At 42.2% G+C, this 288,358-nt stretch overlaps 2 protein-coding genes across 3 annotated transcripts; both read left to right on the top strand.

Annotated features, from left to right (window-relative positions):
* Nucleotides 1-14,806: 14,806 nt before the first annotated feature.
* LOC126458430 (2-hydroxyacyl-CoA lyase 1) lies at nucleotides 14,807-144,636 on the top strand. Of its 2 annotated transcripts, none has more exons than XM_050095483.1 (12): nucleotides 14,807-14,980; nucleotides 62,086-62,312; nucleotides 66,384-66,565; nucleotides 76,472-76,648; nucleotides 78,692-78,933; nucleotides 81,735-81,920; nucleotides 106,637-106,712; nucleotides 121,086-121,175; nucleotides 136,154-136,301; nucleotides 136,486-136,593; nucleotides 137,900-138,023; nucleotides 142,952-144,636. In XM_050095483.1, exons 1-12 carry the CDS (start codon nucleotides 14,822-14,824, stop codon nucleotides 143,045-143,047), a joined length of 1,815 nt encoding a protein of 604 aa, XP_049951440.1. In that variant the 5' UTR covers nucleotides 14,807-14,821; the 3' UTR covers nucleotides 143,048-144,636. The 2 variants fall into 2 exon arrangements, with proteins under 2 accessions (XP_049951440.1, XP_049951441.1); XM_050095484.1 differs by having other exon boundaries at nucleotides 14,875-15,137.
* Nucleotides 144,637-190,010: 45,374 nt separating this feature from the next.
* Nucleotides 190,011-193,579, top strand: LOC126456595 (uncharacterized protein T26G10.4-like). Its single transcript, XM_050092339.1, has 2 exons — nucleotides 190,011-190,832; nucleotides 192,572-193,579. The coding sequence occupies exons 1-2, from the start codon at nucleotides 190,011-190,013 to the stop codon at nucleotides 193,577-193,579; spliced, it is 1,830 nt and encodes a 609-aa protein (XP_049948296.1).
* The last annotated feature ends 94,779 nt before the right edge of the window (nucleotides 193,580-288,358 follow it).

The raw sequence follows: 288,358 nt of genomic DNA on the forward strand, positions 1-288,358 counted from the left end.
CATAGCAATGAGCAGTCACGTTTTCAGCCTGGGTAACCATTCCTTGCCAAGCACAATGATGACAGGCGAATTTCTTCGTGCGAACTACGCCCCAGTGACCTTCGTGACGTCGGTAGAGCACTTGCGCACGACAGGCAAAGGTCCCGAGACCGAGTCTCAGTCCGGCACACAGTTTTAATCTGCCAGGAAGTTTCATATTAGCACACACTCCGCTTCAGAGTGACGTCTTGCTGCATTGATTAGGATTGAGAAACCACAACACGTGCATCGCCATTCCCTGTGTACAACAGCAGATGACAAATCCATGTGGAAAGCCGTGATGATGTCAAAAGTTGCGATGCGCCACTAGGTGAGGAATTTCTTTCAAACTTCATGGCCACCCATGGCGCACATATTGCAAAACAAGCTTAAATATGCGTCAGAAGCTGACAGTGATAACACGCTGGAAAGCAAGAGGAAATTTTGAAGACTTCCAAATTCTTGAGAATTGACTCGAAAAAATGATTCCTCAGATAAATCAAGTTCTGTGCCTGTACTGACTCGAAACCGAAACAACATGTCCGCATTCAAATGCTGAGCAGTGAGCGTGTACAAAGCTAATACTGATGACTGGACAGTGTCAGAGCCCAAGGTTGCAATTTTTGCACTGTCCAAGGTGGGAAAGGCTTGGCAAGATTGAACAAGACTGTCAAAGGCCAATGATCTGTCAGACAATACAACTTGCGACCTTACAAATGTTGGTGGAATTTCGTAACGCCACAGATAATAAAGAGAGACTCTTTTTCAGGCTGACTACAGTTACACTGCACTTTATTAAGAATTTTAATGGCAAAAGCAGTAAGTCTGTCAGAAGAACCAAGCATGTGGGAGAGCACAGTCACAATCTCATAAGAAGATGCATTCACAGCTAACACAACTGACTCAACTAGGTCAAAATGAATCAAACATCTATGACTTAACACTGTGTCTTTCAGTTGCTGAGACGTGTGCTGGCTTTTTTTGGGCCACCCAAAAGAAACAGTTTGACAGCACAGCCGTTTAAATGGAACAGTAATTCGCATGGCATCTGGAATAAATTTCGTGTAATTGGCAAGCTTCCCCAAGACTGAAGGTCGAGACACACACGTCCGGGTCGTGTCAGGGCCGAGCCTCGGACGAGTGACGGCCGTGCTCCGGTCCGTTCCTGCAGGGGCCACACATGACCGGGGCACGTCCGTGTCTTTGTTGTTCCTTGTAGTGACTCGGACGCGGTGATCTGTGTTTCTGTTTGTGAAAGCTGTAAAACATGTTCACTAATTTTCGTAATAGTGAATCAGGACTTAAGGCACTTGCTTTAGACGAAGAGGAAAAAGAACGAAGGCAAACAAGAAGAAGAAAATTATGGATCCACAGTGCCTGGAAAACAAGACCAGTACAGGGAGAGTTTCGAACATTATTTTCTCATCTCATAGATGATGAGACTAAGTTGACCCATGTTATAATTTTATTGCAATAGACGTGGGAGCGTACGGAAAAAACTCTGTGAAGGCATTCTAGTAAATTCAAACCTTGGAAAGTCATTGGAAAACAATATGCTTTGCGTCCCAAAGAGTAAAACTTTACCCGGAACTGATGTTGAACTCCCAATGGTAATTGTAGGCGATGAAGCTTTTCCTCTCAAAACATACTTGATGCGACCATATCCTGGCAGGAACTTAACAAATGACAAGGCTATATTTAATTATCGTTTGAGTCGGGCAAGAAGAATATCCGAAAATGCATTCGGTATACTGCAACAGAAATTTCGAATATTTAGAAGAATCCTTCAGGGAGATCCAAATAACCTTACAATGATTGTGGCGGCTGCGTGTGTACTGTACAACTTTATTCGAAAAATTGAAGGTTATAGGGTGCCCGAACAGAGGATGGATCAAAAGGAAGCTGCTGAGGGATCTGGAAGATCATCAAATCTTCGAAACCTACCTCGAATTCTTGGGAGATCAACAGATACTGCATTTTCTGTACGAGAACAACTCAAAAAATTCCTGAATTCTCCACAAGGGACTGTGGAATGGCAAGAACATGTCGCCTTGGCGATATAACGATGACATGAACCAAACATCTGTTTGTAAAATAAAAAGTAAATAAATATCTTTCGGGTATTAAAACTTGTATAGTTTTTATCTTCCCTTTGGCTTGTAGATCTGTTGCAATTGTCTTCCAAACTCTGTCTTTGTACTCGATATTCCTGTAGTTTTCACTTCCCTGATCGTAAAGAACAGGAAACTTACGAACTTCTTCTATTAGTCGTTCCACATCCATGTTCTGTGCACAGAACAGTCTTGCGCAGTTGCACAGCTCACAAGACAATTCTACCGTCAGGCCGTGTCCGCCACGTGAAAAATTAAACACGGCGAATCCCGCCCGGCCCGGCGCCGGCCCGTTGACGTTCCCCGTGCACGGCCCGGTCAAGTGGGGCCCGCTACATTTGTTTTAATGATGTATTTCGTTGTCCGGGTGACGGCCGATACTCGGACGTGTCTCGGCACGGACACGGTCCGGACATGTGTGTCCCGACCTTGATTGGAGCTCCTTAACGTTACAGGGTGCTGGGAGAACTCTAGCAGCAGCCAAGTACGAATTAGTGGGATGTACACCCTGTGCTTTTATTATGTGACCCAAATAGTTCAAATTCTTCGTGGAAGAAAGAGGTATCTTCCCTTGCTGTAATTCTGCCAGCGCCAGAAAGGACATGAAACAGTCAAAATTTTCTAAATGTTCAGCAGGTCTACAACCGACAACAATAATGTCCTCTAAATAGTTTGTACAAGAAGAGACTTTTGCTGTTCACTGTTCCAGAAACCGTTCAAAAATTGGAAGAACTGAATCACTTCCAAATGATAGTCTTTGAAACAGAAACAAACCTAAATGGGTGTTTATCACAACGTATTGCTTGGACTGTTTGTCCAGTGGTAACTGTACATTTACCTCCCACAAATCTGTCTTTGAAAAGTATCTGCCCTGTCTTAGTCTGTCCATCAACTCCTCCGGATGTGCAAGAGGAAACAAGTCCACTGCTGAAACTTCCTGGCAGATTAAAACTGTGTACCGGACTGGGACACAAACTCAGGACCTTTGCCTTTTGCGAGCTAGTGTTCAACCACTGAGCTACCCAAACGACTCGTGGCCCGTCAATCAAGGCAGCTTCAATTCTACCAGTATCTCGTCTCCTACCTTCCAAACTTCACAGAACCTCTTTTGCAAACCTTACACAACTAGCACTCCTGGAAGAAAGGGTATTGCGGAGACATGGCATAGCCACAGCCTGGGGGATGTTTCCAGAATGAAATTTTCACTCTGCTGTAGAGTGTGCACTGATATGACACTTCCTGGCAGATTAAAACTGTGTGCTTGGGTAGCTCAGTTGGTAGAGCACTTGCCTGCAAAAGGCAAAGGTCCCAAGTTCCAGTCTCAGTGCGACACATAGTTTCAATCTGCCAGGAAGTTTCATGCCAGTGCACACTCTGCTGCAGAGTGAAAATTTCATTCTGAAGTCCACTACTGTCTGTGGACTTACTGTTGCCAGAAAGTCCAGACACAAATTAAACCACTGAAAGCTTCTTTAGAATGATCAAACATGATATCCATTGGCTTGCAGAAATGGGTTAGGTAACCTCATTGTCTTGATATCTACGCAGTTCCTTAGCAGCTTGCTCACATATTGCATGAGGGACAGGTCGTGCATGAAAAAATCGAGGCTATGCATTTTCCTTCACAATTATGTGTGCTTCACTGTGTTGAGCCCTTTCTACAACTGGTACAAATAGTCCCTTGTACTTACCACGCTAGTCAGAAACGTTAGTGTGAAGCACAATAAACCGTTCAAACGTGTGTGAATTCCTAAGGGACCAAACCACTGAGGTCATTGGTCCCTACTTAAACTAACTTACGCTAAGGACAATACACATGCCCATGCCCGAGGGAGGACTCGAACCTCCAGCAGGACGGCCGTGCAATGTGAATCACAAACACTGATTTGTAATACAACATTTGAAATGCACAAATTGAACAAATCAAATAAATCCAACCCAAATATGTTTGCACTGTTTCTAGAATTGAGTACATGAAATGAAATACTCTTTGTTACAGCCTGAATAGTTGCTGGCACACTATACACGACAAGGACTAGAATTTGACATTCATTCTAGACAGTCAAAATAGGAATAGGCTGCTGTAGTAGTGGGCTGCAGATTCTATTATAAGTGTATTTATTTATCAGGGAAACTGAAGCACCAGTGTCTAGCTGTAGCTCAATCACCTTTCGTTTCACTTTTAAATGAACAAAAAACTTGTCTGCAAAAGCAGAAGTGCCTGATTCAGCTCGCTCCTGATTGAGTGGCGTGGGGCGTATTGCATACATCTGTTAACAGTGTAGTTATGGTTGCTGTGCCCTGACATAATGGTGATTGTCGCCTGGGCCTTGTTTGCTTTGGGCCTTGTTTGCTGCATAAGCACACAGACTGAATGTGGTCATCACATCTGCATTGAAAGCACCTAGCATTATGACAAGGATAACCTCTCTGAGCATGTCTCAAAATGCACTGAGGAGATGATTTTCTACCAGGGTGTTGTAACACACACCGTGTGCCACAAGGCTGAAAGTTCTAACTTCTACTGTTCTTACTATTTGTCTGAGTTCTATTCTTAATTACCTGAACACTATTCTGTACATGACACTTAGTGTCTGACGCACTACGAACAAAAGAAACACGTGGAGCCTCAAAATCGACCTCTGTTTAGCCGTCAATTTTTTTTTGATCGCTGTATAGACAGAACCATTTTTAATTAGGGCCTGGCAGGTCTAGAATCGCAGCATGAATACATGTGTTTGATGCATTCTGTGGGATAGCATCATGTAACATGACTTAACTATAGTTAATTCCACATTAACATTTAAATTTACAATGCCTGGTGAGACCTCTGAGTTCTGCTAGCCAGTGTTTGATTGACTGAGCATGCTGCTGCTTCAGATGAAGCTACATGGATCTGATTACCAGAACGTTTATCTGACAATCTCACAAGACTGTCATACTTGACTCACTCAGGAACACGTAATTTGAAGCAGAGAAGATACATGGTAGGACCAATAGTGGACAAAAAGCAGGCATTGCACTCCATACCTGTAACTTTGAAGGTGGAGAAGCATACCTCCAATTGCGCCCTATAGTACAGCCTGTCTCTGTCTTGGCTGTGGTAGGGACGAAATTTTGGAACAGCTAGTGCTGGCGATGCTGCTGGCTTCTTCAGTAAAGATGTCAGTTGGCTGACAGTGATAGTTTTTACAGTGGTAGTATATATATGTCAATTTTCAGTATGCCAGTAGGCTTACATTTCCTAATTCAAGTTATGTACAGCCATGTCTCACTGGGTATACTGAGCAGCTGATGCAGCAGGATACTACTGCACTTGATTGTTCATAACCGGTAGTACTGTTATCAAGTGCTGCTTAAGACAGTGTCAGTAATATGATAACATATGAATGTGATACAAAGAGTGTAATTACTTATTTCTATGGACAATTGAAATTAATCTGCCAGTATAGAGTATTAAATCAAAATCTTCTTATTTCTATTGATTTCTGTATATATTGTACATAAGTGATTTACTATTGCATTTAATTATTTTACTGCATTGTTGCAGATTTGTATCATGTAAACTTTAATTTGTTTGATTTATGGATTTGATTTAAGCTTTGTTTACAGACACTATTACATAACGTGCTTTTATTCATATTTTCTTGATCAACACATGAAAGATCCCATATCGTCGTATATGATAAAATGGATGCTCAATAAATAATTATAATAATAATAATAACATATCACCAATAGAACCTTAAGGGTGAGCCCTGGAAAAATCCTATTTTTATGTGCAGCATTTTTTAACATATCCTGATTTGTGCTTCTATGGTCCCCCTTACCGCTAAGGTGAATGCTGGAATGGTTTCTTTGATTAAACTATGGCCAATTTCTTGTTGTATCCTCACCTTATTGTATCCTATTTTGTTTACATTTCATTCATACCATATATATTACCCCTGTAATGTGCCTGACATTGCTGATAGTATTGTACTAAATGGTCTATGGATGAATGAATAAATAAATAATAAAATAAAATTGGTAAGCATGGTGAAGCATCTGTACTGATAAAAACAGACTATCTGTCACTCACTTCAGCTTCTTGCACTATTGGTATTTGACAAACAAGCTATGGCAACACATCAACACATGTGACCAGTTTTGTTCAAACTTCCGACTTCTAGGTTTGTGTACAGCTCATATCTGTGAAATTCTCTTGTTCTCACGCTACAATGAGTACGAGATCAGTCTGAGCAGATTTGATGTATGCAGACTGTTCATTGTGTTCGGACTGGCTGTAATGTTAGAGTTACTCATAATCTTTTTTTAACTGTGATCACCTCTGTCATTAACATATTTTGCCACTCTGTTTAACTTCATATCAACATTAGTAACTTGCCGTATGATCCAAGACTGAACTGAAAATGCTCATGAAATCTTTCAGTTCCATAGTTTCTTGAGAGTCAGTGAATCAACATGCAACAAATCGCTCCTTTTTTTCAACAGGTCTCTAACATATTTCTTCTTGTTTTCAACTATACCCAGCAAACCACCACGAGAAGCATGGCAGAGGATAAATTTCAAAACAAAACAAACTTTATTAAATGTGGTTCCAAAAGTATTTAAAAAATTTTTTGAAAAATGTAACAAATAAAAGAAATACAAATATAAGTGTTGAATACACATGTTGTCTAGAATTACATTGCATTACATTAATACTTGTTACCCAGACATGAGTATGACATTTGGTAATAATGTGGAATGTTTCAGTTTAACATAAGTTTTCATTAGACAATTTTTGTCCAGTTACTACTTCATATCTAAAAATCCATTTGTTGAGTAGAAGGAGTTGTCATTCCGAAATTATTTTAATTTGTTTTTAAATGTTAGTTGGCCATCTGTCAAACGTTTTATCCTATTTGGCAAATGACCAAAGATTTTTGAGGCAGCATAATTAACCCCATTCTGTGCCAAAGTCAGACTTAACCCAGAATAGTAGAGAGCATCCGTTCTTCTCGTGTTGTAGCTATTCACTTCACTGTTATTTTTGAATTGGAATGGGTTATTAATAACAAATTTCAAAATGAATATATGTATTGAAAAGGTACTGTGAATATCCTGACTTTGTTAAATAAATGTTTTCAAGGTGATCTTGGATGGGCTCCAGCTATTATTCTGATTACATGCTTTTGTGCAATGAATACTTTTTCTGTTAATGTTGAATTAACCCCAAAATATGATGCCATATGAAAACAGTGAATGAAAATAGGCATAGTAGGCTAATTTTCTGATAATTTTATCACCAAAATGTGCAATAATCCTAATAGCACAAGTATCTGAATGTAACTGTTTCAGCACATTATCGGTGTGTTTCTTCCAATCCAATTTCTCATCAATGCACACACCCAGAAGTTTTGAATATTCTGCCTCTGGCTTAGCAACAGACTTCTGTTAAAAGTCTATGTTTATCAATGGTGTTATGCCATTAACTGTACAGAATTATATATTCTGTATTTTCTCAAAATTCAGTGAGCGTCCATTTGCAGAGAACCACTTAATAATATTATGAAAGACATTATTTACAATTTCCGAAGCCAATACTTGTTTTTTGGGTGTTTACTATTTGGGTATCATCAGCAAAAAGAACTAGTTTTGCATCTTCATGAATATAGAGTATTAAGTCATTAATATATATTAAGAACAATAAGGGATCCAAGACTGAACCGTGTGGGACACCATTCTTGATTCCTCCCCAGTTAGAGGACTCTGCTGATTTTTGCAGACTATCTGTACTGTTAGTTTCAACCTTCTGCTTTCTTCCAATTGAATTAAAACAATTATCCACTGAATTAAACCATTTGTAGACCACAGTACTTAAGCTTATCTAGAAGAATTTCACGATTCACTCTCTCAAAATCCTTTGGGAGATGACAAAATATCCCAATTGGTGATGTTTGGCTATTCAGAACATTTAACATTTGAGCAGTGAACGCATATACTGCATTTTCTGAAAATAAAACTGACATTTGTCAGTACTTCATTTTTACAAACATACCACCCATGATCCATTGGTGGGGAGGCTTGTGTGCCTCAGCGATACAGATAGCCATACCATAGGTGCAACCACAATGGAGAGTTATCTGTTGAGAGGCCAGACAAATGTGAGGGGCAGCAGCCTTTTCAGTAGTTGCAGGGGCAACAGACTGGATGATTGACTGATCTGGCCTTGTGGCACTAACCAAAACGGCCTTGCTATGCTGGTACTGCGAATGGGTGAGTGGAAGGGGAAACTACAGCTGTAATTTTTCTCGAGGGCATGCAGCTTTACTGTATGGTTAAATGATGATGGCTTCCTCTTGGGTAAAATATGCTGGAGGTAAAATGGTCCCCCATTCAGATCTCCGGGTGGGGACTACTCAGGAGGACATTGATATCGTTCTACGGGTTGGAGCGCGGAATGTCAGATCCCTTAATCGGGCAGCTAGGTTAGAAAACTTAAAAGGGGAAATGGATAGGTTAAAGTTAAATATAGTGGGAATTAGTGAAGTTTAGTGGCAGGAGGAATAAGACTTATGGTCAGGTGAATACAGGGTTATAAATACAAATCAAATAGGGGTAATGCAGGAGTAGGTTTAATAATGAATAAAAACGTAGGAATGTGGGTAAGTACCACAAACAGCATAGAGAACGCATTATTGTGGCGAAGATAGATACAAAGCCCATGCCTACCACAGTAGTACAAGTTTATATGCCACCTAGCTGATGACAAAGTGATTGATGAAATGTATGATGAGATAAAAGAAATTATTCACATAGTGAAGGGATACAAAAATTAAATAGTCATGGGTGACTGGAATTCGAGATTAGGAAAACGAAGAGAAGGAAAGGTAGTAGGTGAATATGGAATGGGGGTAAGGAATGAAAGAGGAAGCCTCCTAGTAGAATTTTGCACAGAGCATAACTTAATCATAGCTTACACTTGGTTCAAGAATCATGAAAGAAGGTTGTATATATGGAAGAAGCCTGGAGATACTGGAAGACTTCAGATAGATTATATACTGGCAAGATAGAGATTTAGGAACCATGTTTTAAATTGTAAGACCTTTCCAGGGGTAGATGTGGACTCTGACCGCAATCTATTGGTTATGAACTGTAGATTAAAACTGAAGAAACTGCAAAAAGGTGACAATTTAAGGAGATGGGACCTGGATAAACTGACAGAACAAGAGGTTTTAGAGAGTTTCAGGAAGAGCATTGGGGAACGATTGACAAGAATGGGGGAAAGAAACACAGTAGAAGAAGAATGGGTAGCTTTCAGAGATGAAATAGTGAAGGCAGCAGAGGATCAAGTAGGTAAAAAGATGAGAGATAATAGAAATCCTTGGGTAACAGAAGATATATTGAATTTAATTGATGCAAGAAGAAAATACAAAAATGCAATAAATGAAGCTGGCAAAAAGAAATACAAACGTCTCAAAAATGAGATCGACGGGAAGTGCAAAATGGCTAAGCAGAGATGGCTAGAGGTTAAACGTAAGGATGCAGAGGTGCATATCACTAGGGGTTAGATAGAGATACTGCCTACAGATAAATTTAAGCGACCTTTGGAGAAAAGAGAACCACTTGTATGAATATGAAGAGCTCAGATGGAAACCCAGTTCTAAGCAAAGAAGGGAAAGCAGAAAGGTTCAAATGGCTCTGAGCACTATGGGACTTAACTTCTGAGGTCATCAGTCCCCTAGAACTTAGAACTACTTAACCTAACTAATGTAAGGACATCACACACAACCATGCCCGAGGCAGGATTCGAACCTGTGACCGTAGCGGTCGCGCGGTTCCAGACTGTAGCGCCTAGAACCGCTCGACCACTCCGGCTGGCAAAGTAGAAAGGAGGAAGGAGTATATAGAGGCGATGTTCTTGAGGACAATGTCATGGAAATGGTAGAGGATGTAGATGAAGATGAAATGGGACATATGATACTGCGTGAAGAGTTTGACAGAGCGCTGAAAGGCCTAAGACGAAACAAGGGCCCAGGAGTAGACAACATTCCATTAGAACTACTGATAGCCTTGGGAGAGCCAGCCCCGACAAAACTCTACCATCTGGTGAGCAGTATGTATGAGATAGGCGAAATACCCTCAGACTTCAAGAAGAATATAATAATTCCAATCCCAAAGAAAGCAGGTGTTGACAGATGTGAAAATTACCGAACTATCAGTTTAATAAGCCATGGCTGCAAAATACTAACGCGAATTATTTACAGACGAATGGAAAAACTGGTAGAAGCCGACCTCGGGGAAGATCAGTTTGGATTCCATAGAAATATTGGAACATGTGAGGCAATACTGTCCTTACAACTTATTTTAGAAGAAAGATTAAGGAAAGGCAATCCTACATTTCTAGCATTTGTAGACTTAGAGAAAGCTTTTGACAATGTTGACTGGAATACTCTCTTTCAAATTCTAAAGGTGGCAGGGGTAAAATACAGGGAGCGAAAGGCTATTTACAATTTGTACAGAAACCAGATGGCAGTTACAAGAGTCGAGGGGCATGAAAGGAAAGCAGTGGTTGGGAAGGGAGTGAGACAGGTTTGCAGCCTATCCCTGATGTTATTCAATCTATATATTGAGCAAGCAGTAAAGGAAACAATAGAAAAATTTGGAGTAGGAATTAAAATCCATGGAGAAGAAATAAAAGCCTTGACGTTCGCCGATGACATTGTAATTCTGCCAGACACAGAAAAGGACCTGGAAGAGCAGCTGAACGGAATGGACAGTGTTTTGAAAGGAAGATATAAGATGAACACCAATAAAAGCAAAGCGAGGATAATGGAATGTAGTTGAATTAAGTCGGGTGATGCTGAGGGAATTAGATTAGGACTAACAACGGCCGGCATCACACTGACTATTGTTAGTCGAGCAGCGATCATGTACCAAATAGTTTTATCTTGTGACTTCGGTTTTACATATCTGATGGAATAGAATGACCACGAGTGCAGTTGTTTTTTATTTTTGTGACAATCATTTTATATCAGCTGGTCTGCCTCATGTATCGTTATATCCAAATGGTTTATAAATGTTAAGCTACATTCAGATTCGATGATGGCACGTTTAGTGTGTTGAAACATTATCCAGTAAACAGTATTTAAGCGATCTTGGCTTTTGAGCTATTTCTATAAAAATACTTTTTTCTTTTGACTTTTTATTAACAAACTTTTCATTGGTTTGATAGGAATAGAGTCTTCCTGTGCTTTTGGCTGCCCTATTTCGCTTTTAACTATATTCCAAACTGTTTTAGTTTTATTATCAGATGTGCTAATAGCAGACATAATGCATATACTTCTGGACTTTTTAATAACTTTTCTTAATACAGTGCAGTAGTTTTTATAATGTTTGATTGTTTCTGTATCATTACTCCTTATAGCTACAACATACATCTTTCTCTTCTGTTTACAAGATATTTTTATCCCTTTAGTAAACCATGACTTTTTAGATGGCTTCTTACAATTAAGTTTCACTGTTTTATTAGGGCAGCTGTTTTCAAATGTACTCACAAAGGTATACTGTAACTAGCTGTGGGCCATGATCAGACAGACCTTTCTTAACAGGAAAAGTTATTATTTTATTACATTTATCTTGGTCTATAAAAACATTATCTATCAGTGTGTCGCTTTCCTGTATCACTGAAGTAGGAAAATCAATAGCTGATGCGTAATTGAAAGAACGAAGTAATACTTTAAGGTCATATTTTCTATCAGATTCTTTCAGAAAATCAACACTGAAATCCACATAAACAATAAGGCTCTCCCTTGTCTGACAGATACCACAACAAAGAATCCTTTTTTTTTCAAAAGTAGCTGAAAATTTCGCAGTGGGGATCTACACACAGCTACAGTTATAAAATGATCATTATTTAGTTTAAGCTCACATGCACACCAATCTTCTAAGCAAACAAGAAGCTCAGCTACTTCTTATTAATCCTATTTATATTCTGATGCAATGTACTAACATTATTTTATGAGAATCTAGAACAAACTCAACCTGCTGGAAGCCCTGGAAATTAACAAACATCTTGCTCACAGACCAGATCTCATCCTAAATGACCAGACACAGCTCAACACTTCCCCTCTCCTAAACTTCATATAATTATCTCTGTTGTTCATTACTTCCCACACTCTCTCTTCCTACATATTCCCATTTTCCTGTATTCATTAAGTTGTTTAGTTATGTTGAAGTTGTCTTTGTATTCCATATAGACTGTAGTTTCAATAGTTAAGGCTTTCTTTTAACTGGTACTTGTATTACTGTCCATGTTTAACACCCCTTGTAGTTGTCTCATCAAATACTGTTCATATTTTACTTTGCTCATTTATTTAATGAAAACAGTAACACAGCCACTGCTTTGATTATAATGTTAATGTTAAAATGCAGTACCACCACACTCTCGAACTGTAGGTGCCCTCAAACACCTCCATTTTCATGCATTTATTTATTTCTGTTTATCTTCCTGGTATTGCTTAAGTTCCTTACATAATCTGTAGTTACATTGATAATTGTCTCTTCTTTTAATTGGTTTGTGTACCAATCTCCATGTTTCATACATCTTGATGTAGTCTTGTCTAGTACTAATTTTATTTTATTAGTTTTGTTTATTAATAGAAACTGTTATGTAGGTGTGCTATTCCTATTTTGTGCTAAAGGTTTTCCTGTCTACTCCATTGTTCTTTATGTACTGTTCAATTTTTACTTTTTCATTGCAAAGATGTTACTTACTGTATGTTTCTTGTTTCTACTTCAGTCTACACGTGTTTCTTCTCTTCCAATGTTGTTTTCAAACATTTTAACTTCTTTGGTGATAATACTCAGTAAATGTCTGACGATGGCCTTGTAAGCCGAAAACCAGTTAACAATAAAACTAACATTGTAGAACAAATGCAAACTGGTGCTTTTCATTTGTTAATCTTGTGATATTTTAACATCTGTGGTACGTGCCTATCTGAGCTTCTCATTAACCTTAATTTCATTCAATGTTGAATAATTGGACACTGATCTTAGTTTAAAAAAGAGGTACTCCCCTGAGTTTCAGTGCCTCCCCCCCCCCCCCATTAAAGATTTCTCTACCCTCCCCTTTTCGACTGAGATGCAGGCCATGCCTTGTGAAGTTCCACCTGCCAATAATATCAACAGGAACCGAACCTATGACTGACTAATTAGCCGCCCAAAGCAGTTTATCTAGCTTCATATTGACCCTCCTGACAGAGCTGTTTAGTTGGGGCCCATCATATTGCATGAAAGCAGGAACCAAGTCAACATTTGTATGGTTCATTGCAGATGCTATTTTTACTAGGTCACACTCAACATTGTAGGCTTGATCCCTATCAATACTGTTTCCTGTTCCACCCACTATCACAACATGATCCTGCTTTGTAAAACCCTTGCACAATGATCCTACATCACTATCACTTGGCTAAGACATGAACTCGGCTTGAAAAAAAATTTGTGACCTGGTACTAGTCACCTAATTTTTCCTTCATGATCAGGCCCACATCTCTTCTATGGCTACCTTACATATACCTGAGTCTCTTTCTTCGTTAAATGAGGTAACAAGGCAAATCTATTGTTTGCGCCAATGATAAAACTGTCAGATGCTGTTCTCTTTCTGTAGCCCCTGTTCCTTGCTACCACTTTTTAACATGTTCACTCTTTACTCCCCTTAACCTCATCAATTTCTCCCTAGCGCTATCCTGTTCAGCCTTAAGTCTCTGATCTTCCCTTCCTGTTCAGCTATTTTCCTATCCCTTAAACATTCTCTGCAGTACCATGGAAGAGACTCATTTACTTCCCCAATTCCCATGCCACTACGCACCCCGTACATACAACATGAACAAATGATACAGAGATACATTCTTATCGTACAGATACCACAGATAACCATTGATATTTCATTATTAAACAAACTTCGTTAAATGTGCATTTAAAAATTATTAATAAATAATCTTAAAAATGTCAAAAATGGTGCTGTCTTGAAGATGTACTTTTGTATTTGCTGCAGTTCCGCCTCCTCTCGTTCCTCTTTCGATGGGTAAGTTACAGGCCTAATGCGAAAATGGGAAGTGAAGTTAGGTGAACTGTGGCACAGTACAGCGTAATTTCTTGTAAAACAGATGTACTTGGCTAGCTTGTCACTCCTGTGAGCATCGATAATAGGTTTTGTGCGGAATTTCACTGGAATATTCGCGCAAACAAAGTTGGCCCTCGGCGAGGTGTCAGATGGCAGCGGTTGGAAATGGGGAGTGCGAGAATACATAGCTTCTGTCATACTCACAAATTTCTTCTGTGCCGGCTTCTTTCCATATGGTGACTCATTTGATTTGTACAGTTTAATGAACGTTACCGTCTCCATTTATTAGGGCGTTTTCTGCTTGGTGAACACAAACAATTATGCCTTTGCCTTCCTGAACAATCAGGCTTTAGTGACTGAGACCCATTAGGTGACTGCACATCATCGATGACGATGGCACTCATTTCATCACAGAGCAGTTTTGGTGAACTGGAGATGTCCTACAGCACTCCTTCACCTTCAAAACATTCCGTTCCACCATCACTCATATCACTCCTGTTTTTTAAAACAACATGACAATAATAAATGCTTCTCTTGCGTTGGTTTATGTAGTTTTACGCCAGTTCCAATATAATTGGGGCACATGCCTTCTTTGTTTTTCGACGTCGGGTTGCCAACTGATAACCGGTGGTTAGGCAACTGTCAAGTAATAACGGGCAACAGGTGCGAACTGAAGACAGGTTCAGCCAATCAGCTGTTCTTGTTTGTACACGTTCCCGTGTTGTTATGCTTGCTGGTGGAAGTGAGTGTCATGCTTGATTAGATAACGCATAATGACGTCTTACTGAAGTTCGTTTTTGCAGTAGGGCAAAGTGTTTAGGCCTTTGGATGCAAGAAAAATGACTGACACAGAAGAAATAGATGGAAATACTATTCTGGCAGAAGCCTTGAGAGACCAGGTTAGAATAAACGTCTCCAATGTATAGGTGAAAGACTTGTGTGATGTCTGGAAACATAACGTAATAACAATAATCATATTTCATTGCGTCTTGGTTACGTATAGTTGCTAACACTTGTATTATGAATAAATGTAAGTCGCCTTGAAAACAACGTAAAGCAGACAGTACGTAGAAAGTACTGAATACATCGCGTTTTTTCGACGTGACATGTTTTCAAACTATATTTCGCTGAATATGAACTGCATCCAAGGACAAATCGACAATCCTTAAGGCAGCGTAAATATAATTAAAATTACATTGCCTAGTATTCAGCAAAACAAATTAACCCTAGAACCTTAAAGAGGGGGGGGGGGGGGGGGGAGGAGGGATATTACATTGCTACAGAGCGAGCTGAAAATTTTGTACTCCACGCTTGATTCAAAGAAAATCATAATTTATAGGTTATGCATTAGTCAATTACAGTTATTAGATCTCCAATGGCATGTTACATACCAAATTAAGTACAAAATTGCCTGTTTTATACCCTCCTGCAATCATAGATTTTGCAAGGGTTTAGTAAACAAGGGTTTATATTGAAGTAGTTCCCATATTGTACCTAGGACCACAGTTAACACTGTACCTCGAAGTGACCACCTGTCAGCTTTTTCCACATTCTGTTTAACTGAGTTTATTGTCAAAAGTGCACACTTTTTGAGTCGCTGTTCGTATTGCAAGATACATAAATTTTCTTATAACTTATTCAACAACCTCCAGTATTATTTTATAGAAAGTAATAGACAGCATTATTCTACCATTTTTTAATGCTTGAAGTTGATGTCCTTTGTTATGATAACTTGATTTAACTGTCAAACTATTACTGGAGAAATATTGGTTTCTCCTTTAATTTATTTACAATATAACATGGTATTGCACCCAGAAAACGTTTAACTGACTCTGGTTGCAGAAGCCTAAACAATTATATTAGTGTTAATTATCTGTTATTTTTCCGTTTTAAAATCTTGACTTCATTTATGTTTACTTTTATGTCTGTTGTGAATTCCACAGTGATGGGATATAAATCCCCACTTGCACAGGGTTAACGTATAAATAAATAATCATTGGTGCATTCTAAATTCTAATCATGCTATTTTTGTTACATTGTGGATTTATATCATTGCTTTTGTAAGAGACTGTTCCGTGTGCCATTTGTGTGATGGTATTTTTTGGATTACATTATGGATCTTCCCTTTGTAAGAACTAATGTGTGTTGTGCTTCTTGTAGACTATAGTGTAGTTGTAACATACGGTTTTTGTTTCCTTTACTGCCTTTTTTTCATTTAAACATGAAATATTTGGTTTTTGCAAGTTTATTTTAATGTGTATAAGTTATTTTGCTTTTTTGATTTGTTCACTCATTGAGTTCTTCAGAAGAATTATCAACTAACTCCTGCCAAGGAAACAGGCCTTAAGTCAATCAATCAATACAGTATTGCAGCTAGCAAAAATTGGCCATGAAATCATGCAACAGTCATTCCATTGGCTTGAGGCAATGTTTTATGCTTGAGAGAAATGTCTTCCAGCAAAGCAAACTTTACTGGGTGTTGTATGGTTCTGTGTGTGATTCAAGTGGTGGTCAGTTTTTTCCTCCATGTCTGTGTACCAATCCCTGTATTCCTTTGACATTTTTCATTATTAATATTTCCTTTTCCTCTATATTTTTTGTTCTGGTGTAACTCATTTGCTTTTTGCCGTGATTTATGCATTCATTTGCAACTTTTGTTTTCGTAAGTTAAGTTTAGTAGAAAGGCCCTGGTAGAATGTAAATAATTAGCTCATTGTTACTTCTGAATACTATCCCACATCATGTGATGCTCCTCATGTAGGCTTTCGAGTTTGTTTATCCCATCTAGTGCTTACATCCTTAACTCCTCAATTTCGCCCCCCTCCCCAGGGGTATCACAGTTATTTTGTGGGTTTGTATGTGGCGCACACAGGGCCCCGAGCTATTGCAGCCCTTTATTTCTTAACTGACTGCATTTCCCCTTCACCGTGCCCCGTCCTCGCTCCTTCCCTGCTGACCCCTCCTTCCTCTCTCTCGGTGTTCTGATTTATGTCAACCTGGCTTTTGACCTATTTCCCTGTATTGCTTTCAATTTTGTTCCTTCTGTCTGTTCTATTTCATTCTTTTTTGGCATTTAAGTCCCTGCTTGAGGTTTGACCTCCACTCCCAAATTTTCTGTTCTTAGCGCGAGCCATTTCGGGAAGAACTTGCTCCCTGATGTCTACAGTGTGGATTCCTCTTCCCCCTTCCTGCCCTGCTCGAGCCCTTCCCCCCACCCTCACTCTGCTAGGTCATCAGCACTTGAAGCCATTCTGTGTGGTGGGCTGTTATGTACCTGTCTGGGTGAGCCTGATGACAAAACAGGGATCACAATACTGATACCCAAGCTGTTCCCTCCCAGTGTATGCCAAGAAGTGGTTGCTTGTCTTCCTGGAACATCGGAAATCCTGAAAACGTTCACCATACCATGTGGCCCTTGCTGTTGTTGGGTGGCGCTCGTGGGGAGAGCCTTGGTCGGAGTATGTTATATCAGAGCAGATGCTTGGAGCATGAAGTATATCAAGCTGCAAAACTTTGGCTGTTTTCAAACAGCCTCTCTTCAAATGGTAAAGGATCATTCAATGCTGCTTCATATGACCCGGCAGCCTTCCCTTCCCTGGCTACATCGTGGGAGGTGAGCCTAGTTCCCTGTCTTAGGATGAAATACTTTCCCTGTTACCTTGTCTGCACTAGGACAGACAGGGACACATTCACCACCACAAAGCTATTGGTTTCTGTGGAGAATATCGAGGAAAAGTTTGGTGAAGTGGAGTGTCTCAGTAAGATGTGTTTGGGCTCCCTGCTGGGCAAAGCTGCTTCTGCTGCCCAATATGCAGCTCTTCATGCTTGTGATCACCTTGGCAATGCCAGGTGTCTGTTGCCCTCACCAGTCTCTGAATATGGTCCAGGAAGTGATTTTCATAGGAACCTCATCCTGCAAAGTGATGAACTCCAGGCTAATCTGGAATGATGCAGCATTCATTTTGTTAGACTTGTGTAGAAGGTTCGTAAAGACAACAGCACCAATATTGGCGCCTTCATTCTGGTTTTTGATAAAGATACCCTCCCACAGAAGGTCAAGGTTATGTGCTACAGATGTGACGTGAAGCTGTACTCCCACCACCCATGTGAAGCTTTCGGTGCTGGCGTTTTGAGTATATGTCTTCCCGCTATACGGTGGACCCTCTGTGTGGTGACTGTAGACATCCACTCCATGAGGGAAGCCCCTGTGTACCGCCACCTGCGTTTATTAATTGTCATGACCGCCACCCTCCTTGCTTGCCAGACTGCCCAGCTTACAAGAGAGAAAAGAAGATCGAAGAGTACAAGTCCCTGGATTGTCTATCTTATGCTGAGGCTCGCCAAATATGTGACAGACTACACCCAGTGTCACTTTCTTCAACTTTTGCCCCCCCCCCCCCCCCCAGAGGTGCCATCCCCCCCTCGCAACCTGATTCTGACATCTTATTTATGAATGTCACCCCATTCTTGTTGATGATGACCACTGACTGACATGATGGCGCTTTGGCTTCTTTATGTCTAACCTGGACTCTCACCACACGATAATCCAGTGGAATTGCAACTGGTATTATCGTCACCTACTGGAAATACAACACCTTGTTTCCTCCTATTCTGCAGTCTTTGTTGCTCTTCAAGAAATGCACTTACACAATGACCACTCTCCAATGGGCATTCTGTCAGAACCGTTACGGCTCCAGGATGACACCTGGAGGGGTCTGCACTTTGGTTCTTGCTGATGTCATTTGTGACTGGATCCCCCTTCATACCAACCTGGAAGCAATAATGATTAGAGTACAAATGATTCTGGCAATAATCACTTGCAATGTCTCCCTCCATCCAGGCTACTTCCTTTTGTTGAACTGTTTACCATAATACAGTGACTCCCACCCCATATCTCCTCCTCAGGGACTTCAGTGTGTGCCACCCGCTGTGAGGGAATGCCACTGCGACAGGTAGGGTCTTCTAATTGAGCAACTTATTACAGACTCCGATTTGTGTCTCCTCAATGACTACCCACTTCAGTGCTGCTCGTGGGACCTTTACTGCTATCAATGTCACGATCTGCTATTGTGGCTTCCCTGCATTAGTCACCCCATGATGATCTTTGGCAGTGACCACTTCCGGTGATTATATCGGTTCCCTGCTACCACCAGGCAGACAGGCCCCTACGTTGGGCATTCTGCTGGGCCAATTGGCCTTTATGTATGTCTGCTGTGCACTTCGATGCCTCTCTCTTGAATTGCATTGATGCAGTCATGCAGGGTATCTCTGCCACTATTCTTCATGCTGCTGGCACTGCTGTCCCCTATCCACAGGTTCCCCTCATCGCTGACCGCTACCATGGTGGACCAAGAACGTAGCAGTCACTGTCCAGAGTGCTGCAGAAATATAAGCGACACCATTTACAGACCAAACCCTTTGGTTTCAAGCGTCTCCGTGCTCCTGCTCCTGCTCCTGCTCCTGATTACCATGACAAAAGTACTTTGTAAACTGCTTGAGAGGATGGTTAGCTTCCTATTATGTTGGGACTCGAATCTTGTGACCTTTTGTCCTTGTATCAGTGTGGTTTCTGGGAAGGATGATCTGCAACTGACCATTTACTTAGTTTGGAAACAGCAATCCGACAAGCTTCTACTAACCGCTGGCACCTTGTTGTGGTCTTATTTGACCTACATAAGGCATATGACATGGCTTGGTGCCATCAGATTTTATTTACCCTCCATGACTGGGTCTTTCACGGCCCTCTTACAATTTTAATCTGTGGGTTTTTATCCCAACGGCTCTTCTGGGTTTGAGTTGGCACTTCACTCAGCACCCCTCGGATTCAGGAGAAAGGTACCCCATAGGGTTCCATGTTAAGTGTCACACTCTTCCTCATAGCCATAAATGTGCTTGTAACCTCTTCTGGGCCTCTGGCTACCCTGGTGTTGTATGTTGACGATTTTTGCGTCTGGTGCAGCTCCCCTTCAGTAGCATCTGCTGAGCGCCAGCTCTGAGGCGCTATCCGATGGGCCTCTGCATGGGCTGTCTCCCATGGCTTTCAGTTATCTCCCTCCAAAACACAGGTTATTCATTTTTGTCATCAACCCACAGTATGCACTGATTCAGAACTTTATTTAGCTGACCAGCTCCTAGATGTTATCTTGGGCCTTAGTTTTGATAAAAAGTTGACCTGGCTGTCCCATATTTGCCACCTGAAGGCTACGTTCATGTGGAAGCTTAATGCTCTCCACCTCCCTTATGTTAGTCAGGTTTTGCCACAAATATATTTTTCCCCAATTCGCTTCAGTACCTCCTGATCAGCTGTTCAGTCAATCCATCCAATATACAGCAGTCTTATGTAACACCAAATTTCAAAAGCTTCTATCCTCTTCCTGTCGAAACCATTCAGTGTCCATGTTTCATTCCTTCGAGGCCATATTTGAGACATACCCTTATAAAAGGCTTCCAGCATATAAACATATATTAGATGTCAACAGATCTCTCTATTTCAGAAATGCTTTTCCTGCTATTGCCAGTCTACAGTTTATATCCCCCTACTGCAGCCATACTCAATTATATTGCTGTCCAAATAGCAGAACTCATCTATTGCTTTTAGTGTCTCATTTCCTGATTTCATTCTCTCAGCCCCACCTGACTTAATTCCACTTTATTCCATTACCATTGCTTTAATTTTATTAATGTTTGTCTTATAATAAATTTTTAAGGCACTATCCATTCTGTTCAGCTAATTTCCAAGTAATTTGCTCTGTCTGACAGAATTATATGGTCATCAGGAAACCTCAAAGTTTTTATTTCTTCTCCCTGAAACTTAATTTCCTTTCAGAATTTCTTCTTGGTTTCCTTTACTGCTCACTCAGTGAAAAGATTACATAATGTAGAGGATAGGCTACAACCCTGTTATATTCCATTTTCAGACACTGATTCCCATTCATGTCTTTCCAACTCTTATAATTGCAGTCTGGCTTTTGTACAAATTGTAAATAACTTTTTGCTCCCTGTATTTTATCTTTGCTACTTTCATAATATGGGTAAGTACATTCCAGTCAATGTTGTGAAAAGTTTTTTCTAAATGTACAAAACCTATAAATATAGGTTTGCCATAATTTCTAAGATAAGTTATGAGGTCAGTGTTTCCTTGTATACTCCTACATTTCTTTGGAACTCTAACATATCTTCCCCAAGGTTGGCCATTACCATTCTTCTGTGAATAATTTATGTATTTTACAGCTATGACTTATTAAACTGATCGTTCCATAATATTAACACTTGCCTTCTTTGGAATGGAATGATTCATTATTCTTGAAGTGTCATATATCTTGCACCAGGGAGGAAATATTTTTCATCATGTCTGGCTGCCCCAAAAATCAACAGTTCTGAGGGTATGTTGCCTACTCCAGGAGCCCTGCTTTAGTTTAGGCCTTTAAGTCCTCTGTCGAATGCTTAGCATAGTATCATATCACCTATCTTATCTCTAACTTCCTCTTCCCATTCTGTATTATTTTCTTAAAGTCTATTTCCCTTGCATTCTCTGCTTTTGAAAGTCTAAGCCTTGTCTCTGCAGCCACAGCTTTCTCTATTAAGTTATCCTCGTCATCTCCATGTATGAAGAATGTCCCATCTCACTGATCATATTGTTTCAATAGAATTTTCTCAATCATACCCTTATTTTACTCCCTATGATTGCACCATTGAAAATGTTTTGGAGAAGGATATCATATCTAATCAAGTGACCAATGAGTTTTGCTTTCTACTAGCCTATAACTTTCAGTAGTTCTTTCCCTTCCGTATTGCTTCATTTTTTTGCCAGTCCAGCTAGTTCTGGTAATTGTCCTCCAAAGCCACATTTCCGCATCTTCAAAGCAAACTGTTTTTCTCATGTTCAAGTTTCACATCCATATGCCAGAACACTCCAAACAAAGGTCTTTACAAATCTTTTTTTAGTGTGGAATCTGCTGAAGTTATCAGTAGAAGGTTTTTGTTACTTTGGAAGGCTCTTATAGCCAGTGCTATTCTTGTCTTGAGTTTCTTGAAACCTCTATCGTTTTCATCCAAAGTGCTGCTGAGATAGCGAAATACAATAATTTAGAGTTGCATTTTTGTGCCAGTCTTATAAGCACTTCCTTTCTTGCCTTTAACATTGACTTTGTCTTTCTGGTATTTACCTGTGTTTTTGTTATCTCTTGATTTAAGTCCTTAAACATTTTTAGTTTCGTCTCTGAGTCTGCCACTGTTGCAGTGTCATTGACAAAGCTGATGCAGTGAATACAGGAATCATTACATTTGATTCCAGCTGTCATTTATTTAGTTATTGTCTCTTCAATGAACATATTAAATGACCAAGATGATAGAGAATACCCACGTCTTTCTTTGCTTCTGGCTTTTTGCTTCTTTCTTGCTACCAGTAAAATCCAGTTCAATACTTTGACTTTAGTTATACTCAAAATTACTCACCTCTTCTTCCAGCCAAGACCAACTTTGTACATTGCTTGAAATAACTTCCAATCAACCATATCAAATGCCTTTTCTAAGTAAAAAAAAACTGTACATGTTTTAATGTTTACTTCTAATCTTACTTCCAAAATCGGCCTATTATCAGAGTTACTTGTTCCTTTCCCAGTCCTGAAGCCATATTGATTATTGGCTAAGTTCCAATCTATTTCCTTTTAACAGTAACATTTTTGATGAATGTGACAGAAAGACTAGTGTTGTATAATAACGGTCCTTTGCATTCTCCCCCCCCCCCCTCCCCCCCTCTCCCAACCCCTGAATAATGGAAGAGTTCTACTTTTAGTAGAGTCAGGTGGTATTATGTCCCGCTCATACATTTAAATACCCCAGTAAACAAGTTATTTTGATGTTGTCAGTACAGTTTTGTAGGAACTTTGCAGAGATGTCATCTATAGCAGTTGCTTATCTGTACCTGAAGGAAATGGGTACCAGCAGGAGTGCATACATAATATACAGTACATGGAGTGTGGTAGAAAAATCCTTACTTTATTTTGCTGGGCAGAAATACATTATGGTCTGCACTGGTCAGAGGTTCGACACATGCTAAATTGTCACAGATCTTATCATTCTAGTGAATGTTTATTTGGTTAGTCACAGGTTACATATAGTTGCTGTGTCACTATAGAGCTCCTTTTTTCCCCTGTCCCATAGTGTGGAGCATGGGAGAAGGGAAGCTTTGCTAGGAGATGAAGTCTGCAGTTATGCCGGAGATCTCATAGTCTCTGAGGTGGGAAGGAGGCTTGAGGGCATGTCCATATGGGAAGTAGCTGGTATCAGTGCACTGTCGTCGATAGCAGCCTCAGCAGTGGTTGTAGACGGTGGAGTTTCCAATGGTGTAGTTCTATTGACAGCTGTAGCTGGACACTCACATTGTAAACTAGGGCAGTTATGATGAGAGAGCCCTTAGTATTGAGCTGGAACATCAGTTACATTATGTCTGTGTTGGCTGGTATAGGCATGGTGTGGTGATAACATTGCAAAAACATGCTGGCCCCAGATCTCCTGTCTTTGCACTGCTCGAGGACGACCATGTTTTCATTGACAAGCGTCACAGATATGTCCTCGGGGAGAAAGTAGGAGAGGTTGAGCTGCAGTGTGAAAGGGGTAGAAGCTGGTTGGTCAGGTGCAAGGCTGGATGGCGGCTGAAGAGATCATTCTGCGATGGACTAAGCTGTCTTCAATCTGTTAACAGAACTATCAGTCATTTGGCCTCAATCATGATGTCAAATGTATTTGTGCCATGAGTAATAACTTTGAGGGCTCTGTATGGCGGATGCAGGGGTCACACCCCAGGGTGTGCGAGATTGTGGATGAGATTAAAGATTTGTTTATGAAAAGGTTTTGGGACAACTGATCAGACCTAGTCGCAGGACACATCGCGCCAAACTGATTTGGTGAAACCGGGGAAGGTATGTTGTTCAAGTTTGAAGCCTCTGGCCAGGTCATGAAAAAGGTTATGGAAGTCTTGATCCACGTCTTGTATCTTAGCGATCCAGTCGTAATTGAGCTGGGCAGAGGAAGAGGTGATGCATGACAAATAGTCTGCAACAGTGTTGGCAGCGCCTTTGATGCAGCGTGCGTTGGTCGTGAACTGTGAAATTAAATTGAGGTATTGAAAACGCCTGTGGGAGGGGTCATCAGACGGGCTGTGTAATGCCCCAGGCAGAGTACGGTGATCTGTGTAAACAGTAAAAGGTCTGCCCTGTATATATTTTCGAGAGTAGCAGATGGCCTTGTATAAATAGCAAGTGGCTCACAGTCAAAGTTCGATCACTTACACTGAATGTCTGAAAGTTAATGAGTGAAAAACTGCAGAGGCTTGGGAATGCCAGCTATCTCCTGTTGTAACATGGCACTGATAGTGAGGTCACTTGCGTCCGCTGTTATAGGAAGGTGGGCATTAGGAGACGGATGAGCCAGTGTAGTAGGGTGCAGTAAGTCATCCTTGATTTTATCGAAGTTGGTATACATAGGATGTGCCAACTTGGGGCAGTGTCTTCCCACAGTATTCTTCCCATGCAGAAGTTTGGTCAGAAGGAAGAAGAATCTGAGCTGCATATGAGATGTGTCTCTTGTAGAAGTTTATGATGCCTAAAAATCTGCATAACTCTTGGTAGATGGAAGAAGGTGTTAAGAGTCTGGTTGGTCTTCTCTGGTGTCAGGCGGATGCCTGAGGTGCCTATGAGGTGGCTGACAAATGGCACGTGGGCTTGCCGTAACTGACATTTGTCTTCGTTGATGAGAACCTCACAGGCAGCTAGTCTGTCGAACACTTGTTTTAAGTGAGCCTTGTGTTCTTCCACTGATTGTGGGAATATAAGAATGTCATCTATGTAGGCATAACAAAATGGTAGACTGAACAAAACTTTTTCAATAAAACGTTGCTACGTTTTTAAACTGTAAAACATATACAAAACTGAGACCTGAGTTTCTCCTGGCGTATACAACTTTCAAATAACTTCCGGGAATTCAGCCAGGTAACACTTCCAGCGACCGCCTGAAAATCAAGGCCTTGAAAATGGCGGGGTGTTCTCCCGCCGAAATATCGGCGGTCGCTGGAAGTGTTACCTGGCTGAATTCCCGGAAGTTATTTGAAATATACAAAACTCAAAGACTCCTAAAAGTGTAATTATCGCTATCTTTGGTATGTCCTCTTCTGCCTTGGGAATCTGGAGGTACTTCATTTTGCAGTCAAGTATGCTGAATATTTTGGTGCCTGCCAGCATGTGGGCGAATTCCTGTAAGTTAGGGACTGGATAACTGTCTATAATAGTTTGGTAATCGAGCCACTGGTAGTCGCCATGTGGGCACCATCATTTGTTTTTTCTTAAAACAAGCTTTATAGGGGCATCCAGGGACTATCCAATGGGTGAACGATGCCTGCCTCCATTAGTTTGTCGATGGTGGCCTTCGCCACTCTAAGTTTTTTTTTTTTTGGGGGGGGGGGGGGAGGTATTGAGGTCTATGTCAGACAGGTGAACTGAGTGTAGTGTTTATACAGTGAACAGTACCATCGCGGACAGCACAAACTGCATGTGGCCTGATCGTTGGGTGCACATCTGTGGCCAGAAACACACCGCGTTCTAGAGCAGGGTCACTGTGTAGAATAATGGATACACTAATATATCTAAAAACAAAGATGATGTGACTTACCAAACGAAAGCGCTGGCACGTCGATAGACACACAAACAAACACAAACATACACACAAAATTCAAGCTTTCGAAACAAACTGTTGCTTCATCAGGAAAGAGGGAAGGAGAGGGAAAGACGAAAGGATGTGGGTTTTAAGGGAGAGGGTAAGGAGTTTGTGTGTCTATCGACGTGCCAGTGCTTTCGTTTGGTAAGTCACATCATCTTTGTTTTTAGATATATTTTTCCCATGAGGAATGTTTCCCTCTATTAATTCATAATGGGTACACTGTCAGAATTGCACACTGAAGTTGGATATAGCGCTCCACCCACCTGTTCAGATACCTTGCAGATAGGCTCTGGTAGTATGTTGGCACCCTCTAAAGAGGCAGACCTGCGGTGTGGCTGTTGCAAACATGGTAGGACAGCAAGTTTGTGCTTGGAAGCATGAAATGATGCAGCAGTGTCAGCAATGCACTGCTAAAGATCCATGATTTTTCATCTCATGATGTCATTTGTGGTGCATAGCAAAGAATACCTGGAGATCAGAGAGAAAATTTCACTGAAGAGTGCTCAGCATTTTAGGTGGTGATTCAGTGGTGGATCTGTGTGTGATGAAGAGGTGGGAGGTGGACAAGAATATTTGGTGAGAACTTTGCCGATAACTCTAATGATTGGCTGCTGACCATTATGACCTAATAACAAACAACACACGAGGTCAGGAGGCAGGTGATAGTGATGCAGAAAATCTGCTCCAAGGACTGGCTCATCTGTCCTGGCGACAAGGAAGTCCATTGCATGCGACACTCTGCCCACAGGTCCAACATGATTGACGCAGAACTTTATGGAAGCAAGATTTTGTGTGACTCGAAAACCAACATGGCATGTATAAAGCTCAGTTGACTGAGATGATGATGATGATGATGATGATGATGATGATGATGAGGGGGATGATGATGATCCATCTCCGTGAGTGGCGTATAAGCAGTCAAAAGTGCACACCACGGCTGACACGAATGTGATGTCAGACATGGGTTGGCACAATGTAGATAGAATATGTTGCAGTGAATGCTGTGAAAATTAATAGGTGCGGAGCATGTAAGCACTGTACACAGAATACAACTGAGAGGTGTGAGATGTGAGGTGTGTGGCGGTGGTTAGGTTGAAAATGGTACACAGCATGGGAGGCGCAGCTGGAATGTGTGTGATGTTACTGTTCAATTACTGGGACCACTTTTGAGTGGGAAGAATGGTGCAGTTATTGCATAATGAGACTTGGGGTTTTTGCCATTGTAATTTGCTATCCATTCATTGAAGCAGGATTATTTGACAGAGTCCATTGTTGATGCGTTGGAAACGCGCCGTTAAAAGCATCTGTATGGCATTGTCACTGGAGAATATCACTCGAAAAGTCACTGGAAAGGTTCGGAACTCCGCACTCAGGCACAGGAACCAGAGCAGAGGAAAAACTAGGAGCACATGAGGTATGTGAGGTAATGGGAGAGTTGTGGCGCCCTGGAAATATTCTAAGTTCAGAGTTGGTGTGGCCGTGCAGGCGCCACTCGGCGGGTCGCTTCCTGGCAGCAACCATGTGGTGCCAAACATTAGCTTAGCAAGAGGGGTAGCCCCGGTGCGTGGTCCAGCCATGTGGCTGGGAATTCCATGGTGATGCTGTGTCGATGAAGAAGACACACCGGGAGTGCCAAAGATGGTGGACTTTGTGAAACCTTAATTGACATTTCACAGTTCGCATAGAAATTAATGAATCATGATACCTCAAAAAGAAATGTGTACATTACCATTATTTGCACAATGTTTAAAGTTTAGTATCTGACTATAAATTATACAAGTAACACCCAGCAACAAATTTCCAAAATCTAAACGGTTCATCCGATTTTTGTCAATCGACACGTCATTAGAAAGCTATTAGTGTAAACCTAAATAGGTATAAGTTATAGGTGTGTAACTTGAATAGTACATGAGTTATTGGAGGTCAAAGTGGCCAATTACTATAGATCACATCAGGCCATAATTTCTCCACAGTTACACGGAAAAACGGTAGCAGCATGCTTATAAATATATTTATCCATGTATGTCTTTGTTTATATCCTATATATACTATTCATGAAGAAATTGGTAAAATATTTACTGTGTTTTAGAAAGCACAGAGACATTAGACTACTGGCCTACTTTTGCTTGCTTATTCCTTTGATGTATGTTTATTTAATTTGTTTATGTATGAACCATGGACCTTGCCGTTGGTGGGGAGGCTTGCGTGCCTCAGCGATACAGATGGCTGTACCGTAGGTGCAACCACAAAGGAGGGGTATCTGTTGAGAGGCCAGACAAACATGTGGTTCCTGAAGTGGGGCACCAGCCTTTTCAGTAGTTGCAGGGGCAACAGTCTGGATGATTGACTGATCTGGCCCTGTAACACTAACCAAAACAGCCTTGCTGTACTGGTACTGCGAACGGCTGAAAGCAATGGGAAACTACAGCCGTAATTTTTACCGAGGGCACGCAGCTTTACTGTATGATTAAATGATGATGGCGTCCTCTTGGGTAAAATATTCCGGAGGTAAAATAGTCCCCCATTCGGATGTCAGGGCGGGGCCTACTCAAGAGGACGTCTTTATCAGGAGAAAGAAAACTGGTATTCTACGGATCATAGCGTGGAATGTCAGATCCCTTAATCGGGCAGGTAGGTTAGAAAATTTAAAAAGGGAAATGGATAGGTTAAAGTTAGATATAGTGGGAATTAGTGAAGTTCGATGGCAGGAGGAACAAGACTTTTGGTCAGGTGAATACAAAATCAAATAGGGGTAATGCAGGAGTAGGTTTAATAACGAATAAAAAAAATAGGAGTGCAGGTAAGCTACTACAAACAGCATAGTGAACGCATTATTGTGGCCAAGATAGACACGAAGCCCACGCCTACTACAGTAGTACAAATTTATGCCAACTAGCTCTGCAGATGACGAAGAAATTGATGAAATGTATGATGAGGTAAAAGAAATTATTCAGTTAGTGAAGGCAGGCAAAAATTTAATAGTCATACGTGACTGGAATTTGAGAGTAGGAAAAGGGAGAGAAGGAAACATAGTAGGTGAATGTGGTGTCACCGCCAGACACCACACTTGCTAGGTGGTAGCCTTTAAATCGGCTGCGGTCCATTAGTATACGTCGGACCCGCGTGTCGCCACTGTCAGTGATAGCAGACCGAGCGCCACCACACGGCAGGTCTAGAGAGACGTCCTGGCACTCGCCCCAGTTGTACAGGCGACGTTGCTAGCCATGGTTCACTGACAATCACGCTCTCATTTGCCGAGACGATAGTTAGCATAGCCTTCAGCTAAGTCATTTGCTACGACCTAGCAAGGCGCCATCACCAAGTATATTGAAATGGAGATTATATCTGTACCAGAGTGATGTTATACAATTATGGATTAAAGTTAAGTATTCCAGAAGCTACGTACTTTTCTTTATAGCATTCATTACGTATCCTGTTTCAGACCTCACGCCAGCCTGCATGAGTTTAAGCGCGTGCCTTTCGGCTTCCTCTCATTGTGTCTAGACTGTCTTGTCTAGACACAACAGTGAATATGGATTGGGGGCAAGAAATGAAAGAGGAAGCCGTCTTGTAGAATTTTACACAAGCATAACTTAATCATAGCTAACACTTGGTTCAAGAATCATAAAAGAAGGTTGTATACATGGAAGAATCCTGGAGATACTAGAAGGTATCAGATAGATTATATAATGGTAAGACAGATTTAGGAACAAGGTTTTAAATTGTAAGACCTTTCCAGGGGCAGATATGGACTCTGACCACAATCTATTGGTTATGAACTGTAGATTAAAGCTGAAGAAACTGCAAAAAGGTGGGAATTTAAGGAGATGGGACCTGGATAAACTGACAGAACCAGACGTTGTAGAGAGCTTCAGGGAGAGCATTAGGGAATGACTGACAAGAATGGGGGAAATAAATACAGTAGAAGAAGAATGGGTAGCTTTGAGAGATGAAATAGTGAAGGTAGCAGAGGATCAAGTAGGTAAAAAGACGAGGGCTAGTAGAAATCCCTGGGTAACAGAAAAAATATTGAATTTAATTGATGAAAGGAGAAAATATAAAAATGCGGTAAATGAAGCAGGCAAAAAGGAATACATACGTCTCAAAAATGAGATCGACAGGAAGTGCAAAATGGCTAAGCAGGGATGGCTAGAGGACAAATGTAAGGATGTAGAGGCTTATCTCACTAGGGGTAAGATAGATACTGCCTACAGGAAAATTAGAGACCTTTGGAGAAAAGAGAACCACTTGTATGAATATGAAGAGCTCAGATGGAAACAGAGTTCTAAGCAAAGAAGGGAAAGCAGAAAGGTGGAAAGAGTATTTGGAGGGTCTATACAAGGGCGATGTACTTGAGGACAATATTATAGAAATGGAGGAGAATGTAGATGAAGATGAAATGAGAGATATGATACTGCATGAAGAGTTTGACAGAGCACTGAGAGACCTAAGTTGAAACAAGGCCCAAGGAGTAGACAACATTCCATTAGAACTACCGATAGTCTTGGGAGAGCCAGCCCTGACAAAATTCTACCATCTGGTGAGCAAGATGTATGAGACAGGTGAAATAACCTCAGACTTCAAGAAGAATGCCAGCCCTGACAAAATTCTACCATCTGTTGAGCAAGATGTATGAGACAGGTGAAATAACCTCAGACTTCAAGAAGAATATAATAATTCAAATCCCAAAGAAAGCAGGTGTTGACAGATGTGAAAATTACCAAACTATCAGGTTAACAAGTCACGGCTGCAAAATTCTAACACGAAATCTTTACAGATGAAAGGAAAAACTGTTAGAAGCCGACCTCAGGGAAGATCAGTTTGGATTCCGTAGAAATACTGGAACACGTGAGGCAAGCAGTAAAGGAAACAAAAGAAAAATTCGGAGTAGGTATTAAAATCTATGGAAAAGAAATAAAAACATTGAGGTTCGCCGATGACATTGTAATTCTGTCAGAGACAGCAAAGGACTTGAAAGAGCAGTTGAACGGAATGGACAGTGTCTTGAAAGGAGGATATAAGATGAACATCAACAAAAGCAAAACGAGGATAATGGAATGTAGTCGAATTAAGTCGGGTGATGCTGAGGGAATTAGATTAGGAAATGAGACACATAAAGTAGTAAAGGAGTTTTGCTATTTGGGGAGCAAAATAACTGATGATGGTCGAAGTAGAGAAGATATAAAATGTAGACTGGCAATGACAAGGAAAGGGTTTCTGAAGAAGAGAAATTTGTTAACATCAAGTATAGATTTAAGTGTCAGGAAGTCTTTTCTGAAAGTATTTGTATGGAGTGTAGCCATGTATGGAAGTGAAACATGGACAGTAAATAGTTTGGACAAGAAGAGAATAGAAGCTTTCGAAATGTGGTGCTACAGAAGAATGCTGAAGATTAGATGGGTAGATCACATAACTAATGGGGAAGTATTGAATAGAATTGGGGAGAAGAGGAGTTTGTGGCACAACTTGACAAGAAGAAGGGACCGGTTGGTAGGACATGTTCTGAGGCATCAAGGGATCACAAATTTAGCACTCTTGCACTCATAATTTAAAGTCGTTAAGATAGCACCTGCAGATTTTATTTATTGCAGTCTTTCATTTATAAATGTGTATATTACGTCCAAAATTCGCAATTGCCGAGTGATAAGAACCTTCAACCATTTGGTTCATGTGTCTATTCATATTGCATACTGTAGACTGAAAAGAATTTGTCTTGTAATGCGGCAACTACATATCCCAGCCCCTAGACAATGAAACTAGCCAAAACTTTTAATATTTCAACTCATCATATCATTTCATTTCTATTTGAAAGCCCACGGGTAACAGCTGCTGGTTAAAGAGGGCACCATTTTTCGTTACTCCACTTGGCTTTGCTTCTGTCTAAATCATGCACTGAAGTTCCTCTAGTCCAGATTGAGCATTATTTGTAAATTGTTAGATAGAATGTTCGTATCACACCGTGGCACTGTTTGTGAAACATCCTCGGCACCGCCATTGATACGGTGAGGCGATGTGATGAACACTGGCAGCATTGTTGAGTGCCTACCCGGCGCAGCAGATTTGCGCAGAATCACGACGTGGTGCGATTGATAGGGTCGCCACTGTAAGAAATGCTGTACCAGCAGGAGTGCATATGTCATATATGGTACGTGGACTGTGGTAGACAAATCCTTACTTTATTTTGATGGGCAGAATTACATTGTGGTCTACACCGATCAGAGGTTCAGCACATACTAAACTTTCAGAGATATTGTTATTCAATATACTGCACAGGGCAGTGATGTTTATTTTGTCAGTCAGAGGTGATGTATAGTCGCTATGTCGCCACAAACCTATTTATTGCAAGGGAGAACTCTTTAGTTATAGATGGTCTCTTATTGGTTTTATCAATTAGTTTTTAATTTTCAATAGTACACCTTCAGTATACTCTTTGTGTCCATCACTTACATCCTTTACGTCAAACATCAGCTACCCATTCTCTGTCTATGCTGCAATGGCTTCTTTCTGTTTCCCTTATTTTAAATCATCTACTATTTCTTCACTAATTTTTCCCAGTCACTTTATTTCTCTAGTTGACATCTTGTTCTTGCTTTATATTGATCAGCGTTCTTTTCTTGTAATCTTTTCCTTTTGTCAGTGAGTTCCAGTAATTCGGGGTCATCCAAGGCTTTCTAAGTTCTAACTTCTTTCTTTGTGTGTGGCTGCACTTGTTATATTTGGGTTAATAGCACCCCGACTGCTTTTGCCCCTGCCTGATTCAGTTGTTGCATGTATAAATCCTTCAGTTTATACACTATTGGCCATTAAAATTGCTACACCATGAAGAAATGCAGATGATGAACGGGTATTCATTGGACAAATATATTATACTAGAACTGACATGTGATTACACTTTCACGCAGTTTGGGTGCATAGATCCTGAGAAATCAGTACCCAGAACAACCACCTCTGGCCGTAATAAAGTCCTTGATACGCCTGGGCATTGAGTCGAACAGAGCTTGGATGGCGTGTACAGGTACAGCTGCCCATGCAGCTTCAACACGATACCACAGTTCATCAAGAGTAGTGACTTGCGTATTGTGACGAGCCAGTTGCTCGGCCACCATTGACCAGACGTTTTCAGTTGGTGAGAGATCTGAAGAATGTGCTGGCCAGGGCAGCAGTTGAACATTTTCTGTATCCAGAAAGGCCTGTACAGGACCTGCAACATGCGGTTGTGCATTATCCTGCTGAAATGTAGGGTTTTGCAGGGATCGAATGAAGGGTAGAGCCACGGGTTGTAACACATCTGAAATGTAACGTCTACTGTTCAAAGTGCTGTCAACGTGAACAAGAGGTGACCGAGACGTGTAACCAATGGCACCCCATACCATCATGCTGGGTGATACGCCAGTATGCCGATGACGAGTACACGCTTCCAATGTGTGTTCACCGCAATGTCGTCAAACACGGATGCGACCATCATGATGCTGTAAACAGAACCTGGATTCATCCCAAAAAATTACGTTATGTCATTCGTGCTCCCAGGTTCGTCGTTGAGTACACCATCGCAGGCGCTCCTGTCTGTGATGCAGCGTCAAGGGTAACCGCAGCCATGGTCTCCAAGCTGATGGTCCATGCCGCTGCAAACGTCGTTGAACTGTTCGTGCAGATGGTTGTTGTCTTGCAAATGTCCCCATCTATTGACTCAGGGATCGAGACGTGGCTGCATGATCCTTTACAGCCATGCAGATAAGATGCCTGTCATCTTGACTGCTAGTGATACGAGGCTGTTGGGATCCAGCACAGCATTCCATATTACCCTCCTGAACCCACCGATTTCATATTCTGCTAACAGTCATTGGATCTCAACCATCACCAGCAGCAATGTAGTGATACGATAAACTGCAATTGCAATAGGCTACAATCTGACCTTTATCAAAGTCGGAAACAAGATGGTATGCATTTCTCCTCCTTACACGAGGCGTCACAACAACATTCCACCAGGCAACGCTGGTCAACTGCTGTTTGTGTATGAGAAATTGGTTCCACACTTTCCTCATGTCAGCACGTTGTAGGTGTTGCCACCGGTGCCAGCCTTGTGTGAATGCTCCGAAAAGCTAATCATTTGCATATCACAGCATCCTCTTCCTGTCGGTTAAATTTCGCAGCTGTAGCACGTCATCTTCGTGGTGTAGCAATTTTAATGGCTAGTAGTGTATATTGGCCATTTCTTTGGATATTTCAGCTGCTGCTTCTTAAATTTGATATTTCATTTTGTTGTAACAAGTGTATGGTGACTGCCTGTGTTAGCACCAGGTCAACTGTGACTAGATTGTACATTTACCTGTGCCTTTACTTTACTGTTGTATAATCAACTGTATATTTCAGCTGGTGCTTCTAAAATTGATACTGCACATTTCTGCAATAAGTGTACGGTCACTACCTATGTTAGCTCCAGGCCAACTGTGACTAGATTGTGCGTAGTTTCTCTACCTCTACTATTATATAACCAACTATGCATCCCCCATTGTTACCAGATGTTTTCCATGTGTAGTGTCTCCTCTTTGGAGCTTTATAACATGTTTTTTCTACAACCATCTCAATATTGTTGACAAAATTGTAATTATTTCTCACTTCATGGATTCATTCTTCCCAGTATGAACTTACCAGCACACTTATAGTTCTCTTTGCTACTGACACTGAAATCTCCCATGAGAATAACAGTGTCATTGGTGTTTATCATTCTCATTGATTCTTCTCTGAAGTCACAAAACTTTCTATTTCTTCATTGTTTCTATTTGTGATTGGTAAATATACAGGTAGACTCTGTTACATGTGGATTTCTTTATACCTGGTTTTGCGTATATGTGATTTAAGTTTTAAGTCCAGTGCTGCCCTCTGTTTACAGTATATGGAAGCATAATGTTTTAGCATATCATGTTAGCATGTTTTAGCATATCATGTTTTAGCATATTCTATTGCATGTGTGGTGACGTGAATCATCAGTTAAGGCCAGTAGAGCTATGATGTTGCTCTCCACGGGGTCTGTATTAAAAATGCTGGGTAAGAAGAAGAGAATGTGTGCGACATCCTAACTCTCATTCCAGGGATCTGAGCAACAAAGATTTGATAGTTTTCAGTGAGGTCAGTGATAAAGAAGAAATAGAAGCTGAGGAAGTTCAGCCCGTTAGAAAACTGACGATGAAGAAAATGGCTGAGGCCAATCAAAATGATCGTCATTGCTATGTCAGTTTTTGGAGAAAACAATCTTGAAGAAGTAAGGAGTGTGATAGTGAAGAGAGATGTTGAATACACTATTAAAGGTAGCAAAGAGTTATATAATCAATTGGCAAAGAAGCCGACACAGCCGTCAATGAAAAATTTCTTTTGTACTTCAAATGAATGTGGAGTGCCAAGCAAGCTACAAAGGATTTGCATGAAAGGAAATCTGCCATGAAAACTGAACTGACTGTAGCACCAACAGATTCTTCTGATGCAGATGATCCAGAGGCTATTTAGGATGTAACTAGGCTTAATGAATATGACTTCATTGTGTTATGATGTGAACAACGTTAAATTTTTAGGTGTATAAATTTTGCATTACTGTGTGTTTCAGAAAATAATGGATATTTTTGGTAAAATACTGAGAAACTCTGCTATTGTGAATGTAATAGGTGATTAAGTGAGAACCTAACCACATATTTTATGTAGAAAGTGACTCTCACTTTACACGAATTTGGTATGTGTGGCTGTTCTGCAGAACATCACTATTTTGTGCAATGAGATTTCCTGTACTTGAGTTATTGTTATGTCAAATGGGTTAGCATTTAACTTTATCTTTAATATCCTACCACTCACTTGGTAAATATTCATTACATTAAGGATCCACTTCTTAGTTAATGTAATAGATACTTCGTTTATCTAGTATGAATTATTCTTGAAATTTTCTGGTCTGTAGTTGCCATTTTTAGCCCATCTTGTCTCACATAGTCTTATAATATCCAACTGACATTTTGTCATAGTCTTTTTGACTTCATCCAGTTTCCCAAAATTAAACTGTGTTTGCGCATTCCATGTGCCAGCGTTAAATTTATCTTTTCCTTCTTTTTGTGGTCTTCCTCCTCCTCCTCTTTGATTATTTTGTGGAATGACGATATGAGAAGTCTCGCCACTCCTCCTGCCAGATCTTGGGATCTGAAACCCATTGTCAGTAAGGACAGATGTATTATTAGATTCTGCCACAGTTGCCACACATGGGCTGTCCAAATGGACCTTTAATGCACTGCTTTTCTTCAGGGATAGTTTTCCATTCAAAAGACAAGAGGTTGTCCTACCTCTGCCCTCCATTTGCCCTCCAAGGAGATAGTTGGAACTTGATTGATGTTGACTCCTCATTCAAGGAGAAATCTGATCCTGCTCTATGCTAGCCACCTGAAGCATTGCCTGCTTCTCACCACTAGGAGGTGTAGATCGGGTTTTCCCTTCATTTTCCCCTCAGTATATTCCTTTCACCTTCTAGCTTTCCTTTCTTTGCTTAGCTCTGCCTTACCGTCTGAGCTCTTGATATTCATACAGCTAATTCTCTTTTCTCCAAAAATCTCTTTAATTTCTTATATGTAATATCTATTTTCCCCTTGTCATGTGAGCTGCTGCAGTCTAGCATTTGTCCACTAGTCATACCTGTTTATCATTTTGAACTTCTGTCAGTCCCATTGTTTAAATGTCTTTTCCCATCTGCCCACTTCTTGCTGCACTTTTACATTTTCTCCTTGTGTCATTTAAATTTAGTATCTCTTGTGTTATCTAAGCATTTTTGTTAGTCTTTGTCTTTTTTCCATGTTTGATTCCCTGTTAACTTTACTTTTTCATCTCTTAAAGCTTTTCATTTATCTTCTGATGTATTTCTTTCCTCTGTTTGTCAGTCATTGTCTAATAATCTCTTTGAAACTCTCAACAACCTCTGATTCATTCAGTTTACCATGGTCGTGTCTGCTTTAAATCACATGTTCTTCAGTTTTAATCTGCAGTTCATAACTGATAAATTATGGTAAAGTCTTCATCTGCCCAAGAAAATGTTGCAAAGTTTAAAATCTCATTTCAGAATCTCTGTGACCCCTTCTGGTGTCTCCCAGTCTCTTCTATGCACATAACCTTCATTCATGATTCATAAATAAAGTCTTTGCTACAATTAAGTTATGCTCTATGAAAAATTCTGCCAGGTGGCCTTACATCTCATTCCTTTTTCCCTAATCCATGTTATCCTGCTACTTTTCCTTCTCTCCCTTTTCCTGCTATCAAATTCCAGTCCCCCATCACAGTTAAATGTTCGTCTCTCTTAACTGTCTGAATAATTTCTTTCTTCATACATTGTTTCCATCTCTTCATGATCTGCAGAGCTAGTAGTCATATAAATTTGTCCTATTTTGGTGGGTGTTGGCATCATGTGTGCCTTGGCTGTGGTAATTTATTCACTGTGCTGTTCATAGCAGCTTATCCACATCCCTATTTTCTTATTCATCATAAGACCTACTCCTGCATCACCTCTATTCGATTGTGAATTTATAACCTTGTATTCACATGACCAGAAATTATGTTTTTTTTTTTTTCTCCCCAGTACATGTCACTAATTCCCACTATATCTAACTTCAGCATTTCCACTTTTCTTTTTATATTTTCTAACCTATGTACTTGATTAAGGTATTTAACATTCCATGGCCCAAACTGTAGAATGCCAGTTACATTTTTTCTGATGACAGCATCCTTCTGTGTAATCCCCCTGTGGACATCTGAATGAGGGACTATTTTGCCTCTGGAATATTTTACCTAGAGGATCCCATCATCATTAAGCCATGCAGTAGAGCTGCATGTCCTCGGGAAAAGAAAATAGCTATAGGTTCCCCTTGCCTTTATCCACTCATATTACCAACATAGAGTGGGCATGTTGACTAATGTTGGAAGGTCAATCATTCAGGCAGCTACTGAAAAGGCTGCTGCCACTCTTCAAGAAGCACTCATACATTACTTCCCATTGTATTAAATACATTACTTTCCATTATATTAGCGTTTTTTACTGTTCAATCGGCATATGGAGTGTGGGATGGCTAACTGTGTAAACGCCTCGTGTAAGTTGTAACTAGTCTATGGAAGTTATATGTGTGATATAATGCAGTTAAAGAGGGACTAACTGAGACAAAAATTTTATGTAGAATGTTATAGAGATTGCATTGACTTCTGGAGTTTTGTAGAGTTTTTGCAAAATTGCTCAACTCTGTAGTGCTGTGAGAACTATACTTGGGCAGTACGTGTGGACTTTTCTTTGTAAAGGAACATCTGACAGTGGACTTCAGCTTTTAAGATTTTGATTTACTGCTCTGTGTCAATTCTCTTGTCATCAATGGGTGTGTGAACACTAACTTTGATGCCATTGACAGTCTTTACATATGGCCATAATTTAATTGAACCTTGTGTGAGATATTTCTGTAAGATTCTTTTACTATAGTCATTAAAGGCTTCACACACTGTCATTTTGATGGGCAAACACATTTCATTTAGCATCTCTCTTTAGCCCTATGCTTTGTTCAGTCTGTATAGTGAAGCAGTTGGAGTTTCTTTGGAAATTTCTTTACTCAGACCATGGATCATGGTGAGTCCATTCCATTACAAGCTATTCTACTTGGTACAAATCTCCAGTGCTTGGCCTACTGTTCTTCTAAACTTGAGCTGCAGTTCCTCTACATGCACGTGTCCCTGAGATAAGAGTTTAATCATAAAGTCTTCTCCAGTGTAGCAGTATGATTGGGAAACAGATGTACTGGCAAGCTGATGTTTTCTTGGTTATGCTAATGTCTTGAAAATTTATGCCAGACTCAGGTTAGAACCTGGATTTCTTTCTTACTGTGGCCAGTCACATTAATCATTAGGTTGCCTGAGCACACCTCCGACCCCACTCAAACTTTGTCACTGACAGGTCCATCAGTGTTTTTCAAACACCACTACTGGAGGTTCTCGCACAGGATATTTGGGAATGTTTGGAAACATCAGTCACAATGAAATTTCAAGTCTGTCCTTGAGGTGCCCTTAGCCTAATGGTTCTATATCTACATCTATACTCTGCAAGCAGAGGCCACCTCTGGTAATACTGTCCTTTTCATTTCCTTTGTTTCAGTCATGAAAGGTGTGCGAGATAAACTTCTGTATAAACTGTAACTTCTGGGGTTGTTTTTTTGTCATGATCTTTTGTGAGGTGTTGGAGGTAGCAGTACATTATGGTGCTCACCTTCAAATGTACAATTTTGGAATATCAACATTTATCAGTAAAGCTCTTACACTTACTGAACAATCCCTAATGAAACCTGCTACTCTTCATTGGATCTCCAGAGTACCTGACTGATGAGCAGTACTCAAGAATAGATCAAATGAGTGTTTTGCAAGCCACTTCTTTCTTGGTTCAATTACATTTCCTTAAGTTTCTACTAATGAATCTCATCCTGGCATTCAATGTTCCTACTCTTCTCTTTAGCAGTCTTTCTGCTGTAGATGGCCTCAGATGGTTACTTCTAGGTATTTACTACTGTTTCCAGTGATTTTTCACTGATTGTCTAATTAACGGTAATGGATCTTTTATGCTAATTTACATGCAACATTTTACATTTTTCTACGTCCAGGTTCAGCTGATAGTCCGTGTACCTATCATTGCTGCTCTGCAAGTCATTTGACATTTCTGGCATTGTAACCTTCCAATAGACAGCAGCATTGCCCACAAAAATCCCCATAGAGCTTCCAACATTATCCACTGTATCCTTTTTATATGGCGGTCATGCAGTAAATAATGCCCCAGTATATTTTATTTATTTATTTTACTGCTGTTAATGAATGTAGGAAAATGCCCTCTTTGATGCTTCAAATTTGGTATTCTTCTGCATGTCCGCAAAGTTTTGAACAAGTTCAGCAGATATTAGAGCTGTAGTGAAATATCAAAATGGCATCTTTGCAGGACACACATTACAAGCAATGTGCTGTAATTGAAGTCTTGGTTGCAGAAAAAACCCTGAGTTGAACATCATTAACTTCTGTGTGCAGTGTATGTTAATGATGCAGTTGTTAGTAGAACTGTTGGCTGATGGGTAGAGAGAGTTAGTGTTTGGAAATGCAGACTCTGAGCTCTATAATCTGCCGTATTTCCAGATGTCCAGTCACAGCTACTCTGCCCTCGGACCTCCGTCTGTTTGGGCTGCTTAAGGATTCTCTTTCTTGGGTGTCTTTTGAAGATGGTGAGAGCATAATTCATGCAGTGAAAACATGGCTACAAGCACAAGATGAATGCTTACCAAATCATAAATCTACTAACACTCAGTAAGCTTGTACTTTGTTCACTAAATGAGAATGTGGAACTGTATCAAATGCCATTTGAAAATGAAGGAACACAATATTAACCTGGGTGCCTTTGTCTTCTCTCGATTTCAAGGACAAACATCAACTCGTCCATTTCATTCATAAATATCCATTGTAGCAGGGCAAACCATCATCCTCCTCCAACTCTGGCCCACAGTGATACCATCCTTACATACCTTGTGAAAGAACCTATGGTAGTGTTATTTAGAAATCATAGATGGCAACATTAGTGTCATGTTTCATCATTTTTTGGCAATGCATCAGGAGTAATAACACTTCCTTATGTGACATTTCAGGTGTGAACCCTACACTCATCTTCAAGCGAAGTCAGCAATTGAGGTCTGAGTGTTCAGGCATGTGTATTGATAAGCTAAAATCAGGTGATTTAAACTTATATTGTCTTGTAAATAGGCACTCTGAGACAATTAGAACTTGGATGCTGATTAGCCTTGAATATGGCTGTAAGGTTCACAGCCGAAGTATCGCAAGAGCAAGTGTTGATGTCACTGATACACGCACAGCGAATGTTGGGGGATAATATGCCTGTCAGGAACACTTGAAGAACTTCGTAACATCAATTTGAATCATGTTTGGAGGTGTCCACAGTTAATCTAATGATTAAGGTGACTGTTCACAGAATCAGGAAATCTGGGTTTTGAGTCAGTATTTGTCATAAATCTTCAGTTGTCACTAGACATTTATTACACAGCAGTTTCAGCATATCAGAGTGTTTTGTACTGATAATACTTCATGTCATTGATTTTATTCCTATCATTCCATTATTTCCTTGATTATAGCAGTGGCAGGAACTGTAGGTGAAAACATCAGTGCAGTGTTAGTGAGGCCTGGAGGCAAACTCATATAGCATAATGGTTAAGGTGACTGCTTGCATTAAGCAGGAATTCTGGTTTCAGGAATACATGTTCCACATCCTCTAAGGCCCTCCTTCATGATGGGATTTGCAGAACATGATTTGTGAGTAAATGAATGAGTCTCATCCTGTTTTGATTGTCGCTTCATATTCATTAAATTGCAGTTTTGGTGTATTTGAAGGGTCTACACTCATACAAGTGTTGTCTTTTTATGTGTTGCATAAGTTGAAGCATGTTTGCTGCATCTGAAGATGTCGGTCAGTTGTGCTGCCAAAATATTGTGAAATTTTCACAGACACATCAGACATCTCGCCCGAGAGCTATATTTACATCGTTGTCTTTTAAGTTTTAAAAACTGGCTGCTATATGTTGCTGCTGAGAAGTAACATTACTGTTGTTTTAAAATTTGGAATTTGTTATTGTTAAAACAATGTGGCTCAAAAACTGGACATCCAGGTTGTTTACAGTATGTGTTTAGAAAAACAGTTTTGCAAAAAAATCAAAATTTCATGTGTTCTGTGATGTTTTATGCTTTTCATGAACTCAACAATACCATCCCCAAGAATCAGCTGCAGATGACTGCTCCTTGTCACCCAGTATAACATGGATTGGAGCAACTGAACCATATCCATCAGTGCTTTATTATCTATCATCATGACCCGAAATGAGAGTCATTTACCCAGGATCCTTCCCACCCTTTCTAAAGTGGTGTTCTGTCTTCCACACAACCTACACATCATAGTCAGTCTCTATGCCACATGCACTCCCAACTTCTTGTGCCACAGGAATCATGTCATTGTGGAAGCCGAAGGTTCAAGACCTGCCCAACCCACCCACACAGTACTGGCTACTCCAGTCTTGTTGCAGGCTTATCCTGGACTGTCAGAGGCCCGGGCCACCTGTGAAAGCAGCCATGTCATGCACTAACTCTGCTGCAAACACTGCACAGCTTTCTGCAGTGGTATAATTACCAACCAGCTGTCCACCAGGATGAAGGGCCACAGCCAAAGTGTTGCCAAGAGCAAAGCTGACCACCTGTTGGCATGACATGCAGCTGAGCATAGCTTGCTCAATTTAAATGGCTGCTTCACAATCTGGGCCATCTGGATTCTTCTCTGCACCACCAGCTTCTCTGAACTATACAGATGGGAATTGTTCTTGCAACACATCCTTTGCTCCCATAATCCTCCTGGTACCCCAATCTCTGGTAACCCACTGGTTCCACACCTTCCACCTAACAGTTTCTCCTTCCTCCATCTTGACATCTCCTTCCAATTCATGTCCCACGTTACCTTCAGCATGCACCACTCCCCACCAACTGCGCATCATATGCCTAGCCCGTGCACCTGTCACACCTCCCTCCCCCAATTCCTAGCTCGCAAAACAGCTGTCTCTCTGAGGTGCTAGCCAGCCACCTAACCACTCTCCCTGCTTCCCACCACTCTCTTCCTCTACCCAGAAAAAGGATTACTCCAAAAGCTTGCGTGTTTTTCTTTTTTTGTTTTTGCCTGTCAACGATGCAATGGTTCTGCTTTTCGATGAGTGGTCTCCTTTAATTCGGAAGTATTTACAGTGTACCAGAAGTTTCCACAACAGTTTATTAACCTGTCTCTGGTTTGAATAACACTTAGACCCTTGACACTTGGCATTCATTGTACGATGATCACTCATTTATAGCGGCTGGCTTTAACAGTGGCAGCTATTGATCTGTGTCAGTTGATGATGTTAAGGTACGTTTACACTGGGATACATGTATCGCGACATGTATGAGCGACATGTCAATTTGACATGTCGCGATACATCACCTCATACAAAAATTCACGGAACTTGTATGCGGACCCTCGAGCTCATACATGTCGCGTATACATTTTGTATATCGCTTTTTGGCCATATACGCGACATGTATGAGCGACATTTGAAGAACTCGCGCATGCGCAGTACTATCATTTCCTGTCGTCTTGTCGACTGCCGCTTATGACGACGATAAGTGCATGCGTAGTACCAGGGTCTTTGGCGGCTGTTTGAGTTTTGAAGGTGCCGACTGTCGTTTCGACATCAATGTATCTGCATAGAATATCAAAAAGTGCCATATGCAACATTATTCTTCGTGTTTGTGAGGCCATTGTGCAAGTTTTATCCCAAGAAGTGAACGTAAAAGTTTTATATATATATCAGAGTATGTAATACATTATATAATTTTTTCATGCATCTGGCACGTATATCAATGTTTTGCTATTATTCCGGCGGCCTCACGTGATAATGTTGACAACGGATGCCGACAATCGTGTGTGAGACGTTGGCATTAGCAATCGCGCGACAATGCAAATGTTTTGTCATGAAATCTTCGTTTTACGAGGAATCCCCAGTGGCTAAAAAACGGAGTGTTACTGCCAACTGATCCTCTGGTGGAATCGCTTCCCGAAAGTTTGCGTTGGTTTTGGACACAAGAGGAGCCACAAGTGATAACAAACCGCGGAAATCCTCCATATTCATCCTAACATAATTTCTAAAATATGCGCCATCCTCTAGCGTTAATTCGCGAGAAACCCTCTGTGCCACCATCTACGCTTCCTCCGCCTTTTCTTCCTATCATCTTCCAAAAGAGCAAGTGTATCAGCACATAAAAATGTGAAATCTTCCAAATCGTCGTCGGAAGCTATCGCACAGTGATACATATCAACCAGTGTAAACGCACGCTCATACATGTATGAGGTTGATACTTGTCAACTCATACAAGTCGCGATACATGTCGCAAAGTCGCATATACATGTATCTCATACATGTGCCGATACAAATCGCAGTGTAAACACACCTTTAGATTGGAACTGATGAACTGCAACTGGTGAGTGTGTGTGGTATGGTGGTATGTCTCCATTTATTCGTGACCAGCAGAATGATGTCCATCTGAACTCTATTTTGTGAAAGAGGAACATAGTACCAGGTGTCAGCACCCTCTGTGGTGGCTGATAGAACTACCACCAGGTGGAGCTGACTATTTGAGGGTCTTGCGACAAACAGATAAATTGGTTGCAGTTTACGAGTGCCATCTAGGTAGCGACTGAACAGAACTCAGTGTGGTACCATGGCCTGAGTGCCTTGTATGGTGACACCCTCTGGAGATATTGCTGTGAACAATATGACTGCATACGCAGCATCGCCACACGGGGGAGGAGCAAGCTTATGAAGTTGACTTCATTAGCTTCATGCTCCCTCATTTGCCAATATCTAGATGTGGGAGGGTGTGCACACATGTTCTTCCTTGCATTCGTACACAGCTCTGGAGTAAACAACATCCAAAACCCTAATGAGGGGGCAGTTGGTGAAACTATTGTACCATGTCCATTTCTGTAGGCTCAGCTGTGAAGTGAGGTGTGATGTCTGCATCTATCTGGTCATTGCCATTTGGTTGCAGCTGGGCTCCACAGCCAGAGGAAATGTAGAGGGCAGCTGCTAGCTGCATCTGTAGGTCCTTTGGATGGCTGGCTGCATTGAAGTCAAGAGCCTGAGAAAGACAACAACCTAGAGTTCCGCCAATATGTGCATGAGGGTAGCATGGACTTATTTAGTATTTATAGCAGATTGCTGCACCTCCAAGATTTCTTTCCATACTTACACATCATAGTGCGTATGGGATCATTTATTTTAAAATACTTTATCTCAACTGGTGTAAGTGCTTGGGCTGTGGATGCATGTGTGCCTGCAAAATTGAATTAAAGTATAATGTGGTCTCCCTTGTAACTCTGCAACTGGAGATTTTGCTTCACGTGGAGTGGTTCTGTACCGAGAGAAAAAAATCAGTAAATGACTATCTATATTGTACTGCTGAATAAGCTTCTGCCCTATTGGCAACCATGAAAAGAAATCTGCATTCGCTTGTTGAGCTGTGAACCTAAAAAGAACTTCTGTTGTGGAAAGCTGATGGAATGGCCTTAAAAGAGGTATTTCAAATGCACCAGAAAAATTCCAGAAATGAAATCGTGCAGGAAAAGTGAAGAAAGAATGGATGTAGGAAAAATGTCATGAGGGAAAAATAAAATTAAAACAGGGTGTGACAGAAACTGCTCAGAAATACTCTTCTCTGAATTTCAAAAAGCTTAGTACAAACTGGGAAGGAAGAAATGGCCAGGTATTAATGAATACACGTGGAACTCTTGCAGACATCAGGCCAGAAAGCAAAACAGGAACTATACAAGCTCAGGAATGAAATTTATGTAACTGGGGAGGTTGCATTATATTTTGTAAAGAATGAAATTATTGCACTTCTGAAGAAAGTGAGACTAGATTGATGTGAAAATTACCATATAATCAATCTGTTATAATGTGCAGTAAAAATAAATATCTAAAGTACTTTATCAAAGAAAGGAAGGAGAAGTTGAATGTAAACTAGCAGAAGACCAGTTTGGTTTTAGGAGAGAGAAACAATACTTAGGATAAACAAGGAAACATACATTGCATTCTTAGATTTGGAGAAGACTTTTGGTAATGGAATGGAATAAAATGTTTTCCATTCTTAGGGAGTTTGGTATTAACTAATGGGATACAAGGGTAATTAACTCTATTTATGTGAAGCAGACTTATGTAATCCTCTCTTATGGAAATAATACAAGAGAAGAAAATCAGTGTCAAGTGTGATATTTAATTTCTATGAGGGTGTGCTGGACCATAATGCATTTGAATTTTTTATGTAAAAACTCAAAGTTTATTAATTAAAAAAAGTAGGTAGCATTAGATTACTTTAAGTGAGCCTGTGCATTCTGCAAATATTTTCCTTATCAGAAAAATGCTGCAGATGTGCTCATCAGAAAAATGCCCTATTTTGCCAAAACCCAGTAGTAGTTAATGTATGCTGAGAAAACTTTTCCAATTGCCAATGTATTATGAACCTAATAAAATTAAAACTCTGCCCATCTGTCTCTTTCTCAGCAAAAATACACACGTGGAACAAAATCATTAAATGCACAGTATATAGACAGAATGTCAGATTAGAAAGTACACTAAAACTAATCAGTATTACCCACAATATTACTCCAGTTAAGTGTCCTCACACATGTCTAAACACACACACACACACACACACACACACACACACACACACACAAAATCTCACTAACTGTTCACACAAGAAGCAATAAATTTCAAAATACTTATCAGAGGCTGTCAATGTCCATAAGTAGCCAACTATATAATTAATAGAGGGAAACATTCCACATGGGAAAAATATATCTAAAAACAAAGATGATGTGACTTACCAAACGAAAGCGCTGGCACGTCGATAGACACGCAAACAAACACAAACATACACACAAAATACTAGCTTTCGCAACCAACGGTTGCTTCATCAGGAAAGAGGGAAGGAGAGGGAAAGACGAAAGGATTTGGGTTTTAAGGGAGAGGGTAAGGAGTCATTCCAATCCCGGGAGCGGAAAGACTTACCTTAGGGGGAAAAAAGTACGGGTATACACTCGCACACACACACATATCCATCAACACATATACAGACACAAGCAGACATATACAGAGGCAAAGAGTTTTCGGTCTGCTTGTGTCTGTATATGTGTGGATGGATATGTGTGTGTGTGTGTGTGTGTGTGTGTGTGTGTGTGTGTGTGTGTGTGTGTGTGTGTGCGCGAGTGTATACCCGTCCTTTTTTCCCCCTAAGGTAAGTCTTTCCGCTCCCGGGATTGGAATGACTCCTTACCCTCTCCCTTAAAACCCAAATGCTTTCGTCTTTCCCTCTCCTTCCCTCTTTCCTGACGAAGCAACCGTTGGTTGCGAAAGCTAGTATTTTGTGTGTATGTTTGTGTGTCTATCGACGTGCCAGCGCTTTCGTTTGGTAAGTCACATCATCTTTGTTTTTACAACTATATAATTACGCACATTCCAGAATTAAGTAACTGTACATGAGCCAGAAACATATTTGTCTCTAACACTGCTCACAGTGGTGTTTACCCTCATGTTTATCGGATTTTGTAGCTTCCAGCTCGATAGTATTTTGACACTTGATACCTGTAATATGATAAGGACCCATGTACTCATGATTAAACTAATGTATCTCTTCGTTGATCTTGCTTGAATGCATACGAGTCTTAATTAACACAAGATCCCCTCTTTCATATTTGATGGGCTGCACCATCTTACCATGGTGCTCCTTTCTCTGCTGAGCATTCTATCTCAGCTGTTATGTGGCTGACTCTATCTTTTCATCCCACATTCGATCTGCGACTGAAGACGTATTCAAAATTTCCAAAAATATACTTTCAGGCAAGTGGTTGAGTGGAATTTTGCATGGTGCGAGTCCTGTCATGGAATGAGCATGCTGTTAAACACTCCCTCAAAGTCCTCTGCATATTCTTTCCACTTACAGTGCTTGCGGTGGCAATACATATCACACATGCAGTTCACTTCCTTCATAGCCCTCACTGCTGGATTGGACGCTGGTCTATATTATGCTATTTAGGTTTGTTCTGTGTTGTTATTCTGTATCATCTTCTTCCACTCTCTGGAAATAAATTGTGGACCTTTGTCAGAATTTTTTTGAACTTGCACTCATTTTTGAAATAATGGTTCTCCAGTTAAACTGACATGACCTTGCTATTTGCTATCTTCAGTGGGTAGAATTTCACAAACTTCGAACACACCTCTAGTGCCCCCGTGAGTTGTGTGAAATTACCACAGGATTTTGGCAGAGGACCAAGTAAATCAATAGCATTGATATCTTTGGTGTCTTCTTTAATTATAGGGTGCGTGGGACCCTGATGTTTAATAGTAGTCATCTTCCCCCTCTGAAATATATCATGCTTGTGTAGAATCCTGTGAGTCCTTTAATCATTCCAAAAAATACACAGTCTTTTCTGAGCTTCTCTAGGCATTTATCTGCACCAAAATGAGTACTGCTGAAATGTATGTACTGCAGCAGCTTTTTAGTTGCTTGTTCTGGAATACACAACCTCCAATCTTGTGATGACACATCCACACACCGATACAGAGTTTTTCTCAACTTCTCTTCCCCTTCACAGTGATATTTCACCATAATATTCTTCAGCAGTCAGATCCTCGTTTTGCTCTCTTCAAATAATCTTTAGTAACTTCATTACAAGTGATTCATACTGAACACCTCTTATCAGATTAATGCTCAGCTCCCATCCTTGCAGACTTTTTACATTGACACCTTAAGTATCTGGTGGCACCTCGAAAGTACATCCAATATGATTCTGATGTCACCATTTCATTTTTGTATTGCAAATAATGTGGTTGACTGTTCAATGAGTTTCATCCTTAACATCCTCTGGATTTCCTCCTCCACTGCTTCAAGTTTTTACTATGGAATCACATATAGCTGTACGAAAAATGGTTCATGTTCTCTCACCTGCAGTTTACATTCTGCTGTCTTTATCATCCCTGGATTACTCAAGAAAATTCACTTATGCCTTTTCAGGATCCCTATTGAACTTCCTGTCTCCACCTGGTTCTGTTGCTCTAGGTACTGGAGTTTCTGCTCAACAAGTTCAAAATCTTCTGTTGCCTTCCTATCTCCATTGCTTCTTACATAGTGCACTTAAACAACATAACTCGGTCATTCCTGCCCCTTTCCTAACATTGATTCTTCCTTTAAAGTAGATAACTGTGTCCTTTCCTTCCTTTTGCACTCTTCTAACATGTTTGCCTTCTTCTGTTCCTTTGTGTCGTGCAGTCATGAAGGCTACAACTGAAGGCCTTCAGCTCCAAAAGTCCATATTGATGATGTTTCATTGAATGTTTTGCATGCTGACATTTGTTGATGGCCCAGCATTGAAATCTGCAGCAATTTGCGGAAGGGTTGCACTTCTGTCATGTTGAACAATTGTCTTCAGTCGTCGTCGGTCCTGTTCTTGCAGGCTATTTTACTGGCCGCAGCGATATTGAAGATTTGATGTTTGACCAGATTCCTGATATTTACGGTATACTCGTGAAATGGTCATAAGGGAAAATCCCCAATTCATCATTACCTCAGAGATGCTGTGTCCCATAGCTTGTGTGCCAACTATAACACCACATTCAAACTAACTTACATCTTGATGACCTTCAGTAACCAACCTAATGGCTGTACCAGACACTTGTCGTCTTATATAGGTGTTTCCAATTGGGTGCTGTATTCTGGCTGTTTACGTATCTCTGTACTTGAATATGCATGCCTATACCAGTTTCTTTGGTACTTCAGTGTATAATCAAATGACACAGGAATATACTTATATGTACATAACAGATTTGGTTCCAGATTAGTACTGTGTTAAAAAATTAGTGTGTGCTACTATTTAGAGATAGGGCAATAGCATTTACATTACTGTACTCACTGATTGACAAATGTCAAGATGTTGTTGTTGTTGTGGTCTTCAGTCCTGAGACTGGTTTGATGCAGCTCTCCATGCTACTCTATCCTGTGCAAGTTTTTTCATCTCCCAGTACCTACTGCAACCTACATCCTTCTGAATCTGCTTAGTGTATTCATCTCTTGGTCTCCCTCTACGATTTTTACCCTCCACACTGCCCTCCAATACTAAATTGGTGATCCCTTGATGCCGCAGAACATGTCCTACCAACCGATCCCTTCTTCTGGTCAAGTTGTGCCACAAACTTCTCTTCTCCCCAATCCTATTCAATACTTCCTCATTAGTTATGTGATCTACCCATCTAATCTTCAGCATTCTTCTGTAGCACCACATTTCGAAAGCTTCTATTCTCTTCTTGTCCAAACTATTTATCGTCCATGTTTCACTTCCATACATGGCTACACTCCATACGAATACTTTCAGAAATGACTTCCTGACACTTAAATCAATACTGGATGTTAACAAATTTCTCTTCTTCAGAAACGCTTTCCTTGCCATTGCCAGCCTACATTTTCTATCCTCTCTACTTCGACCATCATCAGTTATTTTGCTCCCCAAATAGCAAAACTCCTTTACTACTTTAAGTGCCTCATTTCCTAATCTAATTCCCTCAGCATCACCCGACTTAATTAGACTACATTCCATTATCCTTGTTTTGCTTTTGTTGATGTTCATCTTATATCCTCCTTTCAAGACACTATCCATTCCATTCAACTGCTCTTGCAAGTCCTTTGCTGTCTCTGACAGAATTACAATGTCATCGGCGAACCTCAAAGTTTTTATTTCTTCTCCCTTGATTTTAATACCTACTCCGAATTTTTCTTTTGTTTCCTTTACTGCTTGCTCAATATACAGATTGAACAACATCGGGGAGAGGCTACAACCCTGTCTTACTCCCTTCCCAACCACTGCTTCCCTTTCATGTCCCTCGACTCTTATAACTGCCATCTGGTTTCTGTACAAATTGTAAATAGCCTTTTGCTCCCTGTATTTTACCCCTGCCACCTTTAGAATTTGAAAGAGAGTATTCCATTCAACATTGTCAAAAGCTTTCTCTAAGTCTACAAATGCTAGAAACCTAGGTTTGCCTTTCCTTAATCTTTCTTCTAAGATAAGTCGTAAGGTCAGTATTGCCTCACGTGTTCCAGTGTTTCTACGGAATCCAAACTGATCTTCCCCGAGGTTGGCTTCTACTAGTTTTTCCATTCGTCTGTAAAGAATTCGTGTTAGTATTTTGCAGCTGTGACTTATTAAGCTGATAGTTCGGTAATATTCACATCTGTCAACACCTGCTTTCTTTGGGATTGGAATTATTATATTCTTCTTGAAGTCTGAGGGTATTTCGCCTGTTTCATACATCTTGCTCACCAGATGGTAGAGTTTTGTCAGGACTGGCTCTCCCACGGCCGTCAGTAGTTCCAATGGAATATTGTCTACTCCGGGGGCCTTGTTTCGACTCAGGTCTTTCAGTGCTCTGTCAAACTCTTCACGCAGTATTGTATCTCCCATTTCATCTTCAACTACATCCTCTTCCATTTCCATAATATTGTCCTCAAATACATCGCCCTTGTATAGACCCTCTATATACTCCTTCCACCTTTCTGCTTTCCCTTCTTTGCTTAGAACTGGGTTTCCATCTGAGCTCTTGATATTCATACAAGTCGTTCTCTTATCTCCAAAGGTCTCTTTAATTTTCCTGTAGGCGGTATCTATCTTATCCCTAGTGAGATAGGCCTCTACATCCTTACATTTGTCCTCTAGCCATCCCTGCTTAGCCATTTTGCACTTCCTGTCGATCTCATTTTTGAGACGTTTGTATTCCTTTTTGCCTGTTTCACTTACTGCATTTTTATATTTTCTCCTTTCATCAATTAAATTCAATATTTCTTCTGTTACCCAAGGATTTCTACTAGCCCTCGTCTTTTTACCTACATGATCCTCTGCTGCCTTCACTACTTCATCCCTCAAAGCTACCCATTCTTCTTCTACTGTATTTATTTCCCCCATTCCTGTCAATTGCTCCCTTATGCTCTCCCTGAATCTCTGTACAACCTCTGGTTCTTTTAGTTTATCCAGGTCCCATCTCCTTAAATTCCCACCTTTTTGCAGTTTCTTCAGTTTTAATCTACAGGTTATAACCAATAGATTGTGGTCAGAGTCCACATCTGCCCCTGGAAATGTCTTACAATTTAAAACCTGGTTCCGAAATCTCTGTCTTACCATTATATAATCTATCTGAAACCTTTTAGTATCTCCAGGGTTCTTCCATGTATATAACCTTCTTTCATGATTCTTAAACCAAGTGTTAGTTATGATTATGTTGTGCTCTGTGCAAAATTCGACCAGGCGGCTTCCTCTTTCATTTCTATCCCCCAATCCATATTCACCTACTATGTTTCCTTCTCTCCCTTTTCCTACACTCGAATTCCAGTCACCCATGACTATTAAATTTTCGTCTCCCTTCACAATCTGAATAATTTCTTTTATTTCCTCATACATTTCTTCAATTTCTTCGTCATCTGCAGAGCTAGTTGGCATATAAACTTGTACTACTGTAGTAGGCGTGGGCTTCGTATCTATCTTGGCCACAATAATGCGTTCACTATGCTGTTTGTAGTAGCTTACCCGCATTCCTATTTTCCTATTCATTATTAAACCTACTCCTGCATTACCCCTATTTGATTTTGTGTTCATAACCCTGTAGTCACCTGACCAGAAGTCTTGTTCCTCCTGCCACCGAACTTCACTAATTCCCACTATATCTAACTTCAACCTATCCATTTCCCTTTTTAAATTTTCTAACCTACCTGCCCGATTAAGGGATCTGACATTCCACGCTCCGATCCGTAGAACGTCAAGATATAATACCAGTATTATAAGTTGCCTCCATTATACTAAATTGTCACTATTTGCATTTTACTGAAGTTGTCTAAACACGGTTGTCATTGCCAGAGCAATCGCAGCATTATGTAATGTGGCTCATGCGTCACTACCTGCAGACCGTTTGGAGAAACACAGCAATGTAGTTGTTTGTTTTGCTCATACATGCCACTCTCATAGGTGACGTAGAATACAGTAGTAGACTTACTCTTCAACAAAGGTTCTCTGTAGTGCACTCTGTAGTAGTTAAGTGGGATTGCAGTAACTTAAACTCATCATCCACTCTGTGCACACACTGACCTCACACAACAATCTGAAATACTTTCACTATTCATATAAAATTTTACACAGTTTCAATTTAAATAATCCACACCTTATCATCAAGGATCACAAGTCCTGGAAAGCACATCACCATGTAACACACCTGGGAAAATGTAGCGTATATTTTCTGCACAAGTACTCCATAAACACAAGAACAGGAGCTGGATATTTAATGACCACGCGCCTAAACCCAACCTACCTGGTTTTCCGTGGCAGTTGCTCTTCTGCTTCTTGCACTGCCTGTTTCAATGAGTCCTGCAATAATTATTATCTAACAGTGTGTGGAGCCCCTCACACAAACAATGCCAACTTAATCTAGCAGAATTCAGTATGTTATGTTAAACACACACACACACAGTGTTGAGCTGTACTGTTCATAATTAACATTATTCCACAATTGACATATCAGTATTTGCGTTCCAAGTTATGACTTACTAAAGTTATTGTTGAAACAATATCATCCAATTCAAGAATGCACAACACAGAACACACATGAAACTTACTGTTTGAAAGCGGCTTTATAAATCGATGAAAACCACCGTCCTTCCAGTTGTTGTTGTTGTTGTGGTGGTCTTCAGTCCTGAGACTGGTTTGATGCAGCTCTCCATGCTACTCTATCCTCTGCAAGCTTCTTCATCTCCCAGTACCTACTGCAACCTACATCCTTCTGAATCAGCTTAGTGTATTCATCTCTTGGTCTCCCTCTACGATTTTTACCCTCCACGCTGCCCTCCAATACTAAATTGGTGATCCCTTGATGCCTCAGAACATGTCCTACCAACTGATCCCTTCTTCTGGTCAAGTTGTGCCACAAACTTCTCTTGTCCCCAATCCTATTCAATACTTCATCATTAGTTATGTGATCTACCCATCTAATCTTCAGCATTCTTCTGTAGCACCACATTTCGAAAGCTTCTATTCTCTTCTTGTCCAAACTATTTATCGTCCATGTTTCACTTCCATACATGGCTACACTCCATACAAATACTTTCAGAAACGACTTCCTGACACTTTAATCTATACTCGATGTTTACAAATTCCTCTTCTTCAGAAACGCTTTCCTTGCCATTGCCAGTCTACATTGTACATCCTCTCTACATCGACCATCATCAGTTATTTTGCTCCCCAAATAGCAAAACTCATTTACTACTTTAAGTCTCTCATTTCCTAATTTAATTCCCTCACCATCACCCGAGTTAACTCGACTACATTCCATTATCCTCGTTTTGCTTTTGTTGATGTTCATCTTATATCTTCCTTTCAAGACACTGTCCATTCCATTCAACTGCTCTTCCAAGTCCTTTGCTGTCTCTGACAGAATTACAATGTCATCGGCGAACCTCAAAGTTTTATTTCTTCTCCATGGATTTTAATATCTACTCCGAATTTTTCTTTTGTTTCCTTCACTGCTTGCTCAATATACAGATTGAATAACATTGGGGAGAGGCTACAACCCTGTCTTACTCCCTTCCCAACCACTGCTTCCCTTTCATGTCCCTCGACTCTTATAACTGCCATCTGGTTTCTGTACAAATTGTAAATAGCCTTTCGCTCCCTGTATTTTACCCCTGCCACCTTTAGAATTTGAAAGAGAGTATTCCAGTCAACATTGTCAAAAGCTTTCACTAAGTCTACAAATGCTAGAAACTTAGGTCTGCCTTTCCTTAATCTATTTTCTAAGATAAGTCGTGAGGTCAGTATTGCCTCACGTGTTCCAGTATTTCTACGGAATCCAAACTGATCTTCCCCGAGGTCGGCTTCTACTAGTTTTTCCATTCGTCTGTAAAGAATTCGTGTTAGTATTTTGCAGCTGTGGCTTATTAAACTGATTGTTCGGTAATTTTCACATCTGTCAACACCTGCTTTCTTTGGGATTGGAATTATTATATTCTTCTTGAAGTCTGAGGGTATTTCGCCTGTTTCATACATCTTGCTCACCAGATGGTAGAGTTTTGTCAGGACTGGCTCTCCCAATGCCGTCAGTAGTTCCAATGGAATGTTGTCTACTCCACGGGCCTTGTTTCGACTCAGGTCTTCCAGTGCTCTGTCAAACTCTTCACGCAGTATCGTATCTCCCATTTCATCTTCATCTACATCCTCTTCCATTTCCATAATATTGTCCTCAAGTACATCGCCCTTGTATAGACCCTCTATATACTCCTTCCACATTTCTGCTTTCCCTTCTTTGCTTAGAACTGGGTTTCCATCTGAGCTGTTGATGTTCATACAAGTGGTTCTCTTATCTCCAAATGTCTCTTTAATTTTCCTGTAGGCAGTATCTATCGTAGCCCTAGTGAGATAAGCCTCTACATCCTTACATTTGTCCTCTAGCCATCCCTGCTTAGCCATTTTGCACTTCCTGTCGGTCTCATTTTTGAGACGTTTGTATTCCTTTTTGCCCGCTTCATTTATTGCATTTTTATATTTTCTCCTTTCATCAATTAAATTCAATATTTCTTCTGTTACCCAAGGATTTCTACTAGCCGTCGTCTTTTTACTTAGCGCTAAATAATTACTTTGTGCGTTACATGAGTATGCATGTGATCAAATTGTGAGCTGGATGTGTATAAAAGTGGGTGTATGATATCCAAAACAAGAAAGTACCAACACTTGTGATAATCAGATAGTCAAATCATACGTGTTTCTTTCACTTGGAACTTGTAATTAGAATCAGTCCAGTCCACATTATTGTCCTGTAGCCGTCCTGATACGGTTGATTATAGACTTCCCAAAATGACACATGGGCTTGAAAATTGTCACCTAACATTAATAATTAGCCATGACCACTGATATGAAATGTACAACTTGTGTGGCAAACACTTTTAATTTCATCACTGTAACTTGAGAAGTTTGGTCTGCAACCATGGGACCATGCTGCATGTTGCATGCCCCGTGGTAACTAAGCTATGGCTCCTCAAGTGCTCTGCAGTTGCTAGAGAGGCGGCTATAGATGGGTCAGCGATACAACACTGATGATATTGATATTCTCTGTGAAAGTGAGGGAGAATTACTGGACATGTTGAAATGAATGTAGTCTAATGAGCACAGAATATTGACTTTGGGTGAACCTAAGAAAGATGTAAGAACTGAGGAGTGGCAGAAATGAGATGAGCAATAAACTTAGCATTACAATAGGCTATTTTCCTATCTTAAAACTATGATTCAAATTGTTTTTATTCTAATTGATTATAACATTTAAATAGCATTTACAGTCAAAATTCTCACAAAATATGTTATTTTTATCCAATTAAAGATTAAAAATCACTGAATATCAAGATCTGGTCACGTGATTGAAAATGCTGTGTTATTGGATGAAGCTCTGGCGACATCACAGACTAGGAGTAAGACGGAGTTATACGTTGGCCAAAGTTACGGGGTAGTTTTTCTGCAAACAGTTTAGCTATTTAGTGGCAGAAAATGCAATTGCAGTACAACTTTTAAGTAATAATAGAAAGGAATTTTGTGAATGCTGATAGTGGAAACCTTGCGAAAGTTGATGCGTTTATGCTCCATGCATTATAGCACCAATATGTGCAATGATGGACATTCTTCCTCCTGCTCCCTGAAACATTGTTAAACTCTCTGAAAACTAAGGAATTGTAGAACTCTTGGGTATCGGTCTGTATATTATTACTAGATTGTCAGCCATCAGTCATGAGCTACGACTCAAAGCACAATAAAATTATTCTTGGCAGAACTTGATGCTGATTTCGTCTGTAAAAGACACTTAGCAGAGATACTGTATCAAGCAGGCATTCGGTGGTGGAACGATTAGCACATCTGACTACAGGTAAAAAAGTCACTCGTTGAAAACCTGGAAGGATTATATATTTTGAAAATTTTACACTAAATACAAAAATAGTGTAAGCAAGAACTGATTATTGCAGTTGTTTAGATTGTGGGATATATATATATATAAAAAACAAAGATGATTTGACTTACCAAATGAAAGTGCTGGCAGGTCGACAGACACACAAACAACCACAAACATACACACGTGGAATGTTTCCCTGTATTTTATATATATATATATATATATATATATATATATATATATATATATATATATACTCCTGGAAATTGAAATAAGAACACCGTGAATTCATTGTCCCAGGAAGGGGAAACTTTATTGACACATTCCTGGGGTCAGATACATCACATGATCACACTGACAGAACCACAGGCACATAGACACAGGAAACAGAGCATGCACAATGTCGGCACTAGTACAGTGTATATCCACCTTTCGCAGCAATGCAGGCTGCTATTCTCCCATGGAGACGATCGTAGAGATGCTGGATGTAGTCCTGTGGAACGGCTTGCCATGCCATTTCCACCTGGCGCCTCAGTTGGACCAGCGTTCGTGCTGGACGTGCAGACCGCGTGAGACGACGCTTCATCCAGTCCCAAACATGCTCAATGGGGGACAGATCCGGAGATGTTGCTGGCCAGGGTAGTTGACTTACACCTTCTAGAGCACGTTGGGTGGCACGGGATACATGCGGACGTGCATTGTCCTGTTGGAACAGCAAGTTCCCTTGCCGGTCTAGGAATGGTAGAACGATGGATTCGATGACGGTTTGGATGTACCGTGCACTATTCAGTGTCCCCTCGACGATCACCAGTGGTGTACGGCCAGTGTAGGAGATCGCTCCCCACACCATGATGCCGGGTGTTGGCCCTGTGTGCCTCGGTCGTATGCAGTCCTGATTGTGGCGCTCACCTGCACGGCGCCAAACACGCATACGACCATCATTGGCACCAAGGCAGAAGCGACTCTCATCGCTGAAGACGACACGTCTCCATTCGTCCCTCCATTCACGCCTGTCGCGACACCACTGGAGGCGGGCTGTACGATGTTGGGGCGTGAGCGGAAGACGGCCTAACGGTGTGCGGGACCGTAGCCCAGCTTCATGGAGACGGTTGCGAATGGTCCTCGCCGATACCCCAGGAGCAACAGTGTCCCTAATTTGCTGGGAAGTGGCGGTGCGGTCCCCTACGGCACTGCGTAGGATCCTACGGTCTTGGCGTGCATCCGTGCGTCGCTGCGGTCCGGTCCCAGGTCGACGGGCACGTGCACCTTCCGCCGACCACTGGCGACAACATCGATGTACTGTGGAGACCTCACGCCCCACGTGTTGAGCAATTCGGCGGTACGTCCACCCGGCCTCCCGCATGCCCACTATGCGCCCTCGCTCAAAGTCCGTCAACTGCACATATGGTTCACGTCCACGCTGTCGCGGCATGCTACCAGTGTTAAAGACTGCGATGGAGCTCCATATGCCACGGCAAACTGGCTGACACTGACGGCGGCGGTGCACAAATGCTGCGCAGCTAGCGCCATTCGATGGCCAACACCGCGGTTCCTGGTGTGTCCGCTGTGCCGTGCGTGTGATCATTGCTTGTACAGCCTTCTCGCAGTGTCCGGAGCAAGCATGGCGGGTCTGACACACCGGTGTCAATGTGTTCTGTTTTCCATTTCCAGGAGTGTATATAACAAGCAGACAAATATGTCTGCTTGTTTTTATATATATATATATATATATATATATATATATATATATATATATATATATATATATAACAAGCAGACAAATATGTCTGCTTGTGTCTGTATATGTGCGGATGGATATGTGTGTGTGTGTGTCTGCTTGTCATATATATATATATATATATATATATATATATATATATATATATATATATAAACAAGCAGACAAATATGTCTGCTTGTGTCTGTATATGTGCGGATGGATATGTGTGTGTGTGTGTGTGTGCACGAGTGTATACCCGTCCTTTTTTCCCCCTAAGGTAAGTCTTTCCGCTCCCGGGATTGGAATGACTCCTTACCCTCTCCCTTAAAACCCACATCCTTTCGTCTTTCCCTCTCCTTCCCTCTTTCCTGATGAGGCAACAGTTTGTTGCGAAAGCTTGAATTTTGTGTGTGTGTGTGTGTGTGTGTTTGTGTTTGTTTGTGTGTCTATCGACCTGCCAGCGCTTTCGTTCGGTAAGTCACATCACCTTTGTTTTTAGATATATTTTTCCCACGTGGAATGTAATGAAGATATCACCATACACTCACAGTACAAGGGGGTGTAGGGTGATGAGGTTCTGTATGGAGAGAGATATAAAGCATGTACAACATGCAAGTGACACAAGCGTAAGGGCTCTGATGTTCTTGAGTGTAAACTAATGTTAGCGTCTGAAGCAGATTTGTCATCTTGATGTAAGATTTTAAAACTGAAAAAGTTTAAACAATAAGGATCATAGCTTGGCAGTACGAAGGTAAAAACATTGTTTCTAAAAAAGTAAAAGTTGTGTGGTCATCTTAACTAGACAAAATCTTTTTGAATGCGGTGTGTGTTACCTATGATTGCAAATGTAAGCACATGTAAATGGCAAGGAAAACACAATAATATTCAGTTTCTGATTGGTTTGGTGAAGTTTTGTAATTGTGATTTGGTTTTCATATGAAAGGACTGTTGAATCATTTTACAAATAAGTTAAAATGTTCTTTTGGGTTGGCAGTCAATAGACATCTTCTTTAAAATTCAACAGTGTACAACTTTAACAACTAAGCTAGTGAATAATTGAGGTATATTCGGGTGAAATGACAATTTTCACTAGGAGTTTAATTTTCTTGAATGACACTATCCTTGTTGCAACAGTGGGAGAGTATATCTTGGAGGTAAGTTAATGTTAACTTCACAGTGCAACACATTTTTAATTAAGTTAGTGAGCTTGTTTTCTGCCGTGATGGCAATATGCTGGTACAGTGCAACCATATTTTGCGCTTCTCCTCATTGTCTGGAAACTCAAAACCAACTTTTTGAAGTTTTTGTAGATGTAGTTGTACAGTACACTACTACATACCATTTGTAACCCATTTTCTGAAAAGTAACATCCAAAATAAGACACACTGTGAATTAGCATTATGATAGTAAAAGCAGCGAGCTAGCCAGTGACATCACAAGCAGAATGGAGAGTTTTAGCAGGCTTTCAAATTAGTTGAATTTCATTTCCATTTTTATAAAAGAATACTGAAATTCAAGAGGAAAAAAAGCATGTTAGGAACATGAAATGACATAATTATTCATTTAAGACAATTTTCAGAAAACAGTCAAATACCCTATTGTGGACCATATAGTGATGAAGTAAATGAATTCTGCTACCTTGGAAGTCAATTAAACTTGCCGGATGAAGCAAGGGGGATATAAGAAACAGACTAGCACAGGCAAAGAAGCCATTCACCACTAAAGGAAATCTACTAGTATTAAACGTGGGCCTTAATTTGAGCAAGGAATTTATGAGAATATTTATATATATTTGAGGCACAGCATAGCAATGTATGATACTTCTCATGGACATTGGGAAAACCAGGAAAGAATGTGTTCAAAGTGTTTGGGAAGTGGTATTACATCCAGAAGGATGCTAAAAATCGTGTGGACAGATAAGATAAGAAGCGAGGAGGCCCTGCACAGAATCACCGACAACTTTGACAAGAAGGAGGGACGTGTCTTAAGATACAGGGGGAATAACTTCCATGGTACTAGAGAGAGTAGTAGAGGGGAACAATTGTGGGGAAGACAGATATTGAATTATGCCCAACAAACAATTGAGGTAAGTGCTGTTCTGAAATGTAGAGGGTGGCGATGATGGAAATAAATACTATGTCAGTTTGGAAATAATTTGTCATGGATAGAAAGTATTAATATGAAATGGTTTGGTGCTGATGTAGCTGTAGTTGCCAAAAGTGAACAATTGTAGAGGTGGGTACTCAATGAAATGGAATATGTACTAGCTGGTGGCTGTAATATGAATTTTGTGTCCTTGAATGCAGAACGGATAAAGAAGGGAAGATTCATTCATTCAGGTATCATGTTCTACCACCACTAATCCAATCAAAAAGGAAACCTTTCAGGAATATGGAATGAGTGAAGCTATGCATTAACATGCAGAAGCAACCAATTAACAGGCAGAAGCAACCACTGTTGGCTGTGTGTGCCAAATATATCAATTAAAAAAAAAAAAAAAAAAAAAAAAATATGACTAGCCGTAAGCTACTCAGACTGATTAATTGTGGTAATTATGTCTAGATTAATTGTAATAGCCTCTTTCCTGAAGCTTAACTTGCATAGGCATTCAACACATATGTTGCAAACATTTTCTCCTCCTCCCTCTCAGTGTTCAACCTTTCGTCCCTCGCATCTCTTTGCCCACCTCATCTTCCCAACTCTATATATTTGTCTCCTTCTTCCCTCTCTGTCTTTCCGTCTCCTTCTTTCTCTCTTTGGGTCTGTCACCTCTGCCCTCTGTCCAGCCACATCCTCCTCCCCCCTCTGTCCAGCCACATCCTCCTCCCCCCTCTGTCCATATACTCCTGCCCTCCCTCTATCCATATCCCCCTTCGCCTTTTCTCTGTCTACCTCATCCTCCACCCCCTCTCTCTATCCATCACCTCCCCCCTCTCACTATCCATCTCCTCCCCCCAACCTTGTGCTAGGTCATATAATGCATCCCTTGTAAAGGACAATGATACAGTAGTCTGATACAACTCCCACACAACATGCATGTTGTACATGGCAGCCTACACTCTGTAGCTGGAAAACTGTATTTTGCCCCTGATGTGTAGGCTGCATTGCAAAGCAGGGATCTAAGACAGGCTGATACTATTCCTACACAATCTGCCTGTCATACAGTGCAGCTTACATGCCAGAGGCTAAAAAAATCTCATTTTCTGCCCGTACCTCTGCTCCTGCTGAAGCTAGAACGTTATAAACCACACTGTGCACATACTTGTGAAATCCGCTGTTTCTGTACCATATTTGGTTGAAATTGATGCAGGGATCCTGGACACACACACACACACACACACACACACACACACACACACACACACACACACACACACACACCGCCAACTACCCATTCGAGAGAGAGGGAGGGGGCTGGGGTGGGGGGACCCAAAAAACATACATACGAAATATAAATCGAGGAGATGGCGGTGTTGTGGCTGCTTGTCCAATAATTGAGTGATGGATCATTCATTATTCTGGGAAAAATAAGGATGCATATCTCTGAATGCTTTGTTTCTTTTGTACATGAAATATCATAATTATTTTCTGTTTCTTACTTTGTCACATCATCCATGAAAATGAAATATATTAATCATACCAGAAATTTCAGTCTGCACATTCATTTGCCATTGTCTAAGAAAATTTGTATATTTATTTTGACAATAGAAAGTTTCACCAGTTTTCTTAATGTGACCTCAATGTTGTCTTTATAACTGTGGGTCACCAGAGGACATAACTTTGTTGCAGGGAGTGCAATATGTTTTTGGAATCGTTGGCATCCCTGTTGTGGAGCTGAGCATGAGCCTACAGCAGGCAGGATTGCACTATGTTGGCATGAGAAATGAACAAGCAGCTTGCTATGCAGCTCAAGCTGTTGGCTTCCTCACTGGTCGACCAGGTGTTTGCCTTGTGGTCTCAGGGCCTGGCTTGCTTCACTGTACTGGTGGTATGGCAAATGCACAGATTAACTGCTGGTATGTTGTTAATGCATGTACAGAACACTTGGCAAGGAAATGATATAATGGTTATCATGGTAATCATGGTAATAATTATTGTCATGTGTTGTTTATTTATTTAGAAAGTGAAAAAATAAATTCATCAGTAAATGGTTCATTACTAGTTAGATAATTTATCTGTTGACAAGGATGTATGACAAAATGATAACATAAAGACAGTTGTTATGGCTTTTGGCGCTTTTTTCTCACTATTACTGTTACCATTCTTTAGGTTGTTGCTGCTATTTTTGTTCTGAAAGATTTCTTTATGAATAATAGGACAGATATTTAAACTGACATCAGGGTCTGTGTGCTTGTGGATTTTTAATAATGGTATCATGGGATGGCATGACAATAATAACAGCAGAAAGGATCACCTTTCAAATTGAAGACAATGTGAGAAGGGGCAGACTGTCGATTAGAATCTAATCTGAGGCAGGTGGGAAGGTAGAGGGAGAGTGAAGGAGGAGATGATGATAGAAGATTTCATTGAATTAACCACCTTATTATGTCTTTGCAGTTAATGAATGATTTAATTTCTGATCAAGAGACTCATATGAGACTTGTCTTTGTTCCATTTGAAACCTTTGAAATGGATCAGAGATAGCTCTCATATTCTAATGAAAACAACAAAGACCTTGTTAAGTTTTGTTAGGTGTCTGCTTCTTCAGCATAGGCCTACATGTTTTATTGAGCACCAGTTAGGTACCAATAAATCACTGCAGGAAATAGATCCTGACTGTTCTTGAAGCAAACAGAAACAAAGACTTCTGCAGATGGACACCTCTTGACAACTAAACTATTCTGGAGATTTACTGGATAAGTTAAATTTCAGTGCAGGAGAACACTATACCTTTTTTAGGCTGAGAAGCTCTCTAATGCAAATCACTGTCTCAGTGCATGCACATGCCATTGGCACAACCACGGTATGCAGTTGAATGGAGAATGGAGACCCTACCACTTAGGAAAATAGACATGTCTGTGTACAAGCCAAATTTTGATGGCTGGGAACAACAGAATACAGATCAATTGTCCAGCTGTAAAGCATCTCAAAGTCATCATAAATAAGTCCGAGTGCATGTAGTATCATGCGTCAATGAGCTGAGACAATTGGGGCTGAATGGTCTGCAGCAGTGCTTAAATCTGTCACTGTTGCTTACTCATGTGATTTGACACCAGCAGATGTACCACTTCACATCACACCGAGTGAACTCACCTGATGTATTCATAACTATATCAATTGATACATCAATACGTCATGCAGGATTGCAAGAAGTTCATAATTAATTTTTTTAATTTTTCTTGTGAAAGTTGAAGGGTGTGTGTAACTGTGGTTTAATGCATCTAGCTTTTGGCATGATTAGGCATTATAATAACTTACAGAAAAGTCCTCCAGTTATGAGTTTTGCATGTAAATGAAGCTCCCTTCTTGTCTTAGATTTGCAGCACCCCAGTAAATGTATCTGTTCTTTCAAATGATGGAAACTCTCCACATTGGAGTATCAACAATACAGATATTAGGAAAGGCATAGATTGCTACTCACCACAAAGTTGACCCATTGAGTTGCAGACAAGCACAACCACACGCGCCCGCACACACTCACTCACATATGATTGCTACTACTGTCAACTCCGACCGGAATGTGACTCTTACGTGAATAGCCATCTGAAGTGGGCCAGGGAAGGGGGAAGGATAGCAGAGTACAAATGGCGAGAGAGGAGTGTGTTGTCTGGCGGGATGTGCGGGGTCTAGATGGCGGCCTAAGGAAACTGCCAGGTGCAGTATGGCGGAGGTGCGGGGGGGAGACAGGGAGCAGAAATGGGGAGGAACACGGAAGTTGAAAGGCTGGGTGGGTGCATTGGCAGAGCATGGTGCACAATGGGGGCGAGGCGCCAAGAAAAGAGAGATGGTGATATGGCAGAGCGGGACAGAAATTGTTGAGTGGTGGATGTGGGAACAGTAGGTGCAGTATGTGTTGCGAGAATAACATCCATCTGCGCAATTCAGAAAAGCTGGTGGTGGAGGGGAGTATCCAGATGGCCCAAGTTGTGAAGCAGCTGTTCAAATCGAGCATGTTATATTCAGCTGCATGTTATACCATATGGCGGTCTACCCATCAGAGGCTGGGTCACTTGCGAGAGCAGCCATATCATATATGAACTCTGCCCGAACTGTTGCAAAGCTTTTTATATCTGTATGATTACCAGCCAGCTGTCCACCAAGATGAACGGCCACTGCCAAACTCTGGCCAAGAACAAAGTGAAGTGCCCTATGGCACAACATGCAGGTGAACATAACATACTTGATTTCAACAGCTGCTTCACAACGTGGGATATTTGGATACTCCTCTCCACCACAAGCTTTTCTGAATTTCATATTTGGGTGTTATTCTTGCAACACATTCTTCACACTCCCAAAATTCTCCCAGTTTCAACCTATGGTAAACCATCACTCAACAATTTCTGTCCCCTCTGCCCTAGAACCTCCTCCCTTTTCATGGTCCCTTACCCTTGTTGTGTGCCACCCTGTGCCAATGTAACTGCCCATCCTTCCCCCATCACTGCTCTTCTCCATTTCTGCTCTCCGTTTTTTTCTATCAGACCCCACCGTCTGACACTGCACCTGGCAGTCTCGCAGGCCACCATGTAGTCCCTGCATGCCCCGCCAGACAGTGCTCTTCTCCTCACCCCCACCCTCACCCCTATCCAGCTAACACAACCCGCCCCCGCTCCACTCCAGATAATTATTCACATAACAGTCACATTTTGATCCGAGGTGCTGGTGGTTGCGGTCATGTCTGAATGAGGTGTGCTTGCGTGTGTGTTTTCTTTGCTGAAGAAGGCTTTGGCTGAAAGCTATAATGTGTATCAGTCTTTTCATTGCATCTGTTTACAATTCTGTTTGTTCTTTCAGCAATTCATAACTTTTCTCAGTGTATATATTAGTCATCTGTGTCTTTCACACAACACTTAGTGATTTTAGAATGCTTCCATCACTTGAACTGCTGTCATTGCTATTTTTCAGTGTGTGTTTCTTGGATCAAATAAGATGCATCCATGCATAAGGTTAAATAAGGTCCTGTGATAATTATTGTGTATTGGTTAATGGTATATTCTTCTCATCCTATAATCCATATTTTAGTGTCTGTATCAATTAAACATTTATATTGAACAAATAAAAGTGAATAGCATGAATTTCCTCACATCACAAATGTTTTTGCAACCATCTGTCATCAATTTGTAAGATCAGTACATTGTTGGCAGTACATATAGAATTTCTGTCATAAATTTCCATCAAATAAGTTCATCTTTTTCTTAAAAACCATACTTTTCTTATTGCATAGTGTTTACTAAAATAAAATGAGTTAAATATAAATTTTGTTTGATTGTAAGATGCAATTCTGATGACAGGTTTTGACTGTTAAACAATAATCTTCAAGTAATTAATGCGTAGTTACAGCAGTTGAGCCTCCGAAGCAGTGTGTGTACATGCTACATACTGACATCTGCAGTTGTAGATGGGTGGCTGCCAGTTGAAACTGATTACTGAAATCATATCTTATGAAGCAGACAAACAAAATTTATATTGAACTTTTTTTTATATTCCATGCTCTATAACTGACCAAGTCAATCTCTGACAGAATAGGTGTCTGTGACAAAGGAGTTGTTTATGCGATAGCATTTTCAATCACCTCACTGTCAAGGGGATATTAAACTCTACCAAAAGTTGTTAGTATGAGTCAAATTAGTCAATAAAAGCAACTGGGCTGAAAAATGAAAGAAACTCTGACCACTTGGTTGAAAATGAAAAATTTGTCAGAGCAATATGATTTGAATCATAAATATTCTATCTGTATGTGAATAGGAAACTAGTAGAGTGAAGTCCAGCAGGATAGGTTACAAGTTTTTCTACGTTTTCTAGTATGACACCAAATTTTTATATCTGATATCTACTACCCTTAATTTGTTGGCAGAAGAAACACTGTACTTGAACTCAGTTTGTATTATGAAAAACACTGATGGATCTTGTGTGAAAACAACTTTTAACAGGCCATTGATAGTGATTGGTGGTTCAGCTCCTCAAGATCATGAAGGGATTGGTGGATTTCAAGAATGTCCTCAGGTAGAACTGAGCCGCCCATATTGCAAATATGCTGCTCGCCCACCAAGTCCTTCACTCATTCCACTACACGTTGAAAAAGCAGTTCGCCTCTCTGTTTATGGAAGACCAGGTAAAAAAAAAACAGAAAAAAGTGTGACAAACTGTTTGTTTTTGTATTTTTGGAAATATGGTTGAGTGAATGGCTGGCTAAATGCTACAGGTAGCCACAGAAAGTCACAAATGTGGTGATTCAGTACTGAACAGACAACAGAACTTTTTTGTAACGTACTATTTTTACAGTAATATGTGTTATTTGCTCAGGAAATGTAGCTGTATTATGCTTGTAGGCCATCATATGTTTTTAACTTACTCTCAAAGCTAGATTTTACTGCAAATTATAGTGTTGAAAGGAAAATGTTTGTGTAATAAAACTAACAGTATTGTGATTGGGAACTTTGAAAAGAAGTCCAATAACTTCAAAATAGTTAACGACTTTCTTATGTCTTTGTCAATTAATGAATGATTTCATTTATGATCAAGAGACTCACCTGAAAGCACATCTGCTGGATTTATTTTTCAGAATGAATTGCATTGTAGTCCTTGTTCCTGTCATATTTGTGAAATATTAAAAATATTTGTTTTATTTTTTCTTAGTACCAGCATATTGTGCTTACATCTTTAACAATTGTGTGTTCAATATTACCTCTTTCTGCATTGTTTACGTCTTTCTGCTGACTTAGGATTTGCTGCAGTGGTTAAGATGCTGGTCTTGTACGCAGAAGCCATGACTCCAGTCATGTTGATTTACGTATACTTGGAAGGAAAGGTGTTAAACCCCCATCCCATCATTCTGGTTTATATGCACTATCGAACAATGGAAAATCCAGGATGGAATGTAACAATATTATGAAAAGGGTAGTTGCTACTCACCATATAGTGGAGATGCTGAGTCACAGATAGGCACAACAAAAAGATTGTCATGCACTAGTAGTGATATCTAGTGGGCCAGCATGTAAGTATTGCAAGTATTGCAGCAGATACAGATACTCATGAGGCCTGCTATTTGTGTAGAAAATTTGGTTGAAATTGATGCTGGGATCCTGGACACTCTCTCTCTCTCTCTCTCTCTCTCTCTCTCTCTCTCTCTCTCTCCGTATTGTTACTATGGCAGTGTGGTAGGTGGCAGTTGAATTGTACGACATGATTCACTTTATTTCCCCCCTCCCTAGCAATAATCAGTTTGAAAGTTAGCTCTGTAAAATGCAGGTCATTTTCAATAGTTGTCTGTCATCTGTGATTTATGTTTCTCTGACAGCAAGGACAATTTTCTAAGTAAGAAGAAAATGTGGTATTTCAAATGTATCATGCAGTTCTAAAGACATGAATAGACGGACATGCAGGAAATATAATGACAGTTATTTCAATTTTGGTTTTATGTGTACTTGAGAATGAAGGAGAAACACAGTGTGTCATCCGTTTCAAAATTCTGGCTACTGAAAGCATGCTTACAATAGAATGGAGTAACATTTATAGTTAAATCATGATAATTTGATTAATAAACCAAGAGGATACTTTTCCCACTAGCTAAAAGAAATGGATAGAAAAAAAAACTTTCACTAATCAAGCTACGATTCCAACAAACCTCTTCTTTCATCTTTCAAAATTAACTTCCATGTAGCAAAGAGCAAGAAACCACAAACTATAGTGAAAGACCTTATTTTACCAGATGCTCTGGACATGGTATCTATTATGATAGGTGAGTCAGCTGCCAAACAATGGAAAATGTGCCTTTGTCATACAACCCTATTATTCAGCAAATACTCACTATGGCTGATGATGTTAGTGATCAGTTGGTTAAAAATCAATGGTAATGCTGATTTCATATACAGTTGTATGAAGGAACAGACAACAGCAATTATGCACATATAATTTATTATGTTCCATTTATGCATGGCAACAAATTTCATGTAGATCTTCTTTTCTGCGGGAAAATAGCTCTTGGAACAAAAACAGCAGACCTCTTTGAAATACAATACTGAAGCGCCAAAGAAATTGGTATAGGCATGCATATTCAAATACAGAGATACGTAAACAGGCAGAATACGGCACTGTGGTTGGCAGTGCCTACATAAGATGACAAGTGTCTGACATAGTTGTTAGATTTGTTATTGCTGCTACGACGGCAGTTTATCAAGATTTAAGTGAGTATGAATGTGGTGGTCTAGTTGGCACATGAGCTATGAGACACAGCATCTCCAAGGTAGCTCTGAAGAGGGGATTTTCCCATACAACCATTTCCCAAGTGTACTGTGAATATCAGGAATCCAGTAAAATATCAAATCTCCAACATCGCTGCGGTTGGAAAAAGCTCTTGTAAGATTGGGACCGACTGCGACTGAAGAGAATTGTTCAACATTACAGAAGTGCAAGAAATTGCTGCAGATTTCAGTGCAGGGCTATCAACAAGTGTCAGCATGCAAAACATTCAACAAAACATCTTCAATATGGGCTTTTGGAGCCGAAGACCACTCACATTCCCTCAATGACTGCACAACACAAATCTTTACATCTTGCCTGGGCCCATCAACACCGACATTGGACTGTTGGTGAATAGAAACATGTTGCTTGGTCAGATGAGTCTCATTTCAATTTTTATCAAGTGGATGGATGTGTACCAGTGTGGAGACAACCTCATGAATTCATGGATGCTACATGCCAGCAGGGGACTGTTCAAGCTGTTGGAGATTCTATAATGGTGTGGGGCATGTGCAGTTGGAGTGATATGGGGTGCCTTATATGTCTAGATACAACTGTGACAAGTGACCCATATCGAAGCATCCTGTCTAATCACCTGCATCCATTCATACCCATTGTGTGTGCATTCTGACAGACTCGGGAAATTACAGTAGAACAATGCATCACTCCACATGTCCAGAATTGCTACAGAGTGGCTCCAGGAACACACTTCTGAGTTTAAACACTTCCGCTTGCCACCAAACTCCCCAGACATGAACATTATTGAGCATATCTGGGATGCCTTGCAGTGTGCTGTTCAGAAGAGATCTCCACCCCCTCGTACTCTTAATGGATTTATGGACAGCCCTGCACATCATGGCGTCAACGTATCTGCTACAGACATTAGTCAAATCCATTCCATGTCATGTTGCGATGCTTCTGCATGCTCACGGGACAGGTGTACCAGTTTCTTTGGCTCTTCGGGATATATTCTTCTGTGGAAAAAAAACATGTATACAGATGAAATTTTTAGTATGGCTGGCTGTTATGCAAGATTGCAAGCTCTGATCCATAAAGAGGCTCCTAATGCTATTTGGACATACTGTTTTATTCACTGAGATGCACTGGCATAAGAGAATGAGTCCTGCCCTTTATGTGATCCTTCAATCAGTGATCAAAGTGGTAAACTTCATTAGAAGTTGACCCCTTAAGTCAAGATGTTTTCAACAAATATGTGTTGATAGGGAAGGAGAGCACATTTCCCTAATTTATTACAGTAACTCTCACTGGCTGTCACAAGGAAATGCCTTTAAAAGGTTGTGTGAACTCTGGCATGAGCTTTTAGTGTTACCTCGTCCAAAAGAGTAATTTCAGTTCTGGTAAGTTTGCAAACAGTAAGGCTGGCATATTTTTGTGACTTCTTTGAAAAACTCATTTCATTGAATCTATATCTCTTCAAGGTAGTGACACCAACATTCTGCTACAGTCAGACAAAATATCAGCCTTCAGAAACAAACTACTCATGTAGAAGGAAAAGTTGGATGATGTGCATTACATTTTTGCTGGAAGACAATGACTTTTAGATGGCTGAACAATTGAAGTTTGTGTTTGTGAATCATTTGACACAGTGATTACTGTCCAAAGGACTTTCAAGAAGAAATTCATCAACACAACTGGATTAAAGATCCCTTCAATATGGACCTTCCATCAACATTTACCATTGAAGAACAACCATAATTTATAGATATTTCTTCAGATTCTAAAGTGAATGCAAAAATTTAGTCATCACCACTGATGCATTTTGTAACTTAGTGATGTAGGAATATCCACAAATAGGTAACAAGAGCCTGCAAGTTTTGTTACATTTTGCAACATCCTACTCAAGCCTCCAGCAGGCAAACAGAAAATTAAGTTGGAGGACTGGATGGATTGGGATTCCCACTGTGGGAGTCGCCAGAAGAACATCTTGAATGCACAATGAAACACAGCATTATTCTGTGGCGATGAGTGCACAGACAATCTGCTTTACTCTTTGATTTTTATAAGTAGTCTTTGTATAGACTTATGTTTTTCAGCTGATTGGTGTTCGAGTTTTAGTAAATAAAAAGTTATTGCTTGACTACTATGTTGTATCTCTTCAGCAGATGGAGATAAGCTGTAGTTGACCAAAGTGGTGATCCCGTATATTGTATTCCGATTTAGAAGAGCAAATGCAACACCGTTTGGTATCATCTACCGCAGAGTCGGCCTGTCCGCCTGACACACAGAGTACTACGAATCGGCGTGATGCTTTGTTGAAACACATCAAAATTTATGGCTTGCAATGCCTGATCTGACTTTCCAACACCAAGGGAGTGTAAACAAAGATATCAAATTTATGATCACTGTTAGTAAGATTGACAGTAAAAAAGCAACTGTCAGCGCAGATATAATACTCCGTCCGTCTGCCACACAGGAGTATACACATTTTAAACAGCTGCTCCTTGAGCGACTACGTCAGTCAGTGGAACAACATATCCAACAAGCACTACATGGTGAAAAGAGAAGAGACATGTCGCCTTCGGAATTTTGGCGGCACCTGCAAAGCTTAGTCGATGACACCCAGTTGCCAGATATGACACTGCAACATGTATGGTGCGTACAGTTGCCAGAGGCAGTTAGAACAGCTGTAGTGCTTTCTGACGCACGCGATATTTCATCTTTGCTCTCACTAGCCAACAAGGCCTATGCCTCGTTAGATGCAGGGCATACATCGTCTATGACATTCAAACACAGCAGTACAGACGTTCAGGGAGCTGCAGCGATACAACAACACCAACAAACAGATGTTACTCAACAATGTACAAACTATGAAATCATATTGACATCTTGCGGTGACAGAATTGACGTTGCTGGGAGGCAGAGCAGCCGCATACAAGAAGAGCAAGGAGGATGGCAATGTGTCTAAGCAATGTATCTGCTGGTACCACCATTGCTTCATAAACAAGGCATCATGATGCACATCACCTTGCAAGTTTGAGCACCAGTGCCTACCACTGCGAGGTAAGAGTGTTGACAGGAAACTACTGGTGAGTAAGCTTTCTTCTTTACCTTCGCTGTCCCACCAACTTCTTGTCCCAGACGCTAAATCCAGCTGCGCTTATCTAATCGACTCAGGCTGTTAAAAGTTGTGATGTGAAGCTTCCTCCATCTCAACCGAAGCTCACAGCAGAAAATCAGACTTCAATAATGATTTATGGAAAATGCCAGATAGGTGCAGACCTTGGTTTCCAAGATAGTTTTCCATGGACTTTTGTGATTGCCAATGTGTCAGACGCAATATTGGGAGTGGATTTCTTGTTTCATTACACAGTTGAAGAAGATATTAGCTCATTGAGCATCCGCCAGGGTAAACAGAGCATCCTAGGGCGAGGTTCTCTGCCTACGTTCGAAGACAGACAGGAAGTGACATCACACGTAGCAAACTGCAAATCCATGCCGTGTGTGCAGGCAGTTAAGCACAACATGGTCCATCAGTCCATCACATCAGGACTACACCTGGTCAACCAGTGTCCCAGTGCCAGCGCCGATTAGCTCCTGACCATTTGACTGCAGCGAAGGCAGAATTCGAAGAACTCTTGTGCTTGGGAGTCATATGTAGATCTGACAGCCCATGGTCATCACCACTTCATCTAATAAATAAGAAAGACTGGACCTGGAGACCATGTGGAGACTATCAAGCACTCAGTACCCATACTATTCCCGATTGCTATCCGATAGCACTTATTAAGGATTTTATGCACATGCTGGCAGGTGCGACCATGTTTAGTGTCAGTAATTGGCAGAAAGCATATCACCAGATACCAGTCGCACCTGCTGATATACGGAAGATGGCTGTCACGACACCATTCGGCTTATTCATACCTCCGTATGTCATTTGGTTTGAAAAATGCGGCACAAACTGGCAGCAGTTTGTCGACAAAGTACTAACAGATTTACCGTACTGCTTCGCATACCTCGTTGATATCCTGGTCTTTTTGACATCTGAGAAACAGCATGAACTGCATCTAAAGACTGTTTACCAATGCATTGATGCATGTGGCTTTTTGGTCAATGAATCAAAGTGTTTGCTTTGGTGATGTCAGGTGCCATTCTTGGGATACTCAGTGACAGCAGCTGGCATCAGCCCAGTGCAAGATAAACTTGTCATTATCAAAGAGATGGCTCGCTCCATTGATTATCATCAACTATGCCAGTTCCTTGGAGCAATTAATTTCTACAGACAACATCTGCCTAATGCGGCAGCCATCCAGGCACCTTTGATGTCAGCACTAGCCTGCAAGGATGCAGTGGGCAAACAATCTTCGCAATGTACACCAGAGTTGTTGATGGCAATCAGTAAGACCAAGGTATGTCAACTTCAGGCAATCATGTTGACACACCTGATTCCTCAGGTGTGACCAGCAATTGTTGTGGATGCTAGCCAGCAAGCCATTGGTGCAGCTCTACACCAGCATGTCGAAGGCCGCTGGCAACCCCTGGGCTGCTTCTCCCGTAGGCTTACGTCGTCACAAGTGAAATGGAGTGCTTATGATAGGGAATTGCTGGCAACTTATGAAGCTGTCAGACATTTCCGGCTGCAAGTGGAAACCAGGGCCATTCACGGTTTTCACAGACCAGAACCCGATTACTTTCGCCCTCAGTAGGAACAAGGATGGCTGCTCACCAAGACAATTTAGACAACTTGAATTCATTACCCAATTCAGAACAGACCTGCAGCATATAAAAGGAGCCATGAACGTCGTGGCAGATTTCCTGTCTCGGTTGGAATCAATCTCTCGGACTATTGACTACAAGGAGCTAGCTGCTGCTCAAGAGACAGACCAACAATTCGCCGAATTCCGTTGTGAAAGTACATCCGGATTACATCTGTGGCAAATTCAACCTGCTGGTGAATGTTTGCAAGTTTAGTGTGATGTGTCACAGGGAAAACTGAGTCCTTTTTACACCTAAGAAATTGCGATGGCAATTATTTGACATCATCCCTGGGCTGGCTCATCCAGGAATAAACGCCAGCAGCAAACTGATGACAGAGAGATTTGTGTGGCCCAACATAAAGAAGGACTGCCATAGTTGGACAAAACGTGCTTCGATTGTCAGAGGGCCAAGGTTAGATGACACGTGTACAAAGCGGTAGGAGACTTCCCACGTATGACGCAACGTTTCCCACATGTGCACCTGGACATCGTGGGACCTCTATTACCATCAGAAGGATACTGTTACCTCCTCACTGCAGTGGACTGCTTCATCAGATGGGTGGCGGCAGTTCCATTATTGGACATTTCTGCGGAAATGGTGCCACGGGAGTTTCTTTCATCATGGATCGCACATTTCAGCTGGCCTTTACATGTCACCACAGACCATGGGTGTCAATTCCAATTTACGCTGTTCTCAGAATTGGCCAACCTCTGCGGTTTCCACCATCATCGTACCACAGCTTACCACCCAACAAGCAATGGAATGGTGGAATGTTGGCACAGAATGTTAAAAGCTGCTTTAATGTGCCATGCACAGTCTTGGTCATCAGCATTGCCACTGGTTTTGTTGGGCCTTTGTACAGCACTAAAAGCAGATTTAAGAGCATCCACTGCAGAATTGGTTTATGGTGAACCCTTAAGACTGCCTGCAGAATTCTTCACTGATCAAACTGGGCACGACATACCGAGTTGCCTTATGTACTGCAAACGGTGCATGAGCATACAGCCAGACTTTGCCCATCCATTGTCTCGAGACATGGGGTGGTAACTACATTCGTGCTCAAAGACCTACGATCATGTACACATGTGATGCTACGGACAGACGCTGTCAAGTCACCACTGCAGCCCCATATTCTGGGCCCTACGGAGTTCTCTTCCAGGATGAACATACCATGCATATAGATCAAAACGGGAAGACCCAAGTGGTATCGTTGGAACACGTCACACCTGCACATATGTTACTGACTGAAGAGGATGTACACACTGAACACAATGTGTCACCTTCCACACGACTACCATGGATGACTCTCTCTCAGCACCACAAGAGGGAGTAGAACCGTTACTGCCAGCACTGGAGGCTGAAGAAGTTCAAGCAGTGCCTTCAGTACACACGAGAGCTGAATGTCATGTGAAATATAGAGACCCCTTCATTCCCAGAGCACCACTCTACCATGGGGGGGGGGGGGGGGGGGGGCTGTGTGGGAGTCACCAGAAGAACATTTGTGAATGCACAATGAAATGCAGAATTATTCTGTGGTGACAAGTGCATGGGCAATCTGCTTTACTCTTTGATTTTTATAAGTATTCTTTGTACTGACTTACGTTTTTCAGTTGATTGGTGCTCTAGCTTTGGTAAATAAAAAGTTATTGCTTGACTATTACGTTGTATATCTTCAGTAGACAGAGGTAAGCTGTAGTTGACCAAACCTTCATCCACCAATGTTTATTAAAATGAATTTATTTAAGAAAAATAACTAAAATAAGATAGATTAACAGGATTACAAACAACATTCTGAACTTTTCAAATTTAAGAAATTACACACCTTAGTTTAGTGACAATTTAAATAAGTGTCTACAGTAGCTAAACATTACTCTAACCCCTTCCAAGGAAATGCCACGAGGTATTAAGTTGTACAACGTGACTCAAATCAGGAAGTTTATCGGATCAGAAAGCCCCTTACATAACATGACTTCCACCGAGAAGAAACAACAACAAATTCAAATAGTCAAGACCACACCGATGTTCTGTCTTTTGATCACACACACACACACACACACACACACACACACACACACACACACACACACACACACATGCACGCACGCACGCACACAGTCTCTGGCATTGATTCACCGTCTGCACCATCACAACTATTGAATAGGCAAAATATATAAAGGGCTACCTATCACGTCATGATGGAACGCCAAGTTCGGCTGAACAGCACATACTGTACACAGGCCCTGCGCCGCTCACCCTCCAGTTTGGCTTCAAAACACCGACTGCCTATGCAGTCCGCTGCCACTTGTTATCGCCTAGCATGTCTCCACCACACCCCGTAGTGCTACAAGCTCCGAGCCACAAGAAGTGACATAGGCAGGTGTGCGGGTTGGGAGTTCAAAGAGGGAGCCCGCCATGGCTCACCTAGTTACATGAGATAGTTTTTTCAGTACTGGCAGTCATCAGTATGAACTGCAGATGGGAATCAATGCCAGAGACTGTAGTTGTGTGTGTGGTTGTGCATGTGGTTGTGTGTGTGTGTGTGTGTGTGTGTGCGTGTGTGTGTGTGTGTGTCATCTGTTTTTGACAAAGGCCTTGTTGGCCTGAAGTTTATTTTGTGATAGTCTTTTTGTTGTGCCTATCTATGACTCAGAATCTCCTCTATATGGTGAAAAGCAACTATCCTTTTCACAATATTGTTACATTGCATCCTGGATTTTCCATTGGCTGAATATGGAAAAAGAGATGCGAGTCAAACTTAAGTTTATTTACCTCATACTCTGAGCCATGTGTCATGTGTGGAACCATCCGCCGTGGATGTCTGTTCAGGTCAAGGGAGCCACGCACCCAAAAAGTTTGAAACCCACTGCTCTATCTTTATACTAACAGTAGACATTGTAAACAGAATGTTAAAGATTGTTTTGTTTTCCAATTTATATGTCCTCTCAGTCCTCCAATGGTTGTTTTTGTTTTGTCATTTGTTAAGAAAATATTACTATTCTGTCTCAAATATTGAAAATAAAAGATTATTATATGGGTATTTTTCTTCTACTGAAATTAATTGTAGGTGTGAGCTACCTGGACTTCCCAGGAAACCTGCTTATTCAACGTGTGCCACGGGACACTGTGGGTTGGATGCCACCTTGTGCCAGTCCACCTGTTATCTATCCAGATCCAGACCTTATTCAGATTGCTGGCCAATTGCTGACCAGTGCAAAACATCCACTTGTAATAGTCGGCAAAGGTAAGTTTGTGAATTCATCTGTTTTATTCCAGATACGCTCTTGCCTTTATAGCTGACAAGATCTATTTCAGCATTCTATATACTCTGCAAATCACTATGAAGTGTGTGGCAGAGGATGTTTTCTCCTGTACCATATATTAAGGTTTCTTGCCATTCCGCTCATGAATCTGTCATAGGAGAAATTATTGCTTCTACTGCATGGAGTTATTATTAGCCTAATTTTTATCTTCATGATATTTATGGGCTCAATATGTATGTGGTGAAGAATAATTGTGGTTTCCATCCTAAAAGAAAGTTATTGAAATTATCTAAACAGATTCTTTTTTCTGTATATAAAAAATTGTAATGTCTCCCCTATTTTATCACTACTCCTTTATACTATTATTATGGGAGCAATGCTGCTTTCTCTTATGTCTTGTTACTCGGAGACAGCTACAACTGCAATAACTCAAGGAGATTAAAATTAATGAATTATAACAGTTTGGCAGTGTAAATTAATGAAATCGATCATATGCTCAACCAGTGACTTCTGAATGTTACCCTGACAGCAGAATTAATGTCTCAACTACTCTGATAACAGAAAAAGATATTGACACGTAACGAACAGAAGTGTAAAAGTCTAAACTGTATAATTAAATGGAAAATATTTATGTTATTACAACTCTGTTATTCTCACCTGATATGGGTTCCATGTACTTGAGCAAATTTTAGTATGGACTGTTAAGGTGTTTTGAAGGTAGTCCTTTTTTGTAAACAAATTTCAACTTTCCCATATTCTATCAATGCCAACGGCCTTTCTGCAGTGGGAACACCGGTTCCCATCAGATCACTGAAATTAAGTGCTGTCGGGCCGGGCTGGCACTTGGATGGGTGACCGTCCAGTCTGCCGAGTGCTGTTGGCAAGCGGGATGCACTCAGCCCTTGTGGGGCAAACAGAGGAGCTACTGGACTGAGAAGTAGCAGCTCTGGTCTCGTAAACTGACATAGGGCTGGGAGAGCGGTGTGCTGACCACATGCCCCTCCATATCCACATCCACTGACACCTGTGGGCTGAGGATGACACGGTGGTAGGTCAGTACCATTGGCCCTTCATGGCCTGTTCAGGCGGAGTTTTAGTTTTTATATTCTATCAGTGAATTGAATTTTGATGATTACTTTACCTACAACTAACTATCTGTGATTGTTCCATTTCACATCTCTTTACATCATTCTCCCAAATATTTGTATGACTTTACTGACTCTATTTGTGATTTATTTTTCTTTTATTCAAAGACTACCTCATCTTCACATTTTTGAAGTGCACAACTTTGCATTTGCTCATCTTTGCACCGGCCCAATACTGGGATTATGTATGTATACCAACTTTAGATTTTTTCTATGGTCCAAAGTTGTGGGCACCATTTCTGTTACCCTGTTAGATGGTATGTTAAACATTGTTCACTAATTGTGATGATATCTTTATTCTTGTACATTGTTACATTTATCCAGTCCCTTTCTAGCTGAAATTACTACATTATTCAGTACATATGTTTCCCTCTGCTTATCAGGACATTTCTTGTTTTCAAAATGCATATGACTTGTATATGTATACCCCACAAAATTGTCTGTAGAGTGCTTGGCCAAACACAGTTTCCAAGCTCCCATTCTGTGTTGGTTCTAACACTTAGTTTAACCTCTTAGACCACTACTGATATATTGGTGTAAACTTGTACCATCACAAACAAAAGCTGTGTATGGTCTTCACTTTTGCTTGAATATAACTTGCCATTAACCAGTTACTAAATAAATACTAGGCAACATGATTGCCCAGACAAATTTCTGCAAAAGTTGTTCCAATTTATTCAGATGACCATTCCTGTTTATGGCCCTGGCATTGAAAGTTATTGATGCTGATCCATCCTCTTTACTAATGACACCCAGTGGACTATTATATTGGCTACATATCATCCATATTAATGTCTGGTTCTATTCTTTTTCTACCACTTCTTCAGTTACTTTTCTTTACATGTACTCATATCTGAGTGTCATTTACTTATTTATCAGGAGCAGCATATGGAAAGGCTGAGCATGCAGTTAGAGAACTGATTAAAGCTACGTCCTTACCATTTTTGCCAACTCCAATGGGGAAAGGTGTTGTGAGTGACACTGACGAACACTGTGTTGCATCTGCAAGAACATTTGCACTTCAAAATGCTGATGTCATACTGCTACTTGGTGCCAGACTCAACTGGATGCTACATTTTGGACGACCACCCCGTTTTGATGCTGCAGTGAAGATAATACAGGTAGTAATTGATGAATCTATGATAGCAGACACAGGCATCACCTGCAGGGGAGTCTGTTAGTAATTAATGTACAGATAAACTGCCACAATTTTCATATTATCTGATTTATTCTTAGTGTCATTTGTCAGATGCAAGTATTGCCAGGAGACCTCAGCCTGACAGCAACATGTTAAAGATTTAAAGCTCTGCTCAGTATCATTATCAACACACAGTGGTGTGAGATGAGGCGGATGTGCACAACCATTAATTGAATTTGGGTACATTGTTAAAATTTGTTGATTCAATAACCTACTGAGTTGCTTTAATATTGATTGCTTCTTCATTTTCCATTCCCCATTTTATGCAGTTTGCACAAAATCCTAATACATTAAAATTGTATGCTGCACTGGGATCTGAACCTGTGAAAACAAAAATCAAGGTTCATGTTCAGCCACAGCAGATGGTTTCTAATTTGTCAAGGTGATTCATTTCACTGCAATATTTGAGCAAAAACAAGAGAGCCATTCTAAAGTTAGTTTGTTGTTTGCATCTCAATTGATGATCGTGAGTAGTACGAAAGTGTGGTTGAGGTTTGCGTTTTCTTTGTGGATGTAGGTCATATCACCTTCAGCTTCATTTGAATCATGAAATGCTGAGACAATTATTTGTAATTAAACACGAGTTTCCCTTTACCAATAGTGAAATTTACAAATACTTAATCACAAAATGTCTAGCTTTCAAAACCAGGTGTTTCTTCATTTGGAAGAAGAAAAGAGTTGCTTAAAGGACTCCACGACTGATAGGGAATTAATTGGAATCTCATAATACTATCATTGATGAATTGATGCTGTTACAGTGTCTTGCGTGAAGTAACTGTAGGTTTTTTTCATTCATTCTTAGTTCTTTGAAAAAAGTAGTTATGGGTTGGTATAAAAAGATTGCACCTATAATTTGTGTTGCACTAATTGTGTACCACAGCTGTTTTCATAACATGCAGTGGTTCTTCATGTAAATGGTGAAAATTTTCAGAACTGCAATGTTGACTGTTCTGAGAGTTCACATAATGACTAATAGTTATGGTGTCTAGGAAGCCTGTAGAGGAGGTTTGCACTTTTACTTCCATGCCTTCTGAAATATAATGAAGTTATGAAGCTTTGGAATAGCGATGCCTTTTCTGAGTAAAATACAGTGGTAGGGATATTCTTTATATGAAACAATTAATCAAATCCCCTGTATTTATTAAATTCTCAACACAATAACACAATGAGATTCACATGTGGTTTAAATGACTACTGATCAATGTATTAATGTTCAGTTTGCTGGTGCATTTCCAATTTACATAAAATATTCAAAGTCTGGACATTGTCTGAAATATGTAAAAGTCTACAGCTGCCTACATAAAATCATAGTTCCCACAATCTCGAATGGCTTTAAGCTCATGACTATTGCAAATATTTCAAAGTTCAACACCAGCAGTCCCACAACTCATCCAACTAGCAGAATATCTTTAAGTCCACACATACAACTGTCACGTACTGTGGTGGGTGTTATTGGGAGCAGGTGCTCCATGTAGGTGCCTTTTGGATGACCACAGTTGTGATAATGTTTTTATGAATTAATGCCAATTTTACCAAGTCAAATTGAGTACACTGCAGATTGCAGCATCTCAAACAACTCATCTTTAGCTTTACTTCATTGTACTGTGTCAGTTTTCTTATTTTTAATTAGTGTTGACAGCATTTCTCACAAAAATTACTGTCAAATTATGGAAAAGTTCTAAAAAAAATAAATCATTCCCAACTTTTGGTACTATATAGGCATTCTAAGAGGAATTATGCTTCCTTTGAGCCATCACTTAGCTCTCTACAGTTAATTTTCTTGATCTATGATAATTTATATATGTCTATGAATCTGTAGCTCTTAAACTAACTCTGCTATGAGGTTCAGTGTAAGTTCTCTGTGTCGTTTCAATAAGACCTTTAATGTGACATGCTTAATTCCTACATAGTTATGGTGCATCATGCATATTCTTCTATGACTGGGGTTTTGCAATGTGTGTTATGCAGCTGCATGTGTTTGCAGCAAACACAAAAGGACCATGGGCCGGTCAAACTCAGCTACCTCCTACCCTACTCTCTTGACAAACACGTCTGTTGGCAAATCACATTGGAGAGGAACATAATGAATACTGTCATCTACAGGCCCAGCAGAGAGCTACCTTCTTACTTCTGGTGCCTCAACACTGAGATATGACACCCCCTCCTTTTCAGACTTGCAAGTGCATGTATCTGCTCAAAGGGCTGTATCTTCACAAGGTGTAGGTTCCCATACAGCATCGCACACAACACTGCACTATCATATAAATGAACAACTATATTAGTTAAACGTGCAAACCTTGTACACTCATTGAGAACATATTAATTTTATCTGCAAATATTGTACAGATTGAACCACTATTGAATGTGTTTTCAGCTAGATACACCTAAAGAAATATATATAGGTTAAGATCAATTTATATTGAGAAAATGATTAAGTTTCTGATTTAAACATCTGTTCAGTGCTTACTGAAATTTCAGTGTTTGATTCTTTCCTGCAGACACCTTATTTTCTACAGAAATAAGATTTTTGTTAAATATTTTGGATTTGCAAGATCATTGATACCAACTGTTGGCTGTTTGTGTTCTATTTAACTGATAACTGAACGTGGTACAGCATTCTCTCTGCACTAGTGTTGATTTCAGGGATATGCAAGTCAGATATTCACAGTGCAGTTAATTGGTCATGCTCCATACCATTATTTTAGTTGATGTTATCTCCACCAGGTTGATATTTGTGCTGAAGAGCTTCATAACAGTGTAGCTTCTGCAGTAGCCATTCAGTCTGATGTCCGAGTTGCAGCAACACAACTGGCAACACTTCTCCGATCAAAAGCATGGAAGCTTCCTAAGACAAGTAACTGGTGGAAGTTGTTGGACAAAAAGTGTTCTGACAACAAGAAATCTGTACAGGTAAGTTTAAAAACATTAATAAGTAAAGATCCATACTAATTAGAGCATAGTAGCTACCTGTGTATCAGTTATCTGAGAAAAAGATGCAGAAATACTTCCATCTCTACATTGACTCAGTTTAATATTTGGATAAGGTATGAATGAAAGTGATCGTGTCTATAAATTCAATCTTGCTGTTAAAGTAAGGATTTAAAACACTGATATTTCTTAAGTTATGGGAACACTGGTAAACTTAAAGATACACAGTAGTGGTGTTGTTTTCCTATATTGTTTGCTCCATGTTCAGGTATTCCCTCTACTTTACATCTGATCAGAACAGAATGGCTGATCCCACTTTTATAGTTGTATTGTATTCTGAAGTGGAGCAGACTTAGGCTTTGCAGAATTCCTTCTTTTTTTCTGTGCATTATTTCACATGTCCTTATCAGTGAACCTACATGACAAATGTCACCTTCTTTGTCATAAAGTCACATTGTGACTCTTTAAGCTTTCCCAGTGGATATGTTGTAAATAGCCTTCATGGGTTGCCACTGGATCACGCTGTGCAAATTCCACAATATTTCCTTGGAGCAACTGTCCAGCATCTTCAGATGGTTCAACCTTGCAGGTGGCTAGGTACGACATGCATATCTTATGTCGAGCAGCTACTCCAAGGAAATATTGTGGAATTTGCACAATGTGATCTGGCAGAAAACCCATAAACACTATTTACATAAAGTCACATTGTTTGTGTATCCACTTCCACAGAGCAGTCTCTTCAGAATCTCCCTGAATTTAGTGCACTACCTCATATGGCAAATTGCACACCATGGTCATGTTGGATTAGTCCTTCTAGTCAGTACAGAATAAGAACTGGGGGCAAAAATAACTCGGAAGTTTCACTTTCAGAAGTTTTACTTTGCAAGTTCTACATTGATGAAGAGGGAGGTGGTACTAAAGTTCGTTGTGGGATCACTGTCACCAAACCACAGTTTGTATAGCACAAATTGTACAGAAATACACCATATTGGCATTTAATAATCACGTGGCTCAACAGTACTGACAGATGATTCACTAGTAACTGTATTACCATTCAGGTGATAATCTAGCGTCATTATACAATAATATTAATGTCCCACAGATTTGCTCAGTTAATCTGAATGATTTCACCAGGTTTTGAAGTAACTAAACTTCTCATGGTCTGATTTAAGAGTGTCTTGCCAGCAAATCATGTATTAAATGTAATCAAAGAAATTGTTTCCCTGTAACTCTGAAGATTTATTTGCTGCTTATCTCTTCGTCGTGTAGCAACTACAATTTTACACTTAAAAGTTGCAAAACAATATTGTATCCTTGTTGGGTCTGCGGACTAATCATACAATCAGCTTGACAATCATATTTCAGCAGTCAGGCACCATCTTCAGGTGAGAACGCTATTTCTACAACTCTCCAGAACTGCCTGTTGCCATGAACAGTGGCCCTTTCACATACCACTGAGAACCAAAGTGTCTGCAAGAGAAATTGTTATGACTGGCACATAATGCAAAGTAAAAGTCAATATTGCCAGTCTAATTTCAGTGGATTATTTGAAGACACAGACATATAAGTGACACACACTATATCTCATCATACATCATTCTGTGTCCCTTGACTAGACAGTGACAAAGCAATGTCATTATGAGCTATTTTTAATTCAGTGGTAAATATTTTTAAGTATCCAATGGAATGATGCTGAGGGGAGTCCGTTATCCCCCATAGGTGCCATTTGATTTGTGGATATATAGATCTACTCACCCAGAAAAAGGAGGAGAAAACACATAAAAAATGGGTAAACATGAGCTTTTGCAGTCAGTAGCCCTTCTTCTGGCAGAAGGGTTGAAGAGAAAGGAAGAGGGATGGAGAAAAAGGACTGATGAGGTTTAGGAAACGACAAGAGTTACAGAAAAGTCACGCAGAACCCAGGTTCACAAAAAACTTACTGGGCAGAATGAGACCGATTGTTGGTGCCTGCACTAGATGCAGTTTGAAAACCTGAAAACTGAAGGGTGGAAGATAGGGCAATAAGTGAGACAGAGATTACTGAAGAAACATCATGACAGAGACAATAAGAGTGGAAAGCTAAGTGCATGGTATATGGTGAAGGGCCAGGGAAAAATAGACAGGTTGGAAAATAAATATAGAAAAATAAAATGGAGCAAAGAAAAGAAATAGTTATTGTAAAGAAATGCTGGGACTGTAGAAGTTAATGTAAATTTAGACCAGGTGGTTGGCGAGAATGAAGCACTTGTTGTAAAGTCAGTTCCCATTTGTGACGTTCTTAGAAACTGGTGTCAGGAGGGAGTCCAGATTGCATGTGCAGTGAATCAGGTACCAAGGTCATGACTGTCACTTTGTAGAGTGCAACAGGATGTGTGTGTTGCCCTTATACACCCTCTGCCTATGCCCATTCCATCTAACTGATTACTCCTTTGTAGTCACACCAATGTAGAAGACCAAACAGTGTTTATGTAACAACTGGTGTATGATACGTGTCATTTATTAGTCACTTTCACTTTGACATTATTTTATTTGCCAGATATAGAGCTCGTGTAGGTAGTGGTAGGAGGGTGCATCAGCCAAGTCTTACAACAGGGATGGTCACAGGAGCTGTAGGGTAGGTAAATTGGTGAGAAGGAGTATAGGGTCTGACCAAGATGCTGCAGAGCTTGAAGGTGGGGGTGGGAGTGGGTGAAGAAAAGCTATTTTGATTGGGACAGGGAAAAATATCGAACAGAAAGGACTTAATTTCAAGGCATGATTTTAAGAAGCTATAGTCCTGTCAAGGTAGCTGATTAATACACTCAAGACAAGGATAGCGCTGAGTGACAAGAGTTGTACTCCTAAGTTGTTGTTTTGAAAGGATCAGCAGTACCAGTATTGGATGTGAAGGCCTGGGAAATTTGTTTTTGAACTAGGCTGGAGGGGTGATTATGTACAGTGAAGGCAGAGGTGGCACCCACTGAATTCCAAACCTATGACATCCTCTGTGCTCACCTTAATTAACTTTATACTTACCAACTACTACTTTGCCTCTGAGAAGCAGACACAGAGAGAGATCAGGCGTATAGCCATGGGAACCAGGATGGCTGCTCCTTTCTATGTCAACCTTTTCTGGGGTTCTTTTGAGGGAGTTTTCCTGGGATGCACAAGCCCTCAGCACCTTATATGGATTAGATAAATTGATGACATCTTTGTCATATAGACTCTTGGTGCGCTGACCTGTTGAAATTTTTGGAATCTCTAAATACATTCTTTCATTTAAATTTCGCGTGGTCCTATTCCAAATCTTGTGCAACTTTTTTTGATGGGGTACTTTTATGAACTAGTGATATGACAGGTAGTTCATCATTGTAGGAGTACTTGATAACAAATTCAGAACTATGAAACAAGTGTCACAGTAAAGTGTGCCCAAACAGTCACATCAGTACACACAGTATCCCCTCTGGCAACAAAGCCAGCATGTATTCTTGCATGTACATGATCATGAAGGTGCCGAATTATATCCTAGAATAGATTGTCCCAAGTGGCTTGCGCCCAGTGTTGCAGTTCAGTAATGTTTCTAACAGGCTCAGGAGGATGAGTAAGTTCCCATGTCACTATATTCCATACGTATCCAGTTGGTGAGAGATCTATGTGGATGTGCATTGTCCCACTGAAAAAGCACATCACCTTCCTGTCAAAGAAATGGCAGTAGCATGGGGATAACAATCTGTGCAATTTAGTTGGCACTTTACCCTGCAAAAACACCAGATGTTACCACAAGCTGTAAGTGATGGCTCCCTACATCATGAGGTGTGGGGTGGGACCCATTCGTCATGGGCACATGCATTGCAGAGTAAGCTGCTCACCAGGTCTATGTTGTATACATGTATCTCCATAACTGGCATACAGATAGAATCTCCTCTCATCACTAAAGGCAGCAGAGTGTCATTTCACCCTCCACTCAACTTCTTCACAATACCAGTGTAGCCACACTTAGCAGTGTCGTAGTGTGAGTGGCTGCCTGCCCAGAGGCACACATGATCTTAGTCCTTCTGCAAGAAGGTCCTCAGTGACACAGTAGGTGCAAAATGCGCCCGAATTTCTTCCCTGGATGATGATCGATTGCCCACCACTGCTTGAACAATGTTTCGATCTTGACTACTCTACTACACACACACATCCATAACTTGGTCTATAGGTATGGGAATGTTCCATAGACTGCTGCTGAAAGCAGTGACACACCAGCAATGTATTGCACCCAGCATACGCAGCAATTGTGTTTTATTCAGTTGCTGTCAGACGGTCCATAAGTAAAAATTATCAATATACCGTAATATTACACGCAGTTGAGGAAGACAGGACTAAAAAAATTGATTGATGTGTTCATTCAGCTTCCCGTAGACCCATTTTGCGACCCTCGTCAAATGGCTGCAGTTATTCAACAGGAATACATACTCGTCAGAGGGGCATAGTTGTATCCTGGGATGAATGTTGCAAATATTGTTCGCCTCTAAAGTCAGCATAGTTGCTACCTGCAGAGAAAAGACACAGGGTGCACAGAAAGCCTCCTGTGCATCATCTGATCACTGATACTGGTGACATACGAATCACTAACACTACAACCCCATAGGATGCACGTATTATACGATTGTATCAATGAACACAGTCCTTCAGGATACTGCATATTGCAATTTTTTTTTCCCAGAGTAAATATCCCAATGTATTTCAAAAATAGATTTCGTGGGCCATCATATCCAATTCTGGTACTGCTGATCTCCCCAAAAAAACAAAGGGGAAGCTCATCTCTTGATGTCTTGTCACTCAGTACTGTTCTGCCACTGAATGTATTATTCAGATTCTTCAACAGGTATGAGTTCCTAAAATTATGTCCTGAAATGAGGTCCATTCTGTCTGATATTTGGCCCGCCCCACCTAGAATAGCTTTCAGTCCCCGTCCCAGTCTCTGCAATATACTGGATAAACCCTATGCTTCTTCTGCATGCATTTCCCCACCCTATTGCTCATGCACTTGTGACTGTCCCCACTGTAAGACTTGCCTGATGCACCCTCCTACCACCACCTGCACCAGCTCTGTAACTGGCAAATAATATATCACTAAGAGGAAAGTCGCTGTGAAATGACACATACCATGTACCAGCTGGTACATAAACATTGTTTAGCCTTCTATATTGATATGACTGCCACCAAGTTAACACTGAGTGAGGTGGTGCAGTGGTTAGCCCACTGGACTCGCATTCAGGAGGACAACGATTTTAACCCGCATCCGGCCATCCTGATTTAGGTTTTCCATGTTTTCCATAAATTGCTTTAAGCAAATGCCAAGATGGTTTTTGTAAAAGGGCACAGCTGACTCACTTTCCCATCCTTCCCTAAACCAATGGACCCGATCACCTCACTGTTAGGTCACCTTCCTGCAAATCAACCAACCAACCACCAAGTTAACAATTAGGATGAATGGTCTTAGACAGAGGGAGTATACTATCAGCATACAACATGCTGTTTCAGAATACACTCTAGGACATGATAGTCTGGCTCTCTGTGGCTGGTTCACTACACATGCCACCTGGGTTCTCCCTCCTGACAGCAATATTTAGAAGTTTGCATTTGGGGACTGGCTTTACAGGTGCTTTGTTCTCGCCACCTACCTTTCGTACATTTATGTTAATTGCTATAGTCTTAGCGTTTCTTTTGAGTAACTACTTCTTTTCTTTACTCCCTTTTATTTTTCTGCATTTATTTCCCAACCTATTTTTCCTGGCTTCATGCACTTAGCTTTCTGCTCCTATTATCTATATCAACAAGTTTCTTCAGTAATATCTGTCTTGCTCATTTCCCCGTCTTTCACCTGTCAGTTCTCATGTTTTCAAACCTCACCTGGTGCAGGCACCAACAATAAGTCTTTCCTTCTTATCCAATCCAGTAAGTCTTCCCTGACCAAGGAAGGAAGGAAGGAAGATTAGGGTTTAACAGCCTGTTGACATCAAGGTCATTAGAGATGAAATGGGGGATTTTCAAACCTCACCTGGTGCAGGCACCAACAATAAGTCTTTCCTTCTTATCCAATCCAGTAAGTCTTCCCTGACCAAGGAAGGAAGGAAGGAAGATTAGGGTTTAACAGCCTGTTGACATCAAGGTCATTAGAGATGAAACAAAAGCCCAGAATGTTTTGAGGATGGGGAAGGAAATTCACCATGCCCTTTCAGAGGAACAACCCAGCATTTGCTTGAAGCATTTTTTGGAAACAGTGGAAAAATAAAATCTCTATATCCAGGCATGGATTTGAACTGGTGTTCTCCCAAATGCGAGTGCAGTCTGCTAACCACTGCACCATATTGCTCGGTTGCTGACCTGGGGTTCAAAGTGACTTTTCCGTAATTCTTGACATTTCCTATACCTAAAAGCCCTCTTTCTTCATCCCTCTTCCTTTCCCTCCAACCATTCTGCCAGAAGAAGGAACTCCTGGCTATGAAAGCTTGCACATTTGTACATCTATGAATTTTCTCTTGCTGCCACTTGGTGAGGAGATTTTTTTATCTATTTGTATTATATTTTTGAAGATTGATATTTTCATTGCTGTAATTTATCCATGGGGGATTTTGAAGAGTGAATGCTAAGGTTGGCTTTTTTAAAATCTACCTGTTTTTGGAGTTGCATCAGTGATATGTTTATGCTTTGGCCACATGGACCATATACTCTCAACTGTTTCTTTGCTCAATTAATTCCTTTTGCCACAGCATCGGGTTCACAGTGGAGGTCAAAAGGCTTGCAAAACTTCCTTTTCTGGATATACTGGTGTACAGGAAGGATGATGAGACTCAAAGACTCTGTATATAGAAAATCGATGCATGGAGACTGGTATCTACATCTGATGAATCGCCTGTCATTCACCATACCAACAGCATTGGTCCTGAGAGTGTTGGTAAGGAGGATTTACGCTATCTCAGATGTAGAAATTTAGACCCCAGAACTAAAACGCTGTAATCTTATGTTGAAGGAGAGTGACTACACTGACAAACTGATCCATTGTCCTTAGAGTTTGGGCCTTTACCAGAACGAGTAGAAGATGTATGTAGAGTGGCTGCATTCCTTCATTGTGCTGGTAGCATATCTTCAAATGTAGGAAGGATCTTAAGAAGATAAAATATTAAAAATGTGATTTGTCTGCTAGCCAAGAGCAGAGCTCTTTTTTGGTCAGTTAAAGATGATCAAAGACTGAGGAAGTCCAGCTTTTATAGACTTCTGTACAATTATGGGGAAAAGTATATTGGCCAGAAGATTTGCACTGTTTATGTCAGATATGTTGAGCAACACTACCACACAACTACTGCAACCTGGAAAATTTGCCATTGTGGAGTGCTGGTTCTGTGACAGAGAGGTGCCTTAAAGGAATCCATTGAAATCAGACTAGCAGACAATATTATAAATAGAGACAAGAATTATCCCTTAAAAAAAGGTTGAATCCTGTTTTGTCTGAAATTAAAAGCACAACTGTCTTTGACTTGGCCAGCAAAGGCACATGATCCTTAGCAACTCATTATTTCTGCCAATTTTCACCTTAAAAAAAGGTTGAATCCTGTTTTGTCTGAAATTAAAAGCACAACTGTCTTTGACTTGGCCAGCAAAGGCACATGATCCTTAGCAACTCATTATTTCTGCCAATTTTCACCGCTAGGGTGCAATGCCTTCACTTTGTGTTATGGAACAGCAGCAACAATTTCTCTTCTCTTGAAGGCACTTTGTTCTCCATGGTGTATAAAAGGGCCACTATTTATGCCAGGAATCAATTGGTCATTAGAAGTACGTCACACATGTTGAGGATTCATTAGGCTTTCATATTTGTCTGTTGAATACTATCCCAAAATAACAATAACTCTCATCCCTCAGTTCTGATCAAGATTTTTGGAGGGTCTCCCCCATGGTGTAAGGCACATGCTGGAACTGGCAGTCCCCTTCCCACATATTCCCAATTAGGACTACCTTTAACCCTACACCAGCTTTCCTGGTATTTGGCTGCAAAGTCTCTGGCTGTCCAGTGGATCATTACTCAGAAAAAAAGAGAAATCAGTTTTGGAGAGATTTAGCAAACAAGTTTCCCTTCCCCCAATCACTTGCCAGAAGAAAGAACAGCCATACACAGTTTCCAAATACAATGAAGAGACGAAGAACCTGGTACACTTTCCTAATATCATTAGGGCCCCCACGAGCATGCAGATGTGCCACAACGTGACGTGGCATGGACTCAACTAATGTCTAAAGTAGTGCTGGAGGGAATTAACACCATGAATGCTGCAGGGCTGTCCATAAATCCGTAAGAGTTCTATTCTGAACAGCACATTGCAAGGCATTCCAGATATGCTCAATAATGTTCATGTCTGAGGAATTTGGTGGCCAGCAGAAATATTTAAACTCAGAAGAGTGTTCCTTGAGCCATTCTGTAGCAATTCTGGACCTGTGGAGTGTCGCATTGTCCTGCTGGAATTGTCCAAGTCTGTTGGAATGCACAATGGACCTGAATGGATGTAGGTAATGAGTCAGAATGCTTAAGTATGTGTCACCTGTCACAGTCGTATATAGACATATCAGGGGTCCCATATCATTCCAACTGCACACGCCCCACACCATTGTAGAGCCTCCATCAGCTTAAACAATCCCCTGCTGACATGCGGGGTCCATGGATTCAAGAGGTTGTCTCCATACCCCTACACGTGCATCTGCTCGATACAATTTGAAATGAGACTCGTCTGATCAGGTAACATGTTTCTGGTCATAAACAGTTCACTATCTGTGTTGATGGGCCCAGGTGAGGCATAAAGCTTTGTGTCGTGTAGTCATCAAGGTTACATGAGTGGGTCTTTGGCTCTGAAAGCCCATATCGATGATATTTCACTGAATTTTTTGCATGCTGTCACTTGTTGATAGCCCAATACTGAAATCTGCAGCAATTTGCGGAAGGCTTGCACTTCTGTCATGTTGAATGATTCTCTTCAGTCGTCTTTGGTCCTGCTCTTGCAGATCTTTTTTCAGCCGCAGCGATGCTGAAGATTTGATGTTTTACTGGATTCCTGATATTCAAGGTACGCTCATGAAATGGTTGTACAGGAAAATCCCCACTTCATCACTGCCTCGGAGATGCTTGTCCCATTGTTCATGCACCGACTATAACACCACGTTCAAACTCACTTAAATCTTGATAACCTGCCATTGTAACAACAGTAACCGATCTCACAATTTCACCAGACACTTGTTGTCGTATATAGGCACTGCCAACCGCAGCACTGTATTCTGGCAGTTTACATATCTCAGTATTTAAATACGCATGCCTATACCAGTTTCTTTGGTGCTGCAGTGTAGATCCTCACATAATCATCCTACCTGCAGACAGAGCCACCAGACTGCCAATTGTCTGACTTGTCCACCTATAAAGTTTGCCAGACTGATTCTTTCCCAGTAGTCCAACGTGACCACCAATCATTGCTTAAAGCTGTAGGCCTCTCCCAGAATTTCTCCCTTAAGTCCATTTCCATTCTCACCTCTATAACACCCCACACACTCAGCTTCTTCATGCTCCCCAAAATCCAGAAACCCCACAGTCCTGGACACACCATTGTAGCTGGCTATTGTGCCCCCACAGAAATAATTTTGCCCCTCATTGACCAACACCGCCAACCTGTCACCTGAAATCATTTAACAGCCGTCGTCCCTTCCATATCAAAAAATCCCTCCCATACATGGTCCCTTAGGAATTCACATACATTTAAACCCTTCCATACAGCCTGGCCCCCCAGGGATGATGTATCTGCATTGACAAGAACAGTATGCTGATGGTTTCACAAAGGCCTCGCAGACACACACTATCCCTCAGACCTAGCTTGCAAACAATTATCTCACCCCCCCCCCCCCCCCCCCCCCAAAGAAGCAATTGCAGTGGAGTGCACACCTTCTTCACCCAATACCATTTGGAACTGGAACAGCTGAACTACATCCTTCGTCAGAGATTTGATTAGTGATCATCATGGCCTGAAATGAAGGCCATCCTACCCAAGACCCTCCCCACCCCTCCTAAATTGGTGTCTCCTCATCCACCCAACTTCCGTAACATCCCTATCCATCCCTCTGCTTCACCCAATCCCAACCCCTTGCCACAGGGACCATATTCCTGTGGAAGACGCAGGTGCGAGACCTGTCCAATCCACTCGCACAGCACTTCCTATACCAGGCCTCTCACAGGGTCATCCTACTCCATCAGAAGCCAGGCTACCTGTGAAAGCAGCCGTGTCATATACCATTTTTTTTGCTTCAATCATTGCACAGCTTTTTATACAGGGTGTTACAAAAAGGTACGGCCAAACTTTCAGGAAACATTCCTCACACACAAATAAAGAAAAGATGTTACGTGGACATGTGTCCGGAAACGCTTAATTTCCATGTTATAGCTCATTTTAGTTTCGTCAGTATGTTCTTCCACCTACGCTCAATGGAGCACATTATCATGATTTCATATGGGATACTCTGCCTGTGCTGCTAGAACATGTGCCTTTACAAGTACGACACAACATGTGGTTCATGCACGATGGAGCTCCTGCACATTTCAGTCGAAGTGTTCGTATGCTTCTCAACAACAGATTTGGTGACCGATGGATTGGTAGAGGCGGACCAATTCCATGGCCTCCACGCTCTCCTGACCTCAACTTTCTTGACTTTCATTTATGGGGGCATTTGAAAGCTCTTGTCTACGCAACCCCAGTACCAAATGTAGAGACTCTTCGTGCTCGTATTGTGGACGGCTGTGATACAATACACCATTCTCCAGGGCTGCATCAGCGCATCAGGGATTCCATGCGATGGAGGGTAGATGCATGTATCCTCACTAACGGAGGACATTTTGAACATTTCCTGTAACAATGTGTTTGAAGTCACGCCGGTACGTTCTGTTGCTGTGTGTTTCCATTCCATGATTAATGTGATTTGAAGAGAAGTAATAAAATGAGCTCTAACATGGAAAGTAAGCGTTTCCGGACACATGTCCACATAACATATTTTCTTTCTTTGTGTGTGAGAAATGTTTCCTGAAAGTTTGGCCGTACCTTTTTGTAACACCCTGTATTGAGTATGACTACCAACCAGCTGTCCACCAAGCTGAATGGCCACCACCAAACTGGGCCAAGAGCAAAGTGGACCACCCTGTGACACAACTTGCAGCTGAAGATTTCAATGGCTGTTTCACAAACTGGGTCATCTTGACCCTCTCCTTCAACACTAGCTTTTCTGAATTGCACATGGGGGAGTTACACTTGCAACATGTTCTCCATTCCTGAAATTATTGCGGCCTCAACAAATGCTAACCTAGTGTTCCCACACTCTTCACCCAATAGTCTCTGCCTCCTCTGTCGTACACCTCCTCCCAACTCACTTCCCCTCACACTCATTTTGTGCCACTTTCTGCCAATGCACTCCTCAAACCTATTTCCCAGGTATAAATCAAACATCTTGTACATAGCACCTGTTTATTTAGTAGCATTTTATCCTCAAAAGTTTTGAACAAATCTAAAAATGTGTGTGTAACACAGGTACACCTATTGAGAGTTTCAAGTACCATTTTGTAAACTCGGGATGATTCTGTTCTACCTCAGAAGCCAAAGTGACTCATTAGGTAGCTTGTGTTTATTCAGGTAATTCATTAGTCTGTTTTTGGTGTATATTATAATTTTTTTAAATGGTGAGAGTAGGGAAACTGGCTTTTAGGTTTTCATTACTTTCCTTCTGTCTGTCTGTCTGTCTGTGTGTGTGTGTGTGTGTGTGTGTGTGTGTGTGTTTTGGGTGCTCGGGTAAAATACCTGAACTATAATACTCATTTATTATATTTGTTGTCTGTACACTTTCAGAACCGAGATTGGCACTACTTCTAGTCCTGCTTACTTCTTATTTTTTAATTTTCATATTGCTTCCCTGATTTCATGCCCCATTGTGGGGTACTGCATCATTTTGCTGGCTTCACAATGCATGATGATTACTTCACCTGTTTGAGAGAAATTTTGTTGCAGATTCTCTGTAATACCTGAAAAAGATACATTTACAAATTTTCTAGTTCTTATGAGTTTTCTATTAATTGACTTCCATCTTTACATTTGTATGTTAATGAACTTGTGCCTGCTTTTTCTTGTTTCATGTTGTAAGATGTCCCACACAACTTTACTTTTATTGTCAAGTTTATGTATTATTTTGTCATTAAATAATATGTTTGCAGCAAACAGTGCCCTATAACTGTGATGATAATTGAGGAACTCTTGGTTTGCATAATGTGTTTTTTTTTTAAAGAACTTAGTTTTTTAAGAGTTCCAGAGGACTTTCTAATGCACACTGTTATCCATTTAATTTCCTTAGCTGCTGCTGCCTTTAGTAGCCACTTCTGGGAATGTCTCATTTTGTCTACATTGTTTTTTGCCTACACTTCATTCCAGGTTTGATTTGTCAGTGGCCCTGAAAACGCATTTCTCTTAGGTTTGTAGAATATCCCTCTGCGCGCCTACAGTTTTGTCGATATATAAGATAATCTTAGCTTTGGGAATTGAGGCTCCGTCAAGGATTTCAGTTAACTCATGAAAAAAGGGGTTCACTTTGCAACTAGTTGAGCAGTACACATCAAATGCTTAAATTTTTATGAATGTTAAGTTTTGTTAGTTCAGTGACTGACATTATGAAATGTTTAACTATGGTAATTCCAGTGATATCTTGCTGATCTTTAAAATGTGTCCCATTTCTGAAACACATATTTGATACCCCATTCTTTATTGTAGTTTTACAGTAGCAGCTTGCCCTTTCGTATGATGGCAGCACTACACCGGTGTTCTGTAATGTGTATCACTACATTGTTCTCCCCCAGGAGGCTTGCCACTCTTTGGCAGGTTTGTGCTTGGCTACCATGGGGCCTCAGCCTTTGCAGCATTTTTTCCCTTCTGTGCTGCATGTCTATCCTCTTGCTGTTCTTTTTTCCCTCCCTTGGGGAACATGTCTGGGGTATTATTGGGAATGTTCTGTATTCTATCGCTGACAAGCGAACAGTCACTTTCGTTTTACGGTCCCTTTTCCTTTCTGTTTTTCCCTCCTCCTCTCGTTCCTCCACTTCAGTGTTTGAGGATCCTCTTTTTCTTCTTCTTCCTCCCTGTGCACTCCTGAAGGCTGGCCTGTGCATCTGACACGTAACAGGTGACTGGGTAATGCGTAATTCTCATCCCCGGGTCGACATGTAGGGTTTTCACATACCCGCTGGTACAGGCCAGGCCCAGGGAGGGGTGATTGCCTGGGCAGTAACCTTCATAAATTGTTGATTGGTCCCTCTGTCAAGTGTGTGGGCAGTGTGACCTGAGGTGTCAACAATCACCTAAGGCAGGTGGGCCCCCTTGTGAAGGGGGCCCCCAGTTGGAAGGAGCATGCCATCAGAGACACTGGCAATCGTGGGGGATTTCCTTGAGATGAGTCAATCATCTTCCTACTTAACATCTACAAAACATAAATGTAATGGGGCTAATGATTCAAAGACCCTTCCCACTGCACCACGGTTCCTTGTGGTCTCATGTACTGAAGACTGTCAATCCTTCGCCACGGTAAATCTGTTTATTATTCAGAAGGTGTAGATGCAATTGCCGGCCCTGTGAAATCCTGCTCTTTTACAGAATGGCGCTGTGCTTTTGGAGATGGCTTCTGATTCTCAAGCAAAATAACTACTTGTTGCCTCGCTTCTCCACAGTTACCCTGTTCATGTCGAGGCCCATAGAACTTTGAATTCTTCCCATGGTGTAATTTACACAAGGCTGCTTTACAGTCTAACTGAGGCTGAAATTCAGTCTTACCTCTCTGATCAAGGTGTCAATGCAGTCCATCATGTAATGGAATAAAGTAGATTCCTTCTTAGTGCCCACCCGTACTCTCTTTCTCACCTTTTATAGAGTGGTGCTTCTGCCCAAGCTCAAAGCAGGCTGTAAAATTATCACCATCCAGCCGTACATTCTGAACCTGATGCACCGCTACCAATGTCATCGTTTCAACCACACAAGAATGTCTTGTCGACACCCAACCACATGTGTCACCTGTGGTAGGGATGCACACGAGGGTGATTGTCCGCCTCCTTCTCCCTGCTGTATCAACTGCAATGGCGGCCGTGCTGCCTCCTCTTGGGATTGTCCAGTGTATCTTGATGAGTGAACTGTTCAAGAGATCCAGGTAAAGGAAAAAGATGCAGAAAAAGGTGCTTTATCCAGTCCCTCGTAAGTTACTGGCTAGTCGCAAACCCTGCATTCTTCTGTCTGGTACCTATAGTTCTGTTCTTGTTACCCCTCACTCCATGAAGGACATGGCCACACATACATGCGACCTCCAATTCAGCTCTGAGGTTGTGAAATTGACCAGTGTCAAGGTAGCATCACCATCCCCCCGTCCAGCTGTGCAACAATCAAACTCACACCTCAAGGGGCGAAGCCACTAGCTACACAACCAGTAGGCCAGAAAGGACAGAAGGAGTACTCCCTTGAAGACTTCTTCCGTCCCTCCAGCCAAACAACACCCAAGTCTTCATCTAACTGAAAAGGCTCGAAGTAGTCCACCAAAGGCAAGCGGTCTTCTCCTTTGCCATCTCGATGATTCTTTTCAATGGTGTTGCCATGTGGTACCTTAGCCCGGCCAGCTCTGTGTTGCAGGTGCACACCAACAACTATTTTTCAGTGTTGGACTCCACAGACCAACCACACAAGTAAGCTGATGCTTCTGTGGATTCCATGGAGCAGGATCCTCCTGCTTCTGTGTCCTGTACTAGCGCCTTTTCCCCAGCTATCACTCAGCAGCTGCCAAGGTGACACTCCTACATCTCTTAATTATCATGACTCTCCTCCAATGTAATATTGTGGTCTTTGGCCGTATAAAGAGGATTCATGGCTGCCTTTAGCGTCGCAGTGTCCCCTTGTACTCTGCCTTCAGGAAATGAAACTGCACCCTAATGACCACTTTGAGCTTTCACATTTCTTACCGATTCGTTTTGATCTTCCCTGAGGTCGGCATTCCGTCTCATGGGGGTGTGATGCTGCTCATCCGGGATGATATTCATAGTCAGCCCATCTCCCTGACTACCAATCTCAAAGCTGTTGCAGTTTGCCTTTTCCTTCCCCACCTGACTTTTTCCCTCTGTACCACATGTGTGTCCCTTCATCATTCAGTGTCACCAGGGCAGACTTCCTTCAACTTACTGGGGAACTACCTCCACCCTTTTTGCTACTAGGAGACTTTAATGCACATCATCCCCTTTGGGGTTCTCCCAGGACCTGTCAGAGAGGTGCGCTCTTGGATGACCTTCTTAACCAACTTAACTTCTGCTGCCTTAACACTGGATCATCTGCTTTCCTTTCCACCTCCTTGCACAACTATTCCCATTTGGATCTCTCCTTGTGCACTACGCAGCTTGTCACTCATCTTCAGTGGTCCATTCTGACACCTTCTCAAGCGACCATTTCCCGAGTGCTATCTGTTTGCTGACTCCTACCCCTGCCTAAATGGCAGCTTCCTAAGCCTGACAGGCAGTTTTACCAATCCCTGGCAACCTTTGAAGAACGAGATTTCCCCAGTTGTGATGACCAGGTGGAATATCTCACAAACATTATCCTTACTGCTGCAGAATGTTCCATTCCCCGCACTTCCTCTTTATCACATTGTGTCCCAGGCCCTTGGTGGATTGAGGCATGCCGCCGCTCTTCACATTTTTAACTGCCATATAAACAGATGCATGCAAAGTGTCGTCTCATTCTTCGGGATTGCAAAAGAGCTAGCTGTATTTCGTGCACTAGTTCTTTTAACAGTTGCTCACCTTCCTCTGTCATGTGGGCCAACCTCTGACAGCTCTCTGGAACCAAGATCCATTCCCCAATTTCTGGCCTGACAATAGCTGATGATGTCACTGTGGACCCTATTGCTGTCTCCAACACCTTGGACCGCCATTTTGCGGAAGTTTCGAACTCTTCCCACTAACACCCTGCCTTCCTCCATTGGAAGTGAGTGGAGGAGGCCCAGGCAATACCCTTCTCTTCTCCAAATCTTGAGTGCTACAATGCCACCTACGCTATGAGGGAGCTAGATCATGCTCTCAGTTCATCCCGATCCTCCTCTCCACGGCCAGACGCCATCCACATTCATATCTTGCAGCACCTTTCTCTTGCAGGGAAGCACTTTTTCTGCTTAACACGTACAGTCGCATCTGGACAGAGGGCACATTTCCTGTATGCTAGCGTGAAGCCACTGTCATATCCATACCTAAACCTTATAAGGACAAAAACCTTCCTTCTAGCTACTGCCCCATCTCTCTTACTGGCTGCGTTTGCAAGGTGATGGAACGTATCATTTGTGCCCAGCTGGTGTGGTGGCTTGAATGCACAGTGTGGATTTTGAGTGTGACGTTCTGCGGTTGACCATCTCGTTACTTTGTCAACCCATGTCATGAATGGTTTTCTGCAGAATTCCCTGTTTTTCGATTTGGAGAATGCCTATGACACCTGCTGCAGAACTGGTATCCTCCGTACTCTTTATATGTGGGGCTTCCGTGGGTACCTGCTGTTTTCTTCGGGCATTTTTACAAGACTGAGTTTTCAAGGTGCATGTGGGTTCTGCCTTGTCGGACACCTTTATTCAGGAAAATGGTGTGCCTCAGGGTTCCATCCTGAGTGTTGTCCTCTTTGCTATCACCATTAAGCCTATAATGACCTGTCTCCTGCCGGGCATCTCTGGCTCTCTCTTTGTTAACAATTTTGCCATCTATTGCAGTTCTCCATGGACATGTCTCACTGAGCAGCATCTTCAGCGCTGTCTTGATCGTCTTTACCCCTGTAGCACCGACAATGGCTTTTGCTTTTCCACTGCCGAAACCATCTGTATGAATTTCTGGCAGTGAAATTGGTTTCTCCCACCATCTTTACGTCTTGGGCCTGTTGCTCTTCCATTTGTAGAAACTACAGAATTCCTGTGGCTCATGCTTGATAGGAAACACTCTGTCTTCCCATGTGTCTTATATGGCAGCCCGCTGTACGTGGTACCCCACTGTCCTATGTGTCTGCCTGGGGTGCAGATCGAACCACCCTCCTCCGTTTGTACCAGTCATTGTATCTTTGAAAGTAGACTATGGGTGCTTTGTTTATGCATCTGCACATCCGTCTCTCTAATGCTGTCTCAACACTGTCCACCATCGTGGCACTGGCCACTAGTGCCTATTACACTAGCCCGGTTGAGAGTCTGTATGTTGAAGCTGCTGAACTATCGTTGTCATACCGCCGTGACTTTCTCCTAAGAGGTATGCATGCTGTTTGTATGCCATGTGTGACCACTCATCCTATGCCTCCTTCTTCGATGATTCCTTTTATCACCAGTATGGGGCGCTCCTCTCTTCTCTGTTACATCCTGGAGTCCGCTTTTGGCACTTGCTTCGGCACCTTAACTTCACACTACCTGAAACTTTCTGGTGGGTGTGAACCCTTCACCACCTTCGCTTCGTGAAGCAGCCCATGTTAACCTTGACCTTCACCTGCTTCCTAAGGACACTACTCCAGCCTCACTCTATCGCCTTCAGTTTTACGACATTCATAAGGAACTTCGTGATAGTGTCTTTGTGTACACTGATGGCTCTCGGGCTGACCATGCTGTTGGGTGTGCCTTCGTCATTGGCACCCGTGTCTTTCAATATTGGCTTCCAGCACACTCCTCAGTATTTACAGCCGAACTCTTTGCTCTGCATCAGGCCACGGAGTACATCCGGCGACACAGCCTATTCAATTGTGTCCTCTGCTCACACACACTTAGTGCCCTTCAAAGTCTGTGTGCACTGTACACTGCCTGTCCCTTAGAGAAGTGGGTCCAGGAAAACTGTCACTTGCTCACTCTTGGTGGAGCCATTATCATGTTTCTATGGGTTCCTCGTCATGTCGGGCTGCCAGGAAATGAGGCTGCTAATGCTGCTGCCAAGGCTTCAGTTCTTGTACTGCAGCCCACAAGTACCTATATTCCCTCCAATGATCTCTGCGTTGCCGTCTGTCAGGAGGTGGTGTCCCTTTGGCATCGCCAATAGTACTCCCTCCACACAAATAAGCTTCAGCTTATTAAGCCTTTCCCAGCACCTTGGACGACCTCATCTCGGTTCTCCCGCCGGGAGAAGATTATTTTAACTCAGCTGCATATTGGGCACTGCCTTTTTAACTATTGTCATTTGCTAAGTGGCGCTACCCCTCCACTCTGTACATATTGCACTAAAATTTTGACTGTCCGCCACTTCCTGATGGACTGCCCTATTTTTAACCATTTATGTTCCAGCTTGGGTTTGCCGTCTGATATATCAGTTGTTGTTCTAAATGATTAATGGAAAATCTCATATAAAGATGTGAAACAAATACTAACAAAGAGATAGAGGAGCTGGCCAGTACTTACCTCAGCTCAGTACAGCCGATAGATACACAAAAAACAGAACTGAAAATTTACATTCCTAGCTTTCGGAACAAATGTTCCTTCATCAGGGAGGAGAGAGGGAAAAGAAAGGGAAGAAGGGAAAGAAGATTCAGTTACTCACAACCCAGGTTATGAAGCAACAGGGAAGGGAAAACAGGGAGGGTAGCAAGGATGGAGGCATGGTGGTCAGAGGGAAGCCAAAGATATTCTACTGTAAGTACTGTGCCAGCTTCAGACCAAAGAGGATGCATACAGAAGTAAAGAGGTATATAGTATAAAGATAAACACAACTATGTAGGATGAAAAGATGCGTGAATGGCTAAAGAGGAAAGGGAAAGAGGAGAAGACTGAAGAGTAAATGGGAGTGAGGTTGTTTAACGTAGGTTCAGTCCAGGGGTATGGCAGGGTGAAAGGATGTGTTGGAGTGCAAGTTCCCATCTCCGCAGTTCAGAGGGACTGGTGTTGGGTGGGATAAGCCAAATGGCACATACGGTGTAGCAGGTTCCTAGGTCCCTAGAATTATGCTGGAGGGCATGCTCCGCTACTGGGTATTGGACATCTCGTAGGCGGACAGTTCATCTGTGTCCGTTCATGCGCTCAGCCAGTTTAGTTGTTGCCATACCAATGTAAAAGGCTGTGCAGTGCAGGCATGTCAGTTGATAAATGACATGTGTAGTTTCACACGTGGCCCTGCCTTGAATTGTGTATGTTTTACCAGTAGCGGGGCTGGAGTAGGTGGTTGTGGGGGGATGCATGGAGCAGGTTTTGCAGCGGGGTCGGTTACAGGGGTAGGAACCGCTGGGTAGAGAAGGTAGTCTGGGAATATTGTAGGGTTTAACAAGGATGTTATGGAGGTTAGGGGGGCGACGAAAGGCAACTCTGGGTTGTGTGGGGAGAATTTTGTCAAGGGATGATCTAATTTCAGGGGTTGACTTGAGAAAGTCATATCCCTGGCGGAGTAATTTGTTGATGTTTTCGAGGCCAGGATAATATTGGGTGACAAGGGGGACGCTTCTGTGTGGTCTGGGGGAAGGAACATTGTTGTTGGACGGGGAGGAATGTATTGCTCGGGAGATCTGTTTGTGGACAAGGTCTGCGGGATAGTTGTGTTCTTTTCCCCTGATCTGGACATACTTGCTTGGTCAGGTCAACTTTTTCTGTATTTTTCTTATTTAATGGTCTTCCTTTGGTATTGAACATTAGCAACACAATTTCTTTCTTTCTCATCCTTCCCTCCATGTTTTATTCCTTCTCATGATTACTATTTTAACTTTAGTTATTTAATTTCCCTACCCACCAGTTACCCACTATGTACCCTAATCCTATACCACATTATTTACATTCATTCTGGAAACATGTATTCACCATAGCCAAACTGCAATCCCACATACTTTTCCTCCGGTCCTGCTTAACCTTTGGAATTACACCTAAAGGACTTACCTTAAAAGTTCCCATCTCTGGGTGCAATTCCTCCTTCCACCAGTCTCTCCTGGACTTCCAGAACCTTCAATCCTTAGCCCTTACCCAACTTGTCCTGAATCTCTACACTACTTCATGTAACCACCACTCTCAACAGCTCATATCTCTCTTCAAAGGCCTCCACCTCTCAAACCCTTGCTTGGAGAACACACTCAGGAACATCATCCTAAAAGCCAGCTGCAAACTTGAGTTCCATGCCACACACCACCTGCAAAAACTATCCACAGTGCTAGTGCAACACCTAAGAAGTGGGGTCCCTCTCCCTATCCCTCACAAACACCAACCACAACAGAACCTTCAACAAACCCCCCTCATAGCCAACAAACCTAGCCTAGCCAACCTACTCAATCTCCCCATCCCAGCACATACCCCACACAGACCAAATCTCAACTATAACCACAGTCAAATGCCACATATCACCAGTCCCAATTCAGTTCTAAACCTCTCATCCAGATCCCTCTCTCCTCCAGAGACATCTGTTCTATCAAAAGGCTTAACCTTTAGCCCCATGCCTAAATTCAACCACACTGCCCTGGTTAAAGATCTCCTCTCATTCACCCGGAACCTCAACTGGAAATATCACTTCACTACCCAAACACAGCCCCCAAATACTAGACCCAGTGTTCAACCCTGTCTAGAACAGTTCCGACTGCCTTCTCAAAGGGATCCTCCTCCCCTCCCCCAAAACCATCCCTTGCAGACATTTCAGGAATTCCTCGCATCCGGTGTTGCCTCCCAGTCCTCCTTGAAGAACATCCCGACAACCCCCAACATCAACCCAGCTGAAGCCCGTGCCATTAAGGAGCTGAAAATAGACTGCTCTATTGTCATCCTCCCGGCGGATAAAGGCTCCACAGCTGTCGTACTTGACCATGTGGAATATGTGGCAGAAGGACTGCGTTAACTCTCCGACACCTCAACCTACAAAGCTGTTACCCAGGATCCCATTCCCTCCATCCAGACTGAGCTGCAGAAAATCCTAAAAATTTAAGGTCCCTCACAAGGCCTCACAATGGCTTCCATAGATTTACTCACTCCACCTGAGCCACGTACACCTACCCCTACCCCTATTACCCAAAATCCACAAAGAGAACCATCCTGGCCGTCCCATTGTAGCAGGCTTCAAAGCCCCAACAGATCGTATCTCAGCTCTGGTAGACCAACACCTCCAACCTATCACCCGCAGACTCCCATCCTACATCAAAGACACAAACCACTTCCTAGAACGCCTCAAATCCATTCCCACTCCTCTCCCACCTGAAACCTTTCTTGTCACCATAGATGCTACATCCCTTTACACAAACATCCCACATACCCATGGTCTCTCTGCCCTTGAGCACTACCTCTCCCAACGCCCACCCGAAGATCTTCCAAAAACCTCGTTCCTTATCACACTTACCAACTTCATCCTCACCCATAATTACTTCACTTTTGAAGGCCAGACCTACAAACAAATCAGGGGAACGGCCATGGGAACCAGGATGGCTCCGTCCTATGCCAACCTCTTCATGGGCCGCATGGAGGAGGCTTTCCTGAAGACCCAACAGCTGCTTCCCCTGGCCTGGTATAGGTTTATAGATGACATCTTTGTGGTCTGGACTCATGGTGAAGAAACACTCCTTAATTTCCTCCATAACCTCAACTCCTTTTCAAATCTGAATTTCACCTGGTCCTCCTCCAAAACCCAAGCCACCTTCCTGGATGTTGACCTTCATCTTGTTGAAGCTCACATCCACACCTCTGTCCATATCAAACCCACAAACAAACAACAGTACCTTCACTTCGACAGCTGCCACCCATTCCACATCAAACGCTCCCTTCCCTACAGCCTAGGTATTCATGGCAAACGTATCTGCTCCAGTGATGAATCCCTCAACAATTACACCAATAACCTGACCAGTTCTTTCCTCTCCCGCAACTATCCTGCAGACCTTGTCCACAAACAGATCTCCCGAGCAATACATTCCTCCCCGTCCAACAACAATGTTCCTTCCCCCAGACCACACAGAAGCATCCCCCTTGTCACCCAATATTATCCTGGCCTCGAAAACATCAACAAATTACTCTGCCAGGGATATGACTTTCTCAAGTCGACCCCTGAAATTAGATCATCCCTTGACAAAATTCTCCCCACACCACCCAGAGTTGCCTTTCGTCGCCCCCCTAACCTCCGTAACATCCTTGTTAAACCCTACAATATTCCCAGACTACCTTCTCTACCCAGCGGTTCCTACCCCTGTAACCGTCCCCACTGCAAAACCTGCCCCATGCATCCCCCCACAACCACCTACTCCAGCCCCACTACTGGTAAAACATACACAATTCAAGGCAGGGCCACGTGTGAAACTACACATGTCATTTATCAACTGACATGCCTGCACTGCACAGCCTTTTACATTGGTATGACAACAACTAAACTGGCTGAGCGCATGAACGGACACAGATGAACTGTCCGCCTAGGAGATGTCCAATACCCAGTAGCGGAGCATGCCCCCCAGCATAATTCTAGGGACCTAGGAACCTGCTACACCGTATGTGCCATTTGGCTTCTCCCACCCAACACCAGTCCCTCTGAACTGCGGAGATGGGAACTTGCACTCCAACACATCCTTTCATCCCGCCATACCCCTGGACTGAACCTACGTTAAACAACCTCACTCCCATTTACTCTTCAGTCTTCTCCTCTTTCCCTTTCCTCTTTAGCCATTCACGCATCTTTTCATTCTACATAGTTGTGTTTATCTTTATACTATATACCTCTTTACTTCTGTATGCATCCTCTTTGGTTTGAAGCTGGCACAGTACTTACAGTAGAATATCTTTGGCTTTCCTCTGACAACCATGCCTCCATCCTTGCTGCCCTCCCTGTTTTCCCTTCCCTGTTGCTTCATAACCTGGGTTGTAACTGAATCTTCTTTCCCTTCTTCCCTTTCTTTCCCCTCTCTCCTCCCTGATGAAGGAACATTTGTTCAGAAAGCTAGGAATGTAAATTTTCTGTTCTGTTTTTTGTGTATCTATCAGCTGTATTGAGCTGAGGTAAGTACTGGCCAGCCCCTCTATCTCTTTGTTAGTATTTATATCAGTTGTTGTAGCAAATGACGTGCGGGCTGTCGACTGCGTTTTACTTTTTACCCGTTGAAGCAATATGGCAAAGGTCATTTAATTTTTAGTTTTGGACCTCTGTTTTCATGTGGTGTCTTTTTAAGCCCTTTTTCGACGTGCCTGTTTTTAGCTCCCTTCTCTTCTGTCAATTGGAACTGACATATAGTCATTTAACTCCTCTCTATGTTCATGTTCTGTAATTCTGACTTGGGCACGTATGACCCCAGTTGGTGTTTTGCACCCTGAAGCAAAACAAAAACAAAACAAAACTACATTGTTCAAAGACTGTAATTTGACTTCAAGTTGCTATACTTTATTTTCAATAGACTACATGTTTTTGGCGAAGGACTGTTAATTCTTTGTACATTTCTGAGTGTTTTTTCCTTGAGATTTCTTTTTCTTTCATACTACTGGTAAGTGTACTTTCCAGAATGGTACATTCTATCTTTTGTGTGTACCTGTTGTAGAAATCTCTAAACTGATCGAGATACTTTTTAGGAAGAGGACTCTGTTGCATTGTGCCGTAAAAAGGACCATCTGCGATCCCACCCACACCCCATACACGCTTACTAATTAGCTCCACCAAGGGACCGATGACTGTTGCAGTCTGGTCCCTTTAATCCCACAAACCAAACCAAACCTAGCTCCACCAACCTTCCCTTCTCAGATATGTTGAGGTGCAGATCACGCATAATGCACCTTCATCTCCTGAAACTACCAACAAGCACCAGTGCTATTTGCACCCAGTCAGCAGTCACTAGCACCATTCCTAGCTCTGCATTATCTCACAGTACAGCACTGTCAAGGCTAGGCTGATCATGTCACCAGAACAGCTCAGTAGAGCATACATATTTGTTGTTAGTTGAGGAAGCTAGTTACCTCTGGTCACCACTTATGTTATACACCCTTTCTTTCCAGATTTACCTGCCCCAACCACCCTATTGCTATCTCATTATCTTTAGTGAGACATACTAGTACTTTCAGATACTTAATTGCATGTGATTTATGATATTGGTTTACAGTTTGACTTCATCTGTACTTCCCGTTATACACACCAATTTGACCACTCTCATTATTGGGACTGTTGCAGGCATATTTTACTATTACTGCAATTAATAAAGTAGGTGAGACATTTTGAGAATTCTTTCAAGCACATCTTGGTAACCACACTAGATGTGACATATCTCACCAATGAGTATTCATTCTTTAACATACTTGTTACCCTGCATATATCATGTGGAAGCAGGTGATTAAAGAAATTTTCTGTATGGTGCTCGAGAAAAAGGATATCCCAAAGAAACAGTGGAAAAATTTACTAAAAGCTATTTATTGCTGTGTTTCATGACATGAAGCAAGGAAACAAGAAAGAATGAGAGTGAAAACAATTTAACCCTGCATATTGTGAAATGTGTGGTAACTGTATTGTCCCACTAATAATGAAGTATACAGTTTCAGGATGTTGAGTCTCCCATTGTTTACTTTCGATGTTACAAGTCTTCCCTTTGACACTATTGTCTGCATATATGTAAGTTATGTAGCTGTCATTGCTGTGCCTGTAAATTTTGTGAATGTTAGCTAGTTATCAGAGAGTAGATCAGCAGAATAATGGATTTTAAATCCCTAATATTGCATTAATCTGTTTCTTACAGGCTATGTGTTTGGACACAACAGTTCCACTGAATTATTATACAGTTTTTCATCATATTCAGGAACTTATTCCAAAAGGTATGTTACCATTTGCATCTTAATATTGTAGCACTTAGAGAGAAGTCTACTCTTTTCTCTACTTCTTCTGTTTCCCAATCCTATTATTATTATTATTATTATTATTATTATTATTCAGTGACAGTGAAAGAATTAGCAAGTTATATAACAGATATTAGCTTTATTAGGATTCAGAAAACAGTTAACGGGGTGGACTCTACTAGGAAAGAAGTGATCAAATTGTTCTTATTAGGGATGGAAAATGTCAATGCCAGGCACTGTAATACTGTTTTGTACACACGTGTTAGAAGCTGCTGGTTATGAAATAGGAAGAATATTAAGAAATTGACAACATATGAAGGGAGATTGCAGTAACTTGGTGATGAGGAATGTGGGAGACAATGGAAGGTGGTGGAGGAATATTCTTCTGAGTGATGTTGCTATCCATGTGAAATTAATTAACATGCAATGGGAATGGTTATGAGTTACCCCTTGCACAAGCTATTCAGTCTTATTTCCCTACTTACAAGAGAGGTTTGTGTCCTGAAATTTTGATGATAGTGCATTTCCTATTTACCTTCCACAATTACTCACCAAAACAAAGTTTATATTTATTAAAGAATAACGTAAAAGGAGTTTATTGATGCTTTTAGCAGTGAGAATTTTCATTACATTAAAGATGTCACATAGCAATGTGAAGGGTACTCTGAAGTTAAATGGAACAGTACACTGGAGCATGCACAGGTGCTAATGCAAGTGTGCTCGTGTGCACGCATGCGCGCCTGCCCGCCTACACACACACACACACACACACACACACACGTTTTTAATAGAAAACCTATTAAAAACTCATTGTGCTTCTACTGGTAGTCAACTGTTCTTCTAATGAGCTGTTCTTATGGCGGTTTTTAGCTTTGCCACTCAAATTGGTTTGTTGAGCAGCTCTCCCACCAGCTGTCTCAGGATATCAACTTAAGCAGGTGTGACTGGTGTGAACCAACCGTGACTGTTGTCTTATGTAAGGCAATAGCAAGTACCTCCCACAGGTGGCAAGGCAAGGCTACATAGAGAGATACTAATTAAGTTTGTCAAGGGTAGATCAGTAAACTGTTAATGGGAAACATTTATGAGCCTTAGTACCTATGTGCCTTAAGTAAAGTCTGTGGCATTGCTGTAAATATGTTGAAGGTGTCCCCTGTTTGTTTTTTTGCTGCTGTGGTATATAATACTGACATGTGTAGACACTAAAGAGCCAATTTCTGGAGAATCATTTCCGGCTGCTGGATAAAGAGTGCTTTATTTAGCTGTCAGTTCTACAAAATGTCCTCAAAACAAGATGTTGTATTTTGAATCTTTATACAGATGGTGAAGTGTAATGAATGCTGACAGTAGCGATACAAACTTGACATCTATGTAATTTCTTCCACCCATGTGAATAGTTGCTGTGTTTCAGCATGTGAGTTGTTACCAGTTCGGATTGTTTTCGTGAAAGTATTTTATAAATTGTATATCTCTTTCTTGTGGAACATCTAGTTTTAATATTTGTTATTGGCCACAACTATACCATGTAATAATGACTTAAAGCTGAAATTGCAGTTGTAGGATTCATTATAAATATGTACAGTCAGTGGTAAAAACTTCATTCTTAAAAAAATTGTGCTGTTTGTTTTTGTGTTTGTGTGTTTGAAACTGAAATGAGCAACCAATCAAAGGCTTGCCGTAATGGATGTGGAACAAATCATTTTTAATTTTTGGTTAATGACACTCGACTTTGATTTCAAGTGTCATAAGTGTGCAAATTTTGTACGATTACTCATAGCTTTCTAAATATATTAAATGACAATCAACGACCATCTTTGGTTGGCGAGTCATGCACATTCACAGTTCTTGTAAAGATAAGTGTTTAATTGAGTAATAACAATTAAGGCAATATTACATCACAATTAAGTAAATTAATGCCCATTGTAAGCTATCAATTGAAGGTTCAAATTTTTTGTATTTTCTGAAAAAAGAAAACATTCAGAGGCGTGAATTTTGGACTAGGATTTGTTTACATTGTGATATACTGTAAGTTACGTGATTATTTCAGTAAAGTAAAGTTTGTGTTGCTAGTGTATTCTTATACGCTATCCATTTGATTCTCTAGTAAGTAGCCGAAGTGAAACGTTCCGAAATAAGTGAAAAGTTTATATAGTGTAGGCTCAGTTCTTTGTTTACTTTTTGTTTTATCACGTAAACAATACAGGTTATATCATTTTTGTTTCTCGAGAAGTTTTGATTTAGTATCCGAACTATAGGCCTAAACTTTCTAAGCAATTTAATATATTAATTGTGTAGTCTATAAAGTTATTCTTGTTTTAGCCTAGACTAAAGCTAAAATTTGTTTGCCACGAGTGAGAAATGTATGACTTGCTGTAGGACTGTTAGTTCCAAGGTGTGGTTGTTGCAGTTTCTTTCATGTTGGTGACTGTAGCAGCAAGGGAATTGGGGAAATAAACAAGGCTTATTGGTTGTGTAAGATTTGCTGTGGAGGTAGGAAGATAATGGAACAGGAGAAGAAGATTGCTGCCCTTCAGGTGGAACTAGATAAAGTGAAACTAGATCTGGAAAGGTTAAGGAGGGAGAAGGGAAAAGAGAGGTGGGAAGTGAAATAGGAATAAGACATTCTCGAACAGTGTGGTTGTGAATGTGGAAAACAGGTTTGATCTGTTGTCACAGTTGGAAACTGATGAGCCACAAATAGATGTAGGAGTAGACAGGACACAACAAACTTTCAAAAAGTGTTTGAAAAGGAAGAAGTCAGAAAAAGCTGTGAAGGAGAAGAAGAAGAAGAAGAAAGTTTTCTTGTTTGGTAGTTCACATGGTAGAGGTGTTGGCCAACTTGCAGGATGAACTAGGATCAGGTTACCAGATCACAAGTTTTTTTTTAAACCAAGTGCAAGTGTGGGTCAGGTGATAGAGGATGTAGGTTCACATTGCAAAGACTTCACAAAGGAAGACACAGTGGGAGTAGTGGGTAGGGCAGACAACAGCATAGATAGGAAACCTAATTATTCATTTCAGAGTGACCTGGTAAAGATAGCTTCAGCAACGAGACATACTGGTGTTAGGCTTGTGTCTGTTCTGAGGTGGCAAGACCGGCCTCATTTAAACTATTTTGTTAGGAGAGTTAATTTAGAGGTGGAACAGCTGCTTGGATCAGATATTGGGTTTCATAGTGTGTTTCCTGTTGACTCTGTCAGCAGGTGGGACTGTACTAGGCATGGCCTTCACCTCAACAGGAAAGGGAAGGGGAAATTGTCTGGAGGGGGGGGGGGGGGGGGGGGGGGCACTGTCACACGTGGTAAAGTGCCAGTGGTTACAAGTGACAGAGCAGCAGTTTTTTGGGATAGGAAGGGCAGAAACAAAAGATGTTCAGAGACAGGCTGAAAATGGCATTCACATTGATAAAACAGGCAGCCAGAAAGCAAATTTTAATGTACACAGTTCATGCAGACAGCCTCTGATTGAAACTAGAGATACTCAAAAACTGACAGGAAAATTAGTTTCATCCAGTTGTAATTCAGTCAGTGCACAAAATCAGTTATCGTTATTGCATCAGAATATCCGAGGACTAAGGGGTATGCTTAATGAGTTTCTTATTTGTGTTGAAGAATTAGAGTTGAGCAAAGCCGTTGGTATAATGTGCCTCTCTGAACATCGTGTGGTCGCTGGTATAGATACATTAAATGTTACAGGAGTCAAGTTAGCTTCTTACTTCTGTAGAGAAAATATGGAGAAAGGAGAAGTTGCCACATTTGTCAGAAACTGTTTTGATTTCAAGAATATTGATCTTAATAAATTTTGCTCAGAGCAGCATTTAGTTGTTTGAGCAACAGAAGTAGTTTTCATAATAGGTCCTGTATAATAGCAGGTATATATACTAGTATATGTAAACGCTCTGAGACTGCTATTGATAATATCTTTGTAGACAAATCTAGGGAAAAAAGTCATATCACAAAACCAATAGTAAATGGGCTGTCTGATCATGATAAGCAGCATTTTGTATTGAATGTTTAAACTCGCCAAGATTAAAAAATATATTAAATCTGAGTATAGGAGGGTAATAAATAAGTCAAAAATTGAGAAATTCAGGAAATTGCTCAAAGACATGAACTGGATAGATGTTTACAATACTTCTGACTCAAATGGGAAATACAAAGCATTCGTTAATAAAGTTGCCTCCACTTTTGAAAATTGTTATCCCCTGAAGGTAACTCATATCACACAGAAGTCAAAAAAATAAACCATAGATTACACAAGGAATAAAGATATCATGTGGGGCAAAAAGGAGACAGTATCTGCTATCTAGGAACAGCTCTGATGATAGAATTGTAATGCATTACAAATAATACAGCAAAATATTGAAGTAAGTAATCCATAAAGCGAAGCAGCTTTATTATGAGAAAAAGATAATTACATCAGGCAACAAAATAAAAACTGTATCAGATATAGTGAAGACAAAGACAGGTGGGGCCAAAAAGGAAGAGGAACATATAGCTCTAAAAATAAATGAGACTTTGGTAACAAGTACGTGTAGTGTTGCAAACCTCTTAAACAAGTACTTCATTTCTGTCACTGACAGCTTGGGGTTATCAGATTCAGTGAACAGTGCAATGGAGTATCTGAGACCAGTATTTAAAAATAACTTCAGTTAAATGGAAATGACACTCATGTCTCCCTAAGAAGTAACATCCATCATAAAATCTATGTATTCCAGTGGGTATGATAACATATCAATGAAGTTAACCAAAGAGTGCTCATGCGAGTTGAGTTGTATCTTAAGTTATTTGTGCAATCAATCTCTTATCAGTGGAACATTTCCAGATAGCTAAAATATGCTGAAGTTAAGCCTCTTTACAAGAAGGGGGATAAAGAGATACCATCACACCATCGACCAATTTCAATTTTGCCAGCTTTCTCAAAAATATTTGAAAAGGTTGTGTTCAAGTGTCTCCTTAAGCATCTGACTGCAAATAATATATTGCCTAAGTCACAGTCTGGATTTCTTAAGAGTTCTGAATAGAGAAAGCTCTTTAACTTACAGTGAGAAAGTACTTAATTCATTAGATAATAAATTAGAGGCTGCTGGCATTTTCTGTGATCTGTCAAAGGCCTTTGACTGTATGAACCACAACATTCTCTTAAGTAAATTAGAATATTATGATGCCCCGGAAATGCTGCGAAATGGTTTGAGTCTTATTTATCTAACAGGAAACAAAGGGTATCATTGAGAAATACCTGTGCAGTAAGCGGTCTGTCTTCATCTGACTGGGAATTAATTAGAAGTGATGTTCCTCAAGATCCCATCTTGAGTCCATTGCTTTTTCTTGTGTACATTAATGACCTCTCATCTGTTACATTGGCAGATGCTAAGTTTGTTTTGTTTGCAGATCATGCAAACATTGCAATAAGTAGCAAGTCAAGTGCAGAAGTAGAAGTAGCTGCTAATCAAATTTTCACTGACGTTAATACATGGCTTAAAGCTAATTCACTGTCATTAAACTTTGAGAAGACCCACCATATGCAGTTCAGAACCTGTAAGAGGTTTCCTTCCAGCATGTGTGTAACATATGAAGACGTGAAGATCAAAGAGGTTGAGAGTGTTAAATTTCTGGGATTACAACTCAATAATAAATTCAGTTGGGAAGGGCATACCACAGAATTGCTGAAGCACCTAAACAAGTCTGTTTTTGCAGTGAGAATGATGTCAGATGTAGGAGATATAAGTATAAAAAACTTGCATACTTTGCTTACTTTCATTCTATTGTGTCATATGGGATCGTCTTCTGGAGCAACTTATCAAACCGAGAAAAAGTTTTTAGGGTGCAAAAGCATGTGATAAGAATCATTTGTGGTGTAAATTCAAGATCATCATGCATCATTTAGAAACCTGTTCAAGGAACTGTGTTCAACAAAAGCCCGTACTGAGCTACTGAGCATGTCTCCTGCAGAGTCTTCCACTGGAGTTTATCTATCATCTCCGTAACGCTTTCGCGATTACTAAATGATCCTGTAACGAAGCGCGCTGCTCTCCGTTGGATCTTCTCTATTTCTTCTATCAACCCTATCTGGTACGGATCCCACACTGCTGAGCAATATTCAAGCAGTGGGCGAACAAGTGTACTGTAACCTACTTCAATTGTTTTCGGATTGCATTTCCTTAGGATTCTTCCAATGAGTCTCAGTCTGGCATCTGCTTTACCGGCGATCAACTTTATATGATCATCCCATTTTAAATCACTCCTAACGCGTACTCCCAGATAATTTATGGAATTAACTGCTTTCAGTTGCTGACCTGCTATATTGTAGCTAAATGATATGGGATCTTTCTTTCTATGTATTCGCAGCACATTACACTTGTCTACATTGAGATTCAATTGCCATTCCCAGCACCATGCATCAATTCGCTGCAGATCCTCCTGCATTTCAGTACAATTTTCTATTGTTACAACCTCTCGATATACCACAGCATCATCCGCAAAAAGCCTCAGTGAACTTCCGATGTCATCCACAAGGTCATTTATATATGTTGTGAATAGCAACGGTCCTACGACACTCCCCTGCGGCACACCTGAAATCACTCTTACTTCGGGAGACTTCTCTCCATTGAGAATGACATGCTGTGTTCTGTTATCTGGGAACTCTTAAATCCAATCACACAATTGGTCTGATAGTCCATATGCTCTTACTTTGTTCATTAAACGACTGTGGGGAACTGTATCGAATGCCTTGCGGAAGTCAAGAAACACGGCATCTACTTAGGAACCCGTGTCTATGGCCCTCTGAGTCTCATGGACGAATAGCGCAAGCTGGGTTTCACACGATCGTCTTTTTTGAAACCCAGGCTGATTCTTACAGAGTAGATTTCTAGTTTCCAGAAAAGTCATTATACTCGAACACAATATGTGTTCCAAAATTGTACAACTGATTGACGTTAGAGATATACGAGGGCTATCCACAAAGTACATTAAGTTTTGGAATTAAAAATAAATAAAGTATTGGAAATTTTTTTTATTACATACAGATGAAAGCCACACTTAAATACTACTTTTCTACATAGTTGCCATTTAAATTAAGGCACTTATCGTAGCGATGGACGAGCTTGGAAATTCCTTCGTCGTAAAATTCGGCCGCCTGCGCCTTCAACCACGTGGTTACCTCCTCTTGAAGCTGTGCGTCGTCATCAAAACGTTGCATAGCCAACCACTTCTTCATTGCTGGGAATAAGTGAAGTCGCTTGGTGCCAGGTCGGGACTGTACGGCGGATGAGGAAACAACTCCCACTTAAAAGATTCGAGAACTTCACGAGTTGCATTTGCCGTGTGGGCCTGGGCGTTGTCGTGAATCAGCAAGATCTTTGAGCCCAACTTTCCCCTGCGCATGTTTTGTATTGCTCTTCTGAGGTTGTGCAGAGTTTGGCAATACCTTTGAGAGTTTATTGTAGCGCCTCTTTCCAGGAAATCCACAAAAATCACACCTTTTCTGTCCCAAAAGACAGTCGCCATCACCTTCCTTGCCGACATTGTCTGCATGCATTTCTAGGGTTTTTGGGGGGAATTTGTGTGCCCCCACTGCATTGACTGCAATTTTGTCTCGCAGTTCACATGCTTAACCCATGTTTCGTCACCAGTAATGATGCGATCGAGTAATGAGTTGCCACCTTTCTCGTAAGCGTCCAAAAATGTTAACGCTTCAGCCATTCACTGATTTTTGTGAATCTCTGTCAAGATTTTTGGTATCCATCTTGCACAAAACTTGTGGGAACCAAGCTTTTTGGTAATGATTTCGTGCAACAAACTTCGTGAAATTTGTGGGAAACTCATAGAGAGTTCCGTTATTGTGAAATTAACGGTTTTCATGGACCGCGGCATCGACTTTTTCGACAAGTTCGGCAGTCATTATGCTGGGTCTTCCACTTTGCTCTTCGTCGTGAACGTTAGTTCGGCCACTTTTAAATTTTATCACCCATTGACGCATTCCACCTTCAGTGATTATGTTGTCCCCATACACTTCACAAAGCTGCCAATAGATTTCTATTGGTGTACAGTTTTTTGCAGTCAGAAACCTTATTACAGCATGCACTTCACACTTCGTGGCATTTTCTATTAATGCTGACATTTCAAACTGTCACAGTAACTCAACGGAGTATAGCACGCACCTCTCACTAGCACGGCAGGATGCCGACTGAGTGGCGGAATGACATGACACCAAGATGGCCACGCTAGCCCCGCCCCTAACGGACATAAACAAAAACGTAATGTACTTTGTGGATAGCCCTCGTAGGTCTATAGTTCTGCACATCTGTTTGATGTCCCTTCTTGAAAATGGGGATGACCTGTGCCCTTTTCCAACCCTTTGGAATCCTACGCTGTTCTAGAGACCTACGGTACACCGCTGCAAGAAGGGGGGCAAGTTCCTTCACATACTCTGTGTAAAATCGAACTGGTATCCCATCAGGTCCAGCGGCCTTTCCTCTTTTGAGCGATTTTAATTGTTTCTCTGTCCCTCTGTCGTCTATTTTGGTATCTGCCAGTTTGTCATCTGTGCGACAATCTAGAGAAGGAACTACAGTTCAGTCTTCCTCTGTGAAACAGCGTTGGAAAAAGACATTTAGTATTTCGGCCTTTAGTCTGTCATCCTCTGTTTCAGTACCATTTTGGTCACAGAGTGTCTGGACATTTTGTTTTGATCCACCTACCGCTTTGACATAAGACCAAAATTTCTTCGGATTTTCTGCCATGTCAATACATAGAACTTTACTTTCGAATTCATTGAATGCCTCTCGCATGGCCCCCCTCACATTACATTTCGCTTCACGTAATTTTTGTTTGTCTGCAAGGCGTTGGCCATGTTTATGTTTGCTGTGAAGTTCCCTTTGCTTCCACAGCAGTTTTCTAACTCGGTTGTTGTACTACGGTGGCTCTTTTCCATCTGTTATGATCTTGCTTGGCACATATTCATCTAACGCATATTGTATGATGGTTTTGAACTTTGTCCACTGATCCTCAACACTATCTGTACTTAAAACAAAACTTTTGTGTTTAGCCGTCAGGTACTCTGAAATCTGCTTTTTGTCACTTTTGCTAAACAGAAAAATCTTCCTACCATTTTTAATATTTCTATTTACGGCCGAAATCATTGATGCAGTAACTGCTTTATGATTACTGATTCCCTGTTCTGCGTTAACTGTTTCAAATAGGTCGGGTCTGTTTGTCACCAGAAGGTCTAATCTGATTTAATTCGATTACATTCTATTGTCCTTGTTTTGCTACTGTTGATGTTCACCTTATATCCTACTTTCAAGACACTGTTCATTCCATTCAACTGCTCTTCCAAGTCTTTTGTTGTCTCTGGCGGGATTACAATGTCATCAGAAAACCTCAAAGTTTTTGTTTCTTTAATTCTTACTCCAAATTATTATTATTATTATTATTATTATTATTATTATTATTTTTACTGCTTGCTCAAAGTAAAGATTGAGTAATACTGGCAGTAGGCTACAACCCTATCTCCCTCCCTCTCAACCCTTGTTTCCCTAGGATGCCCCCCCCCCCCCCCCCCCCCAACTCTTATAAGTGCTGTCTGATTACAGTGAAAGTTGTAAATAGCATTTGCTCCCTATATTTTACCACTACTACCTTCAGAATTTCAAAGAGAGTATTCCAGTCAACATCGTCAGAAGCTTTCTCAAAGTCTACGGATGCTATAAACAAAGGTTTGCCTTTCCTTAACCTATCTTCTAAGATAAGTCATAGGGTCAATATTGCCTCACATATTTCTACATTTCTCTGGAACCCAAACTGATCTTTCTTGAGGGCAGATTCTACCCATTTTTCCATTCTTCTATAAAGAGCTTGTTAGTATTTTGGAACCATGACTTATTAAACTGATAGTTCAGTAATATTCTTAACTGTCAGCACTTGCTTTCTTTGGAATTTGAATTATTACGTTTGTTTGAAGTGTGAGGGTATTTTGCCTGTCTCGTACATTTTGCACACCAGACGGTAGAGTTTTGTCATGGCTGGCTCTCCCGAAGCTATCAATAGTTCTATGGAATGTCATCTACTCCTGGGGCCTTTTCATTGTTCGGTCAAACTCATCTCGCAGTATCGTATCTCCCACCTCATATTTATGTACATTCTGTTCCATTTCTATAACATTGCCTTCAAGTACGTATTCCTTGTATAGACACTCGATATCAGGGCTGGCAAAGTGTGGCTCGCAAGATGTTTCCCTTCAGCTCTCCTCGAGCGCTGTCATCACGGCATAGCCGCAGCCATTGGTTCATTTGTTTATCGGTAATCACGTGGGACAATGTATTTTCAACGTTGGAAAGGCATCACTGTTTCACTAGTCCACTTACTCTAGGCATTTTGTTCAGGTCTATTGTCCTTAATATTGCGCTATCATTAGTTGTCATTGTGTTTATTGATGTAGCTACCATTCTAGTTTCATCCTGGTTATTTTACCTTTCTAGTTTCATCCTAGTTATTTTACCATTCTAGTTTCATTCTGGTTATTTCTAAGGCTATTATGGTTCTTAAGAATGTAGAAAATGAAGAATACTGAACGGTGCATTTTTCATGAGAAATGAGAGATTAATGACTTTTTCCTACACAATTCTGTTGAGAAACCTCAATGTGTAACACGTACAAAATGCTTAAATCAAAACAAAGGTAATAATCTTGCTTGACATTTCTCTTCCCTCCTTGAAGCAACAGACAGATGCCACTCTCATGACAACAATGCCCTTCTGTCAGTAACATAAAAAAAGAGGTACAAGAGTTGATTGAACCATTGAATCTTAAAGAACAGAGTTCCACTGCATCATATGTCTCATGCTTAAAATTAGCTAAGGCTCAGAAATGCATCAGTAATGGCCTACTCATAAAATAATATGCAGTAGAAATGGCAAAAGTGTTTAGTTTCAATGAAGCTGCTGTACATTTTGAAACAGCTGCTCTGCCACTTTATACTGAATTCATGGTATGGTGCATAACATAAAAAAGAAACAATAATTTAGTTGCAAAATGTTGGTACTATGTTTTGTGTGCTTAGACACAAGTTCTGATTGAACAGATTTTAGTCAAATACTAATTTTTTGTGTAATAAATGATGACTTTGAGTACATGAAGAGTTACTCACTTTAGAACAATGGGTCTGGATATTTTAAAGCAGTTAAAAGTTGTGTTGACAAACTTCGTGGGTTTAAAAAAAGCTCTGTAATTTTTACTGATGGTAAAATGGTTTCATTAGTCAATTATAGGAAAAGTCAGGATGATGACTGCAATGAAAGACCTAACACAAATTACAAATACAGTATGTTGAGGAAATTGGACTCTAACACAAGGAAAATTTAAACAATTTTCAGAAGTCGTTTCCAAAATTTGAGTGAGTGCAGAAAAATGTGTAACTAGTTTTTTTGCACTTAATATAGTAATATAACTTTTTCAAGTTTCTGACTGGAGAAGTAAAATCTGAGCTGACTGAGTAACATTTTCTTTTTATCAGAAGCAACATTTACAACAGATTTTAGAAATCATTTACGTAATTTCAACTTACATCTGCAAAGAAGGAAACACACATAGATATTAATGTATTCTGCTGTAAACTTATGTTGTTTAAATTACAGTTAAATAAGGGAAATTTGTGTTATTTCCAGAATTGCAATGGACTGAAACAAGAATACACGAGAGTAAGATTTTCAAGTTTTACTTCCATTATTGGGGAAGCCTCCTATGAGTTTGATAGGGTTTTTTTGTTTTATATAGCTGGATGTCATGTTGTTTCATAATCCAGTGAATGTTAGTTTTGTTCAAGAAGAAGTTTGCAAGCTACAAAATGATGCAATCATGCTGTCCAGAACAGAAACAGATCCTGAAATTTTGTAACTATGCCACAAGATTGATACCCAAAAATCACAGACTTAACTCTTCAAATAAAATCTCTTTTTATGGTCAACGTATGTTCGTGAAAGTACATTTTCTTCAATGAAATACATTAAATCTGCTCAATGTAATGAAATCTCGAATGAATCGTTCGAACATAAACTCCATTTCACTACGACACAAATTGAAATCGAATTGTAGAACTTGTCAAGACCAACAATAAATGTAACTTAAACATTTAAATATCTCATTATGTAAGTACAATAGTTGAAGACAAATAACTAAATAAAAATCAATGTTTAGTAGTTTATGTATTTGCAATAAATTAAAAGGCAACAAGTTGATGCAGATGAATTTAGGTTCACTCAAAAGAAAGGTATATGAAATACTAACACTGAAGTGTTATTACTCAGTGGATGAATTCATGCAGGACAAACTGGAAATTTGAGCTGGATAAAATGTGTTATATATTCCAAGAAATATCCTTTTAGTGTTATTGTTTGTTAATGTAAAAATCATTGTAACTGTATTATAAATTTTTGACATGTCTCGTGTACTCAAACCAAATGGATTGCAAATGTACCTCATGAGATGAATGAAACACAATTCCCAATTATGTCTTTCAGTGTTTGCATTTCGGGAGTTGATGTAGAGCTTATGATGCACGACAGCTGACAGTCATGCGGCGTGGTTGTGTTAGGGCCGTGATGTCACCACTCAAGTTGAGTTGGAGGGCAAAGCACTCACTGGAGGGGCATGACTCATGAGCCATGGTTTGCCAGGCCTGCTCTATATACTCCTTTCAGCTTTCCCTTCTTTGCTTAAGACTAGTTTTCCATCTGAGCTCTTGATATTCATATAGCTGGTTCTCGTTTCTCCAAAGGTGTCTGTAATTTTCCTGTAGGTGGAAACAATCTTTCTCCTAGTGATATATGCTTCTAAATCATTACATTTGTCCTCTAGCCATTCCTTTTTAGCCATTTTGCACCTCCTGTCAGTCTCATTGTTTAAACATTTGTACTCCCTTTCACCTGCTTAATTTACTACATTCATATATTTTCTCCTTTCATCAGTTAAATTCTATATTTCCTGTGTTATCCAAGTATTTCTACTAGGCTTTGTATTTTTATCTATTTGATTCTCTGCTGCCATCCCTATTTCATCTCTCAAAGCTACACATTCATCATCTACTGTACTCCTTTCCCCTGTTGTTGTCAATTGTACCCTAATTCTCCCTCTGAAACACTCAACAACCTCCGGTTCTTTCAATTTATCCAGGTCACATCTCCTTAATTTCCTACTTTTTTGCAATTTCTTCAGCTTTAATTTACAGTTCATAACCAGTAAATCATGGTCAGAGTCCTCATTTGCCCCTGGTAATGTCTTACATTTTAAAATCAGATTCCAAAATCTCTGTCTTACCAGTATATAATCAATGTGAAACCTTCCAATGCCTCCAGGTCTCTTCCACATACACAACCTTCTTTCATGATTTTTAAACCAAGTGTCAGTGATGATTAAATTATGGTCTGTGCAAAATTCTACCAGGCAGCTTCCTCCCTCAATTCATTCCCCCAGTCCATACTCGCCTATTATTTTTTTTCTTTCCCTCCTATTTCCCATTGTCTAATTCCAGTCCCCCATCACAATTAAATTTTCATCTCCCGTAACTATCTGAGTAATTTCTTTTATCTGATACATTTCTTCAATCTCTTCATCATCCTCAGAGCTAGTTGGCATATAAACTTGTACTACTGTGATCGGTATGGGCTTTGTGTCTGTCTTGGCTGCAATAATCTGTTCATTATGTTGTTCATAGCAGCTTACCCACATTCTTATTTTCCCATTCATTATTAAACCTATTCTTCCATTACCCCTGCTTGATTTTGTATTTATAACCATTTATTCACCTGACCAGAAGTCTTATTCCTCCTACCAACAAACTTCAGTAATTTCCACTATATCTAATTTCAACCTACCCATTTCCCTTATAAATTTTCTAACTGACCTGTGTGATCAAGAGATCTAACCTTCTACGCTCCAATTTGTAGAACACCATTTGTGTTTCTCGTGATGATGACATCCTTCTGAGTTGTCCCTGTTTGGATATCCAAATGGGGGCTATTTTACTTCTGAAATATTTTACCAAGAGGATACCGTAATCATTTAACCATACTGTAGAGCTGCATGCCCTCAGGAAAGTTACAGCTGTAGTTTCCACTGCATTCAGCCATTCATGGTATCAGCACAGCAAGGCCAGTTTGGTTGATGTTAAAAGGTCAGACCAGGCTGCTGTCCTTCAGGAACCACATGTTTGCTGGTCTCTCAACAGATACCCCTCCATTGTGGTTGCACCTATGGTATGGCTATCTGTATCGCTGAGGCACAAAAGCCTCCCCATAAATAGTGAGGTCCATATATGTATAATCAAAACTAAAATCTTGAATTTCTTTGTGACTTTCAGACTGCATCATTGTGAGTGAAGGTGCCAACACAATGGATATAGGAAGATCAGTTCTTTCCAACATTCTTCCGAGGCACAGGTTGGATGCTGGTATGTATTGAATACTGTTACAATTATTGTTAACTCCTTATTCATGTCACTAATTCTGTAATACTGCATCACTGTTGTCATTTCTAGGAATTTTGTGTAATTTTTTTATTAGGATTGCATTCACATGATGCAACAGAACCTGAAGGGAAAAAAGGGGGGCAAACAACTCTATAAGTTGTGTTTGCTATCCATCACTTAAATCAAACTGAAGAAAACTTAGGTATAATCCTGTCTTTGTGACAAGATGTTAATTGTTGGGAATGCACTGTAGTTTGATAAATGAGCTAGAATTCAATTATTTGATTGGATTCACAAGGTAAAATTTCCAGATGTGTTTTAACAACCTTTGTGAATTACATGTTTCGACAGCCATGACACATTTTTATCATTTTTGTGTGCATCGGATGATGTACAGCAACCTCATCTTTGATGCCTGAAGGAATTATTTAAAGGTTTCCTTCTGTGCCCCTAAGATATGCTAATCAGTAAGGACAACAATAAACAATGAGGTGTATTGCAAGAGGTATGTGAGCTGGTTTGAGAGATATTTATTTCTGAAAGCTAACTACAACAACAAAATTTCATGGGTTGCAACCTCTTCATCAAGGGGGTCCTCAGTCATGGCAGTGTCTTGGAACAGGGCGAACTATGATACAGTTTACAGTATTTTCTTTGACGTCGTCTGGTGGCGCGAGAAGACAAGTGCTGAGAAGGGAGACATTAACACAGTGTTTTGCTCTGCATAGTAACTAACAGTTCTTGATAAAACTGTACGTAGTTTTCGTGTTAGATTTCTTAGTGTTTTCTTGATCGTTTAGAACAGAAAGCGCCCTAAAACCGTCTTTTGTTTGTTTCGCGGCCGTTAGCCACTAGTCACCTGAATCAGCAGTTGTCTTGTGACAGCCAGAGCGACAGCAGCAGCGAGTACTGTTTGTATAAAGCGTTTATTTTGCATTTTGTTTACGACCTTCCACTAAGGAAGGGGTTCTATTTGTGTTTATCTGCTCTGCATAGTAACTAACAGTTCTTGATAAAACTGTACGTAGTTTTCGTGTTAGATTTCTTAGTGTTTTCTTGATCGTTTAGAACAGAAAGCGCCCTAAAACCGTCTTTTGTTTGTTTCGCGGCCGTTAGCCACTAGTCACCTGAATCAGCAGTTGTCTTGTGACAGCCAGAGCGACAGCACCAGCAGCAGCGAGTACTGTTTGTATAAAGCGTTTTTGTACTTATTTGCTGCGCTTAGCTTTTAAATAGTTTTTCTGGGAAAACCTAGCGTAGTTTTCGCGTCTCGTATTTCAGTGAGTGTTTCTTGATTATCAGAGTAGCTCATCAGAAGATTATCTTGGGAATTTGTCACCGTATAGAGTAGGGTAAACATAGTCATGTGTAGGGGCTGTGGTTGTTGTGAGCGGACGCAAGGAGAATTGGCCACTCTTCGGGGGCAGGTGGAGGCTTTGTCTGTTAGGCTCATCGAGCTCGAGGCGCAGGCGTCGGCTCGTAGTGGCGTTGGGGCTACTGTGGTGAGACCTATGCCTACTTCGGTGGCCTTGGAATCACATGGAACCCCTGATGTCGCTGCGTCTTCCGGCAGTGAGCATCTTACCGGTCAGCCATCACTCCAGGGTGAATGGCGGACAGTGGTGGGCTCGCGCGTGCCTGGCCGAAAGGCGAAGGTGGGATCTGGCCGCGTGGCAGCTGCCTTACCCCTTTCCAACAGGTACGGGGTGCTTCCTAGTGGTGATGACATCGTTTCCGAGCCACCACAGGGTGCCTCGCCTGTTGGGCCAGTGGCCGATTCTCCGGCAAGGTCCCGACAGTCACAGAGGGCGGGCCTATTAGTTATAGGGAGCTCCAACGTTAGGCGGGTTATGGAGCCCCTCAGGAAAATAGCGGGTAGGTCGGGGAAGAATGCCAGTGTGCACTCGGTGTGCTTGCCGGGGGGTCTCGTCCGTAATGTGGAGGAGGCCCTTCCGGCAGCTATTGAACGCACTGGGTGTGACCGGCTGCAGATAGTAGCACATGTCGGAACGAATGACGCCTGCCGCTTGGGTTCTGAGGCCATCCTTGGTTCCTTCCGGCGGCTGGCTGATTTGGTGAAGACAACCAGCATCGCACGCGGAGTGCAAGCTGAGCTTAATATCTGCAGCATAGTGCCCAGAGTCGATCGCGGTCCTCTGGTTTGGAGCCGTGTGGAGGGTCTAAACCAGAGGCTCAGATGACTCTGCGAATATAATGGTTGCAAATTCATCGACCTCCGTTATTGGGTGGAGAACTGTAGGGCCCCAGCAGAGTACGTGTGGCGTGCACACGGGGGTTTTTTAGGTTAGAGGGACCCCCCCTTGGGCGAAACGATAAAATACCTGACGGCTTACCAGAGAGGACATTATCATCGTTGATAAAGAATGTCCGTCCTCAGAGACCAAAAACAGGAAAAGTTAACGTAATATTGGTAAACTGCAGGAGTATCCAGGGCAAGGTTCCTGAAATAGTATCTCTTATTGAAGGAAATAGTGCGCATATAGTATTAGGAACGGAAAGTTGGTTAAAACCGGAAGTGAACAGTAACGAAATCCTAGACACAGAATGGAATATATACCGCAAGGATAGGATAAACGCCAATGGTGGAGGAGTATTTATAGCAGTAAAGAATTCAATAATATCCAGTGAAGTTATTAGCGAATGCGAATGTGAAATAATCTGGGTTAAGTTAAGTATCAAAGGTGGGTCAGATATGATAGTCGGATGCTTCTATAGACCACCTGCATCAGCAACCGTAGTAGTTGAGCGCCTCAGAGAGAACCTGCAGAACGTCGTGAAGAAGTTTCGTGATCATACTATTGTAATTGGGGGAGACTTCAATCTACCAGGTATAGAATGGGATAGTCACACAATCAGAACTGGAGCCAGGGACAGAGACTCTTGTGACATTATCCTGACTGCCTTGTCCGAGAATTACTTCGAGCAGATAGTTAGAGAACCAACTCATGAAGCTAACGTTTTAGACCTCATAGCAACAAATAGACCGGAACTTTTCGACTCCGTGAATGTAGAAGAGGGTATCAGTGATCATAAGTCAGTGGTTGCATCAATGACTACAAGTGTAATAAGAAATGCCAAGAAAGGAAGGAAAATATATTTGCTTAACAAGAGTGATAGGGCACAAATCGCAGAATATCTGAGTGACCACCATCAAACGTTCATTTCTGAGGAAGAGGATGTGGAACAAAAATGGAAAAAATTCAGAAACATCGTCCAGTACGCCTTAGATAAGTTCGTACCGACTAAGGTCCAAAGCGAGGGGAAAGATCCACCGTGGTATAACAATCATGTACGAAAGGTACTACGGAAACAAAGAAAGCTTCATCATAGGTTTAAGAGTAGTCGAATCATAGCTGATAAGGAAAAGCTGAACGAAGCGAAAAAGAGCGTAAAGAGAGCAATGAGAGAAGCATTCAACGAATTCGAACATAAAACATTGGCAAACAATCTAAACAAGAACCCTAAAAAGTTTTGGTCATATGTAAAATCGGTAAGCGGATCTAAATCCCCTATTCAGTCACTCGTTGACCACGATGGAACCGAAACAGAGGACGACCGAAGAAAGGCAGAAATACTGAATTCAGTGTTCCGAAACTGTTTCACTGCGGAAAATCGTAACACGGTCCCTGACTTCAGCCGTCGCACGGACGCCAAAATGGAAAATATTGAAATAAACGATATCGGAATTGAAAAACAACTGCTATCACTTAGTAGCGGAAAAGCATCCGGACCAGACGAGATACCCTTAAGATTCTACAGTGATTATGCTAAAGAACTTGCCCCCTTTCTATCAGCAATTTATCGTAGATCGCTGGAAGAACGTAAAGTACCTAGCGACTGGAAGAAAGCGCAGGTCGTTCCCATTTTCAAGAAGGGTCATAAATCAGATGCGAATAATTATAGGCCTATTTCGCTTACGTCAATCTGTTGTAGAATAATGGAACATGTTTTGTGTTCTCGTATTATGACGTTCTTAGATAATACAAATCTCCTTCATCATAACCAACATGGATTCCGCAAACAGAGATCATGTGAAACTCAGCTCGCCCTATTTGCCCAAGAAATTCACAGTGCCGTAGACACTGGCGAGCAGATTGATGCCGTATTCCTGGACTTCAGGAAGGCATTTGATACGGTTCCGCACTTACGTTTAGTGAAAAAAATACGAGCTTACGGAATATCGGACCAGGTTTGTGATTGGATTCAGGATTTCCTAGAAGAAAGAACACAACATGTCATTCTTAACGGTTCAAAATCTGCAGATGTAGAGGTAATTTCGGGAGTACCGCAGGGAAGCGTGATAGGACCTTTATTGTTTACAATATACATAAATGACTTAGTTGACAACATCGGTAGCTCCGTGAGGCTATTTGCAGATGACACGGTTGTCTACAAGAAAGTAGCAACATCAGAAGACTCGTACGTACTCCAGGAGGACCTGCAGAGGATTAATGCATGGTGCGACAGCTGGCAGCTTTCCCTAAACGTAGATAAATGTAATATAATGCGCATACATAGGGGCAGAAATCCATTCCAGTACGATTATGCCATAGGTGGTAAATCATTGGAAGCGGTAACGACCGTAAAATACTTAGGAGTTACTATCCGGAGCGATCTGAAGTGGAATGATCACATAAAACAAATAGTGGGAAAAGCAGGCGCCAGGTTGAGATTCATAGGAAGAATTCTAAGAAAATGTGACTCATCGACGAAAGAAGTAGCTTACAAAACGCTTGTTCGTCCGATTCTTGAGTATTGCTCATCAGTATGGGACCCTTACCAGGTTGGATTAATAGAAGAGATAGACATGATCCAGCGAAAAGCAGCGCGATTCGTCATGGGGACATTTAGTCAGCGCGAGAGCGTTACGGAGATGCTGAACAAGCTCCAGTGGCGGACACTTCAAGAAAGGCGTTACGCAGTACGGAGAGGTTTATTATCGAAATTACGAGAGAGCACATTCCAGGAAGAGATGGGCAACATATTACTACCGCCCACATATATCTCGCGTAATGATCACAACGAAAAGATCCGAGAAATTAGAGCAAATACGGAGACTTACAAGCAGTCGTTCTTTCCACGCACAATTCGTGAATGGAACAGGGAAGGGGGGATCAGATAGTGGTACAATAAGTACCCTCCGCCACACACCGTAAGGTGGCTCGCGGAGTATAGATGTAGATGTAGATGTAGATGTACAATGTCCATTCCCAAGTCTTGTGTGTCCATGGGCAAAAACAGGAGAAAGTTCAATAGTGAGACAGACTTGACTGGCAGTCAAGGTAGCCAGGACATTTAGAGAGAGCCAGCCGAAGTGGCCGTGCGGTTAAAGCTGCTGCAGTCTGGAACCGCGAGGCCGCTACGGTCGTAGGTTCGAATCCTGCCTCGGGCATGGATGTTTGTGATGTCCTTAGGTTGGTTAGGTTTAACTAATTCTAAGTTCTAGGGGACTAATGACCTCAGCAGTTGAGTCCCATAGTGCTCAGAGCCATTTAGAGAGAAAACTCGTTTTGGTGATGTGCTTGGTGGTAAAGAGCTGCCAAAATGACCAGGAATGAAATGGTAATAAACCTGCCTGGCACTCACTGAACTTCACCCACTAAAGTACACTCCACTCCACAATGTAATCCAGATGCTGATACTGTGGGAGATGAACTGGGTATCTGGCCTCATACTCAGTACAGCCGTAGTTAAGGAACGCCTCTCGAGGGGGGACAGATGGGGAAGGCAGCACAGAAGACATGGTGGCTCTTCTCTCGTTGACTGGAACACAGAGGAATGCAGAAACTGGGCAGGGTGCGAAATCCTGCTGTCAGTGTGAACTCCAGTAAAGTGTGGTAGCTGATGATGTGAGCCACATGGTGTTGCGTGGGATCAGTTGTTGAGAACACAGCTGAAAGATACTGCCTCATCAAAGCAAAAGCACAGGCTGGTTGAGTGACAGTTCGGCATGCTTGATCCCTGGAAAGCATGGCAGTCTAAGGCCTACCTGCGGTGGAAGTGAGCAGTGCGGGTGCTGGGGAGGTGCAGAGTTAGCTTGATAGGCAGGAGCTTTTCAAATCACTGGTTTTCAGTCAGCCCAGGCTGGGCTGCCATGCTGCTACAAATGGAGGTAAATGGAAGGAGTCACCACATGCCATTTTCATACTGTAAAATATATGGTTCATTTCCATCAAGAACCTTCGGGAAATGGAAACTGTTTAAAGGAAGTGAGTTTAAGACATTGGAAATGGTTCAGGTATAGCTTGCACAGGATATCGTGGCCAATGCACAGTGACCAGTTTTCGTCCAAAGCACTGGGTGAGTTCATTAGTTTGTTCATGAGGGAAGGCAGATAAGGGTTATCCACCTTTTGGTGGGTCAGTGATAATAGAATCAAGGTGTGGACCCTGTGATTTGTCTCAAACAATTTTACAGAAACTATTAGGTAAAAAAAATCATTTTTGTTTTACTTATAGCTGTATTTGTCAGGTCCATGATGATGATGATGTGCCCATCATCGTTAATGGCCATAGTTATTGTGATATTTACATGAAAGTAAGACACTGCGTGAAATTCAGAAAAATGTGCAATGTAAAATAGAGATAGCTATAATTTTGCATTTGGTGCATATTACAAAATATGTTGCTGTGTATGAAATTTAGCTAATGTATTGAGTTTTTCTTTAGACTTGGGTAGAGATACGTACTATCATCGATCTTGAGAAATTTGATCTGATGTAGCGCACTCATTTGTGATTGCACTGTGCCAGTGATACAGCCAAAGTGAAATGTCTACAACATCCCTCATATGTCATAAACTGTTTCAGATATCGAAACGAGATGTTAGCAAATGAGAGCGTGCAAAAAGGAGAGTATTTCACAATAGTGTTATTATGTAAAACTGTATTATTCCAATAACTACAGATTAATTCAGTGAAAGAATGTAATTTTTAAGGGCCATTGATAGCTGGTGAAACAAGAAATACTGTGGGTTTTGGAACAACATAAGTGAAGACATTACACGTCTTGTGGATGAGAATCTGCTTTTTCATAGGCTACTGACCTTGCTTTTGCTCTGTTCCTCAGTTAATAAACTTAATAAACCACTGTTTCAGAATTCTCTCGCAGTTGTGCCTGCACAATATGTTAGTGAGGTGAGACTGTGTAAACTCAGCAGTGTTTTGACAAAAGAAGTAAATATTAAAATGGCAGCCAGAAAAATGTGTAGGTTTTACTCAAAAGTCGCCATTAATGATGTTTCTCTGAAAGTTACAAATGGTTAACAAAGCAGGCACAAATAAATTGCTGCATTTTCAGTGGAAATCTTTTTAGATACTGACAAAAGCAGAGGTGACGGTAGCTCTTTCTGAATGGTCAGCATGCAATTGTGGGAGGGCCCCACTTAGTATTTACAAAAAATGTGAGCGTAGGCTTCAGTTTAAAACTGCACTTCCTCTCCAGCACATTGAATTTCCCGCACAGTGCTCTGAGCAACCACACACCACTGCCACTCTCTCCATGCTTCCCCAGCTGGCTGTGTATCTAGCAGCCCCTCAATTCGTGCACACTGTAGGAGGACACATTACTGTACAATATGTGGAAACCATAAAAAATCCTCAACATGCTGAAAGAAAGGAGAAAATAATAAACAGCATGTTGACAATCTGTTAAGCAGCATTATAGAAATGCAACAAATAAAGACATGAAAAAGGTACAAGAAGAATAGTTTTCAAAATAAATTTTTGCAGAGATTGATGAAAACATGACAAAAACTAATGCAGGACAATCATAGAATAACCAATTTAAAGGAAAGCTTTTAGTAAGAATACAAAAAAAGGGGAACAGATTTATTTATTTATTTACTACTTTATTTATTTACTTATTTGTTTATGCAGCATATGACCAAGCACTATATTATTACACTATGCAGAATAACAACACATGAAGATCAGTGGAAAAGGAAAATTAGTGGTGTGTAGAGAAAATGAAGTTTCAAAAGATTTGTATGTAAATGTTCTACAAAATGTGATTAGTGTAGATGATGATGATGATGATGAGCATTATCCACACCTACTAAGAGAGGACTATAACAGAGTGCTGAAGGGGCTAAAAGATCATAAGTTCCAGAAACTGGTAATATCCTTCAAGAATTACTAAATGTTTATTACTATTACTAATAACTAAAGTTTAGTTACTAAATTAAATACTAATTACTAAAGTTTAAAAAACCAAATTATTTGTGCTCTGTACATGATGAGAAAAATGCCCTTAGAGTTGGATCAAACACATCTAATAAACATTCTCTTGACCAGCAATTCAGTGGAATATCTGAGGTAATAATCACATTATAAAGACATGTTGTTGTGGTCTTCAGTCCAGAGACTGGTTTGATGCAGCTCTCCATGCTGTTCTATCCTGTGCAAGTTTCTTCATCTCCAAGTATCTGCTGCAACTTACATTCTTCTGAATCTGCTAAGGGTATTCATCTCTTGGTCCCCTTCTACGATTTTTACCCTTCACGCTGCCCTCCAATACTAAATTGGTGATCCCTTGATGCCTCAGAACATGTCCTACCAACCAATCCCTTCTTCTAGTCAAGTTGTGCCACAAATTTCTCTTCTCCCTAATTCTATTCAATACCTCCTCATTAGTTATGTTATCCACCCATCTAATCATCAGAATTCTTCTGTAGCACCACATTTCAAAAGCTTCTATTCTCTGCTTGTCTAAACTATTTATCATCCACGTTTCACTTTCATACATGGCTACACTCCATACAAATACTTTCAGAAACGACTTCCTGACACTTAAAAATCTATACTCAATGTTAACAAATTTCTCTTCTTCAGAAACGCTTTCCTTGCCATTGCCAGTCTACATTTTATATCCTCTCTACTTTTATCATTATCAGTTATTTTGCTCCCCAAATAGCAAAACTCATTTACTACTTTGTGTCTCATTTCCTAATCTAATCCCATCAGCATCACCCAATTTAATTCGACTACATTCCATTATCCTTGTTTTGCTTTTGTTGGTGTTCACCCTATGTCCTCCTTTCAAGACAATGTCCATTCTGTTCAGCTGATCTTTCAGGTCCTTTGCTGTCTCTAACAGAATCACAATGTCATAGGTGAACCTCAAAGTTTTCATTTCTTCTCCATGGATTTTAATTCCTACTCCGAATTTTTCTTTTGTTTCCTTTACTGCTTGCTCAATATACAGATTGAATAACATTGGGGATAGGCCACAACCCTGTCTCACTCCCTTCCCAACCACTGCTTCCCTTTCATGCCCCTCTACTCTTATAACTGTCATCTGGTTCCTGTACAAATTGTAAATAGCCTTTTGCTCCCTGTATTTGATCCCTGCCTCCTTCAGAATTTGAAAGAGAGTATTCCCAACAACATTGCCAAATGTTTTCTCCAAGTCTTCAAATGCTAGAAACAGAGGTTTGCCTTTTCTTAATTTTCCTTCTATGATAAGTCGTAGGGTTAGTATTGCCTCATGTTCCAAGTTTTCTATGGAATCCAAACTGATCTTCCCCGAGGTCGGCTTCTAACAGTTTTTCCATTCATCTGTAAAGAATTTGTGTTAGTATTTTAAACTGATAGTTTGGTAATTTTCACATCTGTCAACACCTGCTTTCTTTGGGATTGGAATTATTATATTCTTCTTGAAGTCTGAGGGTATTTCACCTGTCTCGTCCATCTTGCTCACCAGATGGTAGAGTTTTGTCAGGACTGGCTCTCCCAAGGTCGTTAGTAGTTCTAATGGAATGCTGTCTACTCCCGGGGCCTTGTTTCAACTCAGGTCTTTCAGTGCTCTGTCAAACTCTTCACGCAGTATTGTATCTCCCATTTCATCTTCATCTACATCCTCTTCCATTTCCATAATATTGTCCTCAAGTACATCGCCCTTGTATAGACCCTCTATATACTACTTCCACCTTTCTGCTTTCCCTTCTTTGCTTAGAACTGGGTTTCCGTCTGAGCTCTTGATATTCATACAAGTGGTTCTCTTTTCTCCAAAGGTCTCTTTAATTTTCCTGTAGGCAGTATCTATCTTACCCCTAGTGATATATGCCTCTACATCCCTACATTTGTCCTATAGCCATCCCTGCTTGGCCATTTTGCACTCCCTGTCAATCTCATTTTTGAGACGTTTGTATTCCTTTTCACCTGCTTCATTTACTGCATTTTTATATTTTCTCCTTTCATCAATTAAATTCAATGTGTCTTCTGTTACCCAAGGATTTCTACTAGCCCTCGTCTTTTTACCTATTTGATCCAATGCTGCCTTCACTATTTCATCTCTCAAAGCTACCCATTCTTCTTCTACTGTATTTCTTTTCCCCATTCTAGTCAATTCTTCCCTAATGCTCTCCCTGAAACTCTCCTCAACCTCTGGTTCTGTCAGTTTATCCAGTTTCCACCTCCTTATATTCCCATCTTTTTGCAGTTTCTTCAGTTTTAATCTACAGTTCATAGTTAATAGATTGTGGTCAGAGTCCACAGCCCCTGGAAATGTCTTACAATTTAAAACCTAGTTCCTAAATCTCTTTCTTGTGTTGTTGTTGTCTTCAGTCCTGAGACTGGTTTGATGCAGCTCTCCATGCTACTCTATCCTGTGCAAGCTTCTTCATCTCCCAGTACTTACTGCAACCTACATCCTTCTGAATCTGCTTAGTGTATTCATCTCTTGGTCTCCCTCTACGATTTTTACCCTCCACGCTGCCCTCCAATGCTAAATTTGTAATCCCTTCATGCCTCAGAACATGTCCTACCAACCGGTCCCTTCTTCTTGTCAAGTTGCGCCACAAACTCCACTTCTCTCCAATTCTTTTCAAAACCTTCTGATTAGTTATGTGATCTACCCATCTAATCTTCAGCATTCTTCTGTAGCACCACATTTCAAAAGCTTCTATTCTCTTCTTGTCCAAACTATTTATCATCCATGTTTCACTTTCATACATGGCTACACTCCATACAAATACTTTCAGAAACGACTTCCTGACACTTAAATCTATAATCGATGTTAACAAATTTCTCTTCTTCAGAAGCGCTTTCCTTGCCATTGCCAGTCTACATTTTATATCCTCTCTACTTCGACCATCATCAGTTATTTTGCTACCCAAATAGCAAAACTCCTTTACTACTTTAAGTGTCTCATTCCCTAATCTAATCCCCTCAGCATCACCTGACTTAATTCGACTACATTCCATTATCCTTGTTTTGGTTTTGTTGATGTTCATCTTATATCCTCCTTTCAAGGCACTGTTCATTCCGTTCAGCTGCTCTTCCAGGTCCTTTGCTGTTTCTGAAAGAATTACAATGTCATCAGCGAACGTCAACGTTTTTATTTCTTCTCCATGGATTTTAATACCTACTCCGAACTTTTCTTTTGTTTCCTTTACTGCTTGCTCAATATACAGATTGAATAACATCGGGGACAGCCTACAACCCTGTCTCACTCCCTTCCCAACCGCTGCTTCCCTTTCATGTCCCTTGACTCTTATTACTGCCATCTGGTTTCTGTACAAATTGTACATAGCCTTTCGCTCCCTGTATTCTACCCCTGCCATCTTTAGAATTTGAAAGAGAGTATTCCAGTCAACATTGTCAAAAGCTTTCTCTAAGTCTGCAAATGCTAGAAATGTAGGTTTGCCTTTCCTTAATCTATTTTCTAAGATTAGTCGTAGGGTCAGTTTTGGCTCACGTGTTCCAACATTTCTGCGGAATCCAAACGGATCTTCCCCGAGGTCGGCTTCTATCAGTTTTTCCATTCGTCTGTAAAGAATTCATGTTAGTATTTTGCAGCTGTGACTTATTAAGCTGATAGTTCAGTAATATTCACATCTGTCAACACCTGCTTTCTTTGGGATTGGAATTATTATATTCTTCTTGAAGTCTGAAGGTATTTCGCCTGTCTCATACATCTTGCTCGCCAGATGGTAGAGTTTTGTCAGGACTGGCTCTCCCAAGGCCATCAGTTGTTCTAATGGAATGTTGTCTACTCCTGGTGCCTTGTTTCAACTCAGGTCTTTCAGTGCTCTGTCAAACTCTTCACGCAGTATCTTATCTCCCATTTCATCTTCATCTACATCCTCTTCCATTTCCATAATATTGTCCTCAAGTACATCGCCCTTGTATAAACCCTCTATATACTACTTCCACCATTCTGCTTTCCCTTCTTTGCTTAGAACTGGGTTTCCATCTGAGCTCTTGATGTTCATTCAAGTGGTTCTCTTTTCTCCAAATGTCTCTTTAATTTTCCTGTAGGCAGTATCTATCTTACCCCTTGTGAGATAAGCCTCTACATCCTTACATTTGTCCTCTAGCTATCCCTGCTTAGCCATTTTGCACTTCCTACCGACCTCATTTTTGAGACGTTTGTATTCCTTTTTGCCTGCTTCATTTACTGCGTTTTTATATTTTCTCCTTTCATCAATTAAATTCAATATTTCTTCTGTTACCCAAGGATTTCTACTAGCCCTCGTCTTTTTGCCTACTTGTTCCTATGCTGCCTTCACTACTTCATCCCTCAAAGCTACCCATTCTTCTTCTACTGAATTTCTTTCCCCCATTCCTGTCAGTTGTTCCCTTATGCTCTCCCTGAAACTCTGTACAACCTCTGGTTCTTTCAGTTTATCCAGGTCCCATATCCTTAAATTCCCACCTTTTTGCAGTTTCTTCAGTTTTAATCTACAGTTCATAACCAATAGATTGTGGTCAGAGTCCACATCTGCCCCTGGAAATGTCTTACAATTTAAAACCTGGTTCCTAAATCTCTGTCTTACCATTATATAATCTATCTGATACCTTCTAGTATATCCAGTATTCTTCCATGTATACAACCTTCTTTTATGATTCTTGAACCAAGTGTTAGCTATGATTAAGTTGTGCTCTGTGCAAAATTCTACCAGGCGGACTCCTCTTTCATTCCTTACTCCCATTCCATATTCACCTACTACGTTTTCTTCTCTTCCTTTTCCTACTATCAAATTCCAGCCACCCATGACTATTAAATTTTTGTCTCCCTTCACTATTTGAATACTTACTTTTATCTCATCATACATTTCATCATCCTCTTCGTCATCCATTTCCCTTTTTAAATTTTCTAACCTACCTGCCCAATTAAGGGATCTGACATTCCATGCTCCGATCCATAGAAAGCCAGTTTTCTTTCTCCTGATAACGACGTCCTCCTGAGTAGTCCCGCCGCGGTGGTCTCGCAATTCTAGGCGCTCAGTCCGGAACCGCGCGACTGCTACGCTCGCAGGTTCGAATTCTGCCTCGGGCGTGGATGTGTATGATGTCCTTAGGTTAGTTAGGTTTAAGTAGTTCTAAGTTCTAGGGGACTGATGACTACAGATGTTAAGTCCCATAGTGCTCAGAGCCTGAATAGTTCCCGCCCGGAGATCCGAATGGGGGACTATTTTACCTCCAGAATATTTCACCCAAGAGGACGCTATCATCATTTAACCATACAGTAAAGCTGCATGTCCTCAGGAAAAGTTACAGCTGTAGTTTCTCCTTGCTTCCAGCCGTTCGCAGTATCAGCACAACAAGGCCGTTTTGGTTAGTGTTACAAGGCCAGATCAGTCAATCATCCAGAATGTTGCCCCTGCAACTACTGAAAAGGCTGCTGCCCTTCTTCAGGAACCTCATGTTTGTCTGGCCTCTCAACGAATACCCCTCCATTGTGTTTGCACCTACATTACGGCTATCTGTATCACTGAGGCTTACAAGCCTCCCCACCAATGGCAAGATCCATGGTTCATGGGGGGGGGGGGGGGTTATAGAGACATAGTGGTTTATAAACCTCTGTTGATGACCTCACAGGAATAGTGAGGGTACTCAGTAATGTGAAACAAAATTTTGAAATTGATAAAGAATGCAGTGATAGATTATAGGTAAATTGCTCTGCAGTTCTACAATAACCAGAATGGCATTGTAGATGAGGAAGGACTTTGAGAAAGAATGTCAAATGGAGTCATAAAGATATGTGGTTTATCTCCACTGTTATCCAGTATGTGCATAAAAGAATGCAAAGAAATCACGAGAGCAGCATGGAAATGCAACTCAGACTGAAATGGGACGTTTTACAATAAAGTTTTAATGCAAAAAAAAAAAAGAAAAAAAAAAAAAAAAAAAAAAAAAACTTAACACTCCAAGACGGGACCAAATGCATATTACCTTCTCCTACATACATCTTGCACATGTTTGGGCTTATGCATACCAACAGTTGTCCCAGTGCACCACGTACAAGTGAAGTAACATGGGGATGCTGGTGAACTGTATACCCTTCGCCATACGTGCAAATGTAAGGAAACTGTGGAGGATTAATTAGAACTCTGGCAATACTTTTTGCCATACTGCTTCCAGTAGTGCAGTGGCAAGACCTGTAGCATGTGAAATACAAATGTGTACATAATTGAGGATGTCAAACCAGAGTTCAGGAAAGGGAATTTATCCTTCAGCCTAGAGATCACTCTCAACAGTAACTCAAGTTGTTCAGTCCTATCTAATCATATGTTGTATCTCTTTTTATGTACTGTCCCCTCGATTTTTTGTTTCACATAATTCCCTATTATTGGCCTTTTCTCTCTCCCTCTCCCTCCTTGGTTTCGTGCACTCATCTCTTCTTCACTTTGACCTGCTCTTTGTTTATTCCTTTCCACCTCAGCCTTCTTGGAATCCTCACTGTCTAATCATACTTACTTTGCATTGTTGTTTATTGCCGCACGCTTTACACTCTTCTGGTGCTCTCTATTTGGCTCTTTTCTTCTCATTATCCCATCTACATTTGGTTGAATGGTTTGGTGAATATACTCATGTTGTTCTCCATAATTTATTTTTAAAATACCTTCATACTTAAAAATTTATTTAAACAGCTCCAGAACTATATACAGTAGATATTTCAGTGTATGCTTATAGCTATGATGTGATTGTATTGTAGGCACATTTGGAACAATGGGTGTAGGACTGGGATTTGGTATTGCTGCTGCCTTATGGTGCAGAACAAATTCACCAAGTAAACGAGTCGTGTGTGTTGAAGGAGATTCTGCTTTTGGTTTTTCTGGGATGGAAATAGAAACAATGTTCAGGTTAGTAATTATTTGAGTATATGCTACATCCCACCAGTTATAGTTTCGACCAACAATTGTGCTAATCATGTTAAGTACTTGGTCTTAATGTGTAACTGAGATGACTTTCCTGTGGTGTATTTAAAATCTGATAGCTTAGGTGTTTAATACACATTTCTCTCATTATTTTTATTATCATTCCCAGGTACAAACTGCCAGTGATAATAATAATTGTAAATAACAATGGAATATATGGTGGGTTTGAGAAAGAATTCTTCAAAGACTTACAGGAAGCTGGAGAAATTACAAAAGTGTAAGTATCTAACAGAAAAAGAAAAATATCATTCAGAAATTTATTAATTTCATAAAAAGACAAAAAAGCTGACCACTGCTTGCTTTTAGAATATTCAGCTGAAAGTACAGCCTGTAAAAACACAAACAATAAATGAAAATAATTAATTGTAGCTTTTGGAAACATAGGCATCTTCCGCAGTATGAAAAAAAAGAGTAGGGGAAAAACAGAAAAAAAAATGTGGGAAGTAGGAAAGGGGGAGCAGTCAGCTTACTTGGAACCCAACTTAGGGGTAGCTATGGTGAATATGTATGAGGACTGACTCCAGTGAAGGAAATGTCAGAGGGACTAGAAAATTAAAACGAATAGATGTGTAAACACTATGCAAGTCTCAGCTCAAAGACGATAGGAGATAGTAATTGTGTGTACTGAAGATGGAAATAAAAAAATATATTAAAATGAGGCAGGGCAATAATTAAAAAAAGAAATTAAAAAGAATGAAAGGGGGAAAAAACAAGGAGAATTTGGAAGGCAAACATAGATGAGTCCAGGAGGGCGGCAGTGTGAAAGGATATTTGAAGTGCAAGTTCCTGTCTCTGGAATTCAGGAAAACTGGTGGCCAATGGAAGGATCTGTAATGAGATTTTTTCCAGTAGTATGTAAAACTTTTAGTAAATAACTGAGTGTAATATGTAACAAGTTAAAGACTGAATAGAGTTTGATGCTGATTTGTCACACTTTGTGGCATGCAAAAAAGTACTTGTAGGATAAAGCTCTAAAATAAGAACTCCTGGAAACAGAGAAATGTGTATTTTGTACATGGTAACATACGGTAAATCTGGTTTTAGTTTTTGTTGATTATATCCAGTAAAGATAATTATGTTATAAAAGTTGTTTCAAATAAGACATTTACATTCAGAGTTTACAAATTTTGTACCAGGATATTGATGTTTTTAAGCTTCAGTCGGTCTCATTTACGTTGTCCGCTTAGTGACTACAATAGACAATATATGAAGAACTGGATAGTGGCTTGTTTATGACTTTAACACAACTCGATAGCAGCAGTAGGTTATGGTGCACACAAGTTGTTATTTACGTACTGACTCCCTCCATTCATTTGTTACAATATCATAAACGGAAGCAAACATTGATTGCTCGTCTTTTGTATTGCGGTTAAAATGGATTTTGTGGACTATTCAGCTTGCTGTGTTGTATTTGCAGTGAAAACAATAACTACATATATGTAGCTGAAGTTTTTGAATTATTAAGTAGTGTGTTCAAAGTGCTTCCCATTTGTAATTACCTTATGGCATATTTTATTTTGCAGGACTCCACCATCTGCTCTGTCAGTAAATGCTCGATATGATAAAATGATGGGCATAGCTGGATATGATGGTTATTATTGTACAACTGTGCAACAGCTCCAGAGTGCTGTCCGGAATTCGCTAATGGTAAGGTCATGTAATTTACACACCATCCTGTTACTAAACTAACACTCACTCTCTCTCTCTCTCTCTCTCTCTCTCTCTCTCTCTCTCTCTCTCTCTCTCTCCCCCTCTCCCTCTCCCTTCCTCCCTCCCTCCCTCCCCTTTTTATGTTGTTGCCTCTTTAGCTGAGTATGTGTCGACTGTCTAATATCTGACCCCTAATTGTTTAATTAAAATTAAAAACTTTTAATTTTGTGTGTAATGTTTCAGTTCAATTTCAGCAAACAGAAAAACATTTTAATGATTGTAAAGCAAAGGATGACATGACATAATGTTCTGATCTTGGACTGCTACTTTGCTCTGTGCATTTCCTTGATAAAAACTAAACTCTTCACATTATTATGGAACTGTTTGTTATGGTGTTTTGAAACATAACCATTTTTCTCTTTTTTTCTGAACTTGAACTGTGGTTTTATTTCATGGGAAGTTTAATTAAAATCAATCAACTCACTGGCAATGTGTGAGCAGTTTACTATAGAAATGTTCCTGTATCTTGTCAGAAAGTGAAAATGGTGGAGCTCTAGCAAAGTCTTACGGAGAAACTACAAACTGAAATATTTTCCACTGTGTAAGTAGTGGATTTAGGCCTACAGGTATGCATGGACTTCAAAAGGTCCTATTTTAAATGCAGTCAGCACTAACTTAAATGTATGTAGCAAATAAACAAATTTATAGTAACAGTTTTGTTGAACACAAGCACATCTACGTGTACATCTACAAACATACTCCAAAAGCTGCTGTATGGGATTTGGTGGGGATACTTTGTACCACTGCTAGTGAATTCCTTTCCTGTTCCAATCAGAAATAGAGCAAGGGAAAAATGATTGTCTATATGCCTCTGCACATGTCCTAATTTCTCTGTCTTATTTTCTTGGTCCTTAAGCAAATTGTATATTGCCGGCAGTAGAATCGTTCTGCAGTGAGCTTCAAATGCCAGTTTTCTAAATTTTCTAAATAATGTTTTGCAAAAAGAGTGATGCTTTTTCTCCACGGATTCCCATTTGAGTTTATGAAGCACCTCCATAATACTCATGTGTTGATCAAATCTGCGGGTAGCAAATGTAGTAGCTTACCTCTGTATTACTTTCATCTCTTCCTTTAATTCGATTTGGTGGGGACACCAAACTCTCAAGTGGGCTCATTCACGAGTCACAGTAGTGTCCTGTACATGGTCTTCATCATAGATGAGCTACACTTTTGTAAAATTTTCCCTAATATATCAAAGTTGACCAATCACCTTCCCTACTACTGCCGTACTTGCTTGTTTCATTTCAGATTGCTTTGCAATATTATGCTTAGATATTTAATCGATGTGATTGTCACACAGCTCACTACCAATTCCTTATTCAAACATCACTGTATTGGTTTTGCTGCTCATCTGCGTTAACTTACATTTTTCTACATTTGGAAACTGACATTCACCACACCAACTACAAAATTTGTTTAAGTCATCTTGTATCCTCTTACAGTCATTCAATGATGACACCTTCCTGTACACTACACAGCCATAGAGTGCTGCTTACCCTCTCCACCAGATCATTTATGTATATAAAGAATAAGAGCGGTCCTATCACACTTCCTTAGGGCATTCCTGATGGTACCCTTGGCTCTTATGAACACTCTCCTTCAAGGACAATAATATTCTGGGTTCTATTGCATAAGATGTCTTTGAGCCACTGACATATCTGGGAACCTAATCTGTATGAGGGGTAGTAAATAGAAACGAGACAGATTGAAAAAGAGTGATTGAACTGTTTATTGTTTCAAAAGTAATCACCATAACCCTTAATCAATGCTATCAATGCTGTCATGGAAAAATGTTTGCTGAAGGCTACAGGATGCTGACTGTACGCAGGTGTGCGCCTCTTCATCTGGAGCAAATCAACAGCCACAAATGTATTTCTTCATGGCTCCAAAAATGTGGAATTTGCATGGATAGAGATTAGGGCTGTATGGGGGATGTGTAAGGGCTTCCCAATAAAACTACTACAGTGTCGGCAAAACATTCTTGGTAACATGAGGGGCCAGCCCTCACATTGGGATAAACGTATTAACAGTTATCGTGATCACTTGTCAAATAATAAACTATTTACGTAACGTACAGAGGAGATGTTGAGTTGCAGACAAGTACAACAAAGAGACAGCTATACATACGAGCTTTTGGCCTAAAGGCCATCTTCTAACTTGAAGAAAACACACACACACACACATTCACACAAGCACAACTCGCACACACACATGACCACTGTCTCTGGCCACTGAGATTGGACTGTGAGCAAATGCGCCTGGTGGGAGAAGTAATCTGGGTGGTTGGGGGTAAGGAGGAGTGTGCACTGGGGAGGGAAAGAGATAGAAGGTAGAGGCTGTGGAGAGGGTGTAGTGCCGCTTGCGAGAGCATGCAGTGATGTTGTGGGAGATGGTGGGGCTGCTAGGTGCAGTTAGGAGGTCTCTTTGGGGGAGGGGGGAGGGCAAGTGGGAAAGGAGAGAAGTAGCAGAGCAGGAGAAAGAAAGAAAAAAAAAGGTCCCAACTGCACCAAGTAGCCCTACACTGTCTCCACGATGTCCCTGCAGCACTCTACCCTCCCCCACCCCTAACCTGCTATCCCTCCCCCTCCCTGCCCCAGCCTCCTCCTTACCACGACTAAACAGATTGCTTCTCCCATCAGGTGCATTACCTTGGTGGCCAGAGACAGTAGTCATGTGTGTGAGTTATGCTTGTGCGAAAGCTCATATGTGTTGCAGTCTTTTTGCTGTTCTTCCAGAATTTTCCGGTTGTTGAAACAATGTGCTTACTTTTCTCATTTGTCTCTATCTCATTTGACTGCACCTTATATTTTCGGACCTTCATTAACAGTCTGCAGAGGGGCACCATGTCTAAAAGTTTTCCATAAATCTAGGGATGTGGAATCTGCATGTTGCCCTTTGTCTGTGGTATGTCATGTGAAAAAAAGGGCAAGCTGAGTTACTCTGAAGTAAATTGCTCATCCACAACCACTGAAGGGAGCACTTCTGATAAAACTTGTCACACCATGAGAACATTACTCAAGGTTGAAAAACAGTCACACTTTAACATGTCATAAAAAATAAATCCTTAGCAATGAAATTTGTATTGTAGTAATATATCAATGAAATCCATCAAACATGACAAATGATTCAAAGTTGTTCATTATTCAAGTTTTCGTGTGTGTGTGTGTGTGTGTGTGTGTGTGTGTGTGTGTGTGTGTGTGTGTGTGTGTGTGTGTGTGTGTGTGTGTGTGTGAGAGAGAGAGAGAGAGAGAGAGAGAGAGAGAGACACTGACTTTGAATTCTAACTGTGTTATCACACTAGTTATACTTTCTCATAGAATTTGTGGTAAATAACAGATACTCGCTCAAAAACAGCTGCAGCATTCACTTAATATACACTAGCCTGGTAAAAAGATTTCGCTTGTAAAACAGCTCCCTCGCTACTGCAGAGAAATGTATGCACTGTCTGCAGCTTTTAATTTTGGTTTTGTATAATGGTGAGGTAAAAAATGTGTCATTGTGGCAAGGAAATATTATCTTTTAGTAAAAAAATGCACAAATTTTTTGACATTATCTCCTTACAGGCATTGAAAATTAAGGAATAGACTCTTCTTATTAAGTCTGTAAACATTTCCATTAAATGTAGCAGACAAAGCCTTTTTGATTAGTGTGGTCTTACAATTTATCCATTTAAACAAAACACAAACATCACGGCTACTTTAAAAGCAATAGAAGTAAAACTGGTCTGTAGCTGAAGTAGGACTTGACTAATATTATTCTCCAAAATGTATCAACATAGCAGAAACAAAAGTTTCGTGGATATTGCAGCCCTCTGTTTGCAGAACTCTTACTGCAGTGCAGATATGCGTGTACATGGTATCACTTCTCTTGCTCTATATTAGGATTGCCAACTATCCTGTATTTCCTTGGAAGTCCTGTATTTCACCTCCCCTCTTTTCTTTATTAGATCCTGTCTGTGTTTTGGCCCCACTTTTTTGTTAGATCCTGTGTCTTGTATTATTTTGAATTTATCCACATATTTTTTGAACTTTTCCAATGGTAGTTAAAATAACTTATTCCACCTGACATACTATGGCTATCCATGCAACCTCAGGTCCTGCATAGGTGAAGATTGTTTATATGGTGAATTTTGTAATGCAAATGATATTTTGAAGCAAGTATGTGGATTAACGTTTTCTATCTCTTGAGTGCCAAAAGATGTTCTGGTTTCCAATTTGCTGAAAATAATTGGATTTGTATTAACCATCCCTGGTTCAAATGCTGAGGCAGAGAGAATTTTTTCCCTAGTGAACAATAAATGGACAGAGGAGTGTAACAAATGTACCACCGAACTTATGAAAGTAGAGCTTCAAGTAACAGTGAATGCTAATTTTAACTGTAGGAATTCTGTACATACATAAAATCAGATGGATCTTTGCAAAAGGAAGCAAAATGAGTAAATAAACACAGGCAATAATGTACAATAAAACATGCATGCAGATTTTAAATATATTCCCACTGTTCTTTGTAGAAAACAGTATTTAAAATGTTTATTTTGTAGGCTTCCTCCTTGATTACTTATTTTCTCTGTAAAAAGTTGACAACCCTACGCTACATGTTCTCAAGGTTCATTTAATGTACAATGTATGTAATGTGTTTCGAGTTCCTATTACTACAAATGCTCACACACTTCTGGATTACTATTTTCTATTAATTATTCGTGAACTTTACACTCTTCATAAATTTTACACTATTACTTGTATTAATTCCCTGTTCCATTTCTCTTAAATATAAATTTCCAATATAATGAAAATTATTTTCACAAATATTGTTTAAGTAAATTTATTTTCTTAGATTCCTAAAAGATTCCCTTTTCTTTTTTATAGGTGAATGACCGACCCAGTATTATCAATGTCTCCATCAATCCATCAGCAGATCGCAAACCACAAAATTTTGGTTGGCTGACTGAATCTAAGCTCTGAGATTCAGCTTTCTTGAAATTTGTGTGCTGCATGGGTACTTTTGCAATGTGCTGAGTTAGGAAGTCTTTGTATATTATGATACAACTGTTACAGATATGTGATATTTAGAATATCTGTGACTAAAAAGTATTATATTTAATTGGGATCCAATTTATGTGAATGTGGTTACATATATATATAAGGACAATTTTTATATGATTAAATTTATTATGTTTTGCTATGGTGACATCAGAAAAAAGACAATATAAAAAATTACAATTCAATAACTAGTAACAAAAAGGTATTAAAAGTACATGACATATTTAAGGCAATGAATTTCATGCAACCACCACACCATGGTCATGTTTGTCTGCATACCAAGGTGGGCTACATATGTAAACTTTGTGTCATGCAGAGTAGATGTCAACTAGTTACTTTTGGCACTTTGTTCATGGAGGCACATCCAGCTGGTAACTTGGTACAAGCAGAAATTGTATGCTGTGGAAACAATCTGAATATACACTTAGCTCCAACTGAAAACACCAGATGGAAAACATTCGCAGGTGACCCCTTGTTTCTTCATGTGGGTATGGTGTTAGAACACTTGATAAGTAAATTACAGACCCATGATGTGGCGTGATGGAATCAGCTAAGATAGGTAGAAATTTAACAGGTAGATGACTTCCGGCTAATATACTGTCATCGGTCAGACGCCCTTGACAGCACCAGGAATACAGCAGTACCACAGACATAATTTCTTTATGGTTCTGAACTGTGGCAGTGACCTTGTTCATTAGTGTATTTTTCATACTGATCATGAATTGTTGTGCCTTTTTGTTCTGGTACATGTTAAAACAACTACTGTTCTTATTAGTTGAGTTGGAAGTTTGTATAACAATAGGGTCAAAAATAGCAAGAGACTGTTCAAAGGAGTAGCACAGCCAGCTTTACCATCTCTTGCATTTGTGTATATTTACAATTTGTAATAATTATCAAATCAACATGAATACCATTCAAGTTGAGCAAGGTGACTTTACTCTGTGTACATACAACCAGATATCTGTTCATGTACAACAGATTTCTTATCTTTTGTCTGGACATATCATTCTAGGATAAAAAAAAGTAGCTCACGTCTGCCAGTTCCAATGAAGGTTTTTGGATGGTTTCTTTTGTTTGTAAGGCAAATGCTAGAACTGGTACTCCTGAATATCCCCCATGCAGATTCCCCCTGGCCCCTTAACAGCTCACCTGGTATAGGTCAGAAAAGCCCTTTCGAGGTAGAAAAAAACTATTAACCATTGTACTGTCTCACATCAGAAGTATCGAGCAAGTTAAAAAATAGCAATGATGTTACTTTAGGCAATAGTTGTGAAAATATGCTTGGACTTTACCAATGTTGTCAGTGATTCAGGTGATGGAAATGTGAGAATTTGCTTTAAAACGACAGCAATTCATTATTTCTTTTGTAGCAAGGTGACAGTTTCATGCACGACATTGCTGTGAACTGTCAATGTTCTTGCATTTGAGTACAGTGCATCCTGCCTTTTTCTTCAATGTGCTGAGTACCACATCTTCACTAAGACATGCTGAAATAAACAAACTATTTAGAAGCACATTGTTTTCCCTTGTGTATATGTGACATCATTGTAATATGAATTACTGATTAAACTGATGCCTGGCTTATTGCACAACAGACTGGAAAAACAGTTTTGGTAAACTGCATTGGTCTCTATCCACTCATACAATTACAGTGGTGTTCAGAATTAAAGCAACAAATGGACATTTTGCAAGGTTGCATTTGTTTTGCCACAAAATAGTATAAACAGGTGATAGTAAAGTAGAAACAATGTAAAAAAAAAAAAATATACAGAATGTAAATAACCGCAACATGCATAATGGTAGACAAAAAATGGTCTTGCCAATTCTTCCATCATCTCCCTAGTGCGTCCCAGACATGCTCTATGGGATTCAAATCGGGAAAGCGAGCAGGCCGTGCCATGTGTGCAATATCTTCTGTTTCCAAGAAAACATCAACCACTAATGCTTATGAGGATGAGCATTATCATCCATCAGTACGAAGTCTGGGCCCACAGCACCTCGCAACAACTTCAAATGAAGCCTCAAGATCTCTTTATGATACTGACAGCAGTTAAACCTTGCCGATTCACCCATACAATTCCATGAAGAGGGGTTTGAGTGGTAAACATAATCCCTGCCTACACCAATGGGGATCCTCCCCTCGATATTGGTCTCTTTCCTCAATGTTTGCCCCCCTCCCCACACACAGTGTGAATCCACCAAGAATCACTCTCCAGACTAAATTGGGACTCATCTGTGAAAACAACAGTGGACCACTGTCCGACCGTCCAGGTGGCATGTTGATGACTCCACTCTAGGCATTCCCTGCTGTGAAGACATGTCAGAGGTAGACATAAGACAGATCTCCGATGATAAAGGCCACTCTACCAAAGCCTTCTACACATCTGTTGCTTTAATGTTGGACACCAGTGTATTTGAGGAGATGAGTATCATTTGTGTGGCCACTAATTGCTTCAGATTTGGGTGGGACAGCTTAACTAGAACTGGAGAACTGTACGAAACCTTTTAAGAGGTGTGTATCCTTACCTTCAATAAAATGAACATGGGTAGTCAAATGAGGTACATCTGCTGAAGTGATGACCCAAAGTTTATTTGTAACATGAAAGCAGCTAGTATATTATGACTTGGACATCACAATGACTTGTGAGTTCTTAGAAAGAATAATGGAAGAACGAGAAGGATCTGGACAGTACATTTTACAGGGTTAGTCAAAAGGGACTTTACAACTTTGGAGTTATATAGAAATTTGTTGAGATAACTTACAGTATAGGTAGATGTATCATTTTGTAGCAAACAACATAAAGCTTCACAGAACAGTATCAAGTGTCATTTTGGTTTGATGCGGTTACCATTTGTGATGCAGCAAACATCCCACTGCTAATCTATTTCTTCGCACACTCGTTGCAGCAAATCGGGCCTAACTTGTGCAATGGCAGCATAGATTTGACTTTCAGGTAAGCTAGATTGTTTGGTAGGGGAGGTTCTTTAGCGTATTCAGTGCAAGATTTGTGCTGAACAGTTGTTGTAGAGTTTGTTTCATGAAACTGTAACATACAGCGAGCACACTCTGCACCGCTGAAAGTAGCCATTTTAACTGTGCGCTATGCTGGCACTCCTGGTGGCGTAATGGGGTACTGATGCACTACAAAAATCAAACTTGAGGTTGTTTGCAACAAAATGACACATCTGCCAATTCTGTAAGTTATCTAAATAAATTTCTGTATCATTCCAAAGCTGTAAAGTCCTTTTTGACTCACCTTGTATATGTTGCTTGCAACATTAGAAATAAAAATTTGAAAGTATGGATGCAACCTTAGCTCTCTATGAACAAAATGCATTTCTCAGAGTATGCAGAGTGTGACAGGTTAGTATGGGTATTCTGCAATGTACCCGTTCATGAAATTGTCAGGAAACAATTTGCTAGATGAAGGACACATACTGCCATTACAGAGAAGTTATTACTACTAAATCTGCTGGATCATCAGAAGGGCAACCTATCAATTGTGTTTCATAATACAGAGATGCACATGAATAGCACTGGATGTGCACACCAAAGTGTGAGGATAGCTGCACAGTTACTATCGTGCCAATATGTGCAAGTTGAGAACTAAGTGTTGAAGAAAATGTGGAGGTAATCTTACTGAGCAACTAAATGATTCATATTATGTAGATTTGTGGAAGTTTGTTAAGCTATGACCTCAAAGCATTGGAAAAGGAGTTTAGACATCTGTAAACTTCATCATTGGTCTCATTAGTGGTATAAGAAACATGGGAGCATCTTATTTATTGACTAATAGGTTGAACCAAAACTGACCCGAGAATTATTTTGCAAGGTTTGTGATCTTGTTGCATTCCACAATGTTCAGAACGGGAGGGGGGGGGGGGGGAGGCAGGGTGCTCCTTACAACATTAGCCAGAAATGTGAATGCTATTTGTTTGTCTAAGGGTGCTGTGGTTGTTGAGGACGGAATTCAAGCCTTCTATCGCTGCTTCAATTGACATTCCAACAAAAACAGAAGAATGTGCTCCAGGTAACACACTTTCAGAATCTGACCTAATGTGAAACACTGTGATCAAATAGCTTGCTCTTGATTACCAACAGTCTTATGTTTCTGAAATCAAAATCTTTTATGTTGTTACTCCACATCATATTGCTTCTAAATGACCAACATTTCGACCCCTCTGGTGGGATCTTCTTCAGAGTCTTGTGATTTCTGACACCACAAGATTCTTATGAAGGTCACAGCAGTTTGAGTCGACTCTAATGATAATTTAGAAGAAATATGATGTAATCTCATCAACCCAGGAGATTTTTAACTTCAGTGGTAATGGCCACAAAAGCCTGCTGACGTACAAAGTCTTACGTTTAAGTAGTTGCGTAGATAAAAAATCTATTCACCAAGTGGCAGTAGGAGAATACTCATATAAAAGGTATTACAGTTTGCCTTTGACAGCACTTTTTGCTCTTATCTTTTGTATGCATGTTCTCTTACCACTACTTGGTGGTAAGAGATTACTTATCTATCCAATTACATATATTTTCAAAAAACTGGTAAGTATTGACATGACCATTAGCATTAACTTTATTGTTACCAGGCGTCTCCTGACAGCTTCATTTTATTTGCCGATTAATAATGTGCCTGAATCCAAAACACATACATTGTTTTTGGAAAACAATGAAACATGAACGTACGTGTGTGTGTGCAGTCTAATTAGGCCTTACTGTCCAAAAGCTATATTTGTGACAGTTATTTTGTTGTGCCTATCTGTGACTCAGCATCTCCGCTATAAGATGAATAACAACTTTCCTTTATCACAATATTATTACATTCCATCCTGGATTTTCCAAACATAATATTCTGTAATTTATGGGCCTTATTGTTACAATGAGTCACAGTACAACTAAGCCTGCTCTTCTATATTTCACTGGCAATTTAGTTTCCATTACAAAAGTAGCAATGGCAAACTAAACTACAGCACTATCTGCACATTACTACCTGGAGTCTGTGCGGCAGGGCGGGGTCGGTCGTCTGCATTCTCTCTACCGCTCATCGATAGTCCACCTACCTCGATATGCTTCTTCCGATGTCCCTTCACTCTGTAGTAGCAAATACGTGCTGGGCAGTGTAAAGCAGCATTGATGAAACCACTACATAATACCTACCACACAGAGGCTGCGTAACTCTAGTTGAAAGTCAGTTCCTGAAAGTTTATATTTAAGAAATCGGGCATTCGGAGGATGCATTCTACATGCAGAAAGCATTTTAAATTAGATTGAATCTGCTTTTTATTCATAAGGAAACATATGAAATAGCTATCAAATCCGTATTTAATATGGTAATGCTCTATCATTCAAAGTTCATGTGTGTACAACATAGTTTCACTGGAAAAGCAGCCAGAATCTTTGCAAGTCCGACCCAACTAATTTTCACATTCTAACAGTCACAGACCCACAACTGTTCATGAGTTAAACATTCAGTTGTTTCAGTGGTCTTCTTAGTAAGAAGTGCTCGCCAAAGTATTCAGCACAGAGCACAAAACATGCCAAGCGGAATTGTTACTATGACCAGAAAGTTCACTCACTCATAACTCTCAAACTATTTAATTTGGAAACACCAAACTTTAACTAAAATAATCAAAATATCCACGGGTATGCTGCCGGTCTATAGTGTCCAACGGGCCCGTTGCCCGTTGGACACTATAGACCGGCAGCATACCCGTGGATATTTTGATTATCAAATACGCCGGGAGAAACTCAAGAATCACATTTAACTAAAATGTTCGTAACCCCAGTTTCTTCAGTCACGAGTTATTCAAACCGCAATTGACTCTTTATTTCTTCATTTTTCAGAGTATTTTTATGGGGCTACCTAACATGGTGTTATCCATAAGCCGGTTAGCAAGCGACTATCTTGAACTGTTCTAGCCACTGAATGAGAATTTCACTCTGCAGCGGAGTGTGCGCTGATATGAAACTTCCTGGCAGATTAAAACTGTGTGCCGGACCGAGACTCGAACTTGGGACCTATACCTTTCGTGGGCAAGTGCTCTACTTGCCCATGAAAGGCAAAGGTCCCGAGTTCGAGTCTCGGTCTGGCACACAGTTTTAATCTGCCAGGAAGTTTCTTATTCCACTCACTGCCCACTCCACTATATTCACCCGGGAACAGCTTAATTCTGATTGGCTGTTGATCTAAACAACCAATCAGAATGTTCCTTCCAGATCATTCTCGCAGCAAAACTTGCCTTATCCAATCAATAATCTGATAGTAATTAATGTCATTAAAACATCAATTTCTAGTATATTGTTTAATCAAAATAAGTGAAGTATGAATTATTCTCCAAATTGATAAATAAACTTATTCCGTCTCTAACTTTCATTCTGGCTGCTTTTATACAAAAGCAATCTCACACCGCCATACATTATCTGAATCATGGTTGCACCATAACTTTCCCACGGTCTATTTGTACAAGATTTTATGAACAATGACATATTAAGTTTTAACGTATGTCCCACATACTCTCTCTCATTCATTCTCATGACTCAACAACAAAATGTAATCAAATAATAATTTTGACCTATTTTTATATTGTGTAATGCACTGTGAGTAAAGTGTTAAAAAAGAAAATTCTAATTAATTGATTTTTATGCAACGGTAATTTTGTAATGTCTCATTCCATTAATAACAAAAGGCTATTCACCAAATTTTAACAAAATCGGATAGTAACTAATATGGATTATTTAGATTTGTAGAGGGTATTGCAGTTCTCACTGCGGGCAGCATCAGCTGCGCTGTGAGTAAAGTGGTGGAGAAGGGGGGGGGGGGGGGGGGGGGGGAAGAAAAAAAACCGTACTGCAGCCACTGTACCAAACAGCTGCGTGCCTTACTGCAATGAATACCACCTCGTAATAATGTGCTGTGTTACAACTGCAACTAGCGACCAATGTCCAGTCTGCCGTTATATTTCTCCAGTAACATCACAGCAGGCAGTGCTGGCTTCGTGAGTTTCACACCGGAAGCTGCAATACACCCCCTAGAATCACCCATTTGTGCTAGACACCTCTCCTTGGTACCTCTGGTGCAATCTGAAATCTCTGTGCAAGGCAGCATTGCGTTTGACAGTACTTGTGTATTGTAGACTACATCATGTAAAATGATAACTAACATTTCAGCCACTATCACAAGTGGCTTTTTCATCTTATTGCATATGAACATCATGTATGATGATATGTAAAACATTGTTTCTTCATTTCACTACATGATGCTGTTGGCAACCAAGACGAATTTTATGGAAGTTATAATCATCGAAAGTGCATGTTAAATGTACAAAAGACATCATGTAATGATTCCTTGACTAAAATTAAGTTCATTTCAGCCAAACGTCAGTGAATTGTGAATGGAGCAGTGGGTTCGCAGTGAGGAATGTCTGCAAGTGTGTTATTAGGTCCTGTAACTGCTTCGTGGAAACCTTGGTCAGAACCTGACTTTTGAGGCTCTTTTTATTTGTTACTAGGTCAGTACTGTTCCATAAAGGTTGTGAGCCCAGTGTGTATATGTGTATTTGATTGTTTTTTTAGATTGCCTGGTGCAAGTCTTTCAATTTGACACCACTTCGGCGACCTGAGCGTCGATGGGGATGAAATGACGATGATTAGGACAATACAACACCCAGTCTGTGAGAGGAGAAAATCTCCAACCCAGCTGGGAATCGAACCTGGGCCCTTAGGATTGACAGTCCATCGCGCTGACCACTCAGCTACCGGGGGCGGACTAGGCAGGCATTAAAAGAAATGAAGAGGTGGTCAGTGAAAAACTTGAGGAGATATAGCATTAATGAAAAAAGTCTTTTGATATTGGTTAACAATTTAAAATAATTCTGTGTTTCTTCAGATTGTCCTGCAGTGCTCTTCTTTTACATGTCAGCTAACAATGGCTTTCTGCAATCCGCTCTTGGTGTGGAGTTAAGGATATGATGTGTGCCAGATTCTTTTTCTGGCCTTTCTGTTTTGTTTTTGTGAATGATGCACAGGATGTAGTTGCTGTGTGTAATGTACGTAGAAATAATGTACTAGAATGTGAGCTCTGAGTACTTTTTGAGGGAAGCTTTCCGTGGTACACAGTATCTTCATTGTTGAGTCTTCTTTTAGAGATTGGTAGATAGTTTGATGGTGCTCTCTTGCTGCCTAAGGAAAGATAGAGAAAAATTGAGCAGTTATTTTTTAATATCCTCTCTCTTTCCTTCAGTAATGTCACATACATGTAGCTCGGTCAAACAAGAGTTTTACAACCAGCATCCTTTGTAGATGAATTACTTTTTGCTACAGTATCCTTGATAACACTATCCAGCTTCTTCATTCATAATGGTTAGATTTATGTGGCTGTTCCACTTTAAATAGCCTCGGACACACACTTCTACTATTTACAGGTAGCTATAGATTTTGGTGACTGACTGTTGATCTTGTAGTCAAACAATATCAGATCTTTTCATATATTTACATGAATATCATTACACTGCTTTATATGATGGTCAGTTTCCAGTTTTTGCACCAAGTGCTAATTATCGGCAAGCTGTTTTGAATTACAAGCAATTATCTAATGACATGACATCAATCATACAACTAAGGAGAGCCCCAAGAAGCTGGTAACATTACCTGCTAAGGTTCACTGCCTACAAGGGTAAATGTCAAACTGCACATCCTGACTGGGTTCAGTCCTCATTCGATCTGAGAATATTTTCAGTCACTTACTGCATTTTTCACCTGTGGCAAAAACATATTACTGTGAAAAATGCCAAGTTTCCATGAGGTTCAGAGTCTGTCATCTATTTGCCCCCCCCCCCCCCCCTCCCCCCCCCCCCCCCCCCCCTGTCCTAAGTAACTGGCTAAGAATGAAGAATGGCAAGGCTGTGCCATTTTACCCATAGGACCTAGCGAAGCACTGCAGTGTCACACCAACACATCTATCCTAATGGTCATCAGGTGTATTTTCCCTGGTATTTCATCAGATATTCGCAGTGCTATTGATGGGCATTTTGATTTCGTTAAGGAAGAAAGACAAATGTAATGAGAAGTAGCAGAACTGAGAACAGTGAGAAACTTAACATCAGAATTGGGGATCATGAAGTAGATGAAGTTAAGGAATTCTGTTACCTATGCTGCAAAATAGCCCATGATGGATGACCAAGGAGGACACAAAAAAAAGAGACTAACATTGGCAAAAAGGGCACTTCTGGCAAAGAAAAATCTGCTATTATCAAACATAGGCCTCAATTTGAGGAAAAAAATTCTGAGAATGTACTATTGTAGCACAGCATTGGGTGGTAGTGAAGCAATTACTGTAGAAAAACCAGACTACAACAGAAGAGAATTGAAGCATTTGAGATGTGGTGCTACAGAAGAATGTTGAAAATTAGATGGACTGATAAGGTAAGGAATGAGGAGGTTCTCTGCAGAATTGACAACAAAAGGAATATGTGGAAAACACTGACAAGAGGAAGGGACTTCAGGAATTAACTTCTACGGTACTAGAGGGGGCTGTAGAGGGTATAAACTGTAGAGGTAGACAGGTTGGAGTACATCCAACCAATAACTGAGGACATAGGTTGCAATTGCTACTCTTGAGATGAAAAGTTTAGCGCAGGAAAGGAATTTGCGGCAGACTGCATCAAACTAGTTAGAAGACTGATGACTCAACAAACAAAAAAGAGAAGATACAGCAGTGAAATGTTGGTTGACTAGTAGCAGTAGCAGCAGCAGTAGTAGCTTTATTCATCCATAGATCTCCTTTTACAAGGCTATAGGACATATCAAAGTATTTACAAGTTTAGACCAATTTAAAATAAGCTAATTCGCATACACATATATTTACAGACATCTAGTTGGACACAATCATTAGATTTACTCCTGGTATACAATACTACTTTTAAAAATAACTTATTAAAAAATGTAATGCCAGATCTTTCACTCATATCTCACTATCAGTCACTGCACACACTATACACACATCGTTTCATGTCACTTCGCTTACACACACACATACACACACACACACACACTGGTGATCTCTGGGCCATTTTCTGTACCGCAACTTCCCATTTGCTATCATGGAAACCTGAGTCAGCATCCCTTCATAATGAGTGAGATGTTGAGCTCAGAAAGAGGAAGAGGTATTAGTATTGTGCTATGCATAGCTTGGGGGTACGTACTTCTAGAAAGGAAAAAAGAATGAAGAATCATAAAGTGTAGGTGTTAGGTAGAATGTTGGATGTTTTATAATCATTATTATTTTTATTTATTTGTATAATATTTTTTATCAGACCCCTACTCTGTTTTACCTAAGTAATCCTTCAATGTGTTGTGGCTGCTTCTACCACCGATTGTATCAGGATGACCAAATGTAGCAGAAAGACACCAAATGTAGCGGATGGGTGCCAGGAGGTGCCGTATTAAAACTCAGCAAGAACTTTCCAAATGATTTATTTGCTTCCACTATAGTGCTCCATTCACCTTGGTCTGCATCACACGGCCCCGCAATGCTGAGGAAGCACCCCAGTGCCCTGTGCAATGCAACGTTGTGTCGTGCCGACCTTGTACGCCAGCAGAGTTGCGGCATCATCAGGATGCCGCAGTTGACTCAGCGGTCTGTGTCCCTGCCGACTCAGCGCAGCTCAGTGTGAGCCGCGGGTGGCCAGCTGCGTCCTTCTCGTCGCCTGCGTGGCTGAGATAGCGGCAACCGACAAGCACCCGCTATCCGGCATCCGTATCTGCAGCCCTCGCCTCGGGAAGTCCCTGGCGTGTGTTGGGAGCCGGGATGACTTCCCGCAGTAGCGAGCCGAAGAGTGACCTGCCGCTGGTTGGCTGCGGGAAAAGTTTATTTTATTTTATTTTATTTTATTTTATTTTATTTATGATTATTACATCCATAAGAAAACCTAAATTGAGCAAGGTAGAAGGATCTTTTTACCCATTCGCAGAGTGTACAAGTTAGGTGGGGCGACAACATATTCTTGTCATGTGACGCACATGCCGTCACCAGTGTCGTATAGAGTATATCAGACGTGTTTTCCTGTGGAGTAATCAGTTGACCTATGACCTTGTGATCAAATGTTTTCGGTTTGCATTGGAGGGGCATGTCCTTTTGTCTACTAATCGCACGGTTTTGCGATGCTGTCGCAAAACACGTACACTAAACTTATTACAGTGAACAGAGACGTCAATGAACAAACGGACAGATCATAACTTTGCGAAAATAAAGAAAAAAAAATTTTCGCTCGAGGGAAGATTTGAACCAGGGACCTCACGTTCCGCAACTGCTCACGCTAACCACGGGACCACCGCAAGCCTGGATTCGCATGTTCCTTGATGTTGCTTATATTGCACATGGACTACTCAGTTTGTAAATTTTGCTTATTTTTTTCATAGTTCCACACAACTTCTTCCTGTTTTCTCAATTGATCTGTGTTCAGTTTTTCAAGGCCTATTCACTATGCCAACTTATAACTAAATCTGAGGGGGAGGGGGGGGGGGGGATGGGGAGGTTCCCTTGTTAGTGCATCTGCATTACTGTGCTTCTCCCCAGGCTTGTGCACCACCTCGTAGTCGAATTCACTAAGCCTCACAGCCCACTGAGCGAGTCTAGTGGGAGGATCATTCACCCCCAACAACCACTTCAACGCAGCATGATCTGTCACTACCTGAAATCTTCTCCCATATAAATAACATTTAAAATATGTGATTCCATAGATTATGCTAAGCATCTCCCTCTCTGTTGTTGAGTAATTCTTCTCTGCTGCATTCAACTGCCTAGTCGCATAGGCTACCGGATGTTCTTTGTCATCAATTTCCTGACTAAGGACACACCCTACTGCTTGATTCGATGCATTGCATGCTAGTATAAACTCCTTTTCAATATCTGGAAACACAAGAACCGGACTTAATGTTAACACTTCTTTCAGTTTGTCAAACGCTTTTCTTACGCTCTTTTGTCCACTCAAATTTCACACCCTTCTGTAACAATCGCGTCAATGGTTGTGCTAAGTCTGCAAAACCCTTCATGAACTTTCGATAGAAACTGCAAATTCCGATGAATGATTGCACTTCCTTAACTGTTTCCGGTTCCCAAAAATCCCTTACAGCCTGTACCAACCTCGGATCTGTTCGCACTCCGTCCTTACTGATAATATGAGCCAAATATTTTACATCTGCTAATGCGAAATGACACATCTCCAGGCTCAACGTCAAACGAGCTGCTCTTAACCACATAAAGACTTCCCTTAACCGCTGTCTATGTTGCTCCATACTACTTGAAAACACTATAATGCCATCCAAATAGACAAGACACTATCGTGGTTTCAAACCCCTCAAGACACTGTCTAGCAACCTCTGAAACGTTGCCGGAGCATTTTTCAAACCTAATGGCATTGACATTCTAATGTACTGGTAATGGCCTCCAGGTGTAGAGAAAGCAGTTTTTGGACGATCCTCTGGAGCCACCTCTAACTGATGATAACCACTTGTCAAATCCATCGTTGAAAAGTACTGGCACTGTCCTAAGTGATCCAAAGGCTCCAATATGTTTGGAATAGGGTATGCATCCATTACTGTCTTATTATTGACGTATTGGTAGTCACAACAGAACTTGTATTTCTTAGTTCCATCTGCAGATTTTTTAGGCACAACGACAATGCCTGCTCCCCAGCAACTATTACTATGCTCTATAATACCATGCGCAAACTGCTTATCAATGAAATCCTCCACAATTGACTGCAAATACCTCGGTATTCTGCATGGTTTATGGTAAACAGGTGCTTCATTCCCTGTTGGTATCCTATGTTGGACTAATGGAGTTGCTGGTAACGGCCCTTGTGGAAAAAAACGAATCCTTAAATTCCTACAATAATTCTTCCACATACTCTCTTTCTCCTCCTTTCAAATGCTTAATTTTGTCATGCAATGCAGTTATATCGGCACTTAGTGGTTGATCGCTTTGCCTACCTCTTGAACACCAGTCTTTGTTGTCATCTGGCACATCCAAATTTTCTACTAAAACTCCTTTCCTCAAATTCATGTCTACAGCGCTAAAATTAACCACGTTCACAGGAACTACTCGCCCGTCATTCCCCTCCTGTACATGTACAACACTGTTTCACAAAACAACCCAATGAACCCAAATCTTCAATGGTTCAATAGCACATACTGTACCCACAGGTAGATTCGACTCCACACTTATCCAAAGTGACTTCCCGGTGCCACTAGACACAAAATCATGTGAATTAAGCCTTAATGCTAATGTACGTGGTTCAATTGGTTTGTTCATTATGTTGAATGCCCCTCGCGACAGCTCTGTATTGACAACACTTTCCCCTAGAGGAAATAACATTCCACCAAGTTCCACAGTTCATTGTCCAAGGTCAATTTTGGCATGATGTTGATGAAAGAAATCTACTCCTAGGATCATGTCGTAGCCCTCGCTTAGCCATGGTACTACCTCCATGCATGCATTAAATCAGACTTTATATATACCAAGATGGTATCTGTTCTTTCGGACATGTCCGAAGGCACAGATACCATCGGTCACCATGCAGCTCATTAGATTGAAATTACAATAAAATGAACACCCTTAGCTGCTTACAGGCGTTGATATACGTCAACGGGAACAGATGAAAATGTGTGCCCCGACCTGGGCTCGAACCCGGGATATCCTGCTTACATGGCAGACTCTCTATCCATCTGAGCCACCAAGTTCAATTTAAACAATGTGGCGAATTTAGAGTGTTTCATATTCACATTGGTTTCCTTATACACTCCATCCCAGCTTTGTTTGGATTTAATGTTCAGCACTCGACATTTAGCATTATCGTTTAGTATTAACTGTTTTAGCATTAAGCATTTACCATTTAATGGTGGTTATCAAGGGGGTATGGAGACCACCTAGGGAGAATGGTGGACACCTAGGTGAACTATAGCCACCTAGTATGGGAATGGTGGTCATCTACTGGGAACGTTGGCCACCTAGGTGGAATGGTGGCCACCCTGTAAAATGACAACTTCTTGTTGGATGGAAATAGAGAGGAGGAAGGCATGGGGAGCAAAACGCACAACTGGTCTATTTCCATCAATTCAGCTGGAAAAAGAGGAGGAGTAGGATGTATAAAGCACACACAGTTGGTCTGTTTCCATTACCTCTTGCGTGTGGGTTTTTTTTTTTTTTTTTTTTTTTTTTTTGTACTAAGCTATGAATTGTTGGAGATATATCCGCTGCTCCTGTTCTTCAACCATGTCAGTGGGAGTGCTGTACACCTCACTTTTGAGATGACACGGGGCAGGAAGATCCAGACGATTGATGCAAGGTGATCTTAGTGGCCAGCTTACAGGTTGCCCTCGACTTCCCCATATTGTGTAATATTGGCACATTAGATGTCATCTTGTATCAGCAGCACAATGTGTTTGTACCCTATCATGTTGTACTATATCCCCCCTTTGTAGCAGGCTGTGGGTGAAATTTGAGCACAAGGAAGGAAACAAAATGAAGAAGAAAGGCTATTAAAGTTTATTTTTACATCGCCTCCTCCAAGCATTGAAAAATCTTGTAAAGATATTGTTTTTATAAACAGAGCTTAGGTAATGATCTCCCTAATGCCCAGCTGTCTCTTCAAGAGCTGAGCCATTGTTGGTGCAGTAGGAGCTTATTCTCTTTACTTGCGGTAAGAGTTAGTGTCTTGGTCCTAAAATGTTACGAATTTTATAAGAAAAATTTAAATTTATTAGTGTAATGGATGTTAGTGAAGCGCCAGGGAATTCATAAACGATTTTACAGGAGTTAGGTGTGTTTTTAATAGTACAGATCTGGTAGCAAGTGATCAGTTATAGAACTTCAGCCTATTGTTATCCAACCGGTCCTTCTGCGGCGTAATGCCAAACCATCTGGAGTGCACTCTGTACTGATGAAACATTCCTATGTATCGTCTCTTATGTAATGGGTACAAAACACCAGTTTTTGGGGCACAAATATAGCACGTCTTGCAAATTGTAGTACTATTTATCATTACGGCACTACACAACAGTTAAAGGCGTCATACACATCAGTTTCGTGTGAAAAATGTGATACAAAGTTAGTTGACCAGCATATTTTTTGTCAAACCTACTTCTTAGTGAACAGTCCTCTTCGTACTGTGCCATAGCTTTATCCAATCCTGATTTTTCTTTTCTTTTTAAGAATAAGAATACGTTGATTCAGACTTGGATCGCTTAAAATTAATAGATTGCTATACGCGCGAATATTACGCACAGACTTATGCCTTATGATTACCGGTGTATTAACAGTCTATGAGTGGACAAAGATCTAAATCTGTTCCTATTCTGTGACATACCGTAGTGTAGACATTTGTAGAAGGATTAGAAAACACTGACTTCTTGTTTTCTTGTTCTCACACTTTTAAGTTTTGCATTGAGTGTTAATTTTTTACTCGCTTGATAGAGGTATGAGTTACTTATCAGTTTATTTAAAAATTGCATTTTTTATTACAGGAAGGACCACCTGCCTCACACAGCATTAATTTATTGTCTTACCGTGGGCAATGGCCAGATAAAATAATTAAAACTACAAAATCTGTAGAAAGAAGCCCTTTCGAAATAACTGCTGTCAACTCCCCTGGTGCCATACAGGCTGAAGATTTATTCCGTATAACTGAAAAAGAAAATTGTCTGAGCTAAGGATATCCGCAGAAAGTGCCTCTTGTGTTCTGTTTCAAAAAATTAGGTGGTTTTGTTTTTTTTGAAAATTCGCCATGGTTTCCAGACAGTGAGAATATGTCAAGATTTCTAGTCCAACATGCATGCGGACAAGCTTGACAAGGGCGGGGAGATCCTCGGCTGTGGTGGAAGGTGAATCCTCAACGAATTCGGCAGAGAGAAGGAGAGGCTCGCCATACAGCACCTTGGCGAACAAGATATTAAGATCTTCTTTATGAGGCGAGCAAATACCCAGCAAGACCCATGGGAGAGCGTCCAACCAGAGGCCTCTGTGGCACATTAGGGCAGCCTTGACTGTGCGGTGTCACTGCTCAATGAGGCTGTTCGACTGCGGGTGGTATGCTGTGATATGAAACTTGGCGATTCCACAGAGTTCACAGAGTTGTGCAAAGAGTACAGACTCGTACTGACGCCCCTAGTCAGTGGTGAGAGATAGGGGACAGCCGAAGTGAGCAACCGACACCGAGACAAAGGAATGGGCGACGGTCTCAGCTGTGAAGTCAGTAAGGGGGACCGCCTTGACCCAGCGAGTCAAACGGTCAATGATCGATAGGATATATCTGTAGCCCTCAGATGGGAGAAGGGGACCAATGACGTCGATATGGATGTGCTGGAACGCCTCTTTGGGATGTCAAATTTGGCCAGAGGAGGTTGAGCATGCCTGCTGACCTTGCTGTGCTGGAATGGAACGCACGCACTGCTCCAAGTGCTACAGTCGTGCTTCACGACAGGCCACATGAAGTGCTCCTTAACCAGCCGTGTCGATTTTCGTGTCCCAGGGTGAGCTAAGCCACGCAAGGTGGTAAAGACCCTATGGCGAAGGGCAGTGGGGACCAGGGGGTGAAGTGTGCCCATAGACATGTCACAAAAGACAGGGATCGCCGAACCAGGTAGTATATGGGGCTGGATGGAGAGTGATGAGCTGTTGTCTGATTTAATTCACTGTGTATCATCGTCAGCGGCTTGCAGTTGGGCAAGTTTCTCTAGATTCAGAGGTGCAGTTAGTATGCAGATGCGGGAAAGGTAGTCTGCCACAACGTTCTCCGCACTGCAGATATAGCATGTGTCGGAAGAGTGCTGACGGATGTAGTCGATATGGCAGAAATGCCTGGGTGGAAGGTCCATAGCTGGATTACAAATAATGTCCATGGGTGGCTTGTAATCACTGTAGATCATGAAGGATCGCCCCTCAAGGTCACTATGAAAATGTTCAATTGCCCCGTACACAGTGAGTAGCTCATGGTTGTTCGTCAGGATAGAGGTCAGGAGCGGAGGGCGTTGTAAAATGAAAAGTAATGAAGTGGATTGGACCCAGTTTATTCCTGTAATGATGATACAGTGGTGCCTACGTAGGGCTGAGCAGCCCCAAGAGGGGTTGCCGTCTGCTCATCAGAGAGGCAGAGGCTAGAGGAGCGACTACTCGGGGCCGAGGTCAGAAGCTAAGAGAGCGCGGAGCTATTTCCAAGCCGCCCTCGCCGCTCCCGGCCGCGTCCCCACGTGATCACACGATTAGTCTCTGATTGGAGGATTGATTCCGCCAACGCGCCTTGCTAGTAGCGTACCCCCGTCAGCGCAACCAACCCGTGGGACTTGAGTCTGACCGAGGAGCAAGTGGCAGGAATGTGCCGACCATGGTCTTCCGGCCAGCACCTTCCACCACAGTACGCCCAAGCCGGCTACGGTCGAACATTATGCATGGAAAATTTTATTTAATAAAATTTTGTCGGCAATGATTCCTCTTGGGGGGTCTCCTCCCTGCACATCCTTTCCCCTTCCGAAGAAGGCTCTCTGGATGAAAATGAATGAGCTTATTCTAATTGATTATTCCATTTAAAAAAAAATATGGTCATTATGAATGGTCCCAGAAATTAACATCCATAACATAGTATAAATATCAGTATGGGCAAAAGTTACAAAGTGGCCTGAAGGGCCTGTAGGAAGGCTCTTAAATAACAAACTTGTGAAGTTGGTGCGACGGCAGTGGGACGGCGCCATGCTGTGAGTGTGTGTCGGCAGTATCAGTGGTGGTGGGTACCCAGGCGATGATGAGGGGCACCGGAACACAGCACACTGAAACACTCCACCCTCGTGGGGGTGAGAGAATGCTCCCAGGCCTAACAGTCACAAGGGGGTTTTTCCCCGTAATATTACTTTGAGTTCTTAAATCTAGGATTACAATGGTAATTGCCCAAGTGGGTGAATGAGAACATTACAAAATAGCAAAAATTTAAAGAGAAAACAAAATGACTTACATGAGGGTTAAGACTCGACAGTTAAATTGTGATTCCATAGACTTTACATAGAAATACTAGTTCATTGACCTGACACCTAGACTACAACTTAATTCTAAGGGGGGTCATGCCTGATCGCATGCACCAAGGTTGGCAGGTAGTTTCAGGTGTGATATTCACCTTCAGGTTGTGGGGGTGGTACTACTTCTCGGAAGTGAAACATTTGCAAAACCCTCTTTTACAGAGTATCCAGGATACTATAATCAGAATCGTTACAATGATGATTACCGAACCAGCGCTGGGTAATACAACGGTGGTTAATCACTTGGTTTGGTGCCAATCAGCAATATGTGAGGCCACTCGGTCAAGAGCAACTTGGTTGTGTTCCTGGGTAAGGAGATGATTGATCAATTGGAGTAGATCTGAATCATTGGTATTCGGTAAATTCTTTAGCTTCTCATGGTGATGGAGTTTAAAAGAGAGTTCAGGAAGGTATAAGGTAAATGTGGGAATGTTGACATGAAAGGTGGAGTGCAATTGAGCTGGTATCCTCATAGAAGCAGCGTATACATCACATCTTGAACTATTATACACTTGGCCACTATTATTCAGTGTTACCCGGTACGATTCAGTCTCTGACATTGAACGGTGGCACACCAGGGTGGCGTTGACAGTCTGTGGAACAGCGAACAGAAAAATGTTGCCAACAGGCTGAATTATTGGTTGATGAGGTGAAACTAGAACACGAGGGCATGGAGGTGTGGTAGTTTCAGCTAAAAACAGTGACATCTCGCACTCAGTAGTGTTAGTGTGTAAAATTAGCGTGGAGCATAAGTAATGTGTTGTATGGAAGCAACTGGATAGTTCAGTGCGAGAGAGAGTGGCGTGAGTTTGTCGATCCCGACTAACTATTAAAAATTCTTGAGTCTGCCAAACAACATGGTGGTGAAGGGTAGCCCAAGAGACTGGAAAAGTGTATGTTTGATAGCACTCGTATTCGCAATTTGCGCACGTGATTGGCAACCTCATTCGCATCTGAATACCGTCCGAATTACGGGTAAGTCGGACCTCCAACGCAGCATAGTAAAAGGGGAGGTTGCTTTCAGCTTTCAATGTTGATAACGGTCGACTGCGGGAGAAAGTATTGGTGACCCTACAAGTAAAAATTTCCTGGCTTACTTGATGAGTAATTCAGAGATGACAGAGGGGGTACAACGTTGTAGCAATAATTACCTGGCAAGTAGCGACGATGGACCAGTTCAGTCACGCTTACTGATGAAGAAGGCCACGAAGTAGAATCACGGCAGGCAAGCAACAATTTAGCAGCTGTGGGGGTAGCAAGGCGGCAAGACAATGGTGTAATTCAACACTGAGTATCCGCTGATCAATCATGCGTCAGCAAAAAAGATGCTGAACGCGGAGGCAGTACTACGCAGTGCAGACTAAGCGTTAACTTGCTGGAAAAAATTTTTCAACCTGCTATGGGACGAAGGCCAAGTGTCGTTAATTAATTTGAGATTTTGTACAAAGAAAGTTTTTTTTTTAAAATGAATAAAATGAGAAGGAATCCTGTGATCGCGGTGTAAACCAGCACAGCCTAGGCACCTCCCACGCATTGGCCACTACGCAGGGGCACCCACCCCGCTAAGGATCGACACGGCGTGACAGGTGAAGTACTTCATAAATTTCACAAATAATATTGAGTGGTTTTTCAGCTGTAGAAAATCCGAATGAGAGTAGGACAACTCAAGTTAACTCAATAATCATAGTATCTTTACTTACAGAAGTGGTCAATAGAGAGATTAACTGTACTGAAGTCGGAAATGAATGTTAGCGAGAGTGAGTCTGTTGCTCTTGAATACAGAGGCTGGGCGTGAAGCTGTGGAGGCGGCGCAGCGCAGCTTTATCAGCGCTGAGCCGGCAGAGTGCTGAGCTCAGATAACAGCGTCGGAGAGCGCTAGTGGCTCTGCGTCCGAGACCAAGACATTATAAGGGCAACTTAAAAGTAACAGTTTATTGCAAAGCAATAATAAACGAATAGCTGATGTCACAAAGACGTTTGATTCCATTTTAACAGAACAACTTAAGTGTTCAACAGGTAAATTGATTACGTTGTTGATTAAAAGAAACTGCTACTGAACATAATGTACATACGTACGTACTTCCCTTTCCCCTTCCGAAGAGCAGAGGGCATAAACGATAAAAGCCTTGTTCATGTACCTAGTATATGACAATAGAGGTCTGGTAACATCAACAAGTTACACCAAGGTAGTGTGGATATGAACAGTGTGAGTGTGTTGTAAGTTGTTATTGGGCGTATGAAGTGTTGAGTAAATGTGTGACTAATGGTAGCTGATGGTGGATACGAATTGAAGGCCAATAGGTGCTATCAGAGATACTTCCATTCGAGAAACAATGAAAATTAAAAGGGAATACCGAACATGACACAAAAATAACGTATAACCATAAAGTGTACTAACATTAATCATAACTATAAATCGATAAAAATAAAACAAGACATTGAAGTAATAATAATTGACAAGAAATAAAATAAAGGGAATATTTCCTGAACATAAACTTCCAAATTGGATACGAAATCCGTCATGGGATGTTGGTTTTTAGTCGGTTGACGAAGTGCATAAGGGACTACGTCAGTAGAATCCGACATGTGTGTATATAATAACATTGTTCTTAAAGGTGCAGTTTGCACTGTCAGATGGTGAAAAGCAACGAATCCGTTCAGCAACGGAAAAGGCCGCCATTTGGGGAATGGTATCTGAATCTTTGGCAGTATCCGATGATTTTGCAATGGAATTGCCATGTAGAAGAAAGTGGCGTTGTATAAAATGTAACAAAAGAGCGTCTGGGGCTCAGTTCATTTGTGGTTGAGTGCCAAAGGCGTAGTGCGAGCGCAAATTGTCTCACGGTAATTGATGTATGAATTGTTTTGTGGTTAACCGAGGAGCCTGGGATTCGGTGACGTGTAAGTACAAGTTCGCGGTGCGAATGAGCTACCTGCGAGTGACTCGACTAATAAGTTCAGCAGTGCATTAGTGCAATCTGCAGACTTGGACTGATGATTATATAATTTGCAGAGCAATTGAGCAACCTGCGGACAGTGCTAAGGCAACCTGTCTAATAATTGAGGGGTAGGCAGTGCATTGGAGCTATCTGCGATACCGTGGTTCAGCGGGCCTAAGGGCGTCAGTCTGACTTAATAAGAATTAGTGTAGGCACATGGGTTTCCTGCGATACATGGAATAAAAGTATCAGCGGGGTTATTAGCGACCTGCTGTACTAGGAAAATGTCGACCGTTCAAGCAATAAAAACAGCTCTGAAGCTAGAATAGCATACATGCATAAATAGCGTCACTTTTTGTGCGCGCAGTACATATCACTACATAAAATGAAAATCTTGAACTATAAATCACTAGCGCTAGCATAATGACATAATTAAACACAATGACATATATTGACAGGAAAACAAAAACACAATGATGTATAATAATAACGCTGTAAGTAGTCGGAACGCTCAACGTTAACATGTAACACTGGCCACCTGGGGCTGGCTGCTAGGCTGCGTGTGTGTTAGTTTTAAAACTGACTATAACAAATTGAACTGAAAGGACAACTAGGCACAGTTCCCGTAGCGCTTACATCACCGGCTAATTAGAGGCAAAGTACGTATCTCACAATGGATCATCGGCCGATATTTTGGGGCAAGACTGCAACAAGGAAGAGTAATATCTCGGTGTAAATGGGTGGTAAGATTAAAAGACCGGTACTGTCGGAAGAGGGTACCTAACATGTAGGGGCCTCCTCATCGACAGAAGAAGGAAAACAGGATAGAACAATGACCACGGCGGTAGAGTAAAATAAATGGGGAGGACAAAAATAACTGCGTAGCAACCAAGGAACAATCGCCCGGACGTTTGGTTGTTTCTGCCTCGTCAGTAGCGTGCAAAACCCGTGGCATTGCATTGGTTTGCCCATATTCTGCCTTGTCCAAGGAAGATAACGTTAAATGTCCTCATAGTTCGATGTGTAAGAGGGTTAGAGCTGTAGTTTGTAGCTTATACAATGAATCAAAGCAGTAATGAAACTTCACTTATAGGATTGGCAGACTAAGGTATGCAGAATAATGTAAATCGTTAAGAACTTCGTGTGATTTATCCAGCTAATGTGAAACAAAACAAGGAAAAGAATTTAAACAATGAATCACATCTACTTAATATTTACGTTAAGATTTATTGGGATGTTTGAATGAATTTTGTTTGCCGTGTCTTCCGGCTGCATGAAACAAAACCAGCTTGGAGCTGTTAGCGAGCGCGCAGCGCACGCGTAGGTGTGGAGTAGGCACCGGCACGTCAGCGGTTATGTGAGACGGCGTGTAGCCGCGAGAGACCGGCCGCTACTGCAGTGACATATGTCACGCGCTTAGCGTGTACAAGAAATAACGATGAATTAGAAATTGCTAATTATCTAGAATAAGAGTTTTTTTAAAAAGGCTGTTAGTTATATAAAATGATGGTAAATGCATTGTAGTCTGTCATACACGGAGGATAGGGCAGTAATTTGCGGTTTGTTTTTGTAACTACTCGGACGCGCCGCGTGTTGAGAAGCTGGAGGCGGCAGGGCACGTGGTGATAAGATACGTCATCGCGCGGAGCGCTGTTACTGGCTGAGAAAAAATGATGGCCGCTGGCCAGTTCTTGACGAGGAGATGGGACAGCGCTGAAGAGAGGAGGGGAGGCGACAGCTGAAGTGTTGCCCCGCCAATTTGAGATGAGGGATCCGCTCCTGAACTGATTCATAGAGTTGAATCTTTCAAAGGAGTGAACAATCAGTGATTCAGAAAACAAGAACGGTAGCTCCAAACGTTTCACACAGCAGAGAGAGAGAGAGAGAGAGAGAGAGAGAGAGAGAGTGTCGGAGCAGGTCAGCGGGGCCTCTGCTGGTCAGAGCACACTACACGCCACACAACACAGCCGGCGCCGGCCTCTGCCCTGCTTCTGTCTTGGCTGCCTGCAGTGTGCAGTGCCCCATTGGTTTTTGTGTTTCACATATGCCGTGCCGTCTCTGTGCTTCCTCTGCCACGTGCAGTGTCTGGCGCACCTTAACTTAGCATCGCACTCCGTCGGCGATCGTTTCAGTCGCATGTCCTGCCCTCTGGGCAGTTGATGCGAGCAACAAGACAGAGAGCCGCCTAGCGGAGAACATAAGAACTACTTGCAACAACCTGCTCGCAAGAGAACGGACGATTTGTCTCGGAGTGGGTGACTGGTGGCCGTTCACCGCACCCCCACCCTCGGAACTCGCCCGCTCAACGCTCACCCTACCGTTCTCGACTCTAGCCAGAGCGTTGAGCAAAGCAACTCAGGTGTCACTCTGGTCTCTGCGGTCTTTGCTCAGCAGCAATACAGCTCGCGGCTCGACCAGCTTGACTCAGCGCCTCTGCATCGGAGTTCGTCTATACTGGATATTGTTCTTTGTACTAATACCGATATGTACATTACATAATTATGTTATGTATACATCATTTGTTTTTATTTTATTTTTATTTGTTTAAACTGATCAGATTAGGTTCCTGACGACTCCTCTTACTATAGGATTTTTTATTATGGACACTCGAATTTACACTTTAATTACGAGCGAACCAATAAACGTATCGCAAAATGTGATACACCAATATTTTCCTTGTTTTATTCTGCGTAAGGCTATATGCAGCACTTTGGTCTTACAATCAAATTTATATTTTTTTTCTAATTGTAGTACGGATTATGCGATTTTGGGCGTCTTCGGAAGGAAACGTTCACTTTAAAAATATATGGCTTAGAATGTATTTGTACGAGGTTAATGAAATTTTAATACATTATAGCCAAATACATTGTTATGTAAATCTCAAGTTGCAACATTTTCCGATCACCCAAAAAACCACGATAGTGCAAAATAAATCGATAATCAAAAACTTTGTCATATCGTGGAAATTTCAATAAACAATACAAAATTCTTACTCATTATCTGTGTTACTTCAAAATGGGATCAAATAAGATCAAAATACAGGTATAGTACTGGAATAAACCAAGTTTAAAGGGCAATGTGCCTTCCACTTATTTTCTATTCTGAATGAGTGGTGAGTCATGAAAAAGACCTAGTTCATTTCAGGGAGTGAACAGTTCTGATCCGATCTCTGAAAAGAACAGTTTTGCCCATCTCTACCGCCAACAGCTGGTCCCGTAAACAAAGCGTACGAGGCGTATGCATTTCAAGTCCTGGCTTTTTCTGTTCCGATTACTTACGGTTAGCTGCAGCAAATACAGAACTAAGACATATAGTACAATACACTAGACGTCGACGTAACAAGTATTAAGAAAAGCTCGAAGTAAAAATACTCCACATGTACTGGTTTGCCAAATAGATGGCAATAGAGGACATTGAAGAATATTATTCGGAGTTGGGAGCCGTGGTACTGCCAACACCAAGTGTAATGGTTGCATTTGAAGCAAGTCAGTTGCGTGACGTCTAATGCGTGGCATTGCTTGCAAAACATAAAACATAAACCATAAACATACATATAAAAATGAGCAAAAATACATGACAGGGCTGGAAATTGACAATTGAGAATGGCTGGGAACTCCGTGGTGGCCAGGCACATCTTGCTTCCAAGTCCCTGGAGAAAATGACTTAAACTAAGCTGCAATAAAACATAACATAAAACTCTAATTAGGCGTGATTAATCACGCGACCTCAACCCATAAGGGTGTCGATTCCGCAAAGGGTATCTACAACCCTGTGGAGGTAATCTCCTCCGTTTTTTCTTTCGTCTTTGTTCCACTTGAGGTGGAGGTGACGCAGGCGGATCGGGGGCTGCGACCTGTTGTGGTGACACAGCCCTACCGTGGTAAGGTTGCACCGTACGATCGGTTAATTGCAGTTCGGCATTGACTGGTGAGGTCAACCGTACAATCCGATACGGCCCTTCAAAGCGGGGAGAGAACTTTTTAGTTCGTCCCTTTTTGATTGCCGGGTTTCGTAGTAACACTAAATCACCTGTTTGATAAGTCGGTAAAACAGCATTTTTGTTCTGCCTGTGTAACTGTTTATTAGTAGCTTTGATATTATTCCTCTTTACCTTATACCAGATCGCTTTTAGCCGGCGGGCTAAACCTTTTACTTCCTTTATTTCTACACCTTGAGGTAGTTTGTCTATTTCGAACGGCGAATTCATCGGCCGTCCAAACACAGCTTCGTAAGGGGTATACCCCGTGGATTCATGTATTCGGGTGTTGTATGCAGAAGAAATATACGGTACATATCTGTCCCAATCAGCGTGCGTTTTTGCAACATAATAGGATAACATTTTACAAATTGTACGGTGTACGCGTTCAACGCGACCGTTGGCTTTAGGATGGAAGGGAGTTGTACGCCATTTTTTGACTCTTAGCAATTTACAAACTTGTACAAATAAAGCAGACATGAAATTGGTTCCTTGATCCGTTAAAATGGCATCAGGACTTCCAAAAGGTAGTATCACACGATTTACAAACTCTCTCGCCACAGTTTCAGCTGTCATGTCGGGGAGGGGAACCAAAATTAGATAACGTGAAAAGTGATCAATAACAGACAAAATGTATTCGTTACCTTGTTGCGACTGTGGAAAAGGACCTTGGAAATCTAAAGCAAGAATTTCGAAGGGTGAAGATGCCTGAGGAAGTGTTTGCAGCGGCACTCGCGGATGCCTATTTTGTGCTCGTTGTGCACACGGCAGGCAAGATCTTACATACCTGTCCACATCACGTTGTCGGTATTGCCACCAATAACGTGTCGCAATTCGAGCGTTCCTAGCGCGTTTTCCGCTGTGACATGCTTGGATTGTATCATGACATTGCCGTATTATACGTTGCTGCAAGCATTCCGGTATTACCAAACGATTTCCATGGGGAGTTCTTCGATACAAAAGGTCGTCTATTACTTCAAATTCTGGCAAGGTGCCGTATCTTTGACATTGAACGTCCACCTGCTGTGCTTCTTTTAACTCTTTAATTGATACCTCATCTGATTGAATGACACGCACATTTCTACTTAACGCATCAGCATTTTGATGCAACCGGCCAGGCTTGTGCCGAACTTCAACATCATATTCTGACAGTTTCATGGCCCAGCGCATAAGTTTGCTGCTAGGGTCTTTAAGATTCAATAACCACTACAGAGCAGAGTGATCGGTAAGAACTGTAAACTTGCGACCATAAAGATAACATCTAAAATAATTAATTCCAAAAAGAAGGGCAAGCAATTCCTTTTCTGTAGTACTGTAATTAGTTTCTGCTTTATTCAGTTGACGAGAGGCATACCCAACGGGTTTTTCCTCACCATCTTGCACTTGGCTTAGGACACATCCTACAGCAAAGTCAGATGCGTCACAAGATAAAATAAAAGGTTCGGCGAAGTCTGGGTAAACAAGTAGAGGTGAACTAGTTAAAATAATTTTCACTGTTTGAAAGGCGGTCGAACATTCATCCGTCCAAACAAAAGGAGTATCCTTTTTCAACAATTTAGTAAGTGGTTTGGTAATAGTAGCATAATCTTTAACAAAACGGCGGTAATAATTTGCAAGGCCAAGGAAGGATTGTAATTCCTTTAAATTTGTTGGAATAGGAAAAGTGTCTACTGCTTCAGTTAACCGTGGATCTGGCTTGACTCCGCTGGAACTGATGACATGACCTATATACTGCACTTGTGATTGAGCAAAAGAACATTTTTCTTATTTTAAGCTTAAATTAGCATTTTGCAAGCGCAACAGTACTCTGCGTAGATGTTCAGCATGTTCAGCAACGGGGTTTTGAAAATATAATTATATCATCAAGATACACAAGACACATAGTAGGTTGCGACCCACGTAATAGCAGATCTGCAAATCGCTGAAAGGTTGCTGGCGCGTTGCGAAGCCCGAAAGGCATCCTTAAGAATTCATATAAGCCACCAGGAACTACAAAAGCTGTCTCAGCTCGATCTTGAGGAGCAATTGGAATTTGATGATACCCACTGCGCATGTCTAATGTTGTGAAGTACCGGCAATTGCCCAGACGATCGAGTGTTTCATCGATCCGGGGTAATGGATAATGATCTGGAGTAGTAACTTTGTTTACTGCTCGCATGTCTACACAGAGTCGATAGGATTTTTCTTCGTCTATAGATTTCTTTGGAACGACTACAATTGGGCTAGACCACGCACTAGAAGAGGGTTGTATTACTCCTGCTTCTAGTTGCTGTTGTATAGTTTCCTCTACCACTGACTGAAGATGGTAGGGAATTCGGTACCCTTTTTGAGCTATTGGCCTAGCATTTCCGGTTGGAATCTCATGTTGGATTAGATCTGTTGCTGGTAAATATTTCCTGTCTTCAAACAACCATGAATACTCATTCAGTACTTCATTTATTAGCTTTTGTTCATACAATGGGAGGTGACTAAGCTTAGCTTTAAACTTATCTGTCAGATGTGACGTGATTGTCAAAAGGTGTTGAGAGGCGGCAGCAGTCTTTTTCTTTTTCAGAGAAGGGGTTCTCTTTGGCAACTCATCTTCTGTGATAACCTGTAAGCTGGCTAATACTGTACCACGCGGTATCAAAGCTTGCTTGTGAGTAAAATTGTCTAAACACACGGGTACGCAATTTTCTTTCTGTACTTGCTGCGCTTTGCACAGGTTACGTTTTACGTGAACCTGCATCTGGTCAAGAGTTTCATTCTGGCAAAGTGGATCTACCAAGAAATGAACCTCTTCGGATTCACGTATCCCGACAGGCACCCAAAGGATCTTTCCTGTGCCTTCTGGTATCTCCACGGGATTATCGGCTTTTAGCATCGTTACGGGAGACTCCGAAACTTGGGAAACGGATCCTTTTTTCCCCAGCTCTGCTCGCCCCAACGTGCAGTCACGTCCAAAACGGTGCACGTTGTCGCCGAAGTGGACGGTATTTAACCTATAGTCAATAACCCCCTGGAAATGACGCAGAAAGTCACTTCCCAGGATGATGTCGTAATCCGTGCGCCTGTTTCGTACAACCTCCATCGTAAAAGCATATTCTGTGGAGTCCAACATGAACTCAACGCAACAGCTGCCATCAGGTTTCACTATGCCGGGACCAATACCACTGATATGGTACCGCGGCGGTTGCAATGTTCTTTTATCTCTCTACGATAAAAATGCCAAGCTGATCTGTGCGCCTGTGTCAATTAGCACGCGTATTGGTTTGCGGCCTCTAACACCATCGACAACCACGCTTGCCACCTGCGTGATTCCCTTATAAGCTAGGGGGGTCACTATTTTTAACGGGGGCCGGTAGGGGTGGCACTTCCTGCCCCACGGCCGTTTCCCGAATTCTGTGGTTGGTTTGCATTTCGCCTGAAATTTGCAGGCGGCTGTGGCCTGTATTTGGACAATGCACGCTTTGGTGACCCATGTTCCTGCACGGATGACAATATGGCATGCGACATTGCTCTGCCACATGTCCTTGTCTATTACAGCGCCCACACTTAGTATCGTTCGAAAAGACACGTCGGGGCTCGCTTTGCCGCGCGGAGACGGCCACAATCGGCTCGCCTCCTCTCTCAAGAGTGCTAATCGCACGGCTTCGTGTAAAGTGCGGGGAGAAGCTACCTTGATTTCGCCCCCTATTTGAGGGTTTATGCCACGAATAAACACGTCTATCGCACGACATTCTGATTCTTCCAACAGAACCTCGTTACGAGCAGAACTGGCACTTACTGCGTACGTGTGGCATGCGACGCTTCTAATCCTGTCCGCGAATGCTTCTAAATCTTCACCCGTTTTTTGCTTAAGGGTGGAAAGCAAGTCGCGATAGTAACTAGTACCACGTTTGTCTGTATACCTTTCAATCAACCCTGTTGCAAGGGACTGGAAGGTAGGGGCATTTTTCAAGCTCTCGACCGACTGCACGTAGTTCCGCGCTTCGCCGGTGAGTTTCATTTTGATCACGTTGAAGAGAAATTCATCTGGCCAACCGCAAAGCTTTCCGATGTCCTGGATATTCTGGACAAGCGTTTGAATATCCTCGTGCGGCTTTCCAGCGAACGCCGGAATAAACGCTACTGCTGGAAAGCTCTGCACCAAAGTAGAGGTGCCTACTGCCACAGGTGATTCTGCACTAGTGAGTGGTGGAGTCACCTGCTTCGGCTGTTCTTCCACTAGCACTTGCTTAGCAACATCAGATTGCGGAGAAGCCATTTTAAGATCATCTAACTGTTGCTTAAGCTCCGAGTTAGTTAAGATTAATTGATTTAACTGGGAGTGCAGCGCCAAGAGGGGATCTTTATCCTCTCCGGCTGCTCCTGCCTCCGATTGCTGCCTGGTGATATGCATGTTACAATAGTGTGGGCATCTACACCACCGTAGCGTCGCTAGCGAATTACATTGTTTGATGGCGTGCAGACGACGGACGGCGGCGGTGTCGACGAGCGGCGGCAGGCGCGTTGATCACGCGCAGGCCCAGCAGGCGGCTGGCGAGAGCACGGACAGCTGCGACGGCGGGGCGGCGCGAGGGCCGCACCCCGGACCCTGGCGCAGGCGGTGACTCGTGGCAGCTACGGACAGCGGCGTCGGCGAGCGTGACTGCATCGCGGACCCTCCTCGGCTCGTGTCCGGCGGCGAACTGCGTCACGCTTGTGGCGCGCTAGTGCGCGGCCACGCACATTCTGCAACGCAGGCGACCGGCTGGCACGCGCATGGCGCGCTGCAGCCTCGCCACTTTCGTTCTAGTTTCCTTTACTTGCTCAGCCTCGGCCCCTTTGTAGTACTCACACTCAACTGATAAGTTGATTTTACAACCGTAAGGTGGGTCGCATCCCACTTCTGACACCACTTGTTCGTCAGGATAGAGGTCAGGAGCGGAGGGCGTTGTAAAATGAAAAGTAATGATGTGGAATGGACCCAGTTTATTCCTGTAATGATGATACAGTGGTGCCTACGTAGGGCCGAGCAGCCCCAAGAGGGGTTGCCGTCTGCTCATCAGAGAGGCAGAGGCTAGAGGAGCGACTACTCGGGGCCGAGGTCAGAAGCTAAGAGAGCGCGGAGCTGTTTCCAAGCCGCCCTCGCCGCTCCCGGCCGCGTCCCCACGTGATCACACGATTAGTCTCTGATTGGAGGATTGATTCCGCCAACGCGCCTTGCTAGTAGCGTACCCCCGTCAGCGCAACCAACCCGTGGGACTTGAGTCTGACCGAGGAGCACGTGGCAGGAATGTGCCGACCATGGTCTTCTGGCCAGCACCTTCCACCACAGTATGCCCAAGCCGGCTACGGCCGAACATTATGTATGGAAAATTTTATTTAATAAAATTTTGTCGGCAGTGATCCCTCTTGGGGGGTCTCCTCCCTGCACATGGTCAAATGCCAACAACTTGTAGTGGCTCTTAGTCAGTTCCTTGAAAATAAGAATAGGGGTTGGGTGGAGTCAGTGGTGTGCTGCTGTAAAATGGCGCCCACAGCTGAGTCACTGGCGTAAGCCATGATCGAGACATGGGCCACAGGGTCAGGGTGGGCGAATGTGATGGCTTTGGCAAGGGCAGTTTTAAGGTTACCAAAAATGTCGAGCATCGGTTGGGTCCACTCCAACTTCCGTTTTCCAGTGGTGTTTTTGTCGGATAGAGGGTCGCTGAGGGGCATTTGAAGGGAGGCAGCTTGAGGAATACGATGTTGGTAAAAGTTTGCCATACCCAGAAAACAATGGAGCTCAGCTTAATCCTTGGCGTGAGGAAGTTTGAGTATGATTTCGACACAAGAACTTGTCAGTCGGAGGCCATCAGCAGAGACATAATGGCTGAGGAAGGTAACGGATGTGGAACACAGTTAATATTTATCATGGTTGATCGCCACGCCGTTGGCGGCAAGGCTGATCGGACTGAAGCAAGGTGAACTTGATGCTCTTCAGTGGAGGAAGAAAGATAAGGGTATCGTCTAAGTAAGTGTAAGCAATAAGTAGAGTGAGCAAAATGGAACCAATGAACTGCTACCATGTCTGTGCAGCATTTTTCAATCCACAAGGCATGTAACAGTATTCAAATAGGCCAAAGGGTGTGATTATGGTCGTCTTTGGAATATGCAGTGGATGCATAGGAATCTGGTGATACACTTTGGCACAATCTAATATGGAGAAAAAGATATAACCATGAAGCAACTGCATGAAAACTCGGATATGTAGAATGGGGTAATTATCGATAATGGTGCAGGCATTAAGGGACCTTTAGTCCCTGCACATACGTAAGGTGCAGTCCTTTTTGGGAACCAGGTGAATAGGGGATGACCAGTTATTATCGGAGGGGTGGAGGACACCTGAAGCCAACAGATCCTGAACGATCTCTTTGGTGCACAGAAGTTGGGAAGTGTTACGGCGCATGGCCTTATAACAAACAGGTGGGCCATTGGTGGTGCAAATTTTATGGCAAGTGCCATTACTGATGGCCGATAATCGCTTAGGGAAGTTGGCATGAGGCGCCAAGAATGTATCCACAGGCAACATCGGTTCACTGACCTTGATGAACCGGGATGACATAGGTGGGGCGTCGGCTGCAGTTGGCGACAGAAGGCGCGATGCAGGAGTGAAGTGGCACGAAAAATCAGACAAGGTGCATGCAGATGTGTCTTGGAAATTCGGCCAAGGCGATGCGAAAAAAACAGCAGGTGGTAGAGTGCTTGACACTGGAGCAGGTTGGCGAGAAGACTCTTTAGGGGCAAGTGATAGGCCTCGCTGTGAGGCTGCATATAGGCAACATATGGTATGCCGTGCATGTTACAATTCAGTAGAGGTAGAGGCGATGCGGGCATGTACGTCTGTTCGAGCAGGGAAGCACATGTGGAAAGCATAGCCAAGGAGGTGGAGAGCGAAGTGTTGCTGAACTTGGGTGTGCACGGAACTGTACAGTCAGGTGTGTAGTGGAGCGCGGTGGCCTGCAGATCTGGTGGAAGTTCGTAATGGTGTAGAAAATCTAACCTGATCACAGGTAGATCCACGTTGGCAGCATGGAAGGTCCATCTAGATGGAGCCATGGGCCGCAATGGGAGATTGGTTGGGGGCGATCAAGGTGAGGGCAGAGGGGGATAGTGCAACGACAGCATGCTTGGCTGGTATGACGCTAATGTTGGCTCCAGCTTCGACGAAAAAGCGGATGCCGTTCGAAATATCTGTGACATAGAGGCATTGCGTCACTGAAGCGAGTGGAGCAGCATTGGAAGATAGGCTCCGTGAAGGTACGTGGCAGGACGTGATGCCAAAATGTGCCCATCAGCCTCGTATGGGTAGGCGCGGGGCGTGCAGCAGTTGCAGGTGGTGTCCCCGTAAGTAGTGTGGAACCAGCACAGTGGATGGGCTGGTTGGCAGGTCGGCAGAGTGTGGGCGGGGATTGTGGCTGACTGCAGCAGGGCTGGTAGCCGATTGGGCCACTGCTCGGGCGAGGTCGGCGGCTGTCAGGAGCCCACTGGCAGTACATCCTGTAGGCCACTAGGTGGCAGCTCCTGACGAGCAGCTGAGGTACTGTGGTGAGCGTGCCGGCCTCAGCCGACAGGGCGCGGAGCTAGAGATGCAGGTGTGCCAGCTGAGTAGGATGGTGGAGATGTCGTTCATGATAGGTGGTGTTGGTGCTGAATGATGGGGTAAACCTGATCTGCCAATTGTAATCAAACCTCGAGTGGATCATTGATGTGAGACAGTTGATAAAGATGCATGTCTGAAGCCTTTTTGACCAGCCACAACGACCAAAGGGCGCTGTCAGGCAATGCTTGGTCATTGATTAAAGCACTTAGACGACGCCAAATTTGCGAAGGGGTGCAGTCATCAAGATGCTCCTCATGAATAATGTGATGGATCGCCTCTGCGGGGGGGTGGGAAAGTTTCTTGATAAGCAGTATATTTGCCCATCAAATATTTGTGCGAGGTGGGCGGTGAGAGGAGCAAGTCACTGATGAGGTCCGTATGTGTGTGGAGATGACTTACCAGGCAGACAAAACGGGCGCTGTCGTCAGAAATGCTGTGGATGTCCAGGAGGTGATCCACTAAGGGGAACCAAGTTTTTGGATCGTCTTTTTGCAATGCAGGTAACTTAGGGAACCTGCCTGGTAACACATGTTGAGACAGCACTGGCAGATGGAGATTGCTCTGGGTAGAGCAGGATGCCTCTGACGCCAAAAGTGCAGTAGCGGCAAGCAATGCATCACCCGAGGTCTGGCTGGGGTGGTGGCCGCAAGCAGCACACAATACAGAGTGGGTGGAGGAGGCGGAATGTGTACAGGCTGGCAAGGTGCATCCAATCGGCAAGCCTGACGAGGAGTGCAACGTGGGTGTAGTGGCCAGTGCCATATCAACAGCAGGCAGGGGGGCAGTCGTGGTGGAGTGGCAGGGCAGTGGACCCAGTAACTGAAGCGGGTGGACCGACTGACACTGTTACGAAAGCAGGTGGAAGGTGGTCATGGTGCAACTATGGTGCAACAGTTGTGGAAATCAGAGTGGTCGAGGCCAGTGGGGGTCACAGGGGAGCGGGGGAGGTGCAGCGACAATATGTAAATGAGAATGTGCTACCCCATGCATAGAAATATTCAAATCACTGTTATGGAAATTTGCTGGCATGTCAAGCCATCCTGTAGGTAACAATGAACATGAAAGATAAACCACAATTTCTTTAACTGGAAGGTCCTCCATGTTATGGTTATGCTGTGGGCATTGTTCTTGTTGTGGCTGTTGTTGTGGTGCCATACTAGGCGGCGGCCATGTTGAAATAGGTAAGGTTAGGTGGCCGCCAGCGTGGCCAGGCGTAAATAACTGTTCAGTTTTAACCATGTTCCAAGGAGGTACACTTGTCCACTCATGATCGCAAGTGGCAGTGTTGATGGGTCCAATACACTTGCACCAAAAGTTATTTGTAGATCCAGTGTGGCGGAAGCAATGCAGTCTGGCATGCGATGTGAGTGAATGCCAAAGAAAAGCAAAAAAATATCGCTGAATGACACGTTGACGGTGTCGGGGTCACCACTGTGGCTATCACGGCAGATTAATTGAGACATAACACACTTAATACTGAATACACATTTATTGGTCACTCGTACATATAACAAAGGATGGCTGATACACATCTACACACCAAAAGTACACACCTGAACATGCTAGTTCAAAGAAGGAAGACGTCGAAGATAGGGCACTCTGCACCAGAGTCGCCACAAAGCGGGCACAGGAATTTGCGGTTCAATACTTGACATTACAAAAACATATTTGAAAAGTGCAGTGAATGGCAATTTGTTGGTTCAGGTTCGATCCTCAATGCTACCAATTTTTTCATTTTGTTTTATTCCTTCCAATGATAAATTATTAATTATAAAATTTAAATATACACTGAAGCACGAAAGAAACTGATATAGGCATGCATATTCAAATACAGAGAAATGTAAAAGGCAGAATGCGGCGCTGCAGTCGGCAATGCTATATAAGACAAGAAGTCTCTGGCGCAGATGTTAGATCGGTTACTAGTACTGCAATGGCAGGTTATCAAGATTTAAGTGAGTTTGAATGTGGTGTTATAGACGACGTACGAGCGATGGGACACAGCACATCTGAAGTGGGGATTTGCCCATATGACTATTTGATGAGTGTACCATAAAAGTCAGGAATCTGGTAAAACATAAAATCTCAAGATATCACTGCGGTCGGAAAAAGATCCTCCAAGAATGGGGCCAATGATGATTGAAGAGAATCGTTCAACATGACAGAAGTGCAACCCTTCCGGAAATTGCTGCAGATTTTAATACTGTACCATCAAAAAGTATTAGTGTGCGAAACATTCAATGAAACATCATCGATATGGGCTTTCAGAGCCGAACGCCCACTCATGAAACCTTGATGACTGCACGACACAAAGCTTTAAGCCTCCCCCCTGTACCAGTTCTAGGACAAAATGTGTTTGTTTTCCCCACAGTTCCAGGCCTGTCTGTTAGATAAAGCATTTGGCCTGAGCCTGAAGATGTTTTTCACCCTACAGATAGTAACCCTTTCAGCGACATGATAAGCCACTAACATTCTTTCCCCCAAGATGTTATTCACTAGGAGGTATTGGTTATTTTTAGCAATACACAATTCCCCTCTGATGTTAACTTTTAAACAGTCGTCTTCTTCCCCCAGCACTCTGACGTCACATTTTGAACAATTGTCACCCTAACTAACAGCTGTTTAAGCATAGGGCAAAGGACTTCAACTTAGTACAAATTAGATCCAAAGTTAGGATGACACTTGTTTAAAGTGTGACATCATAGGGGTGGTGGTGGAGAAATTATTTAAACTTTAAAGCCAGTAGGTAATTCCATACTGCTAAAAATAGCCATACACCACTGAGTGAATAACAGTTTGCCTCAATAGTGACATAAGAGTGGGAGGGGGGGGGGGGGGAAATCCTGTAGCACAACTGGATATTTGAATTTCCTGCCAAATTTTGAATGTCCTACCAATTTTTGAATTTATTGCCATTTTTTAATTTCCCACCAGTTTTTATATAGGACAATTGACATGTTAGGAGATATTTGGCGGAAGTGCTTGAAATCATAGATGACATTAAGTGGGAGGGAGAGGGGGTAGATCTATGAACAGTACAAAGCATGCCAGAACTGTCATGTGGCAGCACTTTTTAATGATATCTCAATTTTCATCGGGAAATAGCCAGTTGAGAGAATGTCGTTGTGTGAACTACTTCTCTTCAGTCCTGTTTTAAAAAAGAAAAGCCGGAAGGATACGGAAGTGAGAAAATGTCCAATGTATATTGAATGAATGACCATAGGGTTATGGTACACACAGTTCGACGATATAATTGTGGACGACAGCGAATTTTTCAGTTGTCTTTGAATGTCTAAATAGTCGTTTTACGAGTGGCTTGGCTACGTAAAAGAAGGTATAACCAGAATGGACACAGAACTAAACAACTGTTTTTCAGCAGAACAGAAACTGGTTCTCACACTGAGGAAAGTAATAATGTAGCTGTTACTTTATTTCTCATAATACATCTTCAGCAATTTCATACAATTTTGAAAAACACTTTTAGTGACTGGTAACAACATTAAACTTGCGGTAAATCAGTTATGCAGGAAATGCTACGAAATATGTCTTTGAATATATGTATTTATATACAAACGCAGACGCAATAAACATTCATATGCTATCACTCTCACTGAAAATGAACACAGTTACTTGTTTGTGATATGTTAGTATCCGATGGATAATGTGTTATACAGTGCATTTGCTGAGAAGATACTCATGTGAAGTGGAAGGAGGAAATTGTGATGAAATGGGTACTGCATAGGTGATCCAACATGCTTGCACTACTGCAGCAACAGAAATTATGCTGGAACGTAATTTCAGTTTTCTTTCAGGGGGCACTTTGCAAATCTCTCACAGGAGGGACAGAAGGCAGTGCCTGTCTTCATCGTTTGCTTCCTCGTTGGAATGTGCTTCTGCAGCGATCTTTTTACACTGCAATGAATTCCCTGATTCATTTTTACGTGACTTCCTAATTCTATTTTTTGGTTTTTCAAATTTGGATGCATTTTCACACCTTTCTGGGTCAGCTTCTGTGCCAGTCTCTTTATGGTCATGGCTACTGTCGTCTGCTTGCATACTGCATGTTGTTTTCTTGTAAAGAGTTTCCGTGAAGCTCAGTTGATCTGATTATACATACTGTTTTTTGTTAAAAGCTTCAGAACCGCTTTTTATATTTTTCTTCTTTTGAAGTTCGGGAACACGAGCATGCTTCAGTCGTGGCATCCAGGTCGCTGGTTTCCTTTCAGTCTCAGAAATTAGATCTTCTGTAGTCATTCTACTTTCGAGCAGTTTATTCACTTCCCTCACATGTCGGTCTACCTTATTTGGTGTTTCTATATCCATTTAATTATTAAAAAACAATGTTGTAACGCACTGCAACAAACACGTCGTTTACCACATTCCAGCAACATGTTTTAAAAAAGACTGTGGGGCTGAGGGCACTGGCATGAGAGTATACGGGTGCAAGTCCAACCGGGGGAGAATGGCGCCACTATATAGTGTCACGAGTGGTGCCAGAAGTGTTCCTTGGCTAATAGCGGCCTAACGGGAGAGGATGCGAAGAGTGGCCTATCTGAACGGAATAATGTTTATATCTAGCATGAGAACTTTAAATGAATCCACAGAAACATAGTGGACAAACATATTATAAATGCACACTGAAACTGGTAAACGGAACGTGAAAGGGGATCACTGAAACAGATATAAGTAAGTTAGATTATCATTAAATTTCACTCAGATGACTAGCTGTCAGTCTGGGATATATGTCACACTCTAATGGACAACCAAAGTCCCGTGGCCATTCAACTTTCCAACTTATCAGATCCTGTCGTAATTGTGTCCATGTAAGGATCGAAAGTTAGAATTGTAATGTTTTTCCGAAAAACTATTTTGGAAGACAGAATTTAGTATTGTAACATTCTTATTCTCTTCTTTCTGTACGATGCCATCATGTTCAACAAGAATCAGTTCAGTCTGGTTGAAACTAGAGCATTATGAAATCTTTCAACAATTTCGGATCATTCTGAGTATTTTCAAAGCGTGTGTGGCGCTGTTTTCAACATTCATCTGTGAGGGGGTGGAACTTGGGCGCAGATGTAAACGCGCAGTGAGGCAACAATTACTGGCGACCGGTTGCTGCTGGCGAATTCAATCTACATAGAAATTTACTTCTTCGAGGCGCAGCGCTGGCGCCGTGCGCTCCCTGCGGCCCACAATCGATATAGACGCTGCCGTCGGCTGCGCTCTGAATTAAAAACGCCCTATGGGACTACATTTGTTAACGGAATGTAGCGCCGCAGCTCCCCAATCGTTTTGGGAGGTTTTTGATTTCCTCTGCCGTTTCTCGCAATGCAGCTAACTGTATGAAGCTAAAAGGTATATAAGGAGTGTCTCAATTAGGGCTTCATAATTTTAAGAAATATTCTGATGTAAAATCTGTTTTGAAGCAATATGCTTCGAACGCAAGCTAAATTTTAGAGTGTAAGGGTAGTTGGTGCCTGGGACAAACTTAAAAGACCCTCCCTCTCTCTGTAGACAGTTACCACTTACGATGAAGTAAAGATACATTTCAGTAACCCAACTAATGCCATATAACGCTCTTCTTTGGACAGAAGGGTTCAGTCCTATTCCCCTATGTAACATGAAACCTTATATCTGTGGCTATAACGTATCGTAGGGCGGTAATAGAACACTTTAGATGTCGTTCATACATTTATTTAGCACTGAAGCGAGAACAACATGGCAGCAAAAAAAGTTGCGCTCCGGGAGACTAAAGAACAAAAGGTAGCACAAAGACGCTAGAGTCCAAAGATATCGCGCTTTACGCAGGAGGCTCCACAAAACCCCCCCACCCCGCCCCACCCCCACCCCCACCGCCCGCCACCCGCCCGAGTAAGGTGGTTGCTAGGCCACTCACATGGAGCTGTTGCGCAGCATCACAAATTCACGTGATGCAAGGTCCTTGTGGACGAATGCCGGTGGTGTGGAATGAGGGTGAGGCAAGGGGCTGCACAGGGGAGTGACGTGCACACGTACCTGTTCCACAAGGGCCGGAAGATCGATGGTGGCAGCCAGCAGTGTGTCCTCCACAAACTACGCTGGATGAAGGAGGGGCTCTCCATGTAGAATCTCAGCCAGCAATGCATTCAGGTCTTCCTTATGGGCAGAGCAGATGCTGAGTAAGACCCAAGGAAGGACCACGGACCATAACCAACCATGGTACATGAGTGCAGCTTTGAGAGTTTGGTGCCGCCATTCAACCAGGCCGTTCGCCTGCAGGTGATAGATTGTGGTGTGGAATTTGGCTACACCACACAGCTCGCACAGTCGAGCAAAAAGCGTGGATTCGAACCTTCATCCCTGATCAGTAGTGAGGGAAAGGAGGCAGCCAAACCTCGAAACCCACACAGATATGAAAGAGCGCGCGATTGTCTCTGCTGTTGTGTCAACAAGAGGGACTGCCTCAACCCAACCAGTTAAATGGTGGATCAGAGATAATATGTATATGTACCACTCAGAAGGGGGGAGTGGCCCAAGCACATCAATGTGGACATGCCGAAGGCGACTCCTTGGGATATCGAACTTGCCTAGTGGAGGCTGAGTGTGTCTGCTGACTTTACTATGCTGGCATGTGACACGTGTGGGTCCAAGTGCTGGGCCAGACAAAGCATTCAGTGAATAACCACATCGTGGCCCACATTCCAGGGTGGGCCAAGGTGTGAAAAGCATTGAAGATCCCACCCCGAACAGTGGGCCGTACCAATGGGCGAGGAGTGCCCATACAAACGTGGCAAGGGCCGGGGCCATCAATAAGTGCAGGACTAGAGGTTGGATAGCAAGCGATGACTTTCTGTCCGAAACCAATCGCTGTGTATCGGTGTCTTCAGTCTGGAGTGTAGTAAGCACGGAGATACGAGATAGACAGTCAGCTACAACATTCACCATGCCACAGATGTAGAAAGTATCTGAAGAATGTTGACAAATATAGTCCATATGGCGGAAACGTCTCAGCAGAAGGTCCTCAGTCAGATTGAGTATCGCATCCATGAGAGGCTTGTGATGCGAATAGATCGTCAAAGGTCGCCCCTCGAGGTCGCTCGGGAAGTGTTTGATTGCCTCATAATCTACGAGACGTTCGAGTAGAAAGCCGACCACTTACACTGGCTTTTAGTTAGTTTCTTCGAAAAGAAGCGGAGTGGCTGGGGGGAGTTGGTGGTGTGCTGTTGTAAAAAAGCACCCACAGCTGTCACTAGTGTCAGTTGTAATAAAAGCATGGGTCTCAGGAACGGGGTGGGCGAGTGTGATGTCTTTGGTTAGGGCAGTTTTGAGGTTATCAAATGTGTCGAACATGGGATTGGTCCAGTCCAACTTCCATTTCCCCGTGGTATTTTTGCTGTAGAGAATGTCGGTGAGAGCCGATTGTATGGAGGCAGCCTGATGGATATGGTGTGGGTAAAAGTTTACCATACTCAGAATACGACGGAGTTGAGCTTAATCTTCAGGAAGAGGCAGGGTGAGAATGTTTTTGACACGAGAATCCGTTGGTCGGAGGCCGTCGGCTGAGACAGTATGGCCTAGGAATGTAACTGATGTAGAACAGAGTTGAGATTTATCGTGGTTGATCACCATGCCATTGGCCGTGAGGACCGAATGGACAGCATTGAGGTGAACCTGGTGCTCCTTGGCAGAGGAGGCAAAAATCAGAATGTCGTCCAAATAAGCAAAAGTAAAAGGCAGAGGTAGCAAAGTGGAATCTATGAACTGTTGCCACGTGTGCACAGCAATTTTTCAAGCCGTAAGGCATGCAACAGTATTCAAATAGGCCAAAGGGTGTGATGGTGGCCGTCTTTGGAATATCTGAAGGGTGCATAGGGCTTTGGTGATACGCCTTCGAGCAATCTAAGACCGAGAAGAACTTTGAGCCATGTAGTAATTGCATGATACGAGGAATGGGATAGTTATCGATAACTGTCCAAGCATTGAGGGACCTGTAGTCCCCACACATGCGTAAGGACCCGTCATCCTTAGGGACAAGGTGGATAGGTGAAGACCAGTTGCTGTCAGATGGTCGAAGCACTCCTGAAGTCAATAAATCCTGAACGATTTCTTTTGCTTGCAGAAGTTTGGGAGCTTTATAACGTACAGGTTGGCCATTTGTGGTGCGGATTCTATGACAAATGCCATTGCTGATGGCCAATACCTGCGAAGGGAGGCAAGCATGGGGGGGGGGGGTGAGAGGGGGGGCAGATGCAAGGACGGTTCACTGACCTCGCCAGGCCGGAACGGCGTGGGCGGGGCGTTGGCTGCAGACGACGAGGGAGGGCGTAGTGCAGCAGCCACACAATGCAAGGAATCCCATAAAGTGAGAACATGATCATCCTGTAGAATCGCCTGCGGCGACGTGGAGACGGCAGCAGGTGGAGGAAAGCTTGACACAGGAGCAATGTAGTGCAAAATGCGGTAGACGCAAATGTTGGTTGTCTTGTTGCGGCTCTGCAGACAGGCTGTGAATCATACTTTGTGCATGTGACAGTTCAACAGAGGTGGTGGCAATGTGGGTGCATAGTGCCTCGTTCTATTTGTGGAGCTCATGGATTTCTCAGCGCACTTCCGACAAATCAGAGAGCCGTGCAGTAATACGCTCGAGCAGAGATGCACATGAGGAAAGCTTAGCCACGGAGGCAGAGAGCGAAGTCGTGCTGAACTCGTTCAAGCATGGAACAGTAGAACCAGCTGCGTGGCAGAGTGCGGCGGCCTGCAGGTCTGGTGAAAGTTCCTGATGGTGTAGAAAGTCCAACCCGATCACAGGTTCATCCATGTCGGCTATGTGGAAAGTCCAAGAGAAGGTGGCGACTGGTGATAGGCGAAGCAACATCTTGATGGAGCCAAGGACTGCGATAGGAGAATGATTAGCAGCGATCAAAACAAGAGTAGCAGGTGAAAGCATGTTGCCCGTGTGCTTGGCCAGGATAATGCTGACGTCAGCGCCGGTGTCGATGAGAAAGCGAGTGCCCAATGACAAGTCAGTGATGTAGAGGTGTAGTGCTGCTGGGGTGAATGGTGTGGCATTGGGCGGTAGGTACCATGAAGGACTGTGGCAGGACGTGGTACCTAAATGTGCCTGGCAGAATCGTTTGGGTAAGCACAAGGCACGTAACAGTTGCCTGCAGCATCCCCGTAAGTACCATGGTACCTGCATAGTGGGTAAGCTTGGAGGCGAGGTGGTGAGGAGCAGAAGGAGGCCACAGCTGGCTGTGTCATTGCTTGTGGCCTCTTGGGCTGCTGCGTGGGTGGGGTCGGCTGCTGTTGGGAGGCTGCCGGCCTCCTGTAGGCCGCTAGGTGGCAGCTCCTGACAGGCCACTGAGATGCTGAGGCAAGCACGCTGGCATCTGCCGGCAGAGCACGGAACTGAAGGTGCAGGTGTGCCAGCTGATGGCGAAGGAGATGTCGTCCATGACAGGCGGTGTTGGTGACGAATGATAGCGTAGACTCGGTCGGCCATGCGTAAGCAAACCTCGAGAGGGTCGGCGACGTGAGATAGCAGGAGTAGTTGTAGGTGCGAAGCCATTTTGACCATCCAAAATGTCCAAAATGAAGCGCCAGGTAATGCTTGATCATCAGTTAATGAATGAAGGCGCTGCCAAAGCTGTGATGGTGTGCGGTCGTCGAGGTGCTCGTCGTGAATAATTTGGTGGATAGCCTCCACTGGTGAGCGAGAAAGGCTCTCGATGAGCAATGTTTTCGCCATCAAATATTTGATCAAGGCGGGCGGAAAGAGGAACAGATCACTCATGAGGTCTGGTTAACTTGGAGCTAACTCACCAGGCAGACAAAAGATGCGTCATCATCCGAAATCCCATGGATATCCAGTAGGTGATCCACCAATGCGAACCAAGTCTTAAGAGTTGTCCTTCTGCAAAGCAGGCAGCTTAGGAAACTTGCTGGGTAACACATGTTGATGAAGCACTGGCATGCGAAGATCTGTGTATGCAGGTCAGGAAGCCCCTGACACCGGCAGTGCAGTAGCGGTGGACGGTGCATTGCCCGAGGTCTGAGTGGGGGGTCGGCCGCAAGTAGCACATGGTGTGGAGTGAGCAGGTTTAATAGATGGCACGATGTGTCCCAATTGCAGGCCCGAAGACTAACATGGCACAGGTGTAACGGGCAGTGCCACTGCAACAGCAGGCAGTTGCGTAGTTGCGGTTGACGGTGGCCATGTTGAGCCAGTTAAGTGGCTGCCAGCTTGGCTGGGTGTACACAGTTGTTTGCTTTTAACTAAATGCAAATTAGGTACACTTGACCACTCGTGGTCACAAGCACAGTTATAAGATGTATAGTACTAGTATGGAAAGATACTGGTAGATCCATTGTTCCATGCGGGTTGGCACACGAAGTCCGTTAATGATGTATTGAAGCACCAAATAACTCACGAACATACAATGGCGATGTCGGTGTCACCACTGTGGTTATCACGTATTGTAGGTGGTAATAATACACTTTAGATGTTTAGATGCCGTTTATACATTTATTTAGCACTGAAGTAAGCGAGAACAACATGGCAGTACAAAAGGTTCGCACTGAGAGACTATAGAACAAAAGATAGTACAAAGATGCTAGAGTCCAAAGATATGGCACTTCACGACAGAGGCGCCACGTATCTTGCTACCTAAAGTTTATTTACAATTATGGGTGTTAGCACCAAATCAAGGAAAATTTCTTGCTTTAAATATTTAAAATACGATCATTCTACATCGAGGTGATATGTACAGATCGCGGTAGCATCGTGTACATGAGGTATAAAAGGCCAGTGCTTTGGGGGGAGCTGTCATTTGTACTCAGGTGAATCATGTGAAAAGATTTCCGACGTGATTATGGTGGCACCACGAGAATTAACAGACTGTGAACGCGGAATGGTTGTTGGGGCTAGAGGAATGGGACATTCCATTCCGGAAACCGTTAGAGAATTCAGTATTTCGAGGTTTGCAGTGCCAAGAGCTCGCCGAGGAGACCAAATATCAGGCATTACCTGTTATCACCCAAAACGCAGCGGCCGACGGCCGTTTCTTAACGACCAAGAACAGCGGCGTTTGTGTAGAGTTGTCAGTACTGACAGAGAAGCAACACTGCGTGAAAAAACCTGCAGAAATCAATGCAGGACGTACGACAAACGTATCCGTTAGGACAATGCAGCGAAATATGGCGTTAATGGGCTATGGCAGTAGACGACCGACGAGAGAACCTTTGCTAACGGTACGACCACCGGCAGCGCCACTCTTGGGCTCGTGAACATGTCTGTTTGACCCCTGACGACTGGAAAACCGTAGCCTGGTCAGACGAGTCCCGATTTCAGCTGGTAAGAGCTTATGGTAGTGTTAGAGTGTGGCATGTGATGCAGACCCCCGAAACCGCGGACCCAAGTTGTCCACAAGGCACTTTGCAAGGTGATGGTGGCTCCATAATGGTGTGGGGTGTGTTTATATTGAATAGAATGGGTCCTCTGGTCCAATTAAACCGATCGTTGATTGGAAATGGTTATTTTCGGCTACTTGGAGACAATCTGCAACCATTCATCCACTTCGTACTCCCAAACAACGATGGTATTTTTACACATGAGGATGACCCCTGTTACTGGGCCACAGTTGTTCCCAAATTGTTTGAAGAATGTTCTGGAAAATTCGAGCGTATGAGTTGGCCACCCATATCGCCTGACGTGAATTCCATAGAACATTAATGGGACATAATCGAGAGATCAGTACATGCACAAAATTCTACACTGGCAACACTTTCGCAGTTATGGACGCTTCTGGAGACAGCATGGTCCAGTATTTCTTCAGGGCAAAATAAGGCCGGCACTATATTAGGAGGTAGCCCATGACTTCTGTCACCTCAATTTCTTTTGCTGAAATAAAATTTTCACTGGTCGCTGTAAAAGAGTCATATTCCTTTTTGTGGGCTTATGCCCTTTTGCCCAACGAAGATTGATATACAAACACTTAATACTTTCGTTGCTCTGGTTCATTTCACATGACGAGAGAAGCTCCATATAGTCAGCTGAAAACAAGAAACAAGCTTCTCTGAAGCAGGTCGAGGTAGGTCGTAGTTAATGTGACCAAATCATTTTCGGAGAAAACTGGGACACAACCAGCCAGGCTCCAATGGATCCCCCCCCGACCCCCCCCCCCCCCCCCCAAATGCATCCAGATTTTTTAATTTAATGAGTTTTTAATACTAATTTTTGTTAATACATTTTTAACCTGTTGATAGCCTATTTACTATTATAAAACAAATTTATTCTAATTTATTTCTACAATATCCGTTTAATTATTGATATTAAATAACTATACTAATAATAAATTTGTAAAACTGTCATATCTATCTGTCTGTCTGACTGTTTGAACAGGCTTCTCCAAAACTACTGCACGAGTTTTAAAGTGATTTTTACAGGTACTCGGGGCACCATTTTGGTTTTAGTTCATCAAAATTCGATCACGAAAAAAAAGATATCGTAATTTAATATTTTACTAAAACCGTCTTGTCTGCCTGTTCGAACACGCTAAACTCTTAAACCACTAGACGAAAATTCATAGGGTTTTCACAGGTAACTTGAGCAAAGCTTGGGAAATGTATAGGCTTTATTTCATATAAACTAGATTACAGGAAAAATAATATCGTAATTGCAAGTTTTATCTGTACTAATACACTACTGGCCATTAATATTGCTACAACACGAAGATGACGTGCTACAGACGCGAAATTTAACCGACAGGAAGAGATGCTGTGATATGAAAATGATTAGCTTTACAGAGCATTCACACAAGGTTGGCACCGGTGGCGACACCTACAACGTGCTGACATGAGCAAAGTTTCCAACCGATTTCTCATACACAAACAGCAGTTGACCGGCGTTGCCTGGTGAAACGTTGTTGTGATGCCTCGTGTAAGGAGGAGAAATGCGTACCATCACGCTTCCGACTTTGATGAAGGTCGGATTGTAGCCTATCGCGATTGCGGTTTATCGTATCGCGACATTGCTGCTCGCGTTGGTCGAGATCCAATGACTGTTAGCAGAATATGGAATCTGTGGGTTCAGGTGGGTAATACGGAACTCCGTGCTGGATCCCAACGGCCTCGTATCACTAGCAGTCGAGATGACAGGCACCTTATCCGCATGGCTGTAACGGATCGTGCAGCCACGTTCGATCCCTGAGTCAACAGATGGGGACATTTGCAAGACAACAACCATCTGCACGAATAGTTCGACGACGTTTGCAGCAGCATGTACTATCAGCTCGGAGACCATGGCTGCGATTACCCTTGACGCTGCATTACAGACAGGAGCGCCTGCGATGGTGTACTCAACGACGAACCTGGGTGCACGAATGTCAAAACGTCATTTTTTCGGATGAATCCAGGTTCTGTTTACAACATCATGATGGTCGCATCCGTGTTTGGCGACATCGGGGTGAACGCACACTGGAAGCGTGTATTCGTCATCGCCATACTGGCGTATCACACGGTGTGATGGTATGGGGTGCCATTGGTTACACGTCTCCTCTTGTTCTCATTGACGGCACTTTGAACAGTGGACGTTACGTTTCAGATGTGTTACGACCCGTGGCTCTACCCTTCATTCGATCCCTGCGAAACCCTACCTTTCAGCAGGATAATGCACGACCGCATGTTGCATGTCCTGTACGGGCCTTTCTGGATACAGAAAGTGTTCGACTGCTGCCCTGACCAGCACATTATCCAGATCTCTCACCAACTGAAAACGTCTGGTCAATGGTGGCCGAGCAACTGGCTCGTCACAATGCGCCAGTCACTACTCTTGATGAACTGCGGTATCGTGTTGAAGCTGCATAGGCAGCTGTACCTGTACACGCCATCCAAGCTCTGTTTGACTCAATGCCCAGGCGTATCAAGGCCGTTATTACGGCCAGAGGTGGTTGTTCTGGGTACGAATTTCTCAGTATCTATGCACGCAAATTGCGTGAAAGTGTAATCACATGTCAGTTCTAGTATAATATATTTTTCCAATGAATACCGGTTTATCATCTGCATTTCTTCTTGGTGTAGCAATTTTAATGGCCAGTACTGTATTATAAATGCGAAAGTAACTCTGTCACCTTTTCATGACCAATCCACTGGACCGATTTCGATGGAATTTGGTATGGAGATAGCTTGAACTATGAAGAAGAACACAGTTTTAGAAAGTTGTGTAATCACATGTCAGTTCTAGTATAATATATTTTTCCAATGGAGTACTCCTTGGAGTACTGAGCAGTATGGGACTACCAGAGCAATTGCATCAGCTAATTGCCGATATGTACAATGGTTGCTCCACCCGCGTCCGTACATCTGACGGACCAACGGAGGAGATTGAGATCCAGGCGGGGGTCAAGCAGGGCTGTCCACTGTCGCCCATCGTCTTTAACCTCGCGCTCGAGCCGGTACTTCGCGCCGCAACCTCGCTCAGAAATGAGTGTGGTATTCCGCTTAGCGGCGTCAGTGTGAGCGCACTGGCGTATGCGGACGATATCGTGCTTCTGGCGCGGGATTCGGAGGCGATGCAGACGCTCCTCAATGTTGTGGGTGAGGCGGCGACTTGGGCCGGACTTACCTTCAAGCCTTCGAAGTGTGCCACGCTTCACATCCGCCGTCGGCAGACACTAGGCTCGGTATTCGCCCTGCAAGGGGGAGAACCAGCCGTGCTCGGTGCGGGTGACGCCTACCTCCATCTTGGCGTTCCCACCGGGTACAAAGTCTCGCAGACGCCAACGGATGCGATCGCGGCAATTCGACGCGACTTGCAGCACCTGGACGCTTCCCTGCTGGCTCCCTGGCAGAAGATTGACGCTGTGCGTGTCTTCCTCCTCCCTAGGCTTGACTTTGTCATGCGGGGCGGAGCGGTACGCAAGGGGCCGCTATCTGCACTCGACAAGGCAGTGAAAGCGGCTGTCAAATCATGGCTGTTCCTTCCACAGCGTGCGTCCACTGAACAGCTCTACCTCGCCCTGGGAGAGGGAGGATGCGGCCTGACGCCGCTCGCGGACGCTGCGGACATCTCGACGATCGTCCACGGCTTCCGCATGCTGCACTGCGACGACGCCACCGTCCGCGACATCGCCTGGGCCACTCTATCTACGGCCGCGCGCCGCCGACTGGGGAGGGAGCCGAGTCGACCCGACTACATCTACATCTACATTTATACTCCGCAAGCCACCCAACGGTGTGTGGCGGAGGGCACTTTACGTGCCACTGTCATTACCTCCCTTTCCTCTTCCAGTCGCGTATGGTTCGCGGGAAGAACGACTGTCTGAAAGCCTCCGTGCGCGCTCTAATCTCTCTGATTTTACATTCGTGATCTCCTCGGGAGGTATAAGTAGGGGGAAGCAATATATTCGATACCTCATCCAGAAACGCACCCTCTCGAAACCTGGCGAGCAAGCTAAACCGCGATGCAGAGCGCCTCTCTTGCAGAGTCTGCCACTTGAGTTTATTAAACATCTCCGTAACGCTATCACGGTTACCAAATAACCCTGTGACGAAACGCGCCGCTCTTCTTTGGATCTTCTCTATCTCCTCCGTCAGACCGATCTGGTACGGATCCCACACTGATGAGCAATACTCAAGTATAGGTCGAACGAGTGTTTTGTAAGCCACCTCCTTTGTTGATGGACTACATTTTCTAAGCACTCTCCCAATGAATCTCAACCTGGTACCCGCCTTACCAACAATTAATTTTATATGATCATTCCACTTCAAATCGTTCCGCACGCATACTCCCAGATATTTTACAGAAGTAACTGCTACCAGTGTTTGTTCCGCTATCATATAATCATACAATAAAGGATCCTTCTTTCTATGTATTCGCAATACATTACATTTGTCTATGTTAAGGGTCAGTTGCCACTCCCTGCACCAAGTGCCTATCCGCTGCAGATCTTCCTGCATTTCGCTACAATTTTCTAATGCTGCAACTTCTCTGTATACTACAGCATCATCCGCGAAAAGCCGCATGGAACTTCCGACACTATCTACTAAGTCATTTATATATATTGTGAAAAGCAATGGTCCCATAACACTCCCCTGTGGCACGCCAGAGGTTACTTTAACGTCTGTAGACGTCTCTCCATTGATAACAACATGCTGTGTTCTGTTTGCTAAAAACTCTTCAATCCAGCCACACGGCTGGTCTGATATTCCGTAGGCTCTTACTTTGTTTATCAGGCGACAGTGCGGAACTGTATCGAACGCCTTCCGGAAGTCAAGAAAAATAGCATCTACCTGGAAGCCTGTATCTAATATTTTCTGGGTCTCATGAACAAATAAAGCGAGTTGGGTCTCACACGATCGCTGTTTCCGGAATCCATGTTGATTCCTACATAGTAGATTCTGGGTTTCCAAACACGACATGATACTCGAGCAAAAAACATGTTCTAAAATTCTACAACAGATCGACGTCAGAGATATAGGTCTATAGTTTTGCGCATCTGCTCGACGACCCTTCTTGAAGACTGGGACTATCTGTGCTCTTTTCCAATCATTTGGAACCCTCCGTTCCTCTAGAGACTTGCGGTACACGGCTGTTAGAAGGGGGGCAAGTTCTTTCGCGTACTCTGTGTAGAATCGAATTGGTATCCCGTCAGGTCCAGTGGACTTTCCTCTATTGAGTGATTCCAGTTGCTTTTCTATTCCTTGGACACTTATTTGGATGTCAGCCATTTTTTCGTTTGTGCGAGGATTTAGCGGCAGCACTGAGGGTGACCTCGCACGTGACGGAGGCGACATTCAGTCACTGTGGACACGCGTCAGGAACGCCACAAGGCGCCTAGCGCCGCATGGCGTCACCTGGCGCTGGAGTGAACCGCTTTCTGAGTTGCAGGTGGAGGTCGGCGGCCGGCCCGCCATCGCTGACGACGCGGAACACGGCGGCATCGGAGCAGTGACGCAGCCGGCCACGGAGGGGACGGCGCCTGGGACTACACGACACCTCGAAGATGGCGGCGATGGACCGCAGCACGATGATGGCAGCGTGGGACGCACCGCCAACACTGGCGTCGAGCATGACCGGGTGGGAGGGGGCGCCAAACGTCTTCTCTCGCGGGCGCTCCGCGAGTGTCTGAGGCAGCGCCTGCGCCACATCCTACTCAGGAAACCGGACCAGGGGAAGGTGTTCGAGTGCACCAGGGAGTCCACAGTGTCCAACCACTTCACGGCGGGAGGAAAATACACGCGCTTCGCAGACTGGCGCTTTATACATCGCGCCAGGCTCGGAGTCGTGCCTCTCAACGGCTGCCGCCGTTTTGATGGGCGGGCAAACAACAACAAAGCCTGCCGACGCTGTGGCCACAACAACGAGACGCTCCCGCACGTGATTAACGCGTGCATGGTGCACTCAGCAGCCCTGCAGTATCGCCACAACGCGGTCCTCAACCGCCTCGCGACAGCAGTCGCTGGGCGGCCAAGGAGAGGAAACACTGCTGTTCCTGACATCAGGATCAACCAAGCCGTCATAGGGGACAGCAGTGGGCTGCGTCCGGACCTCGTAATAACTGACGAGGCCGCGAAGACTGTGACCATCGTCGATGTGACGATCCCCTTCGAGAACAGGCGGATTGCGCTCGACAACGCTCGGCAACTGAAGAGGATAAAGTACGGCGACGTTGCGCGCGGATTAGCCGCTCGCGGCTATTCCGTCACTGTCGACGCCCTGGTTGTCGGCAGTCTGGGGGCGTGGGACCACCGGAACGATGCAGTGCTTCGGCACCTAGGCATCGCTAGCCGCTACTGCCAACTGATGCGGCGGCTGATGGTGTCTGACACCATCAAGTGGTCCCGCGACATTTACGTGGAACACATTACTGGCCACCGCCAGTATGTGTCCCCCTAGACTGTGGCATGCTCTGACGTCAGGCTGCGAGTCCCTCGAGACTGCAGTCGTCGGAGAACTTCGAGGTCGGTGCCTTCGTGACGTCGGTGTCGAGATTCTCCTCCACGACGCGGGACCTGCGGCGCTACACCATCTTCGCGCCGCCCTGCAGCAGTGCCGAGTCAGTAGCGGTGCGTGCGGTGCTGCCTGGTGCCCCTCCCTCCCCCCCTGGTGTCCGCCGAATATGGCCCCCACCTCGGTTGGCGCGGTGCTAGGCGGCGCCAAACGTGTGCCTACTGCCCGGCAGTCTCCAGCCAGCGTGGGAAGCAACGCCCTCCTGCCACGACACCCCAGTGACGTCTGCCGCAAGGCGGACAGAGGGGAGGAGTCCGGCTGCGTGTGACCCGCCTGCGTGTGTGGCACACCAGCCGCTGGCAGCCGTGCATGTGCAGTGTGCTGTCAGGGCATGGAGAAGAATGGAATAAAAACAAAATAGATCCTAAACTAGCTCCAAACCTTCCCTAGTCTGAAATAACTAAGGCCGCGCCTACCGCGGGATTAATGTTAATGTGATATACTTAAGCATCCGCGCCTAACGCGGCCTCACAATATTTAAGTAGTGGGCTTAACCCACGAGTTAGAATAAGATTCAATTAGTTAAGTGCGGTTAGAACCGTTTACTATATATTATAACTTAAAAATTTCTTTAAATTTGTAACACTCGATTTGTATAGAGTCTTGAATATTCTTTTCTAAAATTATACTTCATAGCAATGTATATTAAGAATTATCTCTGGAAATAAAAATCTGTTCTTATAAGACATGTGTTTATTGATTTGAAGAATGTTACGTGAATTAGGGAAAAATATTTACTTTTTTCAAAAAGCTATTTGCTCTTTAACTTTTGATCTTCAGCATACAGTGAAAACGTTTTTATTGGTTGATTTGTGCTACGGACATGATATGATTCAAAATCATGAATATCATGCTTATACAGTCTTCGGTGTGTTTAATCCATACCTCAAAACTATTTGCGGGATAATGTACATTCTGTGTAGTATATAGCTACTTCAATAGCACTTCAATAGCCACCTGATCATGCTCCTCTGTAAGCACTGCTCGACAGCAACGCTGCATATGCCGGTGTATCGTGTGTTGGAACAGCTTGGGAGGGGGTAGAGTGGGGTACACATCACGAGCTATGCTTACCCAGCCAGACATGTGAGGGCAGCTGATAATATCACACACATAGTAACTTGCCTACTCACCATCACTCATCATAATAAAATGACTGATGTGTGAGTGCAGCTGCAAGTAACAGTTAAGAAACAAATTCATTGTGATCCTTCAAAATATTGTAGCTATGGAATGTTTAATAAAATAAAATTAACATAAACTTTAAATAATAGTGAGTGCTTGTAGATGGGATTGATTGTCCTTGGAGAAAAAGGTGTTTTTCACCGCTTCCAGCCTTTTGATCATAGTGTTGTTCTCTGAGAATTATCGGTACAATTCTACACAGTCGATTTATAGTTGTACAGTATCTGTAGGATTACTTCAGAAGAATCCACTGATATTTTTTTTATTTGTTAACTGGATATTCAAGAACGAAAATATTCTTTATACATTTGCATTATGGGCTAGTATCGGAAACAAATACCTCGCAGTTATTACCACCTCAGAGTACTATTGAACACGGCTTTTAAAAAAAACTCATCCACTTCTCACGACACTGTAATGGTGCTTCGTTTTCATCGTTAGACTTGTGAAGATTTTCTTCAACGAAATTTGTCAGTATGCTGTACTGATCGAAGAATATGGAGTCATCGATTTCAGTTATTTTCTTCTTCGAATAAGAAACTGTCTCTTCAACATTTTCCCATTTTGGCACTCTCTTCAGTAAAATCCAGTCAAACACCGGCAGTAACGGTGAACAAGAGGTGCGCCACTTGTTCAGATATTCTGTACTACTGTCATAAAATTTTTCATCTTCTTTAAAGTTCTTTTCTCCGGCTGTGTTACTTCTGCTCTTTTAAAAACAGATTTAAAAGAAATAAAGTGTTCCTCTTTTCTCTTAGTAACAGTTACAAGAGTATTTTTCAGGACATCCTTTACCTCTATTACACCTTTCGTGGTCCCCTAAGTTTCCTTTCTTCCATGCCGCAAAGCGCTAAGCTGGCTGTCAATGAACCACAAGAAAGCTTTACTTAAAGGGTTGCTGAAGAATTGAACCAATAAAACTTCCTGGCGGATTAAAACTGTGTGCCGGACCGAGACTCGAACTCGGGACCTTTGCCTTTTTCGGGCAAGTGTTCTACCAACTGAGCTACCCAAGCACGACTCACGCCCCGTCCTCACAGCTTTACTTCTGCCAGTACTTCGTCTCCTACCTTCCAAACTTTACAGAAGCTCTCCTGCGCAGGAGCACTTGCCCGTGAAAGGCAAAGGTCCCGAGTTCGAGTCTCGGTCCGGCACACAGTTTCATCTGCCAGGAAGTTTCATATCAGCGCACACTCCGCTGCAGAGTGAAAATCTCATTCTGGAATTGAACCAATGTTTTGGGGACTTTGTCTTCATTTAGGAAAAAAATCTTTTAAGGCTTGAAACAGCCTGGTGACACCTTCAACTGAAAGCAACCAGTTTCGGCATTTCATTTTGCCATCTTCAGGCCCGACATCCTTTAATCCAAATATACGAACTTGTCATACAGCGACGTAAATCACTGGATATCGTGAATTCCAATCGTTATACAATTGCTTCATACGAAGACGTGACAGTAACTCAAGAGTTGGTCTGAAGCTTCTCGTAGAACTGGGCGTGGCCAGTCGGGCGCGGAGCTTATGTTCTCTTCGCATAGAGGCCGCTGCTATCGTGTTGTCGTCCTGGAGAGAGGTCGGTCCACGTGCAATTGGCTAACGTCTTCTTCACAGCCCCCTCTGCTCCCTCCTTCCCGACTGGCTTGCCGGGTCTTGACTTTACGCCGCTACAAGTACTATGTTAAATAGTGTTGCTTAACTCCTGTTTTCACTGCTATTGGATCTGAAAGCAGACCTTGATGTTGAACCAGGCACGTGTAGGTTTCATACGTGCACTTGACAAGAGCAATTATTTTCTTGTGAATTCCAAAAGTTTGCAGTGAGCTCCATATTTTTGTTCCAATTATACTGTCTAAGGCCGTTTCAAAGTCTAAAAACAGCATATAAAGCGGGTACTGGTATTCATATGTACGTTCAGCTATTATGCTCAAGGGGTTTATCTGGCTAACGCAGAGTGAGCTTCCCTGAATCCTGCTTGTTCCCTTCTTATTTTCTTGTCTACATATGCTTTTATCTTATTTAGGAGTGTTAGTGAGAGGATCTTGCTTGGGATTGACAGCAGGATGATGCCTCTCTAATCATCACAAACCGATAGGTCTTCTTTCCTGGGGAGCTTGATGACCAAGCCTCTGTTCCAATCATTCGGTACTTTTTCATTCATCCATATGGCTGTCAGGAATGGATGTAAAATTTCTGCTGTTATAGGGGGACCTACTTTAAGTAACTCTGTGCTGATGTTGTCCAGGCCCGGAGCTTTTCCATTTTTTATTTGTTGGACTGCTTTAGCGATTTTATCTTTGGATGGCGATTCTACGTTAATTCACATATCTTGTAGGAGTCCTTCCTCGTCCACCTTCAGTTGAATTACACTGTCATCTGTAATTTCACGGTTCAGAACGTTCTCGAAATGTTGTTTCCATCTCAGCACTTGGCCTCCTCGATTTGTGAATAATTTTCTTTGCTTGTTCTTTATTGGCATATAACCCCCAAATTTCTTATTTGACAGTTTTCTTGTGATGTTTTGTAGTGTCTTGTTATTGCCTCTGTTAGCTGATACCTCTGCCATAGCTGCGAGATTATTGATGAAGGTCCTCTTTTCTTTTCTGAAGCTCCTCTTCACCATCTTATTTAGTATACAGAGTTCCTAATGGATTTCTTCTTTTAGCTCCCTTGTCTGTGCGCAAGTTAGCCGGAGTTTTGCCTTCCTCCTCTGCTGTTTTGCATCCCTAGTATGGTCTGAGATCCAGTCTTGTCTGCCGTGGGTCTTTGTTCCAGGAATTTCTTTAGCAGTATGAGCATAGGTCGTTTTCACTGCATCTCATTGGTCCTCAATGTCATTCTCTTCGATTCCTCTGCTAAGCACTTCAAAAGGATTTCTCAGTTGGATCGAAAATTCCTCTCGGACTTTTATATTGTCTAACTATCCAAAACTAAACTGTATCCTCTTCTGACGGCAATGTATCTTGTGTGCAGCTATTTTTAGACGGACTGTTGCTAGAATAAGGTGGTGGTTGCTACCCACGTCTGCTTCTCTTTTATTCCTAACATCTAGGAGTGACTTTCGCCAGGTCCTGCTAATTGCAAAGTGTTCTTTCTGGTTCTCTGTACTGCCATCTGGTGAAACCCACGACACTTTGTGCCACCCTTTATGGAGGAAATGAACCTCCAATGTTCAGGTCAAACATGCCGCCCAAGTCTGTGAGACATTTTCCATTTCGGGTGAGCAACCCATGTTGCCCGATAATCTGCTCTATCCGTGATTGTCATTCCCGTTTGCTGTATTAAACTCAACCATCAGTAGGAGGATATCTCTTTTAGGGCACTTTTGCAGTGTTTCTTGGAGTTGGTTATAAAACTTGTATTTCTCTTCATCCTTAGACACTTCTGTTGCTCTGTTGATCCATTGTGGAAATGGGACAACAGCTGGTCAAGTATTTAACAATGAAATTCGCCAAACAGCTGTGCGGTTGAGAAGTTATTTTGTCTTATTTTCGCTACCAGTTTCGGCAATTCGTTATTTCATCTTCAGGCTGAGCGTACATCACGAAGCGGGGGCTCAAGGATGCAACAAATGGATAAAAAATTAATAATTACTGCTTATATACACTCATCTGAAGTATACAGCTACTGCATGATGTATGTGTACGAACAGGGAGGGTGGTATAGGGGGTGGGTTGGTGGGTCCTTCCCTTCCCCGGACGCACCAGTGTATCGAAACTGGTGACAAGAAATGGTGTCTTTAGGCTAATATAAGAAAAGAAAAGAATGGCTGAGCCCAAGCAAAGCAGCAGTTCCCCACACAAAGACCTGAGCTCATCCACAAACGATAATGTTATGCACCCGTCGGAACAACTACGGTGAGGTGTACTATGATTTGCTTCCCCGAGGTGTAACCGTAACAGGTGACATTTATTGCCAACAACTGAGACGTAGCTCAAGAACAACGACCAGGAAGACTGAGTGAAGTGATGCTACTCCACCATAATGCGCACCTGCATTCCGATAGACCGACAAGTAACACTTTGCAGGACTTGCGCTGGGATGTCGTTGTGCAGCACCTTATCCACTTGATCCTGCTCCCTCAGATTTTCACCTTTTAGGCTCTCTATCGGACAACCTTCACGAAACTTCCTCTCCAGATGAAAATGCGTTCCAAACATGGCTCGACAAGTTCTTCGCCTCAAAACAACGTGATTTCTACAGTCGCGGAATATAAAAGTTACCCAGCGTTGGCAGACTGTTATAAATAGTGAAGGAGAACATATTATTGATGACTAAAGTATCTGTTTTGTTTATTAAACTTACGGATATCGCTACGAGGTTACGCACCAACTCAATGTTAATTTATCGTGTAGCATACAGTTTAATCGAGTGAAATGTCTAAAAACTTATAGAATTTCTTAAAATATACAGGGTGTTTATAAATGGATATCGGGGTTTTAACGCTTTATAATATTTATTATATTAAACGTATCGGTTATAAACGGTATGTCAAATGAAAGAGCAGTTTTACCACGAACTTTACAAATGTGAGCACCATTTGTCACATGGCACACATCAACTATAGCCGAGTTCTTCCTAAACGTTGATAAGTGTTTCTTCAGTGAATGTAGCAACAGCTGCTTCAATCCGGTTTCTTAATTCAAGGAGGCCTTCTGGTAGCGGAGGCACGTACACACGATCCTTGATGAAGCCCCAAAGGAAAAAATTGCATGTCGTTGGGTCGGGTGAACGTGGAGGCCGTGCAAAGCAAGCCCTGTCATTTGGTCCCTTGCGGCCTATCCAGCCCTTGGATACAGTGAACTTCAACCAATTGCATATTTCGCTATGCCAGTGAGGTGGCTCACCATCTTGCTGGAAAATGAAGCTCTCTGGCTCATCTTCCAACTGAGGGAAGAGCCATTGCTCTAGTGTATCATGGTAAGAAGTGCCAGTTACAGGAGGTTCACCAAAAAAGAAAAGCCCATAAACTTTCCGCCAGGATACGGCACAAAAAACAGTCACTTTAGGTGAATCTCGTTGCATTTGTACCACCTCATGAGGATTTTCTGAGCCCCAAATGCGCACATTGTGAGTGTTAACATTTCCACTAAGGTGAAAGGCCGATTCATCACTGAAGCCAACATGATCCATAAAATCTTCATCGTCATGAAACAACATTTCGTTTGCAAGGTTGGCGCGTAATCCATGGTCTGCCGGCTTTAGAACCTGTAATGACTGTAAACAATATGGACGTAGTTGTACGCGTTTTCTTAAAACTTTCCAAACCGTCGACACAGGAACTTGTAATCCACGACCAGCCTTCTGAACTGATTGCTTTGGGCTACGAGTGAACGACTCTCTCACTCTCTCAACAGTCTCTTCACTAACCCTTGGTCGTCCTGTGCTCTTCCCTTTGCAAAGGCAGCAGGTATCTTCAAACTGATGATACCATCTACGAATGATGTTATCACTTGGAGGATCACAACCGAACTTCAGCTGGAACGCACCTTGCACAGTAACTACAGATTCGGTCTTTGCAAACTGCAAAACACAAAACGCTTTCTGTTCACTAGTCGCCATCTTCGGTACTACCGCTGTCTAGTGGATTGTGGCGGAAACATTGCACGCTGGGCATGTGCACTGGTGCCAAACGCAACTGTTAGAGTTGCTCTTTCATTTGACATATCATTTATAAATGCAAGTTTAATATAATAAATATTATAAAGCGTTAAAACCCCAATATTCATCTATAAATACCATGTATTTAAAAACTCAATTCCGGGACTTTCGAGCGTCCAGAAACAATTATTTTTCGAGACACTCTATGTTATGATGGACAACCTGGACTATCTCGGTTTTCCAGAACGTTTGGTGACCCTAATCAATGTGGAATTGTTACTCAAGAGAAATCAGTCCGAATCTACTAAAGATACCCTGTCATTCACCTCCGCCATTCCCAGTTTAATGCTCTTGCAAGTTAGTGAAGGTAACAGTTTGCAAGAAAACTGCGATTTCTGGCTTGGCGCCTAGTGTGGGTGGTGGGGTGTGAGGAAAGGTAGAAAGGTAGTGTGGCAGGGGGGAGGGGGGGGAGGAGGGGGGAAGGAGGAAGGAGGAGGCGTCTGAACGAGTGGGGAAAGCTGGACCCCTTGGCAAACAAATTTCAACAACTTAGAGTTTTTTCTTTTCCCTCGAAGGAGCACCCATTGCAGAATGGGTGCCAGTCTTGCTCACTACCCTTGAGAGAAGTAAGGTTTTGGCGAACAGAGAAACCGTGGGAAGAGACTGTGGCATGAAGTACTACGAATTATTAGTACGAGTGACATGAAGTGATAAGAAATTTCCAAAATAGGAAAAAAAGACCTCAATTAATGGGAGACCTATGTTTTATAAATATTACGTAATAAGTCAATATCTGCAACAAGAGGTGGTTTGAGTTGCGTTGGGACCTGGTGAATGTTGATTGGCTGATTTCCTAACTGTGTAGCTGTGTGCGAGTCAGACGCCAGCCAGCTACATTCGCTGGGTGGAACCTCACTGTTGGCTGGAAGGGTGTGCTCTAGGTGCTCCACGGGAATGGTTGAGTATAAGTACCATGGAACTGCGATAGTACACATAGATGAGTACTTAGCATTAGCAGTGTGGGCAGTTGGCTGTTCATTTATTTACCTGTTGTATTAGTTCTAAGAAATTTCTTCTTTGTCAGGCCGTATAGTTAATTTATGTAACTTAAATGTTGGTGAATATTTACTGTGCCTAGTGCTACGAGAGTGTCATCATAACCATTACATTTTATAGATTGATAACGTACGAGTATTATTAGGGAAGTTGAGTCACTACTCTAAAAGTAGCAGCAGTTTGTTATGCAGTTATTAAAGCATAGTGGTGACCATGTTATTCAACATTTAATTTATTTTGATTTTATTCCAGACATACCAGATGACTTGTTAAATAGAAAATATGTAGAATCTGTGGGACAATGTGAAAATGAAATGAGATGAGAAAGGAGCTCACACGACGGGATAACCAGACACACACCCTCTAGTCCATTCCATTCTTCTTCTTTTTTATCTCCTGCTGTTTCGTCCTTCCTCTTCCCCTTTTATTTTTCCCTTTTTTCATTTTCCCCGCCTGTCTCAAAACTGCTTCCCCACTGAAACCCTGATCATGCACCCCAGCTGCAATGCCGTAGTTATGCCACTGACATGCAGACTTCCCTGTCTACCTCTGACTGCTTTTCAAGCGTTTGGAACAACTGACAACACTTACAGATGCAGTAGAGAGCGTTTCAGAATCGGCATTCTTCTTAAGCTAAACACTTGTCGGGAAGCCACACTACTATTTCTATAAATCTCAACTCCAAAACCATGTAAATATTCAGCGCACTTAACTGTATGATATTCTCAACCTTTTAAAGGTAAACTATAATGCAAGGGACAATCAAATGAAAACGAGACTCATGCAAGAAAGTAAGTAAACTGTTTGTTATTTCGAAAGTAATCGCCATAACTGTTAATACATTTATCCTACTCTGAGACAAGAAGGTGAATGCCTTCATGGGAAAAAGTTTGCGGTTGCCTATGAAATTATGATCGTACCCAGGCGTATACCTCTTGGTCTGAAGCAAATCTATGGCCATGAATGTCTTCTTCAGTGCTCCAAAAATGTGGAAATTGCGTGGGGAGAGATTGGGACTGTAATGGAGGATGCGTAAGGGCTTCCCAGTGAAGCTTCCTCAGCCCAGTGCAAGAAACAGACACATCAGCTCCGGGAAGGTCATGATGATGTTCTTCTTTGGCTGCAAGAATCCGCTGCTTTTGACTCTCTGGAACATGCCAGCGCAATTAACGCACAGCGGTGCGTGAAACACTTTGCAAGAACTGAAGTGCCCCATCGGGGCCAAACTCCCAGAATATTGACGGACGGTATCATTCTGTAGAAGGATAATGTCAGCCCTAATATTGTCAAGGTTGTTGCGGCTAAGCTTCAGAAGTTCTATTTGCTCCACATAGTCTCTATCTATCCCCATGTGTTTCCCATATTTCTGGAGCCCTGAAGACGTACATTCGTGACCATAGATCTGCTTCGGACCAAGAGGTACACGTCTTGGTACAATCATTGTTTCATAGACACTGGTAGACATTTTTTCCTGAAGACACTGGCCGCTTGTCACACAGTGAGATAAATCTATTAACCGTTATGACGATTACTTTTGAAATAATGAACAGTTTACTTATTTTTTTTCATGTCTCGTTTTCATTTGGCTGCCCAAATACATGGTCTTCTGGCTGCCGTTACAATGATTTACCCTCTGGGTCACACTATGTAAGGGGTTCACCACTCTGCTGGAGCAAATGTAATCTCGATGCTCCCTTTCTAGAACGACAATTCACAGGCGCTGCCTGAGACATAAAATATCTTTGCCCCTGTTAAAAGATAGCTGCAATAGAGTCGCAGGTCAGACCAGTCTCTGCAGCAGTTGCAGTCACTCGCTGCTACAGTGTAGTTGTCTGTCACTGGTACAGCGCAGTTTATAGTTAGTAGTTGTTAAAGTCACAGCGCAGAACAAATTGCAAAATTTTATTATATGGAACTGAATAATAATTGTGATCAGCCGCAGAGCTAAATGATACCATAGAATGAGATGACGATGAACAAATGAATAATTGTTAATATAATGAAAGATCAACATTGTAATTAAGTCAACCATCTATTGTAAGGTAAATGTTATTACTTTTATTGGCATACACGTAGTTAAATCACTTGTCTGAGATGTTAATATGGATTTGTTTCAATCTTCTCTTTTGTGATTCGTCAGCACCAGTTGACCCAGATTTGTAATATATTCAATTTTCCCGTGTAATGGATTGTAGATCTTTATCAATAACGTAAAAAATTTTCAGAATATAATTGTTTTTACCAGTTAACTATAAAAGTATAATTTCCCCTTAAGTCATTGCCAGTCCCGATCCAGTCATTTATCTAAATTAAAATATTCCAGAATTTTGGTCAGATCATAGTCATGTCTTCTTTAGTAATCAGACGACTAGCTGTGCAGTTGTGTCACTAAGTAAAGTCAGTTTTTCTCGTAATTAAGATGTCAGACAAATGTTATCCAGTATTAGTAGATAGCCCAGCATTGCACTAAGCTGTGCAATTTACGAGCAGATATATAGACGGCGTTATCCGCGACACCATCACGAGGTAAGAATTTTTCAGTTTATTTCTCACGAACAGGTTCAGATTGATTTCACAGGGCCATGGCGTAGCGCTGCTTAGGTCAAATTTTATCAGTTTTTCATGAATTAAGATTTATCAGTTTTCATACGTTAGAAATTAATTATCCAAATTTAATTATTTATATTTTCTGTTCGGGAAGGTTACACATCATTTTTTTTTTAATATATACAGGAAGGTACAAATATAGTGCCCTGGCCATCGAATTTAGCATTTACTGGAGGAGAGGTGTTGCTAGCGTCATTACGCCTCTCACTGATAGGCAGTCGCGGCGGATTGTTGAACCCAACATCTGGCTGTCAACGCAGCCTGACAACAGTTCGGTTAGGCAATTCATGACGCTGCCTGGCCTAGGCCGCTCGTTTATTGCTGTACCAATCAATGCCTTGCTGTCATGTTGCCTGCAGATTTGGACTGCTCTTGAGTCTGTTTCTACACTACCCTACGATGGTTCGCTTTGGGTACAGACTTGCCTGCCAGCATCTTCTGCAAGGATTTGTTTACATGCGCCACGCTTATTCGCGTCAAGGACGCTTTGTACACAGTCAAGGCCACAATTTTCAGACATACTGTACGCGGACGAAACAGCACAGTAAACCTCGTGGCTGCTGCGCGACTAGCGATAAGAAGTGTGGCAAGGATGTCAGCGACAATTGCAACTAAAAATGGACCCTGGCTCTTTCTATATCGACGTTAGTGCGCGGAAATTTCACGGAGCGACAGTTTCCGCCCAGTGTGGCACTTTCCGACGGAAGTCATGTAACTTCATCAGAGAAAGTCGCTTACTGTGACATTAGTCTATCTATAAGAATGCGAGAATCCCAGCCGCCGCCGTGAGTGGGACTTTTCAAGTGTCGACATGAGAGTTCCGATGCACAGGAGAAACGTTGGCTTGCAAGGCTTCAAAGGACTGCATCCTACATGTATGACGATCTAGCTAATTATGTATAATTATTTGAATGGTTGATTTGAGTACATTGAAATCGCATGACTCTCGGTGAGCTGAGGCTCACTGATGGCGTCAACCCACGAGAGCCTTTAAGAGTTACGCGATCGGTCGTGCATCGAGCACTTTGCCCACACTCAGTAAGCAGTCTGAAATGTACCTACTATGTGGAAAGTAGTATGTCTCCCGTTATTTTTTAATAAAACACTCATATTTTACTATTTAAAATATTTATTTGCAGTACACGATAAATATATCTATGCTGTTAGGGATAATTTCAGGACTATTTAAATCGCCACTCTTCGAAGACACTTACAAAAAAAAAAAAAAAAAAAAAGAAAAAAAAAGAGTACTTCTGATTATTTAACTTTTGTGCCTTACTCTTCGTCGTATATCCGAGCTTCACATATACCATATAATGTTGCAGCACATTCATTCCACAAACATTTTTGACAATGAATAGGCCTTTTTTGTTTTCCGATTTTTGCGTTTTGGACAGACTTAACATATATCACTGGATTTATGAAGCCTGAAACTTCAGTTTCATTGGTTTTATAACTTGCTGATTTTGCATTGTACTCCTACGCACAATAATTTGTGGTTGTGTTAGCTCCAGGTCAGCGTTTTCAGGGATTGTCTGCTAATAATAATCACATTGCAATGTTCTTCGCATGTTATTTGACTATTTATGCCAGTAACATTTAAAACCGGAAAAAATGTCAATGACCACCGGCATGCTACTCGAACTATGGAGTATTATTATTTCAGACAGTCCTTTTGTCGGGTTATAATAGGTGACGATTTTGTGTTTTGCGTTTCCCCCAGTAGTTGGATTAACCTGGTCATTACCATGGAGTGAACTAATCATAAGTACAACTTTTTTCTGTTGTTTTTCTTTAGTATATAGAAAACCAGAACCTTGTTCAAATGAAAATCAAAGATACTATTAGGTTTTGATCTTATTTTAGCATGTAGGAATTGAGAGTAGCAACTAAAGTTGTTTGCTCATCAATTCGTCAGCCAATGGAATCGAGGTGAAATAATTGTCAGCCGTTATATTTCTTGTAAGTCTGCAGGGTTTCGTGGCCGTTGTCACTAAAGTTAAAAACTTCTGGGTTGTTAGGCCGCGTCATATTTCCTCTAAAATAATCAACGTTTCGACCCCTTTACTGGGATGTTCTTCAGGATCTTCCGGTGTCCACTATTGCTAGAACTTCGTTATATTTCTACCTGTATAGAACATATCATGTGATAAACGGTTCACGACAGCAGATGCAAAGTTATCGAATGCCTATGGGTCATTTGCTTGCTTACCTGAGTAAATTTCTATACTTTTGTTGTAAAAAGAATTTGAATCACATAAAGCATACACCTTGATTCGGTACATGGCTGGTATATTTTCTGTGCACATATGAAATTTACAGCGACCTCGAAATGTTTCCAACAGTTCATCGATTTTTACATTTCCACGAACCTGGTAATTCGATCGACAACTTCGCTACAAAGGATTCAAATATTTCACGAATCAGGAGCTGCCCTGTCTTTGACGCACATTTCCTACACATTCAAACGACACATATTTTTATACCTGCCATGTATAAAACGCCAAAGGACGCTGTTAGTTCTATAATATGTCTCCTAACAATCCTCTCTTGATAGGCAGTCATTGATTTTTCTAATTGAATATTCATATATGTAACTAAGTCAGTCAGCAGAAAACAACAGTCCACAATAATAGTGGGGCTATGTTCGTACAGCCCCACGTTCCATTGTTGCCAGATGTCTACAAGATGGCGGCTATGGCGTCATCCAAGATGGCGGCGTGTAGACTTGGCAACAGTGTATGACGTCATCCTAGATGGCGACTGTGATGTCATCCAATACGGCGGATTTTACCGGAAAGATAGGACAATTGGGCTATCTCCACTCACCTAACACCCCTCCCTCCGCCAGTAAAAACGGCGTGGAGTTCAAATTACAACAGCATAATGCTTAAAACCACGATTATCTTTACTAACGTAGGAAAATCGCAGGAAAATGGGTCACTTGGGCTACCTCCACTAACCTAAGTCACCTGATCGCCACCTGTTCCTAGAAATTGGTGGGAAAAGGACTCAGCCTGCACTGGGCTGCTGGACAGAGGAAGGAGTGTACTTTATTTATTGTGGAACAATTTATTTATGGATGGAGTATATTTAGCACAGTGATACAGAATACATGCTCCGACATGCCACACAGCATACAGACCTGCAAGCTACTCCTAAATAACTCATGTATAATGCTCTACACATGTGCCTGCTAATTCAAAACTGTCAAAATAACGCATTGCACAGCCTACAGACATGCAATCCACTTGCAAATAATGCAATACATTTACACCCAGCGAGCCAAGTAACTCGTAAACTGTCAAAATAATAATCCATCCAAAAGACTCTGCAAAAATGCTTGCTTATTGTCAGCTGTCAAAATCATGCACCAGTCTTTATTTATACAATTAGAGACAGCACCATCATCCAGTGTGTTCACCAGGATATCCGCACTCCAACTGACCTAGTACACAGTATCCCCACCAGAGGGTGTTGTCATCCATTCTGTGACATAATCCAAGATGACAGCCATGATGTCAGCTGATGATGCAAGTACCATTATCCAAGATGGGGGTAAACAGTGTGTTCACTACGAGGTCTGGTCCTAGTACACATCACCACCACCAGATGACGCTGTTGTCCATTTTGTGATGTAATCCAAGATGGTGCGAAGAAAGGGCGGGAAAACGACTATGCCTGTGCTGGACATAAGTTTTTATTTTTGCAGGCAATGTCTCCACCATGAGATCTAGACTCCAACTGACCTAGTACACAATACTGCCACCAGAGGTGCTGTTTCCCTAGTGTGATGTAATCCAAGATGGTGGTCTGGAGGGGGAAAATGGAGCGAAAATGACTGAGCCTGCACTGGGCTGCTGGATAGAGTAAGGAAGGAGTGTACTTTATTTACTTTGGAGCAATTTATTTAGGGATGGAGTATATTTGTCACACTGATACAAAACACATGCTTGGAATCACGCCACACAGTCCACAGACCTGTAAACTACTCCAAAATAATGCTCTGCAGACATGCAAACAACTCATTTACCGAAATTATTTGAGTACAGACGTGCAGATTCCTCCTAAATAATGCAGTTCACTGATGTGTAGACACACTCAGTACTCTTAAAGTGACCAAATAACACAAAGCGCAGCCTACAGATCTGCTCACAAAATAATGCAACAGACATGCAAACAACATACGCAGATACTGCCTGCCACCCCCTGTCCAATAGACTGCACAGGAGGCTACGCGCAAACACGTGAAGTGACGCGGCCGTCAGCTGGCAAATCATGCACTGATGACCGTACGCATACGGTGGCGACATCCTTTTCATACTTGATACCTGAGAAATTCCTCTCGAAATACGTGTTCATCTAGGCACCGATGCTGAGATGACCATTCGGGAGCCCAGAAGCTCCATCGGCGCGCACGTCATTAAAGCCTTGAGCAGCTGCCGGACGCAGGTGATAGTTGCCTCTATTTTTGGGTATACAGTCAGTGTTATACTAACGTCACAGAACTCCAAGGCGTGCTCACGCAGTTCCCACATGCGAGACACCTCTGGGCACCACGTGTCTTTACCGTTGATGTCAGAGTAAGCACAGGGCGCATTGTTCCGAACCTGACATGAGAGACACATCTAACCATGCTTAACTGTAGTAAACATACAATTCATATCCACCACCACACAAAATCATCCCTTTTACATCAGAAAGCCATCAGTGGATCGAAGTCACTCTCAGAACTGTTGTGCAAAGACTGGCTCATTTACCCCCCTTGGTACATATGCATTACTGTTTCTGGTCTGGACCTGCCTGCTTGCTCATGTTTCTACACCCAGACTCTGGGGCTACAAGAATATATCTAATTTCGCATGGTTTGCACTCAGCAGTATCCTACTGATCGCTCATGCAACGTAATTCTGAAGATATAGACTGAGAATTATTTCTATGTTGTTGTTGTTGTGGTCTTCAGTCCTGAGACTGGTTTGATGCAGCTCTCTATGCTACTCTATCGTGTGCAAGCTTCTTCATCTCCCAGTACCTACTGCAGCCTACATCCTTCTGAATCTGCTTAGTGTATTCATCTCTTGGTCTCCCTCTATGATTTTTCCCTCCACGCTGCCCTCCAATACTAAGTTGGTGATCCCTCAATGTCTCAGAATATGTCCTACCAACTGATCCCTTCTTCTAGTCAAGTTGTGTCACAAACTCCTCCCCAATTCTATTCAATACCTCCTCATTAGTTATGTGACCTACCCATCTAATCTTCAGCGTTCTTCTGTAGCACCACATTTCGAAAGCTTCTATTCTCTTCTTGTCTAAACTATTTATCGTCCATGTTTCACTTCCATACATGGCTACACTCCATACAAATTCTTTCAGAAACGACTTCCTTACATTTAAATGTATACTCGATGACAAAATTTTTCTTCTTCAGAAACGCTTTCCTTCCCATTGCCAGTCTACATTTTATATCCTCTCTACTTCGACCATCATCAGTTATTTTGCTCCCCAAATAGCAAAATTCCTTTACTTCTTTAAGTGTCTCATTTCCTAATCTAATTGCCTCAGCATCACCCGACTTAATTCGACTACATTCCATTATCCTCGTTTTGCTTTTGTTGATGTTCATCTTATACCCTCCTTTCAAGACACTGTCCATTCCGTTCAGCTGCTCTTCCAAGTCCTTAGCTGTTTCTGACAGAATTACAATGTCATCGGCGAACCTCAAAGTTTTTATTTCTTCTCCATGGATTTTAATAACTACTCCGAACTTTTCCTTTGTTTCCTTTATTACTTGCTCAATATACAGATTAATAACATCGGGGATAGGCTACAACCCTGTCTCACTCCCTTCCCAACCACTGCTTCCCTTTCATACCCCTCGACTCTTATAACTGCCATCTGGTTTCTGTACAAATTGTAAATAGCCTTTCGCTCTCTGTATTTTACCCCTGCCACCTTCAGAATTTGAAAGAGAGTATTCCAATCAACATTGTCAAAAGCTTTCTCTGAGTCTACAAATGCTAGAAACGTAGGTTTGCCTTTCCTAAATCCAGCTTCTAAGATAAGTCGTAGGGTCAGTATTGCCTCACGTGTTCCAACATTTCTACGGAATCCAAACTGATCTTCACCGAGGTCGGCTTTTGTCAGTTTATCCATTCGTCTGTAAAGAATTCACGTTAGTATTTTGCAGCTGTGACTTATTAAACTGATAGTTCGGCAATTTTCACATCTGTCAACACCTGCTTTCTTTGGGATTGGAATTATTATATTCTTCTTAAAGTCTGAGGGTATTTCGCCTGTCCCATACATCTTGCTCACCAGATGGTAGAGTTTTGTCAGAATTGGCTCTCCCAAGGCTGTCAGTAGCTCTAATGGAATGTTGTCTACTCTGGGGGCCTTGTTTTGACTCAGGTCTTTCAGTGCTCTGTCAAACTCTTCATGCAGTATCATATCTCCCATTTCATCTTCATCTACATTCTTTTCCATTTCCATAATATTGTCCTCAAGAACATCGCATTTGTATAGACCCTCTATATACTCATTCCACCTTTCTGCTTTCCCTTCTTTGCTAAGAACTGGGTTTCCATCTGAGCTCTTGATATTCATGCAAGTGGTTCTTCTTTCTCCAAAGGTCTCTTTAATTTTCCTGTAGACAGTATCTATCTTACCCCTAGTGAGATAAGCCTCTACATCCTTACATTTGTCCTCTAGCCATGCCTGCTTAGCCATTTTGCACTTCCTGTCGATCTCATTTTTGAGACGTTTGTATTCCTTTTTGCCTGCTTCATTTACTGCATTTTTATATTTTCTCCTTTCATCAATTAAATTCAATATTTCTTCTGTTACCCAAGGGTTTCTACTAGCCCTCGTCTTTTTACCTATTTGATCCTCTGCTGCCTTCACTGTTTCATCCCTCAAAGCTACCCATTCTTCTTCTACTGTATTTCTTTCCCCCATTCCTGTCAATTGTCCCCTTATGCTCTCCCTGAAACTCTGTACAATCTCTGGTTCTTTCAGTTTATCCAGGTCCCATCTCCTTAAATTCCCACCTTTTTGCAGTTTCTTCAATTTTAATCTACAGTTCATAACAAATAGATTGTGGTCAGAGTCCACATCTGCCCCTGGAAATGTCTTATAGTTTAAAACCTGGTTCCTAAATCTCTGTCTTACCATTATATAAACTATCTGATACCTTCTAGTATCTCCAGGGTTCTTCCATGTATACAACCTTCTTTCATGATTCTTGATCTAAGTGTTAGCTATGATTAAGTTATGCTCTGCGCAAAATTCTGCCAGGCGGCTTCCTCTTTCATTTCTTGACCCCAATCCATATTCACCTACTATGTTTCCTTCTTTCTCTTTTCCTACTCTCGAATTCCAGTTATTTCTATATAAACCAAAAACTTTAGCTAGGTGGAGTGTGCTCTAGACCACTGAGTAACTAGAAACAAACAGACGAAAAATGATATTTCGGCCCGCAAATACCGATCTCGGTGAAGTAACAGATTCAAAATCGTCCCTGTAATTCATAAGGTCAACTAAGGTTTTTCTTATGTCTAGAGAACCGGCAAACGTGTCTTCCACATACTAGATGCACACCCCACAATGGACCTTCTCTCAACTAAATAACGGCGCAAAATGTGCAGAATCCGTCAACTGGACAATTTACATGGGAGGGAATAATGGTCTAGCGCAAACGTACCTCTACATTCACTCTCCAATTTCCTTGTGATCACGAAAGCTATCCAACACATACTAAGTATTAGTTCACTATTCGGTAGTCTAGAGGACAACACCTTAATTCATCTACATTCTTACAATCCAACAGGCCTCTCCGTTCTGACAGCTCCTACCATTAAAGGGAAGTGTGAATCACCCCCACACAGGTCACCAGCGCTACAGGCCGAGCATGCACAGGTAGAATCAATCATCCCAAGAAATCGGTTATATATATATTTCATCCCTGTACTTAACAACTAAATGTTATGATCACAGTTCTCAGTTAAAAGACATTCGACAATGAGCAAAGTATCCGAAATACACCTTGTTGACACCTATGGTTCTGGAAATAGAAATATCAGTACCATTTTTATGACTTGACATACTCTTTCCATTGCTATCACAGTGCTAGACGTCAAATCCATACCTTCCTGATGAATGGACATAGTCATTTCCTCTGCATATGTCGGAACACAAACACATACTTTATAAGCCTGATGCTCAAGACGAACCTATCATGCACCCCCTACTACTAAGTATAATACATTATCAATAACTGATTACCTACGATACAAAATAATACTGAGAGAAGATCATCGATGGGTGGACATGTCTCATAAGTTTTTCTTGTGAGTGTTACCACTGTGTCTTTGAAAGAGAGCCGTAATCGTCTCATATGTTAAAAAACCAGATCACAATAATTACTTTATGTTACTGTCACAAGTGGTCTTGGTTCTACAGGTGCACACAAGTATCCATGTTAAAGCTATACTTGCTTTATAAATCCATGTTTGGCATTACCTACGAATCACGTGGGTTTTCCAGACAAATACCAAGATGGTGATCGTCTAACAAACCGCCAGACGTTAAAAAACCCGATACCAACAACTACTGTATGTTACTGTCACAAGCGGTCTTGGTTCTATAGATGCATACAAGTATCAATGTTAATAGCTATACCCACTTTACAAATCGAGGTACGACATTACCACTGAATGAGGTGCTTTTTTGCCAAGACAGATACTGTAACAGCGATCACAGAAATATATAGTATCAGACCAACACGTCGCCAACGGTGCAACCTCGTAATAAAATTACTCAATTTAGAAAGTGATTTGGCTAAGGAAACTGGTATTTGCGAATCCCTCACACCACTGCAGCTAGATATTTCTACAGTATTTGTAATGCATTCTGTATCGATCCATTGTCAGAGGTCCGGTGATATATCCACTGAGCTATAGGCGATGGTTGACTGAGAAGGATCACAAACAGTAGTAGATGGTATGCTGATTGCGGTCATAAGAAAATGTACACTAGCTTCTCAGATCGCCAGTGTTACGCTGTCCGCTAGAAATTATGTCCATGATTTAGAATCAGGTCTTTCCACTCAGCACGTTGCATTGGATCCTATTGACAATTCCTTTAATGATTACAACCACTACTCAATCATATTTCTGTCATTCCCATATCTTGAAACGAGTCACCTTTCCAGAACCTAGCTGCTACAGTAAAATTCCAATGTGGGTTTAGTCACCCCCAACACATCTTGCAACTATTCCCATTTCTACAGCCTTCTCCATGTGATCATTCCAATTTAAGTCGGAACTGAGCAGAAGTCGGAGAAGGACATATCTACCACCTTCTGCAACCCGTTTGGAAACAGAATGACTTGAGTTAATGCAACAGGACCATGTTTGGACCATTCAGTGGAAATGGGCGCAATGTTGTATGTCTCCAAAATAGATACAGATACTACAGTCTGAAGCAGATCCGCGTCCATTCAAATCAATCAGGCCAGCATGCTATCATCGTTATCCTCTACACCCCTCCCCCCACAGCAGAGTAAAATTACTAACTATAAAAGCTTCACTAACTTCATCAGATATAGAAATCACCTATGCACCGATGCTGGCGCAATGACGCATAGCTGCAGTGTGGTCCAGTGTGAAGATAGAGATTTCACAATGCTCAACAGAATAACATTCCTAACGGGTCAGCCCATCCATCATCGAATTTACCTGTCAAACTGATGCTGCTACTTATGTGGCAAGATCCTATAAAATATACAGCTTTTGATTCAGTGTAGAGGAGAGTTTAAGGTTTCATCACCCGTACTGTAGGATGATAACTGTATCCCAACACAACACACTGTAAGTCAGAAGAGATGCTCCCTGTGACCCTGTGTCATTGTTTAAAACATTGTTTTCTAACATGCTTTGTACACTGCCATACATTCTGTTTTTCTGCCATGACTTTGAGGTCTGTGTAAGGTCCTAAAATCTATCTTCAATGGTAAAGACATGTGCTGCCTGGAGGTGTCTCACATATGGGAGCTGTGTGAGCGAGCCTTGGAGTTCTGTGACGTCAGTATAACACTGACTGTATACCGTAAAATAGAGGCAACTTTCACCTGCGTCTGGCAGCAGCTCATGGCTGTCACAGCGCGCGCGCCCCTGGAGTGTTTGCGGTTCCACCCGGTCGTGTCAGCAGTGGTGCCTAGGTGAACATGTATTTCGAGAGGAATTTCTAAGGTATCAAGTATGAAAAGGATGTCGCCACCGCATGATTTGACAGCTGATGGCCACGTCACTTCACATGGCTGCAGGTAGCCTCCTGTGCAATCTACTGGACAGGGGGTGGCAGACAGTGTCTGCGTATGTTGTTTGCATGTCTGTTGCATTATTTTGTGAGCAGGTCTGTAGACTGCGCTTTGTGTTATTTGGTTATTTTACAAGTACTGAGTGTGTCTACACATTAGTGTACTTTATTGTTTAGGAGGAGTCTGCATGACTGTACTCAAATTATTTCGGTAAATGAGTTGTTTGCATGTCTGCAGAGCATTATTTTGGAGTAGTTTATAGGTCTGTGGACTATGTGGCATGATCCCAAGCATGTGTTTTGTATCAGTGTTATAAATATACTCCATCCCTAAATAAATTGTTCCAAAGTAAATAAAGTACACTCCTTCCTTACTATATCCAGCAGCCCAGTGCAGGCTGAATCATTTTCGCTCCATTTTCCTCCTCCAGACCACCATATTGGATTACATCACACAAGGGAAACAGCACCTCTGATGGCAGTATTGTGTACTAGGTCAGTTGGAGTCTAGATCTCATGGTGGAGACATTGCCTGCAAAATAAAAACTTATGTCCAGCACAGGCATAGTCGTTTTCCCGCCCTTTCTTCGCACCATCTTGGATTACATCACAAAATGGACAACAGCATCCTCTGGTGGTGGTGCTGTGTACTAGGCCCAGACCTCGTAGTGAACACACTGTTTACCCCCATCTTGGATAATGGTACTTGCATCATCAGCTGACATCATGGTTGCCATCTTGGATTATGTCACAGAATGGATGACAACACCCTTTGGTGGGGATACTGTGTACTAGGTCAGTTGGAGTGCGGATATCCTGGTGAACACACTGGATGATGGTGCTGTCTCTAATTGTTTAAATAAAGACTGGTGCATGATTTTGACAGTTGACAATAAGCAAGCATTTTTGCAGAGTCTTTTAGATGGATTATTATTTTGACAGTTTACGAGTTACTTGGCTCGCTGGGTGTAAATGTATTGCATTATTTGCAAGTGGATTGCATGTCTGTAGGCTGTGCAATGCGTTATTTTGACAGTTTAAAATTAGCAGGCACATGTGTAGAGCATTATACATGAGTTATTTAGGAGTAGCTTGCAGGTCTGTATGCTGTGTGGCATGTCGAAGCATGTATTCTGTATCACTGTGCTAAATATACTCTATCCATAAATAAATTGTTCCAAAATAAATAAAGTACACTCCTTCCTCTGTCCAGCAGCCCAGTGCAGGCTGAGTCCTTTTCCCACCAATTTCTAGGAACACGTGGCGGTCGGGTGACTTAGGTTAGTGGAGGTAGCCCAAGTGACCTGCCTTCCCACGATTTTCTTTGGTTGGTAGAGAAACCCCAAGTCACCTTTCTTTCTCACCAAAATTCAAACTTGGCACCAGTTCCTAGGAAGAGGTTGCAGTCGGATGACTTAGGTTAGTGAAGGTAGCCCAAATGACATTTTTTCGCGCGATTTTCTTAGGTTGGTAGCGGTGTGATGCATGATCCTGTTGGAATTTGAACTTCTTGTCATTTTTTCTGGGGTAGGGGAGGGGTGTTAGGTTAGTGGATTGTCCTATCTTTCCATCAAAATCCGCCATATTGGATGACGTCACAGTCGCCATCTTGGATGACATCATACACTGTTGTCAAGTGTACATGCTGCTAAATTGGATAATGTCATCCGTGCCATCTTGGATACATCTGGCAACAATGGAATGTGGAGCCATATGAACATAGCCCCACTACTCACAATAGCTTTGTCATCTTTTGCCACAGTATTTACTGCTAGTCTACCAATACCAAGACTGTATTTTGACATCTTATCCACATATTGGAACGCCCGGTTTTTAACTCCAGTTTTGATTGCTTGTCTCTGCTCAAGTAAAATAGCTAGCTTGGTGCTTGGATGGAAGACATTTCACCCTCATCTTCTTCTGTCCAATACAGTGGCTGCTGTGTTCACTGTCTGGGTCACTCTCAATATTATCGACTCTAACAAACGCTACATCAGAACTTTCCAGCTCATCTTCCAGCCAAGCCAACATTATTGCTTCTTGTCTATCCATCTACAAATATAGAAAATGATATTAGTTTACTCATTTCATATGTACTTAGCCATTGAAAATAATTAAAAAAACACAATAAGGCAGGACCAATACGCATAAAATGACGAAGAAACTGATATAGTCATGCGTATTCAAATACAGAGATATGTAACACGTTGCTGCGCTCAGAAACGACTATATAAGTCAACAAGTGTTGGCGCAGTTGCTAGATCGGTTACTGCTGCTACAATGGCAGGTTATCAAGATTTAAGTGAGTTTGAACGTGGTGTTATAGTCGGCACTTGAGCGAAGGGAGACAACGTCTCCGTGGTAGCGATGAAGTGGGGATTTTCCCGTACGACCATTTCACGAGTCCGGTAAAACATCAAATCTCTGACATCGCTGCGACCGAAAAAAGAGCCTGCAAGAACGGGACTAACGACGACTGAAGAGAATCGTTCAACGTGACAGAAGTGCAACCCTTCCGAAAATTGCTGCAGATTTCAGTGCAAATCACTCAACGAAATATCATCGATGTGCTCTTTCGGAGCCGAAGGCCCACTCGTGTACCCTTGATGACCGCACGACATAAAGCTTTACGCATCGTCTGGGCCCGTCAACAGCGACTTTGGACTGTTGAAGACAGGAAAAATGGTTCAAATGGGTCTGAGCACTATGGGACTTAACTTCTGAGGTCATCAGTCCCCTAGAACTTAGAACTACTTAAACCTAACTAACCTAAGGACATCACACACATCCATGTCCGAGGCAGGATTCGAACCAGCGACTGTAGTGGCCGCGTGGTTCCAGACTGAAGCACCTAGAACTGCTCGGCCACACCGGCCGGCGATGACAGGGAACATATTGCATGGTTGGTCGAGTCTCGTTTCAAATTGTATTGAGCGGATGGACGTCTAAGGGTGTGGAGAGAACATCATGAATCCATGGACGCTTCATGTCAGCATGGGACTGTACAAGCTGATGGAGGCTCTGTAATGGTGTGGGGCGTGTGCATTTGGAGTGATATGAGACCTCTGATATCTAGATACGACTCTGACAGGTGACACGTACATAAGCATCCCGTCTGGTCACCCGATTCCGTTCATGTCCATTGTGCATCCCAACGACTTGGACAAATCCAGCAGGACAATGCAACACCCCACTCGTCCGTAATTGCTACAGAGAGGCTCCAGGAACATTATTCTGATTTTATACACTACCACTGACCACCAAACTCTCCAGACATGAACGTTATTGAGCATATCTGTGATGACTTGCAACGTGATGTTCAGAAGAGGTCTACAGCCCCCTCGTACTTTTGCGGATTATTGGACAGCCCTGCAGGATTCATGGTTTCAGTTCCCTCCAGCACTACTTCAGACATTAGGGTCACAGGACACTTATTCCATCTTTTATTTGAGCTTCTGTATCTCGATAAAATTGGTTCTGAACTGGGAATGCAACTCAGACCGCCCTTAACGCGGAATTCGATCCCTTCGTGACAATACAGCTCCACTACAATTTGTTGTTTGTTCAAAACTGCAGATTCCGCAACATCTCCACATACTGCGCGTGAATGGGTTCGAATCCTGCCCCGGCACTAAATTTTTCATTATGTATTATCAAGCTCTAACCTGAGAACACCTATCTGCTGGTGGATAATAATTTAGATTTTTAATGTATTTTCATTCGTTGTCACCACTAACGATATTTGACGTTTTTGATGCCCAGTGAGACACAGAACTATTTGCGACATCACTGTAAGTTCAAGGATGTTATTGCGAGCTGCTGGTGGAGAAAAATTCGGTAGCTGACGTCTCTCTGTGTGCAGCCAACAACGATATGTGTGGGGATCGATTCCCAGACGGCACTGAACTCTTCATCATATTATTTCTAGTTCAAATATGCTCACATGTCTCTGCTGGTGTAACAAACCCATATTTAACGTTCGTTTTCTCTAGAATATAACAGCGATAGGTGCCAGGTTGGAGTCCTCGGAAGAAAAAAATTAATGTTCGTCTCGTTATTTCAGTTAAAACATCTAGCTACTGCCGAGAAAATCCTATATGTCACAGTTGATTGTGCTTCGATAGCAATCCCATTAGGTTCTGGGTTCGAATCCCTGTCCAACACAAAGCTGTACCTCACGGCATTTTAAGTAAGTTACTTGTGAAGAAGCAATATTTAACATCTCTCGTAGTTCGTTAACAAGAACAATAGATGCTGGGTAGAAATTCGCGTCCGTTAAAAATGTTTACGTTATGTCATTTAAAGTTGATATTTGCTAACTGATACTGTCTAAAACCGAAGTATATCACTCTCTGTACGCCTATTCAGGAATTACTGTTAGTTTCCGTCAGTCACGAAGCCTTTGCTGAGTCTGCATGTCCTGGGTTTGAATCCATATGCAGAACGAGACGCTTCGCCGTGACATTTGAGGAACTATTCTCAACTAACTGCTCGTGAATAACTTAAATTTTTAATGTCATTTTGTGTTAAACAATAAGTACGGTATGTTACTTTGGAGAGGAAATCATGAATACGACTAACTTAATACGTCTATTACCTATCTGACGTAATTATGAGAGTGGTAACATTTCAGGTATGTCATTTATTGTAATAAATGTGAGCTTACAATCCTTAAGGACAATCTTATCTGTGATAAGGGGTTCTCTGATATTTGTAATACCTTGGTAATACTTTACATCTTGAGTTATTGCGATACAGAGCAGTGTTTTCTAGTGGTGACTTGTTGGAACCATTTTCAATAGTCAAACGACTGTACCGAGGAGCGATTAGAGGACCTACTAGACAGCTGCGTTATGTGGGTTGCATGCGAATCAGGCGAAATGCCATTCAAGTCGTTCAGATACTTTTGAGCACGACTGTACATAATTAGATGACAATTCTGCTGGAACTGGCAGCGCTTGTGGCAAACTACAGTGGCCATCAAATTGTCGGTATAGCAACCATGGGTCTTGATGTTAGCCACGGCGTGATATAACTCTTCTTGGCATCGTAAATTTAACCAAACGTGGTAAACAGTGAAACCATGGTCGATATACCACTTTACGTTCCATTCGAGGATAATTTACAAGCTCGCAAGCTCTTCGTACTTCAATTTATGCCACAATAGCTGACCAAGACTGTCTCTGACCACTCAGTAACACAGTCAGAACTCGACTAACTCGCCACAAAGGTATCAAAGCATTGCCCGTCAAGTCCACCTTTTCCAGTCTCGTCGAACTACTTCCGTAGCGGCGGGGCTTTGCTACAGGTTTTATATTTAGCTTCCCTACTTATGGACCAGTAAAATATACAGAGTTTTTACAAATTATACATTCACAGACTATTACACATAAAACCAGAGGTGCAATTGCAACATAATTTGTTAAAACGTCAAAATAATTATCATGATTATTACATACATTGAAGCGCTAAAGAAACTGGGGTAGACATGCGCATTCAAATACAGAGATATGAAACAGGCAGAATACAGCGTTGCGGTCGGCAACGCCTATATAAGACAGCAAGTGTCTGGCGCAGTTGTTGGATCGGTTCCTGCTGTTACAGTGGCAGGTTATCAAGATGCAAATGAGTTTGAACGTGGTGCTATAGTCGGAGCACGAGCAATGGAACACAGCATCAACGAGGTAGTGATGAAGTGGGGATTTTTCCGTACGACCATTTCACGAGTGTATCTTGAAAATTAGAAATCCGGTAAAATATCAAATCTCCGACATCGCTCCGGTAGGAAAAAGATGCTGCAAGTACGGGACCAACGACGACTGCAGAGAAGCGTTCAACGTGACAGAAGTGTAAGCCTTCCGCAAATCGCTGCAGAGTTCAATGCTGGGCCATCAACAAGGGTCAGCGCGCGGACCTTTCAACGAAACATCATCGATATGGGCTTCAGGAGCCGAATGCCCGTCATGTACCCTTGATGACTTCACAACGCAAAGCTTTACACCTCGCTTGGGCCCGTGAACACCGACATTTGACTGTTTATGACTGGAAACATGTTGCCTGGTCGGACGAGTCTCGTTTCAAATTGTATCAAGCGGATGGACGTCTATGGGTATGGAGACAACTTCATGAATGTATGGACCCCGCATGTCATCAGGGGCTGTTCAAGCTGGTGGAGGCTCTGTAATGATATGGGGCGTGTGCAGTTGGAGTGATATTGGACCCCTGGTGGTACGTCTAGATACGACTCTGACAGGTGACACGTACGTAAGCATCCTGTCTGATCACCTGCATCCATTCATGTCCGTTGTGCATTCCGATGGACTTGGGCAACTCCAGCAGGACACTGTGACGCCCCACACATCCAGAATTGATACAGAGTGGCTCCAGGAGCACTCTTCTGACTTTAAACACTTCCGCTAGCCACCAAACTCGTCAGACACGAACGTTATTGAGGATATCTGGGATGCCTTGCAACGTGCTGTTCAGAAGAGATCTCCACCCCTTCGTACCTTTACGGATTTATGGACAGCTCTGAAGGATTCATGGTGTCAATTCCCTCCAGCGCTACTTTAAACCTTAGTCGAGTCCTTGCCACTTCGTGTTGCGGCTTTTTTGAGTGCTCGCGGTGGCCTTACGCAATATTAGGCAGGTGTACCAGTTTCTTTGGCTCTTCAGTGTATTTACACAACCAATGACCTTGACTATGCCGATACACTAGAGTACAATGTAAGCAGAGACCTTGCACGGACTATACATTAACCTATCGATTATTGGTGTTGCACCATCACCTCTACTGATCTCGGCCTCAGTGTGAAACCGTGTTCCTTGGACGGTATACGGCGGTGGAGTTTTGATTTTGTGATAGTGGTTCATCAGTGATAGACTTCCGACCAAACAATAATTTCAGAGTTATTGCTTAGCGTTAGCGAACGACAACCTCAGAGATTTACAATTTCTTTTGTATCAAAAAAATCAGGGAGATTGCAAATTGTGCGTTCACAGCGTATGGAGTTGCGTCCCCGAAGACATTGTTTGCGAATGAGTTCATTTTCTACTTTTTGTAATAAAGTATTATTTATAAGTACTACATAGGAATCTTTCTTGGGTGTGTTGATTCACTCTTGTCATTACAATACTGACGGTGTGAGAAGAGAACCAGGGAAGTGTTATTCGACTGATAGGGTTTTTACCGAAATACTCGTTATTTCGCCGTAGCTTGTAAAATGAATTATTCCCTTACGGTGAAGCCGTGTCACTAGATAAGTGATCCTCTCATTCAGCTCTTATCACTGCTCTTTTGAACGACCATACACGAACCTGAAGTGACTTTCAGACTAATTTGCAGCACTCGCGTTACGAATCACTCCGCGTCTTACAGGAGGAGGTGCAATACCGGTCAAGGGGTAGATCTTTGGGACTGGAGTTGGTGATTGGCATTCCGTAACCAAGCGGTCTGACTCGATTAAGACCACATCCACATGCCTGGTGTGGACTGATGCTCTCTAAACTGGCGACCCCTACTCGACACAAAAAAACAGAATCTCAATGCAGTTGACCGGAGAAGACGGGGATTTGGTCCCCTCGTAAATGAGAGAACCGCCGAAATTGATGTAAACTGGTAATGTCCGAGCCGTAGATAAATCCAGAAGAAAGTAGCTTACGGTAATACGATGTATCAAAGTGTTTTTAAATTATTATTACAATAGATACTTAACGGGCAAACTGAAACTGACCGGAATGTTGCGCTACAAACACTAATCTCAACACTATGCAGCGGTTTATCAAAGTCTTCACGAGGATTTGCATGGAGGAATGTATTCGGTGAGTTCACATACCCGAACGCACTGAACCGATCTTTATCTAAAGAAATGAAAACATGGGGGTCGAAATGCCTCGATAGCTTTCCATTCAGAAACCACGGTGAGAACTAAACACGCACTGTTGGTCTGGAACATTTAACTCATGTGCAGCAGGAAACATGTGGGAGTAAATGCCCAGATCCTGTTTTATAACGTTCTGACATGACGATCCTTCAATTCCCACTTGCTCTGTAAACCGGGGTTGCGATTTTGCTGGAATTTTTTGCAAAACTGTCTCACACCTGAGTAATATTTTCTGGTGTTCGTAGTCGTATCGGAAAGATTTATAACAACGTCTTTTATAATAATGTCTTTTATGATAATGTCATTGTCGTGAACTGTCTAAAACTTTTTCGGATTAATATTATTTGGTAAAGCTGTAGAACCAAGTTGAGTAAGGAAATCACAAATAATCATGAAATGAAAACTATTTATTGCTTTTCTTACATGATTTTGTGATAAGGAAAATACGGATAGGTAACTCTGAGGACAACTACACTGGCGCAGATGTAAAGACACTGACCAGTCCATGCCCTGTGCAAGCTGGTGCTTCTTCAACAAAGCCGTTAAATCCTAATCCTGGTTACTGTCAATGAATTGTCGTGACAGTAAAAATAAAAATTTAATAAGAAAGCAAAGGAAACTACCTTACCTGCCATCTGAATATATACCTTTCCTAAGAGATGTGACTATCTATAAATGTTTGTCAAGCCTGTTCTTGTTAAAATTAGAACATTTGTCGAGACGTATGAGCCGTAAAGTCAGTGAGGTGAAAACGGTAATTTACCTTCCTTTGTAATCCGTTAATTACAGTGACACCTGTCTCGCAACCTTAGGAAATATGCCTACATTTCAGAGCACTTTTACGAAACTTGCTTACGGATTGAAACTATGTGCTGGTCCAGATCTCCAAACGGAACTTTCCCTTTCGTGGCCAGTTTTCTTCCTAAATTAGCTATCCTGGCACGTTTCACAACAAGCACCAGAGCTTCATTTCTGCCAGTACTTCTCGACTACTTGTCTGACTTATTCAGAATACGGTTACAGTTATTCTGTTCTTGTGGGTGACTATCAGAAGGCTGGCCTAACTTCAAGTACTTGCTGTAAATAGACAAACTCTTTACAGTGTTTTGCCACTATGTTATCAGGTACCCAGTGCATGTTGCCCCACCTCTGGTGTTCAAAACAATTGCAAGCCGTTTGGCATAGCCTTTAGAATCTCGTGGCGTCCTAGACGTATTGGATTCTATAGACGCTCCTCAAATTCGGAAACAAAAATAATCACAGTAGTTTCTGGAAAATGCAGCGCCCTGGGGGAACGACATAATTCGTTAATGGATTCAAAAGATTAGAGATAATATTACTTCTGTCTATGTCTTCTATGCTGCATTCTGATAGTATCACATTTCAATGTTTCCCATAGGATAACACTGCTGCCATCGGAGTTTGCCCCAAGATACATTTCTCGAATAGGCAACGTCCTAGAAGCCGTGGTATTCCGACACGGCCAGTTACTGGTGTAACAGATTCCATGATTCACTATCCAAAACCGAATTTTCTGCCTCTAGAATTGTAACTCTCTATCAGTTCAGCCTCAAATTTCTACATGTTCTGCATCACACAACGGTAACAACTACGACTCCATTTTCATCGATGTGTTGTGGATATGTAACACCTTTTCGGCATTAGTTATTTCACAGATATTCCACCACTTTCGTAAGGCGCTACAGGAAACAGCTGACAATATCAGAACTCCCTCGCGGTTTCTATGGTACTCCTAAGAGCCATCACAACATCAAGTCCTAAGACAAAAGTTACGAAGAACAACATCTTCTGCCATTCTCTGCTCATGTAAGCTGTCCAATGATTGGTCTGTAGCTTCGGCGTTGTTGTATTCTCGTTGTACCCCGTCACATTCCCTGTACATTGTCTACAGGAATTCGTTTTTGTGGTAGAGCGTTGGACTCCGTGTTCTGACGTGTTACACAGTCATCATCTCACACACCGAAATATCTATAAAGGTTCCCGAAGATTAGACAGAAATACGTGTTTATATTGGCTTTGTGTTCGCCATGTAACTATTGATGAATTTCTAAGTGTCTAAAAAAAGTATTCATTTTTTCGTGGGTAACGAAATGAAAGCAGTTGCAAACATTCTTAATTAAGATGGGGTATTTCACTTCAAAAAGATTGCAGATCGAGTGATGTATTTCTTTGTCATTCAAAACATCCAAATAATAATGATTTTTTTAGAGACAGAGAAAGTATATGAGGACATTGAAAGGATAATACAGGACATAAAGGGAGATGAAAATCTAATAGTCATAGGGGACTAGAATGTAGTTATAAGGAAAGGAGTGGAAGCAAAGATTACAGGAGAATGTGGAACTGGGACAAGGAATGAGAGAGGAGAAAGACTGATTGAGTTCTGTAATAAATTTCAGCTAGTAATAGCAAATACTCTGTTCAAGAATCACAAGAGGAGGAGCTATACTTGGAAAAGACCAGGTGATACGGGAAGATTTCAGTTAGATTACATTAGGTCAAACAGAGATTCCGAAATCAGATACTGGATTGTAAGGCGTACCCAGGAGCACATACTGACTCATATCACAACATAGTAGTGATGAAGAGTGGACTGAAGTTTAAGACATTAGTCAGGAAGAATCAATACGCAAAGAAGTGGGATAGAGAAGTACTAAGGGATGACGAGACATGCTTGAAGTTCGCTAATACCATAGTAGAGTGATAAGGAATAGCTCGGTAGGCAGTACATTTGAAGAGGAATGGACGTCTCTAAAAAGAGCAATCACAGAAATTGGAAAGAAAAACATAGGTACAAAGAAGGTAACTGCGAAGAAACCATGGGTAACAGAAGAAATACGTTTGCTGATCGATGAGAGAAGGAAGTACAAAACTTTTCAGGGAAATTCAGTACTACGGAAATATAAGTCGCTGAGCAATGAAATAAACAGGAAGTGTAGAGAAGCTAAGACGATGTGGCTGCATGAAAAATGTGAAAAAATCGAAATAGAAATGATTGTCAGAAGGACTGACTCAGCATATAGTAGAGTCAAAACAACCTTCGGTGACATTAAAAGCAAGGGAGGTAACATTAAGGACTGCAACGGGAGTTCCACTGTTAAATGCAGAGGAGAGAGCGGATAGGTGAAAAGAGTACATTGAAGCAGCAATAAAACGATTATTCACCTTGTTGTGTAGAATGTATGAGTTTGGTGACTTACTATCTGACTTTCGGAAAAAATATCATCCACACAAATTGAAGGCTGCAAGAGCTGACAAGTGCGAGAATTATAGCGAGGATTAACAAGCTCTTGCATCCAAGTTGCTGTCAATAATAATATACAGGATAATGGAAAAGAAAATTGAGGATGTGCTAGATGACGATTAGTTTGAATTTAGAAAAGGTAAGGGCACTAGAGACGGAATTCTGACGTTGTGGTTGTTAATGGAAGAACGACTAAAGAAAAATCAAGACACGTCCATAGGACTTGTCTACTTGGAAAAATCATTCGGAAATGTGAAATGGTGCAAGATGTTTGAAATTCTGAGAAAAATAGGGGTAAGCTATAGGGAGAGAGGGGTAACATACAATACGTACAAGAGTCAAGATGGAATAATAAGAGTGGGCGACCAACAGGAGGAGGAGATCAGTGTTTAACGTCCCGTCGACATCGTGGTTATTACATACGGAGCACAAGCTCGAATTAGGGAAGGAACCATCCCGGTATTTGCCTGAAGCGATTTACAGAAATCACGGAAAACCTAAATCTGGATGGTCGGAAGCCGGTTTGAACCATCGTCCTCCCGAATGCGAGTGCAGTGTGCTAACCACTGCCCCACCTCGCTCTGTGACGACCAAGAGCTAGGTGTTCGCATTAAAATGTGTGTAAGACACCAACGCTGTTCAACCTGTACATCGAAGAAGCAATGATGGAAATAAAAGAAAGTTTCAGGAATGGAATTAAAACTCAAGAGGAAAGATATCAGTGACACAATTCGTTGATGACACTGGTATCCTGAATGAAAGTGAAGAAGAATCACTTGATATGCTGAATGGAATGAACAATCTAATGAGTAAAGAATAAGGACTGAGAGCAAATCGAAGAAAGACGAAAGTAATGAGAAGTAGCGGAAATGAGAACAGAAAGAAACTTAACATTAGGATTGATGGCCACAAAGTAGATGAAGTTAAGGAATTCTACTACCTATGCAGCAAAGTAACCAATGACGGACGGAGCAAGAAGGGCATAAAAAACAGACTAGCACTGGCAAAAAGTGCATTCCTGGCCGAGAGAAGTCTATTAGTATCAAACATAGGTCTTAATTTGAGGAAGAAATTTCTGAGAATGTACGTTTGGAGCAGAGCATTGTATGGTAGTGAAACATGGACTGTGGGAAAATCGGAACAGAAGAGAATCGAAGCATTTGAGATGCGGTGCTACTGGCGAATGTTGAAAATTAGGTGGACTGATAAGGTGAGGTATGAGGAGGTTCTACGCAGAATCGCACAGGATAGGAATAAGTGGAAAACACTGACAAGGAGAAGGGGCAAGATGATAAGATAATCTGTTAAGACATCAGGGAATAACTTCCATGGGACTAGCGGGAGCTGTAGAGAGCGAAAACTGTAGAAGGAGACAGAGATTGGTATATGTCCAGCAAATAACTGAGGACGTAGGTTGCAAGTGCTACTCTGAGATGAAGAGGTTGGCACAGGAGAGGAATTCGTGGGAGGTCGCATCAAACCACTCAGAAAAAAAAGTGCTGCGTGGCCGTCCGGAGGCCGGTCATCCTGCGACCATACGTTCCCGTGACTACCGCTGCTAGCAATCATGTACAGTGGCTAAGTCTGTCTGCAATATCGCAGAAGGAACATCCAGCTTCTCGTACCTTATTATACGACTTCGTTCAAACCCACTGTGGTGCAGACAATGGCGTCTTTATTGGAGAAGAAAGGAATATCTGGAAGACACTGAGAAGGAGAAGGGGCTGTACGCAGCTATAGAAGACAAAAACTGTAGAGGAAGACAGAGATTGGAATACATTCAACAAATAAATGAGGACTTAGGTTACAAGTGCTACTCTGAGATGAAGAATTTGGCACAGGATAGGAATTCGTAGCAAGCCGCGTCAAACCAGTCAGAAGACCAATGACCTAAAAAAAGAAGCTCGGACAGAAGTCTGCTGTTTTCGGAGTGAAAATCCTAACGGATGTTGGTGGAGATCAAGATTAGAGAACACGTTTCTTCAGTTGCTTAGAGGTTCCAAATCGGAACCAGTAATAATATACGCCAGAACTTCTAAAAGCAACATTCTCGGAAAGATCTGGATCACTGTGTCTTAATAGGTATTATAAGGAGTATACACGTGAAATATGCTACCGATTGTTGTAACATTAGAACCAGGGCGTCGAGGCAACAATATCGCTACGGGTTTCCTCGGAAACAGCAGCTCAACAGAGCCGCGATGGCTATATAAGGAGGCTCCCTGTGCATGAAATTCAGTCCAGTTCAGCAGCAAGTGAGGGCAACACGGGGTGACGGCAGCTGCGAGTTTTCACCTGAGTGTAGCCAAGTCTGTGACTCGACAGGTTGTTCGGCGACTACGCGTCTTGGCGTCTGCGACTCTTCACATCTGCGAGTTACACGCCTGCACGATACGCGCTGGCGACTGTACGCCTCTGTTGTTCACCATATCTGTGCAGGACTACTTTTCTGTGACACCTACATGTGTGTGAAAGTACGTCTGGGACTCTTCACCATTTGTGCGTACAGGACTGTGACTCTGACGAATTTGGGACTCCACATCTAGGACTGCTGCGTTTTTGTACGTTGCTCGTCTGAACGAAGCCGTCGACGACTCCACGCTGCGCGTCTGAGAATATTTCCAGCAGTACGCGGTCTGCGAGTCTGTGCTGTGCCTCCACAAGTCTACGCAGCTGCTACTCTTAAGTAGTTACGCGCCCGTGAATCTACGCTATGCATCTACACTAAACGTCCACGAGCCTACACTGTGTGTCCTCGAGCTTACGCGATGCTTCGGTCAGAAGAAGAACACTGCAAGGGCAATGGCAAACGCCTTATAGCCGCGATGCCAGTCCTGTTGCTACCACGTGTAATACCCAGAAGACCTTGCGCTGGACCTTCTAGGCCATGCACTGCCTTGCTGGACCGTTCGTCGGTCTTTCGCAGGAGGGTCTTTACGGTTAGTGCTTCAGACTGTCGGGGCTGACCGTTGGCGAGTGAGCGAAAGTGTAGTCTCGTGTACATGAAGCGTAGGCTGCTTAGCGTAGATTCTTAGTCGTGCAATGTAGAGTCGCTGACGCTTAGACTCTTGGATGCCTAGTACAGACTCGCGGAGCGCGGACTCATTGCGAAGATTCTCAGATGCGCAGCTTAGAGCTTAGCGTCCCCGACAACTCGATTCGCAGATGTAACAGTACAGACACGTAGGAGGATCAGGTATGTAGTCCTAAATACGTGAGTCACAATCCTGCGTGCAAAAATTGTGTTCCAGATGTACTGCTCCATACATGTAGGAATCACAGAAGAGTAGTTCCAGACGTGCTCAGCCACAGAAGCGTATACCTGCCAATGTGTAGTCGAGCAGGCGTGTGATTCGCAGATGTAAGAGCCGCAGACGTGAGTTGCAGAGGCATATTCGTCGGCAAGTCTGTAGTGTCACGAACTTACCTGCACTCACGTGAAAAATTCTTGCTGTGTAAAGCTGACGTCGCTGCCCTCTCCTGCTGGAACGAACCGGACTGTTTTCCATGGACAGTGCGACACTACGCTGCGGGCCGGTGATGTTCTGCTACGTGTCGGCCACACTACGCAGAGAGGGACTCTACCGACTCTTCGCGCCTGTGTCACGCATGACGCCTCTACGTGACAGATGCTTAGCGTCGCCGCCCCATCCAGTGCGTCCAGCTGACTACGGACCCTCAGTTCCGACCAGGGTTTTCGGGAGGTTTTCCTTGGTTGTAAGGCAAATGCCGGAACTGCTTACCCCCTCCCATCGATACAGAGATAAATCATGTACAGAAGAAATTGCAAAATAAATACTATAAACTTACTTTGATTTGTTATTTTACTGAATTTTGACATGACAGTCCCATTACTGGGAATGGCTATCCGACAGCATTGCATGAAGCTGTGGTACACGAAGAGAGATCCGTCGACGCCACAATAGGGGAGCAAACAGCTTTCGAAAGACACACACATACAAATCGCACGAGAGCGAGAGAGAGAAAAATACAGCAAAGTTACTATGTCTTAGATTTCTTTTATGTAATCATAAAATTTTACTATCTTCCTCACCAACGTAACGTCAGCTGACTGAGAGACATACGACTCTGCTTTCTTAGCGATCAGTGATAACAGTTTCGTAATAATCCACTGTTCAGAGCGTATAGAAGCTTCAAGTGTAACCTATTTATAACACTCTCTGACAGTCTGGTTTTTACTGGTGACGAGATGCCGCACCAGAAAAAACTTTGTGTTGTGTCTTAATGTACAGACGACAGCAAGCGTTTTCTGTATCAGAACGTGTTATGCTGACGGTACGCGCAGATTCCCACTGGAGCTAAGCAAACGTGTGTCTCCATTGTGAACATAGTAAACTATGTTCCCGGTGGAGCCGGTAAGCCTTATTAAGTCTTCGTAAACCAATTAATTTGGATGTTTCCAAAAATTGCAATCTGTCCATTTAGCTTAGTGTTCACCGTAACAGAGATCGCGAACGCATGCTTCTGTGATGGCGCTCGACTCGGGCCAAGCTGTTATGTTAGAATCCTGTTAGAATATTTTCACAGCTAATATTTGGCCGGCGGAGAGGAGAGGTGGCGGCATAAAGTTCCCGAATTACCAGCCTTTGCGCCAGTGTCCTGGATTAAATTCCAAAACTCTCCGCAGTGTCTCATGAAGTGAGGGCATGTCGCACTGTTGTGATCAGTCCGTCGTAGGGGACGTAAAGAGTCAGAGGCCCCCCTTCATGCTCTTCGGGAGGAGTAGGCTACGTGACGCCGTGGAGTTTGACCCTCTCTCCCTTCCCTTCGTCGTTAACAACACAAACCCAACACCGCACTGTATAAGTACCCATCACAGTCATCAACGCTGTAGAGTTGCACACTTGGCACTTCATAACAGGTCAGAGGAAGGCATTGGCAAACCACCACTATTAGAAGCTTGTCCAGGACGGCGATGCTACATCTACTCCCCTACATTCATTGTCTCACTTACTGTGACATGTGTAACATAGTCAGAGGCCAGCTACAGTGTGCAGTAGCAAGACGACAAAATGAGCTCACTATCGTGAGCCACTGCTGTTCAGTTACAGAATCCGTTGCTCTTATAGAGTAAAAAATTTGCCATGCTAAACAAGAAAATGACACTATCTTGAATCGAATAAGAGCGTAGTATTATTGACCGTTGCATTTCAACTAAGCCGCGTACCGAACCTGGAAGTTTCTCAACCAGTTTAGCAGAATATTATGCTGGTTCGCGATCAGCACGATATAAAACTAATACGAATGCTTGTTCAACAGTCTACAAATCCACCCACGTCGACATACCACAATACGTCTTGCGGTACGTGGTGGAGAGTACTTTTTGCACCACTGCCACTGCCTGTCCCCTCTCCTTTTTTCTGTTCCATTGACAAAACGCACGTGAAAGAAATGATCGTCGGTAAAGCTCCATACTGCAGCGCGGTATAGGATCTGTATCAGTTAAGAAGTTTGAACGGTTTTGACAAGGGCGAGTTTGGAATCGTTTTGAATATATCGAAGTGCGTGATCGGTAGGGTAGAAATTACATTCTTGGGATACTTTATTTCCTCTGAGAGCTCACGCTCGCTGCCAGAAAAGATAGAGGCTATCCCCAGCATAGCTCGATCAGAAATGGCCATGTAATTGCGCCGGTTCTTAGGGGTCCTCAACTTTTATCGTTGCCATTTGCCCCATGCAGCAGGGATCTAAAAACTCTAACGGCGAAGCAAAGCATCTACATCTACATCATATTCCGCAAGCCACCTAATGGTCTGTGGCGGAGGGTACTTTTTGTACCACTAACTGAGCCCTCCAACCCTGTTCCACTCGCGAATAGCGTGTGGGAAGAATGACAGTCGGTAAGCCTCAGTATTGGCTCTAATTTCTCGAATTTTCTCCTTTTGCGAGACGTATGTAGGGGGAAGTAATATCTTGTCTGACTCTTCCCGGAAAGTGCTCTCTCGAAATTTGAATAGTAAGTCCCTCTGTGGTATACAACGCCTCCCTTGTAACGTCTGCCAATGGAGTTCGTTAAGCATCTCCGTAACGCTCTCGTGCCGACTAAACGATCCTGTGACGAAACCTGCCGCTCTTCGTCGGATCTTCTCTATCTCTTCTATCAGTCCTGTCTGACAGGTAACACAGATACATGAACAATACTCAAGAATGTGTCGAACAAGCGCCTTATAAGCCGCTTATTTCGTGGTAGAGTTACATTTCCTTAAGATTCTTCCTATGAATCTGGGTATGGCATCTGCTTGTCCCACTATTTGTTTTATGTGGTCATAGTTGAGGCGGTACTACTAGCACTTTGCCCGCATCTCGTGGTCGTGCCGTAGCGTTCTCGCTTCCCACGCCCGGGTTCCCGGGTTCGATTCCCGGCGGGGTCAGGGATTTTCTCTGCCTCGTGATGGCTGGGTGTTGTGTGCTGTCCTTAGGTTAGTTAGGTTTAAGTAGTTCTAAGTTCTAGGGGACTGATGACCATCGATGTTAAGTCCCATAGTGCTCAGAGCCACTTGAACCATTTGAACTACTAGCACTTCCTGCTTTGGACGCTCCTCTCGCGCTTGTTGTTGACGCGAGCCACTGTCGTTGGCGCGAGCCAATCAGTAAACGGCACCCTACTACAATAATATGTAAACGATGCTTGGCAGCCTCTCGCCCTTTTCTCCTTGAAGCTGATGCCAAGGCAGCAACAGTACAGGCGTTTGGTAGAGAATTGTTTGCCCTCCACGCCTCTATAAAATACAGGGTGTACCACTCAAACCTCCTTGATTTCAAAGACCCAGGAAAAAAATCACAGTAGATACGACAATGAAAAATGTACCACATTGTAGAGCATCGCAAAGAATTTATTTATTTATCATCAATACACCTCTACATGTAAACCATTTGTAGTACAAAGAATATCGAGTCTATGTCCAATTTCTTGCCAAGTTCTTTGTAACATTATTTCCTCTGTTATTGTTGCAATCCCATTAGTGATACGATGTCGCAACGTAGGAATATCGTCCATTTTGGTCGCATACAGTCGGCTCTTCACGAACGTGGTGGCCAGGCAATGGGTCCACCGCGTCAGATCCAACGACTGGGAAATTTCCTATCCAGGAACTTGCGAACAGCTATTGATCAATGTGGCGGAGCTCCATCTTGTTGAAAAATGATGTTGTGTTGGAAGTCTTGTATCTGAGGGCACACAAACTGCTGCAACATGTGCAGATACACTGACCCATTCAATGTTTGTTCCGCAAAGAAGAACGGTCCAAAACTCCTGTCATGCATTAGCCCACACCACACATTTAGTTTAGGGCTATCACGAACATGTTCAATGCCAATGTGGGGATTTTGCGAACCCCAAATCCGAACATTATGCCTATAAACCCTTCTTGATAGATGAAAGGTTGCCTCACCTGAGAATAAACATCTTTCCATGAAGCTGGCATTCTCATCAATACGCTGCAGCTTACCCGCAGCAAATTGTTGTCGGCGTGGTTTGTCGTTCAGATGTTGCAGAATTTGCACTTTGTAAGCACAGATACGAAGACGCTGGTGAACTACACGATGCAGTGTTGATCGAGATACAGTCGTGCTCAAAAGTATCCGAACGACCTGAATTGCATTTTGCCTCATTCGCTTACAACCCTCATAACGCAGCTGTCTAGCAGGTTCTCTAATCGCTCCTCGCTACAGTCGTTTGACTATTGAAAATGGTTCCAACAAATAACCACTAGAAAACACTGCTCTGTATCGCAATAAGTCAAGATGTAAAGCAGTAACACGATACTACAAATATTATGGAACACCTTATCACAGATAAGACTGTCCTTAATGCTTGTAAGCTCACATCTATTGCAATAAATGGCGTACCTGAAATGTTACCACTGTCATTATTATATCAGACAGGTAACGCACGTTATAAGTTCGTCATATTCATGATTTCTTCTTCAAAGTAACATACCGTATTTATTATTTAACACAAAATGACATCAGCCGGCCGGAGTGGCCGAGCGGTTAAAGGCGCTACAGTCTGGAACCGCACGACCGCTACGGTCGCAGGTTCGAATCCCGCCTCGGGCATGGATGTGAGTGATGTCCTTAGGTTAGTTAGGTTTAAGTAGTTCTAAGTTCTAGGAGACTTATGACCACAGCAGTTGAGTCCCATAGTGCTCAGAGCCATTTGAACACAAAATGACATCAAAAATTTAAGTTTTTCACGAGCTGCTATTTGAGAATATGTATGAACTTCAAATGACACGACGAACCGTCTCGTTCTGCATATGGACTCAAACCCAGGTCATGCAGACTAAGCAAAGATTTCGTGACTGACGGAAACTAACATTTCTGGCTAGGCATACAGTTAGTGATATACCAAGATTTTAGACAGTATCAGTTAGGAAATATCAACTATAAATTACATAACGTAAACATTTTTAATGGACGCGAATTCCTACCCAGCATCAGATGTCGCTGTTAACGAACTACGAGAGAGGTTAAATATTGCTTCTTCACAAAAAACTTACATGAAATGCCGTGAGGTAAAACTTTGTGTTGGACAGGGATTCGAACGCAGAACATAATCAGATTGTTATCGAAGCACAATCAACTGTGACATATAGGATTTTCTCGGCAATAGGAAGATGTTTTAACTGAAATGACGAGACGAAACATTAATTTTTTTCTGCCCAGGACTCCAACCCAGCACCTATCGCTGTTACATTCTAGAGAAAACGAACGTTAAATATGGGTTTGTTACACCAGCAGCGACATGCGAGCGTGTTTGAACTAGAAATAATATGACGAAGAGTTCAGTGCTGACTGGTAATCGAACCCCACACATATCGTTGTTGACTACACACAAAGAGACGTCAGCTACCGAATTTTTCTCCACCAGCAGCACGGAATAACATCCTTGAACGTACAGTGATCTCGCAAATAGTTCTGTGTCTCACTGGGAGTCAAAAACGTCAGACAGCGTAAGAGTTGACAACGAATGAAAATACAGTAAAAATCAAAATTATTATCCACCAGCAGATAGGTGTTCTCATGTCAGAGCTTGATAATACATAATGGAAACTTTAGTGCCGAGCCAGGATTCGAACCCATTCAGGCGCAATATGTGGAGATGTTGAGCAATCTGCAGTTTTGAACAAACAACAAATTGTAGTCGAGCTTCAACTTTTTTAGTCCTGTCTTCCTCAGTTGCGTGTAATATTACGGTATATTAATAATTTTTACTTATGGACCGTCTGACAGACGGCCCATAAGTAAAAATTATTAATATACTGTAGTCGAGCTGTATTGTCACGAAGGGATCAGATTCCGTGTTAAGGGCGGTCTGAGTTGCATTCCCAGTTCAGAACCAATTTTATCGACATTCAGAAGCTGAAATAAAAGATAGAATAAGTGTCCTGTGACCCTACAAAGCGTTTGTTTCGTCACTCCTGACTTTATTGTGGTTCAACCTAATGTCTACTTGGTAGAGAAGGAATATCATGTTTAATGTGAATTTCAGACCACAATGCCATCATACCTTCTTCACTTGGCGTAGCCAGAAGAGAATAGAATCTGTCTCTCCCTATCAAAAATCATCGGTAGAAGTTGGAATTGAATCCAGACCTTGAATATAAGAACCTCTCAGCAACCCAACAGTCCACCAGACAGGCAGCTCTGTGTCTCATTTTTCTCTTGTAACGCCGTTGCGACGCACTGGATGATAACTCTGACACACAGGCTCCCTGTGGTGGTTTGCAGCATGTTCAGTACATTCATTAACTTGCTTGACCGATTTGCCATGAACTAGCTGCCTTGGCTACCCAGTGCATACATTCGACTCTATTTTTTAATCACTGAAACTAAATCACGAAACTGCCACTTACACAGAACTGTCAACAGTGTAGGATGCAGAAATTTAAATAGGAAGTGTTCCTTTCCATTTGAGCAACTCTATTGCGCTATCTGTTTGTTGAAAGCGTCGTGCAGTGCAAAAGAACAGCTGTAACTGTCTATCTCTCACAAGTCTACATCCGCCCATACCCATTATCTCACAACAATGAGGAATGCGGAAGTTCTGTAGGATTTGTTGTTGACTTCTTGAGCAGGTGTAGCTACAGATCAGCTAGTAGTGTAGCGGTAAGTACAATGCACTGTAGAAAAAATGTCGCGTGTTCAAATATATCCACTGCTAATTTTTTAAAACGCAATTCTGCTGTCTGCTGAAGTAATCAGTCTAATGGAACTTTGAACATAATTCCTTTCACTTCTCAAATCAAAATAGTCGCATGTGGAAAATGGGCTAACTACTGCAACATTTTGTACTTTTCAGGTTTAATAGACGGCCAGGCAGCAGATGCATCTCGAAACTTTCGTATTGTGTTTGGGGAGAGCGCATAGTGCCAAAATACGTCAGAAAAGTATTTTCTATATTAGCTGTCGTGTGGTAGTGGCATTTTATTCTTCTTCAAACCTTGAGAATTCGCATATATAGTTGACGATTAATTTCTCTCTCGTGTTTACTATTATTTAAACAACACTAAAAGAAACCCTACGAAAATTGTGCATTGTAATATAAGAAATGATATAAAACTAATCTTACAACGAAAGTCTGTTTTAATAAACCTGAGTATCTGTACACAAGCATGCCTCTATCGAATAGAATCAGTATAATACTACTCACTTTGATTTCGACTGGGTCTGTGTTTAATTGGTATGTTGTGTCATACTCAAGAGGTATGCAAATGTAGCATTTCATGAATAAGGTTATGTATCGCTAGAAACCCAAAATTTGCTTGTCAGCAACGGAAAGAGGCATTACCTGTTGTGCAGCATTGTAACTTTTTCGCCATTGCACTATGAGCCGAAAGTATTTTCTTGCGTTTTCCTTATCGATGTTTGATATGACTGCTTGTAGCTCTTTCACAGAAGGGATAAAAACTTCGCAGTCAGCAAGACTGAAACTGCGACCCAGGAAAGACGCTTTTTTAGGGAGCAGCATGTTCCCACAGAGCTAGCGAAGAGGTATACATTTGGGATTCCTATTAGGTGGCCAAAAGTGACTAGAAGTCGTAAATCGCTATTTAAAGCACAAGATTAGTTGCGATTTCCACGTGCAACGACTTTCCTGGGCTGAAAACCGTAAGTGTACAGACTTTTGTTACACCTCAAGCGATAATAACTCAGATTATTCAATGGAAATGTCAGGAAAAATGAAGTGAACTTTGACGCTTAATTCCGTGCACACCAGCAAGTAACTCGTCGATCACAGAGTTGCCAAATATACCTTGCCTTGTTGCCAAATCTCAGTTACAGTATCAGCGGGAAAAGACGAACCGATGTGTTCCTACAGAGGGCTGGGAAGTGACCATAGCTGGCATCTCAAAGGCGGGGCTGGCACAGCCTGGAATGCGTATGATTTGTATTTCTGTAACTAGGTTTAGGGACTGGAGCGTAGTTACTAATAATAATCAGAACTGACTGTAAACTAAGCATCATAAATCAGTAACTCTCATAGTTGTTTATATATTCCTTTCGTAAGTGTACTCAAAACTAAGATATTCATTCATGGATGCTTTCGTGCCTGATCGATAGCCGAGCGCAACAAACAAGAAAAATAAAAAACAATGTGGGTGTATGTGTGTGTGAGAGAGAGACAGAGAGAGAGAGATAGAGAGTAAATATTGTTGTAAAGAAATTGCATCATGGTATGTAAAGAATTCTTTCATTAAAATGACATGTTCCACATTATTACGATATTCCTGTTCATGATCCGTGGAACAAATATTAATCGATTCAAATCAAATCTAATCTTATCATATTGCTGACTACCCATGAAGAGTCATGAATTACCGAAATATTCGCCAATATCGGTAACCAAATCTAAACTTAAAAATAAAAGACCACAGTTTTTGTAATAAACCGGGACTCCTATCAAGACCCTTTCGTCTCTGTTAACTAACCACGAAAGATATCTGATATACCTCCATTCAGAAGTAACAAAGTGTGCATGCATTTAAAGGTGGAGCGCATGATGTGAAGTTCTGTGACGGAGATACGAAACCAACACGTAATCGGATTGTTAACTAAGTAAAGTCAAATGTTATGTATCGGTTTTTCTTACCAGCTGCTAGGTGTTTGAATCTGAAATAAGGATACAAATTTTTGTGCCTGAGCGACAATCGAACTGCACACCTACGGTCCTTCGTTATCATCCACGAATATGGCTTAAGTATCAATTGGTTATTCACCAACAGTAAGATGTGTGCGTGTCTGATCAGAAATAACGATACCTATTGCGATTGTTGGCAACACATGAACAGACATTAAAAGTGCATATTAATTTTCACTAGCAGGCCGGTATGCACGTGATAGGGCTTGAAATGAAATTATGAGTATTTTTGTACTGGATCAGTATTCGGACCCACATACTTACCTTTGGAGTAGACCTAGAGGAGACTGCAGTCTTGGGGAAAGGAACGAAATGACTGAACTATACTGTTCCGAGAGATTCAGATGCTCGAGAGAGGAGATACGAATTCAAATCACAGTCCAGCACCAAATTTTTCTACGTCTGCAGTTCAATCAAGTACAAATAATATAATAGCCCTGCTCCTTTGAATGGCTATGGGTTCATCAAATAAAATAAAATTTTCTAACGTAAGTAAGTTTACTGGCGGCAGTATTACTGTTCACCATTTCTTCCGCCTATGTCATTTCCCAACGTAAACTGTCTCCGCCCAGTTGGTAATGAAGGAACGTAATGTTTAATGTGGATTATGAGCTATAACGTCTTTCTCTTGAGGTTACCAGAGGTAAAGTAAATCTGTTTGTGCCTCTTAAAAGTAAACGCCGGAACCCACGCATTGCCCCTGAGATAGTTCGTTCCATCAGACCATTGTGGCCACATTTCCCAGCCCCAGGAGTGTGCTGTAACGGATGATATGCTTAGCTCACAAAATTAGTCACGGTGAAAAACATGTGAGTCTATTAAATGGTTAAGTAGAAGCAATCTTCTGACAGAGAGATTATGCTATTCTCATGTCAGGAGGATGTAAAGACTCTTCATTTACTTGCGCCTAGAAATGTCTGTCGAATACTGCCAAACCAAAAGCCAAGGGATCTTACTGCCTTTCGATATACGTCGCTGTTAGTTCTTCCACATGATTTGGTCGACGTGATCTGTTTCAAGTTATGTATGACAGAGAATGTTGTAGAAAATCAATTATTTTCCTTTGCAGTAAACAGAAAGATTTTCATTCTAAACTACTGAAGGTCAAAATTTTCGCAATATCAGTTCAAATTTGATATTCGCTTCTGTAATGTGGGAGAGTATTTCACAGTTGCAAAACCTGCATCCGACCCATTGACCTTACGCTTAGTCGCTGACCATAAATTCTAGCTCAGAGTGACACCATTTTAAGTAACCTAATGTAGCGAAGACTGTTTGCTAGTGCTCTTTCTCACAAGAAAATACGCGATTAACTCATTGGGCTCCATCAGTACACTATAACAGTAATTTCTGTGTGTATGCAATGCATACGGATTGTAAAATTTAGTGGTGCTATCTCTTCCACTTCTATATACAATATGCCTGATCTAAACAGGCCTTTTATCATCACAGGCCCTGGGCAGTGCAACATTATACTGACAACAGTAATGTGCGTTTACTGACAACCTCACTGTTCGTTTTACCTGATTTTGTAATCTTTTAAATAAAACAACATGACCTTCCAGTGGGAGACATTTCGTCCCCCTTTTCCTTCTCTGAAATTTGTCAGTAAGCTTTTTGCCTTCCAACCAGCGAAATGCGGCAGAGTACGGTTGGTAAACGATTTACAAACCACGATTTAGTGCCTTTAAGACGATTTCTTTAAATATTGTCGTAGCTGAAGGAATTTAGTTTCTTCTTAAATCGTCCTATGCAGCAACGTTCACAGATATCTCAAATAGGAAAAGCTCTTTATCCAGGTACGGAGGTTGTAAAACAAACTTCCCACAGTTTGTGTCAGGTTGATTTTTTCGTCTGATAGCACTGTGTAAGTATTTTGTCTGAGAATTATCACAAGTAGTTTTCATGTAGCTGTGGAACCACTGGTTGAAAACGAGTTTAACACCAATGCGTACAGTACTGCTAAATATTGAAAATTATTATCAATCTAAGACTTAGTTCATTCAGAAACTGTGGCGTATTTATAATATTGAAGCTAGAATGTGTATCCTTGTCTTCCTTGAGTAGGCATTGGAAGACATTTACACACACGTATACAATACTATGAATACTGCGAACACTATAGTTAACGTTGCTCTCATAAACTAATTTTGTTTTATTAATTCTTCTGGGTCTTCAATGTGCAATATGTGTTGCAGATACAGTCTTAGACAAAGAAAGTGACCGCCGTGTCATTCACGTAAGGTGGACAATACAGTCGTGCTCCCCTCAGAATTCTATGTCCGGCAATATGCTCGGTCTGGCAACATTGAAGACTGCAGCACTTCCCAGAGGAAGTCTTGACTGCAGTCTGAGTACATCAGTCTTGACTACAACCGTAGTCTTGAGGTAAAACACGAGACTAGGTAATACGACATCTGGCAACAGAAAGCACACGTCAACAAAACTTTCACTGACTCTTTCCTCTCGGTGCTAAGGCTATGAGTTTAATTCAAGCGAATTTATAATATATTTCGCTTTCTGTCACATTGGTAATAACAGTTAGGTTCAACACTATTTTAGGGAGAAATTTCTTGGCTGGCCATCTGCCTCTGAACACCGCATGCGTCTGAGTTCTCTGGAGCCCATTTGCTGCCTACCGGCAGGGCCTGAGACACTGCGCTGCCTCGCCTTCTGCTGACAACGTCTGCTCCACTCCTCAATCTGGACAGTGTAACATGCTTTAATGTTGTTGAGTGGTAACCCATAAAATCTGTCTACGATTTGTGTCTCAAACTCGATAGCAACGGAGGTACAAAACCGTTTTTATTTGATGAGTATTTTATTTCACTAGTATGCAATACATCAATGTGGCACAGAATTAATTTCATTGTTCCTGATCCAGTGTGCTATAATTAAAGCGTCATATCCTGTTCTTTTTCCTTTCACAGGAGATTCTTCAGATAATTTATTTTTTTCATGGATTCATATGTGTTAGTCAAGGCACAGAGAGTAAACGGAATGTAATGCGTTTGGTTAGTTTCTTTCATTCCCTACGGTAAATGGATGCAAAACATTGTGTCAATACCTTTCAGAACATGCTCTATAGCTACTCAGGCAAATTATTTGTTTTGAGGTCCATACATTAATTAATGGAGAAGTGAACGCTGTTCAACAGTGATATTTAAAATATTCATTTGGATTTAAGGTGACAAAAGCAAGCAAAACACAAATATTTCTTGCACCATGCGCAACACACAAACGAAATCTCGCTGTTCTGACGTGTTGTCTGATATATTGCTTGGAAAACATATCTGATTCATGTTGCTAAATACAGCTCTATCAGATGTCAATGTGATTGCGTACCAAGCGTATAAAAGTATATTTTGAAATACACAGGAAGGCACAAAGGGGTATTGGAGTGAAACATATCCATGAACAAGATTGTAATAGGGGTCGACAGCATCGACGTCTACCACCTAGACAACTCGAACGGTGACAGAGCTCGGCCAGCTACTTACGTTTACTGGTAACAAAGCTACAGCATGAAAACACAAAAATGTTAATAACTTGATCATTAACTTTGGAACCCACAGTAAAGTATAGTAGTCATCAGTTAGAAGATTGCTTTGAACACCACAGGGCTTTAATAGGCACAGACCTGTTGGAGGCGGTATGCCGTAGCTTTCCTCCGACCTTTGAGTCGACTTGCCCAGACAGTTAATAGGGGAACATACAGTTTAACTTGGCTTTCGAACCACAGTGCAACTCGGCATTTTTCACCCATTGGTGTTAAACTCGTTTTCAACCAATGGTTCCCACAGCTACATGAACACTGCTTGTGATAATTCTTAGACAAAATACTTACACAGTGCTATCAGACGAAAAGATCAACCTGACTCAAACTGTGGGAAGTTTGTTTTACAACCTTCGTACCTGGATAAAGAGCTTTTCCTATTTGAGATAACTGTGAACGTAGCTGCATAGGGCGATTTGAGAAGAAACTAAATTCCTTCAGCTACGACAATGTTTAAAGAAATAGTCTTAACGGCACTAAATCGTGGTTTGTGAACCGCTTACCAACCGTACTCTGCCGCATTTCGCTGGTTGGAAGGCAAAAAGCTTACTGACAAATTTCAGAGAAGGAACAGGGGGACGAAATGTCTCCCACTGGAAGATCATGTTGTTTTATTTAAAACATTACAAAGTCAGGTAAAACGAACAGTGAGGTTGTCAGTAAAAGCACATTACTGTCGTGCTTGGGTAGCTCAGCTGGTAGAGCACTTGCCCGAGAAAAGCAAAGGTCCCGAGTTCGAGTCTCGGTCCGGCACACAGTTTTAATCTGCCAGGAAGTTTCATATCAGCGCACACTCCGCTGCAGAATGAAAAATCTCATTCTGGAAACATCCCCCAGGCTGTGGCTAAGCCATGTCTCCGCAATATCCTTTCTTTCAGGAGTGCTAGTTCTGCAGGGTTCGCAGGAGAGCTTCTGTGAAGTTTGGAAGGTAGGAGACGAGATACTGGGAGAAGTAAAGTTATGAGGACGGGACGTGAGTCGTGGTTGGGTAGCTCAGCTGGTAGAGCACTTGCCCGCGAAAGGCAAAGGTCCCGAGTTCGAGTCTCGGTCGGGCACACAGTTTTGATCTGCCAGGAAGTTTCACATTACTGTTGTCTGTATAATGTTGCACTGCCCAGGGCCCGTGATGATAAAAGGCCCGTCTGGATCAGGCATATTGTATATAGAAGTGGAAGAGAGAGCACCACTAAATTTTACAATCCGTATGCATTGCATACACACAGAAATTACTGTTATAGTGTACTGATGGAGCCCAATGGGTTAATTGCGTATTTTCTGGTGAGAAAGAGCACCGGCAAACAGTCTTCGCTACATTAGGTTACTTAAACTGGTGTCACTCTGAGATAGAATTTATGGTCAGCGACTAAGCGTAAGGTCAATGGGACGGATGCAGGTTTTGCAACTGTGAGATACTCTCCCACATTACAGAAGCGAATATCAAATTTGAACTGATATTGCGACAATTTTGAACTTCGGTAGTTTAGAGTGAAAATCTTTCTGTTTACTGCAAAGGAAAATAATTGATTTTCTACAACATTCTCTGTCATACACAACTTGAAACAGCTCACGTCGACCAAATCATATGGAAGAACTGACAGCGACGTATATCGGAAGGCAATAAGATCCCTTGGCTTTTGGTTTGGCAGTATTCGACAGCCATTTCTAGGCGCAAGTAAATGAAGAAAGACAGTGCGTTTATGTTGTCAAGTGACGTCTTTAGCAATTACTTCAGTTTTTATGTAATCTACGAGTAATTGCTGATATTTGATATTAACATGAAAAGAATAGCCGGCCGAAGTGGCCGAGCGGTTTTAGGCGCTTCAGACTGGAACCACAGCAATAAGATCCCTTGGCTTTTGGTTTGGCAGTATTCGACAGCCATTTCTAGGCGCAAGTAAATGAAGAAAGACAGTGCGTTTATGTTGTCAAGTGACGTCTTTAGCAATTACTTCAGTTTTTATGTAATCTACGAGTAATTGCTGATATTTGATATTAACATGAAAAGAATAGCCGGTTGAAGTGGCCGAGCGGTTTTAGGCGCTTCAGACTGGAACCACGCGACCGCTACGGTCGCAGGTTCGAATCCTGCCTCCGGCATGGATGTGTGTGACGTCCTTAGGTTAGTTAGGTTTAAGTTGGTCTAAGTTGTAGGGGACTGATGACTTCAGAAGTTAAGTCCCACAGTGCTCAGAGCCATGAATAGATTTCCGTAGACAGGAAAAGAACCTGTTCCTGGCAACTACTTCTATAATGACCAAAAGGCATTAAATGATGTTCAAGCACGTGTGGTCCAGCAGCGGTATGAAGAAAATAATAGTAATAATGACGGTAATATTCGAATTATCCGGTAACTTCGCACTTCACAGTGGATTTTCTCGAATTAAGAAATTTGCTGAATTAGTGAAAATTTCAAAATGGCTTCACATCGAGGATATGATGCCTAGAAGAGTCTTTACATCCTGAGAATAGCATAATCTCTGCGTCAGGAGATGGCTTCTACTTAACCATTTAATAGACTCACATGTTTTCCACCGTGACTAATTTTGTAAGCTAAGCATATCATCCGTTACAGCACACTCCTGGGGCTGGGAAATGTGGCCACAATGGTCTGGTGGAACGAACTATCTCAGGGGCAATGCGTGGGTTCCGGCGTTTACTTTTAAGAGGCACAAACAGATTTACTTTACCTCTGGTAACCTCAAGAGAAAGACGTTATAGCTCATAATCCACATTAGACATTACGTTCCTTCATTACCAACTGGGCGGAGACAGTTTACGTTGGGAAATGACATAGGCGGAAGAAATGGTAAACAGTAATACTGCCGCCAGTAAACTTACTTACGTTAGAAAATTTTATTTTATTTGATGAACCCATAGCCATTCAAAGGAGCAGGGCTATTATATTATTTGTGCTTGATAGAACTGGAGATGTAGAAAAATTTGGTGCTGGACTGTGATTTGAATTCGTATCTCCTCTCTCGAGCATCTGAATCTCTCGGAACAGTATAGTTCAGTCATTTCGTTCCTTTCCCCAAGACTGCAGTCTCCTCTAGGTCTACTCCAAAGGTAAGTATGTGGGTCCGAATACTGATCCAGTACAAAAATACTCATAATTTCATTTCAAGCCCTATCACGTGCATACCGGCCTGCTAGTGAAAATTAATATGCACTTTTAATGTCTGTTCATGTGTTGCCAACAATCGCAATAGGTATCGTTATTTCTGATCAGACACGCACACATCTTACTGTTGGTGAATAACCAATTGATACTTAAGCCATATTCGTGGATGATAACGAAGGACCGTAGGTGTGCAGTTCGATTGTCGCTCAGGCACAAAAATTTGTATCCTTATTTCAGATTCAAACACCTAGCAGCTGGTAAGAAAAACCGATACATAACATTTGACTTTACTTAGTTAACAATCCGATTACGTGTTGGTTTCGTATCTCCGTCACAGAACTTCACATCATGCGCTCCACCTTTAAATGCATGCACACTTTGTTACTTCTGAATGGAGGTATATCAGATATCTTTCGTGGTTAGTTAATAGAGACGAAAGGGTCTTGATAGGAGTCCCGGTTTATTACAAAAACTGTGGTCTTTTATTTTTAAGTTTAGATTTGGTTACCGATATTGGCGAATATTTCGATAATTCATGACTCTTCATGGGTAGTCAGCAATATGATAAGATTAGATTTGATTTGATTCGATTAATATTTGTTCCACGGATCATGAATAGGAAATATCGTAATAATGTGGAACATGTCATTTTAATGAAAGATTTCTTTACATACCATGATGCAATTTATTTACAACAATATTGACTCTCTCTCTCTCGCTCATTCTTTTTTATATTTATCTCTTTCTCTCTCTCTCTCTCTCTCTCTCTTTCTCTCTCTCTCACACACACCCACATTGTTTTTATTTTTCTTGTTTGTTGTGCTCGACTATCGGTCAGGCACGAAAACGTCCATGAATGAATATCTTAGTTTTGAGTACACTTACAAAAGGAATATATAAACAACTATGAGAATTACTGATTTATGATGCTTAGTTTACGGTCAGTTCTGATTATTATTACTAACTACGCTCCAGTCCCTAAACCTAGTTACAGAAATGCAAATCAGACGCATTCCAGGCCGTGCCAGCCGCGTCTTTGGTCACTTCCCAGCCCTCTGTAGGAACACATAGGTTCGTCTTTTCCTGCTGGTACTGTAACTGATATTTGGCAACAAGGCAAGGTATATTTGGCAAGTTCACTTGATTTTTCCTGTCATTTCCATTGAATAATCTGAGTTATTATCGCTTGAGGTGTAACAAAAGTCTGTACATTTACGGTTTTCAACCCAGGAAAATCGTTGCACGTGGAAATCGCAACTGAACTTGTCCTTTAAATAACGATTTACGAGTTCTGTTCACTATTGGCCTCGTAATATGAATACTACATGCATATGTCTTCGCTAGCTCTGTGGTAACATGCTGCTCTCTAAAAAAGCGTCTGTCACGGGTCGCGGTTCCAATCTGGCTGACTGTGACGTTTTTATTCCTTCTGTAAAAGAGCTTCCATTAGTCAGATCAAACATCGATAAGGAAAAAAAAAACGCAAGAAAATACTTTCGTCTCATAGTGCAATGGTGAAAAACTTACAATGCTGCACAACAGGTAATGCCTCTTTCCACTGCTGACAAGAAAATTTTGGGTTTCTAGGAATACATAACTTTATTCATCAAGTGCTTTATATGCATACCTCTTGAGTATGACACAGCATACCAATTAAACACAGACTCAGTCGAAATCAAAGTGAGTAGTATTTTACTAATTCGGTTCGATAGAGTCACGCTTGTGTACAGATACTCAGCTTTATTAAAACAGACTTTCGTCGTAAGGTTACTGTGGGTAGTTTTATTTGATTTCTTATAATACAATGCACAATTTTCGTAGGGTTTCTTTTAGTGTTGTTTAAACAATAGTAAATATGAGAGAGAAATTAATCATCAACGATATATGCGAATTCTCTGACGTTAGGTATAACAGTCTGACAATGCACATGCAGTTTATTGATTACATGCATGTAGAAAACTTGTTCTGAATTAAAGCTGTCAAACAAGGTTTGAAGCAGAATAAAATGCCACTACCACACGACAACTAATGTAGAAAATACTTATCTGACGTATTTTGGCACGATGCGCTCTCCCCAAACATAATACAAAAGTTTCGAGATGCATCTGCTGCCTAGCTGTCTATTAAACCTGAAAAGAACAAAATGTCGCAGTAGTTAGCTCTTTTTCCACATGCAAATATTTTGAGTTGAGAAGTGAAGGGATGGTGGTGGTTAGTGTTTGACTTCCCGTCGACAACGAGGTCATTAGAGACGGAGCGCAAGCTCGGGTTAGGGAAGGACTGGGAAGGTACTCGGGCGTGCCCTTTCAAAGGAACCATCCTGGCATTTGCCTCAAACGATTTAGGGAAATCACGGAAAACCTAAATCAGGATGGCTGGAGACGGAATTGAACCGTCGTCCTCCCGAATGCACCACCTCGCTCGGTAAGTGAAGGAAATTATGTTCAAAGTTCCATTAGACTGATAACTTCAGCAGACAGCAGAATTGCGTTTTAAAAATGTAGCAGTGGATGTATTTGAACTCGTGACGTTTTGTCTACAGTGAATTATACTTACCACTACACTACTAGCTGAACTGTAGCTACACCTGCTCAAGAAGTCAACAACAAATCCTACAGAACTTCCGCATTCCTCAGTGTTGTGAGATAATGGATATGGGCGGATGTAGACTTGTGAGAGACAGCTACAGCTGTTCTTTTGCACTGCACGACGCTTTCAACAAACAGATAGCGCAATAGAGTTGCTCAAATGGAAAGGAACACTTCCTATTTAAATTTCTGCATCCTACACTGTTGACAGTTCTGTGTAAGTGGCAGTTTCGTGATTTAGTTTCAGTGATTAAAAAATAGAGTCGAGTGTATGCACTGGGTAGCCAAGGCAGCTAGTTCATGGCAATTCGGTCAAGCAAGTTAATGAATGTACTGAACATGCTGCAAACCACCACAGGGAGCCTGTGTGTCAGAGTTATCATCCAGTGTGTCGCAACGGCGTTACAAGAGAAAAATGAGACACAGAGTTGCATGTCTGGTGGACTGTTGGGTTGCTGAGAGGTTCTTATATTCAAGGTCTGGATTCAATTCCAACTTCTACCGATGGTTTTTGATAGGGAGAGACAGATTCTATTCTCTTCTGGCTACGCCAAGTGAAGAAGGTATAATTGCATTGTGGTCTGAAATTCACATTAAACATGATATTCCTTCTCTACCAAGTAGACATTAGGTTGAACCACAATAAAGTCACGAGTGGCGACATGTAGAAACTCTATCACTAGTAACTTTTCTTATACTAGTTATTTATTTCTAGTGACGAAACAATCGCTTTGTAGGGTCACAGGACACTTATTCTATCTTTTATTTCAGCTTCTGTATGTCGATAAAATTGGATCTGAACTGGGAATGCAACTCAGACCGCCCTTAACACGGAATTTGATCCCTTCGTGACAATACAGCTCGACTACAATTTGTTGTTTGTTCAAAACTGCAGATTGCTCAACATCTCCACATATTGCGCCTGAATGGGTTCGAATCCTGGCTCGGCACTAAAGTTTCCATTATGTATTATCAAGCTCTGGCATGAGAACACCTATCTGCTGGTGGATAATAATTTTGATTTTTAGTATATTTTCATTCGTTGTCAACACTTACGCTGTCTGACGTTTTTGACTCCCAGTGAGACACAGAACTATTTGCGAGATCACTGTACGTTCAAGGATGTTATGCCGTGCTGCTGGTGGAGAAAAATTCGGTAGCTGACGTCTCTCTGTGTGCACTCAACAACGATGTGTGTGGGGTTCGATTACCAGTCAGCACTGAACTATTCGTCGTATTATTTCTAGTTCAAACATGCTCGCATGTCGCTGCTGGTGTAACAAACCCACATTTAACGTTCGTTTTCTCTAGAATGTAACAGCGATAGGTCCCGGGTCGGAGTCCTGGGCAGGAAAAAATTAATGTTCGTCTCGTCATTTCAGTTAAAACATCTTGCTATTGCCGAGAAAATCCTATATGTCACAGTTGATTGTGCTTCGATAACAATCAGATTATTTTCTGGGTTCGAATCCCTGTCCAACATAAAGCTTTACCTCACGACATTTCAAGTAAGTTACTTGTGAAGGAGCAATATTTAATATCTCTCGTAGGTCGTTAACAGGGACATCTGATGCTGTGTAGTAATTCGCATCCGTTAAAAATGTTTACGTTATGTAATTTAAAGTTGATATTTCCTAACTGATACTGTCTAAAATAGAGGTATATCGCTCTCTGTATGCCTAGTCAGGAATGACTGTTAGTTTCCGTCAGTCACGAAATCTTTGCTTAGTCTGCATGACCTGGGTTAGAGTCCATATGAAGAACGTGCGGTTCGTCGTGTCATTTGAAGTTCATACATATTCTCAACTAGCAGCTCGTGAAAAACTTAAATTTTTGATGTAATTTTGTGTTAAATAATAAGTACGGTATGTTACTTTGAAGAGGAAATCATGAATATGACGAACTTATTACGTGCATTACCCATCCAATTTAATAATGACAGTGGTAACATTTCAGGTACGTCATTTATTGTAATAAATGTGGGCTTACAAGCCTTAAGGGCAGTTTTATCTGTGGTAAGGTGTTCCATAATATTTGTAGTATCGTGTTACTACTTTACATCTTGAGTTATTGCGATACAGAGCAGTGTTTTCTAGTGGTTATTTGTTGGAACCATTTTCAATAGTCAAACGACTGTAGCGAGGAGCGATTAGAGAACCTGCTAGACAGCTGCGTTATGAGGGTTGTATGCGAATAGGCGAAATGGAATTCAGCTCGTTCGGATACTTTTGAGTACGACTGTACTTGGAAATGTGCGTACCGCACTGTGGCCCGGGAGTCCCCCATTCGGGGAAGTTCGGCCGCCGAGGGCAAGTACTTATTGCATTCGACGCCACATTGGGCGACTTGCGCGTCGGAGATGGGAATGAAATGAAACGGATGTACAAAACACGGCTACTGTGTGAGAGAGAACCCCGTGGGCGCTGCTGACAAAATGCCGAGTGTTTTAAATCTCTGAGAGTGAAATGCTCATAGCGCGAGTGCTCGAGGGTTAAAATGGACTTTGTATACTGTCGGGAGATTGTCGAGAGACGCTTTGTCGCTGCACCTTTCAGTCTCTTTGCTTTGTTCACGAAATATGGTATGCAGTTTAAAAACGGATGTCTCTTCTGTATTATCCGCGAAGTTGTCACTGAACGATGTATTTCGCTTTGCACCGGAATTTCTGTTGTAACAATACCTCGATCATTCACTCTACCACTGTAATAAAAAGTGAAACTGACATTAAAGCATGTTTTGAAATTTCACCGTATCCGATCTCTTGGAGTACCCTACAATACTCGATTGATTCATAATACCGTTTTTGTGTCTGCTGTCGAATTAAAGCAGAACTGTTGTAAATATTTACTATTTCCGCATTTATTTTGTAATAGCAAGAGTGTCCTCGAAGGCATAGACGAAAGCTTCGTCTTAGGATAAGCTTCCTGTTTCACATCTTTCCCTTTACTGATGTGTTCCTTCACGTGCAGCTCCTAATTTTATTACTTAGTAGCGGAGAAACCCGAAGTTGCCCGGGTAATTTATTTACAGTCGTGCGTCCACACCTGTATCACGCATCGTCTGGCCTTGTTCTTAGTGTTTATGACGTCATAGCTCCTGAACTATGTGTCGTACACTGATATAATTTTGTAGGCACAGTCAGCGGCACATGTGGATACTGTCTGTCAAATTGATTGTGAATAGAGGTCAGCAAAGAAATAATAAATTTCAACGTCATGCAAGATGCGGCACTTTTTCACGCATCTCAATGTTTATGATATCATATCTCTTGAATGATGTGTCGTACAATGATAAAAATTTTGGATTTGCATTCAGTAGTATATGTATATACTGTCTGTAAAATGTGTCGCGAATACAGTTTATAGTAAAGAAGTAACAAACTGGAATGTTTTAAATGAGTGGTGGCAGCCATGGGCAGGTGGCAGCACTGCGGGTTCGCGGGTTTAGCGAGTAAACAGTCCGCAATTCCAGTAATCATGGATCAGTGGAACGGACAACAGCGTGCGTTAGCCATAAAAATGTTTTATAAAAACAATGATAGTTGGTAGCGGCGCACAGGAAGTTCCGATCTTTTTATAATTTAGGACGTCATGATGCCCTTCCGTCGAAACACGTGATAAAATGTTGGATTAATAGCTTTAAAGATCTGTCCTCAAGAAGAAGCTAACAGAACGACGAAGTGTGCGTTCTGGCTAATAGTTCAAATGGCTCTGAGCACTATGGGACTTAACTGCTGAGGTCATCAGTCTCCTAGAACTTAGAACTACTTAAACCTAACTAACCTAAGGACATCACACACATCCATGCCCGAGGCAGGATTCGAACCTGCGACCGTAGCTGTCGCGCGGTTCCAGACTGTAGCGCCTAGAACCGCTCGGCCACCCCGGGCGGCTGTGCGTTCTCCAGCGAACATTGATGTTGTACGCGAGTCTGTCTTACGGAGCCCACGGCGTTCAATTCGTAAGCAAAGAGCAGTGATTGGAATGTCCCAGGAGAGTGTTTGCAGAATTCTTCATCTTGATTTAAAATTTCATCCATACAAACTACAGATGGTGCGACAATTGAAGGACAACGATTACCGGTTACGATTAGGATCCTGTCAACAAATGATAACAAAAATAAAAAATGACGGTGAATTTCTAAACAAGTTTTAGATGTCAGATGAGGCACATTTTCATCTCACAGGTTATGTGAATAAACAGAAGTACAGTTATTGAGCAAACATAAATCCTAATGATGTTCATGAGCGGCCTTAACACGCTACTAAAGTGACAGTGGTGTTTCATCTCGTGGGATTATTGGACCGTATTTTTTCGCAAATGAACAGGGAAAAACAATAACTGTCAATGCCGATCGTTACGTGGAGATGTTACGAACCTTCGTTACACCTGCATTGAACAACTTCTCAAACGTTCAAGAAGCCTGGTTTCAATAGGACGGAGCGACATCACACACTGCACTACAGTCAGTGGCATATGTGCGAGAATTGTTTGGCATCCGTGTGATCTCACAATTCGGTAACATTCCCTGTCCCCATAGATCGCCAGATTATCCGTTTGTGATTTTTTCTTGTGGGGCTACCTCAAGAGCAGGCGCGGTGGCAAGGGGGTGGGCTTTAGCCCCACCCCAAAGGAGTATCATATTACATTGCATAAAATGACTTCAGAAATCAGCGATTATATTACTCCAACAGATTCAATCATTTTTGTATAATTATGTAGCAAAAGAGGTTGCAATGTATTTCAAACACATTTTAACAAAAGAATAAGAGCGGCAAATAGCTTACTATCTAAACTAACAAATATCATTTAACTTAAAATGGGCGTCTTATTACCCTGAACTCCAAAACAGTTACCAAAAGCTACTTTAAGCAACACCAAATTTGACCAGTTTGTCGGTGGAGGACCCCAACTCTCCTTTTGTTAAGCGATATTCCATCCCCCCCCCCCCCCCCCCCCCCCTCCGGCGCACTTGACCGACTCTTAGAAGCGCCCCAGCTCAAGTCTACACGACTCGACCAAGAACCCTGTGAGCCGTGGCGCTCGTTACTGGCGCGCCAGTCTCTTGGATGTCCATTATCGATCCTTCGATGTATCTTATCTTTGCTTGCCTTGTTTTCCGCATTCGCAAGGCGAGTGGCAGTTGACGTTTGCTCGGGCTACCTGCTGAGACGCCGCGAGGTACGAGGTGGGAAGCAACCACGTATATGTGGAGTTGGTTGTACGCGGTCTGCCGGTTCAGGATGGAGGATATGTGTTGGCTGCCTGCCTGTCTGCTCTCCTGATCTTGCTCGCTGTGCCTTGCGACCGCCTAGCTTGGGTTGCTGCCTGGTGTATCCTACACGAGTCATACTGGACGTCCAGCAGAAGTTAAGCAGCCCTGTTTTTCTTTTAAAGAAAAGGAGCAAATGTATAAGACTTTTTGTGACCAATTTTGGTGGCCTCTTAAGTGTGGCCTTAGCGTTTACACTGCCTTTGGGGAGAGCTAATTCTTTTAAATTTAAATAGTTGGGGTTCCCTGTCCTTTATAAGCTTTTGGGGGTTTTATTTGAATTTTCTCTTTGGGGTTGCTTCCTTGTGCTTGGGTAAATGTTTACTTGTATAGCGGGAAGTGACTCCTGGCTAAAACTCGGAGAAGATGAGATTTTCACTCTGCAGCGGAGTGTGCGCTGATATGAAACTTCCTGGCAGATTAAAACTGTGGGCCGGACCGAGACTCGAACTCGGAACCTTTGCCTTTCGCGGGCAAATGCTCAACCAACTGAGCTACCCAAGCACGACTCACGTCCCGTCCTCACAGCTTTACTTCTGCCAGTACCTCGTCTCCTACCTTCCAAACTTCACAGAAGCTCTCCTGCGAAACCTGCAGAACTAGCACTCCTGAAAGAAAGGATATTGTGGAGACATGGCTTAGCCACAGCCTGGGGGATGTTTCCAGAATGAGATTTTCACTCTGCAGCGGAGTGTACGCTGATATGAAACTTCCTGGTAGATTAAAATTGTGTGCCGGACCGAGACTCGAACTCGGGACCATTGCCTTTCGCGGGCAAGTGGTAGAGCACTTGCCCGCGAAAGGCAAAGATCCCGAGTTCAAGTCTCGGTCCGGCACACAGTTTTAATGTGCCAGGAAGTCTCGGAGAAGCTGTTTGATGTTACTGCCGCCTCCGGCATTCGTCTTTTCAATTAAGTGTTGTCATCCCTTCGAGCGACGTGGTGTCACTCCTCGTTAATTAATGCTGGTTTATGTGTACTTAATTTTGAATTGGCCATTTGAATTAATATTTTGGAGCGCAGTATAGCACTAAGGCAACCTCATTGTATACCACCTTGTGCCCCGGTCTAGTTCCTTAATTTTCAATGGCACGAGTTAGCTCCACTACCGGTTTTACTGATGTGCTCCCTTCAAGATCTTGTCTTGTGTAAGTTTGCCCCATGTGTGTATGGGAACCCAGAGATGAGCTTTAGCGTGACTTCAGTGCTAGTCAGTTAATGGAATCTTCATTTTGGCTTGTCTTCCACTGAAGCGTTTGAGTGGAGCGTAGTGTGTTTGATTTGTTATTCATTTAATTACTGTAAGTTTGCTTATTTAGTGGGGGGCAAGACATTTAAAGACCGTTGGTATTAACTCCCCTAGTTGCTGGGTGTTGCTAATTCGTCCCAAATGGCCTACTACTTATTCAATGGCAAGGCTGTTGATTAGTTAGTTACTGTGAGTACAAATTCACGCTATTTATTTGTTGCCGAAATTGTTAAAGTGTCTGTGTCGTGATTCAGTCACCAGCTACGTGTTTGAACTAAATTGATATAAACTTTACACTGCCTCCTTATAATTTGTTGCCAGCAGAAACCCTTAAGAGAACTAAGTTTTGTCACTGCTTATGTTAACCTTTACTGGGAGCAATATTTCATGTAGTTAAATTTTGTCTTAAAATGTGTATTTCTCTGATGTAATAAGCGAGTAACAAAAGAAAAAAGCAAAGGGGCCTGGTCCTTCCTATTGTGTCCGGTCTGTAACACGTATCACCCTGGATGAGTTAAAACAGAATTCGGGATGCAATTCACAGTATCCCAGCTGAGATGTTGCAGCGGTCAATGAGGAATCTCAACAGCAGATTACACGAATGTATTCGTACAGGAGGACGCCATCTAAAGGACGTAATTTTACAGAAAAGGTGAATGTCGACGTAATTTTACAAAAATGACAAAAGTCGTCAATGTTTTGTAAATGGCAAAGTTGTAATGTTTCAATTACTATGAATGCCATTGATTTCCTTCATCACTTCTAGTTTTATTGGATTGTGGAAATGTTCCCGTTTTTCTGCGTCACCCTGTATTATTACTCCATGAACAGCGGAAATGTAGTAAGCGATAAAATTTTTCCTTTCATCAGTTTGCAGGAGTTGTCAAGTAAAAATTTTGTACAGGTTTGATATTATATGGAAAGTTTGTTGAAAGTCGCTAAGTGTTCTCATTCTCAAATACTGGATGTGTCGGGAAAATAAGAATCGATGGCTATGCTTCCTTTTCAACACCCCCACCCCTTTGACAGATAGATGGTTCTTATCCCTACAGCGATTGTCAATTGATTGCAAGGCATACATATGTTTACTAAGTTGAGTTGAAATTGGTCCATTGGTTGGTGAGATGTGGAATACACACACACACAATCGTCTGCTTAGTTCACTTTGTTAGTATAATTTTTTTCCTCTTATTGCGAACGGTAGAAGGGTTACGTTTGAAACAGCTAATGTTTTAGCCACACAAAGCATGGGCAAAGTGAATGTGAGGTAACAGCTTGCTCGATCCCGGAACAGCCAATTGTAAATCATTGAGCGGTAATAGGAATTACCCAGACAGGATATTACTGATTATTCTTTTAAAGGATGTCTTCTAAACACCATGAGCTGCACTTCAAATGTTTATTAACCAAATCGGTATTCTTGTTACAACCCATCATCAGTGGCATTATGTATATCGATATCAATGACATGTGTGTCAGCTGTAATTTCTTTATGATGTTCGGCTTGACGTGCTTCTACAAAGAAAACAAGCATGTCGGTATCTAGAACCCAATTACAGCCATATCTATGTTAGTACTATAGGATATGAAATATGTCCTATCTCAAAGTGCTCAGGCCGTCGGACAAGTCTATCTTAGATAGTAACAATTCTTCACACGTCTGACATAATTGTCATATAGGGCAAACATCGACCTTTTTTTTGGCACGTAACACGGTTAACAAATGTCTAAAAGCTGCAGGGCACTAAGCATCGAAGAGTTTTACTGATTATTTTCACATTGTGCCAATCAACTAGAGATAAACCCTACATGTTTTTAAGATTCAAATAAATCTATTAATATTCTTTTCTCTGGAGAATCGGTCAGAAAATCGATATTGAAATCCACACACAAAATTAAGTTCATTTTTCCTTAAGGACCGAGCTCACAGGGGAACCGTAGGAACTTTCCCCACACAAAATTAACTTAATTCTTTCTTAAGGAACAAGTTTACAAGGGGACTGTACGAACTTCCCCTCACCGATTTGATTCATATTAACAAGATGTGTACGAAACGACTACGACTTAAATATATGTAAACAGAAACACGGAACTGTCAACCGTTTTTGAGAATAAAATCGAGTTTGAAAATTTTACGAATATTTATATATTTTGTGTGGTCGGTAGTAAACTCAACACGATCGCAGCCTAGCGTGTTAGGTGGTTAGTTCCAGAAGCGCGAGATCAATGTGTCGAATATCCCTGCGTCCACTTTTTTTTCTTCCGCATAATTATTACGACTGTGCAGTCTGTCATTACTGAATGTTTCATTTATTATTTTCGTAACTTTTAACCTGAAAAAAGGAGAAAAAATACTTCTCAACAAGAGTGAAAAAAATTGGATACACAAGAACTTTCAATCAAATAAGTATAGCCATGTAATTGGTATTATTTTCACTTATATATGTGCCAAGTATAATGTATAACCTGTTGAACACTGTACGAATTTGGATGCTACTGATGATAGAAACATGGGAAACAATAATCATTGTGATGTACAGCACTTGTAATGAACGCAGAATCTTTGCATATGCATGGTTTTTTCAGCGTTTCTGTTGTAAAACAAATTTCATTTACATTCGTAAGCGGTTCTTGGTCATTACACAATTTCGTGGCGTACTACTCATATCTGTTGTTAGAATTACGTGGGAATGAAGGTTACTAGTGACCATACGAAGTACGTAAGCACGCCCAAAATGTTCAAACTCGATTTTTTCTCAAAAACGGTTGAGAGTTGTTTCTTGTATTTACATACGTTGAAGTCCTAGTCGTGTCCTACGCAGCCTGACAAGTATGAATCAAATCGGTGAGGGAAGTTCGTATGGTACCCTTGTTAGCACAACGCCATGATTGGAGTGGAAATCTCTGTAGTTTGAACTGGAGTATCTTGAGAACCCTATCAAGAAAAGTTTTTTCTTTAAAAATTCAAAATTTATGTACATATTTCAAAAGTTTAATCTGTACAATGTTTTGTTGCGTCAAGGATTTTGAATAAAATTCTGGGGTAACTCTGTGTTCTTGCCCGGGGTTTTATTAGCTCAGAAAGGGGCGGTCAGACATATTGGTGATGTTTCCAGAATGAGATTTTCACTCTGCAGCGGAGTGTGCGCTGATATGAAACTTCCTGGCAGATTAAAACTGTGTGCCCGACCGAGACTCGAACTCGGGACCTCTGCCTTTCGCGGGCAAGTGCTGTACCAACTGAGCTACCGAAGCACGACTCACGCCCGGTACTCTCAGCTTTACTTCTGCCAGTATCCGTCTCCTACCTTCCAAACTTTACAGAAGCTCTCCTGCGAACCTTGCAGAACCAGCACTCCTGAAAGAAAGGATACTGCGGAGACATGGCTTAGCCACAGCCTGGGGGATGTTTCCAGAATGAGATTTTCACTCTGCAGCGGAGTGTGCGCTGATATGAAACTTCCTGGCAGATTAAAACTGTGTGCCCGACTTTCAGGAGTGCTGGTTCTGCAAGGTTCGCAGGAGAGCTTCTGTAAAGTTTGGAAGGTAGGAGACGGATACTGGCAGAAGTAAAGCTGAGAGTACCGGTCGTGAGTCGTGTTTCGGTAGCTCAGTTGGTAGAGCACTTGCCCGCGAAAGGCAAAGGTCCTGAGTTCGAGACTCGGTCGGGCACACAGTTTTAATCTGCCAGGAAGTTTCGTATCAGCGCACACTCCGCTGCAGAGTAAAAATCTCATTCTGGAAACATGCCCCAGGCTGTGGCTAAGCCATGTCTCCGCAGTATCCTTTCTTTCAGGAGTGCTGGTTCTGCAAGGTTCGCAGGAGAGCTTCTGTAAAGTTTGGAAGGTAGGAGACGGATACTGGCAGAAGTAAAGCTGAGAGTACCGGTCGTGAGTCGTGCTTCGGTAGCTCAGTTGGTAGAGCACTTGCACGCGAAAGGCAAAGGTCCCGAGTTCGAGTCTCGGTCGGGCACACAGTTTTAATCTGCCAGGAAGTTTCATATTGGTGATGACGTTTCGCGAACTTCGTGTAGACCGCTGTTCAGGTGTCTACTAACTGTAACTCTGCTATCGCTGTACGTAAACTCCATCATAGGATTTGTTCGTGGGAATATTGACTCATTTAGAAGAAACTGCTACATTCATTCAGTGAGCACCAGTCGTACAAACGTTTTGCACTTGGATAACACTTCCTTGAACATTGTACAGAAAGATGTGTAGTAATCAGCACATTTCATTTTCAGTGGGCTTCAAGCAGAATTGAAAAAAAGAGTGATTAATGCCAAGTATTTAAATCCAAGTTGAAAGAGTTCCTTATGGCACACTCCTTCCATTATGTACAGCAGTTCCTCGCAGCAGGTGAGAACTTTGCTCTGTAATTCGTATACTTATCCGCATTTTTTCATCTTATATTAATCTGTTAATTGCTTTCCTTATAAATTTTCCAATCAGTATTCTGTAAACTAAGTACCGATTCGTTCCCTTAGCAAGTAGCTCTGGCTCTTATGGCCTCACCCAATCTGATAAATAAATAAACATGTATACCCGTTGTCTATCTCGTAACACTTCTCTGGAGCTACTCACAGCCTGCAGATTCACATCGGCATCCTTGCAAGAAAAGCACAGAGCGAATACTGCTTGTAACTAGCCTCTCTCTGCAGAATTTCCCATTATTCCGTGGGGCTTCTAAGCTCGTTTCAGGTGGAAGGATGTCGGAAAGGAGGACTGTGTTACTACGGAAATATTGCTCCCCTGGGAGACGTTGGCCGTTGCTGTTCTATGTTTGCTATAGAGAAATAATGGCCGAATCTCCCGCTGATTTCCCCAAAGACCGAAGATGGGCTAAATTTCATTTCGCTTTGTGGCCTCACGGTTAGGCTCGACGCAGACGTGAGTTCTTAGCAACGGAAGCCATGTGCGTGCGCCGCTAAGCAATGATGTCTATCTGGAACGAGGTACACGAAATGTCTTCGTGAGCAATGTCTGTTATGATACGAGGCGTGAATCATACCATGGAACAGAGGTATCTCCTTGTCCCGCTATTGTTTTTCAGAACAGTCACGAAACTAAGCCGTATCCTTTAAAAGTGCACTTATAACGAGAATTTTAGAGTTACGTATTTAGTATGAACGTTGAGATTAATATAACCATAAGGCCATCGTACTTACTTCAGGCTTACTTGGTTTGCTCGGACTTCTCACTCACTTGGCTTACAGCGTTTAATTTTCAGAGATTCTCGTTAATTTCTGATTCACTTCAGTTTCGTCTGTTATATTGGATATTATTTCCTATGTTATAAAAATTCAACTTTTTTCTAATATCACTGAAAGATTTTCGACATCTGTTATGAGTTACTTCTTTTACGAACATAAGATGTCATCTGTCAATAACGCAAAATTTGCCCGCTGGATGGTAATTGTTATAAAATTTCGTACTGGTTTCTAGTTATACTTTGTTGTGAAACACAGGCCTACTATAAATGATTCATTCGTTTTCAGAGTTTTATATTTTCCTAAGTATTACATGTATAAATATAACTGACGCATGGGTAGAACAGTAAGCTCATCGAGTTTGCATTTTACCCACTTGAGGCAGGGTTGTTAGGTGTATGATAAAGATCATATGCATATCATATTTTCCAGTCCTCTATGCTGTATGATCCTGAGTGAAGGATTATACACGAAAATATGATATTTTTGGAATTATTAGCCTACTTTCTGAGCGAGAAACTGTTGTGAAACAAATCACTCTGCATACATTATTAGGTTACTATCAAGCGATTACGAACCACGCGCACAACGACGAATTACGCTCACATTCAGATTATTTAGTCAAGCGTAAGATATTCTCCCGACACACGCGCCTCACAAAACCTTGTTGTGGAATAAGGTTCGTAAAAGCGCTTTGTGTCATTACAGTTCGTCTTAATACTTAACATATGTAACTAACAATGGATTTCAGCTAGGTGCTTCCTGTAGTGTACGTAGCACGCCTTCTCAAGAACACATAACATTAACGTTTTGGGCTAATGTATGTAGTTTATTAAGCAAGTGTAATGTCACGTAGTGACGAAGAGATATACGGTGTTTTTACGTCAAAGAAAAAGAAGGTGTAGAGATGTGAGATGCCAAAAAGTGAAAAACCTCAGACCAGGCTTCAACAGTATCGGGTTCCAAGGGAGGAGGATCGTGCATTTCGCTCATGGATAGCAAATGATCCAAATAACTGCTATAAGGCAAAATGCAAACACTGTACAGATCTTATAGTAGCTTCTCTAACTGTACTAAAGAAATACATGCAATCAAAAATGCGTGTTGATAAAAGTGGCATCACTGAAAAATCATGCACAACTATTGCACAGTTTTTGTCTAAAGGCACGACAACGCTCGACAAACAAACTACGGAAGCCGAGCTTAGAGTTGCCACATTCCTACAAGCTCACGATATTTCTTTTGATACGACTGACCATTTTACGTGCGTTTCCTGATTCTAAGATAGCACAAAACGTTGCTATGAAAATGAACAAAAACACGGGATACCAAGAAATGTTGTTGCCCCTTCTTAGAAAATGATCTTACTTCCACATTTCAAAAAGTAAAATTCTCCATTTTGACACATGAAAGTACCGATATTACTTCAGTCAGTTCTGTGTATATTGTGTGCCAGTACGACAGACTGAAAGGCCAAGTATTGAGTTTGAAATAATGGCAGTGTCGACAACTGCGGCTAACTTGTATCAGAAATTCACTCAAGCCTTAATACAGCATAATATTCCATTAGAAAATGTCAATCGTTTCGTCTCAGATGTTGCAAATGCTATGGTGGAGAAGCACAGTTCAGTATCCAGTCGACTGAAAGACTTTCTTCCCGGGATCATATTAACAAAATGCATTTGTTATTCAGTTCACGTTGCAAGGCATTTTTTAGTCGTTGGGAGGTACTTGCAAGAGATATACTTAGTTATTTAAAACTAAGTTGCAAACTGTTGGGAGATATTTGCAATAGTTATACATAATTATTTAAAACTAAGCTGCAAGCGGCAATGTCAGCAGGTCAGTTTCAAAAATATATGCAGCTTAAAGTACATAAAATACTACGTCCAGAGCAGACTCGTTTGCTTTCTTTCTGTTGTCGAGCGAATGCTGGAGGAGTGAGATGCATAAATTTTACTTTTTATTGATCTGTAAGCAACAGAAAATGTTAATAAGCCCAAACAGATACCGCAGCAATCTTTGTGGAAGATTTTGCGAAGGGGGTTACAATTCAAATCGTACAGTCTGCAGCTCGAGCAGCACTTCAACCGAAGATCGTGGTGGGCGCCGTCAATTTTGCGTCACAATGCAGAAAGCACTTGAGAATGAATATTTCGCCAGCAAGCTGATACTCGGCGACGAAACAACCTTCAGATTATCTGGAAAGGTTAAATGTCACAATGTCACAATGTCAGATTGTGGGGAACTGACAATTCTCGTATGATTTTGGCGCATGAGCGGGATTTGTCGAAGGTTAATGATTTATGTGCAGCGTCGTAGACGGAGCTGCATGGGTCGTTTTCCTTCTGTGAGGAGACTGTGACGGTCGTTTCTTACCTTGATATGTCGAAATCATGGTTTTTTCCACAGCTGACTTTTGACCCCAAAAATTTCAACTTCCAACAAGACGGGGCACACTGTCATTGAAGCAGCGATGTTCGTCGCTACCTAAACGATAGATGCCGCATCGCTGGGTTGGGCGTAGTGGAGAAGATGATGTAGCTTTGTTTCCTTGGTCTGCCAGATAGCCTGACTAATCACTCTGTGACTGTTTCCTTTGAGGACACATTAAGCAACGTATTTAGGTACCGCCACTGCCAAGAACGTTGGAACAGCTCAGAGAATGCATCAGTGTTGCTGAGATGACGATTGACGGGATGTTGCTGCATATGGTAAGGAACGAAATTGACTACCGCTTGCAGGTGTGTCGTACGAGCAAAGAATATCTGAGGAACAAAAAATGCAAACTTGGTGAGTTTATAGTTCTGTTTATGCAACAGTCGTATTTGCACATGCAATACTTTGGAAAATATAGAGATCTGAAATCAAATGAATCATTTATAATAGCCCTGTATATCTTGTTCTGCAGATGACCACAATGAGAAAACCAAACAGATTCGAGCTGATAGGCGACTTGCCGACGGGAAGTCTCCCTGTGCACCATTCGCGAATGAACCAGCAGAGTGGGAAATGACACTGATGTCAGAACTACCCTCTGCCACACACCCCAAGGTGGCAGGGTTCCTGTGGCTATTCAAACATTTTAACAATTTTTTATCCACATCGTTTTCGCAATCGTAAATGCTCATTCCAATAAACTACTCGGCTTCTCGGATACTTTGAAAACACTTTGTTAACAAATTTTCTTCGGTGTGTTCCCCGTTACACGCCATTAGAACAGTACAACTAATAATGTTTTACACAATGCAATATCCAGGATGGACCATAACAATATTATGAAAAGGATAGTTGCTACTCACCATACAACGGAGATGCTGACTCGCAGATAGGCACAACAAAAAGTCTGTCAGAAAATGAGCTTACAGCCAACAAATGCTTCATCGGAGACAGACAACATACAAGCACACACACTCACGCAAACGGATCTCACACACGCACATGACTACAGTCTCTGGCTGCTGAGACCACACTACGAGCAGCAGCACATGATGGGAGAAGCAACAGGGTGGTGAAAGTAAGGAGAGGGCTGGAGCGGGAAGGGGAAAGGATAGCAAGGTAGGAATGGGGGATGGCAAAATGTTGCTTCTGGGAGCATACAGGGATTAGGTGGAGAGAGGGTAGAGCAGCTAGGTGAGGCAGGAGGTTAAACAGGAGGTGGAGGATTAGCAGAAAAGGAGAGAACCAAAAAGACTGTGGGCACAGAGGGCTAGGTAGGGCTGGCATGGGATCTGGGACCTGGCTAGACAGGTAAGGACAATGACTAACAAAGTTGGAGGCCAGGGGTTACGGGAACATAGGATATATTGCAGGCAGACTTCCCACATGCACAATTCAGAAAAGCTGGTGTTGGTGGGAAGGATCCAGATGGCATTGGCTTTGAAGCAGTAATTGAAATGAAGAACATCATTTTGGGCAGTGTGCTCAGCAATGGTGTTGTACAGATGTTTCTTGGCCACATTCTTTTGGTAGCCATTCATATGGACAGACAGCTTGTTGGTTGTCATGCCTATGTCGAATGAAGTATGGTGGTTGCAGCTTAGCTTGTAGATCGCATGACTGAATTAACAGGTAGCTCTGCCTTTGATGGTATAAGTGATGTTTGCAACTGGACTGTAGTATGTGGTGGAGATAGGATGTATGGGACAGGTTTTGCGTCTAGGTCTGTTACAGAGATATGAGGCATGAGACAAGGGGTTGAGAGCAAGAGTTGTGTAGGGATGGATGAGGATATTGTGTAGGTTGTGTAGGTTATGTGGGTGACGGAATTCTGGGTGGTGCTGAGTCATAAAGGGAATGCTCCTCTGAGGCCAGATGGTGAGACTTTGGGAGGTGGTGGGTGACTGGAGAGATAAGGCACGGGAATCTGTTTTTGTACAAGATTGGGAGGGTAATTACAGTCTGTGAAGGCCTCAGTGAGACCCTTAGTATATTTTGAGGGGGTCCGCTCACCACTACAGATGTGTTGGCTACAGGTGGCTAGGCTACATGGAAGGGGCTTCTTGGTACGGAACAGGTGTTAGCTATCGAAGCAGAGGTTTTGCTGGTGGTTGGTAGGTTTGATATCGATGGAGGTACTGATGTAGACATCTTTGAGGTGGAGTTAAACATCGAAGAAGGTGCCTTGTTGGGTTTAGTAGGACCAGGTGAAGAAAATGGGGGAGTAGGTGCTGAAGTTCTGGAGGAATATGGATGTGTGTCCTCACCCTCGATTCAGATCATAAAGATGTCACCAATGAATCTGAACCAGGTGAAGGGTTTGGGATTCTGGGTGTTTAGGAAAGATTCCTCTAGATGGCCCATTAATATGTTGGCACAGGATGGTGCCATACAAGTGCCCATAGCTGTGCCCTGGATTTGTTTGTAGGTAGTGCCTTTAAAGGAAAAGTAATTGTGGCAGAGGATATAGTTGGCCATGGTGACTTGGAAGGAGGGAGCAGGTCTGGAATCCATTGGGCATTGGGAAAGGTAGTTTTCAATTGTGGTAAGGCCACAGGCATTAGGGATGTTGCTGTAAAGGGAGGTGGCATTAATAGTGATGAGCAGGGCACCGTGTGATAAAGGAACAGGAACCATGGAATCAGTGGAAGAAATGGTTGGTATCTTTTATATAGGAGGGTAGGTTGCGGGTAATAGACTGAAGGTGCCAGTCTATGATAGCAGAGATTCTCTCAGTAACTGACCACAATGGGGATTCCTGAGTGGTTGGTTTTATGGACTATAGGAAGAATGTAGAAGGTAGGAGTGCAGGGAGCAGTAGGGGTGAGGAGTGGGTTGGAATTCTGGGAGAGGCTCTGGGATGGGCCTAAGGATTTGAGGAGAGACTGGAGATCCTGCTGGGTTTGTGGCAGGGTTTGTAGGTGGATGAATTTGACAGCTGGCAGAGTCCTTCTGCCACATCATCATTGGGGCTCAAAACAACGATTGTGGAGCCTTTGCCAGCATGTAGAATTATAAGGTCAGGATCAGTTTTTAAGTGGAGGCTGCATTTTTTCTGCAGATTTAAGATAATTTTGTATGTTGAGGGATTTGGGTAATGATGGTGAGGCAAGGTTTGAGGTCAAGAAATTCTGTAAAGTTAGCAGTGGGAATGGATCATGGTTGGATGGAGGAACGAACTGAATCAGGCAGGGTTCAACATTGATCTTTGGTTCAGTCTGGTAGGATTGGTGGCGAAAAAGTGTTTCGCTGTACTGATGGCGAGAGGAACAGAATGTCATTAACAACTCCTGCATTATTGAATTTGGAAGTGTCACAAAAGGTGAGGCTTTTGGAAAGGCCCGAATTCCATATCAAGCTTACCAACCACCAGCAAAACCTCCACTTCGACAGCTGCCACCCATTACATACCAACAAGCCCCTTCCATACAGCCTAGCCCTTGTGACTGCTGCATCTGCAGTGACAAGCCATCTCTCTCAAACTATACTGAGGGTCTCACTGAGGCCTTCATAGGCCGTAATTACCCTCCCAACCTTGTACAAACACAGATTCTCATACCTAACATCTTCAGTCACCCGCCACCTCCCAAAGTCCCCATGTGGACAGAGAGGGGCATTCCCCTCATGACTCAGCAGCACCCAAGACTGAGTTAACTGAATCACGTTCTCCACCAGGGATTCAACCACCTCTCACCATGCCCTGAAATGAGGAATGTGCTACCCAGTATCCTTCCCAATCTTCCCACAGTGTTGATAGAAGAGATAGAGAAGATCCAACAGAGAGCAGCGCGCTTCATTACAGGATCATTTAGTAATCGCGAAAGCGCTATGGAGATGACAAATAAACTCCAGTGGAAGACTTTGCAGAAGAGACGCTCAGTAGCTTGGTACGGGCTTTTGTTGAAGTTTCGAGAACATACCTTCACCGAAGAGTCAAGCAGTATATTGCTCCCTCCTACGTATATCTCGCGAAGAGACCATGAGGATGAAATCAGAGAGATTAGAGCCCACACAGAGGCTTTCCAGGAACAATACGAGACTGGAATAGAAGGGAGAACCGATAGAGGTACTCAAAGTACCCTCCGCCACACACCGTCAGATGGCTTGCGGAGTATGGATGTAGGTGTAGATGTAGAATTCCGCCACCCACCGAACCTACACAACCTACATATCATCCTCAGCCATCCCTACACAACTCTTACTCCCAAGCCCTTGACTCATGGCTCATGTCTCTGTAACAGACCTAGACGCAACACCTGTCCCATACATTCTGTCACCACCACATACTACAGTCCAGTCACAAACATCACTTATCCCATCAAAGGCAGAGCTACCTGTGAATTCAGTCATTTGATCTACAAGCTAAGCTACAACCACCATACTTCATTCTATGTGGGCACGACAACCAACAAGCTGTCTGTCCATATGAATGGCTACCCAACATGACGTTCTTCATTTCAATAACTGCTTCACAACCTATGCCATCTGGATTCTTCCCACCAACACCAGCTTTTCTGAACGTTTCCATAACGCTCCTGGCCTCAACCATTGTTAGTCATTGTCCTTACCCATCTAGCCACTTGCCAGATCCAATGCCAGCACTACCTAGCTCTCTGCACCCACAGTCTTTTTACTTCTCTCCTTTTCTGCTAATCCCCCCCCTCCCCCCCCCCCCCGCCATCCCCACCACACCCTTGCCCTCTGTCTAACCTCCTGACTGCATCTAGCTGTCCTACCTTCTCTCTACCACGCCCCTGTATGCTCCCAGAAGCAACACTTTGCCATCCCCCATACCTACCTTGCTATCCATCCCCTTCCTGACTCAACCTCCTCCTTAATCCCATCACCCAGTTGCTTTTCCTATCATGTGCTGCCGGTCGTAGTGTGGCCTCAGTAGTCAGAGACTGTGGTCATGTGTGTGAGAGTGGCGTTTGTGTGAGTGTATGTGTATGTTGACTATCTCTGATGATGGCCTTGTTGGCCGAAAGCTCACTTTCTTACAGTCTTTCTGCGTGCCTATCTGCGACTCAGCATCTCCTGTATATGGTGAGTAGCAGCTATCCTTTCCATAATACTGTAATGATGTTTTAGGGTCCGATAGAGGAGAATCCTTTCTCTAGTACTGTTCGTTTCTGTGTGATAGTTCCTATCGTATCTCGCTATAACACAACACATTGATGCGTTGACAATACTAATCACGTTGTGAAACAGCGAAAGAGTTGGACACGCAATCGTCTAACCACGAGAGAGACTGTCTGAAACAGGGAGGGAGGTAGTTAAGAAGTCAGGTCGTACGAGTAAAGAGTGAATTTCACAATGGGAGGACACTGTAATTAGCCATATTTCCTTCTGATTCGCTGTCTTCAGATAGTGGCATGCATTTATTATACAATTTTAATCGTTTCTCACCTAAAATAACACTAGCGCAAATTTTCCCGTGCATCATCTTGATTTGCGAGTAAACACAGCACATAGAAAGCCATATGTACTCTTTGTTGTTATTGGATTAGAGTGTGCGCGTACATAATTATTGGCTTCAAGATAAATTAATATGAAAATGTTAATAGCAACTAAAAATTAATAAAAGGAACAGTGATAACGATGAATCAAAATAAATGTAGAATACGTCCTCAAAAAGCAAAGATGTACTCTTCGTTATTTTTGGAAACAAACATATCTTCCTTAATGGAAAGTATATAAAATTGCGCAAGTAATGTGTAGTGTCGTCTCAAGATAGGCCTGGAGTCGGAATAATGGCTTTTTATACATTTTTAGAGAAATTTGTTCACATGGCTGCCAACAGTAGGAAATGTCCCTGCGCATAGGGACTTTTGGTTCTTTGCCTACGTCTACAACTTCCCCGATTTACTCCTCGATACTCCATGATGCTCCAGAAAACACCTCCTGATCTGTTCCTTTCTATGAATTTCTTTGCCATCTTTTCTATTCTGTTCAACACCTCTTCAATCCGTATCCATCCATTTCATATTTGATATTCTTCTTCATGAGGAGTATATATATATTTTTTATTACACCTCAAAAAATAATGTAGTTAATTCTTTGTTTGTTCATAGTTCATAGTTCTACAGCCCTGGTACGCACTGAAATTTCCAAGCCATGGTACCGTAGCACCCAATTAGATGAACCAAAACGAAATGTTACAGCTCGCTGATAAAGTGGAGTATCGCACAATAATTGGTTTTCTGCGTTTCAAAGGGAACACCACTGCAACAATCCATGCTTAGTTGGTGCAAGTGTACTGCAACATAGCTGCCAACAGTAGGAACATGTCCCTACGCTTAGGGACTTTTGGCTCTTTCTCTCAAAATTTAGGGACAGTTTTCCGATCCCTTTCTTAAACGTAAGAACTTTTTGTCCAAGAAGAAAAATTGCAAAATAAGAAATTAAAAAAAGAAAAAGCAGCCAATCTATATAAATTTTAAGCATTGTATACGTCTGTCACTGTTGCGTACGGAGTTGGCCTATAAGGGCCTACCTCAGGGACGAAACGAGGTGCAGAAGAAAAGTATTCTGGAGATGGGTACATGACAGGGGATATACTAAAGTATTCGTTGCTTAGCGCTCCTCATGCTGAAGAGTTGCTGCCTCCTAAGGTATAAATTTCGAACGGAGGTAATGAGCATTACGAGACAATCATTTTCAAATGATTATTTTTAACAAAGAACGTCAATTAAAGTGAAGTTTTTGTAGTACAACGCAATAATTAGAAGCTAAATGGCCACTCTTGAGGAAACCCTCAGGCTAGCAACAATGGTGGACAGCAGACGATCAACTCGAAATGCTCCGAATGGGACCGACATGCAACGACCCAAACCAGGGGCCCATTGGGCAACTTTTAGAGTGTCAACTCTAATCTCTGCATCATTGTTACTCCCACAGTTATATTCTTAACTAACGCGCCGGCAATTGTGCTTCTGTCTTTGTTGTGTATTCAAATTTTGGAACTAAAGATAAACAGCTCGTGTAGATCTGTTCAGTTACTGTAGCCTTAAGATAAGCTTATAAAGTTTCTTTTTTTGGGTTGTGTAATTTCAGTATTAGTATTTTTTTATTATGGTATCAGCACCGAAAAAGAAGAGAGTCAAAACCGGAAACAGGTGTTTAGGGAAGTGGTTAGAGAAAGAACAGTTTAAAGGTTGGTTAACTGCAGATCTCAAAAGTCGAGTGGTACAATTTAATAAACAATCAGTGCTTTTATCGAGGGTGCATCAACCTACGACAAGCACTGCAAGGCTTAAGCTCAAAGAGGACACCAAAGCGGGTGAAATGAGATTGGCGACAGCATTTGCTGAGCACTCGTCATTCTTGTCAACAATACATCCTCTAGATGAGCTCATAAAAGACATTGCCCTAAACGCTAACAGCGACAAGCTTCTCAAATGACATTGTGAATACTCTGTTTGAAAACAGTGGTCGATCAGTATACAAAAGTGTTAATAAAGGGGAATGTTAGGACCCAGTAAGTTACGCGATTAGCTTTTTTTTCGTCAGTGCAGAATTTTTTGTGTCCGTAGGGAGTTTCAAGGTGGTTGTAGGGATTTTTCACATGTCGTGTAGGGACACGGTCGCAAACGAGTTGGAAAAGCTGTACTGCAACAATGCAAGCCACCACTGAGGTTGAGGCTATACTTTTACAAAATGAGCCTATGATATGCACCGCGTATCCCCTCTCGGTATATGAGGGGCGTTTGAAAAGTTCGTGCAAAAATAAAAACTACTTACGGGTTTGGGGTAAACCTTTTTTATTTTTCGACATAGTCTCCTTTTAGACTTTAAACTTCGTCCAACGGTGTTCTAATTTGTTGATCCCTTCCGAATAATAGGAATTGTCCAAGTCTGCAAAATAGCTGTTAGTTGCTGCAATCACCTCCTCATTTGAATAAAATCTTCGTCCTGCCAGCCATTTCTTCAAATTGTAGAACAAATAGTAGTCCGAGGGAGCCAAGTCTGGAGAATAGGAGGGATGTCAACGCGAGTTGGAATTCTATTTCCATTAATTTTGCGACCACAACTGCTGAGGTGTGTGCTGGTGCACTGTCCTGATGGAAAAGGATTTTTTTGCGGTCCAATCGCCGGCGTTTTTCTTGCAGCTCGGTTCTCAAACGGTCCAATAACGATGAATAATATGCACCTGCAATAGTTTAACCCTTTTCAAGATATTCGATCAGGATTATCCCTTGCGAATCCCAAAAGACAGTCCCCATAACCTTTCCGGCCGAACGACTGGTCTCCGTCTTTTTTGGTGCAGATTTTCCCTTGGTAACCCATTGTTTAGATTGTTGTTTGGTCTCAGGTGTATAGTAATATATCCATGTTTCATCCACAGTGACGAAACGACGCTTAAACTTCTGCAGATTCTTCCTGAACAGCTGCAAACCATCCTTGCAACTCTTCACACGATTCCGTTTTTGGTCAAGCGTGAGCAATCGCGGAACCCATCTTGCGGATAGCTTTCTCATGTCCAAATGTTTATGCAAAATATCATGTACCCGTTCATTCGAGATGCCCACAGCACTAGCAATCTCACACACCTTAACTCTTCTCCCATATCATGGATTTTATCAATGATTTCTGGAGTCGCAACCTCCACAGAGCGTCCAGAAAGTTCAGCATCACTTGTGCCCATATGGCCACTCCGAGAAATTTGAAACCACTTATAAACTGTTCTAATCTAAGGTGCAGAGTCACCGTAATGTTTATCAAGCTTCTCTTTAGTTTCCTGTTGTGTTTCGCCTTTCATAAAGTAATGTTTAGTCACCACATGAAATTATTTTTCGTTCTTTTTTGTAAATCACTCGACTTCCTTGATTCACACGAATGCCAAACACAAAGAAATAGACAAATATAGCTGAAACTTGGTGTGAATTCTTTCCAAAGATGCTACTAACTAAACATTACCTTCATACGCGCCGGTGGTGCCATCTCTCTGACTTTGCACGGACTTTTCAAACGCCCCTCGTATGGAAGGTTGGCCTGACAGATGAACCACAGCTGCGAGTATTGCATTAAATTAATAAACATGAAAGTAGTTTAGGGGTCAGATGGCCACTGGAATCAGACAGAAGTTCAGAACCACTATAATTTATGGGAAAGTTAATCGACTGTTCATTATCACTGGACAAAAACAAGCAAATAATTTCTCACTGTTGAATTTCTCTCTGTTGAAAGTACAGAACGTGGGTTCATGGAAATGACCACGTTAAACTGTTAGATGGAACAGTGTAGCTCATAAAGGAAATGAGGTTACTCTGGTAACAAATTTCTGGCAGAATCTAACTGAATTTAAACGCATGGTAATTTTCGTCATGATGATTGCATTGCTTCGGTAAATGAGGTGGATAAGCATGAACGGAAACCGAAAAATTAAGTAAGATTAAATCGCACCTATTCCCTTACTAGTACTGCTCACTCGCCGAATTGCTGCGAAAACTTGCACAAGTTAAACTGAGGTGAGGTGAGATGATGTTGCTGCTCGTGATAGACTACTGAGTACCGCGTTGCATCAGCTCCTGCCTCCTGCTCGCTCCTTCTCAAGTGTCTCGGAAGAAGTTCGCGTTCCAAGTCCCCTCTCCGTGTCTAAAACTTGCGCCATGGTGCTGCTGCTCTCATGATGTCGCCAAAACTGCACGTAAGCGTAATCAAATGAGTGTCTCTACCTCTGCCAGTGGGAAACCTCGTCTCAAACCTAGTGCAGTCATTGTACAAAATACACTACTGGCCATTCAAATTGCTACACCACGAAGATGTGCTACAGACGCGAAATTTAACCGACAGGAAGAAGATGCTGTGATATGCGAATGATTAGCTTTTCAGAGCATTAACACAAGGTTGGCGCCGGTGGCGACACCTACAACGTGCTGACATGAGGAAAGTTTCCAACCGATTTCTCATACACAAACAGCAGTTGACCGGCGTTGCCTGGTGAAACGTTGTTGTGATGCCTCGTGTAAGGAGTAGAAATGCGTACCATCACGTTTCCGACTTTGATAAAGGTCTAGCCTATCGCGATTGCTGTTTATCGTATCGCGACATTGCTGCTCGCGTTGGTCGAGATCCAATGACTGTTAGCAGAATATGGAATCGGTGGGTTCAGGAGGGTAATACGGAACGCCGTGCTGGATCCCAACGGCCTCGTATCACTAGCAGTCGATATGACAGGCATCTTATCCGCATCGCTGTAACGGATCGTGCAGCCACGTCTCGATCCCTGAGTCAACAGATGGGGACGTTTGCAAGACAACAGCCATCTGCACGAACAGTTCGACGACTTTTGCAGCAGCGTGGACTATCAGCTCGGAGACCATGGCTGTGGTTACCCTTGACGCTGCATCACAGACAGGAGTGCCTGCGATGGTTTACTCAATGACGAACCTGGGTGCACGAATGGCAAAACGTCATTTTTTCGGATGAATCCAGGTTCCGTTTACAGCATCATGATGGTCGCATCCGTGTTTGGCGACATCGCGGTGAACGCACATTGGAAGCGTGTATTCGTCATCGCCATACTGGCGTATCACCCGGGGTGATGGTATGGGGTGCCATTGGTTACACGTCGCGGTCACCTCTTGCTGGCATTGACGGCACTTTGAACAGTGGACGTTAAATTTCAGATGTGTTACGACCCGTGGCTCTACCCTTCATTCGATCCCTGCGAAACCCTACATTTCAGCAGGATAATGCACGACCGCATGTTGCAGGTCCTGTACGGGCCTTTCTGCATACAGAAAATGTTCGACTGCTGTCCTGGCCAGCACATTCTCCAGATCTCTCACCAATTGAAAACGTCTGGTCAATGGTGGCCGATCAACTGGCTCGTCACAATACGCTAGTCACCACTCCTCATGAACTGTGGTATCGTGTTGGATCTGCATGGGCAGCTGTACCAGTACACGCCATCCAAGCTCTGTTTGACTCGATGCCCAGGCGTATCAAGGCCGTTATTACGGCCAGAGGTGGTTGTTCTGGATACTGATTTCTCAGGATCTATGCATCCAAATTGCGTGAAAATGTAATGACATCTCAGTTCTAGTATAATATATTTGTCCAATGAATACCCGTTTATCATCTGCATTTCTTCTTGGTGTAGCAATTTTAATGGTCAGTAGTGTAGTCTTGTAATTTTCGGAAAGTTGCGAGTTCGGACGAATGGTAAGCCACAGATTGCAAATGCCTACCAATCGTAATTCGGCCTCACTTTCCCATCTATACTCCACGCAGACTTCAATAGGGGCGCCACCAAGGCGAGGGCAAGCTACAAAGCTGGTCCTAATGGAGGAGGTTTGCTCTTCCCGCATTAGAAAGCGATCTTACTTTGCCAAGGTGCCAGGCGTCACATGCTTCCAACTGCCTGATGCCCGGTCGCTCCGCCCCCTTGTGGGTGGTCAATGGCAGTTCGGAGACCCTCTATAGAAAATACCGCGGCTCGTTGACATGAAGGAGGCTGCTAGCGGACCACGCCAGTCCAGGCGCCGCCAGTTCGTGGAAACGTGAATTCCCTCAAACACAGCAGCCACCGGCCCACCTATAAATGACCGTGGCGAAAGGGCCAACGGCGCTCGCCTATACAGTGGCTTGGGGTGGCCAGTTCCCCGAACACTTATCTGGCTTCGCCTGCACGTCATCCTATAGCATCCTTTGGCCACCGCTCTGCTGTTCTTCCCTCTAACTAAACAGTCATTCGGTACAGCAAGATACTTAAATATTAGGAATGGGTAATCTCAGCAACCATCACTCAGGCTGTAAGGGGTTCACCACTCTGCTGGAGCAAATGTAATCTCAATGTGTTGCTCACTTGCTGGAACGACAATTCACAGGCGCTGCCTGAGACATAAAATATCCTTGCCCCTATCAAAAGAGCGCTGCAGTAGAGTCGCAGGTCAGAGCAGTCTCTGCTGCACTTGCAATCGCTGGTTGCTTCAGAGTAGTTGTAGTCTGCCGCTGGTACAGCGCAGTTTATAGTTAGTAGTTATTAAAGTCACAGTGCAGAACAAATTGTAAAATTTTATTATATGGAACTGAATAATAATAGTGATCAGCCGTAGAGCTAAATGATATCATGGAATGAGATGATGATGAACAAATGAATAATTGTTAATGTAATGAAAAATGAACAGTGTAATTAAGTCAACCATCTATTGTAATTATTTTTATTGGCATGCGCGTAGTTAAGTCACTTGTCTGAGATGTTAATATGAATTTGTTTCAGTCTTTTCTTTTTGATTCGTCAGCACCAGTTGACCCAGATTTGTAATATATTCAGTTTTCCCATGTAATTGATTGTGGATCTTTATCAACAACGTAAAAAAATTTCACAATATAATTGTTTTTACCACTTAACTATAAAAATATAATTCCCCCTTAAGTCATTGCCAGACCCGATCCAATCATTTATCTAAATTAAAATATTCCAGAATTTTGGTCAGATCATAGTCATGTGTTCTTTAGTAATCAGACGACCAGCTGTGCAGCTGTCTCATTAAGTAAAGTCAGTTTTTCTCGTAATTCAGATCTCAGATAAATGTTATCCAGTATTAATAGGTAGGCCAGCATTGGACTAAGCTGTGCTATTTACGAGCAGATATATAGACATCAGGAGGTAAGAATTTTTCAGTTTATTTCTCAGGGACAGATTCAGAGTGATTTCACAGGGACATGGTGTAGCGCTGCTTACGTCTAAATTTATCAGTTTTTCTTGAGTTAAGATTTATCAGGTTTCAGACGTCAGAATTTAATTATCCAAATTTAATTATTTTTTATTTTTATTTTGTGTTCGGGAAGGTTACGTATCATTATTTTGTATTTTTTTGCTTGTACGGGGAGGTTACAAGGCCCCTTGAGATCGAACCCTACATTACACTCTCAAGAACAAAACCTGCCTTTCTTGTTACAGTCCGCAACTCGTGGTCGTGCGGTAGCGTTCTCGCTTCCCGCGCCCGGGTTCCCGGGTTCGATTCCCGGCGGGGTCAGGGATTTTCTCTGCCTCGTGATGACTGGGTGTTGTGTGCTGTCCTTAGGTTAGTTAGTTTTAAGTAGTTCTAAGTTATAGGGGACTGATGACCATAGATGTTAAGTCCCATAGTGCTCAGAGCCATTTGAACCATTTTTTTCTTGTTACAGACTCAATAAATGTGCATAATTAGAGTAAGCGTGAAGTCGTCTACAGTCTGACGCATTTCAGTTTGACACAGCGATTAGGTGGAGGAGACGTTTCCAGTGTGGTCAGACAAGTCTGAATGACGAAGCATCTCTGTGTGAGAAACCAGGAACCGCAAGAGAAATGGACTTCCAGGCTCTCGGAGACCAGCATATCACAATCGAGGCAACAGCCGATAAGTGGAAATCAGTCAGCCGCGCGGGATTAGCCGAGCGGTCTCAGGCGCTGCAGTCATGGACTGTGCGGCTGGTCTCGGCGGAGGTTCGAGTCCTTCCTCGGGCATGGGTTTGTGTGTTTGTCGTTAACATAATTTAGGTTAAGTAGTGTGTAAGCTTAGGAACTGATGATCTTAGCAGTTAAGTCCCATAAGATTTGACACACATTTGAACATTTTTTGGAAATCAGTTATGGATCAGTTTTCAATCCCTTGAAGGAGCCGGCCGGTGTGGCCCTGCGGTTCTAGGCGCTTCAGTCTGGAACCGCGTGACCGCTTCGGTCGCAGGTTCGAATCCTGCCTCGGGCATGGATGTGTGTGATGTCCTTAGGTTAGTTAGGTTTAAGTAGTTCTAAGTTCTAGGGGACTGATGACCACAGATGTTAAGTCCCATAATGCTCAGAGCCATTTGAACCATTTTTTGAACCCCTGAAGGACATTTTCAACAAGACAAAGATCGCCGCCTGGTCAAAAAAACCTTTGAACCGAAGCAGCAGCGAGATATTGCAACAGTGTCAAGCCAGTCCAGGTGATTTGTTTTGCCGTCTAATCAACGTGGACGAGAGAGTCGCTATGATCCCAGATAACGGAACAAACCAAGTAGTTGAAAATCTGGAACCACCATCCCTGCAAGAGGCACTGGGCAAGGTGCTATTGAGTGGTGCCCTAGGGAAGCGAACTGTCGCAGGACCATACTGACGAAATCTTCTGATGACATTACGGGAGGCTGTCGAGACAAAGCGTCGTGGGGAGCAGTGCAAGAGTGAATTTCTCCTACACACTAGACCCCTGCTCAACCTGTACAGATCACGGTGACAAGTGCCGTTTATTTGGGCTATCAAATTTTATGTGAGGACCCCTTCCCATCCCACATACTTTCCCGACATGGTACCTACTTCTTTCTCTATAATCGGATGAAGAAACCATTGTGTGACAGGCATTTCCAGAATAACGAGGTGATTGTTGTGGTGAAACGTTGCTAAGCAGCCAAGGGCTCACCAAGTCATCCAACGTTGGGAAAAATATGTTTATGAAGGGTGAATATGTAGAGAAGGATTGATACTGTTACCTAGATTCATTGTTTCAGCTTTTTTTTCGGGTGACACCATATTTGAACTGTTTTAAGTTTTACTTTCTCTGGATTTTCCACATTCTGCGGTTCATTTTCATATGTTGCGCCATTGCTCTGCAAGAGCAATGAACCGTCTTGAATCAATTTTCAGAACGACGTCGCGGAGGAGGAAGCAGTCGACATCATAAATCGATGCACAATTTCACAAGTAGATACACTACTGGCCATTAAAACTGCTACACCAAGAAGAAATGCAGATGATAAACGGGTATTCATTGGACAAATATATTATACTACAACTGACATGTGATTACATTTTCACGCAATTTCGGTGCATAGATCCTGAGAAATCAGTACCCAGAACAACCACCTCTGGCCGTAATAACGGCCTTGATACGCCTGGGCATTGAGTCAAACAGAGCTTGGATGGCGTGTACAGGTACAGCTGCCCATGCAGCTTCAACACGATACCACAGTTCATCAAGAGTAGTGACTGGCGTATTGTGACGAGCAAGTTGCTAGGTCATCATTGACCAGACGTTTTCAATTGGTGAGAGATCTGGAGAAAGTGCTGGCCAGGGCAGCAGTCGAACATTTTCTGTATCCAGAAAGGCCCGTACAGGACCTGCAACATGCGGTCGTGCATTATACTGCTGAAATGTAGGGTTTCACAGGGATCGAATGAAGGGTAGAGCCACGGATCGTAACATATCTGAAATGTAACGTCCACTGTTCAAAGCGCCGTCAATGCGAACAAGAGGTGACCGAGACGTGTAACCAGTGGCACCCCATACCATCACGCCGGGTGATACGCCAGTATGGCGAGGACGAATACACGCTCCCAATGTGCGTTCACCGCAATGTCGCCAAACACGGATAATGCTGTAAACAGAACCTGGATTCATCCCAAAAAATTACGTTATGTCATTCGTGCACCCAGGTTCCTCGTTGAGTACACCATCGCAGGCGCTCCTGTCTGTGATGCAGCGTCAAGGGTAACCCCAGTCATGGTCTCCGAGCTAATAGTCCATGCTGCTGCAAACGTCGTCGAACTGTTCGTGCAGATGGTTGTTGTCTTGCAAACGTCCCCATTTGTTGACTCAGGGATCGAGACGTGGCTGCACGATCCGTTACAGCCATGCGGACAAGATGCCTGCCACCTCGACTGCTAGTGATACGAGGTCGTTGGGATCCAGCACGGCGTTCCGTATTAAACTCCTGAATCCACCGATACCATATTCTGCTAACAGTCATTGGATCTCGACCAACGCGAGCAGCAATGTCGCGATACGATAAACCACAATCGCGATAGGCTACAATCCGACCTTTATCAAAGTGGGAAACGTGATGGTACGCATTTCTCCTCCTTACACAGGCATCACAACAACGTTTCACCAGGCAACGCCGGTCAACTGCTGTTTGTGTATGAGAAATCGGTTGGAAACTTTCCTCATGTCAGCACGTTGTAGGTGTCGCCACCGGCGCCAACCTTGTGTTAATGCTCTGAAAAGCTAATCATTTGCATATCACAGCATCTTCTTCCTGTCGGTTAAATTCCGCGTCTGTAGCACGTCATCTTCGAGGTGTAGCAATTTTAATGGCCAATAGTGTAATTCAGAGTGTAAGAGTAGTTATTCAGGACGCTGAGAAGGTGGAAGGCGCCGATCGGCAGCTCTGGAATGTGAAGTTGGGAAATCGCATATGGCTTCGTGAGTAGCTGACCAAACAAAACGACTATGGAAAATGACGACATCGGTGCCAGATGGAAACACCCTGCACTCCAGCCCACTACAAGCTCTCAGATGGGTGTGCTGGTGGAAGAATACTAACTGGCTCACATATATGCCCCCCCCCCTCCCTCCCTGTTTTCCTAAACGGACCCAGCAGTATCTAGGTGTGTGCGTGATTCCCTACGCGACAGTCTATGCTATCTGTTAATTTCGAGATGAAGACCAATGCAGTACCAAATGGAGTAGCCAGCCGCCTTCCGCTGACTTTGGCCCCTGTAACTGCAGGCGTCTGCCTGAGCTCAGGTTCGTCTGCTGACTCGGCGTCTTCGCACAGCTGTGTCACATGTAGCGTGACCTACTTCTGTTGGCGACCACCTCCATGGTGGATCGCATATTCGAGCATGAGCTGGGAGCTGCCCGGCTGTATTGTTGCTGTTCACGAGTCCAGTTGCTGCCCAGTACGAGCACACGCCGTCTACTTTGGGCATGCTGGGCACACGGCACTTTAAACACTATCCTTTCTGGTGTTGTTCACTGCGATCACGAGGCAGCCAAGCTGCTTGGGCTGAGCCTGTCACGCATCGCCGGCGACACATGCCCGTTGTCAGCCTTCTGCGGTCTCGCTGATGCCAGCTCCCGCGGCTGCCAGCAAGTGCTGCCTCCGTGGCAGGCAGTTGCTGACATCGTCTCGCCTCACTTCTGCGTCTAACTACATCATCAGGGGCAACAGCCTTCCTGCCAGCTGCAATTCCGCTTCTGTTCCTAACATGAATTAACGAGTATTATATTCAGGTATATTGGTCCACTACACAATTCTTCTCCAACCCTCACTCATCCAGAAGGTGAGACGACGCTCCTTCCGGATTTGTCATGGGCAGATTCACCTGTCACTCTAGGGGTCACGTCCCCACCCCTGTACACACAATGCTGCGTTTCAGTTCGAACACTTCAATAACTTCTTTTGCAGTTTCATATTAATATTTGATACCTGCCGGGTTCTCTTATTGAAAAACGGTTGTAGCACTATACTTCAACAGAACAAATAGTCCTGCTAATAGAAAAGCCACATATAACACTATTATAGGGGCAATGGTGTATACAGGGTGTTACAAAAAGGTACGGCCAAACTTTCAGGTAACATTCCTCACACACAAATAAAGAAAAGATATGTGGACATGTGTCCGGAAACGCTTAATTTCCATGTTAGAGCTCATTTTCGTTTCATCCACCTACGCTCAATGGAGCACGTTATCATGATTTCATACGGGATACTCTACCTGTGCTGCTAGAACATGTGCCTTTACAAGTACGACACAACATGTGGTTCATGCACGATGGAGCTCCTGCACATTTCAGTCGAAGTGTTCGTACGCTTCTCAACAACAGATTCTGTGACCGATGGATTGGTAGAGGCGGACCAATTCCATGGCCTCCACGCTCTCATGACCTCAACCCTCTTGACTTTCATTTATGGGGGCATTTGAAATCTCTTGTCTACGCAACCACGGTACCAAATGTAGAGACTCTTCGTGCACGTATTGTGGACGGCTGTGATACAATACGCCATTCTCCAGGGCTGCATCAGCGCTTCAGGGATTCCATGCGACGGAGGGTGGATGCATGTATCCTCGCTAACGGAGGACATTTTGAACATTTCCTGTAACAAAGTGTTTGAAGTCACGCTGGTACGTTCTGTTGCTGTGTGTTTCCATTCCATGATTAATGTGATTTGAAGAGAAGTAATAAAATGAGCTCTAACATGGAAAGTAAGCGTTTCCGGACACATGTCCACATAACATATTTTCTTTCTTTGTGTGTGAGGAATGTTTCCTGAAAGTTTGGCCGTACCTTTTTGTAACACCCTGTATAGTATAATGTTACTCCTTTTACAGCATTTGACCGTGATATATGACTAATGGATACGGAAATTGTTGTATCCGCGGACCCAACCGAATAGCGCGCGCGCGCCCTGCCGTCGCATCGCTTGCCACAGTTTCACGTCGCGACCGCCGGCGGCGCATGGCGTTGCCGCCGACCGAAGACGCCGCGCCATTGCTGAGCTGGGGCCTGCAGCGCCCTCTGGCCACACGATATAACAGGAGCGCTGGCCCGGAGTCAGGGGGTCTTGCAGACAGCTCGTTGCAGTCGTCTGGCAGTCGTCAGTGCCATCGGTCATTGTCTGGTTAGCTAGCTCGCTGTGTGATTCAGTATCGTATAACGACTTAGGCCACGAATCAGGAATATTCTTTGCACACTAATTGGAACTGTATCTAAGGTACACTCTTCGCTGTCAATAAAGCGAAGCAACTGTTTTATACTAGCTGGCGCTTATTTGTCGCTAATCGTTTTCCCTGCCACCAGATTTTAGTCACAACCTGGTCACGTCCTACTCCATATCCAAATTAGGATTGCCACGCCCGGGCAGCCGTAAAAGAAATCAGATAATTAGTTCCTTTTCCTAAGAGTTTTCTAACCGTTAGAAAGAAACGCGTAAATCTGAATCTAGGACCATCCTGTACCAAGTTCATTAAGTGATTTGTCTAATGGATTTATGGTCTGCAGCCCATCGAGGAAAAGAAATGGTTAAGGTTCGGAAAAGCAAAAGAAGTAAATCTGGCCTACTTTCCTGCCGTCCCCTAATATAACGTCGAAAATAAAAATAACTTTGAGGATATGGTTCTGAGAAAGACAGATGAATCTTTTAGCTACTACAGCCGCATACACATCTATACAGTATATATTTAGAAAGGGCACGAATTTTTAATCATTATTATGTGCTACAAAATACTGGCCAGGGGGGACTTCTATGTTTGCATTTTGTGTAACTAACAAATTAAATACTTAAATATTATAACAGCATAATACATACATTTAAATTTATTAAGACAGTTAGTTTATATCTTCCTCTTAACAAATGATCTGTCAAAAGCCAGAGGTAGAGAGGGTGTGGTCACTCTATATTGTCATTCAATATTTTTATGCAATCCTACTTCGGTGTTACTAAGCCACTTACGCAATTTTCTTTTCATAACTATTTGTAATTTACTGAATTTCATTTATAGCTAAAATAGTTTTATCTGTACGTTACTCAAAACTTATTTACTCCCTTTCACTTTAAAAATTGGTTCACAACGCTTATTTACAGAAATTTTTTAAATTGTGTAAGTAGTGCTTGCAGATACTGAATAAAGCGCTTCAAAATGGTTCAAATGGCTCTGAGCACTATGGGACTTCACAGCGGAGGTCATCAGTCCCCTAGAACTTAGAACTACTTAAACCTAACTAGCCTAAGGACATCACACACATCCATGGCCGAGGCAGGATTCGAACCTGCGACCGTAGCGGTCGCGCGGTTCCAGACTGAAGCGCCTAGAACCGCTCGGCCACTCCGGCCGGCAATAAAGCGCTTCAAATGTTTTTACAATATTTTTACTCGTAGGAGAACGATTCGGAATAAATAATAGGGTGAATCAAATTTTATCTTTTAACTCTGTAGTTATTCAAAAACAAGTTAATTTTGAATTAATGGTTAAAGCTTCTACTATTCTAATCATACTGTTCGTAATCTGTTGGCTGTAGGCGCTGGGTGTGGTTGATAGTAATGGCGGCAACGATGCCCATGGTACGGCGGACACGTTTCTTGAAGTATTGGCTAATTAATGCTTCTTGGTGTCGTTTTAACGTCCATCGCCTAGCCCAGCAACTTTACCAAAGCGAAATAATTCAGCAAAAATTTACAGGCAATGCATCACCTGCTCCGCCCGAGTGTTGCCTCTTTCACTGTTGTCTACCGACTGTGTTTTCTCGTTCCCGCTCGCTATACAGGTAGCGCTCGAAAAACCCAAGCCACCTTCTACGCTTCCCACAGTAACTTCCGTAGAGTACAAAAGCACTCCATCCTTTACATAACACATATTCTACACATTGTTCCTAAGCGTGTACCATTTTATGCAAATGACAACTCGCACAAATATATAAAATTACACACACACAAACATTTTCATTTCATCACTCCATGACAAAATATTATGTAGTAAATTATACATTTCACGTATTTCTTTAAATAAGTTACAAGTATACATTAAGCCAAGCACTCAGCCATCACATGTACACTCCTGGAAATGGAAAAAAGAACACATTGACACCGGTGTGTCAGACCCACCATACTTGCTCCGGACACTGCGAGAGGGCTGTACAAGCAATGATCACACGCACGGCACAGCGGACACACCAGGAACCGCGGTGTTGGCCGTCGAATGGCGCTAACTGCGCAGCATTTGTGCACCGCCGCCGTCAGTGTCAGCCAGTTTGCCGTGGCATACGGAGCTCCATCGCAGTCTTTAACACTGGTAGCATGCCGCGACAGCGTGGACGTGAACCGTATGTGCAGTTGACGGACTTTGAGCGAGGGCGTATAGTGGGCATGCGGGAGGCCGGGTGGACGTACCGCCGAATTGCTCAACACGTGGGGCGTGAGGTCTCCACAGTACATCGATGCTGTCGCCAGTGGTCGGCGGAAGGTGCACGTGCCCGTCGACCTGGGACCGGACCGCAGCGACGCACGGATGCATGCCAAGACCGTAAGATCCTACGCAGTGCCGTAGGGGACTGCACCGCCACTTCCCAGCAAATTAGGGACACTGTTGCTCCTGGGGTATCGGCGAGGACCATTCGCAACCGTCTCCATGAAGCTGGGCTACGGTCCCGCACACCGTTAGGCCGTCTTCCGCTCACGCCCCAACATCGTGCAGCCCGCCTCCAGTGGTGTCGCGACAGGCGTGAATGGAGGGACGAATGGAGACGTGTCGTCTTCAGCGATGAGAGTCGCTTCTGCCTTGGTGCCAATGATGGTCGTATGCGTGTTTGGCGCCGTGCAGGTGAGCGCCACAATCAGGACTGCATACGACCGAGGCACACAGGGCCAACACCCGGCATCATGGTGTGGGGAGCGATCCCCTACACTGGCCGTACACCACTGGTGATCGTCGAGGGGACACTGAATAGTGCACGGTACATCCAAACCGTCATCGAACCCATCGTTCTACCATTCCTAGACCGGCAAGGGAACTTGCTGTTCCAACAGGACAATGCACGTCCGCATGTATCCCGTGCCACCCAACGTGCTCTAGAAGGTGTAAGTCAACTACCCTGGCCAGCAAGATCTCCGGATCTGTCCCCCATTGAGCATGTTTGGGACTGGATGAAGCGTCGTCTCACGCGGTCTGCACGTCCAGCACGAACGCTGGTCCAACTGAGGCGCCAGGTGGAAATGGCATGGCAAGCCGTTCCACAGGACTACATCCAGCATCTCTACGATCGTCTCCATGGGAGAATGGCAGCCTGCATTGCTGCGAAAGGTGGATATACACTGTACTAGTGCCGACATTGTGCATGCTCTGTTGCCTGTGTCTATGTGCCTGTGGTTCTGTCAGTGTGATCATGTGATGTATCTGACCCCAGGAATGTGTCAATAAAGTTTCCCCTTCCTGGGACAATGAATTCACGGTGTTCTTATTTCAATTTCCAGGAGTGTATCATACTTTTCAAATAGTTTTTGTACATCACAGTTACAATAAGACAAATTTTATACGCAAAATTTTTTTATAAAATTATATGAATAATTGAATAGTGTTATAAGGCCTGTCCACCTACCCCAATATACTTCTGAATTCTTTCTTGCTTCGACCATTCTGTATATTCCTGTTTCCTGTATTCGAGAATTCTTTCACTGCTTCTACTGTTATGTCGTTTTCAGTTTTGCTGCAGTCGGAGTGGCTATATTCCATCCCTCAACTCTTCATTGCTTCCGTCCAAATTTATTAATTATTAAGTCACATCCTAGCTAGAGATAAACTATGAAAGGGATTTAAAATCTTTGTGGCTTTTTATGAATATGTGAAACTTAAATAACTAGGATTAGATACGCTATTATTGTAGGTGTTAATTACAGGTTGCTATTAGTTATGGTCTTCAAACCCTGGCCGTATTCAACACAGGTGTCTTACTTTCAGTCAGAAGGGCTATGTCGTCCGAAGTATTAATATTAGCATCTGTTCCTTTGTGCTTTTATTACTCTTCCGAAGTATTGTTTTATGTCCTTCATTGTTTCTTCGCCGTATAACTTAAATAAAGGATGATAAGCCAAAACCTTGGACACAGTTAATTGTTTGCCCACATTCGGTACAAAAGAGCGGACGTCTCTGGAACCTGATTTCCTGACCTTGGGACAGTCACGTGCGGCGATGTCATCTTGTTACTACTTGATCACGTTCCACAGACAAAAAGCCAACAACTACCTCATTATTAAAAGTTTATATACCTTTTAAACATTCTGCGTGGTGTCTGTTTGTTCTATATCGTGTCTCCCTACCACGCGCAACGACGCTCTGAGCGTGTTTTTTAGGGAATTGACTAGTTTGAACCTGGGACCTGTTGCTGGTAAGGAGACGCCAGACCACACATGACATGTAGAATTCAGAAGAGTTCAGTGAGACTAGCGATGATGTAACCAAATACTTAATGATTTCAGCGTCAGCTCCACTCCACTCCCTGTAAAGGACTCTTAATACTAAGTAAATTTAGTGGAAGGGGTTCAAGGCTTTCCTATTTTTAGTTAGCTGGTAAAACAACGTCGAAAAAGCAGTTAAGTTTACCATTGGAAATTTTATTCTACTCAGAAAACATCGTTTATAAATTGCACTATTGATAAAAGGAAATGTTTCAATACAGGATGGTAAAAACCAACTGCGTTCAACAAAAATGTGAACGAATATTCCCTGAATGGGTTTCCAAGTTCTACAATGGATCGAAGGATGACCTATGCCATATCACATCTATAATTTAGGTTTAAATTAAGTTTCACAACAGAGAAAACTATCAAAATGGTCTACAGTGACCCTCAATTATCTTTACTTATCTAACTTGTCGTAAATTACAGTTGCTGATGTGGCTTCTCAATAACTATATAACAGAAAAATCATCGCGTGTCAGATTTTTACTTCAATTGGCAAATGTGAACACCATGAGCTTTAATTCACGATCGACACTAGTATTACGCAAAAAGGGGGTGTAACAGATGAGACTTCTGCAGTTCTGAGTGAAGCTTTATGTGCTGTTATGCGGCATCGCGTGCATTCATTACCTTGTCGGTGTTCGTCAGGGGGCGACGGGCAGCACAACTCCGTCCAGCTCGCCCTCTCGGAAGCAACTCTCCATAACTTCTCCTTACTACAATTTACCGAAGTTGGTTTAAAAAAAACTATCTGGCTGTGTTTTCATCTGACCAATCAGGGTCTCAATGTTAACCTTAAGCTCCGCCTACAAAAATTCTGTCTATCCAATGAGAAACGTTATACTTTTCGTGGTGGGGCAATGGTTTTAAAGTTTGCAACGTAACAGAGATGCGAAAAAGTCTCACGCTAAAACTTGCAGCTGGTGTGGTCCTTTTAGCGTTATTGTAAGATCTATACTGTTCTTGTGGAGGGCTCTATCTTTTAACATAGGCTGGGGGGTGGTCCTAACGTAACAGAGACGCGAAAAAGTCTGACGCTAAAACTTGCGGGTGGTGTAGCCCTTTTTGTGTTATCGTAAGATCTATACTGTTCTTCTGGAGGGCTCTAGCTTTTAACATGGGCTGGAGGGTGGTCCTAACGTAACAGAGATGCGAAAAAGTCTCACGCTAAAAACTTGCGGGTGGTGTGGTCGTAGCGGTTAGCTGGCGGCGTGGGTGTCCATCCCTTATCGTAGGGCCTTCTCGCTTAACACAGTTCTGCTCTCGGCTTCTGTTCTCGTTTCTCCCCTCGGAACTGCGTCTGTCTCACGGTGGGAAGGTATGACATGCATTTAGGCATTCTTGTGTTAGTCTGTGGTATTCCATTTGCTCACTCGTTACTCGTATTACTTTGGTTAATTTAATGTCATGATTTATTCGGAGCTATGTGACATACTACTGGATTTGCTTATCATGTCAGGGTTTTCATGGATGGTGTTGGATTTGCCTGACACCTTACATATCACCACCCTTCGAACTTAATTTTTGCACTGAAGTTAGGCAATGATTGAATCGTTGTCTAAGTCAGTCAAAAATTATTGCTTTATCTAAATTTTGTTTCCTACTGTTCAGCCACATTATTCTGGTTCTATACTAGTTCGTGTTACTAATTTATATTGTTATATGCTTCCACATTATTCTTAAAAATGACAAGAGAAGAATATTTTTATGCTATTATTAACTTTTAATTATTTTATTTCTTTATTTAAGTGTGAAGTTTGTTTTTTAAGAAGTTTGTTATCGAAAGTGAGGAGTCTTTCACATCGATTTTCTTAGAAATATTGTTTTTATAAATGTAGTAATTAAGTAAAATCTATTCCTAACACATTTTCTAAATATCATGTACATGTAAAATGTTTTTGTTTCTAGACACTCATTTCAACATTATTAAATTAACAAATAAGAATTATTTCCAAGAATTGCTTTGACACAGAAATATAAATACACAAGTATTGAGATATTATCCTAACAAATGGTACAAATGTTACAGAAAGGGAAAACATCCAACAAGATAATTTTTTATTCTTCTTTTTTATAAGGAGAAATAAGTAAAATATAGTTATTCTTTTATTTTTATGAGGAGAAAATAAGTGGCATATAGTTTTGGTGTTTATTATGCCTAACTTTTGTTCTTTATATACTGTCCATTTCAGAAGTAATGACTTATTTTTATCGATAGTCTATTATTTATTTAAGTCCATAGTCGATGACTGTTATTTTGTTGTTTATTAGCTGTCTGGTGTGCTTAACTTATTTAGTTTTTCACACATTTCTTTTGCACAATTCCTACATCACATAATTTGATTTTACACATTCACACAATCCTATGAATGTTTAAGCATGAGGTTGGCTTATGTTTTTGCACGAAGGCGATGGACTTGAGCGAGATGGATGTGGGCAAGTATTTGATGTACAGCTTCGTTTGTCGTTCCTTGTTGGCTTTGCAAGTGTGTGTTGCTGTTGTGGAGGTGCCATAATGGAATGGAGCTGTGAGTGCAGAATCTCGTGGTTTACTGGCTTTGTATGCGTAAAAGTCATCGTTATGTGTCGCTGAATGCGGTCGTTTTTCGTTGTAATAGTTCGCAGACGACTAGTTTACAATAGGATAGGGATTTTGGAAGGTATCTCGTCTATTCTTCACCCATCTTCTTTCTTGGTCTCAATCTTGCAAATCTTCAATTCCTGCTTTTTCTCTGCTTCTTACTTGATTCTTGGTTCTTCTCTGGGCAGGATATGGAAATATTTATTGATAACTAGTCGCTTTGAAGTTTTCCTCTTAGTAACAGTTTGATGAATTGTTTGGGCGTGTCATTTTTACTTTGTGCACGTTTTCTTCAGTTTCGTGCATCAGCGTGCTGTTTAATAGCAGTGGTGTGACTTTTACACATATTTTTTCCCAGTGGTGGCTTGCCCAAGCGGTCTTCTCATCGGGCCGTTTTTTGCTCGCTCCGCTGAGTGGGGGCGCTCGGAGATCCTTCAGGCATTCGGCGTTGCGTCGCGTCACTGCAGGGTGTTCCGTCCCAGCAGGGTTCCGCCTAGTGGTTAAATTTATTGCCCACTTCAGTTACAAGGGCCTTCTGTTGGTCTCGCTGTCCTTTCCCTTCTCTCGACGCTTCTGCCTTGTAGGAATCGTGTCTTGCTAATTATGTCCTTTTCTTTCTTGATAATTCTTGCGTTGCAACTTGTGGGTGGTTGCATCTGGTCTTTGCTGGAGTTTTTACAATGGTTCTTACAAAAAGTAGTACTTATAATCATCTAACATATGTCTAGTACCTACATTGTTTTACGCCTTCTTAAAAAGCTTTACAAATTTCAGCGCTCTTTCCATGTTACAATTCTAAGATATTTGGAGTCTTAACTTATACAAGAAACCTCAAATTCGTTTTTAATTTTTGTGTAGTGTCATGGTGTATAGCATTTTAGTATTTCATGCTGTTAGACTATCTACGCCTTATCCCTTCACCTTAATCTATGGTACTATTGGTGTTATTTTTGAAACTACTTTCTTTTTCCCACCTTCCTCTCTCTTCATTCTTCTTTCTCCTGACGATCTTTCTGCAACATAATCTTGAAATATTGTGCTGATTATTTACCAGTAATAAAATTAATCTTCAAAATACCTCTGCTTTATCTCGTAAAATACCCTCTAATTCTCTTTTACTGTGTTCCGAAATACCTTGAACTTCTTGAAATTTTTCATCGATTTCTTTATGGTCTTCTAATATGAGTTGAGGCGATTCCCCCTTTTGTGCATACCATTCTAATTCTTCATCCTCTGTATCTCGCATCATTCTTAATTGTTTGTTTATAACTGGTATTTCTTCTAATTTTAGCTTTTGCTCAAAGAGAAGTGTGACATTCCCGAATGTTACACTACCTTTCCCCATATCTATTATCGTTCGTCTCGTCTCTCATTTAAAAAATCTGCACCTATAATCAAATCTACGGTTAGTTTAGGTATAATCACGAAGTTGGCTTCGATCTTTTGACCTTGGTACGAAAGAGTTAACCTTGTTTGTCTCGTAACTTCCGCAGCATTGTTTCTAATTGGACCTCTTACTTTAATCTTACGTGTTTTCAGAACTGGCAATTCCTCATTGGCATTACACTGCATGAATAAATTTTCTGAGATCGCAGTCAGTTCACTTCCGCTATCAATTACAATATTGACTGGGATTGCTTTACCATGGCCTTCACAATTGGTTGAATTTGAAAGGGTTGGTTCTGTTCTTCTTCTTTTTGCATCAACGAATCCTCCACTGAATCATACATGAGTCTTCTTAGGAATTTACCTTGTGAATTCGAACTTTCTGTAGGATAAGCTTCGACTGCTATTTCTCTCTCTTTTATTTCCTTTTCTCTATTTCTTCCTTCATTTACACTTTCTTCAACATCCTCTACTTTTTCCTCATCCTCGTCTATC

Source organism: Schistocerca serialis, chromosome 2, assembly GCF_023864345.2.
Source record: "Schistocerca serialis cubense isolate TAMUIC-IGC-003099 chromosome 2, iqSchSeri2.2, whole genome shotgun sequence".
In the NCBI taxonomy this organism is placed as follows: Eukaryota; Metazoa; Arthropoda; class Insecta; order Orthoptera; family Acrididae; genus Schistocerca; species Schistocerca serialis.

Excerpts from the sequence above, each read along its gene's own strand:
- LOC126458430 (XM_050095483.1), top strand. The coding sequence starts at position 14,822 with ATGCCTTCTTTGTTTTTCGACGTCGGGTTGCCAACTGATAACCGGTGG. Across the intron at positions 121,176-136,153 it reads GAGGCACAGGTTGGATGCTG|GCACATTTGGAACAATGGGT; the intron begins GTATGTATTGAA and ends ATTGTATTGTAG. Across the intron at positions 136,594-137,899 it reads GCTGGAGAAATTACAAAAGT|GACTCCACCATCTGCTCTGT; the intron begins GTAAGTATCTAA and ends TTTATTTTGCAG.
- LOC126456595 (XM_050092339.1), top strand. The coding sequence starts at position 190,011 with ATGTACAATGGTTGCTCCACCCGCGTCCGTACATCTGACGGACCAACG. Across the intron at positions 190,833-192,571 it reads CCTGGGCCACTCTATCTACG|GTGGAGGTCGGCGGCCGGCC; the intron begins GCCGCGCGCCGC and ends TCTGAGTTGCAG.